Source organism: Rhamphochromis sp. 'chilingali' (assembly GCF_963969265.1).
Source record: "Rhamphochromis sp. 'chilingali' genome assembly, chromosome: 18".
NCBI classification, from domain to species: domain Eukaryota; kingdom Metazoa; phylum Chordata; class Actinopteri; order Cichliformes; family Cichlidae; genus Rhamphochromis; species Rhamphochromis sp. 'chilingali'.
The window spans coordinates 5,575,160-5,863,517 of record NC_137945.1 but is presented as its reverse complement, the minus strand read 5'-3'; the positions used below and the strand labels follow the sequence as shown (position 1 = coordinate 5,863,517).

At 40.9% G+C, this 288,358-nt stretch overlaps 8 protein-coding genes and 1 long non-coding RNA gene across 24 annotated transcripts in view; 3 read left to right on the top strand and 6 right to left on the bottom strand.

Moving 5' to 3' along the window:
• The window catches only part of LOC308385446 (uncharacterized protein), a 538,971-nt gene extending 525,184 nt beyond the window's left edge, over positions 1 to 13,787 (bottom strand). Inside the window, exon 1 of the mRNA XM_080864346.1 lies at positions 13,764 to 13,787. The gene's annotated coding sequence lies outside the window, so the exon portion shown is untranslated. The remainder of the gene's footprint in view (positions 1 to 13,763) is intronic.
• Positions 13,788 to 31,268: 17,481 nt separating this feature from the next.
• LOC308385452 (vasoactive intestinal polypeptide receptor 2-like) lies at positions 31,269 to 82,928 on the bottom strand. 2 transcript variants are annotated; one of them, XM_080864361.1, is made up of 14 exons: positions 82,477 to 82,928; positions 71,354 to 71,453; positions 68,687 to 68,794; positions 67,316 to 67,419; positions 45,847 to 45,944; positions 43,108 to 43,246; positions 41,842 to 41,992; positions 40,024 to 40,084; positions 39,722 to 39,791; positions 36,438 to 36,529; positions 35,864 to 36,002; positions 34,137 to 34,178; positions 33,949 to 34,039; positions 31,269 to 32,631 (listed from the first exon to the last, which is right to left on the bottom strand). In XM_080864361.1, the coding sequence occupies exons 1-14, from the start codon at positions 82,531 to 82,533 to the stop codon at positions 32,579 to 32,581; spliced, it is 1,305 nt and encodes a 434-aa protein (XP_080720487.1). In that variant the 5' UTR covers positions 82,534 to 82,928; the 3' UTR covers positions 31,269 to 32,578. The 2 variants fall into 2 exon arrangements, with proteins under 2 accessions (XP_080720487.1, XP_080720486.1); XM_080864360.1 differs by having other exon boundaries at positions 31,269 to 34,039.
• Positions 82,929 to 86,653: 3,725 nt separating this feature from the next.
• LOC308385443 (disco-interacting protein 2 homolog C-like) lies at positions 86,654 to 166,441 on the bottom strand. 3 transcript variants are annotated; one of them, XM_080864324.1, is made up of 38 exons: positions 165,949 to 166,441; positions 139,842 to 139,913; positions 139,112 to 139,216; positions 138,296 to 138,421; positions 135,135 to 135,404; positions 134,658 to 134,780; positions 133,595 to 133,741; positions 131,654 to 131,773; positions 129,733 to 129,930; positions 125,956 to 126,047; positions 124,072 to 124,182; positions 123,034 to 123,157; positions 121,575 to 121,684; positions 119,226 to 119,328; positions 119,053 to 119,117; positions 115,210 to 115,303; positions 114,953 to 115,072; positions 113,431 to 113,545; positions 112,838 to 112,977; positions 110,849 to 110,985; positions 110,560 to 110,768; positions 108,523 to 108,637; positions 108,068 to 108,269; positions 107,879 to 107,979; positions 105,714 to 105,794; positions 105,194 to 105,317; positions 104,977 to 105,098; positions 104,685 to 104,796; positions 103,119 to 103,228; positions 102,614 to 102,744; positions 100,632 to 100,800; positions 98,101 to 98,271; positions 96,826 to 96,887; positions 96,683 to 96,740; positions 92,451 to 92,525; positions 92,024 to 92,198; positions 91,818 to 91,941; positions 86,654 to 90,155 (listed from the first exon to the last, which is right to left on the bottom strand). In XM_080864324.1, exons 1-38 carry the CDS (start codon positions 166,025 to 166,027, stop codon positions 89,903 to 89,905), a joined length of 4,845 nt encoding a protein of 1,614 aa, XP_080720450.1. In that variant the 5' UTR covers positions 166,028 to 166,441; the 3' UTR covers positions 86,654 to 89,902. The 3 variants fall into 3 exon arrangements, with proteins under 3 accessions (XP_080720450.1, XP_080720449.1, XP_080720451.1); XM_080864323.1 differs by having other exon boundaries at positions 135,135 to 135,425; positions 165,949 to 166,438; XM_080864325.1 differs by lacking the exon at positions 139,842 to 139,913 and having other exon boundaries at positions 135,135 to 135,425; positions 165,949 to 166,438.
• A 1,244-nt stretch (positions 166,442 to 167,685) lies between these two features.
• Positions 167,686 to 178,526, bottom strand: LOC308386428 (la-related protein 4B-like). Of its 6 annotated transcripts, none has more exons than XM_080865943.1 (16): positions 178,336 to 178,526; positions 177,388 to 177,477; positions 174,668 to 174,805; positions 174,445 to 174,567; positions 173,373 to 173,421; positions 172,974 to 173,110; positions 172,583 to 172,686; positions 172,300 to 172,410; positions 171,816 to 172,085; positions 171,533 to 171,612; positions 171,256 to 171,456; positions 170,238 to 170,307; positions 170,071 to 170,166; positions 169,508 to 169,581; positions 169,228 to 169,297; positions 167,686 to 168,624 (listed from the first exon to the last, which is right to left on the bottom strand). In XM_080865943.1, exons 3-16 carry the CDS (start codon positions 174,762 to 174,764, stop codon positions 168,604 to 168,606), a joined length of 1,503 nt encoding a protein of 500 aa, XP_080722069.1. In that variant the 5' UTR covers positions 174,765 to 174,805; positions 177,388 to 177,477; positions 178,336 to 178,526; the 3' UTR covers positions 167,686 to 168,603. The 6 variants fall into 6 exon arrangements, with proteins under 6 accessions (XP_080722069.1, XP_080722070.1, XP_080722072.1 ...); XM_080865944.1 differs by having other exon boundaries at positions 177,395 to 177,477; XM_080865946.1 differs by lacking the exon at positions 172,300 to 172,410.
• Positions 178,527 to 180,355: 1,829 nt separating this feature from the next.
• Positions 180,356 to 208,458, bottom strand: LOC308385924 (gamma-aminobutyric acid receptor subunit rho-3-like). The gene is made up of 10 exons (XM_080865135.1): positions 207,950 to 208,458; positions 200,165 to 200,277; positions 188,394 to 188,461; positions 186,718 to 186,941; positions 185,037 to 185,119; positions 184,741 to 184,878; positions 184,197 to 184,349; positions 183,157 to 183,218; positions 182,375 to 182,506; positions 180,356 to 181,233 (listed from the first exon to the last, which is right to left on the bottom strand). Exons 1-10 carry the CDS (start codon positions 208,084 to 208,086, stop codon positions 180,931 to 180,933), a joined length of 1,413 nt encoding a protein of 470 aa, XP_080721261.1. The 5' UTR covers positions 208,087 to 208,458; the 3' UTR covers positions 180,356 to 180,930.
• Positions 208,459 to 232,026: 23,568 nt separating this feature from the next.
• On the bottom strand, positions 232,027 to 240,461 carry LOC308386072. 5 transcript variants are annotated; one of them, XR_013969711.1, is made up of 7 exons: positions 236,834 to 237,806; positions 236,691 to 236,743; positions 236,514 to 236,559; positions 236,369 to 236,437; positions 236,222 to 236,284; positions 234,903 to 234,982; positions 232,152 to 232,166 (listed from the first exon to the last, which is right to left on the bottom strand). It is a non-coding gene; the product is annotated as an uncharacterized lncRNA (long non-coding RNA). The 5 variants fall into 5 exon arrangements; XR_013969712.1 differs by lacking the exon at positions 234,903 to 234,982 and having other exon boundaries at positions 232,027 to 232,166; positions 236,834 to 237,773; XR_013969713.1 differs by lacking the exons at positions 232,152 to 232,166; positions 234,903 to 234,982 and adding an exon at positions 235,035 to 236,065 and having other exon boundaries at positions 236,834 to 237,768.
• A 17,956-nt stretch (positions 240,462 to 258,417) lies between these two features.
• Positions 258,418 to 271,299, top strand: LOC308385305 (NLR family CARD domain-containing protein 3-like). 3 transcript variants are annotated; one of them, XM_080864150.1, is made up of 12 exons: positions 258,977 to 259,198; positions 260,622 to 260,727; positions 261,162 to 261,260; positions 261,597 to 261,695; positions 262,222 to 262,300; positions 264,590 to 264,818; positions 264,948 to 266,748; positions 268,250 to 268,423; positions 269,381 to 269,554; positions 270,292 to 270,341; positions 270,452 to 270,842; positions 271,211 to 271,298. In XM_080864150.1, exons 1-12 carry the CDS (start codon positions 259,192 to 259,194, stop codon positions 271,212 to 271,214), a joined length of 3,213 nt encoding a protein of 1,070 aa, XP_080720276.1. In that variant the 5' UTR covers positions 258,977 to 259,191; the 3' UTR covers positions 271,215 to 271,298. The 3 variants fall into 3 exon arrangements, with proteins under 3 accessions (XP_080720275.1, XP_080720276.1, XP_080720274.1); XM_080864149.1 differs by having other exon boundaries at positions 258,418 to 258,986; positions 270,452 to 271,299; XM_080864148.1 differs by having other exon boundaries at positions 270,452 to 271,299.
• LOC308385306 (programmed cell death 1 ligand 1-like) lies at positions 271,282 to 277,551 on the top strand. Of its 2 annotated transcripts, XM_080864151.1 has the most exons (8): positions 271,282 to 271,300; positions 273,449 to 273,538; positions 274,737 to 275,045; positions 275,201 to 275,488; positions 275,689 to 275,777; positions 275,874 to 275,942; positions 276,475 to 276,581; positions 276,691 to 277,551. In XM_080864151.1, exons 2-8 carry the CDS (start codon positions 273,469 to 273,471, stop codon positions 276,749 to 276,751), a joined length of 993 nt encoding a protein of 330 aa, XP_080720277.1. In that variant the 5' UTR covers positions 271,282 to 271,300; positions 273,449 to 273,468; the 3' UTR covers positions 276,752 to 277,551. The 2 variants fall into 2 exon arrangements, with proteins under 2 accessions (XP_080720277.1, XP_080720278.1); XM_080864152.1 differs by lacking the exon at positions 271,282 to 271,300 and having other exon boundaries at positions 271,315 to 273,572.
• A 3,516-nt stretch (positions 277,552 to 281,067) lies between these two features.
• On the top strand, positions 281,068 to 288,142 carry LOC308385866 (V-set domain-containing T-cell activation inhibitor 1-like). Its single transcript, XM_080865063.1, has 6 exons — positions 281,068 to 281,474; positions 284,977 to 285,294; positions 285,814 to 286,092; positions 287,085 to 287,180; positions 287,494 to 287,528; positions 287,826 to 288,142. Exons 1-6 carry the CDS (start codon positions 281,408 to 281,410, stop codon positions 287,826 to 287,828), a joined length of 798 nt encoding a protein of 265 aa, XP_080721189.1. The 5' UTR covers positions 281,068 to 281,407; the 3' UTR covers positions 287,829 to 288,142.
• The last annotated feature ends 216 nt before the right edge of the window (positions 288,143 to 288,358 follow it).

Sequence of the window (288,358 nt, the reverse complement as noted above, 5' to 3'; positions counted from 1 at the left end):
ATGAAATAATTTGTTAGTTTGAAATGCTACAGGGAACTATGTACCTGCACATTAATGCTGTGGAAAGACTTCCTGTTCACATAGTCTCCTTCATTTACTGAAGGAGCAATGATTGGAATGTGAGTGCCATCTATACAGCCAATCACACCTGGGAACCGTGAAAATAAATGTAAAATTTAAGTAGTAGTTCAAGTATCACCACATCATGAATTAAGTTTTGTTCATCCTGATACTTGCAATTTTGTGGCATCCCTCTTTGATAAATCTTGTGGGTCTATGACCGGGGAACACCACAAACGAGTACAGGAGACGTTTCAGTGCAACTGTAACATTCCTGACTGCGCGACAGACGGTAGCCTTGGAAACGTGCTCAGCGTCACCAATATTATACAGAAAGCTCCCGTTTGCAAAAAACCGAAGTGCAATACAAATAATATGTAATGAACTGAGAGAATGTCCGCGATGTGTCACATGAGCAATATTAAGCCTGAGGATGTTATTCAAATAAATTATAGATTGTGCTGAAAAACGGTAACGTTCACACAGGAAATCATCAGGAAATGATAAAATGTCCAAACGCGCTCTAATCATTCTCTCCCGGCGGAGAGCTCTGCGGAGAATTTGGGCTTCAACATCTACTGGCTCTTCAAGGAAGGAGCACGCCATGTCTGACACTTCCTACAGTCAGGTTTCCGACAAAGAGGCGGAGAACGTCAGGGTTAGTTGAAGTAAACCTGCTAGGGGGCAGGTTAGCTTCACGGAGTGTGTCGTCATAGTAACTCGCTCAGAATTAATCTAAACTCGCTTTGTGAAACCGGAAACCCAGAGTTTTCGTTAACTCAGGGTATACTTACTCAGAGTTTGCACTAAACCGGCTTCCTGAAACAGGGCCCTGGTGTTGCTCGTCTTCCATCAAATACAATCACATAAAATATTATACAATAAAGTGGATTCAAGATATTCACATAATTTGGCTCTTACATCCACAGTGAGGTTTCACAATTAAAATATAAGCAATCAATAATAAAAATAATAATAATAATAACAATATCAATAACATTGAGGCACATTACACAAATTTCAAAAACAAATCATCTCTTACAATATTTACAACAACTAAAAGTTCTGTAAATCAGCTTTTAAATGTTCATTGAAGTTTTGAATAGTTGCTAATTCTCTAATTTTATAAGGTAATTTATTCCACCTGAAAGTTGCTCTAAATATAACAGTTTTACAAAAAGTTACTTTTAACTCGAGGATTTACTAAATTGCAGTTTGTTGAAAATCGTGTAATATCATTATGTATTTCATCTGGATACTGCAGCTGAGCAGAAATAAATGTGGTGTGTTTAACAGAATTGAGTTCTTTATAACTACAAGTAAGCCATAGAATATTTTAGCCTGTACAGGAAGCCAAGAAAGCTGATAATGCATTTTATCGATATTCGTATTAGAGATGGCACGATGCCACTTTTTAATGTCCAATACCGATTCCGATATGATATGGATATCTGCCAATACCGATATGAATCCGATATAGCGTTTTTTGTAATCAATAAAACTGTTTTTTAAATAAATATCTTGCTGCATTTTGTATAAGTTCATACTCAAGTTTTAAAAACAAGACACTAAAGCTATTCCGTTATACCAAATGAGCCCTTTCCTCTACTCCCTGTTCACCCACGACTGCAGACCTGCCGATGGTTCTAACAACATCATTAAGTTTGCGGATGACACCACGGTGATTGGCCTCATCAGTGACAACGATGAGGCCGCCTACAGGGAGGAGGTGGTTCGTCTGGCTGAGTGGTACGACACAAACAACCTGCTGCTTAACACCGAGAAGACCAAGGAGCTCATCGTGGACTACAGGAGCAATGCTGACCCACATCCACCCATCTACATTAAGGGGACGGCTGTGGAGCGTGTGAGCAGCTTCAAGTTTCTTGGAGTCCACATCTCCAAGGATCTCATCTGGACAACCTGAACTGCTCTGAACTGCTCCGCCTCGGACCGGAAGGCGTTGCAGAGTGTTGTGAAAACTGCGCAGCGCATCGCCCGAGCACCACTTCCTGCCATAAAGGACATTTATAGGAAGCGGTGTCTGAAAAGGGCTGGGAAAATCATCAAAGGCCCCAGTCACCCATCACGTGGATTCTTCACCCTCCTTCCCTCTGGGAGGCGCTACAGGAGCCTCCGGACTAAGACCACCAGGAACCGGAACAGCTTCTTCCCCACAGCTGTCAGACTCCTGAACTCTGCCTCCTGACATCTGACCCATGTTAAACTCATGGACTGAACATACACACACACACAACCACCTACACACACACACATACAATGGACAACTGTACCCTCAAACACACAATAATAACATGGACTGAACCACCACTCACAACCACTAGCACTTTATACAGCCTCTGTAGAAATTATCCACATATCTCAGTATCACTTATCTTAACTGCACCACTGCATAAATAATCATTCTGTAAAATACGATAATTTTTAATTCTACAACTGTTTATAACTTGCATATTTCTCATTTCTGTATAGTTTTTCATATTTATATCCTGTTCATAGCTTGTACTCACCACAGCCTATACATACTTATAGTCATAGCATATTCATAACATACTTCATACCGTGTACATTATAACATACCATAATAGACCAATTTCTGTAATATACTTACATATCTATATTATTGCTAATATATATTGTAATATATCTATATCATGGCTAAAGCACTTCTGGATGGAAGCAAACTGCATTTCGTTGCCCTGTACCTGTGACATGTGCAATGACAATATTCTATTCTATTCAAATATTTTATAATTCAGCAACACACATCAATCTAATAAACTTAAACCTGCACCATCCTTCCTATTCTGGTATTTTAAAGAGTACTTAGCAGAAATATTTAGCAACCTAACTAATAGAGTTGCCAACTCCCAGAAAAAAATCTCCCACAACCACCCCCGCCCTCCACCTCATGATGCTTAATTGATATAATCAACTTTAATTTAATGCACGTGTACATCAAATGCACAGAAATAATCAATTATGTTTCTATAATAATTAAATAGATTCACCATCTTTCTTCACCAGAATTGCAGACTGCACAGATGTTAACTTCCCAAAGGAAAAAGGACTATAGCTTACCAGGGTGTAAATTAGACTTAATAGTTACCATATACAGTAATGAATTTCTATACATTTAATCAGATGACCACTTTGGTTGTAAGATTCAGATAATTATTTATTAAAAGTTAGTCCTTTAAATGAAATAACAAGGAAAAGTATTTTTTGTGCCTCCCTTTAGTTGTTAATGCCATACCTGCCCCCTGGCAAAGCTTTGCTAGAGCCGCCCCTGCACAGTTACCAGCTGTCAGCTACTTAGAAAACATGAGAGAAGAAGAGGCAGCTGCAGCTTAAGGACACAGACTAACTCCAGAGTCTTTTTTCCCCCATTCTAGCTGAAGTACGGGACAAATCACTTCCTTTTCGCCTCAGTATGGAAGAGATTAAGATTAAAAATGCAGCGGTTTGGAAGCATGTAGTGAGGCTCCAAATGCTCCACCAGTTCCCTGACAGGTCTCGCAGACAACAGCCGCTCTATCGAGTGACACATACTTAAGCAAAGCTGGGTTACGCCAAGTAGGGCACTTTGTGAGGCGAGGATCGGTCCATTTTTAATTAGAATAGTATGAACATCTAATCTGGACGCCTTATTCTGGACTAACTGAAGTCTGTTAAGATCTGTCTTATTAGCTGCTGACAAATGATTGAACAATACTCCACATGAGACATTACTAGTGCATTAATGACATCTTTCAAAATTGAAGATTTGATACAGAAAGAGCATTTCATAGCCATAGCTATGCCTTGTCCCATTTTCTTAAAAACAGAGTCGATGTGCTGAGACCATGAAAGGTGGTGATTTATGGTAACACCGAGTTGCAGATCATTTGTGAAAACTAGAGATGTGAGGCAACTTTTCATCGAGCACAGAGCAGCTGGTGAAAATCAATAACATTTTAGTTTATCAATCAAAAGATCGAAAATTTATCGAAACCTGTTGGGTCTGAGTTTAGACCCAACAGGTTCAGTGAAGAAAAATGTCTGATTGTAACCTGAGGGTTTTTTTTACATTAAGAAAAAGGCACCAAACATCAAACCAATTTAAGCCTAAACAGTAACACATGAACGTAGAGCAGGGCGATATGACAAAAAATATAACAGTGCAAATGCAAATTCCTCGGAGCAAATGTCGGCCAATTTCCACTGGAAATGCCTTTTGGTTAAACTGTCAGCAAGGAATTTGCATTTGCACTGTTAAATTTTTATATAACTTCAATACACATAAAAAAAACAGCTGCTTGTTTAAGTGAAAATACATTGATGGGTTTTTTTTGCACTAATAAAGTTGTGGAGTTGTAAAGTATTTTGTCTTGCGTCAATTATATCGTCAGTTATATCATTATCGTAAATTTTCAAATGTATATCGTGATAAATATTTTTGGTCATATCGCCCTGCTCTGTCTGTCACCTTCTGTGTTGAGCTCATTGTTTTCTCTGTAGTGGCTGAGCTGAGTCCAAGTAGCTGAAAATGTTCCTCTGCTGCTCCGTCAGACTTTTCTCCTCCTGCTGATCAGCTGGGACACAAAGCAGATCTTTGTTAGGCTCCACACTGCACTGAAGAGTCAAAGTGTCTCATATGTTCACCTGACAAGTAAAAGAACACATTTTTGCTTCCCGAGGTGGGCAACTTATTGGAAACAAACACAAAAGGTTTGAGCACCGATACAAAATTTAGCAGTATATATATTTATTTATTAGGGGTGCAACAATACACAAAATTCACGGTTCGGTTCGGTTCGATACTTTGGTGTCACGGTTCGATATTTTTTCGATACAAAATAAAATGTTTATGCCTTTTTAATTTGTCATTTATTAAAATTATAAATATATATTTTAACTCAAAAGTACAGTTTTTAAGTTTAACCCTAACCCTTGTGCGTGTTTTTTATTTTGACAGCGAATGCGCACCTGCGGACCACTTATGTGCACCCCTGGTTATTTAGCTCGTCATATTGCAGCCACAGAAATTAAAAAAGCAGCAGGATATATGTAAAGTGCATAAAGTGCAGCTTTATGGTCCATGAAACCATAAAGCTGCACTTTCTTTTTGCCTTATAGTCTGATTTGTCATAACTTTTCCGTTTTGTGGTAAGCTTTTCTTTGGCTGTCACTTCTTCACCCTGACCTGTCTTGTTTGGCTCAGCGGAACTAAAATATATATCCTGCTGCTTTTACACACGCACTCACATAAGCTCAGCGATTCTCTGCGCGATCAACCTCTCACATGTTTAAGCTTGCTGCGGGAGATTTCACTTGTCATGTTTGCGTAGTAAGCTAACGATTGATAAGACTATGTCAGAGGAATTGGTGCACAAATTATCATCACTCACAGATCAGTGCTGTCGCTCTCTATACACAGTTCACGCGATTGCAAAGTGAAAGCAAAAAAACAAGCGCAAATTCAAACGCGACTTCAATATGTCACATATTGACAGTGGCTCACCGATGCCAATGACATAATTACCCAGCTACATTTCCGAAAGAATGCAAAAGCATTGACATATATTTTTCCTTCCTACAATAGCCGGACGGGCAGGGCAGAGAGAGATTTTGGTAGCCCGACTGGAAAAATCGCTAGCCCCAGGACGTCCGGCTAGCGATTTTGCGAGCCCTGTATCTGATTGAAGAATCACTCATCTTTGGAAAAGAGAGTTTATTACAGAGAAATGGCTCTTTCCAAAATAAAAGCTATACTATCCGCTTCTTCTGGGCTATATTCTCAGCAGCATATTAAACATATCAGGTCCCCATAAGGAGAATCCTGTGCTAACGGCTGTCTAAATGACTCGGGTAAAGTTAGTAGCATGCTTGCTTTTGTCTGCTTCCACTTGTCTTTGCACTAGGATGATGTCGGCGTAAATGTGCAGTCATATTCGTTGTGTTCCCACTAGTGCTTTCAGGTTAACCTCGTTAAAATGACCTTAACGCCACAACACGGCAAATCTCCGTTAACGAGCTACCGCCGATCGCCCCGTGCGTTGGGCTAGACGGCCAACACGTTAACGAGCTAACTGCGCTAACACACTAGCTCCCATCCATGTAATTGAGCATTGTGTTAGTGGTGGGAACAGTCATACGGTTATTGTTCATGTGTCCAACAGCAGAGGGGAAGAAACTGTTCTTATGGCGAGAGGTTCTGGTGCGAATGGACCGGAGCCTCCTGCCTGAGGGGAGCAGGTCAAACAGACTGTGTCCAGGGTGAGAAGGGTCAGCTGAGATCCGAGCTGCACGCCCCAGTGTCCTGGAGGTGTACAGGTCCTGCAGAGATGGGAGTCTGCAGCCAATCACCTTCTCAGCAGAGCGCACAACACGCTGCAGTCTCTGTTTGTCCCTGATAGTGGCTCCAGCGTACCACACGGTGATGGAGGAGGTGAGGATGGACTCGATGATTGCAGTGTAGAATTGCATCATCGTCCGTGTTGGCAGGTTGAATTTCTTCAGCTGCCTCAGGATCCTGGCGTAGGTTCCTGGGGAGTCCAGATGCTGCAGGATGAAGTGTAGGGCCATGTTGATGGCGTCATCTACAGACCTGTTGGCTCTGTATGCAAACTGCAGGGGGTCCAGGAGGGGGGCCGTGAGGGTCTTGAGATAGGAGAGAACCAGGCGCTCAAAAGACTTCATGACCACAGATGTCAGAGCCACGGGTCTGTAGTCATTTAGTCCAGTGATCCTAGGTTTCTTGGTGACAGGGATTATGGTAGAGGACTTGAAGCAGGCAGGCACATGACATGCCTGCAGTGAGGAGTTGAAAATGCCAGAAAACACTGGGGCCAGCTCGTTTGCACAGTGTCTGAGGGTGGCAGGAGACACACCGTCTGGGCCGGGAGCTTTCCGAGCATTCAGACTCTTAAACTGCTTCCTCACACCTTCTTCATGAATATGAAGAGTTGTGGTGGGAGGAGGTGGTGTGAAATCCTCTTTTGTGTGGGGTGAGGAGGGGGGTGTTGTAGGTGAAGTGTTTGAAGGTGGTGATGGCTCTGTGGAGGGGGTAGAGGTGGGGGAATGAGTGTCCAAAGTGTCTCTATTGTTGGGGCCGTTGGAGGTGTGAAGGCTGCCTGATGGCTCGTCAAAACGGCAGTAGAAGTTGTTAAGGGTGTTGGCTAAGAGCAAGTCATCAGTGGAGTGGGGGGTTTTAGGCTTGTAGTTGGTGATATTCCTAAAACCTTTCCACACAGAGGCCGAGTCATTCTCTGAGATCTGCTGCTGCATCTTCTCAGAGTGCTGATGTTTAGCAACGTCCACTTCTTTAGTGAACCTGTACTTGGCCTCTCTGTAGCAGTCCCTGTCTCCGCTTCTGAACGCCTTTCTCTTTTCCAGCCACAGCTTTTTGAGTTTAGGAGTAAACCAGGGTTTGTCATTGTTATAACTCACCCTGGTGTGTGATGGCACAATGCTGTCCTCACAGAAGTGGATATAGGAGGTGACAGTGTCCGTAAACTCGTCCAAGCTGTTAGAAGCAGCCTTCATTGTGTCCCAGTCTGTAGACTCCAAACACGTGCGAAGCTCCTCCACAGCCTCGTTGCTCCACAGTTTTTTGGTCCTCACGACAGGTTTGGAGAGCTTCAGCCTCTGTCTGTACGCGGGGATTAGGTGGATCATGACGTGGTCAGAAAGTCCGAGTGAAGCGCGGGGCACCGCACGATAGGCCCCGCTGATCGTGCTGTAACAGTGGTCTAATGTCCTCTCCTCTCTGGTCGGGCATTTAATATACTGCTTGTATTTGGGAAACTCATGGCTCAGATTGGCTTTGTTAAAGTCCCCAAGAGCAATGATGAGAGAGTCCGGGAATGTCCGCTCCATGTGCAGTATCTGCTCCGCGAGTGCGCACTGAGCTGCCTGCGCATCCGCGTCTGGCGGGATGTAAACAGCGGCCAGGATGAATGAAGCAAACTCCCGCGGAGAATAAAACGGTTTGCAGTGAATAAAAAGGTATTCCAGAGAGGAAGAGCAGTGCTGAGCAATCACTGTTACATCTGTGCACCAGCCACTATTAATGTAGAAGCAGACACCTCCACCTTTGGTCTTACCAGAGAGAGAGGCCTGCCGGTCCGCGCGCAGCAGATGAAAGCCCTCCAGCTTGAGCGCGCTGTCCGGGATGTCCTCAGAGAGCCACGACTCCGTAAAACATAAGACACAGGAGGAGGCAAAGTCTCTGTTCATGCTTCTCATCAGGGCCAGCTCGTCTATTTTATTCCTGAGTGAGCGTACATTGGAAAGGAAGATCCCAGCAAGAGCAGTTCGCAGTCCACGGCTCGCTTACCTCTCTTTCGGCGTCTCACTTTCCTGATCAGAGTCTGCAGTAAATCTGCCGCAGATGCGACAAATATTGGAAGTAAATCCACAGGTGTTGTAGTCCTGTAGTTAAGAAGCTCTTCTCTGGTGTAAGAATATCCAGAGGAGTGCCCAGACACAGAAGTTATGCACAAAAACAAAACAGAAGTAACGCACTGAAGCACCAGGGCATCCATACGCGGCGCCATCTTGGATCTTGAATCATATATATATATATATATATATATATATATATATATATATATATATATATATATATGTATGTCCCGGGGCTAGCGATTTTTCCAGTTGGGCTACCAAAATCTATCTCTGCCCTGCCCGTCGGCCTATCGTAGGAAGGAAAAATATATGTCAATGCTTTTGCATTCTTTTGGAAATGTAGCTGGGTAATTATGTCATTGGCATCGGTGAGCCACTGTCAATATGTGACATATTGAAATCGCGTTTGAATTTGCGCTTGTTTTTTGCTTTCACTTTGCAATCGCGCGAACTGTGTATAGAGAGCGACAGCACTGATTGGTGAGTGATGATAATTTGCGCACCAATTCCTCTGACATCGTCTTATTAATCGTTAGCTTACTATGCAAACATGACAAGTGAAATCTCCCGCAGCAAGCTTAAACATGTGAGAGGTTGATCGCGCAGAGAATCGCTGAGCTTATGTGAGTGTGTGTGTAAAAGCAGCAGGATTTATATTTTAGTTCTGCTGAACCAAATAAGACAGGTCAGGGTGAAGAAGTGACAGCCAAAGAAAAGCTTACCACAAAACGGAGAAGTTATGACAAATCAGACTATAAGGCAAAAAGAAAGTGCAGCTTTATGGTTTCATGGACAAAATAATTTCTGTGGCTGCAATATGACGAGCTAAATAACCGGGGCTGCACATAAGTGGTCCGCAGGTGCTGTCAAAATAAAAAACGCGCACAAGATAAGAAGTTGCAACGTGTGTTTGCGTACATAAGATTTTCAGGAGGAGGACAGACATATGTTTAGAACTCTTACAGATGTTGAAGAAGCTCCTTTAAGCAATTACTGTGATATTCCTCCAACTCTAGTAAAGTGGTCAGTGTAACCGTTCTCCCAGGCGGAATTATAAAGGGAAGTGTCCAGGCATCCATGAAAAAGAAGATTTACAATGTTGAGGTGAGCTAGGAGTAAGCTAGCTAGCCGACGATTAAACATGAGATATTCTGTATTCTGATGTATTTCATAAAGCACACACACGTACAGCAATGCTATAACAGTGGAGGTAAACAAAGATGGAAATCTACATAACATGGAGGTTTTGGAGAGTTAGTAATGTTAGCCTAGTACCAGTTATATTAGCCTAGTTAACCTAGTACCAGTACACAGAGCAGCGCTGCAAGTGTTTGTTAGAATGTTTAGGGTAAGCATTAACTTTCTTTCAATGTAGGTGCATGTTGAGGGTCAGTCAGTCAGGTTCAGCTCCTGTGAGTGCCCGATTGGCAATGATAAGTGCCATCATATGGCGGCATTGTTGATTTGGGTGAAGAAGAATGTTTCTTGCACTGACGTGGAATGTGTGTGGAAGAGGGTAAAATCATCCAAAGGAGAAGAAATTACTGCCAAGGGAGTGTCTGTGATGACACCATCAACAACACAAGGTCAGTTATTTATTTAAAATTTGCTCTTTGAATTAATTATAATTATAATAATTATTTTCTTAACTTTTTAAAAAGCATTGTGTTTTATATGCTAAAATTATTATTTATTTACCTGAATGCTCCCAGGTACTTTGATATTTACTTTAACATGTGGTATAAATTGTACATGTATGTAAAATCTTGTAAACTACATACATCAGACTGTTTGCCTCCACTGTCCCCACTTTATTATTTAAATGTATTTTATATACTCCGTACCTCACTTTGTCTATTCTGTGGTCAGAATTCCTTTATGACTAAGTTGTATTTTCATCCCCAAAGGCATGTAATTGGGGGATCCTTTGTGAGCCAAAGGCCAAGGAGCTGTACACTGACTGTACTGGTGCAGCTATCAAGGAGAGGGGACTGTTTTTATCTAACAGTAGCCTGCTTGGTGGTTCTCCTGATGGGACTGTCTCTAATGAGTGCATCATTGAGGTGAAATGCCCATGGTCAGCCAGAACCAAAACTGTATTGGAGGCTGCAGAAAGTAAGGACTTTTTCCTACAGCTGGATGAGGCAAGTGGTTCCCTGGTATTAAAAAAGAATCACAACTACTGGCATCAGATCCAGGGCAACTTCTATCTCACAGGGGCGAAAAGCTGTCACTTTATTGTTTGGACTCCATGTGACTTTTTCATCTTGCATGTGGATAGAGAACAAACTTGGGCTGTTAACACTGAATCTTTGGAAACGTTCTACCGGGAAGTTATTTTGCCCCATATTTTATCGCAGCTTTGAATTCATATCAGCATGAGTAATTTATCAGTCCAAATGTTTATAGTTAATTTTAAAACTATTTGTAAATATTTGTAAATTGTACATTTTTTGTCATTGTAACTTTGTAAATATATTCAGATAAATTTTTAAATTATATTAATTTTTGATTTGAAAAAATAATATGTTTTGGACAAACTGTTCCTGAAAATAAAGAGTAACACATGTATCTGGAATTCTTGATTTTAATTGAAAATGTTTAGCAAGAAAACTAGGCAGTAATCAGGAAGCTGGAATGGAATGAAAAATGTAACAAGCCATTGATAAAAACAGAGTAAAACATTTTACGAATCACAAATGAGACCATTCTCAATTTGAAACTATGCAACTAAGTTGTTTTTATGATGTAACATCCTAAGTATACACATAAAACAATCCAGAACACTTAGGAGTTATAAATAATAAAAGTAAACTTATTCAACAGTTGTATTTTCTGGTCCACAACTAGTTAGAAAATGACACAATGTACTTTTACCTCTGAACTCTCACAGGTATAATTTATTCAATTTCACGGAGAATAGGTGTTTGTAAATTTGTAAGACACACACATGCTTTCAAGATCTTATTAATATTTTTTTTTAACTGATGTGGGATGTGATGCAAAATTGAGAAAAGTTTCAGTCTTTGAATGGAACGCTCTACATGTATTCTTGCACAGGAAATCTTCCTGTTGTTGTTCACTTCCTCCTGTGTGAATTGTCCGTTGGTGAGGAAGGACGGAATGTTCAGTGAGACCCCTTCTGGTAGGATGTCCCGAATTGTGAAGCCCTTATCTGTAGATGTTGCAGTACTCCACAGTCAGCTGTTATGGCCTTATCTGAGGCACTTCCACCGTACAAGTTGCTTACAAAGGTTATTACACCATTAGGAGCCACACCAATTAGAGCCTTTAGTGTGGTCCGTCCTTTGTACTGGCTGTACAAATGACTTTGTGTGTCAAGTCTCTCTGTGTTACAAACAGAAACTTCCGTGCAGTCAAGCACAATCCTGCAGTTAGGAAATGGTTGGAAGCAATCTGGCAGCGATGTTTGATTCTTGGCTCTCGAGGTAATGTTGTTTTCCAGCATGCCAACATACAAAATGTCATACAGTGCACTAACAATTGTTGTAAAAATATTAGTTACTGTGGCTCTGCTGCAGTTAAACCTTGTTGAAAGGTCTGCATGACCAAAATTAAGTTTGAGCTTCATCAGGGTTAGAAATAACTGGTCAATTAGGGGCATCATTTGGACAATCAGAATGATATTTAAGATCAAATCTGGAAAGAAGCGCTTCTAAAAACAGGACAGAAGCAGCATCAGGCAATCCAGTATAGTACTGGACCCTTTCAGGATTGTCAGATATTTTACTGAATGAGAAAGTCTGCTTCTGCTTCTCTACTTGTTTTTTACGTTTTTCATTCTCTATTCTTAGTATGTCATTCTGAATCTCTAGCACCAGAAGACTTTTGGAAGAACTTGTGGAACTTGCAGTAGCTGTCTGTGTATCTGCATTGTTGGAATGATGTAGCTCATCTGATCTTTCACTCTGATTTTCACCAATAGCTGGGACCTGCTCTTTTTTCTTCTTTTTTCTAACAGGGTTGTGGTCATCTGGGAACTGAAAAGACTTCCTGTCGTTCCATGCAAATCTTGTTGGCCCCGCAGCTTTTCCTTGAGGGAAGCGCCAACTGCAGACTCTTGAGTTGCAGTTTGGGGTGAAGTTTTCACGTCTGTGGAAGTGTTTAAAAAGGCAGAGAGAAATTTCAGATCATACGGTAGCCCTCCATTAGTTATGATTAATAGAAAAAAATAGAGATAAATAATAGAGAGAAGCTTCTTTCATCCAGATGAGAGAAGCTTCAAGAAACTTAAAGAAGTCCAGATGCTTTTCTTTCCAAGCTCCTTGGACTACGATGACCTGGATGACTGGTCACAGACAGTGACCAGAATTATTCAAATCTTACACATCGTTGTACTAATTTGCTTTTAAGCTTACCAGAAAGATAAGTACTGGCAATCTTTGCTAGCTATTTGTTGGTTAGGTCTTTATTTTGGTAATTAACTGGCACATAGGCTGGGGATTGTAATGTATTTTCTTACATAGACATCACTTTTTGGACGTAACTTTTATTCCTCTGAGCGTCGAAAGCTAACTAAGGTTCATATATATAGCGAAGTGACCCTTAGCTCTCAATCTTTGCTTGGAGAAATAAAAAAGACTTCAAAAATGCAACAACGTCTTTGTAGTAAAAAAAAACACCATAAAAACCATTGTCTATATAAGTAAAATTACTCGTAAAAGCCAGTTTGTCTTTTAGTAGCGGGTTTTAATTGTTCATCACTAGCTATATTAGCTAACTAAAGTAAGAGCCCACTTGCTCTTATCTTACAAATTTATTCATTCACTTACGAGTGGTAACATACCTTATCAACTTCAGCCACTTCCTCTTCTCTCTCTTTTCACAAGGAAACCAGTAAAATGACAGATTAGACTGTTGTTTTGAGCCAGATTGGTTAAAACAACGAGGAACACAGCATTGTGGCATATTGAACACGGGAGCGTTTAGGCCCGGAAGTAGGATTCATCGCATCATCACTGAACGACCGGATACTGATGCTTGAGAGCGCGCGTGTGATGCAAGTATGTGTAGAGTGTTGAGCGCGTGATCAGTGGTGAGAAAAACAACTCACGAAACTTGACCTTTCTATACTCGTGGCTCACTTGCACTTCTAATCTATTCGTTTGCACACTTACACACACACAGCTGTGGTTTCCTGTTTTGCTACACTCTGGAGAGCCTCGCCTTTAACGGTCTTCTCTCACAGAGAGCAACAGAAAGCGTCATTCAGAAAACTTCGAAAAACTCAAGATTGACTGAACTCAGTTCAAAGTTACCTTGACACTTACCTTTAGATGTGAGAGGTAGTGATGGTCCGCTTGAAGCTGATGCTCCGGAGCGTGTGTCAAAAAGATCATCTGCTTCAGAAGCACCGTGTCGAGGCTTGATTCGTTTGGCCAGAGTCACGTGATCAGTGACGTCTGAAGTTTCATATAGAACGTACCTTTTTTTTTTTTTTTTAAGTTTGACGAGCATCTTGACTTTTGGTCTTTGGATATTAACAGTTCTGGGTATGTGACTCCTTGTTTAACAGAAATGTTACAGATAGCATTTGCAGTGCAGTCTTTAATTGCTAGAAATTCACATTTTTTAGATTTAGACATAAACCAGATGCCTCAGAGAAATCACTAATAACACTAAGGGCTAGATGGATTTGATTTGCATTCTTCAAGAAGAGTGGTGTCATCAGCTAGCTGGCTGATGATTAGTGATGTGCGGATCGATCCTGAAATATCGATTCCTCCGATACCAATCATTTATGTTCTAGAATCGATTCTCACATTAAAATATCGATATTTTAGTAATTTAGAGTAAATTTGTAGTTTATCATTAACAGGAACACAGTGGAAAGAAACTATAACATTCAGATTGTCTACATTCAAAGGAACTACTTCCTCTTCCGCCTTTCATAGTCATGTGCGAAATACGGCTGCATAAATGTCTCGCAGCCCCTTGTCGTGTGCATTCCCAACAATGGCTGAGCCTAATTGAAGTCATGTGCGGACGTATTTTACCTCCACAAACAGCTGAGACGTGGTTTGCGATACATGTGGCAAAAAAGTGCTCCAAGAGTGAGGTGCCTTGCCATATTGGTCCATTTGATTGACCTTTATTATAATTATGAATTTATTTTATTTTCAGTTGCTACAAACGGGACAGACATGACTGGGGGATAGGACTGGGGGGAAGAATGAAAGAAAGAGAGGGAGAGAAAGAAAACCAAAGGGGAGAAGAGACGGTGAGAAGGGGGGGAAGAGAGAAGAAAAACCAAACAAACAAAAAAACTAAACACCTGGGTCACCTGTATGGAGAAAAAAAAACAGAAGAGAAAGCAAGCTAGTTTATTGTGATGGTGCTTTTTTTCTCTCCTTTTTTTTCTTATTATGTTGCTCTTTGTTGTTTGCTTTCTATTTTATTTAAAACTTTTAACTAAAACGTGTGCAATCCAAGAAATCAGTACATTTCTTATTTTTATCCATTAATGTCCCTGTGTCGCCTGCAACTTTTAACCCTCTACTACATGACTTTTTAATTTGGGGAAAAAAGTATTTCTCCCTATTTTGGGGGTTGCTTTAGGGTCCCTAATAATATATCATTCATAAAATTGGACAGCAGAGACCTGTTTTCTGTAGGCCTGGGCCACATAAACCAAGCCACAATCAAGCCAGATATGGCATGCCATCACATGGACTGTGCCATCTATGCCAGGCCTGGCCTATATGTGGATGACATACGTCTTATCATGCCAGCACTGCCGACTTGATACCAGATCCTGGCCAGACCTGCTTGCTATGTGGGCACTAACACACACACAGACACAGTTACTTTACCAACTGACCCCTGAGCTCCTAACCGTCACTCCCTAAAAGCTCACTGTCCTCACTTTCTGAGGACAGAAAGTGCACATTCCCTTGGTTTCCTTCCATAAAAGGTATTTACATCCATGTCCTGTAATTATGAGCAGATTGTAAAGGAAAAACATTGACTATGATCATATAAATGCACACATCTCTACACACATATGCAAATGCATTGTATTGTACCGCCTACTGGTGTTGGCCAGAGGGGCCGATGGCGCGATATGGCAGCCTCGCTTCTGTCAGTCTGCCCCAGGGCAGCTGTGGCTACACCTGTAGCTGCCTCCACCAGTGTGTGAATGTGAGAGTGAATGAATAGTGGCATTGTAAAGCGCTTTGGGTGCCTTGAAAAGCGCTATATAAATCCAATCCATTATTATTATTATTATTATTGCCTGAAAAAAAAACTGGGTTTGAGACAACAAATGAAAATTAACAGTTTTACTGTATAAATAAATTTAAAAAAGTAGAACATACAATCAAATATGCTTCTTAACATATTCATGCACATACAAGTTTTTTTTAATATACATTTATTTCACTATAAACATGTAAAATAGTGATCCTTATCTTGCCTCCTAATGGAGATGTCTCTCATGTAGTGCAGCTTGCAGAATGCCCCCCCCCCCCCGCCCCAAATAAAAGTCACACCACCTTCAACTCATCATTTTATTGGAAGGAGATGTGCCTGGTAGCATTATTTGAAAGAAAAAAAAATGTGGTTTTTTTTGAAGGGCCAGTGTAAGGCATGAAAATGTGGTTTGTTGCCTCGGGGCAACGTTGTTTCATTTGTCTTTATTTCCTTCATCTGCTACACATTTTCTTAGTTCTGTAGTTACACCAAATATAACTTTGAAGTTTAACCAGCACTATGCAGTTATTTTATGCAAAGGAAAAGGAGCTTTAAAATTATCATCAGCAAATCCACAACAGAACGTGGTGCGATGGCCCAGTTAAAGTGTAAACCTCAACCTGATGGAAACGCTGTGGCCGGACCTAAAGACAGCTCTGCATAAGTGAACGACTCAAAACCTCAATCAGCTAAACTTTTCCTCCACCATGATGTGAGACTTTCTGTAAAAATTATGATTAAAAAATACCAGAACAAAGTCGTTTATAAAATGTCATGAATGTGTGGGACTGATAAACTTTCTATATATATCATCTGTAATGAGGAAGTGGTTTAGTGTGTGTGTGTGTGTGTGTGTGTGTGTGTGTGTGTGTGTGTGTGTGTGTACAGTACAATAAGATGCAAGTTCAGTTTGCTTTTCCACACTGTAGATTTGATTATTGTTTTTATTAGATTTTAATATTTGAGCAACACCTCAACAGAGCCACAGTCATCCTGGACTGTCCTGCAAGTTCTCCTGGAAACTGGAAACCAGTATTAGAGGTTTTTTCTGCCTCCATGTTGCTTTTTTCAGCCATGTGGATGAGGGGGCCGCATGTTTAGTTTGTAACTACAAGAGAAAAAGAGTCACTGTCAGACAGTCAAAATGGAAAAAAATAATAATAATCAGGAGGTTTAGGCTCATTACTCATGAAAATGCACAAAGTACTGGTATCAATCATCAGGCTCTTGACCATATTTGAGCATCTGTGAACTTTGTGTGAGGCTGTTTCTCAGAAAGCTCTCAGTGAGGTGTTGATAGGTTGAAATACTGAATTCTCAATGATAAGAGGCGGAGGTGTGATATGCCACAACCACGCACACACAAATGCAAAGACCTACAGAAATACGTCAGCAGTTCTGCCTGCAGATGTTCCTACACTTACCAATAAATAACCAAGCATTGGTCAGCGTATAGTTTCAACCTGATCAGTGAGCCAGACCGCCGGTGAAAATGACTGTGAAGATCCTCTCCATCACTCTCCTCCTGCTCTCGGTGTGTGTGTGCTGCCACTCCTCTGAAGGTAACTGTGCTCTTACTTTTATAAAGAAAAATGAGGAAAAAAGAGATCAAATAGATAAATTTATCACAGCAATGAATATTTCCAACAATGGCTGCTGCCTGTTTGTGAATAAGGTTCACTTGTGATATTTTGGTGGTTTATTGGGCAGGACCACTGTGTAAAGACCACAAACCTTTACATCAGTCATATTCTGGTATCTGCTCAGTCTATAAATGGGGCGATCGTGGCTCAAGAGTTGGGAGTTCGCCTTGTAATCGGAAGGTTGCCGGTTCGAGCCCTGGCTTGGACAGTCTTGGTCGTTGTGTCCTTGGGCAAGACACTTCACCCGTTGCCTACTGATGGTGGTCAGAGGGCCCGGTGGCGCCAGTGTCTGGCAGCCTCGCCTCTGTCAGTGCGCCCCAGGGTGGCTGTGGCTACAATGTAGCTTGCCATCACCAGTGTGTGAATGTGTGGATGACTGGATATGTAAAGCGCTTTGGGGTCCTTAGGGACTAGTAAAGCGCTATATAAATACAGGCCATTTATAATTGCACATGTGTTTTTCAGCATTTACACTCAACTTCTACCCACAAAGCTCCAGACACCCTGGAAGCTGTTTTCTGGGCTAAGTTTCATTAGTCAGTGATAGCATTTTAAAGGCGTCCTTTATGTCTACATTTAGAAGAAGTCTTGGAGATTTTTATTTTATAAGCACGACATTCACCTGATTTTTGTGTTCAATTGCTGGACTGATTGACAGCCACACCATATCCATTCATGCTATACTGCTTACCATTAACAATGTTTGTACTATTTATGTTTATCTACATGCAAACTTTTGTTTTCTGTCACTTATGGGGTTATGTCTCACGCTGCGTTGCATGCCAGGCATATGTTGTAAGACACTTAAACTATCATAACTGCCAACTGATTAGTGTAGCACAGTTGGTGCAGTGGTTTCCTTCAAACAAATTCACTCTGTAACTAAATCTCACTGCTTCATTTTAGTTTTTAGCAAAGTCATCATTTCAGTGACTCATTGAAAATGAGAAAATGAGAGAGACACAGAGAGAGTATAAGATAATATCTTGCAGCTACGAGAAAATATTTTTCACCTTTCACTTAATTAACATAATGCCAGAATTGCCCAAAAAGTAATCGAGGGCCTCGAAGTGTTGAGAACATTGATTTGTTAAACTTGTTGATTGATTTGCACAAAAAATGCCTGTGCACTGTAACATAATTTCAGGTCACATTTTGAAAGTCACCTTCTGTTTAGTGATGTAAGGAGCTTCATATTTTAAAACTAGATTTAACTTTTATTTTCCTTCTAATTAGACTTTTCTCAGGTAAGAAAATTCCATTTTTAACCTTTAATCTCTCAGGTACTCGTCGTCGTCATCCTGGAAGGATACCACCATGCTGCCCTGCAGTCACCAAAGGCAATAGGACTGCTGAGGTGGTGGGGGAAACATATCGTGAGCAGGCTGCAAGAGGACACTGTGTGAAGGCTATAATGTAAGTCAGCACTTGTTGTCCTACATACAAACATATACAATCTCTATAATTTTCTGTCTTTTACTTCCAGTTTTGACACAAAAAAGGGACAACTTTGTGCTGATCCAGATGCTCAGTGGGTCAAAGATCGTAAGTCGTGCTAAAAGAAACACACAGAAATAAATGCAAAGTATTTACAGAGAAAAACTGAAGCTGCTGCTTGTCTGTTTTTCCTCTCTAGTCACTGCCAAAATGAAGAAGGCATGAAGTCTGTCTGCTACATCAGTATTTCCAGTATTACCATCACCATTAAAGGCTTATTCAAACCAGAGCGCTTTCTCAGCCTGACTTAAATTTGTTTTATTCTTTTTTTTTTCTTTTTTTTTGCCATTTGTAGATTAATTTTTCCTGTAACCTGTGGAGCAAATGTGTATTTTATTCATGCTGTTGACTTCATTGTTTTGTAATTGATCATTGGAGGTCAGCTTTTATTTGTCTTTTACTTTTCTTTTTGTTTATTTGTGAATCTCTTTCTGTGCATTTTGTGTTTATGTGAAGAACAATGTGGCTGTGAAAAACAATATAAAAATAAACTTTTGTTTATTGAGCAAATATTTTCCTGCTGTTGTTTCTGTCGCCCACCAGACTCTCACAAAATGCTACACACATCACATAATGTATTCCACAAGTGTTTTAACTGACGATGGTTGCTGAGTATACTGTCCAGTTTTTTAAAAAACTTTATCTTTTACCCAAGTTTATGTAGCCCATGATGAACATAAGTGGGCCCGAGCAGTGAAACCCAGCAAAACACACACACACACACACACACACACACACACACACACACACACCCAAGTATACATATATATTAGGGGTGCAACGATACTCATATCGATATTGAACCGTTCGATACAGTGCTTTCGGTTCGGTACGCATATGTATCGAACAATACAAAATTTGTAATTTATTTCATCAACTTTCCTTCTGACGATGCTGTCTGTGTTGAGCGCTCAGTGGATCTGCGCTCGACAGTGCAGCCTAGGCGGAGTAGTCGAACGCAGATTCACTGAGCGCAGGGCAAGCTAGCGAGACAGAAGCTAAGCTCTCCTTGCAACATGGCAAATTGGACCTCCCCCACCCTCATTCAGATCTGGCGTTTGGAACTCTTTTGGTTTTCATGTGACGTATGACCCTGAAGGTAAGCGCATCATGGACAAAAGTAAAACAGTATGTTGGATGTGCCACGCAATGCTTAATTGGTGGGAACTACTGTGTTAGCGCAGTTAGCTCGTTAACGTGTTGGCCGTCTAGCCCAACGCACGGGGCGATCCGCGGTAGCTCGTTAACGGAGATTTGCCGTGTTGTGGCGTTAACGTCATTTCAACGAGATTAACGCTGACAGCACTAGTGGGAACACAACGAATATGACTGCACATTTACGCCGACATCATCCTAGTGCAAAGACAAGTGGAAGCAGACAACAAGCACGCATGCTACAAACTTCACCCGAGTCATTTAGACAGCCGTTAGCACAGGATTCTCCTTATGGGGACCTGATATGTTTAATATGCTGCTGAGAATATAGCCCAGAAGAAGCGGATAGTATAGCTTTTATTTTGGAAAGAGACATTTCTCTGTAATAAACTCTCTTTTCCAAAGATGAGTGATTTCTCCATCAGATAGATTTTTTTTTTTATTACTTTGTTGTTTCAGCAACATTAAATTTAAAAACTGTACTTTTGAGTTAAAATACATATTTATAATTTTAATAAATGACAAATTAAAAAGGCATGAACATTTTTTTTGTATCGAAAAAATATCGACCCGAACCGTGAATTTTGTGTATCGTTGCACCCCTAATATATATAATAAATAAAAACACATGTACGTACACTTTAGGGCTGCCACGATAAGTCGACTAGTCACGATTACGTCGACTATTAAATAAGTAGTAGGATTTAAGATTGTAATAATGGGCTGAAACAGAAGACGGCAGCACTGCATGTCCAGGGATGCCAGCCGCCGTTAAACCCCGAAAAAGAAGAACCAGTTTCCGGTTTCATAGCTGTGTCCAAATTTAGTGGCCGCATCCTTCGGAGGCCGCATTTGTAGCCCAATTATGTTACAGCGACATGGCGAAGCCTGTCCAAATTCGAAGACTCCCCCAAACGCGGTTGAAAAATGTGTTCTTCATTTCCCCAGATTTGAAGGGTGGGTCAGGCGTGTCCTTTGTGGCCCGACATATCTCAGAATTCATAGCACAGCTCAGCTAATTCCAGTTTTCAACAAACCACTTAGTTTTAAGATTACTCGTATTACTCTTTCTTGGTCACAAAATAAACTTTTAACATATTTTCAGGCGAGAATATAGCTGTGTAAACTTCAAATATCTGTTCGGTTTATCAAGACACCACATATTTGCTCTGACGTTTTCAGAGACGTCTGTTACCCACCAGCTCGATAGCTAGAGGGTTCAAACTCACTAGAGCCGGCGAGAACAGTGAACTCCCAGCACATCATATCCAAACCCACCACGGTTTTTCGCTACTCAGGTTAAACATGATATATAAGTCACCCAGATAGTTTGAAAATATTATTGCTTGGCTTTTTTCAGTGTTTTATTTGTTCCTCAGTAAATTGGTTTGGATGAGATTAAAGTTATAGTTTTTACATAGTTGAACAAATGTCAGACAGAGAACTGATTAAACATAAGTGTGAAATGGTAGAGAATTTACTCCAGGGTCCTGTTATATTTTACATAGAAAGAACAAACTGTCGAGTTTATTAAAACTCCACTGAGACAATCTACAAATTTTATTAAAAAATTAATAAACTATCATTTTGTCTTTATTTTTAGTTAGCACATACCTTAAACACTTCAAGCTGTAAGCTAATGATAGTTATATACAGTTGGATGCAAAAGTTTGGGGAACCTTGTTAATAGTCATCATTTTCCTGTATAAATCGTTGGTTGTTACAATAAAAAATGTCAGTTAAATATATCATATAGGAGACACACAGTGATATTTGAGGAGTGAAATGAAGTTTATTGGATTTACAGAAAGTGTGCAACAATTGTTTAAACAAAATCAGGCAGGTGCATAAATCTGGGCACTGTTGTCATTTTATTGATTCCAAAACCTTTAGAACTAATTATTAAATATAAATTTGCTTGGTAGGCTCAGTGACCCCCGACCTACATACACAGGTGAATTCAATAACGAGAAAGAGTATTTAAGAGGGTCAATTGTAAGTTTCCCTCGTCTTTTAATTTTCTCTGAAGAGTAGCAACATGGGAGTCTCAAAACAACTCTCAAATGACCTGGAGACACCATCATGGTTTAGGGGAAGGATACAGAAAGCTGTCTCAGAGATTTAAGCTGTCTGTTTCCACAGTTAGGAACATATTGAGAAAACCACAGGCTCAGTTCAAGTTAAGGCTCAAAGTGGCAGACCAAGAAAAATCTCGGACAGACAGAAGCGACGAATGGTGAGAACAGTCAGAGTCAACCCACAGACCAGCACCAAAAACCTACAACATCATCTTGCACCAGATGGAGTCGCTGTGCATCGTTCAACCATTCTGCTGTATGCGAGAGTGATGCAGAGGAAGCCTTTCCTCCTCCCACAGCACAAACAGAGCCGCTTCAGGTTTGCTAAAGCACATTTGGACAAGCCAGCTTCATTCTGGAATAAGGTGCTGTGGACTGATGAAACTAAAATTGAGTTATTTGGGCATAACAAGGGGCGTTATGCATGGCTGGGGCAGCGGCCATGTGATGTGTGTAAAAGAGAACTCAAATGCAGCACTTACTAAGGTGTGAGCGTGGTTTATTATTAAAACAGAACACAAAGTGGGGATGGAAAAACAGAACCTAGGAGAAACTAAACCATAGAACAGCAAACCTGAACACAAAGGGAGGACAGCCTACAGTGGCACTCTCAACATGCGAAGCTGAATACATTGGACTTGCAACCACTACTCAGGAAAGCATGTACTTTACCCAACTGTTAAACGACATGGACAGAAAAAGGTACACATGTACAGTGGGATGCAAAAGTTTGGGCAGCCTTGTCAAATTACTTTTTCATCTTGTTTAAGATGATTAAGACTATATTTTAATTTTCCACATTATCCTAGTCATATTTTGACTTCCATTATTCCCAACAGAATAAGGAACCTTTCTGAAGCCTTTCTTTAGTAAAACACTGAATGCTGATGTCAGCATTAACATCTGTGTGATGGGAATATGGCTGCAGCAAACTTCTTTACTTCCCTCTTCTTTCACTTTTTAAAAACACCAGATGCAGAAAGTTAAGAGAAAGTTAGTGATGGTGTTCTTGTAAGAAAAGTTTCTGTTCCTTAATCTTTACACTCTAACATGAGCACTTCTCAAAACTCAGAAGCCAAAAATGCTAATATTGTTATGTAGCAGACAAAATGCATATAACAGACTCGACTTAAAATGTAATGCCTTCAAGATTCTGAATGTGGTTTGGTTACATGTCTTCCTGCTATATTTGCATAAAGACAGAAACTAGCAGCATTGAGTAGCGATAGGCCAAAAGTTCAATTTAATGACATGATGACCACTCGTCAGTGAGAATGAGTATCATCAGAAGCCTGTCTGTGCTGCTCTGCACAGTCTTGGTAGTTTTGGCCATGTCTGGATCAGAAGGTAAGATGGAATTTCATATAAACACCATGTAAGGTTTTTCTGTCGGCTCTTCTCTGTTTAAAAATCTTTTTTTGGTTTTTGTTCCAGCAAAGAATGATTTTGTCACGTGCTGCACAACTGTCAGCAATAAGGAGATCACTGAACCAATTTTGGGATACTTGATCCAGAGAGCAAACCGACCCTGTGTCAACGCAGTCGTGTAATTTTTTTATGGCACATTAAAAGCATCAACTGTAGCCCAGGAATGATTTATTACAAACTGTTAATTACTGAAAAATATGATTTTTTTTTCACATTTAAAATTAATTGTTTAACTTCAACACAACTTATACTGGCTAAATAACTTTAGCCTAAAGATGTAGATGTGATGTTTTTGGTGCTCTTCAGTTAAAGTTCATTTACTCATTGTTAATATTATCTCAAATGAACTGATTAAAGTGTTGCTACCAAGTTCATCGTTCATTTCTCGTTCCTGCAGCTTTCAGACACAGTCCGGTGTTTTCTGCATCAATGGGAGAGCTCCCTGGGTTCGTGCCAAGATTGTTGCATTCGAGTGAGTTTTACATCACCTTCCACTGACTCACATGCTCAGTTCGACTTTTCAAATGTGATCAGTCCTCATATACTGTTATTTTTTGTTGATTTTCTCACAGGAAAGCAAAAGCTCAGCGTACGACTGCGTCTGAGGTCTCCTCATAGAAGATGACTGATGGTGAAACCTTTTCAGGAATGCAGGAAGAAGTAAATACACCAATACTCAAAACATGGTCGAAGGATGTTTCTGCCATGTCTTATTATTTTCAATAAATTATCAGCCTTTATAAATGAAGATACTGATATATCAGCAAAAGGTTAATATCAGCCAATAATACTGGCCTGCAGAGAAATCGCTTGTAATATATGAGATCTGTAGAACTGTAATAAGATTAACTCTTATGCCCTAATTGGGCATTATTGTACTTTTTTTCAACTTAAAAAAATAAAATTGGTGATCAATTTGGGCAATAAATTTTCTTTTAAGTAAGTTTTTGTCTTTTACTCTTACTTGTCATCCATACTCTCTCGATACTATATATTACATGGAAAATATCTGGGTTTTTGTGAGTTTTTAAAAACAAATAATTAATAATTCAACTGTTTAAAATCCTGAAAATAATTTAATGTTTGATCATTTTGAAAAGGGCTCGAGATGATTAAGTCATTTATGAAAAAAAGAAGCAAAAAACAATATTGTTGTAGGAGGAGGGCACAAGAGCTCAGCACGTGATACTGACTGGAAGCAACACAGCTGCTGTTGACAAAGCAGCAGAGTCAGATATGAATGTGTATTAAATTCATCGTGTAAATATACCAGATTTATCCACATACGCTAGTTTTCATCATATCTTCATGATCTCCAGTAATGTTACACCACAGTGCTTTCATTTGAACCCCAAGTGTCACCGTCTTTGAAAAATTACAGAGTATAATGCATCTATTTTGCAAAAATAAATAATTACACAAAGACTTTCAAACGGGTACCCTGTTTTTCCCTTCGTAACAACCGAACTATTGTACAAATAGAGATAATATAATTATCTGAGAAACAATTGTCAATAAGCAGAGAAGTTATTTAAATATTAATGCAAGACATGGAAGCAGGTGTTGTTGTTCCTAAATTAGGAACAATATTTTAAAATTACTTCACAATTCTTCTTGCACTTCATATTGTTACAAACTATCAGAATATAAAGAAAGTCAGAAAATGGACAACCTCAGCTTATAAAACTATTTTTTTTTAACCACAAACCACTGGATCAATTTCAAGGGTTTTGCACTTGATTTTTATTTTATCATAAAACACTGCAGAGATGCAAAGAAATAATCATTATAACAGTGTGCAACTGCTCCACGTTATACTGTGTGTCCAAGCTATAGACGTCTCTGAAGCGACACCCTGTCATCCATTCATCCAAGAGATGTAACCAAGCTAAAAGACACTGCCTCTATTAGTTAATTATTAGATAATCATTTTTGAAAAATAATCTTTAACATCAGATTAATTTCAGATTTTTAATGTCAGATTTTACACGGTCAGGTGTAGCAGAGTTTAACTCGGAAACTTAAACTTTAATTCAAAATTTCTTTTAAATAAATTTCAAATGATCATGATAAAGGGAATGTGTGCAGTTTTGGTGCTCGGTGCTGAACAGCGTGGCTGACTCTTTGTATCTGCTATTGCTTCACAGTCCGAGTCCAAACAGGTAATGAGCCATTGCAAGCTGACCAATTATGGAGTCCACCGCCAGCTCACGCTTTTTTGAGGTTATGTCAAAAGGTTTCTTGGAAATAAACACGGACTATTTGTTTAGGCAGTCTGTGTCAATGGGCTCAGTCAGTAGTCACGTTGTCTTATTACAATGAACACATGCAGTGTAGTTTATTTTGAGTTAATCCAGCCTTCTGCCTGCAAGAAATCTTTAGTGCAGTATGTAATCTGCTTCTGAAAATGGCTCCCAGCAAGAAGAATTTCTTCTTTCAGCTCTAATCCGTGAAAAAAAGACAAAAAAAACTTGGTTGGTCTGTTCATTGTCACCGCTCTGGTGTCAGGTGTACATGATTGGAGATTTGGGGTTGGGTTCTCTGCTCATTCATCATTGCAGATTTTAGTTAGATTTGTTTGTCCCTGGGAACTGTGGGAACCTTAAATTACATTTTGGATGTAAACAAAAAGAAGAGCGTGAAGGGGTGTGAAGAAAAACAGATTTTAAACTTTGTTTTTTTAACTGGACTCTGGTGCCATCCTGTGGCTGCTATGAAACAAAAGTGAAGTAATGAAAATAAAAAGTGTTCTCAGATTAAGTCTGTTCTCTGTGGCATGTTTTTTTTAATGGTTTCTACAGTGTGAGTTAATGAAAGGAGGATGTTGAAGCAGCTTTGCCTTTACATAAGCTGCTAATTGGAGCCAAACATTATCCCTGTGACAGTCCAGTTCTGTGGTGGTAAAAACTCTGAAAACTAAAGAATTTTTAAGGCAGTCCTTCTACATAATCCTATAACTCTGTGTGCTAATCCAGTCTTTCCCAAACTTAGGAATGTATTTAATCACAACTGAGTATGAATTCTGCTTGTGTGAAGTCTTCTGGTAGCTTGCTTGTCACTGAGGTGCTTTAATCTTGCCTTTTTATACCTCAGTCAGTCATAGATCAGGTACAGGGAGTGGACTGAAAATGAGTGAAAAAGCAGCCAGTGTCCATCTCCAGCTGGTGCAGAGAGCAACATATCACACGTATTCCTGCTGCCCTTCACTGTTTTCAGTGAAATTCAGAGGCCACTTTAAAATCCTGTTATTATCATCAAAGCTCTGCATCAGGGGTGGGCAACTCCAGGCCTCAAGGGCCGGTGTCCTGCAGGTTTTAGATGTGTCCTTGATCCAACACAGCTGATTAAATGACTTCATTAACCTGTCTTGAAGTTTTCCAAGACAGGTTAATGAAGCCTGGTAATGAACTGCTCATTTGATTCAGGTGTGTTGACCCAGGGTGAGATCTAAAACCTGCAGGACACTGGCCCTTAAGGCCTGGAGTTCCCCGGGGTGAGGATGTAAGCAGGGGCTGCTTACATGGACAGGACCCTGCTTATATCAGACCTTCTGAGCAGGCCTTTCTCATCCTCCCCATATGGAAAAGATATATATAAATCTTATAAAGTTTTTATCTGTCTTGTATGAAACTTGTATGAAAAGCATACAAGAGTGAAAACACATATAAGATCCCTTGAAAAATTATATTATGAAACTTGTATGTTTTGTATACTTACTAAAAAAATATATGAAAGTAATGAGAAAGTGTCCACTTTCATGAGTAAATCATATATGTTTTTACTATTTCTTTTCCATATGGGCTATGGTCTCCCAACTGTTCCTCACTCTGACTTTAAAACCAGAGACAATCCTATTTTTGAGGTTGCTGAGAAAAATCACTTGAACAACCTCTAAAACCTGTACAACCCATAAAAACAACCTATAAAAACTCAGCCAGGCTGATGTTTGACAGGTTAGCTTTCCCTTAATCTTCTCCCCTTTATTTTGAGCCATAGATTGCATCTATTTGCATGTATCGAAGTGTCTTTGTGAAAATGATTATGTGTCTATAACTTATCTTTAATGTGTGGCTTTTATTCAAATTTAGATGCACTTTGTAACTCTGCCTTTTAAAAGGCGCCGCAAAGACCTCGTGAAAACCTGGAAAAATGTTGCTCAAGACCACTTTAGCAAAATTACAAGAAAGTTTGACTTTTTAGGAGTAAAATATAAAGAAAAGGGGAGTGACTCACCGTCTTTGATCTAAATGTACAATATAAAACCCAGCAATTCATTTTTGACCCCAGTCAGGACATAAGTCTGAGACCTCTGCGTTAACCACCATTAATGCAATCTACATGACTCGTTCTGCACTGTCGAGGGGACATCCTGCCTTTTCTATTGATGACAGGTTTGTGGGGGCTGAGCTAATACAGCTAACATTGATTTAGTAGGATTTCAGAAATGCACAGTTACTTTTATTCCTTTGTAGTGGGCAGCAGGACACATTTTCAGATTTTGAGCCGTACTTCGGGAAGCAGGAGGCAGGATGAGGCAGAACCGTGGAAGGGGAGTCAGTCTTACTGCTGTCGTGGGATGAGGTGGAGGAAGGACAGACATCAGAGCAGGAAGCTGAAAGCTCAGTGTGGTTCCTCAGCTTTTGAGGAACCACACAAACACACACACACACACACACACACACACACACACACACACACACACACACACACACAAAGCTGCCAATGAAAGATGATTCCAGGCTGGTGTCCTGTATTGCGGTCAAAACCAAATCCCAGAGCTTCGGAGCCCGAGCTTACCAAGATGGACTTTGGGTATCGTCACTTTGCCCGTACTCAGGCTCTTCAAAGCCAGCATGTCCTCCACTGAACTTTCACCTTCTTGCTCTCATGTCTGGCCCCTCCTCCTCATCATCTCTCGACAGCTCGAGTTTTAACTTCACTTCCAAATTCTGCGTGAACTCCTTTCTGTCTCACTCAGCCATCTAATCATATTTATGACAGATGTGCCCACTTCATGGGACAGAAGATAATGAATAAATAACAAATTTGAAAAAGAAATGATCCAGCATGTTTCTTTGGGGGAAAAAATCTGAATGTAAAAACAATTTTTTTTCTGTGTCTCAGGACATAAAAGATCTGACCCTGACAAGGATCTTTTTCCTTTTTTGTGCTTTTTAACATTTAATAATGCAGTATTTTAATTCAATGTATTTTTCTTTTCTTTTCTTTAAATTTACAAATAACATCTTGCACCTGAAGTACCTTCAGTGACCACCAGGGGACGGCAGCTCACATAAACACGAGTTTAAACAATTGCTCAAATTATTCCTCAGCAACTATTCGGCTTGCAGATTTATTGTTTGCATAACTGTTTTCGGAAAGATTGTTTAGTATTAATTTTTAAATAATTTTTCTTCCCAAATTATCTTTAGATTCTTCTATCCCTTGTATATCTTTGGGTTTTATATTGTCAATTGAACTTCCAATAGTTACCAGCATCATTGTCTCTCTGTGCTCATGTTGGCAACTTGAGCTCCAAGGTGGATGCCTTTTGATTTAAACCCCTTAAACATTTCTTATTTCCTTTAAAATCTAATTAAAAAACATTTTAGAGCTGAGGAATTAGGAAATCCTAAGTTAAAGTTGAAGCTTAACTTTACTCATGTCCTAGTTTGTGTATGTGTCTGTATTTGTATCACCACATACCTGATTCGAGGTTCACGTCTTCAGCTTGACTGCAGGTAAGATGAGAGGAACAGTGACTGGAGGATGAAAAGAGGGCGGGTAGCACAGATGGAAAAGCAGATGGGAGTTTCTCAGTGGAACAAAAAGAAAAGATCATGTGAAGCGAAGGGGCTCCTTTCATCCTTGTATCTTAAATTAAGTTTTAGCCCAGTAGAGTGAGCACATTCCCCCTGTTTCACCCAGCAGTCCCCAAACAGCTGTTTAAAGGTTCAGGTTGAGACTTTGGTGAGGATAAAGTTAGGCAGGGCTGTGTAGTAACTGCAGAGCATATCAGTGAGGGTCCTCACATGTGAGGATGTGTGATATGTATCGGTACATGACACAGGTTCAAAGTTAGGCAGGGCTGAGCTGTTATAATTTTTCGTAATTAAGATTTATTTGATGACTTGGCACAAAATCAAGAATAAAAAAAAAGCATATTGTGCTTTTACACTATCTTCCATTCCTTCTGCACAAAGATGCAGAGACCAATGATGGTGCTGGACGATGCCCTTCAACAGCCATGCTAAAGCCCACATCCTGGTATGTCCTCCACACTCTTGAGACTGTGACATCCTGGACAAGCTGGACTGTCTGTGCAATGTCAATGAGCTGCAGCTAGCGTCTCCTGTTACTAATACTAACAACAGTAGCAAAAAAGGAAAACTAGAGACGTATCAGTCGGGAGGGATGAGGAGGGAGCAATAGTCTGTGGTCACTGCCTCCTAAATCATTTTCTTTTTGGGGGGTTTGGCTGTTGTCCTGTTGCATCTGTTGTTACTTTCACTTTCAGCAAAGCAGCTGAACTGGCTTTGCAGTGGTTTATGTTTCCTAAGTGAACAGACTGATCTCCCTGAGGTTTAACTGACTTTGGTTATGCCATAATAATTGAGTGTTCCTTTCTTTCTTTCTTTTTTTGGAGCTGTATTTTTTAAGGCTTTCATGAGACATCTGAACCTACCAGTCACATTTCCCAGTTATCAGTTTCGCTTTCTTTGACTCTGTCCGGCTCATAATTGTGTAACTCCATTCTGCTCAAATGCGTCACAATCTAAAGTAAACACAGGAAAAGTAAAGAGCGGCAACAATAACACAGGTTGGTTTTTTTCTGTTAAATAGTGAAGCAATATACCCTCACTGACCTCTGACCTTTGACCTCACAGGTCTGATGCGAACTGATGCCTTTAACTGTGCCCGCTGGAAACTGTGACAAAGAATTCATTTGCCATTTGCGTATATTGTTATTCTGTGTTCTGTTATCCTATAGTCTATCATAATGCTTTAATGTAAACACAGCACATGTAACCTTGGCTCTACATACTATCCCGGGTCTGTTTGTGGTAGCATTGGTTATATTTATGTCATCTGTGCAAATGTACTTAAAGCTAAATGTCACTTCATCATTAATTGATTTGAATCTTTCATTTGTTTATGTAGTTTGGTTATACTTACCATTGTGTGTTCCTTTGAGCAGGTCCTATGTGTAAAACAGGTATGTGGGAAGGGCCGCCCCAGTACTTCCTGATTTTATAGGATATGATGTCACTGATCATGTCAATTGGGTGTAACCAAATGAAGGGGTGTTTATTTTGTGTAAAATTGTTTATTTCATTTAAAATAACTCATGAGTCAGATTAGGTGAAGAGTGACTTTTCAAACTGTTTAGTTGGGTGAATGAGTTTGTTAAGTGGAAAAATGATTTTATTCCTGTTTCTTTGTCTAGACTGTGTTATTTAGTCTACCCTGTTTTCCCAATGGTAGAGGTTAATGAGATCCAGGTGTGCGTGGAATTTATATAAAGCAGGTGAGATTTTGACTCACAGCTTCTGACGTTTTTGTGAGATAATTGCTGAAAGGCGACGTCAGAAAATAAAGGACACTTAAAAGAAAGTTGAACTGTCTGCAGATGCTGTCTTACTATCACCTTTCATGCTGCTTATGTTATGCTACTTCACAGAAACATAAACATAAGATGAGAAAATATCTGCAAATGTGGAAGAAAAAACATTTAAAAGGATTCAGTTTGTGTGATTGAACAAACAGAGCTTCATTTCCATGATAAAAAAGTTTTTATGGATTAAACATATGGAATCACAGGTTTACAGTTGTGATCAAAAGCTTACAAATTTAACAACTATGTCTTTCTCTACATTTTACAATCAGCCAGCGATATACTCTCCACTGTATAAAAAAGAAAGAAAAATAATACAAAACAGTCTATGTACAAGGCAAGCATGGTTTTTGGCTTTAATTCAAATCAAATCCATTTTATTTGTATAGTGCCAAATCCAAACTGTCACCTCAAGGCGCTGATAAAACTCTGTTACAGTGAGTTCGTTTGGATGAGAACATTCTGTGTGTGGGAAACACTGATCACCCTTAAAGTGAAGTATCTGTATTCTAATTTTATCTCAAATTGAATGCTATCACGTTCATTCCCTGCTGACGTGATAAGGGAAAGTAAATGGAGTTACTGAAAAAACAATACATTTAACAGGTGTGGTAGGCCTTATTAAATTACATGTAAAACAGCAATGATCCATGATAGACTTTCAGGAAAAAACTGAACTTCAAGAGGATCATAGTGAAATTACTGACGATAACGTGCTGTTCAGACAGCCGTTTTTGTTGAGCCCTGAATTTGGTACCAACTTAAACACACATTGTTATCAAATGCATTCAAAACATGAAAAAATGAAGAGTGACAATAGCTACAGTTACCCAGGAAACACCAATGATATCTTGCCAGTCAAAACAGAGGGGTGTACTGCAAAGTGAAATTACAGTAATAGATCAGAAGGCTGCAGTATGTTGAGCTTAAAGTCTGGAGGTGAAGGTGGATCTCTGTTTACGTGGCTACATCACTGTGGTAACTTACCCTGCTCCTAACACTAATAATAACCCCTTCTTAGTACCTGATTGAACCTCCTGTGCTTTCTTTTAAGGTTTAGGATCATATTAACATGATAGCATCACATAGTCACTCCAGTTTTGTGGGCTTCACATCCACTACCAATTTCCTGTTCCACTACATCCCAAAGGTTCTCTACTGGATTGATATCTGGTGACTGTGGAGCCGATTTAAGTGCAGTGACCTCATTGTCATGTTCAAGAATCCAGGTTGAGATTATCCTGCTGGAAGCAGCGATCAGAAAATGGGTACACCGTGGTCACGAAGGGATGTGCTCACCAGCCTGAACCGATCTAAGAAAGGATGGATCCATCCTTTCATATTTATACCAAATTTTGTCCCTACCATCCAAACGTGGCAGCAGAAATCGAGATTCATCAGATCAGGCAACATTTTTCCAATCTTCTGTTGTCCACGTTTGGTGAACCCGTGTGAAATATAGCCTCAGTGTCCTGCTCTTAGCTGACAGGAGAGCCATCGGGTATGGTCTTCTTCTGCTGCAGTAGCCCATCTGCACCAAAAACAGACAGATGTTGACATTGTTTCCACATACAGTAGTGGTCTCTGCTTCCCATGTCAATAATCAGCTCAGTGTCTGAATCAGTTAGCTCAGTGGGGCTTCAAAGTGAGAGGTCGGGGATTTGAGCTGCCGTTATTTGGTTTTATTTTTTATTTTTTCAGCTTTGTTTTCGTTAAAAAAAAAAACATAAATAGATTTTTAAACAAAAACTTTCCCTTGCATATTTCCTGAATCTTTTCTTGGACAGTGAGTCTTAACTTACAATATTAATGAGCTGGACAGCCTGTGAGATGACCGAACTGAAAAGCAGGAATAAATATGCTTACCTATAAGCATATTTGCAACATAATTTGCAACATCTACTACGTCACAGTAGCAACCAACAGAGCTGAAAAACTGCACCAAAAACTGCAGTTCCTCTACTGGCCACGTGAGGCTGGCTCCACATCCCCATAGCCTGCCATGCTAAAATGCCCAACTTCACGGCACATATAAGCATGTTTACAGCCTGATATGAACAACACGTTTGGTCTCTATAATTAATTTCTTCCTTCATATCAACTGTACAACTGTAGATAACTCAGCCATATAAATATAGGTACGGCTTTTTTATTATGAGGTGGATTCTTTTTTTACTTAGCACTAATCAGCAGGTATGGATGAACCTTATTAACCAAACATACTCTGCATATCAGTTAAAAAAAGAAAAGCTTATATGAAAGGAAGAACTAGATCAGCCCTACAAAACTAAACATAAAATATGAATATTTCTGTATACATCTACCTTCAGGTATATAAACTGTATGGTTACTTTCTCCAATATGGATTTAGCATTTTTATGTAAGTCTTAATTTGTGCATTAACTATTTGAAAACTATTTTTTCAAGTCAGTTAGTCATTCTTTGGATGTGGAGAATAATTATAAAAATGAATTTGTTGTTCTGGAAACATTATAGGAGGCACTGTTTCATCCGTTATGTGTTTAAAAATGTTAAAGATCATTGTGAAATCTCACGCCGATGTGGAAAAAAAAAATATATATATCTCCGGAGGTTTGACGGTCCAAAACGAAGTCTTTCACCTCAAAAACGTTTGCAAGCCACAAGTTCAGTCCCTGCAGCATCAGGCAATATGTCTATAAAAGCGAGGTTAAGTATAATTCCTCCACACTGACCGAACATGAGCGCCCGTTCTCAAAGTCTTTAACAAAACAGGCTGTTTGTGTCGCAGATCACAGCCCGGTGATCTCAGTCTGCAGGATGGATTGGGCTCGGGAGTTTCTAGAACACTGGGTCGAGCTTTCTGTACCATTTTGGTTCACGCTGTGGAGCCTGAAGTCCTGTCCCACGCAGCGCTTTACAGAAAAACACTTCCATGTCCTCCTCAGCTCACTCTGAACCTTTATGTGCAAAAAAAAGAAGTAGAATTATATTAAATATATTATATATTAAAAAATCTTGTAAATTATGTCACGAAGAACACATGCATAGGCTCACCTCACTGTTGAGGAAACAGTAGAGAACCGCTACAATTAGACCCTAAAAGGAAACAAATACCACCATAACAGATCAGTGCCAACGTGTCAGAAACAAGGCTATATTAATACTAAAGGATGCTGCCTTTAAGGGTCATGTGGAGCAGGGAAATTATTTTACTGCTATTGTTAAATAATCATCATTATTACCATTGCATTAATAATATAATCTGGAGTTTATATTGCATTCAGGGGTTGAACAGTGTGTGTCTTTCAGAAAGGCTAAAAGTCACAGGCTGACAGGAAACAGGCTTGCAGAGAGTTTGCAGAAGCAGGAAGTTATTTTGAGCAGCAGGCTAAGACGAGGCTTTAACAATGTAACAGATAGCTTTAAGATGGCCTTAAGATGTTTATGATGATGTTAATTTTGTATTTCAGATGCAGTTATAACTATTGTGTACACAGTGCATATCTGTGCTTATTAAAGAGTTGGAGCTCGGTCAATTAATTGGGGGTTGGAAGCTTTGTTCGGCGCGATGTCCGGACAATCTATTGTGCAAGTGACTTGGAGCCATAGAAGGAATTGCAATACATGCTTACAAAACACTTATATATCAGGTCATTTTATATTAAGGTTTTAGTAGAGGTTCTTGGTTAAAACATTTATTTAGTAGAAGACATACACATAGTCTCAGTGAGCCTCTGTCCTGGTGAAAGGTCAGAAGTGCAACAGGTGAATTGAGAAAGAGCATGTGAGGTCAACACACACACACATGAGTTAGATTTATTTAGAGGAGAGATTAGTCGTGTCTCGGCAAGAAAGAGGAACAATTCACTTTAAGACAAGAACGGAAAGTACCAGCCATGAAAATAGAAGATGATCTTCTGGGTTAAAAGTCATTGTGGTGTTGATCTGATCTATGTATAAAATGTATCTGTGACGCATGAAGGGGCGTCAGTAAATCAAACCCTGATGCTATAAAATATCTGTTTATGCTTTGATTAAGTCGGAGATCACTTGCTGTCGGCGTACAGAGTATCTTCCCACACGTGTGTTCATTAAAATCATTGTTTGACCAAGACCTTCTGGACCAAGGGTGGTTTGTACTCTCCCTCCTCAATTTTGAACCTTAACAGTCACCACCTATCCCGAGCATCCTCATCTGTCACACCAACCCACTGCATGTCCTCATTCACTACACTCATCAATCTCCTGCATTGTCTTCCTCTTTTCTTTCTGCCTTTATTAGAGGCAGTGAGAGAGAAAGGAAGGCAGAAGTGTGGAGGCAACTTTAAATGACTGGTTTGTTGGGACAGCACAAGAAATGAGCACATCAGAGTGACAGCTCAGGCTGAGTCTTTGGGGACAAAGTTAGAGAGGCAAGGCTGAGGTGAGATGGTGGATATGTTGGACAGAAGCTGCCCGGCAGGAGGAAAAGAGGAAGACCGCAGAGAAGAGTCAAGGATGTGGGGAAAGAATGGAGACTGTGTGCAGACACAGAGCCAGACATTAAACTAGGACACAGTCAATGAGCTAAAAAAAGAACATGCAATGTTTATTTTTCTTACTACAGCTCCCAATCATACATGACTATCTTGTAAGGGTCAAAATTCTTGATGTGGTTCTCTCCTTTGCTGGGTCTTAACTTGATGACATTTTTATCTTCCACTGCAGTCATTTTCCTACCAGAGCAAAAAAGGCAAATCATTTTATTTAGGAATTTTATGTTTTTAAATGTCTTATAGTACCTGGAATGATCCGAGGCCGAGATCGAAGAAGATCTTCACTTGCTTCACGTTTTCATTTTCCGGTTCCATCAGGTAGAAAAACACCACGTAATACACCCCAAACAGAGGGATCAGCAGGAGTGTGGACTTAGCCAGGCGCCTGATAAACACACATAATACTCACTCAATGCACACAATACATTTAGACTAAAACTTATCTGCGAGACCATCAGTGGGAAATCTCTTTCTTTCACTTTTTCTCAACAGTGCAGAAAAATTGTTTATTCTGGATATTAAAAAGGAGAGTTACAATGAGGAAGGAATGGCTATTATTTGTTTGGTAAAGAAAGAATAATCAAAATCATTTGTTTCCAGATTGAGAAGCAGAAACAGGCAGGAAGATTGATTCTAAGATGTCCAAGTTTAAACACAGTTAGCTGATAATGTGATAATGGTTCCTGTCTAATGTGTCGAGGAGATTTGATATGACTGCTGCTTTCGTCACCACATTATCAGGAAGCCCTCTTAAATGCATATGAATCTAATCAGCGAGAGCTCGGAGGTAAAAATATGACTCCTCAGTTCCTTGACGTACTTGTATTGGCATTGATCGTTTCCGCCCACATCACAGCTGCGCAGTTTCTGCACCAGGATGCGGATGATGCTGATGAACAGGATGAAATTGATCTTGTAGAGAAACACGGCAGAAAGAAAGAGGAGTCATATTAGCGAAAAGTGTAGAAAGGTTAGAAACAAATTTCTATGAAATTTGTCTGTCCAGGAGCAAAGAGTCCAAAAACTGACTGTACAGTTGTGTTTCCGAACTCCATCCATCCATCTTCTCACATTTACCCAGGCTGTCTGGATAAGTTTGCCTAGGCAGAGAAACGCAGACCTTCCTCCACCCAGCTACCTCCTCCAGCTCATCTTGAGGAACACCAAAGCATTTCAAGGCCAACTGGGAGCCATAATCTCCCCTGCATGTCCTGGGTCTACTTCAGGGCCTCCTCACTCAGGTCATAATCTTAGATATCCCCACGCCACCTCCATTGAATGTGGAGGAGTAGCAGCTCTAATCTGTCCCTCTAAATAACTGAATTCCTCACCCTGTCACTTTAGGTCACCACAGCTGAAGGCAGGGATGTAGAACGACCAGTAAATTGACAGCTTCGCTTTTACGCTCAGCTCTCTCTTTACCACAACGGACCAGTATAGTGTTCACATCACATGGCCCGAGTCCATCTGTCAGTCTTCTGCTCCCCTCACAGAGCCAAGTGACGAGATACTCGTCCACTGTAAAGCTCAACAACCCTTCATACAGTCCACTCCACACTTGGTGGTTTTTTGCTGGGGACCTGAGTAAGTGAAATGTGATGTACTTGCATTTACAGAGTGCTTTACTAACCACTCAAAGCTCTTTAGAGTGCAAACTTTAAGGACTTTATGTATCTCACGTCCATGGCCATTTTAGCATCAGCACTTTAACCTTTGATGTCTTTGAACTACGAGAGGAAGCCCCAGCACCAAACACGGGCACAGGAAGAACATCTAAACACTACACACAAAGGCCTTAGCTGGGTTTCAATTCATTTTGAAGAGCAGTTCCCATATGTTGATAAAAATCAGCTGCCTTCTTCACTATGAGTGTAAGTGGAGGGGCTCACACCCACATACATGTGTTTATGTGACATATATGATGATGATACTTAAAAAATACTTTTTCAAGAATAAGAAACCAGCCAACCAGGTTACAAAAACTGAGAGGTGCCGAAATGAAAACAAGTGCAGCTAATAGCTGTGCTTAGCTGGATCATTAGCCACAGTGGGACCAAAGGCCAGCAAGGGAGGCGTGTTCAAATAATGCTGCATTATAAAAACTCTAACTTCGACCATATAACCAAATCTGAATCCTCAAACAAGCTTTTGACATGTTGCAAATATTTTTACAAAACATCACTCAGAGGTGTATTTTTTGTATATGCATTCCCCTAATTTTAAGTGTATTTTCTCTGGTTTTCTGTGTTAAGTGACTTCCATCACTCAGTCATACTGTTTGAACAAGCAGTTCACGAGAAAGCTACGCTCCAAAACCTGCCCAGTCATGTACCAACATACACAAGTACACATTCAGAGACCATGTCCTTACAGATGAATGCGTTTTCAGAACAATAACTTTACAACTGCTTGCATTTCATATATTTAGAAGACATCTATAAATCGTAGTTATAGCCAAATATAAATGGAAACTTGATGGCACAAAGCACATATTAGAGCACACATTATTGCAAAATGCTCAACAATCGAATCGTACAACGTCAGTTACATAGAGCTTCGCAAAAACAAGCAGTAAGCAGTTCGCTCACAACGGATCAAGCAGAGCTTCACTGTTGCAACAAGTAAAAATAGTAAAAATAGAAAAGTTCAGCATGACAGCTCTGATGGATTATCTGCTGGTTCGCATGTTTTGAAATCGACTGCTGACTGATTGAATTTTATCTAAAACTTATCTGTTTGCAGATGTTTTCTCAATGACTGAGCAGCCTTTTTTTATGAATGTCTGTATCAGAGGATATAATTGTGTCTGGGATTTCCAGTGTAAATAAAGAGATCCACCATCTGAGGCCAAGTCTCACAGAAAATCCAAAAATAGCGATAAAATATGTCACACTGTAATTTTTTAGTATGCTGCGTATGGAAATGAATGTTGCTGGAGTAACTTTGCAACTCTGAAACTAACGGATTTCAATGGGAAGGATGATTTATGCCTGCACTGCTTGTTTGTTTTAGATCACTCTGGCTGTGACACTTTTGACATAATCAGAATATTTTATCCCAATCTGTGATCTTTTGCTAAACCTCATCAACTAGTTTTGATCCTTAAACATTTCTCCTGGAAACCCAACAATAAACAGTATGTTAAAAAGAAACATTATCTGTGAGTACTTTAGCAAACTCTATTACCAAAATAAAAACTACAGTACAAAGTGCTCTGGTTCAGTCCAAGAGTTAAAGTATAACCATCTATGTGTGTTAAAGCTTCAAAATTAAAAGGACTCATTGTGCAGATTGACTCTGGTATGGTTTATAAAGATGTGAATGCTATAGTCATTCGTTATTTGTATATAACATCTTCCCTAGAAAAGTACTGAGTATTGCTGCTGACCAAAAACAGATCAGCAGCAATACTTTTGTAGTTTTTAAATGATGCTGAGTTTGTACCAAGTGAGTGAAGCTAACATTCTTGCCATCATTAGACCACCAGCAACAGCCTGAACCTTTGATAAAAAGCAGGATCCATGTTTTCATGTCATTAATGCCAAATCCTGCCATCTGAATGTTGCATGGCATGTTTCCATTTAGCATCAGTTGAACAGGAGCACTTAAACGATGTGTCCAGTAAGTGTGTGACTCTAAAAACCAATGTGTGGCTGTGCAGGCTCTGTAATAGTGCATCATTTTTAATATGGTGAATATTTATTTGTAAAATAAAAATAATGATCCAATGTTTTATATTTTAGTAGAAGAAAGCAAAATAAAATGAGAAAATGAAAACAAGGACAAAGCAGGTGAAAATGAAAATGGATTTCAGTTCAAATTGCAGATTAATGACTAAAAACAACAACAACAACAAAAAACAGACGAAACAGACTTGACCTATTAATTTAGACTGTGTTATACCCACTGGTGGGGCATAATGGGCTGTGTGTACAATCATCCTGACCACAGATCCACTCACTTTTACTCAGGTCAATTCTTTATACTGTTTATAACTAATAAGGATTGTGTCCAGGATGCTGAAAAAACATTTAAGAAGTGCTTTTTTAATTCATGAAAAAACTCTGTCTGATGTATGCAAGGTTATCCTGGGACAAAACTCACAATGATAGATGCCATGATGGGCCAGTTGATCACTCTGTTTGGTATGGGGGTGTTGTTCATCTCCCAACACCTGGAAGTGAGTAAATAAGTCAGTGAGATTTGTAATATTTCCTGACCTAGAGATGGTTAAATGAAATCAAAGATGCATTATTTTTGATATAAGCTTCAACCAATGCAACTGCATGCATGTGGTGGAAATTAAGGATAAGCATAATGTGCCGCCTGCAAGTTTGTAACGTTTGATTTTTGCACTGACCTTGACACAGTTTGTGAAAACAATGTTTAAACACTTGCAGACTCACCCCATGTCCTCCATGTATATCCTACAAATGATCCATGCCACGATGAACACAAGAGGGATTCCTGAGAACCAGAGAGTAGAGAGGAAGGTAGATATGGAGGAGAAGAGGATCTGTTTAGGTTCTCTATCTGGCAGGCACAGAACATCCTCGCAAAGTGCCACAAAGGAAATATGACGTCTACACACACACATTAAACATCTGGGGCTGAACGGTGATGCATTGGGGAGGAACTGTTGGTAAAGTGGAGATGGATAGTGGAAGGAAGGTGTCAGAAGGCAGCAGCTGAGACAGAATGGAAGAGAGCGAACGCAGAGGCCAGGAGAGTGTTTACTGCCCGGACTTTCCCTGAATACACCAGCTCACTTCAGCAGCGTGACGCACTGTCTGCTGGTTGTCTGAGTGCTGGCACTGTGTTTTGCAGAGGCTCACACTAAAGGGGTGCTACAACAGGGCTGTCTATGAAATTTCTAAATTTATCAATATAATTGATTTTTTTAAACTGCAGGGTTAATAGCACGCTAACTGCAACCAGGGAACATTGAATGAATTGTTATTTTCATAAACTTTTCTGGTCTTCCTGACCTCTCGCAGCCTCATTCGTACGGAGCTTAATTCTCTGCAGGGATTTTCTTAAGGGCTCGATCTGCTTTGCATCAACACCTCCTGTGATAAATTTAACCTAGCATGAATCCCAAAGAGCGCAGCGATGTATTGCTGACCTATATGTGCTGTGTGGGTAGTGGCAGACATTATGTAGCAGAGAAGTGTGTTTGCTCATTGTGAAGAGGTCATTTGTACATTGTTTAGCACTGACTTGCCAACAGCTAAGCTTGGGCAGGTCAGCTAGTCTCATTTTATGTGCACATAAAGGTTAAAAGGAACAATTAGCCCAGTTACTGTACATTAAGTAGATTGCTTAACAAAAGCCATCCGTGTCAAAAACATATTAAAGCATAAGGTTAATCTTCAACGGTTTCAGGGGTCAGTTTAGCACAGGATTAATTCAACCGAGTGGTAATGATGGAACAAATTTCACAACTCAATTCGTCTCTAGAGAGAGAGACTGCGCTTTGTTTGGAAATAGTTCAGATTTTGGCCAGCAGATGGTAAATGTGAAAAAAATGTTGGGACAAAATATTATGAGCAAGTCCAACCTCACCCTGACTGAAACACTACGGGAGGACGTTAAGAGAGCTGTGTATAAACAAATGCCTGCAAATCTCAATGAACCGAGGTAATATTTTAAAGAAGAGTGCCAGAATTTCTCCACAGCAATGTAAGAGACTGATAAAGCCATTCAAAAAGGTATTACTTCAAGCTATTGCTGATAAAGAAGGTTTTAAAAGTCACTAAATCATGGATGTAATTAGTTTTTCACTGGATTGCATAGTATGTGAAACTTTGTAAGAAAGAGAAAGTTCCAAGTAGCTCAGCTCCCTGATGGTTCGACCACTTTGTTAGCTGAGTGATGTTAATGGACTGTTTCTACTTCACTGCACTCATGTCAGATAACTCTAAACTTTCTCTGCGCAGAAACCAAACTAAGTCCACAATACAAGTGCTCTAAACTTTCACCAGGAGTCTGAGGTTTCCATTATTATTCGTTTTTTTTAATCATCTTTAGACTGTCTTACATTGTCTTTGGTTTCTATTCAGTTTTAATAAAGTGTTTTTAATGCATGATCGTCAGATGTTTCAGTGGGTTTTAAGACATTAACTTGGTGATAGGAACATTATCAGTGGTTACACATAAGACCAGGCCAATAAGACTGTAAAGACAACATAAAGTTACGGTGCTCTCATTGTGGTTCAACCTACCCCAGCCGATGAGCATGTAGATGGAGAGGCGGAAGGAGTAGGTGGGGAGGACGAGCAGCAGCGTGTGAAGGTAAAGACCTTCAACCAGCAGCCAGAAGAAGTTAGCTAAGATGAAGTACTGGAAGAAGATCAGGCTGGCCTTACAGCCCACCTACACACACGCACACACACACACACACACACACACACACACACACACACACACACACACACACACACACACACACACACACACACACACACACACACACACACACAGCAACATGCTTTGTTACATCCATTCTATAGTTTGCATAGTAACGTTCTGTATGTAATATTATAATTTGACCACAAAGAAATACATTTTCACAAAGAATTAGAAGAATCACCAACTTCATTGTGAACCTTGATGACTGGCATTAGGGTGACTGTTTTTACACTGTGAAAAGATTTCTCAAATGTTTTGTGTAAATGTGCAGTTGAGCCAGTGTATTAAAAAAATCTGCGCTTGTTTCCAATGAATTTACTAATTTACTTTTCTCAGAACTGAAAGACATTTGTTTTTAACCGCTCCATGAACGGTGATCCACATGGTAGAACATTCAAAGCTGGAGAACTATTGCTCAAGACCACTTTATAAATTACAAGTCTGGCTTTTTGGAAGAAGAAATGAGTGATGTCTTTTGCACAGGACTGTATATCCAACCCATGACTCCTGGATTAACGGTGCTAGAAATGCAAATTTGAAAACTCTCTTCAGCATGTGTGGACATGTTGGAAAAAATGCAGATATAGAGGTAAACTTTGCAAGCCACCCACAGTTTTCTAAACTAAAGCTGCTTCTTTATGTGAATGGTTTCCAATGCTTCACTCTGAGGTCATTTATAGCCATCTGCCTAAGGACCCTCAGTGCCGTGCAAAACATTTAGATAGATTAGATTCTTATCCATCACACACACACAAAAACAACATCAGGAAGGCGTCTAACTGGTTCCAAATTCATGCTTCTGCATGACAAAGAGTCCAAACATTTAGCCAGAGTCATAAAAAACCAAACATTCAGTTCAGCTACAAGAGTCCTGCAACAGATGGCCTCATAAAGTGCTCATCTCCAAGATGCTTGGAAGAGCCCAGAAAGTTTTTTAAAGGTGAACGTTGGTATCACCAATACAGACTCCTCCTGTTTCTACTTTAATTAAGGTTCATCTAAAGGTTTTTGTACATATAGTAAATGTGTTTAACGGTGAAGTAAAAAATGTGTGTGTGTTTTCATGCGTGAAAGGCTACCAGCGAGGGCTGTTGGCTGCAGTCTGTGGTTTCACCATACGAGAAGAGCAGGGTGTCTTTGACGAGCACTGCGACGGCGCGCAGGATGAACGACACGAACAAGTTCAGATGGATGTAGTTCCTCATGCAGTGGAGTCTCCTGTAAACACGCACACACACGCAAACATAGAGAAGTGTGTTTACAGAGTGTCTGGGTGTGAATTGACTGAAGGATGCGGTATCTAAACATGTTGATAGCGGCCGAGTGAGCAGCTGGAGTCCATCCAGACTGAGCTTCGCACATCTCTACAAACTGTTATCATGCTCCGTATGTTCGGAAGTGTTAAGAGTATATAAATAAAAATGTGTTATATAACCCGATTCTGAATACATCATTTGTTCAAATTATCTTGACTTTTCAGGATATTTGCACAACAAGACTGATAACTTTGCCTTCAGCGCTGGACCCTGCCTGACTTTACACCTCACGTTTTTTTCAGGATTTCCGCACTTTAGAAGAACAAAAATGATTCATTCAACATATGTGAGAAGACTGAAGAGGTCAGAGCCATGACCCCAAACTCTGATTGCAGTCTGCTGGTGTAGTAAATGTGAGTTTTCTAAAGAAACGTGCTCTCCAAACCCTGTATTTGTTTTCTTTAAAAAGATGACCTGAGGGGCTGCACGAGGGCCCAGCATGAGACTACGAATCGTGCAAAGTCACTCTGGCAGCGTCTAAGAATAGAAATCTGGAGCTATGATGTAAAACTGAAGACAAAATCATCTGTTTCTGATTTCTTCACATACCAACTTTCAGTGTTTCAGGGAATTTAAACTGAGATGTTAGATTAGTCATTATCATTAACTTTACAAACCTATTTCAAAATTACATAAGGGAAGTTTCATGGGTTTTTTTTACATTCGTCACCATATTTTTATGTTTAAAAAGAGAAAGACAGTTTCTGCAGACTTTTCAGGGTTATTGTATTAATAGAAAAAGTGTGAGGCACCTTTGTTTGTCCTTCATAAGAAGCCTCATTTACATATAAGAGATGTTTATTTTAGGTTGTTCCACCATCACCCCTGTGGATGTTTCCAGCAGTGTCCTTGTTAAGCTCAAAAGCATCGCCCTTGTCTTTGTTACTTTTACTTTGTCTTTTAGGTAAGTAAGAAAATTTGAATCCGTCCATGTGCACACAACATTATAAATCATGACATCCAAAGGCAACAATTTGTAGAAGTTTTAGCTTCTAGTTATAGTTAGTTATAGTTAAAGCTGGGTCGGGTGACCATGAATTATCTCTTAGTTATGCTGCCACAGGCTCAGGCAGCTGTGGGACTTTCCACGAAGCAGCGACAACTTCTCCTGTCTCCACTCTTCCACAGCATGTCCTTAGATGCCACCACTGCGTTTGTGTTCTCTGTCCTCTCTGTGCCTCTCCAACCGTTCGCTTGTTTCAGCAAGTCTGCCTAACACACGCTTTCTTCCTGAGGCGAAGAATAAAAGCCCCTCTAATGCACCCTTTGACCGCCAAGAGAAGCATCCAATACTATCAGTTGCTTCTTAGTTTTAGCTTTTTTTTCCTACTTCCATTTTGCTTCATTCAGCTTTAGTTGTGTTTTGTGTGCTTTTGCAGCATTTTTTAATTTGCTGGTGTCCATTTGACCTCTCAGGGCGACTTTACGAAGAGGTAAAAATACTATTGTGCAGGGTTACTGTGATGGAACATGTTATGCCCTGAGTAAATGCCTTGATGAAGTTAATGGCACCATCAGGACAAGCAAGGCAATCAATGCTTGTCCAGTGAAATCTAAAAATAGACATTGATTAAAATCAAATTGGACTAAAGTATCTTAAAGTAGGATTGATCTGCTTTAGTCTGCTTGACTGAGAGTCAAATTAATGGGTGTGTTTGTGTCCTGTCATCAGCGCCTGCAGCTGGGCAAACTGAGAGCACAGCTGCTTTTTCTGGTTGTTTGAACATGCATATTGGGGATTATGTCTCGTCTTTGATGGGTGATCAGGACACTAGACAAGTCGTCTGCGGCTCTGCTTTCAGTGTTCTAGGATCAGATAAGATCTGTACTTTAGATGGAAAAAGAACAAATATTAGCAAGTAATTATCAGAATAATCACGTGTAAAGTAAAAGAGTTGCAGTTTTTGTAGTTACAGGAGATGTTTTTTAACAGTAGCTTTTTAATAGCTGTTTTATTAAATATTTAATATTATTACATATTTATATGAGAACACTTAAACTGAGTTCATCTTAAACATCTGCAGCAGAAGCATTTTACTTTTGAATTTTGGACAATAATAAAGTTTTGTGTGTAATGAGGTGCTTTCATAGTTTTTATTTCTACTTTTACTGCATCAGACGAAACTCTACACAGCTCAATATTTGCACTTCCTGGTTGTCTGTGACTCCACAGCTTCCTTTATGCTTCTCTTTCCTCCACTTTCCCATTCATCAAACAAGTGGTGACAGCGCTGTGGTCTCTGAACATGTGCTTTTGTCCCTGTTATGGGGATTTTTTTTCTCTGACTATGTGGTCACTAATGTTCTGTCAGTGTTGTTTGTCTTTATAGTATACCGTTAGCTTCATAGCATAAGTGCCTAAGTCATTGACTTAGTCAAATGACTTAGGCAATTATGCTATGAAGCTAACGATACAGTGCCTTGAGATGACTTGTAATTCTGGTCACCATGAATTAAACTGAAACAGTGCTTCTGTGAGCTGTGGTCAGTGAGTGTTTTTACCTGAACAAACAGATGATGATGGTGCTGGTTAGCAGAGTGATGATTGACAGGCTGTGGCCCAGATTGGACAGAATCTGCACCGCCTTGTAGAAGACCAGCTGCAGACATACACAAAACAGAATTATTATTATTTTCCTGCTTATCGAATCATAAATAATGGAGCTGCTGTCACATCGATTGTGAAGCACAGCTGGGTCCCCATCCTGAGTGTAACAGTGGATCCTGTGAGCACCTCAAATGTTCATGTAGATTTTAACGACATTCTTTGCCTTAATGACTGCTGAGTAAAATTAATTAAAATAAATGTGTGTCCTATTCTTCTGCCATGAATCTATTGCTTTCTTTTCTAGGCACCTCTAAATTTAGAAGAAGTTGTACAAATATGCACCTTTTACTCCTTTGGTCCACATAAAGGTACGCATAGAGGTCCAGTACACGTATGTAGGCTGTAACTGCAGGGACAGATATTGACTTTTATTGTACTTGTGATTCTGATGTTTTGAGTTTTATAGTGAATAAGTAAAGAAGAACTCTCTAGTCCCCTGTAAAATCCCAAAATAGTTCGACCGAAAAAGGATAAACGGCCACTGAGGATTTCATAACTTGCACAAGGGTATTTCCTTTTATAAATACAGTCTGATCACAGAGGAGGAAAATCGTGGTGTGAGAAATAACTGTCCAGGAAATTTTTCCCACACCACGAAGCGGTGATGATACACTGATGAAACACGGAACTCATTCTGCCCACTGCTTCTTTGTCCAGAGTGGAGATGCTCTTTCACAATAAGGGGAGGGTCCAGATAAGAATGAGGATCTGTTCCTTCTCAAAACAGTTCAAACCTCTCCTCTGACTCTGGCCAACACACACCCGCAGAGCATTAATGCTGCTCGCAATGTGTGGGTTTGTCAGTGCCTGGCGTTCGTTGCTATCTCATCATGTATAAACAACATTCTCCACCTCTGACACACCATCTGGCAATTAACCAGATATACACATTGCACATCTACATCTAGCCTATATAAAATATACTCACTGACCTCTTTAGGTTAACATCGCTTCACAATGCTGAGGGTGGACACCCTTCTCCATCCATCCATTCATCCATCCATCCATCTTCTACCACTGACAGTAGAGAAACCCAGAACTCCCTCACTCAGGCATTCCCAAGTCAGCTGAGATATATTTATATATCCAGCAGCTCCTTTCTCTCTTCCTGGAAGTGGCACCCAGGACGCATCCAAATCAGATGCCTGGACTGCCTTACAATTGTACAATTTCTCTGAACCTGTGTAAATTCTAACCTCAGCTTCCCGTTCTTAGCTGAGAGGAGTGGTACCCGATGTGCTCCTCTGCTGCTGCTTCAAGGTTCAATCTGTTGGATTAATCTGTCTTCAGAGATGCTTTTCTGCATATCTTGACTGTAACTGTTGCCGTCCGATCAGCACAAAGAAGTCGGGCCTTTCTTCTCTGACCTCTGACATGAATGCATCATCTTTGCCCAGAAAACTTTCACTCACTGGATATTTTCTCCTTTATGAGAAAAAGGTCCACAGAGATGGTTGTGTGGGAAAATCCCATTAGATCAGCAGCTTCTGAAATAGACGACCAGCCCATCTGGCACCAACATCCATGTTACAGCCAAAGTCACTTAATTCACCTTCCTTCTCCATTGTCATGCTCGGTTTGAACTTCAGCAGGTTGTCTTGATCAGGTCTACAAGCCAGTCAGTTGTAGTTTTTACCTGATGCCATTAAACAACTCCATGTCCTGTTTTGGTGTGTTGGTGTGTTTATTGAAGTACTGTGACATACACTGGGTCTACAAACCCAGTATGTAGGTAAGACAAACATAAATCACTGACAAAACATGCTAGTTATGCAGGAAATGTGGCTAACAGCACCCGGAGGACGGGGTTTCAGGCAAAACAGAGAAAATGTCTCCTCTTTAAGGTCTAAAGTCCTCACATAGATGGATTTCCTGAAGTACGGGACGTAAGTGGAAGTTGTCATTTTGAAACATTTGTATTTTTCACGATTTCCATTTTTGGAGACTTTCATGTTCTCTCTGTTCTTCTTTTTAAATTTTTTTTTATCAATTTGTCTCTTTTATCTTTGGCAATCACTCACTCTTTCCATTTCCTCTTATTTCTTATCTTTCATTTTTCTTACATACTCGCTTGTTGTTTTTCACACAACATTCACCGCCTAATGATCTATCACGTCCTCCCCCCAAATTTTTTCAATCTGTAGTCCAGAGATTTTCCATCATTCTGATAAAGTTTGTTCACTAACTTATTTGGATCATCTTGATAATCGATGGTCATTCATATTTGAACTATTGTGATAATGTACTTCAGTCTAATGACTCCTAAAATAGAGCTTAAATGTCTTTGTAATGTTCAATATTTACATTTTAGTGAAACTGTTCTGCAGGCTTTGAGGTGACGCAGATAAAATATATGAACGCGTGAGACTTTTTCCATTGTGGCGTTTCTACTTTTAGAGTTTCGGTCCCTGTCTGTCCACTGTAAATATTCGCACACAGAGACAAATATCTGAGCATACACAGACGGTCGCAGCCTGGCATCGGTGTCTCATTCCTCAGCACGATTCTCAGGCCTTCTGGCTGGGAGCTGATGACCTGCTGGCTCTGGTCTGCTGCAGCCGCACTGCCTTCTATGTCCAAATGCATCGTCTCCATCCATAAACTCTGGCTCATTCACTCTCCATTTCTGCGTCCTGTCTGACACTGGAGGATTAAAACAATGCTGAACTTAAGGCTGGGTATCTTCATGGCCATGGTTACAGATTAAATCTACAGGACTTCTGCTCCTGTAGAGTTTTAATCTCCTAAGACCCCAACTCTTTCATGGCATGCATTTTTAATTTCTCTTTGATATTTGGGCAAATTGGGACCTGATGAATGTAAAAACAAAGAATTGCCACATTTGTTTTCCCTGATTTTTGTTTCTGACAAAAATGAGATGCACATATAAGGATATTCCTTTAAAATTCAATAGAACAGTGGCTGTATAATGTCCTTGTAAGTGGACATCAGGCCTTTGTAGAGCAAAATTTAGTATTTTGGTCTAGACAACCCAAAATGTGATGTCCACAAATGTGGACAACAGGTTCTAGGAAGTTAAATCAAAACTGCAGGACAGAGACCCCTGCCCTGTTCATTTTAGGCTAAAAATATTCCTGTTAAATCTCAGTTAGCTCAATTAGTTGTTTGCTTTTAAAAATAATTTCTAAATGATGTATTTAAATAAAAAAGCATTGATCAAAGACAAGGCTCTCAACTGCACTCACAAAACACTACCAAGTAATAAAGGTTTCATAAAGGTATGAAAACTATTTCAACAGCTAATGACATACAGCTTACTCACATCTTAAAATCAGGACTGAGTCTTTATGATGGACCTAAGTACAGTTATATCACCAGACAGTAATGAATTCTCAGTAAGCTGCATATGATACAAATCATAATTATGTTGCCATTCCCTCGTTTTTAATCTGGCAGATAAATAAAGTTGGAGAAGTTGTTCTGTGTGAATAATGTCTTTGGTCGCAAAGATGAGCGTTCTTCACTTTCATGACAGAAACAGGATGCATGCTCTTTGACAAAGTGAAACCATGATGCAGACTTTGAGCAGTGAAATGTTTCTCATCTCAAAGTCTGTTTTGAACCCTGGCAGCTTTGTGTTGATTGCTGAACATAACTCAATTTTAAGGCTTTTATTTTTTTACTATATTTGTGTTATTTTTCCATCTAATTGCTGCATTTTAAGAGGAAATCAGTGCACAGACTCCTCTGGTCAGAAGTTATTTTTTAATTCCAAAAAGAAAAATGCACGATGAGCTTATAAATTACACCTCGTTGCTCAGATTAAAACTCTGTTTCCACACATATTTGGCTTCTGATTTCTTACAGACAATAGTCTGGGTCATTTATTAGCTCCACCAGTGAGATGTTTCATATGTAAGATTCTCTCTTTGTCTGAGGCACAAAGCATTATGCAATATTTAAGGCACATAAATTACAAACAGAAGAAAAAGTCATAAAACAAATCTATATCACAGAACTGTTGTTTTTCTTCTTCCCCTGTCACTGGGCTCTCAGAGCCACCACATTAAATATGAAATGATATCACCGTGTTGGTGTTGTTCCAACAACATCATGAAAATGTCAGTGCTCCAAGGTCGTCCCTGCAACTGATCATTCATGTTGTTTTAACTCAAGAAGAAGGAATGGTCAAAGGAGAGGTTTCATTGTCTCCAATTCCTTCTATCGGAAAGCCACTGTGGTGCACAAGCTTTCTAAAGCCCGTTGGGAAAACCAGTTCAAGAAGTTTTGTTTCCCAAATCTAACCAAGCCTAAATCTAACTGCAACTGAAAACTGGAAACAACCAAGTCTGAAGGAAATAATTGATCCTTTTCTGTGATTGCACTCAAGACAAGAACCCTAATTTTCTAAAAAGAAATCATTAGCATGGATAAGTGAAACCAGTGTGGATGTGAGTTAAACTAACATTTTTTCCACACGCCTGAAGAGAGCGACTCCTCAGGTTAAGTTGTATAAAAGTCTGTGTGCCGTGGACTGCTGTCACACACAGGATTGTGGATTGCTTGGAGCCCAAATGCAGGATGCAGGAGACAGAAGTGAACATAGGCTCAACTGTTGATGGTGTTGAATCCAAAAGTCCAAAAAAAGAGATTGAAGGCAGGAGACTTTCAAGAAATACTAGAAACCACAGAACTAGGAAACACAAAGCTACTTTGAAACACATGAAGACAAAGATGAGACTGTTAGAAGGAACTGAATGGAAACACTGGTAATGTCACTAAATATAAACCTAAAGTCATCAGAAACTAAAGCTAAGAACTGAAGTCACAAATAACAAGGCTCATACACACAAGGTTAACAAATAGTATTATTAACAGAAAACTAAATACTGACTAAGCAATGTATACAGAAGCCAATGAAAACCCAGAAGAAGGATGGACTAATACAAACTTAAAACCGCGGGTTTAACGCTGAGACGTCCAGACAAGGATGAAGGCCGTCGTTTTGTCACCTGTATGCTATGAATGTCGCTGCAGTCGGTGTGAGCTCAGTGCCAGTGGTGTCGTCTGGCTTCAACAGAATGTTTTCCAGATGGAAAACCTTCATCTCTCCCACAGGACACGAAGAAAAGCTTTACTAAAAAGCAAAAAGCTACACCTGAAGCTCTGGACAGGATCACAATTAAGCCAACTGTCCATGTCTGTGTGTGAATGTGCGCTTGTGGTTTATCTCTGGAGGTTAAAGTGAGACAGAAAGATCTGGAACAGCGCCCAGATAACTTCAACATAACTATCAAGTTCAAATTCATTTTAGGTTTATTTATGTAGCACGAGGTGTCAACAACCATCAGCTCAAGGGACTATTGTATAGTAAATTAAAGACGGTACAATATTACAGAGTATCAGAACAGCCCTTAGTGACAGTAGTGAGGAAGAACACGCTTTCAACAGGAAGCAACATGGTGGCTCTTACTCATCAAATCAGAGACTAATGCCAAGATGGCGGCGCGCACGGGTGCAGCGGCTCTTAGCTCTCCAGTTTGGTGCTCATTTTTACTTTTAATGTGGATATTTTTGAATGTTTGCAACGCCGCCATCTCTTACAGTCGCCAGAACCTAATTGACCTAGGTTTTAAATATAGTTTGTCTGTTTCTGGCGACTATCAGCGAACACACAACATCCTGGTGGAGATAGCGAGACCGCCAGGGTCACCGTGGATGGTCTGCCCGCCCAGCAAGCGTAGAAGGCGACGGAGGGAAAGAAAGCAGAAGAGGGGATGCCGGTCGGGCTCAGACGCTAGGCTACGCAAACATCCACACCGGCCAGCACTTCCGAGCCTTTTCCTATCGAACGCCAGATCCATCACCCACAAACTTGACGAATTGGAGCTACAGATAGCCAACACAAGCTTTGCACGTAACTGCAGCATTATTCTTATTACGGAGACGTGGCTTCACCCGCTGATTCCCGACGCTGCAGTCGAGTTAGCAGGCCGCACGCTACACCGGCATGACAGAAACAGCAACTCAGGTAAAAGCAGAGGAGGGGGGCTATGTGTTTACGTGCATAACGAGTGGTGTTGTAACAGCAGGATCATTCACACACACTGTTCTCCTGATTTGGAGGTTCTGGCAGTCTCGTGCAGACCTTTTTACATCCCGAGGGAATTTACAGTAGTTATTGTGATAGCTGTTTATATACCGCCGGATGCTAACGTTAGCACGGCTCTCAGCCTCTTGCTCAACACCATTAACAAACAACAGCTTGCCCACCCCGATGGGGTTTTTATTGTCGCCGGCGACTTTAACAAAGCGTGCCTAAAGACTGTGCTTCCTAAATTTGTCCAGTTTGTGGACTTTGCTACGAGAGGAGAACACACTTTGGACCATGTCTATTCAAACATCAGGCATGCTTTCAGAGCGACACCCCTCCCCCACCTGGCTGGATCTGACCACCTCTGCATGTCCCTCACCCCCACCTACACCCCCCTGCTGAGAAAAACAAAGCCCCAGACAAAGACAATAAAAACCTGGCCTGAAGGAGCCCTTTCTCAACTGCAGGACTGCTTCTCAACAACTGTATGGGATTTATTCTCCAGCCACAACCTCCAGGAGTACACGGACACTGTACTCTCGTACATCAGGAACTGTGTTGACAATGTCACCGTCAACAAAAGGGTCAGGGTGTTTCCAAATCAAAAACCCTGGATGAATAGCGAAGTGCAATCCCTCCTAAAAAGCCGCAACACTGCCTTCAAGTCAGGGGACAGGGCTGCGTATAGGGCGGCCAGGGCAGACCTGAGTAGAGGCATCAGGAAAGCTAAGGCTGCCTATAGGAGGAGGATTGAAGATCACTTTGCTGACAACGACCCCAGAAAAATGTGGCAGGGGATCAATCACATTACCAACTACAGAAGCAATAACCAGGCAACATCTAGGACTGATGCCTCACTGGCTGAGGATCTAAACCGTTTCTTCGCCCGCTTTGAGACGACCAAGCCCTCAGCTGCCACACCACTTCCACCCGCCCCCAGCACTGGCACACTAACACTTAGGGAGCACCAAGTGAGGTGTGTTCTAAGGTCAGTGAATCCCAGGAAGGCGGCAGGTCCTGATGGAATACATGGAAAGGTTCTCAGAGCATGTGCTGACGAACTGACCGGAGTCTTCACTAAAATCTTCAACCTTTCCTTGTCATCAAACACCGTCCCGCCCTGCCTCAAAACCTCCACCATCATCCCCATCGCCAAGAAGACAGCTGTGGCCAGCCCAAATGACTACAGGCCTGTTGCACTTACGCCTGTAGTGATGAAGTGCTTTGAGAGACTGGTCTGTCAGCACATCAGGGCCAGTCTGCCTCCCACTCTGGACCCCCACCAATTTGCCTACAGGACAAATCGTTCCACCGAGGACGCTATCACCATAGCGCTCCACACTGCGCTGAGTCACCTGGAGCACCGAGGAAGCTATGTGAGAATGCTCTTTCTGGACTTCAGCTCAGCATTCAATCATATCATCCCGGAGATCCTGGTCCAGAAACTGTCTCACCTGGGACTCTCCACCCCCATCTGCCTCTGGATCAAGGACTTCCTGACAAATAGACCACAGTCTGTCAGACTCGGCCCCCACCGGTCCAGCACCATCACACTCAGCACCGGGTCTCCACAAGGATGTGTTTTGAGTCCCCTCCTGTTTACGCTCTACACATCCGACTGCTCCCCTACCCATCTCTCAAACACCATCATAAAGTTCGCGGATGACACCACAGTGGTTGGACTCATCTCAAGGGGGGATGAGTCGGACTACAGAGATGAGGTCAACAGACTGACTGAGTGGTGTTCAGTTAACAACCTCCAACTGAACACCACGAAAACTAAAGAACTTATCTTGGACTTCAGGAAGGGCAGAGCAGACCCGGCCCCACTTTACATTCACGGGAGCTGTGTGGAGAGGGTACACTCCATGAGGTTTCTGGGCGTGCAGATATCTGATGACCTCTCCTGGACTGCAAATACTACAGCAGTGGTTAAAAAGGCCCAGCAGCGTCTCCACTTTCTGAGAGTGCTCAGGAGGAACAACCTGGAGGAGAGGCTGCTGGTGACATTTTACAGAGCCACCATAGAGAGCATCCTAACATACGGCATAACAACATGGTATGCAGGGTGCTCAGCTGCAGACAGGAAAGTACTGCAGCCACTGTGACAAAGACAAATATTTATATACAGAGGGACAGGCCAACAGAAGAAATGAAGACAATCAGGACAATTAGGGGAGACAGGCAGGAAGCAAAACTAACATGCAAAACAAAAGAAAACACGTTTTCTGAGTCTTTGAAACAAGTCAGAGGGAGGCACGTGGAAATTGGGAAACATGGGAAGTGTGGAGGAAAATATGACTTAGAATAACAGACAAGGGTTAATCCACAACCTTCAACTTATTACTAGAAACTGAAATGTGAAAACAGCAAGAGACTTGATAAAATATCATAAGAATGATAAGTAATCAAAAAGAGGACATCCCAAAATGAATCAAAAACATAGAGCACTGGAATGGCCTCAAAACCAGCAAGAAAACACTTTAAAAACTCACATCCAGAAACGGTAAAGCAATTCAAACCTCGGGGTACAAAAGAGGGGTTGTGCCCTGAGACGAAATCGATATTAATCAAGCTTCAGTAAATAGCTACTTAAATCATCTATCTATCCATCGATGGATGGATGGATGGATGGATGGATGGATGGATGGATGGATGGATGGATGGATGGATGGATAGTCAGTCTTACTCTTAAACCAAAGCGATTAGTGCCTAAACCTGAACAACCAGCAGGTGAAAACAAATCTAAACTGTGACTTCATAGTCTTGTGATTTACAGTGGGGCAAAAAAGTATTTAGTCAGCCACCGATTGTGCAAATTCCCCCACTTAAAATGATGACAGAGGTCAGTAATTTGCACCAGAGGTACACTTCAACTGTGAGAGACAGAATGTGAAAAAAAAATCCATGAATTCACATGGTAGGATTTGTAAACAATTTATTCGTAAATTAGGGTGGAAAATAAGTATTTGGTCACCTCAAACAAGGAAAATCTCTGGCTCTCACAGACCTGTAACGTCTTCTGTAAGAGGCTTTTCTGTCCCCCACTCGTTACCTGTATGAATGGCACCTGTTTGAACTCATCATCTGTATAAAAGACACCTGTACACAGCCTCAAACAGTCAGACTCCAAACTCCGCCATGGCCAAGACCAAAGAGCTTTCGAAGGACACCAGGAAAAGTATTGTAGACCTGCACCAGACTGGGAAGAGTGAATCTACAATAGACAAGCAGCTTGGTGTGAAAAAATCAACTGTGGGAGTAATCATCAGAAAATGGAAGACATACAAGACCACTGATAATCTCCCTCGATCTGGGGCTCCACGCAAGATCTCATCCCGTGGGGTCAAAATGATCATGAAAACGGTGAGCAAAGATCCCAGAACCACACGGGGGGACCTGGTGAATGACCTGCAGAGAGCTGGGACCAAAGTAACAAAGGTCACCATCAGTAACACACTACAACGGCAGGGAATCAAATCCCGCAGTGCCAGACGTGTTCCGCTGCTGAAGCCAGTGCATGTCCAGGCCCGTCTGAAGTTTGCCAGAGAGCACATGGATGATACAGCAGAGGATTGGGAGAATGTCATGTGGTCAGATGAAACCAAAGTAGAACTTTTTGGTATAAACTCAACTCGTCGTGTTTGGAGGACGAAGAATACTGAGTTGCATCCCAAGAACACCATACCTACTGTGAAGCATGGGGGTGGAAACATCATGCTATGGGGCTGTTTTTCTGCCAAGGGGACAGGACGACTGATCCGTGTTAAGGACAGAATGAATGGGGCCATGTATCGTGAGATTTTGAGCCAAAACTTCCTTCCATCAGTGAGAACTTTGAAGATGAAACGAGGCTGGGTCTTCCAACATGACAATGATCCAAAACACACCGCCCGGGCAACAAAGGAGTGGCTCCGTAAGAAGCATTTGAAAGTCCTGGAGTGGCCTAGCCAGTCTCCAGACCTCAACCCCATAGAAAATCTGTGGCGGGAGTTGAAAGTCCGTGTTGCTCGGCGACAGCCCCAAAACATCACTGCTCTCGAGAAGATCTGCATGGAGGAATGGGCCAAAATACCAGCTACTGTGTGTGCAAACCTGGTAAAGACCTATAGTAAACGTTTGACCTCTGTTATTGCCAACAAAGGTTATTTTACAAAGTATTGAGTTGTATTTTTGTTATTGACCAAATACTTATTTTCCACCCTGATTTACGAATAAATTCTTTACAAATCCTACCATGTGGATTCATGGATTTTTTTTTCACATTCTGTCTCTCACAGTTGAAGTGTACCTCTGGTGCAAATTACTGACCTCTGTCATCATTTTAAGTGGGGGAACTTGCACAATCGGTGGCTGACTAAATACTTTTTTGCCCCACTGTACATCACCACACTTAAACTCTCTTTAAAACAAGTTTAAAACAAGTTGTATAAACATCGGTTATAGCTTCATAGCAGTCATCCAAACAATGTTTACAGCTGTACCAGATGTTTTCTGGTGGCCTGAGGAGCATTTCTGCTCTGTTGACCTTTGGGATTACTCAACAGCACGTGACAGAAAACTACACAACCCACAAGGACACCTCTTTTTTCTCTGCAAGGCAGAGGACGCAGTGTAATGTGCAATGATTTAAAGAGATAGAGCTCTTTCATGTTTTTCTATGACACTTGACATAAATGTATTTATTTCAAACTCTGTGATATCGTTGTATTTCTTTGTTTAAGAGTAAAATCTGAGGGACACAGGCCTGGACAGGTAGGGAAAAATATGTATTCTCTGACCAGTTGGTGAGTGGTTGGAGCTGGACAGGAGGGGCTTGTGGCAATGCGGGAACTGCACAAAAATCCACCTTATTGTTCTGGAAAGGCCGGAGTGCCATGTCTCCCATAAATTGCTGGATTGTCTGCAAACAATTGTTGCACTTTTTCTACTAGTGGTTGAAGTAATCACAAGGGGCTGCAACAGTTAGCAACTGCCAGCAACCTCCTGCAACTACTTGCCAAGTGGTTGTGGAATACACAATTTTCTCCTACAAGCAGGAGTCCTGGTTGCCAAAGGATCACCAACTGGTCTCTAGGCCTCAGGGACTGGGGCTTTGGTATTGATTGCACAGTGACTGACAGCAAACCTCAACAACCACTCACCACTGACTGGGGAATATGCATTTTTCCCTTGCAACTAGTGGTTTCCAGATGGTTGCTAATCAGTGTCCTGGCCTGTGTGACTGGGGCCTACGCTGTTTTGTTTGTGCCTGGCCTTGTACATTTGTATGTGCTTTGAATGGTGAGGTTTTGAGGGTAAATCCATGGCTATAGCACACTTTGGAAGCTTTATGTTTAGGTAACCTGATATGGAAGTGGCACAATTTTCATCCCAGTATGCAGTGAAGAGTCTTACTGTATACAGATAACAAAATTTTAATGTTAAGTCAATGTGGTTATGTATAGTGACTCTGGCTCCCTTAGATATCCATCCACCCATCCATCATAGGGACTTATCCCAGCTGTAATAGTGCAGTGGTAATGTATTTGTTAATAAATGACTAATGTCACTCTTGTTCTTGTCTTCTAAATTTCTATATGGACTGTGGCCACAATAGTCATAATAGGAAACTCTGATACAGCCTGGCTGTTGGTTTGGATTAACAGAACGGCCTGGGATGGAGCCACATTCCCATTTTGAATTATTGTTTCAGGCCATCCCTGTGTGCAATACACAGTATTTACTAGCTGTTTATAATAGAGTTATATAAATGTAACAGTATTTATGTTGTGTGTGATTCCACTTGTCACGATAAACACAATTTGTTATCCGTGTATGTGTGACACTGTATTGTCTCCCCATCTCCAGCTGCCTCCCTCTTCCCGCTCCTCCACAACCACCCACACATGCAGGGCCTTGGAGTGGGGGTATGTCACCAGGGTGCAGAGGAGGCTACCCCCCCCCCCCCCCCCCCCCTCCCTGTCCCCTTCTGGCTGCCTCTGCCTCAATTTTATCCCACAACTTAGACATTCACATTATTCACACTCTCATTACACATACATATAGGATCTTGGGGGTGGGCACAATCACGGAGTCCAAATCACCATCAGGGTGTATACCTCACCCCTGACGTCGTTGCCCACCTCTCAATTTTAAATACACTTAGTCATTGAGGGCTAGCAGGAGGGACTATGCGCTTACCTGCTGCTCTCTGGCAGGTAGCTCCATGCCCTCCTGGGTTTTAATTGCACCTTAGAACACATATGCATCAACACTACAATGAGCGGGTGGAGGGAGGTTTGGAGTCTTCTCCCACCCCCATTCTCTGCGGCCTGCTGGAGCGGGAGGGCTAGTAGGAGGAGTTGGCCGTCCGACTGCGGTCTGGGGTGTGGGGCCTCCCTGCTGCTGCGGAGTCGGGGTGGTCTGCCTCTCCCCACCGCAGGGAAAAGGGTAACACCACCTGGGTCTGGGTGCAATTCCCCCCTCCAGGGGCAAGGGTACCTAGACCCGGTTTGTAGAGTACGCTTGGGGAGTGTGATTGTGTGTACAGCGTCTCTTTATGTCTGTCTCCACGTTGGTTGAGTGTGGAGTGAGTGCATATGAGAGCATGAGGGTGGGAATGGATGGTTGTGTCTGTGTGTGCCTGTATGTCTGTGTCTATATGTCAGGTTGGGTATCAGACGCCACCTCTCTGGGGACACCTCAGGCTCTCCAAGGTTTGGAGGCCTATCTCCACCCACCACCACTTCCCCTGCCGGTGGTGGACTCCCTCAGGTGTCGGTGTGTTGGTGGTTCTTTGTGTCTGGGGGTGGGCGTCCGGGTACACACCGGCTCACTCCTTGGCGGCCGCTTGTCGGGGCCTGGGGCCTGGGGCTCGCTCGGGCCCCTTTGGAGGTGGGGTGCCCCCGGCCTCTCGGCCTGGGGCTCGGTCACTCAGGCACAGCTGGGGGCCGGCGGAGCTCACGGGCGCGTCACTGCAACTCCCCCTGACTTCTGCTCCGCGGCTGCTGGGCGAGCCCTCATCTGGGACTCTCCTCAGCTCTTACTGGAACAGTGGCGCGGCTGCCCCTCTGTTGGTCTTCCATGGTCTCTTGTGTTCTGGGGGCCTCTGGATGTCTGGAGTTTTGATCTCCTCCATACCTGCTTCACACCCTGGAGGACAGGGCTGTGGCCCCCCCACACTCCCTAGCAGATCATTACATGGAGAAACCTTTGGAATGCAAGCATGCTGATCCACACAGGTATGCACACATGGGTATTCACAGACGCGGACTAAAGCTTTCTTGGCTGCTGCCTCAAAGCACACTGTGCGCTGTCTATCTTGCGTGCTGCACAATATCGTTTATTATTTAGTAAATATTGATATCTATGACTAGCTAGTTTATTGTGATGGTGCTTTGTTTTCTCTATTATTATGTTGCTCTTTGTTGTTTGCTGTCTCCTCTGTTTGTTTTTTTTGTTTGTTTGTTTTTTTTCTCCATACAGGTGACCCAGGAGTTCTTTTTTTTTTTTTTCTCTCTCTCTTCCCCCCCCTTCTCACCGTCTCTTCTCCCCTTTGGTTTTCTTTCTTTCTCTCCCCCTCTTTCTCTCATTCATTCCCCCTGTCCTATTTATTAAAAAAAAAAAAAAAAAAAAATGACAAAGGATGAACTGAAGCTCTGCCATCACGTAATGTCGCATACTGCTGTTTCTGATGTCATTTAAGAAAAAAATAAAAATAAAAATAAAAAATCAGTGTCCTGGCCTGTGTGACTGGGGCCTACGCTGTTTTGTTTGTGCCTGGCCTTGTACATTTGTATGTGCTTTGAATGGTGAGGTTTTGAGGGTAAATCCATGGCTATAGCACACTTTGGAAGCTTTATGTTTAGGTAACCTGATATGGAAGTGGCACAATTTTCATCCCAGTATGCAGTGAAGAGTCTTACTGTATACAGATAACAAAATTTTAATGTTAAGTCAATGTGGTTATGTATAGTGACTCTGGCTCCCTTAGATATCCATCCACCCATCCATCATAGGGACTTATCCCAGCTGTAATAGTGCAGTGGTAATGTATTTGTTAATAAATGACTAATGTCACTCTTGTTCTTGTCTTCTAAATTTCTATATGGACTGTGGCCACAATAGTCATAATAGGAAACTCTGATACAGCCTGGCTGTTGGTTTGGATTAACAGAACGGCCTGGGATGGAGCCACATTCCCATTTTGAATTATTGTTTCAGGCCATCCCTGTGTGCAATACACAGTATTTACTAGCTGTTTATAATAGAGTTATATAAATGTAACAGTATTTATGTTGTGTGTGATTCCACTTGTCACGATAAACACAATTTGTTATCCGTGTATGTGTGACACTGTATTGTCTCAGTGGCGCCCTCTCTCAGAGATGGTGGACAAAAGTCAGTTCATGAGAGATGTGTGTTATGGGCACAACTAGTAATGCATGTGTCTGCTATATGACACTGTAAATGATTTAACTGTTAGTACGAAGAGTTTAAGTGGACAGCTGAGCTTTTAAAGTGCTAAAAAATCTATATAACAGAATAATAGACTCGCTAAGCTAAGTGCAAAGATTCTGAGCTTCTGTGACGTGCTGTTCTTAGAGCTGCCCATAATGAGCCAAATATCGGACCAGGACATATTCTGACTTTATCCAGGTACGCATTTACACATTATTTTATTTGTTATATTATTCCAGATGCACATCTTCACATTAATGTGTTTTATTATTGGGCATAATGATAATATTATATGTTATATTTTATAGCCAATGTCGAAACTTTGCCAGTTCATGAGATGTGCCTGAGGCAGCGCCAACCTGCCTGAACGAGATTCTGATCTTATCCAGGTACACGCTTTCATAGTTCTGTATTTGTTATATTACTTGCCACAACATTATTTGTTATAGTATTAGACAGTGTTGAAACGTTGGCAATTCAATAGAGACGTGCCTGAGAATGAAAGGTTTGCACGACCAGAACATATTCTGCTCTTATTTTAGATTTTCTATTCATTAGCAAAAGTTATTATGACATGTTGTTTTTTCAGATGACGTTGGACAACAGGACATCATCCCGTGGAGCTCTGCTTCAAAGCCTCCAGCTCAGCGTTTTTGTTGTCACCGTCTTGGTGTTTTCAGCTATGGCAGGCAGCTGCCAGACAGGACTGTGAAACCACACACAAGTCGGTCAACAGACATTAGCCAGACAGCATGTCTTCTTTTTGGATTTTTAAAATGTCAATAATTTACAAAACTCGCTTAATGTTTTATTCATTGTGATAATTATGTTGACCAGAAGTGGGCAATATTACCCAAGAGAACATGATATTACACGTTATGGCAATATCATAAAATAGTCAGTAGTACTGAGGCCCTGTGAGGGGCATTTGAGGGTCTTTCAAACTTTTATTTGGACACTGGCTGCTTTTTCACTCATTTTGAGTCCAGTCCTTGCACGTGACCATTTTCACAGGAATGTTTTGGGGGCTTTTTTGTTTTTTTGTCTGTTGGGCCACTTAATACTGACCTATGAATAACTGAAGCATAAAAGGGCACCTCACTTAGGAGATGAGCCACTGTTGTGTCTACGCATAACAACAACTCAGCACAGACCCAAACAGTTTCTTTACACTCTGTTTGCTTCATTTACAGCCTGTCACGAAAACATGTCATTTGTTCCATTTCTTTAGCTGAATCTATGAAAAATGTCAATAGCACAGTTTGACAGGCATAAAACAGATTTCTACACAAACAAAATGAGCTATTATTAGAAGACTTGGCATATCTCAACATGGTTTGCAGTGTGTCGGAAACCGGACAAGTGGAGGGCAAACAAAAGAAGTGGTACGCCTAAAAAAGCATCTACAGCAGATGAAGAGTATGTGAAAGTCAAGTCCTTAACAAATGGGAAAATATCCAGCAAAGACCTGACACAGGAACTGAGAGATGCATGCCTTCAGTTGATCCATTTACTGTTGGAGCTTCATCAGAAATGGAGCATCAGTGTCAGCAGATCTTATGGAGTGAGGAATCCAAATTGAACCCAATTAAAGTTTTGGAGGTCAAAGAGGTCAGGAGAAGTAAAACAAGGTCTGCAGACATCTGCAAAACACAGCAGAGGATCTGTCATGGTTTGTAACTACGTTCCATTCAGCGTGTTGGAGATCTTCTCAGAAATGATGCAATTTTGAACACAGAAAAGTACCATCAGATACTGATCTTAATTTTTCAGCACGACAAAGATCCCAAACATACTGTCAATGAAGCAAAAGCATAACTTTAAAAAAGAAAACCGCTCAGTGTGAACACTGTTAGTCATGCATTGTCCTCCCCAGAGTCTCTCAACATCATTAAAGCCGAGTGGGATCATTTTGACAGAACGGAGGAAAAGGCATCGATTGTCTCTAAAGAAGAGACTGGAGTATCTCTGGAGGCTATTCCAGAAAACGACTTAAAGAAATGACAAGAAAGCGGAGAAAGGTGACAGAGAGAGTTCAGGCTGTGATGAAGAATAAAGAGGGTTGTACCAAATGTTGACATTCATCTTAGAATTGTACAAACTCTGTTTTTGCACCTATATTCCATCTCCTTGCAAAATCGAAGGAGTGACCCAAAACTTTGGCGAGTAGAGCAGCTCATTGATTTTAGTATGGTCAGCATACATCTCTCAAAAAGGAGACATCCTCTTCAATTTGTTCCACATTTACTCTGCAATTCATCAAGATGCAATAAAATACTGCTCTTATCACATATTTTTACTTCATCCTAATTCATACAATAAATCTACTTGCTTTTAAAAGCAAGTAGTGAAAAAACAAGAGAAGTGTGTGGCATTATTTCAGGGACAGTGTGGACCCAATAATGGTTCCCGGATATTCTCTTAAACCTGGTTGTTACTCGCTTGTTTAAAGCTCATTATAAAAGAAAGGGTCCAGGAATGCAGCCGTGATTACAAGCAATAACTATGAGGTCAGAAAATAAGCTCCATGGCGTCACGCTGGACTCCTCTGAGCAACAAGAAAACACCCACGCATCCCCATACACACTCAAACGCCCATTAAAAAAACAGCAGAGCAGGCATACCGCTCTGAGAACAGGAAAAGCCTTTTTTTCTCGAGCACCTGCAGCATTCAGCTCAAATACTCACCTGTGTCACTCAGGTTCCTAATCCTCCTCTGAGTCAGCTGAAGGGGTGGGAGAATTTCGAGAAGCCTTACCTTCATCTTGTGATGAAGCAGATATGGGAACAGATGAGGCCGGATTAGAGAGCACAGTGTGCCAAGACCGGGAAGTGAACCCCGCAACTCTGTTGGAGGAGCTGGGAATTTAAGCCGGTGTCTAGCCACAACAGATACAGAACAGACCCATGCAGAAGACTGAATCCAGTGGATTTCTCATGTTCTCTGGTCACTTGCATTATTTCTCATATACCTATGAAAAGAGGAAAAAAGTCTTTTTTGATGTTAAAGAGGAGCTTAAGTGGAAATGATGAGGAAGTTTAAGACCTCAGGCAGAAGGCTTCATCCTGCATCTCTGTAACTTTTATAAAGGGCCAGCCAGCTTTGCATAGATCTCTGCATCAGCATGAAGTCATAGAGAGGGAGTATACTTTGTATGGTCATCTCAGGCACACAGCTCTGGCTGTGAACTCTGGTGCTCCACCTTCCTGTTGTACAAACCTTTTCTTTATTATCCCTCCACTCAAGTCAGATTGTGGTATGACAGCAAAAACAGACGCAGACAGGCGGCGGTTTCTATTGCTTCCACAGAGAGTGAAGGTCCAGACAGAGTTTCTCTTACCAAGTGGCAAACATGGAAGAGATGTGCAGATCAGTTTGTAACAAAGGAATTAAATGCATCTGACTTTTTGTTCAACTTTCTGCTTATTTGGTTGCAACGTAGTCCTCCACATACATAGACTAGCACAATGTAAGCAGCATGTTAAGTCATTTATGTGCATGTAAACTGCTTTGTTGCATGGTAAGCAAAGCATGTAAGACACGAGCATCAAAGCAGGAGGTTGAGAGTCTGAGTCACCCTTGATTTTTCTTTCTTCTTTGTTCTTTTTTGGTTCAACACAGAAACGTTTGCTGGTAATCGTCACGGTCTGCTGTTTTCTACATGCCTCAACATTTTATCCTAAAAGAATCTGATGGGAAGTATCTGTAGAAGATTTTGGGGAGTTAATCAAAATTAAAGATCACAGAGTGCCTTCAAAACATTTTTGATCTGCTTCACCACCAAAGGGGAAGATTAGAGGATTACTAAAGATACTGTGTAGGGAAATGAACATCTCAAACAAATTTCACAGCACTCAGTCCAACTGATGCTTCAGTCTGTAACAAAATTATGACCCAACATTTGAGCATTTTTGCAGTTATAGTAGAAAGAATGTAACACTCATTATATTACATATTGCAGAAGAAGAGCTACAGAATCAAGGCTTAAATCGAATCGAGGCTAACAACCCTCTCTGTGTTTGGATATGTTATTATTATGTAATTATGTTGACCTCCAAACATGATGCGTTTGTGGTGTTCATCATCAGCTGAAAGATTTATGGAGTCATCTGCAAAGCAGCCAAAAAAACTGTTACCTTTGTGACCTTTGCATCTTTTGTTTACATTTCTTAGCACCACAAATCAAATTCCTCTGAACCCCAGAGCACTGAACTGGACAACCATGAGATGCACAAATAAAGCTCAAAGTATCTGCATAGATAAGCGAGTACAGCTGTGTCATTTCTGTTTGTCAGTTGGATAAACTGAGCAAAACGCTGCAACAGATTCTCACTCATCTGCTCCGCCTAATCACAGAAAAGCACACCAGCACAGTCAGGCCGCGACTTCACGGTGGTCTGAGTTATCTGAGGGGAGACACGAAGAGCAGCAGAGACCAGTGATCAGATGTGTCACCCAGTGAACTTTCCATCCTCTCTGTGCGTTTATCTGTGGGCAGATAAACAAACACACATACAGAGATGCTGATATGAAATCAGCCCTTCTCTTCACCGCTGTGCTGGAGCATCTGAGAAAACTCTGAGCTGAGATCAGACCACAGAGTGGAGACGTTTGATCTGTTTTTTTTTTTTTATTTCAGTTCAAATTAAATAAAGCTGCTGATTCCTGCACAGCTTCTGTTTTGCTTAAATAAAGTCTGTTCTGATTCAATGATTTTCAGTGTCTCACTGGAAGCTCCAGAACCTCTTTTTGCACACATCTTTGCATGCAAGTCTGGCTACTTTTTGTTGTATTTCCTCTGAAACAGCCCACATAAAACCACAGATTTAATTATCCTCATACTGCAAAATATGCTGATTGTGTTGTGGTAATTTGTCTTATTTTCCACTGTTCTTGTTGACAACTGGTTACAGAGAAAGAGCTAGAGGCCAGTGTCAGGCAAGTGGAAGCTGGCTGCTTAGAATCAACAGTTAAACTGTGTTGTATAATACTAAAAAGAAATATGAATGATTAGTTTTGCAGACAAATAGCTTTGATTTGAGCTACAGAGGGTATGTAGGTCTTTACTTATTCATGCTACACACAAAACTCCGGCTGAAAGCCTGCAGCATCAGAAATGGTGTTACAACAACTTCTACTTAAGACGATGTCTCCCCAAACTCGTCCATAGTGCTGTCAGGCTACAAAATAGTGATTTATCATTCTGAAGGTGAGTTATAAATAATTTACGCTACACATTTTAGCTCACAGGGGGCTCCTTTATCATTGCTTTTTAGTCTATTCTTCATAATGTTGGAAATGGGGACATCATTTAGACGAAAAGTGATTTGTACGTGCTGATTTCTAACATAAACCATGGGTTAGTTACCATGGAGATTTACCCAGGTAACAGCTGCATCACCTTTGTGGGTGGCTCGCTAAACCTCAAAGCCTGCTTAGCAGCACAGGCCTCTGGACAAAGAGTTTCCCCGTCTCCAACAAACCAACTAACAGCACACTGAAACTAGAGTTCAGCTTTTTCCCAATCAAATCCGGTAAAAATGATTTATCTGCAACTGTTCTGTGGTTGGTTTGCTTCCTCTTGCAATGCAAGCATTTTAAAGTGGGTCAAATCAGCCCACGAACTCTCCCAACATCATCCACAGGCCGAGCATGTGCTGCGTGGGACGTGGCACATACATTTTTTGTGATCAGAACCCAAACGGAAAACGGTGCTAAAACCTGTACACAACAGTTTCACTTGCACTGTGAAAATTCACTTCAAAGGATTCCAACTAAACTTTAAACTCTTTTGATTAAAGCTACATTCAGCTGCTCCCTTATTTGAAAGAGGTCAGCCTGGCAGGGAGCTTTGCATGTTTGATTTGGCAGATTTTTACAGTGACCTTCCTGATGCAACCCCAGAAGCATTTGGGTCTCCTCCCAGAACCAAACCAAAGACCTTTTGCTTGTCAGATGAACACGTGAACTGCTACAGTAAAGAGCCAGAAGCTACATTTATTAGGAACAGGTAAACATTTTTTTTCTGTCAAAAGATGCTTCAACAACTGATTTTTATTTGTTTTTTATCCTTATGCTTCCTTTGTTTCCTAATTATGTCCTATAAAAACACTGATGAACACACACATTAACCTTTTTGGTTATAATTTGATATCATTTTGAGGGGAAAATTTAAAAAAGGATGAAAAAGAATAAAAAAATAGTTTTATTCCCTCAAATGATTAAGTGTATGCACGTGTAGTTGATACATAAAAGCTATACATGGAGGTAAATACATCGTAAATCAACAGCTGTGGTGTATCAATGATATTTGATCCATGAGTGATTTAATATTTTCATGTTTTCTTTATAGTTAGCATGTTTTTAACCATCCAAGCAGTTTCAAATTAACCACCTTGCAACCGCTCTGACTAATCTTCTACCTCATCTGAGAATCCAAGAACCCTGATAAACCAATACTGACAATGTTGCATTAACAGCGACGGGTCCAAGGCCTTCAGCTTCATTAGACAACAGACCTGAGAGTTTCAGCCGCTACAAAGTAGATATGAAAACCAAACACACAACTTTGATCAGGCTCCAAACACACACCAGTTTCTACACTGTAAAGACAAAAAATTCAGTCCTTCTTCGATATTATGTTATGTTATCATGTAAAGGCTCTAATTGCTAGACATTACCTGAGATTGGACTGAGAGAGGATGAGAAAACTGAATGAATTCGCCAGCTAAAAAGGTTCAGGCCGGAAAAGGATTAAAAGAGTTGTTCACAAGCAGCACAACTCCAATCACAGTGGTGCTTCATATAACTCATAACTGCGCTCACAGGCGCACAAACGTAAACACACCACAGACGTCAAACTTGCCCTTTTGGTTGTCTCTGGGGTCTCTAAGGTGCTCGTGCAGGTGATGATGTAGTCGGGATAGACGGTGGACCAGCCACTCTCTGTACAGTTCCTGCTGAGGTTGCCTGAAAGAAAACCGACTGGTTTTAGAGCCTTTTAGAACTGAACTAGTAGATTTCATGAAACCTAACATCAGTGCTGCATATAAAGATATATTGCCCTGATTTTTTTTTTAAAGCTTCAGTGATATTTGTCCACAGATTTTAGATTTGGATAACTGGAATAACAATTATATAACACCAGTGCAGTCAGATTCACAGCAGCAGTTGCCTGGACAGACAAACACAAAGTGGAGATGTTTGTTCCTAATCAGAGCGCCACATTTGGAGAAAACCAAACACAATTGTCAGCATGGTGGTGGAGGGCTCATGATTTGGGCTTGTTTTGAAGCCACAGGAACCTGGACACTCAAAGAATCAGCATAATGATGACACATGTCCATTTTTACCCTCTCAAACAGCTGTCATCAGAGGCAGGCACATGCGTAGGCCTCAGTGAGGACTTTTGATACTGAGCAGCTACTGTTCTCGTCTGTGGTGCTGATTGTGATGCTCATCTATTAATGCTGTGTGTTTCTGCAGAGGCAGCGAGAGGAGGATAAACCAGCCGCTCACTGATGCTACTGAAGGAAATCACAGAGGGTTGGACAGATGGCGTCAGCCGCTGTGCAAATGATCACAAATATTAACAGAAGCAGCTCAAGAAGCACTGGATGGAGACGATAAAAGAGCCACAAGTCAAAGTGAGAAATGGCAGAAAGTTAAAAAAGAAAGAGGTCAAAGAAGTTCTGTTATATTGAAAATAAGTATTAAAGAATTTCAGTGGTAGTAAAAGCAAACATCTTTTCACTTAAGCTTACTTAATCACTCCTTCTTATTAGTGTTGAGACTGGTGGCATTTGAGTGAATCCACTGGATACTTAAAAAGGATTATTTTTCTGTATCAGAGTTCAACAAGATGAAGATTTCAAAGTTTTCAAGCACACAAAAACTAAATTATAATAAATAATAAAATGTTGAGTATGCCACAGTCTTTAAACAGTCCATAAACTGCTGCACAGTGCTGAGTCCTCAGACTTTGTGTGGCGGGGTCATACTAAGTGTCAGCTGTCTTAAAATGTTTTACATGTCGGGGGAAGTTGAAGCTTCCTTTAACTGAAAGTCTGTATAATTTCCAGAACACACTTTTTGTTTTTTTTAGCAAGTCAAGTGTCTGTGTGCGTGTGCGTGTGCGTGTGTGTGTGTGTGTGTGTGTGTGTGTGTGTGTGTGTGTGTGTTAACAAAGATGATTGAAGGGCAGCAGGAGGAAGTGTGTCTCTGAGAAGAAGCTCACCGTTCTTGTGAAAAAGCAGCAGGAAGGGGGTGGGACAGTGTAAGGTCAGCACATCGCCGACCGCGGCACTCGGCCAACATGAAACGTTGTCCCACTCGCCGTGACATCCTGGACAGACATATACAGAGATACACACACACACACAGACATTAGAAGTGTGAACTTGCCTGCACAGAACTTCCTGTTTGGCTGAGCGACTTGTGCGGAGCTTCTGTGCGAGCTGCTGATTGAACGTGGACAATAAATCCAGCCCACATGAAAGCAGCCTGTGAGGTTTGGACATTTAGCTTTACTGCTCAGCCAGGAGGGACAAAGACATTCACGTAACACTCTGAAGGCCTCTTAATAGTTAAGTTAAAAATAAATGTAGCCTGATGAGGCCTGAGAGTAACTAATGCTGGTACTGTCCTTTTACATCAAACACACATGTGTATCTATAGAGCAGCGTGAGAAAAAGCTCACAGTCTGAAAGCTGAGACCACACAGATTAAACACATTTTATTATCTCTGTGCTCAAACATTCGCACACATGACCGTTCACAAACAGCCTCTGTATGTCTGTGCGTCAGTCTTTGGTTACTCGTGTTGTGGTTTCACACAGAAATCATCCTAATATACGTCGTGAACATCTGGAGACTCTACTGATGCCGACTGTGTGCAGCAGTCCTTCAAGCCTTTTGTTCTCTGAGCCTTTTATTCTTGCTGAAAAACAAGAGGTTAAAAATCAAAGCTGCTTCGTCAGTCAGCTCAAGCATCACACAGAGGTTTGTGTGAGCACAGCAGGCATATCCATGGTGTCACTTTGTACGTTACCATCACTTTATGAATTAATGCGTGTTTCCATCCGGGGTACTTCTCAAAAAAGTAATGCATTACCTTACTTTATTTCTATACTGTCAGACGTAAATTGTGACAGAAGGATAACAGGCCTCCAACTCGCACTGGAGCAGTTCACAGCCGAGCGTGAAGCAGCAGGAATGAAAATCAGCACCTCCAAAGAGTGGCTCATTCTGGGATGAGTTCCTGCCAAAGTGAAGGAGTTTAAGTATCTCAGGGTCTTATTCACGAGTGAGGGGAGAAGGGAGCGAGAGGTCGACAGACGGATTGCTGCTGCAGTGATGGAGATGCTGTACTGGTCCACTGTGGTGAACAGAGAGCTGAGTGAAAAGTGAAGCTCTCAGTTTACCTGTCAGTCTACGTCCCCACCTTCACCCATGGTCACGAGCTGTGGGTAGCGACCGAAAGAATGAGATTGCAGATACAAGCGGCGGAAATGAGTTTCCTCTGAAGGGTGGCTGGCCTCTCCCTTAGAGATAGGGTGAGGAGTTCAGCCATGCAGGAGGAGCTCTGGATGGGCCAGTTGAGGTGGTTCAGGCATCTGACTAGGATACCTCCCAAGCACCTGCTGGGTGAGGTGTTCCAGGCATGTCCCACCAGGAGGAGGCCCCGGGGCAGACCCAGGACACGCTGGAGAGATTATATCTCTCGGCTGGCCGGGGAACACCTTGGTGTTCCACCAGACAAGTTAGAGGGTGTGGCCAGGAAGAAGGAGGTCTGGGCTTCTCTGCTTAGGCTGCTGCCCCTGATAAGTGCAAGAAGATGGATGGATGGATGGATGGATGGATGGATGGATGGCAGGAAGAGTAGAAAGGGAAAGTTTACAAGATGGGGAAACCTGCTATGCTGTATCTTTTAGAGACTGTGGCACTGCTAAAATTCTCACTGGGAATGACCAATTGGACAAGATTGGAAATGAGTGCATCAACGGGATGGCTCAGGTGGAGCTGTTGGGAGACAAACATAGAGAGACAGGACTGAGATGGTTTGGGCATGTGCAGAGGGAACGTGGGTATATTGGACAAAGATGGCTGATTGTGAAGCTGCCAGGCAAGAGGAAAAGAGGAATACCTCAGAGGAGGTTCATGGATGTAGTGAAGGAGGACATGCAAAGGGTTGGTTTGACAGAGGAGGATGTTGCTGTGGTGACTTCCACTCTAATGAGGGCATATCAAAGATGTGGAAAAATGAAGTCTTCAAGTCTGACTGCTCAATGCTTTTGTTATTTGCAGCATGCAGGTCACACAGTTTTCACTTTGCCTTCACGTTTTTATCCTTTCTTGATCAAAATGAATCATTTTTAAATCATCTGATTGTAGCACAAGTGCAGAAAAGAGGTATGTTTGATTTCTCTTCGATCCACCCTCCAAGCAGGTAACTGAAGAAGCCTTTTTAACATTTATAGCTAGCATTTGTGTATGTGTACATGTGTACATTTGTGTGAGTGCGTGTATGTGTGAGTTTGTGCTTTTTGTGGAGTGTTTGATCTCACAAGGTAAACAGCTCAGTGTTGCAACACCGTCTGAAATAGCGTCCAGAGACACACACCACTTCACATCAACTGATTTCATTCAGTGCACTCACACACACACACACACACACACACACACACACACACACACACACACACACACACACACACACACACACACACACACACTTTTCCTTACTTGATATGGATCTGAATACTTTTCCGAGGCCTAATATTCAGTGATGCTCTTACAGCAGATTATTTTGCGTCTGCTCCTGCACACGCAGCAGACGTATCGTAAAATACTTTGGATGGGGATTTCCAAACACTTGCTCGTGTGTGTTTCAGTGCATGCGTACCTGCATGAGTGGAATTGTTCGGCTGCAGCTCTGTCTGACAGTCACTCTTTGCTTTCTGCATCTCCCAGTAGAACTGGCAGGGAGAAAACATTCCATTAACCTGTCGGGATGAAGGGAAATACATCTTGTGAATATTATCTCCAAAATGAACAAACCTCCTGCATCAGGCTCTTTGTCTCAGGTTGTGCTGTGCACGCTGGTGTTTGACATACGTGCTCCAGTTTTCTGGAGTAAAGTTCATGTTTCTGCGATCTGCTCTCCTTTCACTCCTATCTGCAGCTTTCAGGGGGAGGATTTAGGCAGTGGTGATGATTTGGGAAGACAAAAAAACACTTCTGCTAAAAGCAAAAACCAAAGCAGGTTAGGTTCCTCGTTAGAGATCAGCGTGTATGACACAATCAAATCTCCATAAAACAGTGTCACCACTCATGAAGGATCCCTCAGAGGCCTCTGCAGACAGCAGGAAGTTTCTATAATCTTTGTCTTTCCCTGAAGAGCATCGGTAATAAGTCCAGAGTCTCAGCGGCAAGTTTGGTCCTTTATTTTATTCTATGTTGGCTGCAAACAGTTTCACAACAGTTTTATTGTTTTAAAAGCATTAATATATATATATATATATATATATATATATATATATATATATATATATATATATATATATATATATATATATATATATATATTCTAATTTGTGCATCAAATCTGCAGATACTCCAAATCTTTATGTGAATTCTGTTTTTGTATTTAATTTTTACTCTCAGAGCGTTAAACCCCACCAAGGCTACAGCTGAAGGAATAACAACAACTATTTAATGAAGTACTTGAGTATAATCCATCAGATTATCCTGTCTTTTAATGACACAGTTGTGATACTGAAACATCTGTTAGCTTATTTTGCTAGCTTTCTTTCCTGACCTGACCAAACTTTATTAAATTTTGCACACAATCTCACACCACCCTGGTACTAAACTGCTTTACAGCACCTTTCCTCTCACACCCACTCACTCTGTTGATTGTCTGCAGCAGCTGTGTTACTTCCAGCCTGTATCGTGTGTGTGTGTGTGTGTGTGTGTGTGTGTGTGTGTGTGTGTGTGTGTGTGTGTGTGTGTGTGTGTGTGTGTGTGTGTGTGTGTGTGTGTGTGTGTGTAATCTTAGTACATTCTTCCATGTTTGTGATTGGTTAGATGCTGTCACCACAACCCTTTTCAAGTGAGCACACTTGTAGTTAAATTGGGAAATCCTTCGGTCAATTTAGGAAAGCTTTGTGTGACCACTTATCTTGATTGTCGGTGTTAGGATTAGTGTGAGTGAGTCCAGATGAAAGAAGGATACCCAGAGTTTGATGAACAGCCTGTTAAAAAACCAACGAGTTGCAAAGTGACCCAGAGACCTCAAGCTGATTGAAATGTTGTGGTGAGAGCTGTTCATGAACAAATGAACACAAACTTCAATTAAATGAAGTGACGCTGTGAAGAAGTATAGGCCCAAATTCTCCCACAACCATGTGAGAAACCGATAAAGTCCCACAGAAAGCAGTTAATTAAAGTTATTGCTCCTAAACGAGGTTCTATAACCGAGACACCTATTCAATCATGTGGTGTAATTAGCCTATCACAGGGCTGCACAGAGGCCTGTGAGAACTTTTTATTTTCCAACGATTGTAAGACTGACTCCTCGGGTTGGGGGCGTGTGGTGGTTGGATCGATACAGCACAGTATTGGGATATTTTGCATGATGATATTGTAATAAAAAAGGGACACCAAATATTGATACTTTATTACATAAAAATACTACAAACAATAGGCTCGTGTCATGCACCAAAATGAGATCATGTCCATCAAGCAAACTAATATTAAACGACCAAAAATCATCCAACAATTTACCCACTTAGCGTGACAAAGCTACCTCCTAATTCAGAGTAAACTAATGCAGTAAAAATAAAACAGCGACCTCCTTGCATCTACAGAAAACAAAACAAAAAAAGCAGGGGCTGCCTGGTGATTATATTGACTTTGTGATGACTAAATTGTTTCCCAGAGCTGCACAATTTTGATCGGAACGCAATTGCAGTCGTCTGATAGGAGGCAACCTTTCTGCAGACAGTCACAGTGTGACGTGGGCTGAGAGTAATGACTCTCGGAGTGATCGCTGGCAGAGGAAAGATTTATTTGAAGAGTTCCAGTCAGGTTTAAAAATTCATCACAGCACAGAAACGGCTTTAGTGAAGGTTACAAATGATCTGCTTATGGCCTCTGACAGTGGACTCATCTGTGTGCTTGTCCTGCTAGACCTCAGCACTGCATTTGACACTGTTATTTATAAAATTTTATCACAGCAATTAGGGCATGCCGTAGGTATTAAAGGTCCTGGTACATATCTATCAAATAGACTCCAATTTGTGCATGTAAATGGAGAGTCCTTTCCACACACTGAAGTTAATTATGGAGTCCACAGGGTTCCATGCTAGGACCAATTCTATATATATTATAGACCAGTGGTCTCCAACCTTTTTTGCACTTTTAAGGTGTCAAAGATAAATACAACTAAATAAAATGATACGACCAAGACAAAAACAGTGGTATTTTGTAAATATAATAATAAACGTGAATTCGCTGTGTAATTGTGTAACTTTATTAGCAGCATCCTCCTGAAATGCCCCAACAACATCGAGAGTAACATCCTCCTCTCTGCCCCTTAATGCTCTCTGGTCGTTATGGTAACGTGTAAACATTTCTTTCAAAATAAGACGCACAACTGCAACACGGGAAAAGACCCAGGGAAACCAAATTAACGCTAAAAACCCTGAAATCCATAAATTTCACACCCGGTACCAAACCTGTCCGTGGCCCGGGGGTTGGGGACCGCTGTTATAGACGTTTCCCTTCGGCAGTGTCATTAGAAGGCATAGGATACATTTTCATTGCTATGATACCCCGCTCAATCTATCCATGAAGCCAGATAACACACATCAGTTAGTTAAACTGCATAAACGTCTTGAAGACATAAAAACCTGAATGACCTCTAATTTTCTGCTTCTAAATTCAGATAAAAATGAGGTTATTGTGGTTTGGCCTAAAAATCCTCGAAATACAGATTCTAACCAGATTCTTACTCTGGGTGTCATTATGTGTTTGATCAGGATGTGTTAAACAAACATGTAGGACTGCTGCTCGCATTTGTGCAATGACATCCTGTCTCAAAGTGATGCTGAAAAACTAGTGCATGCATTTAGTACTTCTAGGCTAAACTATTGGAATTTATTATTATCAGGCTGTCTTATAAAGCCCTATATAACCATTAGTTGTTATTAATCTCTGGCTCTCTTCCACAGCATGTCTTTTTTCCTGTTTTCCCCCATCGACCCCAATCAGTAAATGCAGATAGCTGCCCATTCTGGAGCCCGGCTCTGTCGGAGGTATGTAGGGTCTTTACCTTGTAGTTTAAAGCAACATGAGGTGATGCTGAGTGAAGGTATTGCTACTGCAACTCAGTCATCCAGGTAAAACTAAAATCAAAAGACTCAATAAGGGTTTTTATAGTAAGGGGAAAGTTCAATTTTAGTTAAACCTTCGAGAAAAAAATAACAAATTTAAGCAGTTATGATATTAACTACAAATTAGAAATACATTTATATATTTGAAAAGTATTTGGTTGCAGTTTGGTTCAGTTGCACAGAAGCTGCCTTTGAAAACAGATTTCAATCTGAACCTCATTAATTAGCCTCACCTCGTTCGTACTGACTGTGCCGACTCGAGTGCTACTGAATGAGAACCATAACCCACATTTTCCTGCTGCCACCGTCAAACCCTCATATGTGTGAGTGTGTGTGCTGGTACAGCTGATGGTAGCCATGGACACACACTCAAACAGACTGTACACAAAGGGCAACATGAACAAAGAAAAACACTCAAACAGAACAAGTTCATGTGTCAACTTGATTCACTGATATACCGCGAATGTGCGTGTGTGTTGGGAGGTCTGTTTACACTTAGATTTATGGTCACTCTGCACAGTGTTTCAGATCTGTCAGTCTGTTTATACACACACACACACACACACACACACACACACACACACACACACACACACACACACACACACACACACACACACACACACACACACACACTAAAATGTCTTTAGCCAAAAACCTGACCATGATATCACCTATCATGCTCACCAATCAAACATCACTTTCCTTCTGTCTTTAAGTGACCCATCAAAGGAGAGACTCAGACTTCAAACAACACTTCCACACATGTAGGCACAGAGGCCTCAACAGCTGCATCAAATAAGATGAACGATCACTTGAGCCGATTCCAGTACGGAAAGGAAATCAGCTACAGAATGATTAGGTGCTAAACAAGGACGTGAGAGGAGCGGCGGTCCTTGTTAAGTGAAGTAAGGGGCTTCACCCTTACTGCACGCAACTTGTCTTCATTAAATGTGGATTGTGCTGAGTATCGTTGTGCAAAGAAATGCTGAACAGGTGAATTTTCAGAATAATGTGTCTGAAATTAAATTTAAATGCCTAAATTTAGCCTTTTTCCACCAAACTACGTAACCTAGCCTAACTTATATAGTAACCAGAAACTCCTTTTACCCCTACACCACACCTGTCCACGGCATTCAAGTCATTGTGATATTGACCCAACATGCAGTTACATTTCTCAGGTTACGCAGAAGGTTGGGACATCGGGTTAAAATGGGAGCCACTATAGTTCGTTGGGTTGAGTAGATGCCACAAGGCTAATGGAGAGGCCCATATTCAAGTCTACCTCAAGGCCTTTTACTGTACGTTTTGCCCCTGGGCATCTCCCAGTTTCCTGTCTTCTTTCCACCATCTAATCAAAATAAAAGCAAACAAGCTCAAAAACTGTGTTTACATAAAGCTGATGTAAAGTGCATTAAACCTACATTCTCCCTCATACCAGGAGTCAGACAGTAAATATCCGACTCCTAGAATGGCAAACCTCATCCAGGAAATGCTCATCATCAACTATCAATTACACGTCCATGAGTTGGAAACGCTCAGGTCCAAGTTTAATACTTTAGACTTAACTAACAAATGACATGATGGAGACTACGTCCCTCTTTTAAACTCTCTGTGGAAGTTACTGCCAGAGTCACATTAAACAACTGAGCAACAAAGCAAAAGAAAAAACAGCAGCCATTAGATCCTGTCTAAACTAAAGCTATTCTTAATATCGAGGTTCTCTAGAGCCAGGCTGTCAAACATAAGGCCCAGGATCCAGAATCAGCTCGGCAAAGACTATAAGTGTCATGGGGCGGCTGCGTGAAAGCGAGAGAGGACCCAAATGCACGGCTCGAGACACACAGGGATGAACTCAAAGGCAGGTCTTTATTAACAGGAAGATAAGAAGTCATACAAAACTACACTGGGAGCAACTAAAGCTGAGGCGCTGGGAAGACACGGGAAATGCACACAACCTAGAGGGACGACGCAACACGGAACAAAGGGATACTTTGACATAAATACACAGAAGGTAATGAGGGAAGTGGGAACACACGGGGAACGCAGCTGAGGACAATTACTCGTGACAGAGCGGGGAGGACACGAACCTGAAAATACTGACACCAAGATGTGGACCTTGAACACAACACAGTACACAAAGATGAGCACAGAGAGGCAGAGAACAAGGATGAATACACGAGGGGATGAGGAGAACACAGAACACAAAGGACGGGAACACGGTACCAGAACAAACACCACAATAACAGCATGGACACAGGGGGGATCCAAATACCAAACCAAACAATCCAATGAACATAAGGAACAAAATACAAAACCACAGGAAAACTAAGAACACTGGGTCAAAATGACCCAGGACCATGACAATAAGACTATAATCTGGGTGTAATCTGGCACTGACAAATGAGAAGGAGGGTTTTCCTACAGCTAGAAAACCTCTCCCATGGCTATTTATCATACACCAAAGTAACTGTGCAATAAATAAACAATAATATGACAAATAGAGCTTCCTGTTTTTACACTATCAAGTAAAGACATTTAGTTTTTTTACCGTGGGTCCAGAGAGCCAACAGATTTCAGTTACCACAGCAGCATTTCTCTGTCATGTAGAAAAACTGATACATACTGTGGAAAGTGGACTTTTCAAAGTAGCTGTGCATGCATGTGGCCCACGATTGAAATTGACTTTGACATCCTTGCGTTAGATGAAACAATCTGTTCTTAAATGGTATTTCTGACGGTGTCTGATGGTGCCTGGATCATCCTCAACCTGCTGTGGAAGCTGCAAATGTGTGCAGCAGCTCGGCTCGTCGCTATGTGGGAAAGCATTTGGGTTAATAAGGCTACGTGACTTCACAGGAACACATTAGAAGGCGTAAATAATTAATGAAGTTACCGCCTGCTTAAAATGTACACAGGCCCTTTCTTAATGTGGATCCTGCTGCTGTGACACTGCAGCTGTTCAGTAAAATCAAGCTAACAGGGCAAATCCACACAGAGCCTTAAAGAGAAGGAGGAGGTGGGCTCCGAGCAAATTCAAGCCCTGCTTATCTTATCGTTTGTCAGTGGATCTAAATCTTGTTGCCTCATAAAAACACTAAAAGACGAGTCTTTTCAGTACCTCAGTGGCTTCATGTACTATCTGAATGCATCTGCACAGTCATGGTGATCAAGCAGGTTAGGCCTGCAGGTGAAGTTTGCATGTAGGTAAGAAGTGAACCACCTTGATCACAATCAAAAAACAGCTTTAAACCTGAATTTATAACTTAGGCCCCCAAACGCTGCATCACAGTGCAGGCCTCCAGTTTCAGATTGACATCATTACTATTGTTTTAAAGTCCCGATGTTCCAGATGGAGGTGCTGCTTTCTTCAACTCGAAATTTGGCTACAGATTTGGATTATGCCCTTCCTGTTCTCACTTCCTGCTTTTCAAAACAAACAAACTATAAATAGACACAAGCAAAAGGAAAAGATAAACAATCTTATTTAATCCATTGCCATCTAAACAAACAGCATAATCTCTTTCATCTAATAAGCACTAATACACACAAATACACACAGAGACACACAGATCCATTACGAGGTAAGGGATAAAATGTTCTGGATTAAACTAAACAAAAGAACGCTTTTTTTTCTCCACCAGTCTGTAATCCCAAACCTCCTCCTCCTCCTCCTCTGACCTGACTCCACCACGTCAGACTCATTCAGCTCGCTGAGAACGGTAAAAGCAGCCGAGTCGGCTCTGAAACAGAAGCCTGAACTCAAGTGTCTGAACATTTAAACACATCAAGGTCAGGGGTATGTTTTAAAAAGGTCTGTCTATTTAGTCCACTGACTACGCAGCTCTGGACTCATTTGCAGTATTTTATATTTGAAGCTACAGCTTTATTCTTACCCTTTCAGGCACTTTCATGTGTTTACAGGGAGGAGTCTGAAAGTCCCTTATGGAACAAGACATGGACAAGGACCGGGGTAGGTTGCAAAGTGGCTTGCAGGGGAAGCAGTGAGGATAAGAAGGCTAAAGAAACTTGAATATGACATTTTATATTGATATATTTATGTCATTTACCAGTCTTTGCACTTCAGTGACTATATTTCCATGTGAATATGCTGTTGGAACAATAGAAACATAAGCATAAAGGAACTTTAGAGCCCTTAAGTACATATTTACATTGCATGAGCAAGAGCTGTGATTTCTCAAATGTTGTGCCATGGAATTTGTGACGGCCAAATATTATTACAATATAAAACTAGACAGAAAACTGCTGTACTTTTTCTAATGCTGCTTTAATCATCTGGTTTACCCATCATCAGTTAAACCAGCCAAAGGAAGCCAGTTTACGATGAAACAGCTCAGGCTTGCAGTAAGTGAAGTAGTGTTGAGCAGGGGTGAAACTAAACTGCTGATGATTTATAAAGTAAGACAAAAATTAGGACTTTAAAGCAAAACTGGATGGAAAAAAGCAACAACTTTATCCAAAATTATAATTATGATGAAATTCTGGTTAAAAACCTCTTAAACTTTACGCTGCAACAGTCCGTGTCTTACACAGTGAGCTGTGCAACACCATGTCAGCTGCTGGGCTATAAACTGCTTTAATAATGCAGGATGAACATGACCCTCATTGTGTAAGCCATAAAGTGCAACCACAAAGTGCACAAAGTGCAGATCTCACCACCAGATAAATGCTAAGAAACCAACTTCAAAGCTGGGACTGAGGGTCAGGTGGAAAAGCAGCATTTTTATTTTATTTTGTTTTATTTATTTATACACACACATTAACATTTCTGCATTTTAAAAAAATACATCTGATGCAGTTTTTGAAGAACTCACTGCTTCAGCTAATCAACTAACCCTGCTAACCTTGTCCGTAGTCTGCAAAGGTCAGAAGAAGCCACTGATCTTTTCACTCCTTCTGCAACAGTTTGAGCTGAGAGGGCCCCACCACACACACACACACACACACACACACACACACACACACACACACACACACACACACACACACACACACACACACACCTCTCTTTCTTCACAGAGAAGCGTGGTTCGTAAACACAAGTGCCATTTCCTTACGTCACTCTGCAGGATTTCAGTTCAACTGTCTCTGCAGAGTCGCCCGAGGCAGCGCTGACAGTTAAACGTACAAATACAGGAGGCGATTACAAGGGTTTATCACAGCTTAGCTTTATGCATCACAGTGAGAGATGCCATGTGATACATGTCTGATTTTGTGTTTGCAAATGCATGTTTTTAATTGCAGCTTTCACACGTTAGCAGCAAATTACGTTGTGTGCAGTAACTCCTGCATCCAAAGTCTTGTCTTTTTTTTTTTGCACACAGAGCAGCCAGACTGATCAATACAGGAAGCAGAAGTCATTCAACACACACAGCAGACCTGTGTCATCGTTGTTTCCGAAACTCCTTCCTCGTGTCTAACAGACAGAAACCACAACAGTTTAAAAGTTGAACTTTGAAGTTTGCTGCCTGTATTTACATTCAGTTATAAAGGAGTTGCAAGATGACACAGATGCTGACCAACATCAGCGTTACAAAACAATACTGTTACGGTCAGGTTTCTCTTTTGCCAAATGCTCTGAAACCACAATCTGTGAACCAGCTCATTCCCAAAAAGCAAAACGCACAACTTGAAGTTTTGGAAACGCTGAAGGAAACAGCGTTAGATAGAAGGGATGATGAAAACATCACTGCCTTTTCTCTTGGCTCTGACTGAAGAGACTGAGTCATGACTATGCATGACTCGTCCAAAGTCTGGGAATAAATGCAAGCAGAAAACAAAACTTAGACACACATTTGAAAGGTTGGAAATAAATGTTTGCATCAGTGAGCTTTGCCGAAACAGCTGCAATGCTGATCAGATAAAATGTCATTCATCTAGTTCTGGAGAAATACATATAAAATGAAAAGACTGTCTCTCTTCACTTGAGTATTTTTTTTACACAAAGTTTTTTTTCCCCTCACTTTAAAATAAAAATCATCCCGTTTCTCACTTGAGTGCATTTGGACCATTGATGTCACCTCAATGACGTACACTTTTAAGGACATCATCCACTTGAGGTGTCTGATGGTTTATCCAAACCCACAAAGACCCATTTTAATAAATGAGGCCTGGGCTTCAGTGTCTATATGTACAGGCCTGAGGGTGACTCAGGCATGAGTATGAAAAATTAACTCAGGAGAAGCAGCAGCAGCCATAAAGTGAATCTATAATTTATGTCAAACAAAATGCCAAATGAGAAACCTGCAAATGAAAACGTTACAATGCTGCTTTATCGTGTGATGTTTAATCAGCTGCAGTTAAAGCGCAATGAGTGCCAAATACATGACTGAGGATCAAGAAGTGAGAAGATTCTGTTCTTTTCCACGAGAGATGAAAATTATTTTTTACTGATTTCAAAAAAGTGAAAGTCATGGCTGCAAATATTGTATACTGTATTGTACGCCCAAGTTCAGATTTTCCTGCACCATGACAGGTTTTCACCCTCAGTTAAACATGTAAATCTCATTTTTAAGAGTGACCTGTTCAAATATCCAGATTGAGAGGTGACAGCGCTAACTTCTACACAAAAAAGAAAATTGTCAGAGTATTTTCTTAACTACTCAGCCCATGAGTGGCATAAACCCTGAACAGGTTTTGGAGATTCTAATATCCACACATAAAACATTTTAGAGTCACCAGTTAACCTACTGTAACAAGCATGTGTTTGGTCTGTGGGAGAGAATCAAAGCACCCAGAGGAAACCAAATCTGGCACAGAGAGATCGTGCCAAACGCTGACCCAGCAACCACTCGGATACAAAAATAATTAATCTATGAACTGCTTATTAACTCGAATAGTAAAACTTGTCTTGTTGTAGTTTGTTGAATACAAACAGTCACCTTAAAATCTAAAGAAAAAATATGTGCAAATCTGCACCTAATATTGCTCTGAAATATATATTTGCCCTTTATAGACATCAAAAAGGTCATTCATGGTCCCTGTAAGGACAGAAATGGACTTTAGTCTATATGCCAGTGTGCTGCAGCTCTGCGGGTGGTTTGTTAGAGTCAGTCTGCTGTACCCATTGATTCCCTGCTCTATTTAATCAATGCCAAACAAACTCCTGTTGCTTACCTTCCACTCGTTTCCTGCTCATGGCTTTGTGAAGTAAAATGAAAGTTAATTACGCACACTTTTACCCGAGGACTGAAAGCTGGTCTCACATGAGTTCAGTCTTAATACATTTAAATCACTGTTTGTCTGAGCGCTGAGGAAGCTTTTAATTACACATTACTGTGAAATTAATCAATAAACCAATGCCCAGACCTGGATCAATGCCCAGAGCTCGACTGGTATCTCCCAACGTGTCACAGCCTTGTTCCAAACAACAGTGAAGTCATTTTATTGTGGGTGATAAATACATTGTTAGACTTTATGAACTCACTGTGCGTCTAGTTAATGGATATTCCAACACAATGACGGGATAAAACACGTCAAACCGCCAACTGGGTAACTCGGTAATATTTTAAGACCATAAAATCAGTCATAAAAACATAAAAAGCATTTTGATTCAATTGATATTTGAAGAAAAATAAGCATTAATAATGATAATAGGCGAAGCACTGACCGTGAGGATGAAGGTGAAGATGAGAAGGCGCAGAGCGAGTCGGTGCGTAAAGGACATGGTGGCATCTCATCCAGCAGCGGAGGGTTAAACCCACCTGAACAGCAGCTCTGCGCTCATCTGACTGTCATCCTCTGCAGGAAGCACGTATGTTATGAGAAGTGACCAAACCTCAGTCTTTAGATCGAGAGCGAGGCGCTTTGCTGCACGCGCTTTTACGCACAGGTTCATTCAGCGCACACAAGCGGGGCTCACTTTGGTGCAGGAAACAATTACTTTTAAGTCTTCCAAAGAAGAGCAAGTTTGAGGTAAATGTTTATCCCGATGTGCAGAAAAATAAAGGCACTAAAGTCGCAGCTGGAAGGGTCCAAACTGGCAGGAATCCGCTGCAGGTTGGGACCGAAACCCGGTGTGTTTAGTCCTGTGATCCGAGTTCCAGTGAGGCGGTGGTCCGAGTTCACTCCCAGTTCATGTTCAAAGCAAAGCGCGTCCCCGTCACACGTCCCTCGCTTGTCTCTGAACCAACGCGAGCACAAGCAGCCACAATCTGAAGGCGCTTTCTAGTGAGTGTTGATATTGAAAGCGAACAGCGACCTCCTGTGGATGTGGAAACCACTGCCGACAGGTGTTGTGCCAAACTAGGTATCCCCAACAGAATTTGTTTCCCCTGCGTCGGGAGCACACGCTGGACTGTCCAAGTCACGGACAAACAGTATCCCACATTGTTGATTTTTAGTTTACAAACACTTCTTATAATGACTAACTACTCCTGACATTTTTGAGATGTTATCTCTTTATACAACGAAGTTATAGTGGGATACAAATAATACCAGGCTGATCCTGCCACAATTTGTTCCCCCTGTGTAAATCACGGACAAACAGTATCCCACATTGCTGATTTTTCGTTCACAAACACTTCTTATTATGACGCATTACTCCTGAAACTTTGAAGGATTTAGCTCTTTATATAGTAAAGTTACAGGAGAATAAAATAGTTATCAGCCAAAATGTTAATGGTTTGTTAAAATAATCCCATCTGATACCCCGTGAGCAATAAATATATAATTTTCTGTTGTAACCCTCAAACTGAATGGTAATGTAACATACTAATTTTACAGATGTCTAAAAAAAAGCAGCTCCTTTAAATGGATCCACTAAGGACAAAATTTCGTTTTCGTTTAATGACTCAATCGAGCAAAAATGAGTTTAAACGAATCTTCTCGCGAGGAAAGACGAGACTAAAGACAAAGGCTTTTAACAGAATTTTAAAATTGAAATCTGACGTCTTTGCATCATGATTTTCAGAATAAGTTTGAAACATTTTAAAGGCGCTAAAAACCGATCATCTTACACAATAATAGAATGTGATGCTAGTTTGCCAGCTGGATGCTCGTAGACCCGAGGGCTCCGTCAGTCGCTTCATTTACAAACTTTTGCAATGTCTAAAAGGAAAAAATACACACAGGCACTCTCTCTAAACGAGCAAAGACCACCGTTAACTTGTGCTCCATTGTGTCGCTCTGGAAAAAGTTTCTGAAGATCAGTTGCTCATAGGACAAATGCATGAGGCCTGTCGTCTTTCACATCAGGGATTACATGCTTTCAGTTTGCCTTTGAATTTTAGAAGATAAACATCTGTCTCACAACTGCTTTTACTTTTTTAATCCCATTAATCCTTCTTCATCCACACTGTCCCGTGAAAAGCATTCTTAATGCAGCGCAGCACTTTATAATAACAATTGATCTGATTAGGATGCTGACACCTCCCTTACATCCCATAAGAAGCAGAGCCTAAAGCAGACCAAGGACAAGCTGGAGAGATTATGTCTCTCAGGTGGGCTAATGGGTGTCCCATCAAGAGCTGGAGGAAGTGGCTGGAGAAAGTCTGAAACCTGTGTAAGCAGCAGAAAATGGGTGGATGGTCCAGGGGAAAAAAATATGTGAATCTGATTTTGGTGGTGAGCTGTCCCTTTGAATTCTCAGGCCTTTGGAGGTTAAACCTGCATCCACTAAATGTGTTTTCCTTTGGGAGTAATGAGCTTTTTCCCACTGACTGTTTGTGCAACTATTTACAGGGCAAAATAAACCAACTCAGCCTCGCATGGACTTTAATGTGCTGGAGGAACAGGGGAGGAAACCCCATCCATCAGCACCGTCGTCGACCCCACACATCATTTTGTCATTTCTGACTCTAAATCCTCAGAGAAGATTTCACTGATTACAATGTTGCATCAGATCGAGAGGACAGAAATTAGAAACAGGTTTATATTGAAGTTCTACTCTGTTTGTCCATAAGTTTTTCTTCTTTAAATACTGTTTACAGCTAAAAATCTGAGTGAGTAAGAGGAAGCTGGCGACTGAGCCAAGAAACCCAAATCTGCTAAACCTCTGGGAAAGATGGAGACGAGAGAAAGAAGGACAACATTTTTTTCCCTCAAGACAGTGAAGATCACAGGGTCTTCAAACAAACAAAACAGTTGCAGAATACATGGCTTGGTATCAAAAATGTTTATTTTTCAGTAGTTTTTTCTGCATTACTTTCATATTTCCTTCGGTCTCTTTTCTTGGATAAAACCTTTATTTTGATGCTCATACTTGTTTTAAAGAGAATAAGTACGCGCACACTGAAATCTGAGCCCTGTTCCAGAAACCAGGTGAGTTTCAGACGTAACTGCCCAAAGCTTCAGAGATTTGCAAGAAATAGCAGCTGGCAACAATAACACAAAGTCCTCAATCTGTCCACATCTACCCTGTTATGCCCGGCTCATTTCAGACATAACAGAGCATGTATAACCACACAGTGATAATTTTCACTAACTCAAAACTTCTTAATGGCATTCAAAGAAAAACTGAAGGAATGGTAACTAGGAGCTAACCTAAAAGCTTCTCGATAACTACAAAACAATCAAAGCAAAGCAAATGAAAACCAAGCTGGGTGGTTGAGAGGCACCAACCTTCCAGGAGGAGAGAGACAGAGCCAGGCTGGAAGAAAACCAGCGTAAACAAACTGCCAAGCAGGTGAAGTCATTTCCTTTAATAGATGGAAGCTTCTGATACTTATGACCTTAAAGAGGAGGAAGCAAAAATCAGCCCCACCAGCCAAACAAGGTTATTTCAGTTAACTAAAAACTAAAACTAGAAGTGAAAAAAAAAACATTTTAGTTAACTACAATAAAATTGAACAAAGAAATAAATAATTTTGTGAACTTCTTAAACTAGCTGAAATAAAATGTGGCTAGAGTTTAGGTTAAGTCTTTATGAGTTTGACCCCCATAACAGTAATCATAAAGACTAAAACTAACACTGACACTAAAGACTAAAGTGCAACAGACTCTGGAAACTAACTGAACTTGAAATTGATAGAAAACAAAAACTAAAAATGAAATAAAATTAAAATACGGAACTGTAACGACACAGATCACAACCCATCATCCATCCAAATAAGACGAACACACATTTCAGAAGCCGAGTTTAAGCTGAAAAGATTAGCAGGCAGCTGTGGTGGGGCAGATACCGGGCTGATGGCCTTCTACAGCCCGTCTGCTGCGGCCTCCTCCACGCGCTCGAGGCTGGAGGCCATCCCGGAGGAGCTGGATCATCTGAGCTACTTGAACAGGCTGCAGGTAGTGCCTCGTGTTACCAGCGGTAACAAAGACATTATGAAAAAGTCAAACCTGAAAAAAATCAGCTGGGAGGGATGAAGAGAGAAGTCTGCTCCCACCACCTGCTAATGGTTTATGTTTCCTGGAGAGGCTGAAGCTTAACTGACTTTTAGTTATAGTGTGATGATGTGAGGAAAGTAAGACATCTGGCTTTTTCTTTAACTAACGAGTGAAGAGTTTGTACAGACAAATAATAACAACCCGAGTCTGAGTTTTAGCCAATCAAAGCACTTTATTGCACTGTATAGTGTGACGGTGAGCCAGTAGCAGGCTCTTATAAAAGTGTCATTTAATCTTTTTATCATGTGTACAAAACAAGTCACACACACACTTGTACCGTACAAAATCAACACTATTTACATACAATATACACACACACACCTAACACGCACACACCCAGACACACACACACACACACACCATGCAGTCTCCCTCCCATCAATCCCCGAGATGAGTCCTCCGAGTTTCTGATGGGGTTTCCGTCTTGATCTACATTATCCACCTCACACACACACACACACACACACACACACACACACACACACACACACACACACACACACACACACACACACACACACACACCCAGGGACTGAAACATGACCGCTACGCTGCTACTAACAAACCCAAACTGCTAAGTTATCCAAACAAGCGCTAAGCAACTTCTGATATGCATAAAAATAAGTTTTCTGCTCATAAACACGTGGAGGAAAACTGATGAGAAAACTCAAAGTGAAACAAAGAAGAAGAGCGAAGAGATGATGTCACACGTGATTCAGCCACGGGGATGTAAACAAACGACGCTTCACTGTTTCCTCTAAACAACGGCAACGCTCTGAATAAAACCTTTTATACAACCTGCGGAGTGTCTCGCAGGTTTCAACGCTTCCATAGGTCACAGTTAGCCAAGAGTCTCGGCGTGAACTGATATAGATTATTTTAAAAGCTTTTCATAGAGTTATTAAACTATCTGTCTTTAAATCTTATATACCCTCAGTACATATGAGGAAGTGTCTAAGTCAGTGCACATCAGGTGGTAGCTGTTGTACCAAAGCTCCGAGGACGTTCTCTGCCAGGGATTCTTCACTCTGCTGTGGGACTCCTTACTTTCCTTTTTTGAGCTGTTAACTTGTGGAAATGTTTGTTGTCTGATATATTATTAATTCTGCACTTGCTGCCAAACACTGGTGGACGCTCATATTAAACATATATCGTCTGCATCACATTTACAGCAGGATCTACTGTGGTGCTGTACAGAGGCAGAGTTATTTTGTAATCGTACTTTGAGCGACGACTTTAACACAGACAACAACACAGTAACATTTCAGTTTGGCCATAAACACATTAGATCCATGTTTCCTCTCAGTTCATTCAGTTTACACTCAATAAAAAACACTAAAAGTCTGTTTAGACTTCGTTCTTGTTTTCTGTGATGTAGCCGGCCTGAAAAAGCTTTGGGAATTCCACGACATACAGAGGTTACACAGCTGTGTGTCTGATGTTTAAAGTTGGGAGATTATAATACTGGAACAATCATTAAACATAATTATCCCATATGTGTAGAGTGCACACAGGCAGCAGCTGAATCCCTGCGGTAAAGAACGTCCCTGGGGGATTATTGCTACAATAGGAGCTTTTCTATGTAAACTTTATCTGGAGTTCCCTTCGTCCCAACAGACTCCAGATGTTACTGCAGCTACATCCGCATTTACTTCCCCAGACAGCAAGCAGCTACTTGATTTATTACCCGCACTAATGATTGGGTGCACCCGTCTTTTTTGGCAATAAGACGGAGAAGTGTTTACTTTGTGATTGAGAGTGATTATTGTCTCCCAAGTTTGCACATTCGTTCATTAAAAAAAGGCCCGAGGACGTGTGTGGATTTCATTATAAATGTCAGGAGAAGGATATTTTATGCAGCATATTTTTTTTCAATCCATTTAACCGTTCATATGTATGGAGAGCCACAATTATTTTTTACAATTATCCATTTTCTTTACATGGAGGACCAAAGATACCTTCAAAAACAAACACCTGTCTCCATCCAAAGCTGCCAAAATCATATATATTTTGTTATGTTCATCCAATTTCTGTCATTAGCCATCGTGTGCCAGTTCATATGGGACATATGAAGGACAAAAGCTGCCAAAGTCAAAAATAAAACAGTATCTCAAAAATGAATTAATATGAGATTAAACCTAATAAAAAGGTTGAATTTTATCGTCTTTATTACATCGTCATAAACTTGTTTCTATGTTTATTCACCTGCATATTCAATTTCTGTTTGAATTCTTCAATTAATTTACGTTTCCGTTAGAATTTTCCACTTTATTTATCATTTCTATGCTTTGTCTTGCTTTTCTGCATATTACTAATTTATTTTTGAGTTTTTTGAAAATTAAAAATTTCATAAAATTTCTTTTCGCTGTATTAAATCTCACATTTTATTTATTCGTTTATTTGTTTTGGCATATTTTTTGTGTCCCATACAAATTTGGTCAGTTTGAAAATAATAATAATAATAATAATAATATTACAGATAATGAATGTTTCCTTTGAGTCTTGCTGGCAGAAGGTAGTAAATGTAAAATTGCTGCAGCAACACCTTGATGCTGTTGTCTTTGACATGATGCACAGTTTTCCCTTAAACTCCCTTTAAATAACGATAATAATAACAACATTTCTTTGATATTCACACAGTGCACTTTGCTTGACATGCTTTGGGTGCTATAGGGACTGCAAGTAATTCAGGAAGGTAACTGAAGGACTGGTTGACAGCTAAGATGATCATAGACGTTTAATGTGCATGTTACAAAATTTGCCGCACGTTTGCTTTAAATGAGACACTTTATAGAAAGCTGCTAAAATTGCATTTGTGGTATTTTCTTTTTAGCCAGAAAGGTCACAAGATAAAAAGACGCAAATCTTTCTTAACTAGATCCAAAAAAGATAAATCGGTGTATTTTTTTCTCAGACTTTGGACACCGAAACGCGCACAGCCACTGAATTTCTCTCCGTTTTTTGGATGTCTTCAGTGTGTTTCCAGTCTCCACATAAATGTCTCTTCTTTGATCGTCTCAGGATAAAAATCTGTTTAAAATCAGTGTTTGATTCACATTGAAACGACATAAAATGTCCCTGTTGCACACATGAACACAGAGACACACACACACACACAGTCTTCACACACACACGCGCAGAGGGTGTGGGCGGAGAGAGCTGCATAAAGGGGCTACTACACCTCATTGTGTTTTAAGTACCTCTCCATATAGATTATTATGTCTATGTACAATATTTATATTTTTACAATAATCTGGCTGCCCCTGCTCTAATTTGAAATAATACCACAAATCCAGGATTTTTTTAATTCAACCGGTAAAACATGATGACAGGTACAGGCTCTAGTACTTCTCTCGCTCTACGTTTACCTCCTAAAATGACACGCGGTGTGACGGTGGGAGCCGGCGCCCCCTACACAGTGTTCCCCTAAGGCTTTCTACAGTGACGAGCTCCTGGTAACGGTCACGAGGTCAAGCGGGGGTGTAAAAATGGTCGCAACACCACTGAGCAACCAACCGATCAATCAATCAACCAGCACAACACGACTAGAAAGAAAACAGACGACTTAAGACCACACCATATGCAGGTTCAAAAATACAGTACATCTTGATTCTGGGAAATAAATGAACAACAACGGCGAAATGCACAGCATACAAACGCATGCTCGCTCTCTCTTAAACACACACACACGCGCGCACACACTCAGGCTACATGTTGTAGGCCACGTAGATGGGGTCTAGCTGGTCTTGTAAGAAGCCGTCGCGGAGGTGCATGCGCTGTTTCTCGCCGCGGGAGTTGATGGGGATGACGCCGATGTCCGTCACCACGACCACGCCCACGATCAGGTAGTGCTCTTCCAGCACCGCCTTTGTCACCATGGGAACAAGGTCCAGGGCTTCCTGCTCAGAGCCCTCCAGCTCCACCACCACCACCAACAGGTTGGTCCAGGGGAAGACCGCACTGATGGAGACAGAGACGTGCAGGAAGTGTAACATCTGGAGTGGTTTCTCAATTCAAAGCTGCATTAAAGTAGAAATGCTGTGTGTAAATAAGGCCACGTGCCACGCCTCATTTTTCTGGAGCTCTACAGAGAATCACATGACTGAAAAACAAACAGGCTGAACGAAACAGAATTTTCCTTTCATTCCCTTTTCAGCCACTTGAGGGAAGAAAAACTCCACAACAACAAGCTGGTGGAGCTTCAGCAGCTAATAAGTATCAGCGTAAAGACAAAGAGAGCTTGGCCTGTGCTAATCAGCTAGCACAGTTTTCTCATGTTATCCTGTTGTGGTAAACCCGAGACTCAAACTCAGTTCCAATCCAGCCTCTAAACCCTCATCCTGTAACTTTCACTCCTTTTGCTTGCTCGCCTGGAACGCCCAAACCAAAAACTTTCAGTAGAAGTGAGCCACAAAGCCTGCACTGACTCTGCACCGATGCACAGCACTGTGTGTCCAACACACAACTACACATAACTACAGTAATAAACAAAATCCAGTGCCTTTCATGGCACATTAATGCTCATGTTTTCAAAAACAGATTCAGAACTGATTTTAGTTTCTATTTTGCTGCTTTAAATGTCAATAACAAAGGCCAAGAAGTAATAAAAGCAATAAGCCAAGAGCGAGGCGCAGGGCAACGACTAAAGCTCAAGCTTTAAAAAGTAAACCTGGAATAACTAGTAATCACTCATTCGTGATGTCTGGAGATGTTTGTGTCCACAACAGACTCTAATCCACGCCTTCATTAGGAAACCCTTCAGCAGCCGCAAGACTGAGGAGGAGGAGCCACTGGGTGGGAAGGGTGTAGGGACCAGACTGGAGTTAAACCTTTTTATCCTGAAGCTGGACTGACTCCAGCTCCTCCATCATGGACAGCAGCTGCTGACGACAGTCTCTGCTCTGCTCTGAAAGCCTGCTCTTAGGTCGCTCTAACCACGACCTGCAGCATGACTGGAAAACCGGTGTATGCGTCTCTACGACGAGCTCACTAAGGCTGCAGAGCAGAACGAGGAGCGCTGCCATCTATGGGACGAGGAGCTCAGTGGACGGACAGATAACATCTGATCTGTCATATATCTCTCAGCTCACATTTGGCGGCATTCGCGTGCCCGATTGTGTTGGTTCAGGAACAAAAAAAGATAAAAGTTTTGTTTGCAAATGAAAAATGAACATTTCATCAACAGCATGCATTTTAAATGACACTTAGTTCAGAGGCAGAACTGTCATGGTTTGACTCACCTTAAAGTTTACTGCAGGTCTCTTTTAGTTGTATCTAAACTGCAGGATATTGGATCTGATTAAAGTAGCTTGATTACTGCTAATGAGATTTTCCTCTTGCAGCTTCTTCTCTTACACACTGGTAGAAACACATCTCACAACCAAGCAGCTATTGTTCAGTGATGCTCTGGTGATTGTTGAGGACTAAACTCTTGAATATGGATTTGTTGATGATGGTTTCCCATCTTTACTCTACCTGTAACATTACAATGCGATCGACTGAGCACTGTGTGAATCATTGACATTATTCACTGCTTGTCTCAGTGAACTATCGTCCTCTGTTACATGCTATTTGTGGTCGTTTAATATCCTTCAAAGACTTTGCTGCTGTTGTTACACGTACCACTCCACGATGCTCTTGTGTGCGCGGATGACGGAGGTCTCGATGTCGATGGGGTGGTACCTCATCCCTCTCAGCTCCATGGCCTCCTCCAGAGCTCCCACCACGAACAGAGCATCGTGTCGCTCTGTTCAAGCAGACGCAAAGACACACAGTTAGTCACGGTGCGACGAGGGCGATGACACGTTGCACACAGCGAGACAAACAACCTCCGTTGGCGTCCGTGAGCTCGGTGCGGCGGAGGAAGCCCAGGTAGCCCGTCCTGGCCCAGACGGTCTGAGTGTCTCCGAAGCTGAGTCTGGAGTTGAAGTGGTCGGACTGAAGAACCTCCTCACCGTAACCGCTGTAGTAACCGCTGCCGTTATGAGCGCTGTGAACCCAGATCTGCATACCAGTAAAATTTACGATTAGCTGTGTTGAGTTTACTCTTTGGTCGGTAAAAATATATATTTTTAATAAACCAATCACACTTTGAACGCCTAGCGATGGAATAAATCACAGGACTCTTGCTCATAAATTCTTAGGTTGAGTTAGGAGCTCAACAATTTTGCCCCAAAAATGCCAAAAACAAAGAAAGAACAGGAAGAAGAAAAAGAAGACAATCAGAAAAGAAAGAAACGGGTCGTGTCTGTCGACCTCTCCGAGATGTGAGTCTCCAAGCGGTCCTTTGGTCTCCGGATTGGCGATGATGATACGAACTCCGGGCAGGATCTGAAAAATAAGATGTAAAAATAAAGAATCAAAACAATCTCCCTGCTTCCTGCTTCACTCTGACTCATGCAGGAATACAGCCCCACAAATAGAAGCAGCTGTTTATGTTAAAAACACTTTACATTTCACTGTCGGTTCACACCATCGCCTGTTAAAGCTGCTCGGACATAAAATACATAAAACAACCTTATAAACGGATGTGAATGCACTTCAAATAACAGCCATTTATTATGTTTACCGAGCACAAGTCCTCTGATGTTTTTGCACGTACACAACGAACATCGTGTCAGTGAAGCGATAAAAGAAGCGATGGACTGAGTGGAAAGCAATCATTAGTTTTCTCTCCTCCTCCCACATGCAGTGAGTCAAAAACAACAGCGTGCCGATCGATGACCAGCCCTGAATCATGACGTCCTCTCTTTGTGTGTCAACGTGGGGGAAGAAGACATGAACGACTCGGCGAGCTCCAAGAAAAGATCCATCAGTTTGCTTTCAGGACAGATCGGGACAGTGGAGAGTTTAGGAAACTTCATGTGCTAAAAGCACGAGCTTCAGCGAGCTTTAAAACATCAAACCAAGCACAGTTTGTTAAATCTAAGAGCTGAAAGGCATTTGAGGACTATGTTAGCTTCAAAGCGTTCTGTCAATGTCACATTGTGTCTTAAGTAAGTGGCCACAAAGCTGCTACTCTTCATTTGTAAAATTTTAGGTCTAGGAGGCATCCAAGGTTAGAAACTCATGAAAAATGTTCAAATTCACAACTTTTGATCAAAATGAAGACAGACTCAGAAACCCCTGTCTTGGTATTTAACCAAGAAAAGTCTTTCTCTGTGGACTGCTGGTTTCCGAGGTTCTGGTCTTGAGATATCCTGAATGAATAAAGAAACTAAAGGTTTTAACAGACTGATCATGGTGTTAGCTGATCTCAGTGGTAGCCCACAGCAGTTGTTTTGTCAGCTGACACTCTTCTTCCAATTGTAAAGTACAATTCTCGGTGCCTTTTTTAAACTGCTTCAGCCTACGAACAGTTTCTGTGCATCTGCGAGCTGCTGTGGAACCACCTCCATCCCACATCTCTCTCTGTTCTCCACTGAGCCCTCGCTGCAGCTCCCACAGGAGACAAACCACCAAATATAAATGAGCTGAAGATGGAAATAACAGAAATCTAGAATCTTCTGTCTCAACCGAAGACAGTTTTTTTTGGCAGCTTTAATTTAACATCAACATCTTAACACTGGACTCTGTATGCTTAGTCTTAGTTTCAGAGCTTCAACATGTCAATCAATCAAATCCCTCAGACATGCTGCCTCTTAATATTTAGACATTTTGCACTGCTGTCAGTCCTCCTGCTGGTCTCACTGCTCAGAGCTCAGTAATGAAACTGAAGTAAGTGCTGCTCAGCCATCAGTATCTCTGCAGATCCGAGTTGCTGTAGTACAGCTCTGTATTCAGGAACGTATCACTAGACCTTCAACGCCAACACCAGTTTTAAAAGCTTTTTAGGGAGGTTTGATGTCTTTATCAGGCTGACAGAGCTGAGTAAACACGCCAGAGAGTGAGAAGGGGGCGGCATGGACCAAAAACCCGTCCTTCGTGCCAGAGCGCCACTTTCATTTCATTCCTTTAAAAGCATCAAGCTCATTCCAATCACTTTAAAGCCACTTTCACACAGATGCTGCAGCCTTGAACTCTTCTAGAACATATTGAAAGGTTCTTTATCTAAAATCACAAATATCTGACATATTTGAAATGAAAGCTTTCATTTCAACAGTTTAAACGTTTGTGTTAAGTCTGACTGAGCCCATATGAGAAAAAACACAAATGATAGTCCTCTGAATTCACAGTGAGCAGGTGCCATGTGTCCTGCCCTCTGCAGGTTCATTCCAGGCATCTCTCTCTGCTAAACCAGAGTATTTCCAGTAGTCACGACACATCTGAGGCTGGAGATTTCCTGCTCTGTCCTACATATGAGAAAGGCTAACCTTTTTCCAGAGGTCATGGGCAACAACTTTGCTACCTTTTCCAATGGCCACCAGTGGCAACTCCTCTGATTTTAAAGAAATTCCAGTTTGGAGTCGTCTCTCTTCCACAACATGTGTTTTGCACAACGTGTCTTCCATCCCCAACCAGTCCCAGTTTCTTCCTGTTAAAAGAGAGTTCTTCCTTCCCACTGTTGCCAAAGTGTTTGCTCATCTGACTGTTGGGTTTTCTTGGTTTTCTGTGTATCGCTGTAGGTCAGGCATGTCACACCTGCTCTTAAAACACCAAGAAATCTGCGACATACATACGATCTATGTTACTGTCACCAATTTATGTTTTTCAGGGGCAGAAGCAGGAGTGAGTTATAGAGGAGCATGATGTTACAAGCTGTATGAAGTCTGGAGTCAGTAATCGATGTTACTCCCTTTGTGCCAAACCATAAACAGATGTAAAGAGAAATAATGCAGCACCGTAAAACACAAATAATAAGCAACAATGAATAAGTGAAAATGAGCACGGTTCCATAGGTTTCTGTTTAAAGTCAGGTGCCCTCTGCCTTCTTTATTAGAAATGTTATGGCACTGTCCCAAACACTCGACCCTCACCGACTCTGCAAAGCTCACGGTGATTTGAAACATGACGTGGCATGTTGAGCTTTTTTCACCACATAAACTGACTTAAACCAAACTAATTTTATTAGTCTGCTAAACATTTATACCACTGATGTTTCTTCTAATTACAGCATTAGAAATCACTGTTTAAACCTCACTAAATATCCTAGTGTGAGTTTCATATTTCTGCCGCAGCAAAAGCCAAAAAGGCTGCTCAGCAGCTGTCCTTTCACTGATACATGGAAAGACAAATGCAAAGAAATAAGCTTCAAATAACACGCTGTTCAGCATTTGCTGTTTTTAAATGTACTCTAAAAATAACCTGGTTTCACTGGTCTGCAGCTACTAAATGTGGGCGAGCCGTTTACCAAAGGTTATGATTTTTTCTTCCTTTGCCATCTGCCAGGTGCACATGAGTAGCTGCAATGTCTTTATTTTTTTGCATTTTGTCACAGTTATTTGTACATCAAGAAGTAAATAGTTTCCTATATAATAAATGGTATACATTGTCATGGTAACACATGTGAGAGTCAAAACTTTTTTATTTAAATAATATAGCCATCATTACAAGACACCCTTTTTATTTCCTGCTACACGTAAAAAGTGACTAAACAGCAGCTTTGCTGAGCTAAGTAAGAGACTGAAAAATGAACATGGAAGTTAAAAAAAATTACAGTTCCTCTAACGTTAGAGGACTGGCTCAAAAAGTTACTCAATCTCTAACCTCATGCGCACAGCCTGCTATAAAAAAAGGGGGTTTGGTCTCTGTGGCTACTTCAACTCTATGATGGGTGACACGTTTTTATAATTGTCTGTTTTAGACTTTGTTGGGGCTCAAAGTCACTCTGAAGGCTGTAGAAGTGGCAAAGTTCCAACTCTGAGCTCGAACCGCGCATGAACTGAGAGGCACTGAGCGTAAGCATCGCATCCTTTAGATTTTGGCATAAAATTCACCCAGAGGCCTCCACAAAGAAATCTTTCAATTGTCTTTTGAGGCAGAGATTTGGAAAAGGCTCAGACATCGCAAATAAAAATGGTCTGATACGTTACAGGGTTTTCTAGGGTACGTTTAAGGCTTCCTCCTCACATCCACATGAATCCTAATCTAAAACTTGTAAAACTTTTCGGGTCGGGCAGCTCTGCAGTTGCACTAATGGACAAGCACGCATGTTTGACAGCTATCTAATAGTCGTCTCTCTCCTCCCACATGCCCACCGACAGAAAGGGAGGATGAACATTTGAAGGCTCGTCATCGACTCAAACCTGCTGTCTGTTTTGACTCACTGAATGTGGGAGGACACGCAGTGAAAAGCAGAGAATAGTCCTGGAACGTGCTGCCATTAAAATTACATCTTCATCCCGGCGTGTCTTTGGTAATTTGCTGTCAGCTGCTCAGTGTCGGTTCATGTTTCACCTAAAATTTCATGAATCGCCTCTCATGTGGAACTTGAACTTCTGTGGGGTTTAATGAAACCTCTTGTACTTCTTAGCACTATGCTGATTGGATGCTTTGATTTGATTTGAAACTACATGCAAATTTTAATGTATAAATATTAATGCACTCACCTTGCCAGACTCCATCAAGGGGAGACTGTGAGGAGAACCTCTCTCCACTAATCGAACCCTGGAACAAATGTGTTATCGTCAAAACTTTTTGCAGTAAAGCGAGAGGAAGACGGCTGACGGGACTTACTGACAGGTTACCGTACCTGTCGTGACGCAGCGCTCTCATGTCTACGTACACAGTAGTGGGGTCCGGCCCTGAAGTGCCCTGCAGCCAATCACAGTGATCAGAAAGATTTAGTTTCCCAAACTCTCCGACAGCGTTTCACTGGAGCGATGAGCTGACTGTACAGTGGGTGAACAACTTAAACGGGAGAGAAGCAGCTAAAAAAATACTATTTTTGGTTTAAGAAGCTAAGAAGAAGTGAAGCTAAGTGGGATATTGCAGTGATATTTGCTCTCTACGTTTAACTGATCCTCATATGAGGATTATTAATAGTCGCAGGATTCAGGAAACCTGTTGAAGTCCAACAGAAGAGCCCAGCCCTGACCTGGGCTTAAAACCAGGAGCCTCCTGGGTCAGACAACAGCACTACACATGAGCCACTGTGGTGCCAAAACAAAGGGTTCGGTGCCGACACAAGAGGAGGGAGGGGGAGGCACAGGAAAGGAGGTACAAACAGATTCCTTTATGCGAATATACAGAGGAAGCAAATCCAGGACATTTCAAAAGGAAACTCTAAAGATGAGGAAGATTAGGTCACTAACTGGGTTAAATCTACTGATTTATTATTACAAGTTTTCAATTTAATTTTGCTTTCACATGCAAGGATATCATGAGGAAAGCTCCCAAACAATGACGATGGGAGCGCTAGTTTGGACGACTTCCTGGCGACTTTCACAAAGTAAGTTTGTCATGATTGGGCTTTTGTTTTATGATTTCTTACTATAAGGTAGTCTGTCTGAAGATCTCCTGATAAGCAATTACCAGTGCACGTAGGAGGAAGTCTTACAATTGATATCCATTAACCACTGTCTGTATAAACCTCGGCTCTACCTTAAGACAGACCGACTTTGGGGATAATAAATCTGCACGATTTCCATGCAAATCAGAAATACGGCCACTTGTGTGCATTGCTCATCCTCGGTGCATTTGGTAATCTAACCTGACACTGCGTATGTGCAATGTAACAGCTTTCAGTGGCTTAGAAAATATAATTTTTATTGTCAAACCATCTGATTAACAGTTTCAAGTATTTCTTTAGACAAAGTTTAACCTTGTCCAAGTTTTCCTACTTAGGGACTAGAAATCAGTGAGCAGGAACATCCCTAACCCACTGATAAAAATTCAAAGAATTTAAGCTGCAGAATACTTAGAAGGATAAAACCGTTGAGTGCAAAGCTCCATCTGAACTCTACCAAGTTTTTGTGATAACTGCACGTACAGAATAGTCTGCAGGAGCAGCTGGTTTGCTTTTTACCTGCAGGCAAATGGCCAGGTTGACTCTGCAGCCGAAGGCTGTGCTGACAGAGCGCGGGTGAAGGCCGAGGTCTTTGAAGAGCTTAGAGAAAGAGAGTGTGAGCGCCATCCTGGGCCTCTCCTCTGCCACCACTACACAGGCTCGAACCCGGGACAGATCCAGACCCCGAGCCTGTGAAAGAGATGAAAGGAAAATTATATCTAATCCCAGAGAGTCCAGCTGTGGACTGCTGGAATGAGAGAAAAACCCTTTCAAATATAAAGTTTTTCTTCTGACTTTCTGCCTCTTTAACCTACTTAGTTCACCAGAATAATACGACGCTCAAATCCCTTCTTGTGTAGGTGTTACATAAAAAAGAAAAACTGTGACTAAAAATAAAAAAGTACAAAAGTATAAAGTTTGCTTCATCTGTAGCTGTAAAGGAGACAAGAAAAAAGTGCTTTGTTTCTGCTTTTCTCTCAGCGTTTAACGCTCAGTCTCCATGGAAACTTAAAGACAGATAGTCACTAAAATTAACTCTGTGGCTTCTATCCGTGACCAATCAGAGGCGTCGGTGTCTGTAACTCCAGCTTTCAGATGTGTCCTCGGGCTGAGCAGATGGAGACAGAGTTTATTACCGCTGAGCAGAGGAGAGCGTGAGGGAAGTGAGCTAAGCAGTGTCAGACTTGGTGGAGCTGCTGTCTGCTCACTCACATGGAGGCTGTGGGTTTATCAGCTGTGTCACTTTACTGTTCCGTCGTCTTATTTTGAAGGTTTAGCCACTGTGACCACATTCAGACAACTCAAACATCTTTGAGAGCACAAGACAACAGCTCTGCTCTGGAGATTTGGTAAAACGTCAAGATCCACATTAACCAGTACTCGCAGCAGGTGGGGAGCTTGTTTACATGCTGACACAACAAACTCACAGAGGCTGATAAACAGAGCAACAACTAGAGGAACTTGGTTGGTGTGCCTTCTTTTGCAAGATAACATATTTGTACATGTTCTCACTGACTGAGTCTAACTTTGGGAAAAACACGGTCCTGACATCTGTATGGACCAAAGAAAAACATATATATCTATTAGAAGGCCATGTTTTACAGAGCAGGCTTTGAACTGTAGGGGATCGACCACTCAAAGCAATTTACACTCCAACCCACACTCACCTTTTCACACAGCACTTTATTATCTTCTCTAAGGTGCTTTAACTACTCTGCGTTCGCACCTCTGGCCAGTATGGACTCAACTAACCTAACATGTATGTCTTTGAACTGTGGGAGGAAGCCAGAGTAGCCAGAGGGAACCCACGCAGCACATTCAACTCCACACAGGCCAGCTTAGAGGTTTGAACCTGTCTTGCTATAAGCCACAAGTACTAAAAACACATACGATTTTTTAGGGAAGCTCAGTAAATACCGACGGTCATATTTCTATTTTCATGGTTCCTGTTAAAACCAAGCAAGCTGTGTTTTCTAAGTCTTCATTTTTTATTTTTGACTCCTCCAAGCAGATCCACCTGCAGGCTCGGAGTAGAGTTACTCTACTCAACAAGAACTTCACAGTGCCTGCAGCACTGTGGACGAGGCAGGCAAGCTGCATGAAACATTTACAGTGAGTCTGGCTTTTTCTTTCACTGTGTGATGTATACGAGTGCTGTCCATTGTTCTTATGTCAGGATGTGTGGATTGTAAGGGTGAGGATCCAAATACTGCTAACATCTCTTAACAGAGAATCCAAAACAATAGAGGTCAGAAAGTAAAGAAACAAATAAATAAATGTTTGGAGCATAGCAGATGCTGTTACAGAGACTACACTACAATGCACCACCTGCATGTGTCCAGCAGGTGAATATTAAAGAAGTACAACAGGAATGACTGCGCGACTGTCGTGTCTCCAGCTGTCTGTGTCTGCAGCAGAGTATAATCGAGGCTCAAGGGGAAGACAGGACTATTCATAGACAGGGAGGGCTGATTAGGGAAGGACCAACACGAGGGTAACAGGACAATCAGGACATTCAGAGGGAGACAGGAAGCAAAACTAACACAGGACGTGAAAGAAAACAAAAGTAAAAAGTAAAGGAAGTAACCAAAGGAAAGTGATACAGACATGAACACTCCCACCTATCACGAGTAGAGGAAACAATCCAAAGGAAAACACAGTAAACATGGAAACAAGAAGACACACAGCAGACATGGGGACAGAGGCATAAAGATGAGAGAGAGGGAAAAACAAGCAGGAACTTGAACTACCACAAGAACCAAAACACAGGCTGGAAACTGAAGCTCGTCACACAGAAATGAACTCTTCAAACACTTGAAGCCTGAACTCTAATCCAACAAAACAAAAACCAGGGCATGACAGAGCTTCTCTTTTGCACACAAAGTAATAAAAACATTGAAGATATCACATCTAGATGAAGAAAAACATTGCAGCCCGCTCTTCTGCATCTGCAGCCTTCTGCAAAACCTCCCATGTTTGAAAATGGACTTAAATATGTAAACAGACAGAACTTGAAACCGACACGTTGCTCGTCTCACTGTTGTGCTGACCTTGAGCGCCTCGGTCTGCAGGCCGAGTCCTTTGGTGCAGAGCTCCATGACGCTGTAGGAGCAGAAGGTGTCTCGCACCCTCAGCTGGCTGACGGCCAGCAGCCACAGCGCTGGGTTGGACTCCAGCTCCACCGGCGGGATCAGGATGGACTGGTGGCCAGAATACACGCTGCAGACAACACAAAGGCTTTTCAGTGTGTGTGTCGGGGATCTGCATGTGCCGACTCAGAACAATAACACAAATTTAAAAATGGATGACATGCTTACAAGCACTAACAACATCAGGAGACTGACAAGTGTTGATGATCTGGTTATGTACTGCACTGGTTTGGACAGTAAAACTAACATTCACTCACTCTATAACCAGTCACACTTGCTAAGACTATGATTTATTGTCCTGAGAAACCGGCCAACCAGCACCACAGGGTTGTGTAACAATCTGATGTAAATGTGAGCTACTGTCAGCGAGGACGACGTGAAATCCTCAAGCCGAGGATGATTTGTTTTATTCCGAAGACATTTAGCAGCAGATATCGGCTCCAGATGAGTTGAGTATTTATGAGAAGAAGATTTGAAAGTAAGCAGACCTGCAGGCTGGAGCCAAGATTTAACGATTTAAAGACTGTCGAGTTTCAGACGGAGACCTTTAAACATTAATATTACTTATTATTATTATCAATAAGTATAAATCACTGTTCTTGTATTTTAAGAGGGTGAGGTAGGGATGAGTATAACCAAACCTTCCATGTTAAAAAGCTAATTTTCCCCCCTTTTACTGAAAATACATCAATAAACACTTAAATTGTCTTACACTCAAAGAGTAAGACAATTTATTATTTACAACTCGACCCAACTCTTCCAGGACGTGGATTCAGGTTATCTGGGCAGGAAATGCTCAAATACTTTAGAATATTTTAAATGTTCAACATAAAAAAGTTATATTTATTTATGAATTTCTTAAATTGCCACTAAGTGTTGTCAGCAAACACAATGAGTCACTGCATCCACAGGTTCATGCAATATAATGCAAGAGTAAAAGAAAGGGGGGGGCTCCAATCTGTAGTTCCCAGCCTGTGTCATGTTACATCCATATAGTGAAGCAGTTTTTAAGCATTGTTCAACTTAAGGTTTTCCTTCCCCCCCATTTAACAGGAGGGTGTTCAAAATAACAACATGCAAGCTTGTTTTTAGCAGCGTGCTGCAGTACTCGTGGTGCATGCAGCTCAGGTTTGAAACCCACTGCACACATTATTAAATGAAAAAAACAAAGAAAGATGAAGTCATGAAACAGAAGTAAAGCATTTTAAAATGAACTTAAATACATAAATATATATTAACCCTCTCGAGGCAGGTGTTGCTGATTTGCAACAGTTAAAAACTAACAACCTGATTACCCCACGTACATATTTTATGAGTTGTTTTTACTCAGAAGTACCACTGCAGGACTCGGTTGTGCATTAGCAACAAAAACTCAATTTGAGCCTGAGAGGGTAAATAAGAGTATTAATCCTTAAAACAGATGTAGGGCTTTAATGATTCACAAAACATCTGCTTTTATTTACTTTTCTGGAAACCTGGGAGTTACTTTGGGAGTACAGTGGGTGTGCCTTTGATTTTGCACCTCGGACATAGTTTTGTTCCATCCTTCAAACCACGGCGGGAGTGTTTCAGAGTGCTTAGCTTGAATAGGGACTAAAAATTTTCTGTGCCATTCCTGCCAGTTCCTGTCCTCCTTATCTGCTCTGAGCTGCTTGATGAGCTATGTTGAATCTGATTGAATAATACACATTGTCTTAAGTGGGATACTAAGTTACTGCAGCTACATACAGTACAAGCTCATATCTGTGCTGCTTTGATTTGGACCATCCATTCTTTAACGTAAAGAAGTGCAAAATGAAATGACTGGAGGATCCTCAAAGAGTGTAAAATGCATATTTAATGGTTTGTAAGTGGGTGGAGATGCATTTAGGAGCTGCACCAACCTGCAGAGACACCAGAGGACGAAGCCGAGGCCGCAGTAGGGATCCAGACAGATGGCAACTTCTCTGGACGGGTACAGCTCACACTGCAGCTTCACTGACCGACAGAAGGCTGCAACTGCATTATGGGACATCTGGAGCAGAGAGGAGACGAGAGGGGAGGGAGAGAGACACACGAAACACACAAAAAGACAAACAAGGAGCAAGATAGGAAGGTTCACAATGAATTTAAATTTAAAGTAAAACATTTCACATTTTTCCCCCCGGTAAATGAATCTTTGAAAAGCGAGCGACATCTTAGTTGGAAGAAGCGGTTTGTGTGTTTGGACTAAGCCCTTCAACTGTGAGCCAAATGTGCTTTCATTCTGCTTTCTGTTTACTCATTTTGCTGCTGCTCTGATGGCTGAATTTCCCTCTGGAATAAGAAAAGTAATGACTGGAGGAGGAGGAAGAGGAGGGGAGTGGGACCAGGCGGCAGTGGTTTGGTGAGGATTAGGGCTGAGCTGACCTGAACTCCGGCCAGCATGCCGGTCGTCGACACGCTGAAGTCCAGATAGGCCAGGCCGTCTGGGTTGGTGGGCTTATAGAGAGCTGGAGGCTTCTTCTTTGGCAGGTCATCTGCAGCATGCACACACACACACACAAACACACACACATATATATTTATTTCATTGCACTCAAGAGCACAGTCTCATTTCAAACACTGACCTCCAGCTGAACCCAGAGAGAAAAGGGCCTCAAATACTCTGCTGCAGCAGAATCACAGCAACATGACTGATGTCTCACATATAAGAAGAGACCGCTTTAAAGCACAAGCATGGTGATACTCTGTGTTTCTCTCACTGTTAACAAATCCCAAGGGAAGACAGAACCAACAACGAACAGTGCTAACAAGCTCTGTGTGTGCAACTGCAGCCTGATAGATCCCTGTCCTACATCACTGAGTATCAGCGTTACGCTGGGTGAGATATTCCTTTATAATCAGTGGCACTCACCCACCGGGTGTATGTGTGTGAGAAGAGCATGTATCTGAATATTCATCTGAATATGTATCTCTGTTTTGCAGTCACAGGGAATATGTTGGTCCCTCTGATATTTTTCACAAACCTACAAACTTCATATTTAAATGATCATCCATGCACAGTTCACATGTTCTCATCTGACCAGTTTCTGACTAGCTGGAGATTTGTTGCTGGTAAGAAAATCTCTACAGCGTGCACTAAACTCAAGGCTCTCACATTTAATCTGGTCCGCACCTGTCTTGAAATTTTGACCTGCCTAGATGAAGCCTGTCCGGTCTGTGCACTCATTAATAGGCAGTTGCACCTCCAGACTGCAGGCTGTGAAAGGTTTGGTTCTCTGGGGTGAGTTTAAGCAGCCGGAGATTTGGATGGCAACCACAGGACGAAGGACAGGGAGCTGAAACAGGCGGCCAACTGTCACATGAAAGTGAACCCTAAGTGATCCCAAAACCACAGCAGGTGCAGATAACCAATTTCTTTAGTGGGTTCACTGAAGAAAACATTAAGTGTTCCAGTTGTTCTATTTAAAGGGTGATCTAGATCTTATTCTTTGCTTTTAGTCATCTTGGCTCAGCTGAACTCAGTAGAGCGATTTGGAGATTTTTCTTGAAGGGCAAAAACAAAGGGAAAGAGTGTCTGTGATTTATAACACGCACATAAAGAAACAGAATTATTTTTGTTTTAATAATAATTGGAAGCCAAAATTGTAATTCAGTTAATTCGATTCAGACCCGTGCTGACAGCAGACCAAACACTAGCGGCGATATGGACTGAGGGGTGTGGAAAAGACACTTCCACACGCATCAATTCAATAAACTGATAACAGACTTGCAGCTACAGTGAGTTTTTATTTTCTGATAAATCACAGAGTGATGGAGCTGTAAAGGCAGGTTTCATCACAGCAGAGGATTTCATTTAATGTGCATTCTTTAGGTTTATATCTGCAACCAGAACTACTCAGACTGCATTGTGAGGCGGCTGTGCACGACCTGCATTTATGTTAAATTAAAGTAGCGTGATTTCCCAGTGCGGATATGAATGAAACGCTGTACCGGTGTCCAGCACTGGGGGCCAGTTCCTGATGTCCACCGTGGCCATGGCCTCTTTGGAGCGCAGCAGCTTACAGATGACGGCGGTGGTCATCACACACGCCGAGTGACTCACCTGCACAATTAGAAAGAGAAAGACAGAAGAAGAAATTAAGCTCCCTTTTTTCCCCAGAGGAGATCAGAAGTCAGCCAGAGCCATACGAGTCTGGAATTAGCTGGGAGCGAGAGCTTGAACCTTGGAGGTCTGACTGAAAGAGAAACCGCATCGGTTTAACAGACAAATTAAGAGTCTGACCTCGACAATCATCTTAACAGTGGGCAGGGTGGTGGAGATGTTCTGAGGGTGAGGCGGTCGCACTGTGATGGGAACACAGCCGGCGTACAGGCAGCCGTAAAAGGCTGCGATCAGGTCTATACCTGCAGAAGAAGCAGACACACAGGTGTGAACGATGCTTGCAGTGTCCAGGTGCTGTCACCTGAAAAGTACATTGAACATCTGCATCGTCTCTCACCTGGCGGGTACACCAGAGCGACATGATCTCCTTCCTGCAGACCGCCTCTCTCCATCAGCAGAGCTGCCACTCGCTCCGCCCTCTTATGCAGCTGCAGACAGGTGAGAGAGCTGGACACTGCCCCCTGCGGGAGGTGAGAGGGGGGAACGGTGTGAGCCATCAAGAAGCAACCTGCCACACTCAAAGGACAAAAACTGCAGTTCATCTTGTTATTGTTCAGTTTTCTACTTGCTTGAATTAGCTCATAATCATCGTTAACCTGTTTTTATTTATTTACTTAAATTAACCATGATAATGAAGCCTGAAATTCCTGATTTTAAGCCACTGATTCCATGGATAAAGATCCGTTTTGGTATCGATTATAATCCACTTTTATTCTCCTTGTATTCAGCATCTTAACATCACAGAGACGTGATGACTGATCTACAGATCTTTCACCTACAGTTCACCAGCAGCAGGTTATACGGTTCAAAATGTACAATTTTTTACGGTGGTCAGTTGTGCGCGAGTGTGCTGGTACCCGAGAGCTGAGCAGGGTGTAGAGGATGTGGTCCGGTGTGGTCTGAGCTCGCCACTGCAAAACCTCGGACAGGAACAGAAACTGCAAAACAGAAATAAACACTTGTTTTACACACACTTTGACAGCTTAATCTGTGTGTGTGTGTGTGTGTGTGTGTGTGTGTGTGTGTGTGTGTGTGTGTGTGTGTGTGTGCGCGCGCGTGTGTGTGCGCGTGTGTGTGCGCGTGTGTGTGTGATCTGATTTCTGTAAATAGTTCAAGTTGCTGATGTAATTCAAAAAACAGCAGAGGTGCATCAAACACGTTTACAAGGAGAATAAAATGATACATTTCTCCCATCATTTCAATTATTGCAACATCAGCATTTTGAGATAAAACTGCAAAGCAGACAAGAGACATTGAAGTGAAACAGAGCTGATAGCACAGAGGGAGTGCAGCGCATGTACAAAAAGTTTTTAGCATCGAGGAACTCCATGTCAACGTGTGCTTACTCACCACTTACTGCTTTTTACTGCTGAGTCTCTGCCTTCTGTCCGGCACGTTAAAGCAGTTTAATCAATATCACAGGCGGTGAAATTTCAAAGCAGGTGAAAAAAACAAAAAACTGCCTCTAAAGATTATATTTACAGGCAGTTAAATGATGCAGACTGACTGACTTGAATGATGCTGAAAATCTGGCTCCATCAGGCAGTTGAAAAAGTAGGCGGCCTGTTCAGAAAGTTAATTGTCAGTTTATGTTCATAAATCAATTTGTCCTTTTCATAAAAACAGTTTTTTCTAGATGTGTTGTTTTCATAAAATGTCAAATTTGCAACTTCTCCCAGTTCTGTAGCTGCTCATTAACATTTCAGCAGATTTCCTAAAAACAAGACATCAAAATATTTCTATTAAAGTAAAGAGGAGCAACTTCTTGTTTCAGCAAGATTAAAACTTTAAGCAACATTTTAATTACCTAAAAGTACTGTATAATAGATTTTTTAAAATGTGTTTTTATCAGCTTCCAAAACCTCGTACCACCGTATTCACCCATGAGAGGGAGGATACAGAGTATAGAGGAGTCACAAAAACGACGACCTGCTGAAGTTCAAACTGAGCATCACGGAGGAAGAAAGGTTTTTAAGTGTCTTATCTGAGTATTTCAGAAGCAGCTGATCTGCTGGGATTTTTCCACATCCCTCTCTTGGGTTTAGAGAGAATGAGCCGAAAGAGAGAGAATATCCAGTGAGTGGCAGGTTTCTTTGTGAAAATGCCATGTTGCCTTGCAGCTGACAGGAAGGCAACACTAACTCAGATAACCCATCGTCACAGCCAATGTCTGCAGAAGAGCATCTCTGAAAATGAGCTGCAGCAACAAAGGACCACACTGGGTGCCCCTGCAGCTCATACTCAGTCACCAAAAGTGGCAACAGAAGACTGGACAAATGTTTCCGGTCTGAGTCTGATGAATCTGGTACAAAAACACAAAGGCATCCATCCTGGCTTGTTTGGTTTGGTGTAATGTTGTGGGGGATATTTTCTTTGCACACTTTGGGACTCTTAGTATCAACTGAGTATCAGTTAAACATCACAGCCTACCAGAGTATTGTTGCTGACCACGCTCATGCTATTATGACATGGGCAGTGTACCCATCTTCTGATCTTTGCTGATCCAGCAGGATTGCAGCACCTTGTTTAATGTAAGCATGAAGCATCTGTGAAGACAAAAGAGGCTCCAGCCCAGAAGCTGTGTGTACCTGACAAAGCGTGCACGAGTCCAAGTGTCTGTGTGTTTGTGGTTATTCGACTATGCAGACGATTAGTTTGGCAAATATTTATGGAGGACTGAACAACTTCCATCAGAGTTTACTGAGTCATAAGTGAAGGTGAAGTCTTGACACGACTTTTCATACAAAATATTCTGTTTGATGTCAAACATAGAAGAGATGAAAAATGTTCTAGACGATGGAGTCAAAGAGATTTGATGATTTTGCTTGACTGAATTATTAATAGTTTATCAGAAGTGTAGCAGATTACTCTTCCTGTCAGTCAACTTGTCGCTTACTCAATGATCTTCTGATCTCTCGGCTTTTCAACATAAAGTTACCTTTTTTTGGGCAGAGCTTGGTTTAAACGGAGTTGTGATGTTATTTCTTGAGCTGAGACTTTGTTACGCAGCTGTTTGCCTCACCTGGTCGTTATCATCAGTCTGTCCCAGGTCTCTGCCGCTGGCCTGAGCGATTCTCTTCCCTGACACCAGATTTCCCACCATCACAGAGGCGGGACCGATCTCTGCCACACACAGACACAATCAGCACATCAACAACTACAACTACCCACAAGGTTACCACCTAAAGACCCTGAGCAGACCCTCACCCACCTGGCTGTTTCTGCCGCGGTTTGGGCAGGTTGGTGACACAGGTGTGGGGGCACATCAGGACATTGCAGGGGTGAAGCCCCCCCTCCAGGTACAGCTGCTTGATCTCCGACAGGTGGATGCCGCCCAGAGGAGTCTTGGGAAGGGTGTTGGCCGGCACCAGAGCCAGACAGAAGACGCCCACCCCGTGGATGCTGTCTATGGCCTGAGAGTCATGAGGGAGTTTGGTCAGACTGCAGATGGGATTTAACGTCCCCATGGGGTAACTCGCTTTGCTGAGAGTAGTCTAACACAATACACACATATCTAAGTGGAGTAAGACACACCAAACACAGTACACGATCCAAGTGTCCTACACAGTGTCCAACATAACCGCAAGAAAACGACATTTCAAATAAGACTTGATCTAAATGCAATAAGGCTGCATTGCATCACATTTGAACGTGCAGGGAAAGCACCTGCAGTACGCGGCTCATCCACTGGAAGCTGTCCTCCTCCGTGGAGTCCGGTCTCTGCTCGGCCACCACCACGATCCTCTCATCTCTCAGCACCGTCACAGAGAACACAGCTATCCTGCACAGACAGCAACACCAACCTGTTTGTTTTCTATTACATGAATAATGTTTTATTCCACTGTGTTAATTCTATTCAGCTTGATTTACCCATCAAGCTGCTTTCTTTGTCTTTTATTTTGTTCTATTTATTGAGCTCTTTCTAGTAGAGCAGTTTTATTTTATTAAGCTATTCTGACGAGTTTTATCATCTATTTTTTCCATTCTGTTATTTATTGGCTGACTGGTCGGTTCCTGTTGTTTGTGACACAGTTATTTCACGAAGGATAAATAAAGTACAGCTTATGATGGATTATCTAGATTGATGTCCAGACGTGAAAAATGTGTTTCCTTTACTTTTTTCACACTGCGAGTGTGTGATGTCACACTGCGAGGAGCGCAGCAGTGGTCACTGAGAAACTCTGAGAGGTCGCTGCAGATGGACAGTTTGATGAAGGTGGGTTCCCAAGTCTTCGTTCTTTCCTTATCGCCTTTGTTTGTCAATTTCATTTTTTTCCATGGATCCTTCTTCATTTGCTTTCCTTGTTTCATAACCTCTTCCTCCTCGTCGCTCTTCTTTATTTCCCTTCCTTCCTTCGTCTGTTTCATTTCTCCTTGGCTTTTCATGTGTCCTTCTTTCTGCCCTTATAACTAGCTTCCTTATCACCCTTATTTGCTCATTCTGTTCCTTGTGCTTGTTTCCATTCCCTTGGTTTGTTTTTTCATTTCATCCCTTTGCTTTTTCCTTATTTTTCCTTTTCCTCATTTCCTTCATTTCATCCTTATTTATATACTTTTAAACATCTTTGTTTCCTTATTTCCTTTATTTCTAAATGTCTAAATATTGTTTCCATGACTCCTTCTTACTTCCCTGTTTCACTACATGTCCTTTTCTTGATTTCCTCCTTCTTTTTTGCATATCACCTTTTCTACCCTTGTCACCTTATTTCCTGCATCCTTATTCAATCCTTTGCTTCCTTTCCTTGTTTCACTGCATATTTCCTCTCTTTACATATTTTCTTCTTCTCTGTCGTCTTCGTTTTTCCTGTAATGAAGCCCAAAAGCAGAAACTAAAGGCAAACATGGATGCTGGTATAATGAAACCTGATGGACTTTCAGCCTTTCTTCTTCATGTTTCCTGAGACTGTTTCTGCAGCTGCTTCCTCCCTGAGTAGAAACTTTAAATAGCTCCGGGAAGCGTCATCAGAGGCTGTCAGGTAAAAGATGAATTTCCTGCTCGGTGGCCGTGGACACAATTAAACTTCACTCTATTACTGTTTCTGGATTCATCCACTATTGCTCTACTTTATTAGATTTATTATGAGCGATGGCATTGCTCATTTATCAGCGTATCAGCATTTATCAGCCAACGTACCGATGTCGGACATCTCGCTGGTTTTCAGCTTCTGTCGATAGGAACGATGATAAAAAAGATAATAAAATAAAAACCGATTCGCTGGCGGTCGAGTCATGTGACATTTGAGAAATGTGTGACTGCAATATTACATTTTCAAGTCCAGCAAACTTTAGTCTTTGTGTTTTAACATTTTAAAACCTGGAGCTAAATTGAGCTAAACTGTTTTCAGGTTTGTTTCTTTTCCAAAACCAAATTTGCTGTTATTAATCAGAACTGTCTGTCATTAACATTTTATATACACATAAAACATCTTTTGGTGGCAGAACTGAAAGGTCACAAACTGCTGGAAACCTCTGATCTCTGTCAGGAGCCGTTCCAGTTAATGGAGAGTTATGATGACTCATGGCGACGACCACAGACTGGAGGTAAAAGATGGCCACTAAGACACCTTCTGTTTGAATTGTGAAGCTGAGCGTGTGCACTGTGGCCATCTTGTTGTTTTGAAACAACAAGCGAGGGATGGACCTACGTTCATCTTTTATATACAGTCTATTGTGACCCTCAAACCCCACCCACTTCACACTCACCTGCCCCTGTAGACGAATTTCATTGGCTCCACTGCGAGTGCAGTGGCAACGATGTCATCGGCATTGTGCCTCCGCCCGCTCACCATGATGAGCCCGTCCATCTTGCCTGTGATGAAGACGAGGCCGCCGGGGCCAATGAAGCCCAGCAGGCCAGTACGCACGAAGGCGTACTCACTGATCAACCCCCCGCTGGAGCTCACCGGGTAAACCTGCAGAGGACATTACAGCATTACAGTGTTTTTTTATTTTGGCTTTTAGTGTTTGGGTTCATGTCTTCACTTCGCCTCACCTCAAAGGTGTTCTTGGTCATGCCCGTAAGGCCGTAGTACGATGTCCCGGTGGCGATGGAGCAAACGCAGAGCTCGCCGATCTCATCGGTCTGACAAAGCTGGGGCACGCCTTCCGGCTTTACTACACACACCAGGCCTGGGAGGACGAGACACACACACGGTTAACACTCCTGAAATGTCTCTGCTTGTTTTAAAAAGAAGTTATTTATGGCATGAGGAGGAACATTATTCACTCCAAACGCACCTGTTTATGAGACTCTCATTTCTCAAAGCTAAACTCTGAGCTTAAAGTAGGTTGTTCCAACCCGAGATGACGTCCCCTCCCGTCTGTGTCACAGCAAAACCAGGTTACCCGTGTAAAACTGAACTGGTGACAATGTAGTCCCTTTTTAAAGAAATATTTTGGGCTTCTTAGATTTAATTGTAATATGTTAGTGGAGAGAGAGCAGGAAAGCTGGAGAAACACCAGCAGCAATGCACAGAGTAAATGGCCTTGGGCTGGGTTCAAAGCCAAGCCTCTACATTAGCCCTACAGCAGACTGGTCGCCTGCTCAGTCCAGGGAGCTACAGCAGTACCTGTGACACACTCTCATGAGCTTTCTGATTCTAGGATTGGCTGTGCGGACAGCGATAAGTATCACGTTACACAGCACAACTATAAAATGCTGCATCTAGATCAGTTTGAAGTGACTCAGCAAACACTTTTTACCCCGTGCTTCAGCATCTTCTTATTTCAGTCATTACAAAGAGAAATGCATGCAAGATTCCACAGAAGCTGAAGGAAACAGATTTTGCTCCTTAGTTTAGTTTCCTTTGTGGTGCTGCACGTATAATCTCTGTGGTGAACGCTGGGCAGAGCGACTTCACAGAGGCTGTTGCTGCCTGTGTGCTCACTCAGACCGACTGGAAAGGACCAACTTTTATTTTGGAGCATCAGTTTTATCTTGGGAAGGTTCCTAACTGAGTGAAGCAGCACAGTAAGAGGTGATCAAATTCCCATAATACTAAAGAAAAGCTCCAAAATGACGACTCATTTACTTTTAACCCATGAGATGAAACAGTTTTATTATTGAGTGCAACTGCTTATTATCAACATTAAAATCTTTTAGTTTGCAGCTCAATGAGCACATTTAACTATGGATTGCATTTTTATTCACGACTCTAATTGCAGACTAATCTGCACTAAAACTAATCAGTGAGAAGATTTTTACTCTAATCCATCTGCTGTAAAACGGGACAAACAAATAATGCCACTGGTGTCTGTGGATTCTTCATTAAGACCTGAACGGATGATGTTTGGCCCTAAATGCTTTTCAATGTTCTGTGTTACCTTGTTAAACTATGTGTGGGCTTCACCCTGGAGGGGAAAACTCGGCTCATTAGAACAGATTACAGGCTCTGCAGCCGTACTGAAAACTCTCCTGAGTTTCCATAATGTACAGCAGAACAACGCTTAACTCGCTCGTTCATGAGCAGGGAGAGAGAAAGGGGTTAAAGACCGGACACTGATGAAAAAGAGAAGCTGGGTCTTAAACTAATTTTACGATTTAATGAACTTCAATTACAATAGATGGAAAACTAGAAAGGAGAAAAAAGTTTGAAAAGTTTGCTGGCTCCTTACGTCAACATTCAGTCACATTTTTGCTTGAATTGCACATTTCGATTACAATCCCCGCTTTTATTTTGTAGAAACACAAATTCCCTAAACCCAAGTCAGGCATATGTGAAGCTCGCAATCATTTTAGGAAACTGTTTAAAACCCTTGTCTTCTCCAAGATACATTATACTGCTGTTTAAACGTATCCCACCTCCGACTTCTTGCTTCCACGATTAAAATTCAACATTTGTGACACTAAAGGTCTGTATTTGTAATTTTCCTGATATAAATCTCAGTTACACCAGCTCAACCACACTTCCTCTTACAACACACACACACACACACACACACACACACACACACACACACACACACACACACAACGATGTACCTCCGGGTGTGACGGTCCCCACATCCTGAACAGTGAGCACCGACAGCCGCTCCTCCGTGTCGACCCTGACGACGCCGTAACTCAGGCCCTGCATGGACAGGACGCCCCGACCTGGAGGCTGGCTGCTGTCCTCCACCGGCCTGAACACACAACCCGACACACACACACAGGTGATCCTCTGACACAGCTCGCATCTGTCCAAACTGACAGACCGCCACACTGCAGTACAGCACACTACTGTGCAAACCGCTCGTGTATTTCAATTTAGCTTCCACGTGTTTCTTTAGACAGCAGCTGCTGTTTCACTCATTCTCGTCGCAGTCCTCCTGCCCCATCATTCTCTTTCCACTAAACACCGACCTTTGGATTGTTCTAGCATAAAACAGACGCCTCAAATGATGAACCAGTGTTGTATCTACACATCAAAGACAAATAGCAATTTTAAATTGAATCTTTAGGCACTTTGCTACTAGCTGCCTAAACACATCATTTATTCCCATTTCTTCAGGTGAATCTATGAAACTTGGCTGCATGCATGTGAGACTGCTGCACATCTCTGCATAATCTGTGACGTGGAGGTTGTGTTTACGTACCTCCTGATGGCCACCGTCAGGGCCTCGGGGGAGCTGGCGCAGGGACAGATGACTTCAGTTCTCAGCCCTTTGGTCTGAAAGACGTTGAGGAAGGCGTCGCAGGACGAGATGGACCCTGACAGACAGAAACAATAACTGAGTCAGGACAGCTTCAGTTCAGGTGTCGAGCCACTTTTCCCACAAACTCCTGACACGTGCAGAATTGAAAGAGCTGTCATGTGAAAGGCTTTTAATCACATGTACCAGATCCCTGAATGTGATTAAAAAACACTCAAAAGACCTTTTGTACTGAAGTTTTAAAATGTTCCAGGCCAGTCACCTTTTTATGACCACGTCTCTGGGCAGGTGCTGGACATTTCTTTCTATTTTATTAGCACAGGTAACAGCGCACGGCTGGTTTCATATTTTGTTTTTGGGTTTCTTATTTTCTCATTGGAGGGCAGCTGTATGCAGGGATCAGCTGAAATAATTATTTAGGGCAGGAATATGAGTTCATCCCAGCGCACTCAGGCTAACATGTGTCACCATGTCAGCATTTAAAAGTCAGTAATGTTGCCAGAAAGCTGTGTGTTTTGCATCTATTTGGTAAATGAATGGTAAAAATGAAGTGTGTATTCATAACTGTGAAGAGAGATAAACTGAAAAAACAAATCAACACCTTTTTGTGTCGTTAACATAACATTTCCCTTCAACTATCACTACTGCTTTCAACAGTCCACAGTGGTTATCGTGCATCCATCTGTGTGCTTGACTACAAATGAAAATGTTTGTCACTGACAGACAAACCTGTGTGATTTCTGAGTGTTTATGATATGCTAAGATTAAAGGTGTACCGACACACTTGTGTCTCTCGCTGCTTCACCTCTCCTTTGATTTGTTTTGTCTCCAAATTTCTACATTATTTGTGGGGAATTTCAGGAAGGTTTCATCAGAGATAGAAAAGTTTGAATTTCATGTCTCATAAATGCTTATCACACTGAAATGAGAAACTTTGGGAGAAACTCTTTTGATTTTTTCAAATAAATATCACCAACCAGATCCAGATATCCTGGGGCTGATCCTCTAATGTCAGAGCACACCTGAAGGCACCATGAAACAGCACCTGCTCAGAATAAATGTTATGACCTGAAAATCCTGCCTCGTGCCAAACATGATGCAACATGATGCAAGTTTCAAGTCACTGCAGCTTAATGCAGAAAAACCAGTTTTCTGTGGTCACTGCTAAACCAGTTAAACAGTTACTGAACTTAAAGATACAAACCATCAGTCTGGATGGTGAAAACATCACTTCCTGGTTCCAAGCTGTTGTATTTTTGTCTCATGTTAGGCTGAAAACTTTTTCATGTACCAAGTTTGCGCAGTCGGACACATCCTGCTCTATTCCTGTAAAGTGACCCAGTTTCCTGAAATCCCGAGAGTTTTCTTTTTTCTCATTTCCCTGACATTCTCTATCTGGAATACACCTCGCTAAACTCCCCCGTTAGTGAAAGAGCTCGGCTGTGAAGGCTGAGCGCGACCTTACAGGGGTTTGATCCGTCGGCCACCAGCAGCATGCGCAGCGAGCTCAGGTTGATGTCCTTCTGGTCTTTGTGGGCCACCAGAGCCCAGTGCATGTCTCTGGACTTCACACAGGCCACCTTGGCTGCAGGAGGAGATGCGCGTACAGAGAAAAAGAGTGAAATTAGCATTTAATCTATTTGACAGGCAGGTGAATGGAGGGACTTGACTAAGATGAGTGACAGGTGTGTGTGTGTGTGTGTGTCAGTATGTGTGCCTGACCTTTGTACTGGCAGACTTTCTGGATCCACGACAGAGGGTTGACCTTCATCAGCGAGTAGGGCACGCTGATCACGTGCATCATGTTCATCACACTCTGCACACACACACAGAAAAAGACATTGAGGTGAGGCTTCATGTTAATATCTTTGGAATAAAACTCTTCTGGTTTTTTATGTATTATTTGATCATAAATGATAAATGGGCAGGAGGCTGGGGAGCGTGGGCTGAAAGCCTGAGGTAAAGTCAACCAGGTAAGCTACGAAGATATCTGTGCATTAGGTAAGACAGGTATAATCCCTTATGAGACGCTTCAGTGTTTCCCACACAAAGACCTCACTCGGGCAGCTCGCCAGCTACATCAGTCCCAGCCGAGTGATTCATTTTAGTATTTTTACATTTTTCAAATCTGTCTGCAAGAAAAACCCTCTGCACCCAATTTAGGCTGGTTCTCTTGCTCTTATTTTGAAAGTCCATTCACTGCTAATCATCTTGCTCTGGCCCCTTCACTCTTTGGTTTTCTTTACTAACCAGCTCACTGGCCAGGTTGTTAATGTGCAGGTCATTAATATAATCCAGGCGCTTCCCCGCAGATAAAGGATCCTGTCCCACTGTTGGACTAAACCCAAGTCCACCTGCTTGGACGGAAACACTAGTTTGGACTTTAGCAGAACAGAACAAGGACAGTGGAGTTCATCGGCAGCTGGAGGAGATCCTTTTGCTTTTGGGAAGCAACTGGGAACAGAAGAGGCAGAGTGTGAGAGACGGGTGACTGCCAGAGTAAAGCTTGAGGCAGAATTGAGCCCAAGCTGCTGCAGGAAACACTTACAGCACTCAGATGCTACACAGAGCTCAGCAGACCAGCCTCTACACGTTTAACCTGCGTACTGACACCAGGGGGCGGTGTCGTAAAACCAAGTGTTAAAAGTCGTCTTTGATGATCTTTTGCACAAATGCAGAGGGTCACTGATGTCCGGCTACACGTCATTGGCCTTTTTCTTCCATAACCCGTCGTTCAGCACAGCTAAAGAGCTCCGCAAGTTCAATACATCAATGTAATGGACTTGTCTTTCTGTGAATCCTATTACTTACTTTTAATTTTCCATCCTTCTTTGTTCCCAGTTTATTCTTCTGAATTGTTTTTACGTGGATCATAATTTTGCTTTTATTTATCTTGTAATTATTTATTTTATTGATTGTTTTTCTTGTTTTCTGTGTAGCACTTTTATTAATTGTGAGTTTTAAAAATACTGACTTGACTTAATAAAGTGTAAAAATTAAAATTAAAAACACAATTATCATTTATGTATTTAATCAACCCTGAAATATAGTTCTTCTTCCAGATGTCAGAGCAATGAAAACGCTTGTTATTTTCATACTGAGAGATTTATTCATCTTGCAAAGGCACTGTTTTTGCTTTGGACAGGGTGGATGCCAAAGCGCTGATCAATGCTTCATCAAATATGTGTTTATTCTACACAAGAAGGAAAGGACGTTTAATGATGCTATAAGCTGGTTAACTTATACTTAAAGGCTCGTTAATATACTTAAAATGGTAAATGGTCTGTATTTATATAGCGCTTTACTAGTCCCAAAGGACCCCAAAGCGCTTTACGCACTCAGTCATCCACCCATTCACACAAATATCTCATAATAACAACCATGTTTATAATCATGTTAAATATGGTAATGGTAAATGACCTGTATTTGTAAAGTGCTTTACTGAGTCCCTATGGACCCCAAAGCGCTTTACACTACATTCAGTCATTCACACACTGGTGATGGCAGCTACATTGTAGCCACAGCCACCCTAGGCGCACTGACAGAGGCGAGGATGCCGAACACTGGCGCCCCCGAGCCCTCTGACCACCACCAGTAGGCAACGGGTGGAGCGTCTTGCCCAAGGACACAACTTTACTCAAAAAGGTGTCTTAGCTAATTATAGGCCAATCTCCAACCTTCCTTTCATATCAAAAATCCTTGAAAGAGTAGTTGTCAAACAGCTAACAGATCATCTGCAGAGGAATGGTTTATTTGAAGAGTTTCAGTCAGGTTTCAGAGCTCATCACAGCACAGAAACAGCTTTAGTGAAGGTTACAAATGATCTTCTTATGGCCTCTGACAGTGGACTCATCTCTGTGCTTGTCCTGCTAGACCTCAGTGCAGCATTCGATACTGTCGACCATAATATCCTATTAGAGCGATTAGAACATGCTGTAGGTATTACAGGTACTGCACTGCAGTGGATTGTATCATATCTATCTAATAGACTCCAATTTGTGCATGTAAATGGAGAGTCCTCTTCACACACTGAGGTTAATTATGGAGTTCCACAGGGTTCAGTGCTAGGACCAATTCTGTTTACATTATACATGCTTCCCTTAGGCAGCATCATTAGAAGACATAGCATACATTTTCACTGCTATGCAGATGACACCCAGCTCTATCTGTCCATGAAGCCAGATAACACACACCAATTAGTTAAACTGCAGGAATGTCTTAAAGACATAAAGACCTGGATGGCCGCTAACTTTCTGCTTCTTAATTCAGATCAAACTGAGGTTATTGTACTCGGCCCTGAAAAGCTTAGAAATATGTTATCTAACCAGATTCTTACTCTGGATGGCATTACCTTGGCCTCCAAATTAGAAATATCCTGTCTCAGAGAGACGCTGAAAAACTAGTTCATGCATTTATTACTTCCAGGCTGGACGACTGTAATTCATTATTATCAGGATGTCCAAAAAACTCACTGAAAAGCCTTCAGCTAATCCAAAATGCTGCAGCAAGAGTACTGACAGGGACTAGAAAGAGAGAGCATATTTCTCCTGTTTTGGCTTCCCTTCATTGGCTTCCTGTTAAATCCAGAATTGAATTCAAAATCCTGCTCCTCACATACAAGGTCTTAAATAATCAGGCCCCATCTTATCTTAATGACCTTGTAGTACCATATCACCCTATTAGAGCACTTCGCTCTCGCTCTGCAGGCCTACTTGTTGTTCCTAGAGTATTTAAAAGTAGAATGGGAGGCAGAGCCTTCAGTTTTCAGGCCCCTCTTCTGTGGAACCAGCTTCCAGTTTGGATTCGGGAGACAGACACTATCTCTACTTTCAAGATTAGGCTTCAAACTTTCCTTTTTGCTAAAGCATATAGTTAGGGCTGGATCAGGTGACCCTGAATCCTCCCTTAGTTATGCTGCAATAGGTGTAGAGTGCTGGGGGATTCCCATGATGCATTGAGTTTTTCCTTTCCAGTCACCTTTCTCACTCACTATGTATTAACAGACCTCTCTGCATTGAATCATATCTGTTATTAACCTCTGTCTCTCTTCCACAGCATGTCTTTTATCCTGTCTTCCTTCTCTCACCCCAACCGGTCGCAGCAGATGGCCGCCCCTCCCTGAGCCTGGTTCTGCCGGAGGTTTCTTCCTGTTAAAAGGGAGTTTTTCCTTCCCACTGTCGCCAAAGTGCTTGCTCATAGGGGGTCATATGATTGTTGGGTTTTTCTCTGTACCTATGAAGCGCCTTGAGGCGACTTTTGTTGTGATTTGGCGCTATATAAATAAAATTGAATTGAATTGAACAACCGAGACTGTTGGGCTCGAACCGGCAACCTTCTGATTACAAGACGAACTGCCAGCTCTTGATATAAAGTCTTACTGATCATTTTTCAGATTTTTTCAGACTCCATTAGGACGCCCATTGTGAAAAATATTTGCTTGACAATTACAAATAGTGGAAATTAAAGAGGAATAGTCTGAAGACTAAAGGTCAAAGTGACGGACCTTCTCCCAGCTAAAACCAACATTAGTGTCATGACCTATGACCTCTTACAGGCAGATCTTACCGTCAGGATGCCGTGCCACAGACCCACGTCTTTTTTAAAGTCCAGCACGTTCACTATGGTTTCAGCTGCAGGCAGAGATGGGACAGAAGAGGGTTAAATTACTTATAGATAACCCTGAGACTGCACAGTGTGTCTGCATGTGTGTGTGTGTGTGTGTGTGTGTGTGTCCTTACCCTCAGTGTAGCTGCAGGACTGAGTGAGAGCCTGGCAGTGTGTGAGCAGAGCGATCCTCGTCACAGTGACTCCCAGCACACTGCCGTCCTTACAGGTTTTATACTGGGAGGAAAACAACAGATGGATCATTGAAAGCAAAGCAGAGGGAAGCTGTAAGTGACAGACTCAACCCTGCTGTACCTGTCGTTCAGTACAAAAACTCATTTCAACTTTGAAGAAATCACATTCGTGGGTCTCTGCAAATAGATTATTACTAAAGATAAATGTTGCTGATTATTTATTCCTTTGTTTATAGTTCGTAAAAATCCAGATAATTGCAAAAACATTCATTTTAAAAACAATATAAAATACCACATGCTGATATTTGGAAGTGTGCTTTATCGCTTTCTGGCCTACATACGCAGACTGACGCCACTTTTATGTCTGCAGCTACATGCAGCAACTGGAGTAGGTCACATTAATGTTTCATATATAACCTGTTTTCTCACATTTGTTATTTATTTAATGTAAAACATGTTGAGAAAAACACTATAGAAATAGCACACCCATTTCAATCCAAGCCTAGAAATCAGATTCTTTCTAAAAGAAGTCTTGAGAGAAAGGTGGGCATTTAAAATATGAAACCTGGCTTCCTTCCTGTGACCAGCAGGAGGCGAGCCTTTGACTCATGGTCACATGTAAACAGATGATAAAGCAGAGTATGCTTTGAAAAAAGAAAATTCGTAGATGACTTGCCCCCCCCCCCCAATTAGCATAGCTACTCCCACCTATACACTAAACTGACTGTTCACTCAGTACACCTGTTCAGCTGCTTGTTAACATTAATATGTAACCAGTTCAAGCTGAGCTGACTCTGAAGCTGGCAGGCTTGTTGGTGTCAGGCTGGTGTATTTCAGAAACTGCTGATCACAGAAACATCTCTGAGATTCACAGAGAATAGTGAGAAAAAGAGAAAACATCCAGTGAGCAGGTCTCTGGGAGGCAATGTCTTGTTGATGCCTGAGGTCAGAAGAGTGCGGCCAGACTGCTTCGAGCATCTCTGAATGAACAACACATTGAACCTCGAAGCAGATGGACGACAGCAGCGGCAGAAGGCCACACTGTGGCCATGCCTGTCAGCTAAGAGCAGGAAACTCAGGTTACAATTTGCACACGCTCACAAAAATTTGGCCACAAAAATGCAGCTGGTAGTGTAATGGTGTGGGGGACATGGTCTTTGGCCCTCAGTACCAGCTAAGCATCATTTAACCACCACAGCCTACCTCAGCATCATTGCTCATCTTGTCTATTGTTTTACCAGCTGACAAATCTGTAGCAAATGTGTGACACTGTCATGTCAATGTGGACTAAAAGCTGTGAGGAATGTTTGTAGAACTTTGTTGAATCTATGGAAGAATTAAGGTCGTGTGGAAAAAGTCTCAGCTGAGTGTATGTCCAGTCTGGCTTTGACCAAAGGTGAGAGAAAATCCAAACTTGGCTACCAGCTCCTTTCAAGCTCACACAAGTTTGATTTCCTTACTGAGTACAAAACCTGACATGAGATTGTCAGCAGGAAGCAGATGCTTCTCGACAGAAATAGTCTGGCACAGGTTGCCGATGTAAACACATACCTTTACACCTACAGATTTTATTCTCTCCACCAGAGAAAGGAAACAAACATGTTTACCACAAATATTTGTCAATGCAGACATATGCAGTAAGCCTGTAACACTAATCCTATCAGCACAAAGTGCAAACAAACAGCACAAGCAGCAACCCAGCGGTTGGTGAGATGGACCACAGGCAACAGTTTCATTGTGCCTTTGTGTTTGCATGTGTGTGTGTGTGTGTGTGTGTGTGTGTGTGTGTGTGTGTGTGTGTGTGTGTGTGTGTGTGTGTGTGTGTGTGTTGTAAGAGGAAGTGTGGTTGAGCTGGTGTAACTGAGATTTATATCAGGAAAATTACAAATACAGACCTTTAGTGTCACAAATGTTGAATTTAGGCTCTAACGTGTAAAACAAACCCAACAACTTTTAAATATTACCAAAGATATGTCAGCAGGACTTTGCATATACACAGATATAACAAAATTTATCTTTAGGAAAGAACAGCTTATGTCTACTAAGATTTACAACTTTTAAAAGAATTTTTAATGAAATTTCAAGTCCAACTTTACAGTCACATCATACCAAAGCAAAGAGGAGTTTCACAACTGCGGTTTTTTGGGGGGTCAAAATTTAAATACTTATCTGACGCAAATGTGGACTCACCAGTATAGATGAAATTTGCTTTGTCATTACTTAGAGCTCAAGACACCAGTGGATGTGTGTGTGTGTGTGTGTGTGTGTGTGTGTGTGTATTAGCCTCACCTCTATGTAAGCAGTGTCATTATTTGCATCTTTGATGTGGGGGAACCAGTCTCTGGGCGGTTTGGACAGGTGCTTCGACTCTGTTACAAACCACAGCAGTTTCGGCCAACCTGCAGGGGCGAGAGAGAAGCAAAAGGTACGATAAGTAATGAAGAGAGACAGAGGAGTTCTGATATGACTGTCACGATGCTGATATTTGCTGTTTTATTTTGAAAGTCATCTTGGTTTCTTTGGTGGTTTTGAGTCCTCCCCACAGCTGAAAGCCACACTGGGAGCATTTAGCCTGCACAGGATCTTGTATTTGGAGAAGATTGGGTGCTGTGTGGCACTCCTGTGTCTGACCTGCTGCCCTCCTCACCTGCTCCATGGAGCTTAATGTAACTTCCACAGAAAACAACAAGGATGCCCGGGGTTCAAGGCTTCACTTCAGCTGCTACACCCTTGTCTTTATACTGGTGTGGGCGGTGGTAGCATTACTGGACTGGGTAATTGTATGATTGACCCTGATTGTGTTTATCGGTTCTCTGTGAATATTTATACTCAGGTCCAAATGCTTTCTGTGAGTCTTTGTCAAATTATGTTTTATCCAAGTTCCTTTTATCACCTCCTCCGTCTGCACTGGCTGGTCCATTGTTTAGTTTTACCTTTCATGTATGCCGGGCAATTCAATTGGCCAGCTGCTCTGACAGTGACAGCGCTTCCACCAATCACAGAAGCAAAACAGCTTAACAGAGTCCTCACTAACGAGCATTTTTTTCCCTCCCAGTTAGTATTTTCACACCCATGGAAGCGTTTAATGCCGCTGAAAGAAAGAGAAGATTCTTACTGGCACTAACACAGTGTAGGAAGGCGATGATAGTAGTGCAGGGAGTTTCACTCACATTTGTGACTGAAAATAGATGCATGCAGATTGTAAAATGTGGTTTGGAGCATAAAAATATGATGAGATTCAGCACGAAGGAGTTTTCATTTCTTTCAACAAAAACTGCAGTTAAGATGGTCGAGCTGCAGTGAAGAGATGGTTATAGCTACAGCTGCAGAACTCAGCATTTTGTTATTGTAATTACCACAAAAACTTGCGACGGTAGAATCGAACCACCTGTGCAGAAAAGTTCAAAATAAAGAAAACAATCTTTTCAGCTGCTTTCATATACGCTCGCTTTGTTTTACACAGTGACAGCCTAACACAAGCTTACTAATTACTCTGTAAATCTAGATTATTAATAAAAATCTACTGATGAACTATTAGTCAAAGCCACTCAGCAGTCTGATTCAAATGAACTTTTTTTTTCCAAGCCAGTAAAACTCTGGAGAGTGACAAGATGTTTCTGTGACAGTGTGCTCACTTTGAATGAACACCCTTTCTCTTCTCTCGTTGTGCACATTTAGCAAAGCCACCCATCCCCCCACCCCGCATCACGCCTTTACAACTCAGCTATGATTGATGACTTTCCCTCACCTTTGAACTGTGGGATCTCTCCTGTTGCGCTCTTGGGAAGACCCTTATGGCAGGCATCACTGGTCAGCGCCACAGTAACGCCACAGCTGCCCAACAGGAATCCAATCTGTTGGCTGCCGGCATCCTATTGGATGATACAGAACACGATGAAAAAAATAAAGCTGATGCTTTTGCTGTTCAGATATCTCATAACTACAGTAAATGCAGAGCTATATGTTTGTAAAAGACTTCTACTGAAGCACAGAATAGAACAGAACAGCCCTTTAATGTTATTGCACGTATACAGTGAACTTGCAGTTACACTTGTGAACATGCAGCGCTGGTTTAGAAGTGACTCTTGCTGCACTGCTGCTGCAGCCCAAACGTAAATTTTATGGAAAATCCTGCAGCACAAATGCAGGAGGGGGAAGGGGTTCAAGAGAGGCTACCGACATGCAGCAAAAGGCATTTCTGCTAAGCAAGTCATCACTGTGTAACCATGCCAACCCCTATGCTGGCCACTGCGCTGCAAAGACAAGCAGCTTTGTCTCAGAGTGAGACTAAAGCAGAAACAACTACGATACAGGATGGCATCCAAAAAAGAAGCTGCTGAAATCTGAGGTCACTGAAGGTGAGAGATCAGCAGTTGTAGCTGAGCTGATGTGTTTCCTGTGTGACGGTGGCGCAGCAGGAGGGCCTGTTTCTTGTGTGTCAACTGTATTTTTTTGCTTTCTGCTTAGACGTGATTATTTCCTCAGAAATACTTGTTGCTGGTAAAAGGCTGCAGCTGAAGATCCAAAACATTTTATCAACTGTCTGAGGTATGGATAAGGCCTCTGTGCAAACACGACTGAAATGAAACGCAGCGGGAGTCTGGAGCTCTGGGGGGGCGAGGTGAAATACAGATGTGGCCACAGCAGGTTTATGAAAAATCTAATTACCTAACCTCCAGTAGAGACTAATCCTGCACAAAACAGCTTCAGCAACAGATTTAAAGGAAAGGAACCAGAGAGCTGCAGCCACGGCTAAAGACAGCTGATTTGCAGTGCTCTGAAGTACCTTGCGACTTAGGGGCACCTCTATGGGAACAGGGACCACCTCTGCCAGCAGACAGCCGTAAAAGGCCACCATGAAGGCCACTGGGTCGTTGTTCGGAAACACCAACGCCACCTAGAAGGGAAGGACAGAAGACAGCACTGGGGTTCAGAGAACTGAAATCATTTTCTAAGGCTCAGAAAGCAACACAAGGAGTGAAAATTGCAGTCAGTTTCTAAGCAACACGCAAGTTCATGTAAAGTCACCAGCACATTTATCTGTATGCTCAGCACAAGTTAATTCGCTAGAATGACTAATATACAGCTCTCAGTGTTTATTTGCTTTTCACTGAGAGCTGAGTGAGGAGACTGATAACAGTCTTGTGTTTGTGCACTCAACATGAATCCAGAGCAGATCATTATGTCCACCACTGAAACGTGACGGTGAGGATAACATCACCAACACTGGGCATGTGCGTGAGTTTAATAATCATTACAAGAAAAAGTGATCGTGGCTACATCTGGCAAAAACACTGTGTGCAGCTCTTTTTGAATGAACAGAGATGAGGCCCAGTATAAACTGTGACGGGCAGGCAGAGCTGGCATCAAGTGTGCTCAACTATCTGAGAGCAGTTAAGGGCGGAGGGTGATCCAAGACCGCAGCACAGAGCAGTCGGCCATCAGTGAGAGTAGTTATGACACTGATTAAGTCAGAAACTGTGCGAACAGGAGGAGCTTTCAAATGCACAGCAGCTGTAGGAGGTCTACAGCTGCTTGAAAAAACCACGAACAATATGAGATGTAGAAGAATTTCAGCTGACGTGGCCTGGCACTGAAATCAGTTGATCTTCCCGCACTGTGGAAGGCTGAACTGAGGCTATGATAGACTTTAGTGCTGGGGATCAATACTCCTTTTATTTAAGAACACTTTAAGAAATCATCCCTTCTGTTCTCTATCAAACGTAACAACAGCCCTTCTTTTTGCCACAGCTGAACAGCACACACACTTCTGTATTATGCATCCTGCTGCTGTTTCTCACATTTATGCTGCACATATTTTTTTTATCACTGTTCGATATATCAAAATTCTTTGCACCACTACCCTCTCAGACCCATTATGCTTTTCCTAATAAAAATCTCCCCAGGAATGACTCAATGAAAGAAGAGCAGCGAGCTAGCCACACAGTGACATGTGCTCCATTAACCCCGACACCAGCCTCACATCTCCCGACTTTTTCTAGAGGATTTTCTGTTCCACTCCACAGAGAGCTGTTGGTACTGCTTTTTTTAATGAAAAGTTGATAACAGCCTCACGTTGCTTTGGTGTGTGAGCACCTCCCATTTATTGAAACTGGCACTGGTGGTCTGTCCGCTTTGCATATGCATCAGCTGCATATGCAAAGCGGACAAACTGGAATTGTAAGCATGTGATGATGTACTTCTTGCAATCTTTTACTGCTATTCCAGCAAATGTATTTTTCTGAACAGAACAGAAACCTACAGGAGGTCAAAAGCACCTTAAGTGCAGGTTTAAAAGCTTTTTCTTTGTGCTGAACAGAGTCAGGTTAGATTTGCTTCTGCTCGCTGTGCTAAGCTGCAGACTGCAGCTCAATATTCTGCTTACAGACATTACAGTGGTATCAGTATCTCAGTGAAGTATCCCCTTCATTCTCAAGGGAATACAACAGGAGCTTTATTATAGAGACATTGTTTGGTCAAATAAATAATAAAAACTGCATATCATCATAAATATACCAGCAAATATATAATTATCTGTTTTAATAGATTTAAAAAAAAAAAAAAAGCTAACTTGGCTGAACAAAGTATCAAAGGGTTGGAGTGAAGTGAGCACAAACAAAAAGAAAAAAGTGAAAAGTGAGAGCTGCAGTGGTGGGCGAGTGTGACTCACCCGATCGCCCGGTCGCACCATGGGCTCCTGCTTGCTGCCCAGTTTGTGGAGGATGTTGTAGGCAAGCTTGATGCTGCGAGACCACAGCTTCCCTGCAGGGAGTGGGACACAGGATATGAGGGTGCGATTGAGGGAGGGGGAGGGAGAGAGACTGAGATTGTGTTTGTGTGTTCTTGCACTTCTATTTTGAGGCAATTCAGTCGATAAGAGAGGAAAAAAACTGTCTGAAGTGATGACATTTAAGAGCTTTCAGCAGTCAGGAGAGGTCACTACTGACGTCTGGAGAATGGATGGATTATACTTAAAAGCAAGTGTCTAACGCACAGTTGGTGGACAGGTGCACAGGAAAGAGGAAATCATGTAAAAATGGTGGGGGGAGGGTACATTCCTGCACACTTTCAGCTCTGAGTTTATTAAAGATAGAATATTCAAAAAATGCCGCTACTTCTTTTGCATAATTTGATTTCCCTGTGCAGCCTTGTCATATACTGTTACAGAAGCTGCAAACACAATGAAAAATTGGTCGGGACCGACTTGAGAAACAGCAAAAAAAAGCTTTAAGTTGTCGAGATCCCGGGTCCTAAGAAAATCCCCAGATCCCAATCCGATCAAGCATCGAGGAGAAGCCCAGTTCACAGCAGGACCCACAGGATCATTAGGCTGCTGGTTTTAATGGCCCGGTCTGGTCATTATGTGTGTTAGTCTCAGGGAGTGTCTCATTATAGTCTACATCAGAGGTTCTCAATGTTGTGATGACCGAGTGTCAATTAGGAAAAAAGGACTCATGATGTTGTTTAATTAATACAAAAAATGAATGAAAAAATGAAAAGAAAGGTCAGGCAATAAAAGAGCTTTATAACAGAGTCATGGACATAACTATTCATGTGTAATTAGTACTTAAGATGTGTCTGTTCTGATGGATTTTCATTTATATATATATATACAGTGGGGCAAAAAAGTATTTAGTCAGCCACCGATTGTGCAAGTTCCCCCACTTAAAATGATGACAGAGGTCAGTAATTTGCACCAGAGGTACACTTCAACTGTGAGAGACAGAATGTGAAAAAAAAAAAACATGAATCCACATGGTAGGATTTGTAAAGAATTTATTCGTAAATCAGGGTGGAAAATAAGTATTTGGTCACCTCAAACAAGGAAAATCTCTGGCTCTCACAGACCTGTAACGTCTTCTGTAAGAAGCTTTTCTGTCCCCCACTCGTTACCTGTATGAATGGCACCTGTTTGAACTCATCATCTGTATAAAAGACACCTGTCCACAGCCTCAAACAGTCAGACTCCAAACTCCGCCATGGCCAAGACCAAAGAGCTTTCGAAGGACACCAGGAAAAGTATTGTAGACCTGCACCAGACTGGGAAGAGTGAATCTACAATAGGCAAGCAGCTTGGTGTGAAAAAATCAACTGTGGGAGCAATCATCAGAAAATGGAAGACATACAAGACCACTGATAATCTCCCTCGATCTGGGGCTCCACGCAAGATCTCATCCCGTGGGGTCAAAATGATCATGAGAACGGTGAGCAAAGATCCCAGAACCACACGGGGGGACCTGGTGAATGACCTGCAGAGAGCTGGGACCAAAGTAACAAAGGTCACCATCAGTAACACACTACAACGGCAGGGAATCAAATCCCGCAGTGCCAGACGTGTTCCGCTGCTGAAGCCAGTGCATGTCCAGGCCCGTCTGAAGTTTGCCAGAGAGCACATGGATGATAGAGCAGAGGATTGGGAGAATGTCATGTGGTCAGATGAAACCAAAGTAGAACTTTTTGGTATAAACTCAACTCGTCGTGTTTGGAGGACGAAGAATACTGAGTTGCATCCCAAGAACACCATACCTACTGTGAAGCATGGGGGTGGAAACATCATGCTATGGGGCTGTTTTTCTGCCAAGGGGACAGGACGACTGATCCGTGTTAAGGACAGAATGAATGGGGCCGTGTATCGTGAGATTTTGAGCCAAAACCTCCTTCCATCAGTGAGAACTTTGAAGATGAAACGAGGCTGGGTCTTCCAACATGACAATGATCCAAAACACACCGCCCGGGCAACAAAGGAGTGGCTCCGTAAGAAGCATTTGAAAGTCCTGGAGTGGCCTAGCCAGTCTCCAGACCTCAACCCCATAGAAAATCTGTGGCGGGAGTTGAAAGTCCGTGTTGCTCGGCGACAGCCCCAAAACATCACTGCTCTCGAGAAGATCTGCATGGAGGAATGGGCCAAAATACCAGCTACTGTGTGTGCAAACCTGGTAAAGACCTATAGTAAACGTTTGACCTCTGTTATTGCCAACAAAGGTTATGTTACAAAGTATTGAGTTGTATTTTTGTTATTGACCAAATACTTATTTTCCACCCTGATTTACGAATAAATTCTTTACAAATCCTACCATGTGGATTCATGGATTTTTTTTTCACATTCTGTCTCTCACAGTTGAAGTGTACCTCTGGTGCAAATTACTGACCTCTGTCATCATTTTAAGTGGGGGAACTTGCACAATCGGTGGCTGACTAAATACTTTTTTGCCCCACTGTATATATATATATATTTTAGGGGGATTTATTTTGCTATGAGAGCTGTAACAGAAGAGTTCAAACTTTTTTGTCCCCTTTTTTGCTAAAACCAAAAGAAATCAAACGAAATCAAATCAAAAACCCAACATGACTCTTAAAAGAGGAATCATGAAGAGGCAGACCAACAGAGGGCAAACAAATGATCTCATAAAGAAAAGAGGAAAGAGGGGACTGCATATGCACACAACAGGCGGTGATTGAAAAGGAGACCAGGTGAAACTAATGAGGGTGGGCGGGATACTGAGCAGGAAGTGAAGAAACCTTCAAAGTAACCAAAAAGATAAATAACCATCACAGACACCAGAGACAGGGGGACACAGAGGGGCCAACAAAACCACCAGATGCTTCTGTGGATGGTTTATCTTGTGTTGTTCCACCACTTTCCTGCATGACACACTCCTCTTCTCTTTAGTAAAAAAGTGAAGCAGTGGTTTAATAACAACTTCACTTTCATGCAGTTTGTTTCAGAGATTAAAATAATAAAATTAAAATATTATATTAAGTTTATTTAGGCACATTTAGGTCCCTTTTCACCGATTTCTGGTTGCACTAGCTTCTCTCTGTCAGCAGACTTCAGTCTATCACCCTCTGTATGTGCGAATGGGGTTAAGGTGTCACCGGAGTTGTTGACAAGTTGACAAATGGCAAATTAACCGTAACCAAACAAGAACAGATGCCAAATAGCCCCAAATGTATTTACTGGTCTGACAGCAGGGCCACTCCAGACAGCGTCAGAGCCGGGGTGTCAAATTCATTTTACATTGCGGGCCACATACAGCCCACTTTGATCTTAAGCAGGCCAGGACCAGTTAAACTCCCCTTTCAGTCATTGTGAAGAAGTCACATATTTAACTGTGACAAAGCTGCTGTGACAAAGAAAGATGAATAGCCATGAGAGAGGTTTTTATCAGCAGGAAGAGCTGGAAAAGTTATGAAAATACAGTTAAGAGTCCAAATGTAATGCTTGTTCTTGTTTGTAGTGAGCAGCAGATGAAACAAGTTAAGAATTATAAATATAAAGATCAGGAGTGTGCAACATACGGCCGGCCGTACATCACCCCTGGTGTGAATCATATTCAGCCTAACCAGCATGCATGTCTGTGCATTTTTAAATTCTTGAACTAGCAAAACATTTATCCAACTGTAGCTCTGGTGGACATGAATGAGTGAGCACTAAGTGTGTGGTTACCATATGTGAGCACATAGAGGGGCTTCCCTGCTGTGTCCAGGCTGGTGAGGCAGGGGGCTTTCGGGGAGATGGTTCCCCAGCGTTGGAGAGCCGCCTCCAGAGAAGGAGGCCAGTTAGTGACCACCCCCAGCGGCTCTCCTCGCACTGGCATCATCTCCGCCCCCTCCGGCCGAGGCTGGTTAGGGTCGGGTTGCTGGACTGTAACAGGATGAGGCCGAGAGTTTCATGAGTGCACAGCTCACAAACTTTTACTGTTTATTTGATTTCAAGTGTGGCCGTGAAAAAAAAACACATAAACAACTTTTATGAACACAGATGTACTGAGGGGGACGTGAACAATCTTTTATCTCTTTTAATATTGAGTTCAGACTGCAGAGAGGCTGAGAGCGAGGCAGCAGTGGGGAGGGATTTGACTGGATTCAATCTTCAGCCAGTGCCATAAAAAATAGAATTAGAGTCAATTGGAAGTTTTAACCGCTACATCAATCCCAAGCTCAAAATTTTGTTGTATGATTATAACACACATGTTTACAACACACTGTCAAATGACTCCAGGATATGATTTAAAAGACCACAAAACTGGACAAAAGTATGAGTTTCCCAGAGAGTCGAAGAAACAGAGAGAAAACACTCCCAGATGGAGAGAGGCGAGCAAAGAGCAGGAAATATTTCAGTACGTTTACAATTTTAACTCTTTAACAACACATCTGTGCTCTATATGAACCTTTCCCATGACTTGGAGTGTCCACATGAAGACAGTTCTTTACATGGACGTGAGTGTTGTTCTCAGCATTAATGAAGATTTTGGTCACATTGGTTACCACTGCCCAGCATCTTCCTGTATTATTTTATTCATTATTATTAACTAAAACTAAAAATCTGACTGCATTTCCCATTTTTTTTAAATTCTGAAAGTTCTTTAACTGTCATGAACTAATTCAAAGAAAGAGCTTTTTAAAGGGTAGCAGATGATTATTGATCTGCACAAAGTTTATGGTCCACTCTGTTTGGAAGCGTCAAAATTCAGTCTAATGTCTGTTCACAGCTTGATGTTTCTGGAGTCAGAGTGGACCATAAAAGGCTGGAGTGCTAAGGCTAGCACACTTGTTTACCTAGGGTCTTTATATTGTAGAGGTAAGGTAGAGACCCTAAAATAATAGAGAGAAGAGCACATCCCTGTTTGAGCATGCGCTTGGCGACACTGGGAAGGATAAACTCCCGTTTAACAGGAAGAAACCTCTGGCAGAACCAGGCTCAGGGACGGGACGCCATTTGCCGCCAACAGTTGGGGTTGATGGAATAAGATACTAAGAGAAGAACTTTGCTTACCACGTGTTATGAATTTGAGACATATTACATGTTATGTTAGTGCTATGAACCACACAGGACCAGCACAAACCTGCCTGAGGGCGCACTGTTCTGCAAAAATCAGTGTGGCCTATAATACTGCATAACTTTTAAGTGCTAATAAAATTTAAAATGGTTTGTTTAAAAACATTTTCAGCCCCATGCAATTTTTATGAAGGAGAAAATTAGCTACACTGACTAATGTTGTTTCTTATTGTCAGCTGCCAACAGGTTTATTTCTGCTGTAATGTTTTTAACATGGGAGTCTATGGGAATTTACTCCCACATGGATCCTGCCTTGAGTGGTCATTGAAGGAACTGCAATTTCTGGGACTTAACCAGCTTACACGACGTTCAGCTTTTTCCAAAATTTCTTGAGACCTGCAAAATTAATATTCACAGTTCATTTATTTGCATGCATGAATGCCACCTCAGCACTGAGCTGTGTTTCTTTGAAAAAGCTGATTTTGCACACTGACCTGTAGCAAAGCTCATTATGTGTTTATTAAAGTGATTTATTAAATGAATCACTTGGGGATAGTTTTTTTAAAATGAACAGAAAGACTGTTTTTACCTTCTAAAAGCTCATCAAAGTCATCAACAAAGAACTCTCGGAGTGGAGGTCTGCGAGGCTGCTTCAGCGTGTTCACCAGCTGCTGGATCTTAGCCGACACGCGACTGCTGACCGGAACACCTGCAAAAAGGAAAGTGGTGATGTGAACAGCTTACAAGACGATCATGAAAACTAAAATAAACCTCCAGTGTTACATGATGTGTTGCAAAGACTGAGACTAAAATGCTGCCTGTGATGTAAACCCTGGACAAATACTGAATGAACGATCCTGCTTTTCTTCTGACGTTCTTTTATATATGAGAGAGAAATAAAGAATTTGTCAGTCCTGTAAGCAAACAGTTCAAGCTTCAGAATGTTTTAAACCACAGACTGTATATAAATGATGTAAAGTAAAGTAAGTAAAGTAAAATTTTATTTATATAGCACCTTTCAAGATAAAATCACAAAGTGCTTTACAGAGGCAGAAAACAGACATTAAAATCTCAAACAAAACAAAATCAACCAAAAGCGAGTTTAAACAGATGCGTTTTTAACTGCTTTTTAAAAGACATGACTGAGTCCACAGATCTCCAACTCAAAGGGAGCGAGCTCCAGAGTCTGAGAGCACTGATACAAACGCTCTGTCACCTTTTGTTTTTAACCCTGTATGCTGGACAACCAGCAACCCCTGGTCACAAGACCTCAGGGACCTGCTGGGGTGATAAGGAAGAAGAAGATCACTTATGTAAGTTGGAGCTACACCGTGCAGGGCCCTATAAGTCATGATTATGATCTTAAATTGGACCCTGAACTTGACAGGGAGCCAATGCAGTTGAATCAGCAGGGGAGTATTTGTGATGCTTTATCAGAAGCCTAGCAGCAGCATTTTGAACACCCTGCATTCATTCAAGGGAGGCATTACTTAAACCTTAAACAAGGAATTACAATAGTCTAAGCGAGATGAAACAAAAACATGAATAATCATTTCCAATTCAGAACGTGACACAATGGGACTCAGCAATTTCTTAAATGGTAAAAACAAGAGCGAACCAAAGATTTAACGTGTGTGTCCAGCGTCAGAGCTGGATCAACTGTAACACCAAGGTTCCTAATGGAGGATTTAATATAAGAAGCAAGAGGGCCTCGATTTTTAACCACGAGGGGAACACATTTCTAGCCAACGTAAACCATTAACCATTCAAGGTTAGTGAAATATGGTACTTTTGGACCTGGAGGCGTCCCCCCTCTGGGTCTATTAAACAGAATGCAGGCTTGAAGCACTGCAACATTTGTACAATCTACAGTCTAAACATTGCATTTCAACAGTTTTTTAGACTCCTGGCTCTGTATGATGTCATGTGAGAATATCCCTTATAAGGTCATCTCGAGCACATGGGTCTGAGGAAAGCTGGCTTAAAGAGGGAGGAGCTAAAGCAGGTTGTTTCTGACAGAAGATGAACTTGGGTGCTGCACCAAGAGCCTGGTACATGATAAATATGGATTAATTTGGACTGTAAATAATAAAATACTAATCAAGTACAAGCCAATAATAAATGTATGAAGATGGAAATTTGCAGATTGGCTTCCCTTTAAGGCACTGAATTAGAAACTCTGTATTTTTGGCACAAGGCTCTGCTAAGTGGACCACAGCCTGTGATTATTCTGAGGAGCTCTCAGCTCTCTAACTGACTGTGTGATTGTGAAACATGCTGAAGAAAGAACAACAAAGGTGCTCTGTCAGCTCTGCTTAGAAAAATAAATGGTAAAAAAGTCCAATCTGTCTTCCAGGGGACTGACATCAACACAAACCGTGTAATTGGCCAGTTCTCTGAGGCACTGGTCCAATTTGAGCTCACTTCCTGATTAAAGAGTTGCTATTTTTATCAGACGGTCTCCAGTATTTTTATTCAGAGGCTCCAGCTGGGAGCTGGCTAAAGGTGTGACGTTGGCGGTGACTCCTACCATCGCCTGTCTCCATGCGCTCCGCGTTGCCGTATTTCTGCGTGTTCCTGGCAATGGTTCCCATATTGGCCATGTGGTGACGCTCAGTGTGGGAGTGGGACGAGTCCGACGAGTATCCCGTCACGTCCGGCGGGGCCGAGTGGTTCTCTGTGAGGCAGATGGAGAGAGAGCTGAAACAGACAGCGGTGACTCACTGTTCACCTTTATCACTGCTCTGTTTGTCAAGTGCCGTGTGTTATAGAGTCCACGGGCAATTAGACACGTTCTGATGGTCATCTTGTTTCACTGCTGATTTGGGTCACAGCCCTGACAAACACAGGAGTCAGCAGGGTCTGGAATAGCTGCGCTTCAAAACATCACAAGTGTAAAGCTTTCAACGGAAAACTTCTTCTCCAAACATCAATAACAACAGACATTTTTGGTCATATTAAAGGTGCACTTTGTAGCTATCCTGTACAGAATTAAACTAAACCTTTTACCACCAGGGGGCAGCATTTTACCAGCACATGTGTGCAGTCTTTTTCAAGATATGCAGCTGTTTAGCTTTATATATTTCTTTTCAGCCAAACCTATTTTCTAAAGAGAAGTTGCATTGACTCACTGGTATTACACAAAATTGCAGCTAAGCATCAAGTCGACTTGAGTCAATACCTCACAGTCTTCTTCCACATTTTATGGAGTGATTTAGTGCATTTTCAAAGGTTTTAAAAACGGAAATTGATAAGAAAACGATTTAATGTCCACATACTGTTTTGGGAATAGCTGACATTTCTTCTCTTAACCTGCTGAGGTCTATTCGGCCATCCGTGGTGACTCCAACTCTAAATGTAACCCTAACCTTTACTTAAACAGTTCCCCCGAGTCATTCTGTGTAATTTTAAACTGTTCACATCACACATTCACACACATTCTGCCTTTCTCCAAACTCAAGGTTGGGGTTACCACCTATCATGTCTTATCATGAATGGTGATTAAAGGCTGCATTATTTTGATTGTTTATACTCACTAAGGCATTCTGCAGGCATTCTGCATCTTCAGAGACTCTGAAAAAGGTGAAACCTACCCTCTGACTCCAGCGGCGGAGGCCACAGCATGTCGGAGCCAAACTCACAGGACCGTCGCAGAGAGCCGCCGTTCTCCGCTATACTAAGCGCTCCCTTCCTCTTCAGAGACAGGTGGCCGATACCTGAAGGAGCAATAAACAGCTGTATCACAGTCAAATACTGTGTATTACTGCAAAGACTCTTGGGCTGCACTCCTATTGGGCCATAACGGTACTGCAAGACCCACGAAATTCTAGTCCTCCTTGTTACAACCTCAGTTGTGTCAGAAAATGAAAACTGACTTCTTTGATCTCTTTTACCTTGTTTTCACTCTTTGTAGACCAAATGCTTTATCAGTAATAATCATTGGGTTAAACTATAATAAAAATTATATGAATTTCCTCATTTTAGGAATCACCTTTATTAAAAGACACAGGTGAAAATTCAAAATGCTGGAGCTGTATTAGGAAAAATGCACGAGAGGACTGAAGTCTTACCGTGGTGCGACTGTGACAGGTGGCTCTGCTGGTGGTGCGACTGGCCCAGGTGCGCCAGGTGCGCGTGCGCCAGGTGCGAGATGTGCATGTGCGCCAGCGAGTCGGCTAGCCGTCCGGCATTACCGCTGCCTCCGCTCTGCGTGGACGAGGACGAGGAGGAGGTGGAGCCTAGGTGGGCGGGGCCTAGTTGGGAAGGGCGGCTCATCCAGTGCTCCATGCCCGACATGTCGTCACCTGGCCCCGCCTCCTCCTCTGAGCCCGACGAGGAGTCTGAGCACAGGGGGGACAGACCTAGTGAGGGTCAGTAGCCGCCATTATATGTTAATAACAGAACTTTCACAGCATAAAACTAACAATAATAAATAAGCAGGAACTGAAATGAGTGCTAACACAATTTAAGACCTTTAAACAATATTAGTAAACAATTCAGCAGTTTGGGAGACTAGCTTCTTCCAACTAAATTAAATGATAAACACTGCTATGACGCCAGAGCCATTTGTTTGCTAGGTTAGCTCGGCATCCAATTTAGCTCAAGAGAAAAGTTTGTGTTAATGTCCCAGCTCTAATCCTTTTTGGTTCTTTGTTTTTCTAGAGAAATAATCAGATAAAACATCTTATTTAGTGAATTAGAGGCTCACTTTCTTATTGTTACGCTAAGCTAACCGTGCCCTAACTAAGTGCTTGAATGAGAATGGTATTAAAATTCTTCTTAGCAAGAAACTGGTTAAGTCATTTGTTTATGGGATTTGAAATAGCTCTGACCAAAGTGGACAGGTTGTGTTGCATCAAGTTTGTGCTGCTAAATGTAAAGAAATAACGCGATAAAGTTGTTTTTGCTCAATGTGTTTTATGCAAGGTTGAAATTGCTAACTTTTTAGTTTTGCATGTCTGTTTGTGGTTTTTCTTGATATTACGTTCTTCATGACACTAGCTGATGACACTACGAGATGTGTGAGTTACGGAGAAGTTAGCAGGGCTTCAGAACGAAGAGGGGGAAATACAAACTGTAGGTTCCAGCGATAATCATGGAGAATGTATTTGGACAACGATGAGCTCAGAGCTAATCGAGACCCAGAGGGAACACAGTGAGCGCGGGATGTTAACCTAAGTACAGCAATTGCACTGTTTTTGTTATTCGAAGTGATGTAATCGTGGACGTTTTCCTGTGAAGTCGTGTTTTTCTGGCCTGATTATTGAACTGCAGCTGTGGAATGTGTCTATATTACTCGCCAAGGGAATTGTTTTTTCATCATTCAGTTTGAATTCAGCTAACACAGAGATAATCCACATAACTGTGCTTGTGAAGAAAGACTATGGTTAATAAATGGATACCCCAAACCACCTCATACAACATTTACTGAACCAGTAGGCACTTTGTCTTCTTCCTGTATTTATATTTAGGTCTTGATACAATGAGCCCTGCACTTTTTTCCATTTCACAAAGCTCCTTTTTGGGTCACATTAAGGTCATTTTGAGCTGGGTTGTTTTTCATGCTTTGGCTGTTTTTACATAGTAATTTTCCGACTTTTTGGATAAATAGAATATATCTATACATATCTATTTATGCAAAAGAAAAACTAGAAGCATACAAATCTCTTGATGCATATTATTTTTCACCTAACCCGTGTGGCTGCACATGCGCCTGAAAATCGTGTTTTACACCAATTTTCTACGCTGGATTTATTTCTGATCAAACATTCTGATTTCCTGTGGGCTTGCTCGCCTCCCTTGTTTGAGGTCCCACTCCTGTGCCACCCCACATCCCTTCATTTATACCCAGCGTGGCATTTAATCCATGACTACTGATCCACATCTGAGCCTGGTAATAAGAAACAGATCTGAATTGAGTGTTTTTAAGACAATTGTCTCCAGTCAGTATTACAATGGTTCAGAAAAAGCCTGGAGACCATGATTAATTCTGTTCACCACTGAAGTTTGATGAGCTTTGGGCGAAAATGTCAATAATTAGTCAGCTAAGGTAGTAACAACCACGAGAACCAATTTAGGTAAAACTGGCTTTGGGCTGCACTTTAGGAAAAAGGCTGAATTTACTTCTTTAAACGAGTTCATTGTGTGAACACGGAGGAGCAGTAAACATAACATGGGGATTCAGTTTCCGCTCTGACTTTCCTATAACAGGAAGCAAGTAAGTGTCCCGTGTCGACCACTGAGGCTCATGAGTAAGACGAGCCTTTGGGGTGATGTCGGGATCGCTTAAGAATTTTCTCAAAGGTTAAAAAGCAAATTGGCAGTGAACAAAGTTATTACATTTTCTCCATTAAAATCCAATCAGCAGCAAAATTATACCGTCAACTCCAATTATGTTCAATCTAATGAGCTCATATTTGAGGTAAAGGTCAGCTCCGACTTTCCCCCTTCGTCCATGTTTTTTGCAGTTGCAAATACGCAGAATAGTCAGCTACTAATCGGTGTTTTTCCTTTTTCTGATGGCAGATCGCATTTACAGTAGCTGACTGCGTGCAACGTTACATCTGTCTGTGGTTTGTTTTCACTGTAAAACCATCAGCGCCTCAGGAAATGTGCATGTTTGCAGTTTTTTGGAGAGATGAGTGTGTTTCTGTCAGAATGGAAAACGTCTGAGAAAGCAGAGACACGGCATTACAACATAATCCCGTCTGGGCTCGGGCCTGCCTCTCCGGGGTCAAATTTTCGGCTTAGTGCAACCCATTTCAGCGGAGATAACCACAGCATGTGTGTGTATGAGTGTGTGTATGAGTGTGTGCACCTTCTGGGTACTTTAAACTAAACACTATTTTAAAGACATGAAAAAACAATCCAACGCTTAGCTGCTTCTAATCTCCTGCTCAAAAGTGCACATCAGAAGATCACATGACCTGTTAAACTGAACCACTGAGCTATTCTTAGTTCAATATTGTTAAGTCGTGTAACTTTACGCAGCCACTTTCACACATTCTGTTTATAAGTTAAATTACTGAGCTCCCTTATTATATTTTACTTTGGGGTTTTTTCTCGTTTGTCATATTTTATCTCTACTTTATTGACGTATTTTGTTATAGCTTGCAGTTTTAATGTTTTAATCCACCGTCACAAGTATATGTTGTCTCATTTTTTCACATCTCAATCAGAAAAATACATGGAGGACAAATACAGGTGTGTGTCTCAGTCTGTGTGTCGTCACCTGGAGGCGTGTATGCATCCATGGAGGTCTGCACCACCAGCGAGCGTCTCTTGGAGGGCATGGGCACCGCCACCTTCCTCTCAACGTGTCGCGCCAACACAGCCTGCACCGCCTCAGTGTGGACGTCTGAGTGAGAGAGAGAGAGACAGGTAAACAGTCTCATTCATGCAAAGGAGGAGGGAGAAAGTTATCCTAAAAAATGAAAGTGGAAAAAGTGCACCGTCCCCTCCATCTATGTCTTTTCCAACAAACAAACCCGCTGAAGTCTCATCCATTTTGATTACACTGCAAGTCCCTGTAATGTATTAACTGAAAATTACAGTTTACACATGAATAAAGCCAGACTGTAATCATCCTTCAATTCACAGTAAAGAGCAACAAGTTCATTTTAACTACCACAGTGCCAGCAGCGCGATCTGATATACTTCTGTTTTTCTAATCATAAGTACTGAATGCCAAGTGTGTGCAGTAACATGGTTACACTGCTTTATGAATTCATTTTTTCTTAATGCATTTAAAGTGGAATGTATTCTGTTCATTACCAGCTCTGTATTTTTATTCTTGGCCTCTGCTATAGTAGCTTTGCATACTACACAATCCTTCTTCATCTTATACTAAGAATACTGAACTAGGCTCACAGGGATTACTTGTACATACGCTGATTTCATTATATCTGAAGCTTTCACCTTGTTTAATACGAGTATCCACTGCTGGAAGAGGAAATATGAGAGAAAATGAAGAGGAGGTGAATATGGACACTATATAAGAAGCCTCAGTGATCCGATGGTGGTGTTTATGCAGCTGTAGTTTCCGTACCTGATCTGTAGCGCTCGTCTCTGGTGCCGGAGGTTCTCCGTCGGTGGAAACGGGCCGCAGAGGGAGGGCCGAGGGGGGCCCGGTGAGACATTGGCCCCTCCATACCTACAGAGGCAAGCAGACAAGCAGCGACAGATGCATACATATATAGAGAGACACAGACATACACACACGTGCACAAATACGTTTGACAAAAGCAAAAGATAGGAGGGCCAACAAAGAAAAATAAACATGGAGATGATCTGACTCAGCAGAAAAATTAGATTTTTCTGGCATCTTAAAATGAAAGAATTGATAAAGAAAAAGAAGGTAAAAAAAATAATAATTCGAAAAATGTGGCAGTTGCTTCTCTGCTCTCTGATAGAACATCCCTCAGTATCCAGTGAGCCGTTATTGCTAAATCATCCGATATACGATAAGGATAAACCAGATTGGGTGACACATATGTGTGTGTGTGTTTTAGCTGCAGGAGAGCCTGTAGGGCGTGTGTGTGTGTTTGAAGACAGCGACTGCAGCACGTTCAGATAAAGAGGAGCAGGCCCAAGCTGAGCTCTAGGGAGTCCTAACCTACATTCACTAATGGCGGCGGCTGAAGACTGAATCGATAGAGTCGAGTACAGTATCATTGCCACTGTATTTGTCATGATACCAGATCGATTCTCTACTAGCGGTATGGGAATATTTTCGCGGCGTGGGGAGTGTGTGGGGGAGTCAGAGGTTGCTAAATTACCTCCAGCATGTGGAACATATGCCCTGACCAGCTTGGACCTCTTCTTCTCATAACCCTTCTGAGTGATGTCCCCTGCGAACAGATAGAGATAGATAAAGAATGAGAGAGCCAGCGGAGGGTGCGTGGGTGTTTCCCTTCATCTTTTTTTCCCCCAGAAATTGTGTCCATCAAACACGTTTTGGTTGCTTATACGGTTTTTGTTTTCCTTTAAAGAGGACCTATTATGCTGATTTCCCACTCTTTGTTTTAAACCCTGATTCACAGTACTGGGCCTTATTGCAGCCGTCAGTGTATGAAATAAGCTGTTCCCCTCCTGTTGATACAGTTTTCTTCTCATTGGCTGCCCCTCGTAAAGAGACATTTTCAAAAGCAGGTGGGTGGGGCTTCTGTACTCGAGCTGTGTGCCTAACATGACCATATAAGGAAATCTGCTTTTGCTGACATCATAATGGTGGTAACACTTTATTGTAACAGTTGTGAATAACTAGAAATTTGATAGTTTATTAATCCTCACATGGACTTTCCATTATTGTAAAGTTGTATCTGATATTTTCACTGCTTTATATTGATGTATGCTAGCTGTCAGGCTGTTAGACAACACTGTGGATTGGATGTTATGACAGTAAAGAGCAATATGTGTGTCGTTACACATGCGTTGCAGTGTGTCTGCTTTGATCTGAGCTGTTCATGTTGGGCTTGGAGCGTATAAATAAACATTGGCATTGTGGCCATGCTGGATACAATTACAAGCTATTACAGTCAGAGAACACACTGGGCGTGGCTGCATGAGAGTTGATCACATCCTCTCAAGGAGAGGATCCCAGAAATGGCTCTCTGTTCAAATGGCATCAGATCTGTTTTTCACAGGAGTGGGCAGGAAGTCGGACACAGGTGGAATCTGAAGCTGTGAGAGGGATGATCTGTCTCACTGTTGTGGCCACATGAGCAAAGGGGCCAACATTTACACAAGCCTTGTCCTTGTGTCTGAGGTGCCAGCAACTTTTTATGACACAATAATAACACCGGTTATTATAAAATAATAGGAGTTACAGGATAATCTAATTGTTTGTTAACACCCCAATAGCTATATACTAAATTTCACATAGCTATTTAACAATTTACTGTTTATTAATGATCATTATGATAAAGTGTTACCAAAACTCCTGAGATGGTGCTTTATTGGGATTACCTGTGCATGCACTGACCTCAGTATTTAGCAGGCAGTAGTATTTCAGCCATGTTAAAAACATACCTACAGCACAGAGAGTAAGGAAAAGCATAACAGGTCCACTTTATATAAGCTGGTGCAGCCTCATTGGTCTCATGTCACCCAGCCTCCTCTGTCTCTCACAGCCTTTTAATGCTTCTGTCCGACTGTTAATTAAGAACATAAACATAAATAAAACAACATGAAATGAATAATGAATAATGGAGATGATGAATATGAGAACGGGAATAATGTTATGCACTGCACAGACTCTGCAGTTCAACAGTCAAATGCTACATGATGTTTTTTCCCCAATGCATACAGAAGCTTTCAAGGTCGTATGATAATCTGATCATCATTATAATGTTATTCTTTGTTTTGTTCTGCAGCACACCAAGGTCTTGTTCGCTTTCTGGCATCAGAACATCAATGCTTGACATTCATGTCGGGTTTAAGCACCACAGCAGGAGGAGCCTCTGTCTTGGGTGTCACGTTTATATTTCTGGAGATAAAGGGTCCCAAATGAAAACCTGAAAGACCAGAAACAAAGCTGGAGAGACCCGTGATGGATGACTGGGGAAGGAAATTTCATCTTGGCTTTTGGACTCCTGTCCAGCAGGGAACACGAGTAAATACACTTAGTGCTATCATTTGTACACTACATGTCCAAAACATCACCCAAGGCCATAGAAAGCAACTAGAAGAAGCTGCTCATTGAATCACATCTGATTCAGGAAGCACCTCACCCAGCAGTCTTTGTATATACTGTGACCGTCAACAGGCAGGGTTTGATCTTTTCCTTTCTGCACTCCCACCATGGGAGTCATCTGAGGTATTAGTAATTCAGTTCGAATAAAAGTAGCTTTTTCTTTATAAAAGACTCAGAAATAGTAGAAAATTCATTGATTTCTGTCAAAAATTTGACTGTACACAGATCAGTCACGCGTACATGAATAGCTGACCACCGAGGAAAAACATATAGTATAGCTGTAGGTAACATATCTCTTCATATAAACTACATGACAAGTGAAATGACACCATCAGTACTCCTGTTATGTGACTACATGATGATTTTAAGACCGAGTATGAGTATTAGTGTGGATTAGTGACAGCAGCAGAGACTAATGGACGGACAGGCAGAGGTCAGCGTGGAGAGGCAGCGATGCAGAAATTCATTACAGTCCCTAAGGGAGGTCGTGGCTGCCTAGGCGACCCCCCACCCCCAGCAAAACCAACACGGCCGCTGATCAATCACAGCACCCCACGGTCCTCGCTGCAGGGATAATATGTGCTAATACTTCCTTGTTTGTCCCAATTAAATGCTGTTAAACTGGCTCACACCAGTTCGCTAATTATTGATTGTTGTTTGATTGCCACGGAGACGGGAGACAAATCAAATCCAAAGACAAAAGGACGCCGGGAGGCTACAATATCAGTCGCTCTGAGACAAGTGAAAGTATTACACCGCAGCAGATGCCTTTAAAGTCATCAAATGTCATGAAAAACATCAAAATCAACCAATGATGCAGCTTTTCTGTCTCTATATAAAAGATTTTTATACAACATTCAGCTTATTTTTTGTTTAGTTTCATTTTTTAAGCATCAATTCTGCTCATCTCCATCTCCCCTCTCTATGACATCAAGAGAGCCAAGAGAATAAAAAAATGAGTGACTGAGAATAGAAAAGAGACGAACTCAGCTAAGAGTAAAGTTAAATCAAATATTTAAAAGATTGGCAAATAATGATTACTTTAATAAGTTTATTTTGCTATCAAGTTCACATCAAACATACTTGTCTTTGGAGCCATGGCTCTTAGCTTTTCCTAGAAGTTCAAACTCACTTAAACTTCCGTTTAGCTCAAGAGACGATGACTAAGCGAGAGCCTAAATTCAACATTTCAACCACTTTTTAGTCCACGGGCAACTCTTAGTCCAATCTGATCAGCAGCGGGCCGGCGCAGGAAAATCAATCAAAAATTCCTTTCTTAAAGTTTATAGAAGTAAAAGCTATTTGTGAAAACATTCCAACAATGTGTCTCATGTTGTTCCACTTTCTATCAAACGACTGTCGTTACCAAGTTGTAACTCAAAAACGTCCTTTTTGGCTCTTTATCTTAAACGTCTTGATTTCTTCTTAGTAGAAATATAGAGAAGTAGCATTAATAGTAGTAAAGTGTCATCCTTCTCTGAAATGTTCACACTTTGCAAGCAGTCCAGTGGCTCTACTCTCAGACTTCCCTCAGTGGAAGCAGCACAGCAGGAAGTCCAAACTGGGAATGAAAATATCCAAATGAAAAAGACTCCAGAGCTTGAAGTGCATGAAGAACAAACAGAACCAGAGCAAGCACAAAACACCAGTCAGCATGGACAAAAGGGGACACAAAGACAAAAACATTGAAACAAGAAGACTTCATAATAACATGAAGGGATCAAGCAGACGCACCACCAGAGAGAGAGGACAGAGGGAGGAACCCAAAGGAAAATACTGAGGCAAATAAAAGCACCCTGACAAATACAAAACTACCGAAACCCAGTAAACACAGCAACACCAGAAGAATAAAGCCATTAATAAAAGGATCAGAAATACAATAATACAATAACATTTATAGATCAAACACACCAAGACATCCATAAAACATCCCGGCTTTGTTTTTTAAGCAAAGCTTTCATAAACATTTCGAGGGCAGAGTGCATGTGGAGCACCAGGAAATCGTAGACCTGCCAGGAGAGAAGACGCTCGGCTCTTTCAGAAATCTTGCTTCACTAGTTTTATCTGCAGTCTTCTGCTTTATTTCAAGCTGCTGTTTCTGTAAAAAGTGAATTTATCACACCTGAGTGGAGAGTGCTACTCAATTTACCAAAAGATGAGCTCAGCTGTTTGCACACAGATTTTTTTTTTCCAGTGCGTGACTTCAGGGCACAGATGTGATTGTGCGTCTATGAATACAAACAACTTATGGCTACAAACAAACAGTGGAAGTGTAGTGAATCCAGTTTCCATAAAAATCACTTCCTAGAGAGAGAACCTTATTATGATGTAAACAATATATTTCCAAGAAAGTCTCTGAAGGACCACAAATCAGGTCCAGTGAGCTCACGCTGGCTGCTAATCCATTCCCAACAGCTTTATCCATTTCTTACAAAACAACCCTGCAAACATCATGACAGCAGCCAAGATGGTTTTAAGGCAGGCTGCCAAACGGGACGCTGTTTCCATGTCCAGTGTTGGTGCAGTCAGACCCTCTCATACAAGCCAGGAAATATTGTTAACTGCTAGGGCTGTGCGATATGACCAAAATCTCATATCCCGATATAAGACATCTATCGTCCGATAACGATATAAATCCCAAAAATGTAACATTTTCTGTAAATTCTGTGAATCTCGGGCAGCTCGTCTTGCGTGAAGTGTTTCCAGCTGCGCGTCATGTAGCTGGAGTCGAGTGTTTTAACCGATGCATGAAACGATACATTTTTAGACATAAGTTGTAACGGCCGCCGTTTTCTTTGTGAGTATTTATTACATGGCGTGCTGCGGGGAAAAGCCTGTTCTAACGTTTGAGTCTAAGGTTTATTTTTTAGCACCTGGCGGCTCTTTTTTACTTCTCATCCGTAAATAATCTGCTCTTTCACATGATTCAGTTTATTTTGAAAAGTCTCAACAGGATCTTGAGCTTTATTGTGAAAGGTTTATGTGGAACATAAACGATGCTGTTACCGTCGTTGTTGCTAACCACAACGCATAAAAACAGGCGCTTGTCCGTCCGTAGTGTGGTTATATTAAATATAAGAGAAAGAGAGAACTTTAAGAAATTAGTATAGCCACTACAGTGACCATCAAAACCATGAAAAAATATTGCCGTAAACAGTTTATTTTGCGACACCACGAAACAAACGATAGAGTAAAATGAAACAATAGACATTTTTATATCGTCATCCGAATATATCGTTATATCGAACAGCCCTATTAACTGCAGTGATTTGTGTGAGTGTAAGTAAGTGGCTCTCGATGGTCAAAATTCTCCCCTATAAAGGGTCAGTGATATATTTCCATCGTATGGACTTCATCAGGATGTTCAGAGTGACCGTGAAAATATACCGGATCTCCAACACATGTATTTTTCTATCATCCTGTAGCTTCAAATCGCACCAGGAGATTTTCAGAAACAGAGCATTTAGTCTACAAAAGGCTTTACGGTCCTATTTTTAATGGAAATAAATTATACAGACTGCAGTAACATACAGATAATCCAAGATGTTTCTAGCCTGCAAGACCTGCTGCTGGTGCTAGCTCTGCTAACACTAGCTATACTCTTCGCTGTAAGGCCTCAGAAACATGGCTCTAGAGACAATCCCCTGGTAACATATACTTACTATAAAAAAAGCTTTACTCTCCAAATGGTTGCCAGAGGTTGCAGGCTGTTGCTAGGTGAATTTGGTCACAGAGGGTGCTACACCTTTGAAGACAAGTCTATGTCTTCCACTCAAACTATGGGTGACTGCAGCAACGTGTTTGCAAACAAAACAACTGGAAGGAGTTTTTCTCTCGAGTACCATATGCCTTTTTGTGACCAAAAAGCTGTAACCACTACCAACTACTGACCAACCAGATGGAGAATAAAGCTTTTTTGTCAAGCAACTGTACATATCCAATTGCATGTTATATTTCAGTAACACTTAAATAGGACTTTATTATAAATTAATTAGGGGTGCAACGATACACAAAATTCATGGTTCGGGTCGATATTTTTTCGATACAAAAAAAATGTTCATGCCTTTTTAATTTGTCATTTATTAAAATTATAAATATATATTTTAACTCAAAAGTACAGTTTTTAAATTTAATGTTGCTGAAACAACAAAGTAATAAAAAAAAATCTATCTGATGGAGAAATCACTCATCTTTGGAAAAGAGAGTTTATTACAGAGAAATGTCTCTTTCCAAAATAAAAGCTATACTATCCGCTTCTTCTGGGCTATATTCTCAGCAGCATATTAAACATATCAGGTCCCCATAAGGAGAATCCTGTGCTAACGGCTGTCTAAATGACTCGGGTGAAGTTTGTAGCATGCGTGCTTGTTGTTTTTGTCTGCTTCCACTTGTCTTTGCACTAGGATGATGTCGGCGTAAATGTGCAGTCATATTCGTTGTGTTCCCACTAGTGCTGTCAGCGTTAATCTGAAATGACGTCACTTGCCCCTCCCTTCCTTCCCTCCCCATCTCCAGCTGCCTCCCTCTTCCCGCTCCACCACAACCACCCACACATGCAGGACCTTGGAGTAGGGGTATGTCACCAGGGTGCAGAGGAGGCTCCCCCCCCTCTGTCCCCTTCTGGCTGCCTCTGCCTCAATTTTATCCCACAACTTAGACATTCACATTACTCACACTCTCATTACACATACATATAGGATCTTGGGGGTGGGCACGATACACGGAATCCAAAGTACCATCAGGGTGTACACCCCACCCCTGGCGTCGTTGCCCACCTCTCAATTTTAAATACACGTAGACATTGAGGGCTAGCAGGAGGGACCATGCGCTCCTGGGTTTTAAATGCACCTTAGAACACAAATGCATCAACACTACAATGAGCGGGTGGAGGGAGGTTTGGAGTCTTCTCTCACCCCCATTCTCTGCGACCTGCTGGAGCGGGGGGCTAGGACTAGGAGGAGGAGTTGGCCGTCCGACTGCGGTCTGGAGTGTGGGGCCTTCCTGCTGCTGCAGAGTCGGGGCGGTCTGCCTCCCCCCACCGCAGGGAAAAGGGTAACACCACCTGGGTCTGGGTGCAGTTCCCCCCTCCAGGGGCAAGGGTACCTAGACCCGGTTTGTAGAGTACGCTTGGGGAGTGTGATCGTGTGTACAGCGTCTCTTTATGTCTGTCTCCACGTTGGTTGAGTGTGGAGTGAGTGCATATGAGAGCATGAGGGGGGGAATGGATGTTTGTGTCTGTGTGTGCCTGTATGTCTGTGTCTATATGTCAGGTTGGGTGTCAGGCGCCACCTCTCTGGGGACATCTCAGGCCCTCCAAGGTTTGGAGGCCTATCTCCCCCTACCACCACTTCCCCTGCCAGTGGCGGACCCCCTCAGACATCGGTGTGTTGGTGGTTCTTTGTGTCTGGGGATGGGCGTCCAGGTACACACCGGCTCACTCCTTGGTGGCCGCTTATCGGGGCCTGGAGCCTGGGGCTCGCTCGGGCCACTTTGGAGGTGGGGTGCCCCCGGCCTCTCGGCCTGGGGCTCGGTCACTCAGGCGCGGCTGGCTGCCGGCGGAGCTCACGGGCGCGTCACTGCAACTCCCCCTGGCTTCTGCTCCGCGGCTGCTGAGTGAGCCCTCATCTGGGACTCTCCTCAGCTCTTTCTGGGACAGTGGCGCGGCTGCCCCTCTGTGGGTCTTCCTTGGTCTCTTGTGTTCTGGGGGCCTCTGGATGTCTGGAGTTTTGATCTCCTCCATACCTGCTTCATGCCCTGGAGGACGGGGCTGTGGCCCCCCCACACCCTCTAGCAGATTATTACAAGAAGGAACCTTTTAAAAAACAAAAAACAAGCGCGTCCATGCTCACAGGTGTACACACGGGTGATCACACCCACAAACTACACCCTTTTTGGCTCCTACCTCAAAGCACACTGTGTTCTGTTGATCTTATGTGCTGCACAATGATGTTTAACATTTGGTATTTGCTGTCATATTCCCATATATCATTGTGATGTTGTTTGTTCTGTTGCTCTTGTTCTCTTCTGCTTGTTTTCTTTTTTCTTTCTCAGCAGGTGACCCAGGTGATTGATATATGCATTTTTTTCTTCTCTGCCCGTTCTGTTGGTTTTTGTTTTTTGCCCTTCTCCCCTGTCCCTCTTCTCAGCTGTTTCTCTTTCTTTCTCCCCTTCTTTCCCCCAGTCAAGTCTGTCCCGTATTCAGCAAGTGAAAATAAAAGAAACAATAAAAGGTGAATCAAATGGACCATTAAGGCAAGGCTGGGATGGTCAATTTGGTAAAGTAAATCCGTTGGGCATCTTTCTCTGCCTTTAGACAACAATTCTGATGGCAAAAGAGCCAAACGGGACAGGCAAAAAAAAAAAAAAAAAAATCTGAAATGACGTTAACGCCACAACACGGCAAATCTCCGTTAACGAGCTACCGCGGATCGCCCCGTGCGTGGGGCTGGACGGCCAACACGTTAACGAGCTAACTGCGCTAACACACTAGTTCCCACCCATGTAATTGAGCATTGCGTGGCACATCCGACATACTGTTTTACTTTAGTCCATGACGCGCTTACCTTCAGGGTCATACGTCACATGAAAACCAAAATAGTTCCAAACACCACATCTGAATGAGGGTGGGGGAGGTTCAATTTGCCATGTTGCAAGGAGAGCTTAGCTTCTGTCTCGCTAGCTTGCCCTGCGCTCAGTGAATCTGCGTTTGACTACTCCGCCTAGGCTGCACTGTCGAGCGCAGATCCACTGAGCGCTCAACACAGACAGCATCGTCAGAAGGAAAGTTGATAAAATAAATTAAAAATTTTGTATTGTTCGATACATATGCGTACCGAACCGAAAGCACTGTATCGAACGGTTCAACATCGATACGAGTATCGTTGCACCCCTAAAATTAAAGTGACTAACAGTTTCATATAGCTCTTAAATACACACACAACATTTGTATGGTCAGTGTTTAACTGCATTAATTCTATTCAATATTTTTAAGATTATTTCTAACTTGTAGAGTATTCAACTAGTCTCATTTTTTCAGTCGTTTAAACAAAACAGTAAATTAGTTGACAAGGGGACCTCTAACGCAAATATGGTCAAATCTGGCTCTAAGAATCAAACGAGACAACCCGGCTGATAACGTTGAGGCTTTGAAAACCCAATGAGTTGTCTATTCTGCGTTTTATACTGTCCATGGATGCTTCCAAAATGAGCTGCATCACATTTAGCTTGAACGACAATGAGCTAGGGTTATTACAGCTATGCAGTGAATCGAAACAGAATAAAAACTGGACACTGGAAGCTACTGGGACCCATAAAACTGACTGAAATGATACTGTGCAGATGATTACATCCTTCCATACCATGGCAATCACCTTCATCTAGGAAATATCTGAAGGCTCTCTTTCCATTAGCTTGGCTTGAATTTGGGCTTTTATGAGAAGTGCAAAAATCAAAAGTGGGAAAAGCCATAAATGAAATTCTTCTTCACTCGTCCTCTGTCACACCGACCCTCTGCATATCCTCCTGCACTACATCCATGAACCTGCACATGTCCATGCTCATCCAGCCTCTATAACTTCGTCTCCAAACCGCTAAACCTGCACTGTTCCTTCTCATTTCTAACCCTGTCCATTCTGCTCACTCCCAGCGAAAATCTCAGCATCGCCAACTCTGTCACCTCCAGCTCAGCCTCCTGTCTTTTTATTGGCACTCACCTGTTCTAATGGCATTACTTCATAGCAGGTCTCTACCATTTTGCAAACCTTCCCTTTTACTCTTGTTGAATCAAATCACCACTGGCGCTCATCCCCACCCTGCCTACACTCTTTTCTTCACCTCTCCTGTGCACTGCAAGAAATCATAATTAAAATTAAACCCAATTAACTCTCTAATAAACACACAAACTAATTTTAAAAAAATCATGAAAAAAACAGAACTATTGTAGAGCTGTGGCACTGTGAGGTGGGCGTGTTTGACATATGTGGCTGGAAAACATATAGATAGATAGATAGATAGATAGATAGATAGGTGTGTGTGTGTGTGTGTGTGTGTGTGTGTGTGTGTGTGTGTGTGTGTGTGTGTGTGTGTGTGTGTGTGTGTGTGTGTGTGTGTGTTACATCTGACTGAGGTGTTTTCTCTGTTTATTCCTGGTTTCTTCTCTCTCTAATTCACACACACGAGCGGTCCATAGGGAGACGCCATCTTCCACTTGCAGCGCAGCAGAGCAGGGAGGGAGTTGCCTAGCAACGGTTCTCCTGGAGAAGGCCTGAAACGGCCATCTTGGATTTGGAGCATCAGATGTGAGAAGTGGGCTAATGATACCTGCCAGGGGGAGTGCATATGTTCGAGTCTGTGAGGTGTGTGTTTGTGCGAGGTGTGTGTGTGTGAGTCGCAGCAGCCTGTATTGGCAGCCTAATTACTTTCCTTCGTCTCGCCGCTCCCTCTCTTCCCCGCTCCTCGACGCTCACCTGTTTTAATGGCACACAGCTGAGAGAGGATCGATAGCGGCTGACTGCAAATTGGAGTTTTTACGCCAACGCGCAGTTGAAAGGTTTGGCAAAAAAAAAAAACAGTGCCAGAGAGCAAGTGAGAGAGAACCATGAAAACTTATTTTACCAAATTCACCATAAACCTGTGATGTAGTCTGCAGAGAACACATTCCAGATTTCTGGATGTTTTACCACCAACTTTTTCTGCAACAATATAATCATGTCAGTCACAAAAAACAAAAAAAGTCTCAACAGTCTCAATTAATCACTTGATTTAATAAAACCATAAAACGAGTAGTAGTTACAATTTCCTAAAGAATATCTTGTGTGCTTGTGTTGCTTGTTTGGCTCGATCAGTGCTGCAAAACCAAGAATTATCTTTTGTTTTTTTAATCACAGCAGAAAACCAGACGTTTACAGTCCAAAATCCAAAATTACTCATCATAGGAGTAAATAAAACCCTAAAATACACATCTAATGCTAGCATGAGGACCCCTACCAGACGCAGGGGCTGGTCAGGATTCAAACCCCGATCTATCGTTCCAAACATGGAAGTGTTGCTACTACACTAACCAGCTACACGACTCACACCCCCCAAACGATCTCCAAGCTACCGAGTAAATCCTGGGCGTGGTCAGAGAAAGAAAGGAAGTTGGAGAAGCAGAGGTAAGCAATATCGCCCTAAAGTGGTCCTAGTGGATCACATGGACGAAGCAACACTAACCGGTATAGAAATGAGCAAACAAACACGTGTGTCTGCTACGCACTAACACCACCCACACAGCACATAAGCTACATCGGTAATGCCTTGTGGCGCTGTGCTGGATGGAGCGTGATTTACTGACTACGCTCCTCTGTCATGCCAATGTCACAGCAATGGCGGTGAGGGTGCTGTCAGGGCTAGCACTGATTAGCAGACCATGCACCCAATCAGTGCAGTTTTCTTAATGTTACCTGATAACGTATCATTCAATAAAGTCAATAAAGCTGATTCTGATCATTCTTTGGTCTAAATCTGGTCAAATAAACCAAAACCAAAAAACAGTGATGGCCAAAAAGCTAACACTGAGTTCAACACTACGCATAAGCAGTAAAAAAGAACGGATGTGGCGACCTAGATGTCACCTGTTAGATAGGTAACATCATGAAAGCCTCGAGCCAAATTTTTTTGTCATCCCAATTTCGGTGTTGAATACTTGTGATTGTGAATTATTAGCCAATGAGGCTATCCTGGATAAGCCTCCTTTCTTACACTTGAAAAACCACATTTTACAAGACGAACTTAATATTTTCTTCAGTATGACCAGAAATGAGTGACTCAGGTGGTTCCTTTTAGGTCATTCAGCTCGATGATCTGCACCTTTAACAATATATCAGGAACTATGAGCTGATGGAAAAGGGGTGCCTGGATGGGAAATCATAATTACATCTCTTAAATTAAGAAAAAATCTTAAAAAATAATTAAGAGGATGTAGAACCTTTTCTCCTGTCAACTGGCTGCAGCAAAATCTAGATGCACAGCATCACTGTTGGCTCTGCATTACACACAACCGTTCTATTGGCTGGACTCTGCTCTGCCGTCCTTTTCCTTAACATCCAGCTTTCACTTGATCTCTCTCTTTCTTATCACATAATCATAAATAGCCAGTCCACCCACAAAGCCACCATGGTAACCAAATCTACCTCCAGCAGGCACACTCAAACACACACACACACACACACACACACACACACACACACACACACACACACACACACACACACGCACACACATAAAGGAGGACTAAAGCATGCGTCATGCTTTGGGGACCTTGGGCTGTCACACTCACATGCAGGGACCCGTGTGGATGGCGGGGCGTCCTCTGGCTTTACAACTTGTGTGTCCACAGCAAAGCCAGGGACAACACGGGTACACACAGAAACACACACATTTATACAGTATATGTCTAAATATACACACAGTTGTAGCAGCAGCCAAGCGTCACGTCCACAATGGCAGAAAAGCAGAAAACCAGGGCGCCCTGTCGGAGCAGTGGGTTAAGATGCCACCAGTGGACATACAGTATCATGTCCGAGGGGAAACAGTGATACGCGTCCATCACAGTTTCCCACAGTCCAAAGAAACTCAGCTCGGGATATGAAACACAGACAAAGGCTACAAATGGTTACAAAGAGGAGGCAGAGAACTACACATATATATCATAATTGCAGATACATTTTCTGATAAAAGGCTAATCTATTATCAGAGGAGATGCATCTATTATTAATGCATTACTTCTATTAAGAGATGCATTTACTTGTCACTCCCTAATTTCTGTCAGTAACATATCTGAGGGGTAATGAGCTCGCAGCCTCATCAGCCAGACGGTATTCTGCTGCTGCAATAAGTCACTTACTTCAAACCAGAGTCGTCTGACTGAATTTTGCAGGACTGATCGTTCGCTCGCTCAAACACGGTTTATGAAACAGTCACTCATGTATTGATTTGCACTTCCTGGACATGAATTTTCCAACCTTATTTTTGTGCCTGAGCTCAGATCTGTCTGGTCTCATTTGTACTTATTTGTGTCCATGTAGAAGAAATGAATATTTTCCTTTTGTGTATGACTCCACTTGTGCCTATTTTATTTTTAAAAAGATGTCGATTTAAAGCACATCACAAATGATTGATTTAATGTAATTTGTTTTCATATTGTACTTATGTAACACAATGACAAGGAAAATTGACTTGTAATTACATTTTTGAGTGCCTGGTTTTATTGATCCATTGATCCATATCCAAATAATATTTATTTCTGGGAATAAATGATATTAAAAAATTAAAAAGAACAAGAAAATCGGTCTGCAATTTCACAATCAGTGTATCTACAGTCTGGATAATAAACCGTTTGATGGCATTACTGTGCTCTGCAAACTTTTCATTATACTTGGCACCTTGTAAACAAGCAGTCACACTGAAAAAAACTCTACAAGCTCGTCTTTGCTTCAAGTGGCTTAATCGAGTAAATGTTCGGTCTCCTCACTCAATAAATGACACTAACTGTTCAAAATTAGACTCAATTTGCAGTTCAACACTGAATCCATTCAGCGTTTGAGCTGTAGTGACACCTCTCTCTCTATTTCTGCTGCTCCTCACTCTGACCTAATTAAAAGGTTAAACTGTCAAATTAAGGCAGAAACAGACACGCAAAGCAACGTTTTTCCTGCCTATGAAGGGACCTCTGGGGTGAGACAACATTTAACGGGATCAGTCCATGTAAAAGCCGATGAGTCTTGGAGGAACCAAAATATGCAATATGCCCGAGGAGTTAATAAATCTGTTTGAGAAAAATAAAAACCTCTTTGGGTAAAATACACAAAAAAAAATCATCTATGTAGGACAAAAATCCTGCAGAGAAAAATTCTGGATTCTCACACTGACATCATCAGTGCATGTAATTGTTCCTATAGCTCAACAGTTCTGCTCAGTTATTGGTCACAAATGTCTAACCAATGCTTGTTTCCACTTTTCAAGAACTGGGATTTGACTGGTTTTAGTGATTAGTATCATTATTGTATAATAAACAAGCAATGTGAAGACGTCACTGTGGTTTGCGTAAATAATGATAAGCATCCTTCTCCGTATTTACCATTTTAAACTCGATTAGGGTAGCTTTGCATGACTCACAATTTGAAATAATCCTTATGCATGTTATACTGGGCCTTGGTGCCTTGCAAAGACTATGGGTATGAACAACAGCTGAGTGGGGCTTCTGTGCCTGAGATTAGGGCTGGGCGATATATCGAGTTTTTTAAAAATATCGATATATTTTTATACGAGATATAAGATGTGTAACGTGTGCGTGTTAGTCCCCATAGGGAAATAGTTCCTCTGCATTTAACCCATTCACCCAGTGAAGCAGTGGGCAGCCGCCAGTGCAGCGCCCGGGGAGCAGTGTGTAGGGACGGTACCTTGCTCAGGGGTACCTCAGGGTAGCCGTTCAGTGGAGTCGAACCCCCGACCTTCCGATCACAGGGCCACAGGGCCACCACTCTACCTACTGAGCTATCCCTGCCCTGTGACAACATCCTTTATATGGATATAGTCTATGTTACGTTATAATTATACTTGTGGAGCCACAAGTTTGCCTCTCTTTGTCCACTTTTGTCTCTACGCAACGTTACTCGACCTCGCCTCTCCTTCACTGAACACAACTCCCCCTCCTCCCCCATCGCTTCACCTGCAGGCAGCGACAAGATGGACACGGCAAATCTCCGTTAACGAGTTACTGCGCATCACCCCGTGCGTGGGGCTGGACGGCGTCAACGTGTTAACGAGCTAACCGCGCTAACGTCATGCAGCCTAAAATCCTTTCATTCTCTCAAAAATCGACAGCGTGCCTTATGTATGAATTCTGGTTGTGCTTGATGACCGCGAACCGATTTTATGTGGAACACGGCGCTCAGCAATCTGTCAAAAAATGTTTTAGTACGACTTTGGTCAGGTACGAAGCTGCACCGCTTGATGGATTGTCGGAGCATTACGGCTACCGAGGAGCCTCGCGGAGTGATACGTACTGTGCTTCAACGTAATATTACCCTATTGTGTGTGTATAAGGACCATACATGGCACCTGTTAAGAGACATGGTTACGAAGCGGATTTCTATGGGCTCAAAATGTGGTCATAAATATTTTGTACTTGTAAATCAGGATTTGTATGTGTAAAAAGAATTTGTGCGTGCGTAAAAAAGATTTGTATGCGTAAAAAAGATTTGTGTGTGTGTAAAAAAGATTTGTGTGTATGTAAAAAAGATTTGTGTGTGGACTTAGCCAAAAAAAACCCTGCAAGTTTTCTTCCTTTAAGCTGATTGGTCAATGTCATGTCAATCACAAATGTAACAATCCAATCAGAGAACAGATGGGTTTGGCTGTCGAGGGGCGCTTTTTTTGAACTGCAGGTCTTTGAAGGGAATAAATGCCCTTTTACATGCCAACCCAGCGTTTTCCTTCATCACCACGAAGGAAAACAGTCTGTGGTTGTCCGAGTTTGGTGATTTTTATGTCACAGGTCTACGTGTTTAATACAGGGACTTCCACAGCCTTTTCAACAGCGCTGCGGACGCAGGGGGGGGGGGGCAGTGTTTTGGAAATGTGAGTCTTCATTACAAAGCTTTCTTCGTTATGAATTAGCATACATGTTTTTATTGAACATTTGAAGAACTAGCAAGAAAACCCCAGAAACTCTTGTGGGGGACAAAAAGTCAGAGATAGAAACAACAAGGAGCAGGTGCATCTAGTACAGGTAGAGCTGCTGCAAAAACCCACAGAGCCCAGCAGCCAGCAACAAATTCTGGATCCTTTGCTTTTAGTTAGCAGTTAGCATTAGCAGCACATCCTGCATCCGATGTGAAAGGACTTTTATGCTGCGCACTGTGATTCACAGCAATGGTCCCGGGTCAGCCCTGACTTTGTGTTAAACTAATCCTAAAGTAATAATGGTATTTCTAACCACTGACATACCACAACTTTATCCTTTCAACAGCTGCTGGAAGTAAGGGGACCTAACTGCTATCGGATATTTATATAGAGATTACCCTTCAAGGACCTGCAGTTCAAAAAAGTGCCCCTCCGACAGCCAAACCCATGTGTTCTCTGATTGAATTGTTTAATTTGTGATTGACATGACATTGACCAATCAGCTTAAAGGAAGAAAAATAGGGTCAAAATTCGTACTTGTAACTTGGAGGGTTTTATTGGCTAAGTCCACACACAAATCTTTTTTATGCACACACAATTTTTTTTTACACATACAAATCTTTTTTACGCACGCACAAATCTTTTTTACACATACAAATCCTGATTTACAAGTACAAAATATTTATGACCACATTTTGAGCCCATAGATTTCAAACTCCAGGCTGTCAGTCACGCAGTAGAGGTTGGGAACAGAGCAGCTGTGAAATCTGTCTATGTTATTAAGCTCAGTGTCTTTTAGTTTACATTTTGCCTGCACAATTGTGAGCTCTTTGTTATGCACAAAAACAACATAGTTTTCTTTTATTTATGGAGCATGATTATTTAATAAATGCTCATAATTTATTTTTGAGTAGTTTTTTTCATGTACATCTATGCCGTATGTTAATTAAAGTGCCTGTGTGACATCTGGGACACAGCTTTGACTAAGAACTCTCTTTTTGTTCTTACTTTATGGCTTTAAAAAAATATCGAGATATGAATTTTGGGTCATATCGCCCAGCCCTACCTGAGATGACCGTTTTAGAGACATCCTCCCACTAAGACACAGGTGTCAAACTCCAGGCCTCAAAGGCCGGTGTCCTGCAGGTTTTAGATGTGTCCTTGAACCATCACAGCTGATTTAAATTACTTCCTCAACATGTCTTGAAGTTCTCCAGAGGCCTGATAATGAACTAATCATTTGATTCAAGTGTGTTGACCCAGGGTGAGATCTAAAACCTGCAGGACACCGGCCCTCAAGGCCTGGAGTTCTCCACACCTGCTTCAAGACATCATACAAATAACTGTATATATGAAATAAAAGAAATAATACTTTTTAATATACTGATTGAAGAGGGCTGGAAATGATTAGACAAATTAAACTCTGATTAACTAATTATTTACCTTTTTATTCAAACCTCCTAAATGTAAGAGCTTGCAGCTTCTGTGGGCATAAATGCCAAATCATGATCTTTGCACAGCAAGTTTTTAATACAACTCAATAAAACCTTGTGTTTCTAGTTTTTTCAAAGTTGGGGATAATAGTGGAATATCACTCAGTGCATTCACACACAGTAGTTTGTCCAGTAGACAGTGCAGGGAAGGCTGAACTCACAATCAGTGATACCATGACACCATTATTCACATTTAAAATCCAGTACTGGGTCTGGATGTAATTTTAAAGTATTAAAATCCAGCCATGGACTTCACAGTCTTCACTATGCACTCACTCTCCAGACTAAATAAAAAAACTCTTGGGCAAATTAAGTGATACTAAAAGTAGTACCACTGAGAATTAGTTGAGTCCAGCAGCTTAAAGTCATGCCAAGTTGGGAGTTTAGATGAGTGATTTAGGCGATGATGTAACTTTCTTCTTAACACAAACAAAACAGACAAGCAGCAATGAAACTCAGCATGAATTACTTGGTAACTTAAGTACAAAACTGTCCTAAAAGAAAGCTATACTATACAATAGCTTTTGCTGCTGACACGTTTCAGTCAGTGCTGGATGACAGAACAAGTCCGGAGAACAATAGCCACGTGGTTTCCGGTTAAAAATGGGAAGCAGACCAGTGACAGCTCGATGAGTGGTGCGTTGGAGTGTTATCAGAATAGAGGGGCTGTCAGTCATTTGTCATGCAGCGTGTTTGAAATGACGTCTGTCTCCATCACATGCCCGCTGAGTCTCACAGCAAGCAAAACTAGACTGTGGGCCTCAGTTCTGTGGGCGTGTTGCGCAATTTGACTGCTCAATGAAGACGACTCAGATCAGAAGCGTTCAGATTGACTGAAAATCAATGTCAGGATTGTGCTGATGATCAGACATCAGGACTCCTTAAACAACACTGTGAAACCATCACGTAGTCACAACACATTAAAGCTGCTTGCTGCTAATTTGTTTTGACGTCTAGAGTAAAGGTGAGGTACAGGATTCACATGGACGTGATTCAAGCTTAATTCCCATTTCACTTTGAATAGGCTGATAGAGTAGATGGTATAAAATGGAGAAAGTCCAATTGCAAAGCGTCAAGTTGAAGCTTAATTTAAATGTCTGTGCTGAAGCTACGTAAAGCCTGTGAAGTAGTCTATGCAAGTGGCCAGCGCTCCTGTGCAATTTAATTACCAAAACTGTAGTCGGCAATAGTTTATATTTAGTTTATCTCCTTGACTTGATTTATTCTCTTTCCAGTCGATTTGAAAAATGATGCCAGAAACAGAAAATGCCTTGGAGAAAAAGACGGTATTGAACAGGCCAATCACAGCCAGTAACGTTTGGGGATGTGCACATCAAGTCATGACAGTTACAGCGTACGTAAGAACTTTTGCCATCTCCATCAGACTGTGAAACTGCATGCTTATTGGTCAAGAATCTGTGATTGTCAAGTTAACCAATGGGTATACCCACAATCATCCTCCTTTCTGAATCAAAGGAGGATGATAGTGGAGGATAATTCTCATATGAAGAGATCAGGGAAGTGTTATTGACTGTCACAGAGAAAGTTTTCCCAGAGACGACTGCATTCTGAAAATATCCTGAGAGAGCAGGTCGTTGCTTGTGCGGCTAAAAATGAAGGATAAGTTAATTAGCCTCCTGTATATGAACAATATCAGTAACAAGTACCTAACTTGCCTGAAACTATGTGCCAATCAAACCTTTGTCACCCTGCCTTGTGAGTAGGGATGGGTATCGTTCAGGTTTTATCCGATACCGGTGCCAAACCGGTACTTTTGAAACGGTGCCTGTGCTTAAACGGTGCTCGAACCGGTGCTTAAAGAATGGAGAACACAAACTTTGTCCAAAAACTTCTATCATAACAGTTTTGTATAACATGTTGCCTTTACTTAGACCAGACAAAGATAAAGGACTGTAGCATGCCTCATGTTCTCCTCCACCTATAAGATCCCCAATAATCAATACGCACAGTGAAGTCAGACTGTTGTAGGGCAGAGAGGGTCAGATAGCCAATTAGAGAAGAGATCAATCAGAAACAATTTGAAAAGCTAGAAATCATCAAGCAAAGCTTCGAGACAAACGTCAACCCAGCTGAGGCGGGTTTCATGCTGTCATACATGAGACTTATAATAATCCCGTCCATGTCAGAGAGTCAAGCTGCCCTTTTCTACCAGGCTTCATACTACATCAGATGATATCAAGATGTTTTACCCTGCAGACTGCAGTCACAAGAAGACTGTCATTTTCACCTGCCCTTATTTATATCTGGCTGCAACAAGGCAGCAACTACAAGACTCATCATTACAGAACTGAGCAATGACACAGCTAGAAAGGAGGGCCTGGGGCGGGGGTGGGTTGCAAAGCAGCTTATAGTGGCAGAGGCAAATATAGGGTGGCTGAAACACCACTAATAAGAGATTTACCAACTGGATGTGTAGAAGGGTAAAACCTGAACTGCAACTCAACTTGAATACATTAAATGCCTGAAGACATTTTCTCATCATTTACTATTTAGGCTCTAACGTGTAAAACAAACCCAACAACTTTTAAATATTACCAAAGATATGTCAGCAGGACTTTGCATATACACAGATATAACAAAATTTATCTTTAGGAAAGAACAGCTTATGTCTACTAAGATTTACAACTTTTAAAAGAATTTTTAATGAAATTTCAAGTCCAACTTTACAGTCACATCATACCAAAGCAAAGAGGAGTTTCACAACTGCGGTTTTTTGGGGGGTCAAAATTTAAATACTTATCTGACGCAAATGTGGACTCACCAGTATAGATGAAATTTGCTTTGTCATTACTTAGAGCTCAAGACACCAGTGGGGGTGTGTGTGTGTGTGTGTGTGTGTGTGTGTGTGTGTGTGTGTGTGTGTGTGTGTGTGTGTGTGTGTGGTTTAATTATTAAAACAAATGAATCTTGTTCAGCATCTGCAACAAGCTGATATATAATTACAGGTTATGAATACAGATTAATACTTCTGCATTTTCTGAGCTTAGGAGCACAACAAGCCCATTTTCACTAAATTCACACATCTCCATGTCAGTGCACTTTTCACTATCGAGCAGTGCATCTGCTTTGAGCATTCTGGCAACAAAACTCTGCCAGGTTCTGCCACCCTAATTTACATGAAATATAATAATAATACAAGAGGATTTTATTAAACGATCAAGAAAAAAAACTAGACTTTAATAATTATTTGGAGATATCCAATTGTAAATGTCAGAAAAAGATGAATAGGATGTAGTGAAATGAGCCTAGTGTAAATAACTTACACAAATAACAGCAGAGCAGTTTTCCCTTATGAATTGCAATAATACCAAAAACCAGTACATTTATATTCTTAAAGGGATTTTTGTCAAAGTTAGCAAAGCAACATTTAAGTCAAGTGTGTTGCTTTTAAACAATAAAGAATCATTTCCAATCGTGTCCTCACAGTGAGGAATACAGATCAGTAATTTATCACTGCTGCTGGATCCATAATCAGGATTGGCAGATATCCAAGTTGGACTTGTGCTCCTCTAACTGTGACACCCAAAGCAACCTACTACACATGTTTCTTGGGCTTTTTTGAACAACATTACTTCTGGCCTCAAAAGCTACATAATCTAGTGCTTTGAAATTTCAAACAACAACTATATGCTGAGTGACATGTTGGTGTGGTCACTGGCACTGTTGCTTCACAGCAAGAGTGTCTCAGGTTCAAACCCACCAGCTGGCTGGGGCCTTCCTGTGTGGAGCTTGCATCTTGTCCCTGTTCCTGCGTGGGTTCTCTCTGGCTTCCTCCCACAATCCAAACACATACACTACCTATACACTAGGTTAGCTGTTGATTTTAAATTGTATGTAGGTGCGAATGTGGTTGTCTGTCTATATATGTCAGTTCTGTGACAGACCCTGGACTCTGGATGGAACTATAAACACCTAAATCTATGGAGTACAATAAGAAGAACTTTGCATCCCATCCTGATTGGAAACTCTCCTCCACAGCAGTGCTTCATTCATCAAGCCTGATCAACTTAATCACACATAATAGTGTAAATACTCATTAATTATTCATCAACATCCCTGGGAAAGAGGCCGCGTGAGGCACTGCAGATACAAAAAAACAACAAGGCTACACTGACCTGAAATGTACGGCTTCAGGCCACAGATGCACGCTGTTGTTGTTGTTGTTGTGTTCATGCACACACAGAATCTAGGCCTGCATTGTTAATGAGAAAAAAAACTGCAATATGGCATTTTACAAAACCCCCAAATCTGCAAGAATTTAGAAGTGAAACGCAACAATCACCCTCACCAGCTCCTGATAAATATTCAATACAAAAAAGAAAAGAAAAAAATGAACAAAAGCTTTGATACCATGTGAAATATTTAGCAAGAGGAAGAAAATGTGCTGCTGCTGGGTTCACACCTGAGCAGCTCTCTGGTGATTAAACATGAACGAGTGTGTGGACATCCCCTCATTTTGTTTCTCCAGATCAAAGCGTTTTACTTTTAACACCTGAGACTGGACCCACAGCTCACAGCGTGATCTCAAGACGTCCTTAAACACACCAGAAACATTCACAGCTTCATTCTACAGCACTTTAACAGTTAGTTCAGGGACTGCAGGAGAGCTGGACTTTGAGAGCTCTGCGGTTAACGCGGCCGTCCTTTGACGCTCCTATCATCCACCGACAGCTCGCTGCATCCCATCTGCAAGTCACTCTGCATAAGAGCGAACGCTAAACGCTTGAGAATGGCTCCTTAATGCCTAGAGGTCACAGCAATACAGCAGAGATGATGCGATTTAGGCGACAGTAAGTGAGGGAGTGAGGGAGAGGCTTATCTACCAGAGCTCAACTGATTGCTGCGTTTATCTAATAAACAGGTGGAGCGCCGCACCGTCTCCTCAAAGACTGAAGTTTCATCCTGCAGCTATACTCACTAAATGCAGCAGGAAATTGTAGCCTGACTTTCATTGCTGCACAATAACTGTAAAGGCACGGCGTCCTCAAACACCTTTATTAGGAGGCAGAATACCTGCTTTACCTCTCTGCCACAAATCAGACAAATATCATCTGCGGCATGTTTTAGCTTCTTAAAGGAGAACAATTCTGCTCATTTCCAGCATCACATTTTATTCTTAGAGTAGTTTGCGTTATTCACAAGTCTAAATAATCCTTAAGTATCTTATACCAGGCTGTGACGCAGCCCCTCAGCTCATCCACTGTCCTCCTCTCAAAGCAACTTTCACCTGATTGGCTGCCAAGTGTAAATGGAGGCTGGGTGGCACTTATGTGCCTGAGATGACCATTCTAGGTACAACGCACTCTATGACATCATACAGAGCCAAGACAAATTTTTTTTAAAAAACTCAGTACTTACCTAAGAAACTAAGAATAGACTAGTAATGCTCTTTAGTGTCCCTCGTTGGGGTAATTCAATATGAAGCATAATAGGACCCCTTTAAGTTTTTTATGTAGTGACTGTACAAGAGATGAAATGGAGTTCTTTAAATCAGCCTTTCAAACATCAGTTAACAACAACTGAGGCTGGCGATCAATAAAGGCGATCGATACTTTCAGGGGTTTTTTTTGCAAACTAATTAATCCCTTATTCACAAACAACACATAATCCACTCATCTATTTTTCTGAACCTCCTTATCTGAGTCACAGGTGCGCCAGTCAAAACATACGTGTTTAGACCTCCCTCTCCGCACTCACTCCTCCACTTGATGGACCGTTTTTGTTCGCTATGTTGATTGATCTTTGTGCGCAAACAGTGACGCTGCCACAGCTCTGAAACATACTAGTGCTGAAGGCGCGAACGCTCCCTGCAGCATTCTCCTGAAACACAGGAGTCGCCCCTCATATAAAACCTCCACATCTCGTATGTGGGGGAGAAGTCAGAACCGGAAGCAAAGAAAGTTTCATCTTTTCAAACTGTAGCAACAACGCGAGGATACAAAAACTGCTGAAACAACACCGAAGAGTAGCTTGTGCCAGCGGATGTGATGTCACTTTCCGTGGATTAGTTATGTGCATTAATAGATCCTGAAGAAGCAATTAATCCCCAAAACGGTGCGGGCATCCACCCTTCTCTGGCTGGAGAACTGTGGCCTCAGATTTGGAGGTGCTAATTCTCATCCACACCACTTCACACACAGATGCCACCTAGCAGGACTACATCATCCCCAAATTCACTTGGTACATGCGACACTATTATCTGTTTCCGGGCCCAAATGCTCGATCAGTTCCCAAAAGCAAACAGTCACTGGCTCACCACCCAGAGGTAAAACAATCCAAATTCCTTTTACTCAAATGGAAAACAGCCCGGCTGCTTCACAAGGTTCAAACAATCAAAAACGTACAGCACCGCTGTAGGTAAAAGGTCGTAAACAGACACGAAAATCTACACACTGAGGATGTCTGGAGGATTAGTGAAGCACATGTAACAATGTGCGACTTGGTGAGTAGCTACAGAACTATGATTAGGATAATAAAAACACATTAGCCCGGGAAACTGTAGGACGAGGGTTTAACTGCACTCAGTAAAAGTTCACCTTGATGGTCCCTGAGACAAAATCAGCAAACTTCAAATAAGCCAAACTTTTTAATCTGCTGCTGTGTGGTCTGAGGTACTCACTATGACAAAGTCTTGGCCCTAAATTTAATGTCCACACCCGACACCAGTGGCCTTCAAAAGGCGTTTCATCCAAAGAGTGGGACTGTAGTATTAACCAGCTGGCTAACAACTTGTTTCAATCACTTCCTGTTTGAGAACATTCATTTCAGAACTCCAAGGTTACTGCCACGTTCCAGTTACTTTGGATGTCGGATTTAGTGATTTCCAGTAGGAAAGTCGGAAAAGCGTAGAAGACCAGGGCTTGTTTCACTTCTTAGCAAAGCAGAGCAACTCACGTACCACAAACAAAACAACATAATGCTTGTTGTTTGTTGTAGGCAGGCTATTATTTTAGACATAAGGTTTCAAGTTTCTCTACTTGGACTTTATCTGGACTGTTTCTTACTTTGAAACTAATTGGTTAGTGTGTTGCTTTTCTCACCCGTGCAGTTTATTAATGGGCCGTGGTTACGCTGACAGCTTAACGCTCCACCCTAGCTTCCAAATGTGGACATTTTTGGATCTAAAAAAACAACAAGGTAGTAATCAAGGCCTTCCAAAACCAGTGGGTGACGTCGCTGTGGCTATGTCCATTTTTTACACTTTTTATGCAAGTAACAAGAACACAAAGCATTGTTTCCTATTAGCTGATGTTAACAAATTGGAGTTTTTAAAATCTCTTTGAAGAGACGCCATCCATCTGAGCGGCCTCATTTGCTGCTCGCCGCGCTCCTGTTTTGTAATGACCACAGGAACACGATCCCTTAATGATCCAACGCACACACACACATATATACACACACTGTTCTCACCCCGTGTTTGGATCAGTACACGTGACAGGCCCACACTGACATGTCCGTCGCACAATCAGGAGGCCTGTCATCCTTCAACCTGCTGTGATCCACCACTAACTCCACCAATCCCTCCATCACACACACACACACACACACACACACCTGAATGTTTTCAGGCTGGCTGACGTTGGGCGTGACGTTTCCTCGTCGTCCTGCCGTTTCCATCATTAATAACATCTGCCAGCAGCAGGTTCTGCTCTGATAAACACTCTCGGCTGGATTAGGAGCTCCAGTCGGCCTGCAGCTGCCACACTTTCACCTCAGCATGTGTGTGTGTGCGTGCATGTGTGTCACTGCAGAGAGAAAATAAAGCCTTTTATGAATGATGAGGCTGATCAGAAAGAAACGGGACAGTCTGATGCATCGAGGTTTGACTGCTTTCAGGGGATTTCAAAGGCACGCGCCGATGTTTTTAGATTAAAGCCGCAGATTCTTGCTTGTCTGGACTAATTACTCGGCACTCGCCCCACAATTTACACTCAGTCTTCATCATCCTCGGAGAACACGTGAAAGCATTTTCAAACACATATACACCACAATCTCCATCACCTTCAACACATCAGATTTTGGCAGCATAACACACACGCACACCTGCACACAAGCAGTAAATTGTTGGCAAAAAAGGGTGGCTCACATCCAGCATGTATTCAGGATCTCTCCCTGTGCAATGTAGACCCTCTCAGGCCTGTATAAATAAAATATGCCCTCCACATTATATAAGGCAGAGATGCTCACTGGCACTGGGATAACAACTGGGTGGGATGTTGTGATTGGGATTCAGTGGCCCATACAGAGGAGAGTGTGCATGTGTGTGTGTGTGTGTGTGTGTGTGTGTGTGTGTGTGTGTGTGTGTGTGTGTGTGTGTGTGTGTGTGTGAAAAGAAGATGGTGGTGGTGGGAAGAATATTCCTCCTCATCCTCAGGCCCAAAAAAACAGAGAGAGCGAGGCAGGGATGCAAGCAGGAGTCTGCGATCACGGGCATCAAAAGCCAAGCTGCCCCCCTCTGTGCTGCGCTGTCACGCAGCGTTGCATCGCAATGCTATTATTAAACACACACACACACACACGTACACACACACACACACACACACACACACACATACACAGGTAGGCTCGGCTGACTGTGTCAACATCTCAAGGTCAAACAATGGCTCGATTTTCGGACCCAAAACGGGCGAACAGGCCGTGTCGGGTGTGTGTGTATGTGTGTGTGTGTTTCCTCCGCAGCTGAGACAAAGAGCAGCGGGAGAATCCCGCAGCCTGCTCCCGCTCAGCCCTCATCCTCCCCCGGCCACACAGAGCTGCTCAGGCCGGTCCCCTGACTGACAAACATCTGGATGGGAGGAGCGGGAGGGGACGAGGAGGAGGTGGAGGACGGGGCCGCAGGAATGAACGGTTAGATTCCGTTAGTAGGTACGGGCTCCCGGTGTGGATGGTGATGGTGATGAGATAACGTGATAACGAGAGAAAAGAGGAAGAGGAGGAGGAAGAGAAGTAGGAGGGGGAGGAGAGGGGAGGCTTTTCTCCCTCGCACCCCTCGTGTTTTTTTGATCCATTTCTTACCCTCTGACAGCTCCAGCTCCAGCTCCGCCAGCCGAGCTCGGATCTCCAGCGGTATCGGCGACGCCTCGCGGTCCGCCATTCGGCTCGTACCGTATTAAGCACGTCCCCGGTTCGACTGTTACCTCCGCTGCCGCCGCTGCTGTATCTCCTCCTGCCTCCTCCTCCTTCTCCTCCGCTCGGAAAAGGAGAGCTTCTCCTGGCGGCCCCTCCTCGGCGGAGGCGCGTGAAGACTGCGAGAACAAAGAGGATAAATGTGGCTCTTGGTTTAACGGGGGCCCGCCATGACGCCCGCTCCTTGAATCGGTAAAGACCCCGGTTTCGGTCGGCTCTCTATGCTGTCGTTGCGGCGGTTGTGGCGGTGATGATGATGATGATGATGATGAGGCTCGCGCAGCCCCGGTCTCAGAGCAGTTTGCAGCTTCTTGCCGCTGGTGTCACGTGACTCTACGGAGGAAGGAGGGAAAAGGGAGGGAACTCCGCTCATCACCGGCAGGGGGCGCATCAACCAACCACACCTACAACGCCCAAATGAACCTGTATGGGAGCCCAAAAGTGGCACAATAAATACATAAATAAATAAACTCCTGGTTTAATTACACATAAATAAAAATTGTATGATTATTTAATCTATTACTATTTATAAGTTCAAATGTTTTTTTTCTTTCACATTAGGAACATTAGGTAATTATTTCACTTGTATTCATTTTGAACCCTTTAAAATAAAAACTGCAATTTTTTTATTTGTAGATTTCTTGCAAAAAAACATAACATTCAAGCGTAACCTATATTTTCTTTCATTTAAATGGTTTAAAATTAGGATACACAAAAAAGCACTCAAGAAAAGTTTACTCTACCACCTAGAAATACTTTGTGCCTGTTCTGCTTGTCTTTTGCGATGCAAATTTTGTTTACCTTAATATTATGAAAGTTGTTTGGTTCCTAGAAACAATTCAAAGACCCCAACAACACTCAAAGTTTTGAGGGAAAAAATTGTAGAGCTGAAACTCTACAATAAAACATTTGTGGCATATCAAGTTTCAGTGCCAACTTTATTTTTATTACTCACTTTTTAAATTAATGAATTTAAAATTATTAGAAACTACATCGTAGATTTCTAAAACAGTTTTCTGTTGGGAAACAAAAGTTGAATAACTTTGAATAACTAAGAAAGCGCTGCCTAATCAAACTGCATAGCTTACATTCTAAAAGTGCAGATTTATTAGTCATGTTTGTTAAGTTTTAAGTCAAACCGCTGTCTGCATTTTGGGTAGTGATTTTTTTTCCAGTTTAGCACAGCTTTTCTTCTCCTTCTCTCATTAGCCATTACTTTTAATGTGGCTGTTCTATATTCCATGTTTGTGTGTGAAAACTGAGCCTCAGCAGAATAATATCATTAATATTAAAGGTCAAGCGCCCTTCAATTAAGCACAGTATGATTGAATGAGCATAATGTGCCTGTGACACATAACTGAGCATCAATTTGTCTGCAGAATGCTGTGTGTTTCATTAGTATTCTTCATCTCATTCATTAGGCCTATAGCCTTCTGAGAATCAAATCATCCTCATTGTAAACAAGTGGTGGTGCCAGATAATGGAGTAATGAGTGTTGTGATGTTACTCTTCTGCCATCTGCTGGTCCAAAGAAGGAACTAACGTAAAGGGTGCCGACTATATTTAAATGTTAATCATGGAGAGGGTGATCGGATAGAGCAGAATAAATACATACACAAACTTAACTTCAAAGGCACTTCTTTAATAGTTGATCAATGTGTACAGTCTGTACAAAATAACTTTCCACAACCGTGCCCACTCTGTCTCCATGACATCTGTTTAACATTTAAAACTTTATATTTCAAAGAAAAGAAAAATGGCTTCATTACAATCAAATTCAAGTTCTCACATACAGTTCAAGTGCTGAAACAATGTTGTTTCTAGACACACAGTAAGTACCCACCCAGCCAAAAGGGAAGAAATGCACTCCTGTTTAAAATAAATAAAACTTTTCTGAAGTAAGGGAAACATGCTTTTGATCAATTTAATCCCAGAACTAGAAAGATCAAATCAGATCCCATTAAACACACTGGCCCTTGCAGCTCTCTGGTATCTAAAAATGGAAATAATACAGCTGATCAGCAATGATATTAATGGAAAAGGCTTCATGTGTGTCCACAGCAGTCATAGATAACACAGATGTATGGGTGGAGAAATAAAACAACAGCACTAAAATAAGTTCACAATCATGGCGGAACGTCCTGTACAACTAAGAAAACATGTAACACACACAAACAGGATGAAAATAATTGGCGATGCATCAGGAAAGCAAGAAGAAATCAACAAAATGGAAGCTCACTCTCAACAAACAGACCTAAACTACAAAGCAAGAAATAAAACAGAAATGAAAGTAGCAGATCAAACTTTACAGATCTTCCCGTCTAAAAAACTGAAAAGTTGGTTTTGCCAAACAGTCGGAGCCCTCTGCCCACGCCAAACATCCAGACCTGGATTAAGGCGATTTAAAGGTTAAATGTGTTACTCAGTGTAGTATATATAATCTCATTTCATCAGCGTTTCCACTGTGCTGGCTCTGGTGCATCACCCCAGTTCTGTGAAGGCAGGACCCGACTTACTGCATAAGCCTCTCTTGCAGACCTCAGCTTAGGTCAGTTTCCTGGACTCCTGGCCAAACAGAGTAAAGATGGGGTCAAACTCACTATTACACCTTTACAACATGTGTTTGAGTCATTTTTGTAACTGTGAGACACTTGCTGCTGCCTATCTTGGGCAGGTCTCCCTTGAAAAAGACGTTTTTAATCTCAATGGGATCTTCCTAGTTAAGTAAAGGTTAAATTAAAAAAATAAAATGAAATATGACTCTAACACTCTGCACCTGTGCTACTTTTGATTTTTTTTTAACTTCCTTTACAAAAGTTCATTTGTTGTATTTTTATCTTTTGTTGCTATCAACCCCTTTTTTGTGATTTATAGCTTTTAACGTACAGTTTAGAATTACCAAACACCAGCTATCAAAAAAAATAAAAATTGGCTTCCTGTTTCCTTCCAAGTGTTTGGTAGGTGAACCTAACAGATGTGGGTGCAGAACAGCATTTAAAGCAGACATGCTGGAATGATGCAGAAGCAAGTCTGCGCCAATTCCTTCATTCTTTAATTGAAATAAAAAGATTCCAATACTGTAGTATAGATAAAAGTTATGTAGTGAAATAGTAATTCAGTTAAGAAAATGAATTTTAACACCACAAAGACGTTGAAAAGCAGTCTCACAGTTACTGGTTCCTGTGTGTGCTGAACTGGTTTCTCTTCAGTGGTCATCTCTGAGGCTTCATTCGCAGCCCTGCAAACACAAACACAACTATCTCAGCACAGACGGCTGGAAAACCGCTGCTTCTCTACTTTTCAGATATCTCATGAGCCAAAGTGAAATAACTGTAGAAGCCTGAGCCATAGACTGTTAATCATATCAACTGTAACAGTGAGCGGTATAGACACCTTACATGTGAAAACAGAACACAGAGCGTGCAGCTGCTGTGTCAGAGATACTCACTGCTCTGAGACCAGCTGAGGCTGCTGTGAAGGCGCTGCCTCTGAGGCGCAGGAGCTGCTGCTTTGTAATTCACTCTGTGAAAAAAAGAAAAACAAAACACTGTTTATTCATCACTTCATGTTCATTCATGTGCTTTAAGTACATAATGTGACAATCGAGATAATCTGCTTCATTCTTATAAAGAATGAATGCACTGACCGACACAACATGAACGAGCCTGATAGACCACAGAAGACGACTAAAGCGATCCATGGTTGAGACAAACAACAACATCTAAACATCAAGAACATCTTTGAGGAGGCAGGTGTGTAACTGTCAAACTACAGCCAAGGTGCAAACCAAAGGCTACATTAAAGAACAAGAAGGTCAGATTACACGTTAACAGACAACATCACAGTTACAGACACTGTGTCTTTGTCCACATATGGTCAGTATGGCTGGAGTTTGACAGTGAACAGAGCCTCAGTTGCTCTGACGGCCATGAGCCCAGGTGAGCAGTGTGTGTGTGCAATACAGAGGGACCTGGTTGCCTTGGTGTTACTGTTAGCTGGAGGAAGACTTGCCATGGTAGAGGCTGGAGGAGGAAGAAGAGGGAAGTTCAACATTGTGAGCTCAAAATGGGGAGACGGCTGACGAGGAGGGGACTGACTCTGTGAATTCTACACAAACAGAAATGGTCAGTACGCTTTCTGAACAAAGTGCACATACACAACGCTCAGTGGTGACTTACCTGACTGCTTCGAGTGGGTCGCTCCCAGGACCTTGCGGTCGCTCTCCTCCTCTGGTTGAAGTTTCCTCTCCTTCAGGGAAACACAGAGCTCTGACGAACATCTGTTTTATAACTTTATTAAAGAACAAGCGTCCTACAAGTGTAAAAAATGTGACAGACAGGGGTCTGCCTATAGTCTGAGAACCTGATGATGACGACGTTTAAATAGAGTCTTTTTAGCCTACTGTGGCTGTAACTCGTCTTTGCTGCTCTATTTTTTTATTGCTTACAGTTTGTTATCTTTGAAGCTACTGTTGTCAAACCTCCACCCTTCCAGGTCAGGTTCATGCCATACGCATAATTCTTGGCTTAATCTGGATTTTAATTCCCCTGAACATGTCTGATACAGGCAGTCAGTGAGTTACTGTTTTGAAAAGAGGAGACGATAACACACTTGCTGAATGTGTGCGCGATTGTGTCTGCTCAAAACGAGCTGATTATGGCAGAGACGTTATAAAAGAGACAGGGCACTCAAAGAGAGAACTTCTTAGGTTTCTCTTGTGTTTTCTGAGCCCTTCAAAGTACATTTTCCAAAGGTTAAGACCTGGTTTATTAATATCATACAGAGAATACACATCTATTTGTTTGCTGTTTTTTCTATCTGTTAAACACAACTTTTCGTGTACAGTGTCTCGACCCTATTGTGAAAAGAAAGTAAGGACATTAGGGGGAGTAAAGTGGAGCATGACTGAGTTTATTTTTAGCTGCGGGGTTCCATGATAACAGTGCCAAAACTGTCCGATGAGTTACCGCTCCATCTGACTTCATATTAGTGTGAAATGAACCAGAAGGAAGAGGTTACCATTTTAACCCCGTCTCTGAACTCAATGAACAGTAAGAGTATAAAGAAAACATGCCCTTATGTCATATCCTATCTTCACTACATGAACTATACTAATGAACTGGGCATAGCAGGACTTGAGAATAATAGAGAATAAAAAAAAAGAGAGATCTGAAACCTGGACTGATCTTTTGTTACCTTCCCTGCTCAGTGGGAGACGTGACCTGCTTGTTGGGCTCCTTTCCTCCGCCTCTACTCTGAAGGCGCACCTTTCCGCGTGACCGTCCTTGACCGGGCCATGTGGGAGAAGAGAAACGATCAGATGGCTGCTCAGATGAGTGCGAGGAGGCAGGCTGCTGGGACTGCCAACGGTCACAGTTTGACCATCTCGAGCCTCTCCTGAAGAAACAAACAATAGTCTTCACACTGATGATATCATAAAGTGTCATGACATAAGAGGATAAAAAGGAGCTACCTGTGGCTGTGTGGGTGGTACGGTTTGAAAGCAGAAGCTGCTGTGGAGTCATCCACGAAGTGGTTCATCAGTAGAGGAGGCTAATGATGAAAACAACAACCGCTTAATCAGAGGAGGAGCCAGAGAGCTCCTCACACACATTAAACAACACGTTAACACTAACGACATCCACAAATCACAGGAAATGAACAAAAACAAAAATGCTAATCTGTTTAACACTGATAATAAAATTAAGTGTCATAAATACATTTTCCAGGCACAAATTCATCTTTAACAAACTCACTTCGGCCCAGTATTGGTATCCAGATGCAGCAGCCCACACCTCACCGAGGACTTCGTTTAGCTGTTGTGTGGACACGTGGGTCTGGCAGGACTGCTGGTAGGTGGTAGCGGGGGAGTAGAAGCCATAATAGCTGTTGCACTGGTCCGGCTGGGGGTGTCGGAAGCTTTGAGTGGGAGCCAAAGCAATGGCTGCTGTTGTTTCGGCCTTTATCCTCACCATGATGGGTTTTCCCTTAAACACTCGAACCTGTTCTCTGAGGTACTTGTAGGTCTGAAAACATGGACTCCGATTATTTCAGTTATTGTATTATCAGATCTCCTAACAAAGAAGGCTAACAGGAGCACTTTTTAACAGGACTGCTCTCAGGTAGTCATATTTGTAGATATTGACTGTATAACAAACCTAAATGGCATTAGCCAAAAAAAATGTGCCCAAAAAAAAGCAGCAGCTAATTTACTTCTCTCCTCGACCGGCCCTTTTCTACCTGTTCTGCATCGGCTTCTGATTTGAAGGTGATGAACCAGTTATCGTTGCTCACAAACTCACAGGTCTTGAACTTAGGCAGGTTCTCCCCTTCAAAGAGAGCTTCCACCTCCTGCACAGCAACAGCAATATCAAAAACGCTGCCAACATACACAATTTACCTTTAAAACTCCTTTAAATAACAACACACGTCTCTATCCCCGCACGTGCAGGTACATGTAAGAACAACACCTGAACTAAAACTGAGGATTTTGGTTGCGTTGGGGTATTTTGTGCAGTCTCACCGCTTGAGGTGTGGTGTTAGGAATCTCCCTCAGGATTAAAACGCACCGGCTAGGTCTGGGCCGGACTTTCTGTCCGCACGGGGAAAACTGGACCAGCGGCATGGCTGTGGGAGAACAGCAGCAGAGTGTGTTTCAGGACAACAATAAACCACGTTCATCACTCTCATCTCTACACTAGAACAGTTCCTTCTAATGTGCATCGTCAGAATACCCGATTTAGTTTTTGAACGCAAAAACAAAAAAACGTTCCTCTTCACTAATCCCTATCACGATCCCGTGGTTTTGTAGCAAAGGAAATAAAGTCTGATCCATGTACATTAAATATTATAACTCAAAACTGACACAAACTGTTACTCTGCCTCCACCTATACCCACAGAAACAAACACTGACATCTGAGAATATCGGAGATGAGGTCCAGGTCTGTGGTGAGATTCCTGATCTGGTCGAGGCAGGCCAGAGCAGAGATGGAAACATACTGGTTGCTGTCCATCTGAGTCTTGAGAAACAGGTCATTGCTGAGGTGCTCTCTGAGGAGGGACGGAAGAACTGCTGAGAACACTGATACATGCTGGCGATGGAGGGGTTACCAAAGATCACAGTGCATATATTGTCAGATTAAAGAAATTTAAATGTCCCACTCGGGTATTTAGGTTTACATATAAGTGCACTTATAAACGGGTCAAACTAAACTACAACCACAGCAAAAATACTCAACCATATGTCTTTTAGTTTGTACCAACTACAAGTAGTGGATCTGTAAAATAGGGGGTATGTGTGCAAAGCTAATACCTGTTCAGGTAGGACTCCAAAACGGTCCTCAGCTCTTGTCTGATCTCATCTGAAATCACAGAAGTCATTGGTCCCATTTGTCACTTTGAATTTGAGAGATTTTGTTAAGATGAATTTCAGTGTTTCCCACAGACTTCGATTCGACTGACTGAACTGATGCTGGTAAAAGCAACAGGCAGCAGGAATTGTTTGGTTCAGTTCTTTAACCTTTAAATAGGTCACTGTATATTTAATGCTGTTTATTCTTAACTTTTAACCCCTCAGTTAGATCACCCTTGATCTGTGTGCCTGTGTGTCGCAAAAGGACGCTTTTTAAAGGAACAATGCTTTTAGATGATTAACTCCTGTTTTTGTATTTAAATGTACATACTGTGTGACAACTAAACTCCTATTCCAGTGAGTCTCTCATGCTGTGACTGTGCCTCCATTAGCTCAGCATAGCAGCACACGATCTAGTTCTCCACCTGCAGGTGGTGATAATCTCAAGAGCAGAACGAGGACTACTGTTTCCAGTTGTTGGGGGTCTGCCTGACCAGAGGAGATCCCCTCTGGAGGAGTAGCTAAATGATTCCACCACAACAGTAACACGCCATTCGCTTATCCTTTTCAGGGTCGCAGGGGCGCTGGAGCCTATCCCAGCTGTCATAGGGCGAGAGGCGGGGTACACCCTGGACAGGTCACCAGTCTGTCGCAGGGCTAACACAGAGACAAGCTGCATGTCTTTGGACTGTGGGAGGAAGCCAGAGTACCCAGAGGGAACCCACGCAAACACGGGAAGAACATGCAAACTCCACACAGAAAGACCTGATGGGGGAATTGAACTCAGGACCTTCTTGATGTGCGGCAACAGTGCTAACCACCGTGCCACAGCAACACGCCCAATGAGCCAATTGGTCAGGAAATTGAGAAATTTCAAAATAAAGGGAGCTTTGAATCAAATTGTCTCTTTTTAAACACATTTTGCCTCAACGTAGCTCGCAGCCCAAGTAAAGCCAACGTGTGTGTGAGAAATACCGGATTTTAAAAACACAGCTGGATGGACTTCAAAGAGAAACTTAATTCAGCTTTGTACCTGTCACAGGTGGGTCACAGGACTCTCCGTTAAATATGTGAGTGTCGGCTCTCAGTGTCTGATATTCCAGTGCGTTAGGATCACCCAGGACCATGTTCTCCTGCTGAAACACTGGTATATATCCTTAAAAAGAACACAAATAACCAAATAATAAATAGTAACCCAACAATATCCAGCAGCCAATAAAATGCTTGTGTATGGAAAACAAGCAGATCTAGCCTACCTTCCTGAAGGGTCAGATTGTCATGGACCAGCCATGGCAGCTGAACCTGCTGGTAGGCGGAGTCAGGGTAGCTCAGGTAAAAATTGTTGTGGTCCATATTTCAGGATTATTGTTGAGGCCTGGAGTGGTGGCAGGTTGCTATAATAAAAATGCATAAATGTGCACCATATTTATGAGCCTATTAAAACCTACAAATACAACACCTTTGTTATTTGAACCACAGAGAAGATGGCAGAGAATAATTGTTGTGTTGGTTCAGAGGTGTAACAAAGATCAACAAAATCCATGAAGCCAAAAAGAAATGTAGCTCAAATGTTAACCTTGTATCCACTTAGTAGAAACTCAAATGTTTCTACTAATTGTGATCCTGTGATATCAAAGCATTAACAGAAGTTTATGTACCTCACCGTTCAGTCAGACTGTGCTTATGCATCAAGGACACTTGTATGAACAGTAACATGTTATGTAACTTTTTAATGCACAATGGCTGCTTCCAGTTGTAGGTAGCTCAATTTTTGCCTGTATCTGAATGAAACCACGACACATGAACCAAATCCTGTTCTTACAGGCTTTTTCTTCAAACATTTAGCATGTGAATGTTATCGCTCAGCCCAGTCAGTCGGCATACTGAGTGAACACGTACAGACTGAATGCAATCTGTGTGCCAGTCCCACATGCAGGTCCCCTGAGGCATCACTGTGCTGTAGGGATAAGCTCCCAGCAGAGCCATAGAGGATTGGAGCTCTGAGACAGATTCTGGGATTTGCTGTGTCGATACACTTCCTGCTCTCACCCTGCCCAGGCTCGGCCTCAGACGCCCTCTGAGCTCAGCCTTCCAGTTCACCTCCAGACCCAGTTCGATCCAGGAGTGGGGGCAGAGAAGACAGATGAAGGAGTCTGCATCGTCTCCCAGCAGTTTAGAGACCATCACTTATACCTCTTTCCTTCTCTACCTCCTCAGGAGCAGCAGCAGGTTCATGACCGAGGAAGTGGATCTCGTAAGATGAAGTTGAAGCATAAACATCGATCTGATTGGGGTCTAAGGTAGCCAAGGTGTAGTCCTCTTTGCTGCTGTGTGTGGTTGTCCACAGCCAACTGAAACCACTGATCTCAGGATGACTTAATAATGAAAACCTTTAAAAATGGGTGAGTCTGTCTTCTTCTTCTACTGTAATTATTTCTAATAGTGTAGAGAAAAAATAATCTACGCGCCCTGAAAATGAAATCTCAGTGGTTCTGAGTTTTCTTCATTTTTCTTCGTCCTCTTTCCCCCATAGTGTGCGTTGTCCTGCCTCCCTATGCTCCCCCTTTTTTCCCCTTCCCCACAACCTCCACTTTGTCATGGGAGACCACTGCCACTCCCCGAGTTCTTCCTTCCCGCCAAAGTGAAAAGTGATCGCTCATAAGTGGGTTGCTTAATTGGGTATAAAGATAAAGACCCAAATGAATATTGTTGTTGCACCTCAGGGCGACTGCTCAGCTGGTGCTGTATAAATACACCTGAACTGATGAGGGTCATTACATCTCAAATCATCACATTTTCACAACCTTTTCTGCTCAGCCACCTCTGATGTCCCTGAAAAGTTTATGGTTTAAAACCTGGTCATGTATAAAATGATTGCTGTGAAATTTTGGCTTCATATATCAAATAATTTTCTAGAGATTTTAAGGCAAATTCGACTTATTTTTCCTCCACACGCTAAATTCTGAGGCAATTTTTGAACTTTTAAATTAAAAAAAGACTGAAATTTCCAGACATTTCTTTTGTAAATAGAAATAAATCAGGATCTGCAATTTGGGGAAGATACATAAACAATCACTAGTTAAAACATTGACATAATTAAAACCGTCCTGTCCCATGTAAACCCCATCTTTGAGCTCATGCTAACAAAAACAGAGCAAAATACCACTTAGACACAACATGCATATCACAACATCTCTGCTTACACGGTGTCAAATGAAGAAGGCAATACAAAGTAGATCATATCCCCAGATCTGGATAGATACACAAAAACACGTATCTATACGTGTTTTTGTGCACGGTGCCTCATCATTCCACCAACATCCCCACACATATTTAATACTCACTGCCTCAATAAAAGAAAAATCCCAAAACTCATAAAAGGTCCAGGAAAAAGGGCTCTGGCTGAATTAAAACGTGTTTTTAGCACTTTCGAAAAACACGTTAATAAAAAGCAGCACTTTGAACATGAACCTTAGCGATAAACCTTGATCTAAAAAATAACTCAAAGTCTCTGAGTTGGGCGTGTTGATGTTACGTCTCTGCGCTCCGGCCTCAAATCAGCCTCGATGGGCGGAGTGAAACTGACCACACCGGCCTTTAAAGACACACACCTCTGCAGGGATCAGAGCCTCATCCGTTTAACACGAACCGTGGACGTTAAGAACTGTTAACGTCCGTGAAGCGAACTTTAACGTTTACGGTGCTAACGGCCAATATGACATAAATTAAATGTGTTTTTAATACTCTCATCAAATGTTTATGCATTTGTGAAATGTAGCCACTCTTAAATATCCATCTGAATATAAATATATAACATATAATAATGCAGATTCATAATACTATGTAGTCATATTTCGATATAAAAACGATGAAATATACATTTAACCTCGTTAATGTCACACTGCTGGAGCTTAGCGTGTACACAAATAAGCTCACCGTCTCTGAGGTGTTTTCATCGTGTGAGACAGAAACTCACCCGTTACCTCTGCTCTGCTCCCGGTGGAGTTTCTTCCGCAGGTTTAAGTTATTTTGCTCCGTGAACTTCGCGGCTGCCATGGAAACCGTGCTTACAAAATGAAAAAAAAAAACTTTTATTCCCTCCAATAAACTCACTTTAACTCCTGTATAAAAAATAAATGTTTGTAATACTCTCACCAAAAGTTTATGCAATTGTGAAAAGTAACCACTGTTAAATATCCGTCTGAATATGAATATATAAATTATGATAATGCCTATTCATAATAGTATGTTGTCATATTTCGATATTGTAAAAAAATGATAAAATATATATTTAAACTATTGAGAAAAACTAAATAAATGAAAAAATGGAAAAAAAGTTTTAAAAAAAATTGCAAAGCAAAGCTAAGTTGATATTTAGAGATATTATCTTAATAAAATTTGGGTTAGGCCAGTGGTTCCCCAACTTTTTTTGCTGGGCCCCCTTTGTTTTACAAGAAAAATGTCCCCCCCCCGCACGCACGCACGCACACACACGTCCTCCAACCACACACACCCATATTTTGCTCCATTGCGGTTTATTTCACACCTCAAACATTTAGTAAACAATTAAGCAAATACAAGTAATCTGCAATAAATTACAGGCAGTAAGAAAATAATCTACTAACTCTTTTACGCTACGTCTGCACCTACACGGGTATTTCTGAAAACGCAGCTGTTTCGTCCACACGTAAACGGCGTTTTGAAACACCGAAATGTCTGGCAGGATCAGCCTGATATTATATGTATCCCGCTGTAACTTTACTGTATAAAGAGCTACCATCTCCAAAATGTCAGGAGTAGTTAGTCATTACAACAAGTGTTTGTGAACTAAAAATCAAGAATGTGGGATCCTGTTTGTCCGTGATTTGAAGAGCCCAGCGCTGCTCCTGATGCAGGGAAAACCAATTCTGCAGGGGAGACCTACCTCAGCACTTGTGCGGGTGAAGCCAAAGGGAAGATTTGCTTCACCATATTTTCTAGTCTTTGTCTTAGAATGAAGTTGGTTTGGAAACATATTCAGCGATGCTTCGTCTCCTGCTTTGCGTTTGTGTGGGCGCCCCGTGCTACCAGTGTCCAAGCGTTGGTTTCCCTTTTCACACTGCGCCCCCCCTGCCATGGCTCTGCGCCCCCCTCCCCTCCCCCAGGGGGCGACCCCCACCCACTCCCCTCCCCTCCCCTAGGGGGCGGGCCCCACACTTTGGGAAGGTCTGGGTTAGGCTATCATTTCACGTTTTAGTTGGTTCTGATAAGGGCGAGGATAGGGGGAAATGTAAACTAACAAATACACAAACAAAAAACCCTTTAAAAAACGTTTCTATTGTGTAATTTAAATGTAAATTTGCCTTTTATATTTAACCTTAAAAGTCAAAAATAGCTTTTCATTTTTAATCCTCTTTATTTTTCGATTTTATCTCTGCATCAGTGTTCCTATAATGCAGGGGTGTCAAACTCCAGGCCTCGAGGGCCGGTGTCCTGCAGGTTTTAGATCTAACCCTGGGTCAACACACCTGAATCAAATGATCAGTTCATTACCAGGCTTCTGGAGAACTTCAAGACATGTTGAAGAGGTAATTTAGTCATTTAAATCAGCTGTGTTGGATCAAGGACACATCTAAAACCTGCAGGACATCGGCCCTCGAGGCCTGGAGTTCGACACCTGTGCTATAATATATGCTGTTTCTTTTTTAAAATCTCTTTTATTTGTTTATTTTTATTTTGTTTTGATCTTATATACACAAACCTGTAATTTTTACAGAGCAGTTGGCTGTCAGCTCCCAAGTAAGGCTCTTAATGCCAACCTCAACAAGCAAACTGTCAGAAAATCAAAACAATTCAGACAAAGAAAAAAAAGGAGATAATCACATATGTTATGGTGTTGAACATGAGGTCAGACACGGTGCTGGAAGAGGGCGGTCATGATTTGTAGAACCATGGAGGACAGGCATCTAAGACCATAAACCGTCAGATAGTAAACTTGTTGTCAATAATAAGGTCAAATATCTCAGACATGACTGAGTTTCTGTCATTTTTTACATTTATTTACTACAGGTTAAGCCTAAAGACTCGTTCTGACATATTTCTTTTATTTACTAGCAGCATCTCTTTATCATGTAGAAAAACAGTTTTTTGTCATGTTACGACAGCAAGGACACGATTTTTAAAACATATTCTTACTGTAAAATTAACAGTTTTGTATGGTTCATTATTTTATAGAAGTAAATGGATTATTTAGAAAATATTGATGTAAATTAAACATTTTCTTTGTTTTTCTATTTACACTTTTTTGATGTCAAGATTTTACACAATTTTACTGTTAATTTCACAAACGTTTTGTACAATGCATATGTTATGGTGTGGAACACGAGGTCAGATCACGCCAAAGTAGAGTTTGAGGGGTTAGGTGGGCTGTAGACATTTTTCAGATTTCAAAATGGGCTGCCAGTTTATGGATGCCCCAGATTAATATAGCTATAGAGTATAATATATCAACAGATGCCTTTCCATTATCATCAGCTTGGAATCTCCACTATGCATATACTGGCTTGTGGCCTTGTGTAAATTGGATGTGGAGGATGGAGCGGCGAGGCAGGAGGACAAGAGGAAGACTGCAGAGAAGAGTCATGTATGTGGTGAAGGACATGGTTGGTGCAACAGTGGAGGATGATATGAGACAGATGACTTGCTGAGGTGGCCCTTAAGGAAGAAGACGTACTGCACGCTCAAACACTAAAACTCAAAATTTTAGTATAGGTCATGTATTTTTTTTCCAGGTACCAAGTTTTTGCAGAACCCGTAAATCGATCTTTTGACAACTTTACATAAAACTTCTGTTTTATTGTTTAGGACAAGTTAACAAAATACAACTTTTAACCCTTTACACTATACTGCTTGTTTTACCCAACCACCACCTGTTGTACCTAACAATATTTTCTTGTTAATGCAAATATGTAATAAGCCATATTTTTTTCTCAAATAAAAATGAATCCAGCTAAATATTTCTGCCCGTACACTCCAACACTGCAAACAAGAGAGAAATTAATCAAGAAACACATCAAATTACACTTACAGTGTTTGCTTTGCTCCAATCACAGTTTTCAAACATGTGCAGATGTTCTGATATTTTAAGAAGCACGCAGTCACGCTGTTTATGTCTAATTTAATATCTTGTAGCTAAAGAAATCGATAAAGATATCATATATCAATAGCAGATATTGATATGACCTTTACGATGACGCACAAAAAAGAAAAGACACATGTACAAATCGTCCAAACAGAAAAAGTCTGACTCTCAGGATTTGAAGCCCTTCTGATGAGATAAATGCACAATTACAGAGTTCGTACTCAGGCTGAGGGTCCTCGAGGGTTTGTATCTCAGCTCTTCAGCAAAGAACATCAGCTGGATGTAGCTGAGGCCCCTCTAACCGAGCGCCATTCCAGTGAAGTCTCTTTGGACCTCTGTCGAGATGAGGAATCTCCTCTGCAGCACTCAGACTCAATTTGTAGAGTATTTGGTGCTGGATCAGGAGTACATGCTCCAGTAGATGGTGTTGAAGAGCAGGTAGGACAGAGGGAAGGCCAGTCTAGAGTACGAGTCGATCATGTAGCTGTTGTTGACCAGCAGGTCCACGTTTTCACGTACAGACCGCTGACGGCGAAGCCGAGTCCCCTCCGTGGGGCGCATGTCTGAGCTTTGGGTTGGCGATGTCGGAGGGTCAGAGGTCAAGGTGGGTGCCAGACGGGGGAATGTAGTCAGCTCAATATCGTTGTCGTGGAAACACCCGTCAAAGGCCATTGCTTGACTGGCGTTGAAGGTGGATGGGATCTTTAAAGGCAAAGAGAGGAAACGAGCAGGTGGAGATTTCACCGACAGAGACCCGGCACTCAAAAATCTTGAATTACAATCCGAGGATTAATCTTTAAAAGCAAAGAGGTAATATATAAATAAAAGGGGGACATCTCTTAAAAATTCCATTTTGTGGCAAAGACAAACGTTTTAATCATTTCTTTAAATCAGATTTGAGTGGTGATCAAACATGTGCAGTTTTAATGCATCAGTGGACACTTAGTTTGTTTCAGATTTACACAGAAATCCAAATTCCAACATGAATTGATTATGTCGGATACTTACTAAAAAAAGGTAATAACACCACAAAGCAGTTTAAAACGTGTGGATGTTTTGAAATGACAGGAAATGTTCACCTGACTGCAGTTTCTTTTTAACTACTTTTGACATTTTAAAGATATTTTTACAAAACGTAATGCTTGCTTTTGCCACAAGGTGTCAGTGTTTCACCAGGACGATTCTTTTTCTCTTGAGTCCTTCAACAGTCCAAAACCTCCTGAAGAAAGTAACGGCTGGAGATTTTCATATTTTAAAAGCTAGGTTGAATTTTTGATATTTATGATTAAAACAACTCAAATAATAAAGTAGTGATTTCAGCTGTTTAAAAATATGCTCCACCTTAAACTCTGCTCCACATTCTGAAGTACTTTGTTAATGCTTTGAGAGGCCACTTTGCTTGAAACCTATTGACTCAATGACTGACTTTTCACACACATGAAAGGGAAGGTTGCAGCCAATGGTTACTTCCAATTAAAAGGGAGTTTTTCCCTTCCCACTGTTGCTAAACTGCTTGCCCAAAGAGGGTCTTATGATTGCTGGGTCTTTCTCTATGTATCATTGTAGGGTCTACCTTACAATATAAAGCATCTTGAGGCAACTGTTGTGATTTGGCGCTGTATGAATAAAATTGAATTGAATCGATACTCTGGCTCCAAAAAGGCTCTCACGCTTTGCACGAAAATTTCAAAGTTTGAGTAAATCTTAGTAAAGATCCAAGAGGCAGCTGGAGGGTTCTGTGCAGCACATGTAATGGCCCTGATTGGCCACTAGAGTGAGACATTAAGCAAAATGTTGCCTCGCTCTTTGCACAGTAATAATCCCCCTTCCCCCCTGTGCTGACCTTCCCCCTCTTCATCTTCCTCATCTCCTCCAGAGTGGTGCAGTAGTTCACAGCTGCATATTCAATCACAGACAGGAAGACAAACAGGAAGCTGGTCCACAGGTAGATGTCCACCGCTTTCACGTACGACACCTGGAAAGCATCGCACGTTTTCACATATACAGGGCCACATTTAATATGGTTCACCCCTTTGTCATTTATCTATTTATATTTTAACCTTATTTTTTTCCTTTGTTGCCATTTTTAAAATGGGGTTTCAACAGACTTTATAAAAAAGCCTAAAAACAAAAACAAAGCAATGTACAGTCAATGGTATATCCTCCTACTTTAGTTACAAAATAGAAAAAAGTGACAAAATTGCCATCCCAGCTCCTCATTTTGCATAATTCTAGTTTTATCAATATTAAAGATAAGCTGCAAAATGTATATATTGTAAATTAATTCATAACACATTTTTGTTGGTTTTATCACATATTTAGGAAATGGCATTATGGCAAATAGCAAACGGCATTGTGTTTATACAAATTATGAAACTTTCAGTTCCCAAATATGATCCTGATCTTTGCACTTTTCCTCCACGATTAAGTTTGTTCAGTTTAAGTCAAAGAAGGATCTTTTGGGCTATTTCGCTTCACATAAGGTAAATAAAAATACTGCAAATGCAAAACATTTAAAAGAAATTTGACATTGGCATTGATATGCTGTTAAATTCCTTTCTGATCATCTGTTTTGGTCACCCAGAGCCAACATAGGCCTGCTGAACTCTCACAAACAGCTGTTACCTGAGGCATCGAGGCGGACACTCCTGTGATGATGGTGGACATGGTGAGCACTGTGGTTATACCTGCAGGGGACGAGAAAACACAGACAGACTTCACATATGACATTCAAATTCTTTCAAATAACGTGTGATGTTTGGTGAAGACTGGCTGTTCTTGTTTTGTTTTTGGACATGAGTGTAGACACCAAGAAGCCAAAAACTGCAGTTCTTTAAATTTGCATTGAGGCTGGCTTCAAAATGAATCCTCCTCCACAGACTGCCACGTTAAAGCCTTTAGATACACGTGATTACAGCAACTCTTCAGAGGGTGACATTTCTTTGGAACCCATCCATTTACTGTTATAACTTTGATGAGCAGGTGTGCTGACACACAGAGGTGTAAGGTGGTAACCGTCTGCTGAGCCTTGGCTCCACCAGCTGGAGTCATTGAAGTGAACCTGTGGACTGTGATTGTGTTCGTCATGTTGCTGTGAAGTACAGAGCATCCATGATGTTTGTTCTTCAGTCTGAGGATGTGAAATCCTAGTTTTTAATTGGTCTGTTAGCTCAAATTAACAGGTATCTCACTCACACAGTTTATAGATGGAGCTTGCTAGCATCAACTTAGCACTCCACCTGTTAATATTGCAACTTTGACTCAGAACAAACTAAATACACTTGCTTCAACTTGACCCGGTTTTTTTGTCTTCTGTGGTTTATATAACTCTGTATAAGATGTGATGAAAAATACAAATAAATATCAAAAATATCCATCAACTGTGTCAAATTGATATTGATGCAGTAGGTTTTAGATTCATATAAATGTTATCCTGGCAGTATCATTTGTCTTGCAGTGTAGGATAAAATAGATCAATGATGGTGTAAAATAAAATGTTAGAGCATCACTGAAGTCATTAGGCTTCACCCCAATAAAGGAACAGAACGAAACAGCACTATTTACAGGTTTAATGTGCCTCTTTAAATGTGGTTAAAGAGCCAGGAGAGAGCAGAAAGACTGGGATTTGAGGTGGTTGTACTTAGGATTTGCTTAATGAATGATACCCAGAGACACTCTTGCAGGAACAGCCCGTCTATCGATCCAGAAGGAGACCCAGGAGAGGACGACCATCAGCATGGTGGGGAAGTACGTCTGCAGCATGAAGAAGAAGATGTGCCTCCGCAGGATGAAGGTTATGAAGAGACGGTTGTACCAGCCTGACAAAGAGAGACAGAAAAACTTCAGTCTTTTCAGCAAACTGTGACACTTGATGATAAGGTTGGAGTTCCTGTTCATCCCAAAGTCTCTAAAAGCACTCTAATCTAAAAGAATATATCTACAAGTAAAGAGACAGACGTGTCCATATGTTTGTGACTACTGAATATGATCTGCTCCCACTTCCATTATTTTATGACACAATCTTACTGATGACCTACTAATTGTATTCAGCTGTGTTGCAGTAGGGACACATGGAAAAGTTTCAGGACACTGGTCTCTGAGGACTGGAGTTTGAGACCCTGCTTTAGAGCATAATGATCTGACTTGTGTTTTGTCTCTAAACGTGAGTACCCGCAGATGCTACAGGTACACAACCTGTGCTATACACACCGGTGCTGCTGTAGAAAGCCAGGCCACTGGAGGCTTGGAAATGCTCAATGAAGAACTGTGACAATACGATCTCATCTGTCCTCAGAGAGTCGTTGCCATTCTTCCAGTAAAGCATCAGGTCATTCTCGTTATACGCGTCTACAGTGAGAAACAATTAGAAACAAAGGGAGATGGAAAACAGAAGAAAGACAAGAACTGAGGTCAGCTGACATTATCCACCTTTCATTTATGTGTTACTTTATGATTAAAGAATGTGAAGTTTTTATTATTGTGTGTATATACTGAATGCGTCTTACAGCTCTCCAACTCCAGCGAGCAGTTCTGTGTGTCCAAAGGGAAGCTGCTGAAGTCCATCGAGCAGAGAGCCGTCACAGTGACCCTGAAACACCCACACACACAGATATAAAACAGCTTCCCCTGCAGCTGTCCTTGACTGTTCGTTCTTACAGTTTACTCCCTAGAAACTCAAGCAAACCAAAGTAGAGTCAGAAAAGTGAAAATAGGGCAGGGAAACAAAGATTAAAGCAGGAATCTAGAAGCTTTTTTTTCCTAGCTGCAACAATTTCTGTTTTGTCAGTTTGTCACATCTGATACACACTCACCAGATAGTTCAGATAGTTACACTTTGCTTAATACCAGACCTCCTTTTTTCAGAAAATAATGTAATTCGTGGCAGAAATTTGTTCCTCAGAGATTTTGGTCCAATTGTGTGAAGCTATTGACACGGTAGCTTCCCGCCGTTCCTGCAAATTAGCTGGCTGCAGATCCGTGATCAGATCTCCTGCTCTAACACATCCCATGCATAGAGATGTGGTCATTGTGGAGATGGAATGATCTGTACATTTATGCCGTTTTCGAATGTTGCATCAGAAATTGAGACTTCTCAGACCAGCCATATTTTTCCTATTGTCTGTGAATTGTAGCCTGAGTTTCCCGTTGGGCAGAGCTGAGCAGAGTGGCAGCTGATCGGGTTCTCTTCTCTCTTCTGCTGTAGCCCCTCTGCTTCAAGCATGTGTTGTCTTCTGCAGACAATCACCTTCACATTCATGTCACATTTAAAGCCACTTAAATACCGTTCTTCCTCATTTTGATGCTCAGTTTGAACTTCAGCAGGTTGCCATGTCACTGTTACTGTCACGTCATTGGCTGATCAGATGTCTAGGTCAATGAGCAGTAGAACAGGTGCACCTAATGAAATTCCTGGTCATCTTATAAACCATCAGTGAGGCTTCTGAATAGTTTAAGGGACGCTTGGTTCATAAGGGATGCTACAGACATGCACAGTGTAAGATGGGATGCTTTACTGTCATGGTCCTGCGACCATGACTCAGTGACTTTATGTTTATGTTCTTTATTGTTATTACTTTCATTATTATTCTTGGGCTGTTTTGGGATGGTTTGTGTTTGGGATTTTAGACACTGGGTTCTGGGTTTGTGCTCCCTCTGTTGGTCCCTGGTGTTAGTGTTCCCCTGTCTCGTCAGGTTAATCAGGTCCAGCTGTTTCCCCCACCTGTGTGTGATTTCCCAGTGTCTCTTTGTGTACTTATAGTGTGTGATTTCCTCTGCTCCTCGTCGCGTCGTCTGTGTTCATACCCGGTGAATCCCCTGCGTGCTCTCCCTGCTGTTCTCCCTTCATGTTCAGGTTTGCCACTCCCTTTGTGTAGTTTCTCCCAGTTTAGTTCGTCCTTAGTTCTGTTTTGCCATCTCCACTTTATGTTCAGTATTGTCAATAAATCACCTTCACATCTGAGTAAGTGCTGCATCTGAGTCCTCCTTTCCACTCTTCACACGGCCGCTGCCCCGGACCGTGACATTTACTTACTTATTTTATTATATGAAAAAAACCCTAATAAATCAATGTTTTCCTGACACCACATATATTTAAAAGTAAACATTGGCTGCACTAAGCTTCAGAGGATTTCATCGTCTTCTCTGCAGCTTAACACTTTTGCATCCACCTGAACACCTGCCCTCTACCTGACGCTGTAGAGGATTTTTCCATCAGGGTAAACCCGCAGCATGATGTTCTCCATGGTGGTGTCGTGGATGAAGGAACGTTTGGAGTGGACGAAGAAGACGTCGGGAACCCAGATCTTCTTCACCAGCCGGGAGTCAAAAGTCCTGCTCTGGTTGTTTCTAGACGGGAACGCCAGCCTCTCGTCCTTCCAGTAGTGACGCAGGTACAGAGTCATGGTGAAGTCCTACAGACGGCAGACACACACCAGAGAAACATATACTTCTTATGTTTCTTTAATTTTTATTCATGTTTTTCAAGCAAGTTTGAATTCATGGGAGATCTGGGGGCTCAGAAAATGTGGTTCCAGGCAGAGCCTGAACCTGGTGTCAACACTTCCATTGTTTTAGATCAGGCTGTCATTGCAGCACCGTCCTGTTCTCATTCATCTCTCTTGGCTGGAAGAACTTTTAAGTTAGACATGGCGCTGACTTCAAAGCTGGCCACTTGAGGGATCAAGAGCCAGAGAGTCAACTGACAAACAGTGACGTCAGTAAAACTATAAAGTCATAAAACTATAAAGTCATAAAACTACAGTTTAAGGAATCTCTTTAGTTCAGTTTGTCTACATGATTTTATTTTTACTGAAAGGTTATGAAAGAAGGGAAAAATATGACAGCTTTTGGTGTAATTTGTCTTAGGAACATTGTTTTTGGCTCATCAGAATGACTTATATGATCTTATTTAGCTGTGGTCTGGCAGCGCTTTTAATACCAAACTCTAAAACGCAATAAATTCTTAATGATTTGCAGCACAATGCACAAAGAGGTTGACACACTGGTTAGATCTATGTGATTAATTTGGCAGATATATATATATATATATATATATATATATATATATATATATATATATATATATATATATATATATATATATATATATATATATATATTTTTATCCTGGATGGCCCTCCTGATGCAACCCCAGAGGGATCCTGGGAGGAGAGACAAAAGCAGGAAGTGTTTGCCTGTTTAGTAAATGTGTAAATTATTGAGCCACTGTTGGCAGCATAAAGCCTGTTGATCTAAAATACAGTGAAAAGTTCATAATTTAAGCCCTCTTTGTGTGCAGAGCAGTCCAGCAGGTCTGACTGGATTCTTTTTAGGCCATATCTGGGCCACAGGCTCCATTCAGCATTTGACACAAATGGTTTGAGGCCTTTTTAAGAACAGCGCCAGCTGTTTGGCCCTGATTCTGCAAACCTCTGTTAAACACCCCAATAGTTTATTTAATCTACTAATCTGTTTATTTATTTTACAGTGTAAAAACTATTGTATTAAGACATTTAACCAACATTTTCAGGAATATATTTAGGCAGCCTCTTTTATGATTATTTACTTGTGACCTTCCTTCATTCCTGTTAGTCACACTCCCTTTCTGATTACTGGTCCAATTAGTATCTCCTGTGTTCAGTTATCCTCTCACTTCCCAGGCTTCCTTTTTTCTCTATTGGATTTATTTGCCACTTTCCTAAATCAGGTTATCTAGCTGTTTTTATTCGCCTTCCTTCAAAACCCTACCTTTCATGTATGGATCTTGCTATTTCTTGTCTTTCCTATTTTTGATTTTTGGACTTTTATTGTGACATCTTGCATTTGGGTCCTTTCCTCTGTGACATGCCATTAAAAATCCTCACCATGTTGACCTCTGAGATGCTGTCGATGCTCTCCACCTGCACATCAATGCCTACGGGGATGGGCGCACCTAAAGCAAAGGCATGGAAAGTATTTCATTTTAATGCCATTAACTCATAAATTATTTATCAGTGCTAGTAAAGAAACTCAGTCAGAACTGTGCAGCTCAACCTCTGCACATATTTTATGGGTGTCACAATTCTGTGTGTGAGTGGGGTGTGTGAATGGTGTAAACCGTAAAAAGTTATAAACTTAGACTCGACACATGGGTCATATTTCATGGGTTTCGCAAGTGGGTGTGACAGAATGAATCTAAAGCACCACCCATTTAATTTAAGGTTTTCTGGAGCCTATCCCAGCTGTCACTGGATAAGACACACCCTGGACCCTCATCATCGTCTACTCCAGGGTTAACAACCATCAACAGCCAAACATGTCAGTGAAGGTTCTCAGTCATCCAGTTTTGTTGTAGTCTAAGGAGCTTGGAAAGAAAAGCATCTGGACTTCTTTAATTTTCTTAAAGATGTTTCACCTCTCATCTGAGAAGCTTCTGAGAAGGACACTCCCAAAGGGCTTAAAATCTGGGACTCTCCACCATTTGCTCTTAGAACTGAAGAAGCTTCTCGGATGAGAGGTGAAGAGTCTTCAAGAAAATTAGAGAAGTCCAGACGCTTTCCTTTCCAAGCTACTTACACCATCAACAGTCAAGTTACAACCAGCCTGTTGGCTGCAACAAAGAAGGGAGTCACAAAACCAACATTTAACTAGCCTCGCAAAACACTGGCACTTCCTGCAGTCTCCTGCATCAAAACACAAACACGCACGCACGCACGCGCGCGCGCACACACACACACACACACACACACACACACACACACACACACACACACACACACACACACACACAAAAGGCCTCGGGCTGTAACAGAATTTAGGATCCACATCTAAGAGGCATGTCTTTGATCCGTGTGAGGAAGCAAAGGAAGAACATGCAAACTCCCCACAGAAAGGCTGTGAAAGTCCTGGGTTTGAATCAACACCCAGGACAGTTTTGCTGTTTTCAGGCACAAACCCACAAACCCAGGACACAAACTCCACCCACAGATTTAATCAGATGAATATGAGCTGTGGTTTTGTTGAAGCATGTTCTTGCCAGCAAGTTGTATTTCTATCATTTGACAAATCATCTCATAACTCAAAGGTAGATTGTCAAGTTTAGGACAGACTGAACATTTTTGATAGAAACCTCAGATTGGAGACATCTAGGTGCCACAGTTGTATCACCACTGGGAGGCAAAAGAAAAACAACATTTGGCAATAAACACAATTATTTATTGTGCGTTCCATCAATGACACATGATTAGTGGTTCCTGAATGCCAGATAATGCGCACAGGAATTGATAAGGAACTAGTTTGTGCTGCTGTCAGTCAGAATCCAGGGTGTAAAACATCCACACGAATGCAGGAAATGCCTCGACTGCAACACACCCATGTTTGCATGCACCAAGGTGCAAGGGCCCTTTAATCGCTGCTTGCAGCTTTAATTGACATTATCAAATTGCAATAAAGACAAATGTAATATAACTGTCAACAAAAAATTCTAAGCAATAAAGTTGGACGAATCCATGCAGTTATTGCAGGGCTGGACCATACTGTTATACGACAGCAACAGACGATCCTGGAATCTCGGATCTAATTTGTCAACTGAAATTTTTTTTAAGTTTCTCACTTAGTGAAACACATAATACACACAGTGGAGTGCAAACAGAAACACAGCTCATAGAAATCCACATGCCTTCACAGTTAAAGGAAAAAAAGCATAGAAAACTATCCTGTGATAACAATAAAAATACTATTTTTAATGTGGGCTCAGTACTGGTATGTTTAAGGCAGAGGCTTTTTTAACAGCACCGGAAGCCTGCCTGAAAAGATATTAGTGTCTGTTTGATGTCCTACAGTGAGATGGGATAGAATAAAAACCGATAATAATTTAACAGCATATCAGGATCAGTCACTTCTCGTTTATTGCTTTAATCCAATCACCCGTCCTGACCTGGAAACCTCATTTTGTGTTGTGACATCCTTTGTCTTTGGCACCAACTCACCTGTGCAGCCATTGACATCTGTCTTCATCTCTCCCGCCCCACCCCATCTTCCTCATCAGCAGATTGTTTAACGGCTCCTAAAAAGGCTGAACGCACATAAACAAGCAGAACACACATAGCTGGAGGGCTCTGCGACCTACCAATGATCATAAAAAGCAGCACTTAAATTATGGTTACTCGCTCACTGTTTGCTCCACAAAGCAATCATGACAAAGTTTAGGAAAGAAGTTTGTCCATCCCATAACAGTGCCTAGTGGCCGTGCTCTCCTTTGGAATTCTATACTGTTAATTTTAGGATATATCCACAGCTGCGACCTGCAGACAAAACAGCTCATTCCTGCGCCGACCACAAGCAACAACAATGATTTCACTGCCGTTCTGCTGGAGAAAAATGTTTCCATTCATTTGGAGGTAATGTTAAAAGGTTAACAACGAGGAGAATGCACAGAAGGAAAACCAGCTCCGACCACTCTTTCAGCCTGTTAGCGTGTGTTGCCATTCTTAGATGTCTTTATTTAATCCGGGCCAATTTAGATTAAATGGGAATGTCTTAGGACATCTAGGTTACGGTATAGAAAACAGCTGTTTTCAAGCAAAACTGCTCAAAATATGTGAACTTTCCATTTCTGCTGTTGCACTGTGACTGGAGTGGGTGGAATGTTAGTGTGGGTAGTGTTTTCTTGACATGAATAAGGCTCCATAATTCATGATTTAAAAGCTTCAGTATGAGTCAAGCTACATATACAGTAGTAGAGTTTTAAATGAAGAAGACTATCATCCACTTTATTGTTTTCAAAGTCCTGCCATACTTACATTCGTATAACTATAGGCTGGAAGCAGAGAGTGGTTAAAAAGGTGGTCTTAAAAATTCCCATCATATTGCAGTTTTGCCTGACATGTTTTCATAGCAATGAAACATATTTAATAGCAGCAAACTTATAACTGCATTGGCTACCTGTGAATCCTCATGTTCACATATCAAGTCAATGAGCATATCCTGGGCAATCTTTCTTTCTGACACTTAGAATACAGTTAATGAACTTCAGTGTTTTATTCAGTTTGACCGGAAATGAATGACGGGGTATTGAGGGGTGTTTATCGAGGTTGGGGCCATTTTCACACAGATATGTGAGATCAGAAGTCTTCAGGTTTTGCTCCCTAGTTGCCAAAAAACCAAAAACAAATGCAGTGTTACAATAATGATGTCACTATTCAGACCTTGAAACTAAGGCCATATTTTTTGGAGATAATCTATCTGAATTTCAGGAGTGAGACCACACCTCCATACAAATGCAATCCAGCTCTCTGTCTGTCTATGACCCCCCCAATGACATTTAAATTAGTTGTGATGGATCAAGGACACCTCTAAAACCTGCAGGACACCGGCCCTCGAGGCCTGGGTTTGGACACCACTGACTCAAAGGATACTGTGCTGGTGACAAGCCTTGTACCCTAAAACACAGTAAGTTACTTTCTCTGAGTGCAGACTGACAGACCTTGCAGAACAGTTATTGTAATGACCACAAAAAATATAAAAATACAAAAGGTCCAGTTCAAATATTTGCTTTTGATGCTTTTTTTGTTACTGCGAATCAGGCAGAATCTGTGTCACTGCTTCCAAAAATTCCTATTTGAACCAAGAATTTTGAAACTAAAACTGCACCAGGTATCTGTGAGAAACAGCTGTTCCATCCTCCCACATGTTTCTCTAGGGCGAGCCACCTTTAAACTGCCAGAGCTCTCTCCTCTACTCCAGCTTTTATACTGAGGGCTGAAGGATCGCTGAGTGCAGCCAGCTGTGCACCACCTTCATAGGAGAATGAGGTCTGAGTCATTCGTTTTTTAAAACTTTACACAACACCATGTTCTTTTTGGACAGTAACCCAGGCTATGTTTTTCCTTTGAGATGGGAAATTTGCTAAATTGAAGCTAACTTTGTAAACCAACGGATAACATCACAGTGGGAGACATGAGTCATCAGTGTTCAGGAAGAGTTCGTCCGGCGATGCTCTTTCGTTGCATTAATCCAGTTTAGATGCAAAATAAACTGCCTTGCTGGAAATCTTTGAAAAGTTGAGTATGCACAAACACAGACACACAAACTCTCTCTTGCACAGTCCCACACACACACTGTGACTGTGTGACTTAATAAAACCAGTGGAGACCAAAAATTTAATGTAGCCCCGACAACGACTGCTGTCAGGAAGAAAAACCTGCAACAGAAGGTCACTCGCTCTCCCTCTCCTGGCTCTTTACTGCTTTCCTTTTCCCACATCACACCCAGTCCGAGTACATATGAGGCAGACGTGCAAAGCGAGGCCACAGCTGATTCTCCACTTTTGTGCTATGCAAAGGAGCTTCAACCCTAATTTATAACCTAAACCCTGTCTTATTGTTTGATATCAGCTCTGAAGAACTATTGTAACGATACTGTATAAAAAAATAAAATAAAAATCTGAACAACATTTTTCTTTAAATAAAGCAACAAATGACACAACAAATGACAGCTAATATATTTGAATATTAGCTATCAGCTAATACCAGCACAAGCTATCGCTACAGTTTTTTGTTAAACACCGTGTTAAAGAGCTTGGACTCTTGGAATTGCACCTGTATTGTCCTCATCTGATCATTTGTAATTAAAAACATGGTTATGGTTCACCGTGACGTAGAACAGACTCACACCTTTGAACAATTTCCTCAATGCTGTTTGAGAGGAAATGTATCCTCTAAACCTCTGAGTGCCAGAATGTTAAAACTGCACACCAAGGTCAAGTTCGGGCTTATTTGAGCTGCCGACAAACATTTTAATGCGATCATTAAGCAGTAAAGTCCAACCCTTGATGCGAAAGGTACTTGACTATGTTGTATGCTGAGCACATTAGGCTTTTTCAGCTGGGTAAAGTATGTATATTTGGATAGGTTCTGGTCAGCTGTGTGCAAATAGGCTTGACTGTTTGTTTTGACTGCTGTCCCTTAATGAGACTTTGTTGCTGCAAGACTGCCATACTGCTCATTTGTTCACCTGTTTGTGACATGAGTCTAAACTGCAGCTTTTAGCACTTTGGCACTGACCTTTCTGGAAGCTGCTGCTGGTCATTACCTTGTGATTGCATGTAAATGATCAGCTAAGGTTGCCAAGCTTGGTTAGCAATACACGTTTACAGACTGTGTGAGTTCAGACACAAATATCTGCTAATTAGTGCTAACCATGATACTGACTTCTTGAACTGTATCAAACAAGATGCATACATGCTGGAGATTCTTCCTGGACCACCAGTTATGCTGCAGACCTGAAACCAGCCGGCCAACCGTCTGAAACCTTCAGACGCTGCAAAGTGTCAGAAAAATTACGTAAACCAAAGGGCATAACTCTATACGGGTGAAGACCTGAAAAGGTGATGAATTAAAAAATCCACATGCAGTTTTGGTGAGTGGCACTCACCACCACGCTTTCAGGAGATCAGATCTGCTCACATTTTAATAATGGATTGGATTTATATAGCGCTTTTCAAGGCACCCAAAGCACTTTACAATGCCACTATTCATTCACACTGGTGGAGGCAAGCTACGGTTGTAGCTACAGCTGCCCTGGGGCAGACTGACAGAAGCGAGGCTGCCATATCGCGCCATCGGCCCCTCTGGCCAACACCAGTAGGCGGTAGGGTAAAGTGTCTTGCCCAAGGACACAACGACCAGGACAGAGAGCCCGGGGATCGAACCGGCGACCTTCCAGTTACAGATACGCTTCCCAACCCCCTGAGCCACGGGGTGACCATGGCTCAGGGGTGACCGTGCAGCCAGCTGTGGCTATGGCCAGCTGTGGCTGTGCACAGTTTTTGCTCAGTCTTACCTTCCAGGTACAAATAACCACACAACAAGCTGTTTCACTTATCTGATATATTCTAAAATGTTCCAAAAGGCATCAACTTCAAGAAGTCAGTGACTTATTTAGCAGAAGATAGTTTTAGCATGCGGCTAGCAGTACAGACACCTGTATCATCACCAGTACAGGTGTAATGGAGGGAATTACACTTTTGTTTTAGTAAACAAGATAACATACACGAAGGAGGATGTAAAGTTTACCGTGTTTAAGATCTGTTTTGTGTTCAGATTTGGTTTCAACAAATAGTACCAGTAAATGTTTTAGGCGAGATGGCTGAAAATGAAAGGCTGCTGATTGGGATTGAACTGTTTTTCAGCCTCAGGCGGTTTTCTGCCTGTCACGGCCAGCGGGACAAGCCGTGTGATGATGGGATGTGCAGAACCTAAGACAACCTATACTGGGCAAGCTACCAAAACATAGACCTGATACCTTTACACAGAGACGCAGGGAAAAATGGGAAGACAACACAGGATGCGAGGAAATGACGCAGGGAACTAACACAGACGAACCAGCGACGAGCACAAGATGACACACAGTATAAATACACAGGCAGACACAAGAGGGAACGAGGAACAGGCGGCAACGCAGCTGATTAGGGAAGACGAGACAAGGAAGCAAACAGAATACACTCACATGAGACACGGGCCTTCACAATAAAACAGGAAATGCACAGAGACATGGTACAGACACTAAACAGAGGGAACACAGAACCAAACTCAAAGAACTAAAAAGTCTAAACCACAGTACACAACAGGAGCAAACTAGAACACAAGATTATAATAATAAAAAACACAAAGCACTGGATCAAAAGACCCAGGACCATGACCCTGCCACTTCCTCGTTGGCTTCATGCAGGACGCTTGTTGTCACAAAGCCTCTCTGACCTGCACAACATATTTTTTGTTTCTTTTTCTTATCAGCTCATGTGATTAGCTCTGCTACAAGGAAAGAGGGAGAAAACATCTTCTTAAGTCCCTGTTGAGCCTGGTTTAGCAACACTGAGACTGTGATGCTATCAGTGCTTTGGTGGTTTTAGGTGATATCAGCCGGAACAATCAGCAAACGTCTCTTGTGAGCTCTTCTGCTTCTTTACCTCGCCTTTAAAACCAGAATATTTCCACATGCGACCTTTAATGGCAGCAAACTTCCACCTCACTTCTGCTCTCTCCTTTCATTGTCCTGCTGGCCGCTAAATCTCACTCTGGACTTTTATTCGAGTAGTGTTATGATTTTCTCGGTTAGTGATTTGCTCCAGATTTAGCTTAACATGAAACCTTGCCTGGTGCAGCTTTAACGGCCAGCTTTTTGCCCCATAATGTTTGTGTGTTCAGCGTTTCAGAACGAGTCGCCCTAATCCCCAAACACAACGCTGCAGATGGATCAATCCATGCAGTCATAAGCGGCATAATGCAGTTTTAAGGTGGCAGGATGTTTCTCTGGAGCCTCATCGCCGCATGTGTGTTCTCATTTGACTTTCCATCGGCGCCAATCATACGAGGGGGAAGGTGAGAGGTGGACAGGGATTAAGAGGTGAATCTCTAGGCAGCTTTCAGACAACATGAGCGTCAGACTACAGAATCCATACTGCCGAAGCCTAACCATGTGTAATGCTGCATCTTTGTCTGAAACACTTTAAGACATTTGCAGAATTTACAGCAAAAGGCTTTGAAAACAGGTTTTCTGTCTCTATGCACATTCTCGGTGTATGTGCCCTAAATCACAGCTGACCTTTAGGGAAACCTCGCTGTACAGTTAGGGTGCATTTTCCCTCTGAATTCCTAGTCTCCGCTCAAATATGCTGTCAGGTGATGGCCACAATTCGACTTTTTGTTGTTGTTGTGCAAATACCGAGATAATCAGAGCTTTGTAAGGAGGATTAAGGATAGATATTCTCCTGAGGCAGAAGCAAAAGAGGCAGCAGAAAATGTGAAACAGTAGCCTAAGAGTTAAAGGTTTCATTACATTTACAGCAGAAAAATAAAGCCGGTCTGAATAATTTATCAGATTCTGGTTTGCGACAGAGGCAGACTTGAATTAAATTTAAATGAAAACTAAAGAAAATATGAACTATAAACTTACAAAAGTCCTGCTGTGGTCCTGTACAGTGTGACCATATATGTTTTTGAGATTACTGATTACTGTATTAATGAACAACAGCACAACAAAACAATGTGGCTGTGATATAAGGACATTTAATATGACTATCCTGCTGTATCCCATTTCAGCTCATATCATCATTAAGTATTGGAGTCTAAGGAGCTTGGAAAGAGTGAACTGAAGAAGCTGAACTGAAGAAGCTTCTCGGATGAGAGGTGAAACATCTTCAAGCAACTTAAAGAAATGCAGACGTTTTTCTTTCCAAGCTCCTTAGACTACGATGACCTGGATGACTGAGAACCTTCACAGACATTAAGTATTGGAACATTTACTTCCACGCTGTAGAAGAACAAAACAAGTAGAAAACCATTTAAATGAGCTTTCATAATCTATCATTTCAGCAGCAGCCACACTTTGTTTCAGAAGTCATCAAATATTTTGGATACACCTGCAATCAAAACCTTTTCTTTTGTTTTATGCTCTGAGGTGTGGTTATGATGGCAGCAATGAATCTGCCAATAAAATGTCAGGTTTGTACCTGACACTGCAGCCAAGTGAGCGCACAGAGCGGGAAGATACAGCCAAAGTATAGCACCACTTGACTGGATACCAGCATAATCCAAGCCCTCATAGTAAATCGCAAGCATCTGGCAACATGACGTGTCATTTGGAACACATGTGTGAAGCTTATGGGGACAAGTTTAAGTTTATAGACATCCTTTAAAGGTTGACCTTGATTTAGAAACAGTAAAAGTTCTAAACATGAGAAAGAGGTATCGAGAAATGCCATAAGGAGTATTTCTGGAGTTTGGTCTGCCCTTCAAGGACTCTGAGGAGGGGATGGTTTTGGCTCTTCAGCTTCTCAAGACACACACACACACACACACACACACACACACACACACACACACACACACACACACACACACACACACACACACACACACACACAGAGAAGCTATAGGCTTATCTGAGGGAGAAAAATGCTGATATTTCCCTCTGTATAAAATTATAGTCCGTGGAAATGCCGCAGGGCCATGGGGCAGACAGTGGTGCGTTTGATGTTCCCACCCTGAATGGCAGGCAGGACCACAAAGACGCCGGCAGACCAGGCATATAGAGGAACATACAAAAGCAGCAAGCAGGCTGTGTGTCTGTGAAGGTGTGTCCTAGAAACACGGTTCATTTTGTAGATTCATGGTTACATTTACTTTTTGTTGTTTTAAAAGTCCTGAATTGAGAAAATAACTTCACAAAAACTGTGATTATCTAGGAAATAAACCCACAGGAAATATTCAAAGTAAAAGCTTCAGAGTGAAGATGAGTAAAGTTTAGAGCAAGAATAAAAAGAACAAAATGATCAGTGGAAGAATTAAAGGAAGAGACTGTCACCAGCAGAAAAATGCCTGCATTGTCCTTAAAACGTCAAAAAGACCTGTGTTTAGATTTTCACTCTGCGCAGCCTTTTGTGGTCGTGCAAATAATGACGTTAAAAACCTCTAACAAACCTTTCAGGATCGGGTGGAGACCGCAGTTTGAACCTTGGCTTCAAACAGCTGTCAACAGCGGCTTCTTTTAATTCTGCCTTTAGTCTGAAGACAAGTTCAGACAACGACTGGCACGGTGTGAAAGCCAGCGCTAATAAATCAACTAAAGCTTTTGTTCCACACAGAGAGTTTATCTAAATGATGAGAAATCACCATCCTGACAAAACACATGCAAACATCTGCCATCCATAGCAGAGGGCTTTGTCTGATCTTAGTATTTATGTGTTAAACATGTCAACCAGCCAGAAGTCAAGTCATGGAAAAACGCATTTCCCACTGCTGATGACAAAAGATAGAAAAGTCATCACTGACACTATGATGCTCGAGACTTTTTTAAGAAAATACTTTTTCTTGTCTAAAAATAAAATGTTTCCACGTTGGATGTGTTACATCAGAAGGCGGCAGTAACGATATTATTGTTGATTTTATTTTCGTGGCCTCAAAGATGATTTTTTTGTTCATATACACAAAATTAATACTGTCCTCTTTTCTTCTTCTTTTGGCTGCTCATGTAGGGGTCGCTACAGGGCCCCGTGTCTCGATCTCACCCTGTCGCCGGCATCTTCCTCTGCCACAGCAGTCCTCTGCATGTCCTCCCTCACTGCATCCATGAACCTTCTCTGTGTCAGTAAACCCACTGTCTTTCCCCAGTTGTTGTTAAACAAGGCCTTGATCAATCCAATATGGAAATCTCATTCTTGATGATCAGCATATTCAGTTTCACAAAGATGTTCCAGCAAAATCGCTTCCTGATGCGTTTCTGCCTCCACATTAATCTTGCTCACGACCAGCTCTAAGCTCACATGCTTGGCTTCATCATCAACGGAGTTTGTTTATATGGTTTGGATTAAATCAAACCAGTGGAAACTGTCCTTGCTGTATATTGCAAGGATACAGTGCAGACACGGCTCATTAATGCTGAGTAACTAACTAATAAAATCCAAATCTGAGGCACAGACATCCTGGAGGGTCTCTATTAGTAAAATAACCTTATAACAAACTATAATATTAAAAAAAAGACTAAAAAGAGCAGAAAGGGAAATTATTACATAAAATTTATTCAAAGCCCAATCCACACTTTAAACCTAAATGTAATTTAAGCACACGAGTCATTAAAATACTCACCTGCTGCACAAATGCCACAAAGGGAGAAGCTGTCACCAAAGATCAAAACCTTTCTTGTAGCAGGCTGTAAACATGTTTATTTCTCCTCTAATGTTGGACATTTTAATATGGGAGTCGATGGGCACTGACTCGCTTTTGGCAGCAGCCTTAAGTGGACATTCAAGGAAGTGCAGTTTTTTAAGTGTCTATTTCTTGTTTTTTAAAAGATGATGACGAAATAAAAAAGTGCACCTTCAGTAGATTCTCTCAAATCTAAATCTGACAAAATCCTAAAAAGTCAACAATGAAAATCACAGAACTCGAGCTGAACACCAAATCTGGTTTTGCATAATAACCATCAGTACATTGATCCCTTAATGCAAACACACAGAGGCACTAATATACATACAATACAGATCACACGGAGCGTTCCAAGTTCATACATTAATATTTGAATCCATATCATGGAATCACATGAACCATCTGTGTGGATAAATGCATTGTCGTGTGTTTGATAGCGATGATTTTCTTTGCAGACGTCACTTTGTTGCCCACCCCTCCATCTGCTCCAGACCTGGAATATAATCCAGATTAATGCATTCGAACCCCCGCGACTCACACATCTACACACACTCATTATGTTCTGGAAACACACACAGACACATGCACAGTTGCATCTGAGAGAGCACATTGAGTCCTACTGTATTTCCAAAGCTCTCACACACACAGACACACACGGATGCTGGTGTTGCTGCACGATGGTGATATCTGGGTCAGTGCTGGGGTAATATTTTGTTTTTATCACATCCGTTGTTTGTGTGACCCAATGGCCATCATCACATCAAACCACAGCGAGCGAGGAGTGATTTTTCTCTGTTAGGCGATGTGTGAGGGAACGGATTAAATCATCAGGGATCAGAGATGAAATGAGGAGTGCCTTTGTCTCTTTGGCTATGTGTGTGTGTGTGTGTGTGTGTGTGTGTGTGTGTGTGTGTGTGTGTGTGTGTGTGTGTGTGTGTGTGTGTGCGCCTGACCTCCGAAGCCTGGTCTCATGGCGAAGTCGTGCTCTTCAATCCTCAGCAGTTGTTCACTTTTTATTAGTAAAGTTTTGGTGCTGTCCTGCCTCTTCAGCTTGTAGTCAATACGTCTGCAGAGAGAACACACACAGAGACGTAAACACACACACACATAGACACACATCATGTTGAGTGATTAGTTATGTCCTTGAATTAATTGCACATTTTGATTAGAAAAAAAAATGCAATTTGTAGTTTTCTTCCTACTCTTTGTTCTTCCCATCATGCAGTTCTCTCTAGCCCTGCTAAAACCAAAACCTTAATCAAAGGTTTTGGTTTTAGCCAAAGGCATGTCCGGGCTTCATGAAAAAATAACACACGTGCACACACACACACATGTTCGCAAATATTCCCCATCTAACTAAAACACAAAGCATTTTATTATGTTCCAAAACAACCTCGATGCTACTGCAGGCCTGATAAACACAGCTGCTGAGAGTCAACAGTCAAACACAGATAATGAGCATTTTCAGCTGCATGGACCATTAGAGGTGGCTTCTTGGCCTTCACGGAGAAGTCAGGACTAATCCTCCATACAATTATAACACACATTATAATATAAAAGGCTTAAAATGTTTACAGTACATGGCAAAAACAACAGGGCTCAGTTTAGTATCCAAAGTGAGGTTTATCATTTCAATTTTGTTTTTAATGTTCTAAAGTCTTTTTATTATTAGTTTCAGTATTATTTGAATTCATTTGTTATTATTATAATATTAGAATCAGATTCAGAAAGATTTTATTTATCCCCAAGGGGCAATTAACATAAAACAGAGCAGCATAACGTTGACGATAAGGACAATAAGAACAGGCAATGAGAGTGAGATAATAAATACACAGAATATACAGTTTTAAAATTAAAGTGACTGAAAGGTGAATAAAGTGTCGGTAGTATAAAAAGAGTGTAGAGTAGTTTAGAATTTAAACTACAACATATATAATACTAAACTACATATATCATAATATGAATAGCATTATGGTAAAAAAAATCTAATAACACATAAAATAATATATAAAAATTGAAAACACTCACAGTTTGTTTTGTCTGGACACACCTTAGGCTACTTTCGAATCACCATTTAAGCCCTCAAGCATGGATCCGGACTGTGATAATCAAATTAAAATTTACAATAAAAACCTATTGTTTATCATGCTAAGACAGCAAGGACAAACAAAACTTCTACAGCTGCTACATCAACACTAATACTCATATAATTGAGCCCGGTCCAGTAAGCGATCGTTACTTCCACCTGCAGAAATGTGTATTTATCAGTGTGGTTCAGTTGTTCGAGGACAGCAGGATGAGGGGAGACCAGAGCAGAACAGCTGTGACACCGGAACTGTTTCAACCAAGCTGTACACAGTTTCATTTCTACTGTAAGAACGGACCTTTTATTTACATGGCTGCCTGAGGGGATTGACTCACTTTGAGGAACTGACTCTCAGGCTGCTGCTTGGTCTTTGTCAAAGTTTTATATTAAATCTCATGCGATGCAACAAAGAGGATGTTGGGAAAATTCAATCTACAGTGTTAAATGGATACATTTTGTATGTGTGCTCTGTGTGTGCTTTCCTACCCTTTCATCTCCCCCAGACGTGGATTAGTTCAGAGCAGCTGGGTTGCAAAGTGGTTTGCAGATTGAAAGACACGGGGCAGATACGGGCAGGCTTAAGCAGCTTAAACAACACAATCTACGTGAGAATTTGATGCATAGCCTTGCATAGCTTTGAGATCAGAGTGACATTGGCCTGGACTGCAGGTGGGTTTGACTTTGTGGCCTGCCTGAACTAATGCTCAATTTGGTAAGGCTTAATAACCCCAGGCACAGAGCACAGAGGCACATGTGACACCATGCAATACTGCAACGCAATGGAAAATTTCTACAAAAGAGAAACAAGATGACGTCATTTGAACACACAAACTAATCAAACGAACGAAAAAAGAAACAACCACAATGCTAAACAAATCAGCTAAACCAGACCACAACATAGGAACCCACAAACAACCCAAAGGACCACAGAGAGACACACAAGACAAAGGACACGAATCTACCACAAGGAGAAAATAATGTTTACATGTAAGCATACAAACAATCCAAAACAGATGTGCTTAAAAGAGACACGCAAAGTACCACACAATTAGATAAACGCCTTCAAATATTTACGAAACAAACAAACAAACAAAACATAAGCACACGCGTAGAAAGCTTATGAAGCCTAAAGTCTAAATCTAATCAAACTGTAGATAATATATAATAAGATTTTCTTGTTTTATGCAACTTATGACCTTCATCATGAGGTTGTTGTGAGGCTTTGTTGATATCAGGGGACTTCCAAAGCTTCTGGATTTATCGTGTGGATTTTGGATGGAGGGGACTCTGATGCTGAGACAGATGCTGTCTGTGATATGTGGCTGAAATGTTTACAGAGCTTTTAACCAGATTTTTGAGAAAGCAGTGAACAATGAGTCTTCACACACAACCTTGTAGGAACTCTGCAAGGTTCTTATGTAGCAGCTTGTCAATGGTGTCGAGTGTTTTTGGTTGAAACTGTCTGCAAATGACAAAGAACAAAGTCATAGTGCAGGCGATAGTGTTATGCAGGACCCACATTCAAACAGGGAGCCCCAGAGAGACAACATTTAGGATGCATAAAGTGTAATTATAGCTCAAGCATAACTGACTTTCAGTTGTAATACATGCAGAATTGCATGCGTGTGTGTGTGGACGTGGTAATCACATGCACAGATGTGCGGTGCAAAGGTGAACATGCAGCGGTAAAAGCGATGGAAGCTGTCTGAGATCTTCTCCGCTCGTGGATGAAAAGCCTCTTTAAAAATCACACACCTCGACACACATCAAGGAGAACACACATGGACACGCAGACACACAAACACACATTCATTCCTCTGTTATTGTGAGGTTAAAAAAAAATAATTTCAGCCAAATCCTATTTCTATAATCCTTTAAATTAACCTTGACTAACACTCCAAAATCCAGCCAGAACAAACCTAATGTAGCGCTAATCTCAAGCCTGAAGCTAATTTAATCAACTAACAATCAACACTGGATGTTTTTAAAAAAATTGTTGCTCAAATGAAATAAAGAGTTCTCGTTTTAGACATAAAACTCTAAAGTCCTGACATCTTAGAGGCTGGAGGAGGAAATGCATTCAGATACTGAAAATTCTGACTCACACAAATTTTTCTCCCCTAAAAGTTCCTTTTGTTTTTTTGTAAAACTACACAATTCAGTATTCGTTAATGGCCTTTGAAAGTACAGGTCTTGTGCTCAAATCACTTAATTTTTTTTTTTTTTTTTGAAATTTGGTTGGATAAAACCTCCATTGTGAAGTTGCCACAGTGGGTGTCCCTGTGGTTTAGCAGGCGGAGCAGGTTAGAGGATTTTAGCAGGACTGTGATTTGATTCCTCCCTCTCCTGGTTCGCATGTCCTTGGGGATGATACTAAATCCAAAGGTCACCGATATGTGTGACTGAAAAAGTGACAAAAGCAGTCCATTTTACTTTTGTGATTAAAAAAAATGAACTATTTGCTGATATTTTGTTTTTAAAAACCAACATTCACAGTCTGATTCAGCTGATTTGGAGCATTATCCCCTCGACAGGTCACAGCGCAACCACAGAAAGACATTCATCTTCTTTGTTCTTTTACCGCTCTCTTTGACAGATGGTATCTCACCCTACCAGTATCAGCTCCCTCCTCTGCACATGTCGCAACCATGTCAGCCTCACTTCTCTAACTTTGTCTCCAAACCTGAGCTCAGCCTCTGATCTGCTTCTGGAGAAAAACTCTACCTTAATCAGCTAAAGTTGAAAATGCTGGTACAAACGCATTCATGAGTATTAATAATGAGCATGAATGAAAGTGATAAATAATAATTTCCTTTTTAATAATTGAAAAAAAAAAACCTTCTCGTTATGCTTACGCCTTAATAAAAATAACCTTTCCAGTACAGGGATTGTACTTTTCATAGATGCACACAGTGGTTTTACTACATTTAGTTAAATATATACAGTTACAGTTGTGCCTGTTCTTATCATACAAGGAGGTTAGCATATTGATAAATGATGCATAAGAGCGCAAAGCCTGAGGCCCTCACCCATTTAGACACACCCAAAACACCTCAGCTAGGAGGCTTCCAGGAGGCATCTTAATCAGATGTGGAGCCACCTCAGCTGAAGCCTTTCCAGTTTAAAGAAGCTCGGTGGATTGGGCAGCAGTTGAAGGCGGGGGCTTTAGTGGTGCAATTCCTAGCTACTTAAACTGGCTTTAGGGACACTGTATGTAATCTTAAAAATGCACCAACTGTGTTTCAGTTTTTTCAGGAGCTTTCAACAACACACAATGCTCCTACTTGTCTTAAAGTCTTTCTTCTTCTGCTCCTTTTAGACGTCGCCACAGCGGCGTCTCATCTCCTCCTTCACTACAACCTTAAATCTTCTCTCTGGTCTTCTTCTTCCTAGCTGAACTATTTTGAACATTTCCAGTATATCCATCCTTCTGCACATCTAAACCTATCTCAGTCTTGCTGTTATGCTCAAAAGAATATTGTTGAGACTAACACCAGAGTTTGTAGAAAAATGTGTTTTATTTTATAAGTTTTTAATAAATAAAGTATTTAATAACCTCAGCTCAAAATGACAGCCCAGAGATCATGAAGGCATTGCTCAAACTCAGGCATGCTGTTTTCCACACCTTGTCAGGTTTAAGTGTCGCCAGTTAAGGCAACACCTAGACTCTTGGAATGCTGCTGGGGTTTGCAGAGGGCTGTAACACTCAACCTGAGCCATCCCTTTGATTTACTCCTCTTAATTTTGTCCCTTCTGGTCACTCCCAGTGAAAGCTTAACACCCCTGGGTCGTCCCCTGTAACTCATACAAAGCTGTTCAAGTTGAGTCCAAGAATGAAATATTTTGCCTGAAATGAGCAAAATAGTTTAAGCAAAAGCTGTGAGCTACTGCTGGAAACATTTGGTCCTCACAAAGATAGATGAACACACAAAAGCACAGGTCAGTGCGACAGATGAGGGCAGGCTGCCTGCTGTCAGCAGCAGGATTCACCCACAACTGCCGCTGTAATACTCCACTGAACACACACACACACACACACACACACACACACACACACACACACACACACACACACACACACACACACACACACACACACACACAACTAATCAAATCTAATTTAGGGATTTTATCTTCTCCGTTTAAAGGAAACGCTGTTGGAAACTGGCTTATTTGCTGCATTACTGGAAAGTGTTCAATGCAGTTCTGTGCTACATTTACAAACCTTCATTTACGCCTTCTTTACATTTATTGTAATATATATTCAACACATATGTACGTAAAAGAAAATTTTTAGTGTGACCTCAAACATCAATCACAGGCCGATTTAGTTTTATCGCAGTAATTTCAGCTCTGCTGTGTACTCACTCGGCTGTTTTTGCACTTTAATTTCACAGAGATTACCTGCTGCACAAACAGTGAGGGCTGCGTTATGGTATTATATACATGGATCAAGGTCATATTGTTATCTCACTGTTGCAACACATACATCAGCTCTCAGGTGGTGTAAACGACAAAGGGTCAAACTCAGTCACTGCTTTATTGCATGACTCTTTTTATTGCATTTGCATTTATTTGCTTTATGTGTTTATTTTAAGGGTGTTAAATGGAATAAATGCAGAGTCATTAATATTATTATAACTGTCTGTGCTTGGACATGCTTTGGAAACATTTTTATGCACAAATTGTACTTCAGATCGCAAACTACTGTACATATTGAGTAGATATTTATATTGAATTTGGCTGAGATAAAGAAATCAGAGTGTTAAATGTATGTTAGGTTAGACAGAGTGAAGTCCATTCAGGCAGTTTACATATTTGGTTCTCCTACAGGAATCTGAAGAAGCTTATTAAACAGCGTGAGCTGCTCAGAACAGAAGCTGCATTCACTGATTCTGGAAAACTGGCTGCTACTGGTTTTTTTCCATTCAAAACCTGTTTGAGATGCAAGCTTTCAAAATCTGCAATATGCTAAACCTGCAGTGGTCACTCCTCCGTGGGCTGGTGCTCCTGCAGACAGCAGACTAAGCAAAAAGAGCAGCTTTTCCACTTAACTGTGAAGTGCTGCAGACTTACTTTTTAACTAAAAATAATCCTGCCACGCTGTGAAGGGCAGGGAACCTTGGCGTTACTTTTACACATTATTATTTATTTTAAGCAAATGAAAGGAAATCTACAGAAGTGAAATTTCCTTTGCAGCCGACTCTGTGGTTTTTCTGTAAAACTGGGATGTGAGAGTCAGCAGCCCATATGGGAACCTCTTTGTGACGTGTGCTTCAGAAGTGAATCACAGCTTCCTGACAACCACAGACTTTCCTGTAAGTCTCTGTTCTCCCTAAACTGATGCTGCAGAAACTTCAGCTTCCTGCTCCTCAGTCAGCTCTAGTAACTTTAAATAATTGTGTTGCTGTAACAGTGAAAAGAATTCATAAAGCATCAATAGATCACTCAGCAATGTCAGTGGGGGAGAGTCTATTTACTTAAAAGCTTCACAGCCTAAATGTAAAGTCTCTGAGGTTTAATCTGCATTTTAAACTCATACAAAGCCACATAAGCTACTTTCAGCTGCTCCCTCATCACAAAAGGCCACCGCAGCAGGCAGTAATATAATAGTTCTGTTCACGCAGACTAAAAGTAATTCATTTTTAGATGTTTATGGTTAGTGTTGTCTCTTAGGAAGACGGCTCCTTGTTCAAATCTGAAAGCCTGCTGAAGCCTTTCTGTGAGGAGGTTGCATGTTCTCCCACAGTGCAGAGATATGCATGCAGTTCTATCATTGACCATAGGGTTGAATGTTTGCCAATCACTGTGTGTTGCCCATGTGACTGACTGGCAATCATCCTGCCTCTCATATTTCATAAGTGATTAATAAAAAGGATCTTAAACCATAAAGCTGGATCTTTATGGTTTAAGTCCAGCAGCAACTGGTTTCCTTTAGGTACCAATAAAACCGTATGGCAGCTCTCCTCAGTCTGACCTTTTCTACCCTGTGCAGGGCCCATATCACATTTTAGCTGTTAGTTCTGCTGTGTATACAACACAACAATAGAAACAGAAACCTCTTCAGCCAGCCAGTTTACATCACCACAGTTTCTGTGATCTGTGATGTTAAAAAAGGCAAAATTTTCAGGCTCAAAAATACAAATTGGAGACATTCACAAAAAAAGAAAAAGCATCTGCACTGATTGGTTGGGCTTATGGTCATGTGGCTTCAGGCCCTCCCTCCATCACTGAGAAAACAGATAGCATCAAATCTTGAACTTAAACTGAACGGCTACGTTTAACGGGCTGTGTTTAGGAGTTTAACCCCTCTATGCACCCTGGAACTAGTGGAAGCTGTGAGAGACACTTTTTACTATTTTATTTGCCTCTTTATTTGTTCTACTGTTCTAGTTTTTCTTCATAATCAGAAGAAACATCTCATGGATTACTTTGCAACACGAATCAAGTAGACAAAGACATTTTTAAGCATAAATAGATCTGAAGCATTGAATTGAACACCAACAGCAGGACGGCACATTCAACACATCTACATTAAAGTCCCAAAAAGCAAAATAAGACACAAACAATAAGTCAGCTCTCATCTCATCTGCACTACTGGCTCAAACTGCCTCAGTAGGAACACACAGATCTAACAGCGAGTCTGTCTCACCCTCCAAACTTGAACTTGCTGTTCTCCCCGAGGAAGACATCCTTGTGTTTCCTGCGGCTTGAACTGCGGCCACCAGTCACCATGGCAACAAAGCTGACTGCTGCCAGAGCCAGGTAGGTGAGTACGTCCACCTTCATTCTTCACAGGTTTCCCTGCCAAAGCAGACACAGCTCTAACATCCCGACCATCTCTCCTCCAGTCCTGCTGACTAACGCTGGTCAAACATCCCACAGCAGCTGGACGTTTCCTCAACCAGAGACCTCCAGGACGTCAGTGAGATTTCCAACCAGGACAAAAACATGAGGAAGTTCCTGAAGTATTCATGTGTCTCTGCAGCGTAGATCTCTGCAGCTCCCAAGTTTCCAGCTGAACATCCCAGCTCGATGATCTCCAGGAATCTTCTGCCTTCCCTCCAAATCATCTACTGCTCTCCTCTCTCTCACTTTCACTCCCTCTCCCTCTCTCTCTCCCCCAGTCTGTTTGTTTCTGCAGTTTTGTGGATCTCTCTATCCCTGATTAAAATCGATATGAATCTATTCCTCGCGGCGATAGAGGAATGACACTAATTCCACCCTAATCCTCTTATCTACAGCCACAGCAATCTTTCACTAACCTACAAACAGCCACACACATGCATACACGCACACTCATCAGTAATCAGGATTTTCTCAGTGGGACAATGACAAAAGAAGCACGAGGTTAGCGCACACCTCCACTTTGTATAGGTGGAGTATTTGTGAGGGAAAATGAAGCACAGGTTTGAAAGCGGCACAAACAACAATAGCTCATCAAGCTCAGCCGCGGTTTAATCTGAGCTAGAGTGGAGGGAAATGTGTCTAATCCCGCTTTACCTACCGTCTTCCTCAGCTTACACCTCTGGAAGACATAATCCTGAACACACAAACGGTGCAGCAACACAGAAATGCACACAAACTGCATTTTTCAATGACGTGTTTTGGGTAATTTAAGCAACTTTTGGGAATTTCCTGCTTTGCATGGGAGTTGTCAAAGTTCAGTGATCTCAACATGACACATATCCTCTTACAGTTTCAGCAGGTCTGAAATACTCAAAAAGTGTGAACTCTAATATCACTAATAATAATGTTAATGTTCACTGCCACAGCAACATGTTTTTAAAGCAGGAAGAGCACAAAATTAATGCTTCACTTCTCACAACATTTGTTCTCCTTTGATTTAATTAGACCGATTATTTTTAATTAACTCGAGCCATTTTGAGGAACTAAACTGTTTCAGTATCAGGCTGTAACCTTCTGTACTACAAAGTGAGATAAATGGGTTAGAGTAAAATTAGAGTTTCTGTCTCATGAAGGCTGCTCTATTTACCTGCCTGGCTAAATCACCATGGTTACACATCCTGGACACATAACCTGGCCAGAGCAGCAGAGTTTTAAAAATGAGCTCAAATCTCAGTGTTTTCACAGATTATTTTATTCACAGTATGTTTTAAGTATGAGGCAATATGTTTTATATGTACAAGTTAAGCGGTCCAAACTGTGCATGGCAAGAAAACCTGATCACTGAATAAAATAATTTCACTTTGATCTACAGTCAAACAAAGTGAGGCTATGGGATGGTAACATTTAATATTTAAATGTATCCATGTAACAAACCGACAGCAGACCCAGGTGCACGTTCATGTTTTGCAGCATCTCTTTATTAATGGTTTGTTGTTCACACACTGTTAGCTGCAGCTCTCTCTCTCTGCCAGCTACACTCACTGAGAAAAACCTCCCTACTGCAGGACCCAGTACCATGTTTAAGTCGGCGAGTATGACTGTGGATGCCGTGCAGGTGCATCCACCTTCCCTGCACGGCACCACAAGCCACACCCCGCTACAATCCAATTTAAAGTTTCAAAGCTTTGAGTGTCTAAATCTACATAATCTCTTGTCTTATTTGCAACATGGTTTCATTTAACAGTTACATATTTATTGTTATCATTATTTATAGTTTTTCTTTTTCTTTTTAAATCTTTTTATTTGCACCATTTTAAACTTTATATAGACTTCAAGTTAGGGGCGTGGCCACTTGTTTGACAATTATCATGTCACAGGCAGCTCTAGCCGGCAATTGTATTCTAGCATTTGTCCCTAAACTGTGTTTGTGTTGTTAGTGCTTTATGGTGCCTCCAAAAAATCTGTGCTCCAGTGTTTGGTGAATGAAATTGTTGTATGTTAACAATCTATTACTGTGTGTTGCACCTGTACAGTGTATGGGTGCTAACCATGCTTGCACCACTATCTTGACCAAATTTGATCATTTCTGGTTCCAAAAAACCCAACCCATTGTGGTGGTGCCCAAAATACTAAAACCAGTGTGTGTGATGTCAGAGTGTCTGTGTTCGTTTTTACATACTGTGCATGTGTGCGGCCGCTCCCTCATTCTCCGAGGCATTACCACTGCAGATGGATCCACATGTTTCATTTCATACAGATTCCTCCCCTGAGGATGGGTTTTGTGTCTCCACATTGTGTCTCCACGTCTCCACACATGGAAAATGTGTTAAAACTACATCATGGAGCTACGATCTATAATTAATGCTTGTGATAAAGGATAACAGATATTATTAAATATGTTCAAGAAAGACTGGAGGACAAGGAGTAAGAATGAAGATCAACTAACAGGGTTTTGTGTTTATTGGTTAATTTATATTCTTAGATTATTGTCATTCATGGTTTTCTGCTTTGTTTATTTTTAGTTTCCAGGATTTCGGTTTCTGTTACTTTGCCTTCCCTGTGTTCCTTGTCTAGTCATCTTTGTCTCCATGTCTCCCCAGTCAGTCGTGTCTCCATGTCTCAGTGTCTGGTCTGTTTTCCTCTGACGGTCCCATGTCATATGTCAGCGTATCTAGTTTCGCTTCTCCTTGTTTCTTTATGTGTAATTAGTCCCAGCTGTGTTTTCCTCCTGTTTCCCATTCCCTCATTACTTCCTTCCACATTTCTAGTTTCCCAGTGTTTTGTTTCTAGTTGTCATGCTCAGGGTTTTAGTTTGTTTTTTTATGAGTTTTGGTTTATGGAAGATTTCCTCAGCAATAAAGCTGCTGCCTTAAGTTCACCTTTTTGTTTCCTCGTCTTTTTCTTGTCGCCCATCTAATATATGATTGGTTCCCTGAAAAAAGGCAAAAGTAGAACTTGAAAGTGGAAACACAATCAGGAAGAAACTGAGACTTGGGAACAGCTTTGGATTCCTTGTCTTAATAAAGGACTTGTGGACAGGTGGAGGAGCTGAGGGACAAACCGCTGGCACTGTAATTACACTCTGATCTACCAGCTGAGCCGCAAATGCCTGAAAAGATTCAGTCAGCCATAGCTAATGAGTTCCTGATAGAGGCGCATGAGAAAATTCCATAATGTCAAGGATGTCATTCATGTGGCACTTTTCCCACCCTGAGTTATCTCTGCTATGACAGTGAAAACAGGAAACACCCAGCCAACGGTGTTGTTGCACTGATGCATGGTAATGGAGTAAATACCTGCATGGGGGCGTTACCTGGAGTGGGGAGATATGCTGCAAAGGACTTTGGAGTCATTACTTGTTTTATTTATACAATAACCATTATCTCATGATCATGTAGTACTGTCCTCTTCCAAGAACCACACGAGTCTATTAATCATTCCCCCCCTCCAACATTTAAAGCTGGTTGTTCTTAAGTGACTATTAATAGAATAATGAGCAATTTCAATGTTTACAACATTTTTAGTCTTAAAATTATGCTTCTAACATCAATATCAGAAAGCTAATTGGAATAACGTACCACTGAATGAACAGCATACGATAAAACATAAAGATGGTGCTGAATTTGAAGAAGGGCCCACTTTGAGACTCTCTGTGGATTTCCAGACACATTTAATTGCATTAACTAACAACAAACATGAGTGTAAGGACAGCTCCGCCTTCTTTTGCAGAATCTGATCTGAATCCTTTTTTAATCTAATCCATCACATTAAATCACATTCATCAACATTTCCATGCACACTCTGCATGTTTTAATGACATCCAATACTCACAATAAGATAAGATAAGATAAGATAAGACTTTATTGATCCCACAACAGGGAAATTTTTGCGTCACCTCAGCTCAGGTACAGATATCAGAAGGAAATACAAAAATACAAATAAGTACAATCAATGAAAAAAAGTAAGATAATACACTATATACAATGGTAGCATACACAGTATGTGATTATGGATATAGTTGGAAATATGGAAGACATAAACTATATAGCTTGATATAGCTATTGTACCACTACTATTCCTATTTATAGACATGTACACACACACATGTACACACTAAATATACATATGTATACATATACAGACATGGATGATCTGATATCCTCGTGTTGGTGTTGTTCCCAGATCATCATACTAAATGTTGTTCCAGGATCAACATTGCAAGTGACCAATCACATTGTTGTGACGTTATTCTTTTGCACGCCAAGCCATTCGTGCATTTATGAAATTCCAATGTTGCAAGGACAATATCAATTCTGCTTACTGTTTATTAAAGGGTTACGGTTAGGGTCAGGGTCCGTTGATCGGCAGACAGAGGCGGTTTCTCGCAGCTTTAGTACAGTTTTTTTTTTTCACGCCGGTTTTTCCCGAAGTTGCAAAAGTATGACGTCACAACATTCTGATTGGTCACTTGCAATGTTGATCCTGGAACAACATTTAGTATGATGATCTGGGAACAACACCAACACGAGGATATCAGATCAACCGGATTATGCTATAGGGTAATTGCTGCCTGACTGCACTTGTTCAGATATTTCGTCTGTGTAACTGTCCACAATGCAGATTAAGGTTTCTATTCGTAAATAGCACAAGAGATAAAGGAAAAGAACTTTATCACCACTTATTACCACTTACCTGCCTTTATCCCATGAAACAGGAGCCCTACTCTACTGCAGAGGAGCTCGCTGTGCCGGTGTCCAGTTTCCAGGTGTGACTGTGAGTAAGTGTGTTTCTGGAAAAAGACAAGAGCACAAGTGTATCTGCAAACAATATGACTTAAAAGTACATTTAAAAGGGATTTCTTTCCACCTACATTTTTTAGCACTATGCTTCAAAATAATCTCTGTTTATCTTCTACTGGGCCTTGCTGAACCCTGTCAGTTTGACACATCTCCCTTAAAGCCAGCCTTGTTCTGATTGGCTGCCTCTCACAAACAGAACGTCATACAACATCATAAAGAGTCAAGAGTATAAAAGAAGTGTCTGAAATCCAGGTCTGAGTGAAGCCCCTCAGTTTGTCCTGTGTCAGAAACAAGCTGCTTACCTCACGTCTTTTTAAGTCCATCCTCGTCCTCTGATTGGCCGTGGCTTACAAACAGCTTGCTTCTCTCCATCTCATCTAAACAGAACAGAAAGTGTGTGTGTGTGTGTGTGTGTGTGTGTGTGCCTGCCTGAAGTGGCCATATTAGGAAAATGGAGCATTTACAGCAGCCCTAACACTCATACTTTGGATCACAGGGATCGCCTGTTCATACGCTGAGATCATTATATGACTCTTTCATTTAACAAGAGCAATAAATGTAAATCCTGTGTCGCCCCGATGCTCTGTTTCGAGACTGGAGCGCAGAATTAGAAGCAAACATTCAGGGGCTGCACTGTAGCTTCTCTGTGTGTGTGTTTGCCTCAGCAGGTGTCAAACGGTTGGACGTTTTGGCATACATCACATAGCACATGGTACAGCACACCCACTAAAACAGCTCTGGACTTTGAAAACAAACCCCTCTGACATTTTGTGCCAGCAGAAGCAGAGAAATTGCTGCGAGGGTCTTGTGTGCCTGTGTGTGTGAGCCTGTGTGCATGTGTGATGTGTGTGTTTGTGTGTGTTTGCCAAATTACAACCAAACTCCACCCATTCAGAGGGTGTGTGTCTGACGGTGCTGTGTGAAGGGTGAAAAGTGTGCCTCCGTGTGTGAGTGTGTCTGTGTACAGCCTATTCTCTAGATAACCTGTTGAGCCAGTCAAGCTAACGCTCAGTCTCTGGAGGCTCAGATCAGCTCGGTTCTTGCTTTGCCCTCTATCTCTTCCTCTTTCTGCTGGATTTCATCTGAACTGGAGCTGAGTCACTGTAAGTCACCGGGGTTGGTGTTTCCCTGCTTTCCCACTGATTCATCACCACTTCTCTGACAGGCTTCACCTCTTTACAAAGTTGACTTTTTGGACTAATGCTAAAATAAGGTTTACTGTTTACTGAAATTCCTGTAAGTACTTGTTGCTTTATTTTTCTATAATTTATTGCACATATATAGACACTAGAACCACATCTGCCAAGTTTTTTTCACACATTAAGGACTGTGTGACAACTCTGAAGCCTAAGAGAAGCTAAACTCTGGAGCTTTCTGTGTCTGTGTGGGGAAAAAAACGATTTATGTAATTTAAGAGCAGCTTTGAAACAAGACTATAATAATATGTCCATTATCTTCATTCATAAAACTAATCAGCCAGCGCAAACTTACACCATAGCATCTTAGATGTGAGATAAGATATGAGACACTTTGTAGCTGGGTAATGATGACAGGTGAACTATTGTTAAATTGGTATTTGTCTATTCTGTGCACACTTAATTTGAAATGATGCACTTTTGTCTATGTCCATGTTTTCTGTGTTTATATTGGTAAAAGGTTAAAAACATTTATTTTAGATGGTACTTCACGTCTTGATTGATTTAGTTCGTCGGTTTGTTTGTATGATTACTAAAAACAGTTGTGGCCAGATTTCCACACAAATGCCGACCAAATGTCTCAGCTCTGCTCAGCTTGTGAAACCATTTGCAGTTTTCTTTACCATTAAAAGATAAGGAAAAATTGAACTTAGCTTCTTATGTCAAATAAATATCAAATACATATCAAACTGCAAAAAGAAAAACTGGGAGAGATGGCCTGTTGATCTAAAGAAGCAAGCCTGGATCCAGATGCCTCGCTGGATACATGTGCTCACAATGTGCATGGCGTCGTTTTGGAGGGAGTTGCAATCTGCACTCTTTGATGAGCTCCAACTGTTTAGAAATTAACTCTCTCATTACTGAGCCACTTCACTGCTTCTGCAGTGACTCTGTGTCTACAAATGCAAGGAATCACCTCATCTGGTTCACAGTGAAGTAAATGGGTAGTGGGTTTTATGGTAGGTTATGGACTCCTCTCTTTATTTGTCTGGTAGGCTTCTTTTTTGTAATATGAGAATGCCCAAACAAAACAAATTTAGAGTTCAAAGAGTAATAGAAACCACACTGGCACTGGTACAAACCTGCCAATGCCCCATTAGATCCCCACCAAAACACAACTGGTTATTGCTTTGCCCATCTTACTCGTCTAAACCAGCTTTCACAAGGCTGAGTTTAACTTAAGGTATAGTCACAGCCCGTTTAGTTTAAAGGGAGATTATTAATGTGGAAAAAGCTCTGAACTTTTTTGAAACAGCACATTTCACTGCTTGTTTATGTCCCATTTCTTGTAGATGAGCTACTGTGTGGAATTAATTTGTGAAGAAATGTGCTGAATAAATAAATTGTCCTTATCTTTTCTTATGAAAACATCAAACCTGATGAATTTCTTCCCTAAAAACATGTTCTGTCACGTTTTCCACTCTGTATCTTTTTGTTTCCATGTTATCATGAATGCTTCTCTAATTATGCCTTTTCTCCTGCTTTTCCCCAGTATTTGTGTTACACCAAACCACCCAGAGAGATTCAAGGAAAAAACTGCTGAAAGGAAAAAAAGAAGAGTGGCAAAATTTGGCTGGAATCACTCAGTGGAAGGATTTTGGACTGAAGGCCTGAATACTTTTCTCTGTGCCATCACACTGTATGTGTGTGTGTCTGCTTGCGTTTTAAATGCGCATTGCTGAAAGGAAATCATGTCAGCGATATACACCTGGGCTTGTTTCCTCCTCTGGATCAGCTTCACCACACAGGACAAAACCCCAGGTAAGACACAAACGCCTCTTTGTCTGTTTCATTTAATCTGATCCACTCACACGGATTAAAGGACTGAAGGGTTTCTTTGCAGCACCTGATACACAGATCCAGTTTGTTAAGAAGAAACAGAATGAATGAATGAATGAATGAATGCATCTTAAAACTGCATGTTGCAAAATTTTTCTTCTTGGAAAAGGAAACTCTTGGATTAGTCAGGCAGCAGATTCAAGTTTTTTCCTCTCAGTTAAATTGTGACATCAGAGAACGGAAAAAATCCGGCCACAGCAAGTGAAAGAGCAGCTGAACCTACAGGGGAAACAGTTTGAACAGCTCACAGCAACGTTGCTAACTTCTGAGATCACTTTTGATCTGTGACTTCGCTGCTGACATCTGCAAGGTTTTAATCTGGTCTGAAGAAACTAACTTGGAAAGGAAACAGAAAATGACGCAGCTGAGATTTTAACAGCTAGCTGCGTTTCTAAGAGAAGTATTTTCTCTTCCCCAAACTGAACTTTACAAAAAGGTCAAGTTGATTTGTCTTCCTCTTTGGAGGAAGGCAGGAAGTCTAACTGACAGTGAGCAAAATTTGGTTTGTTAGCTGGCTGGTATCAGTGGTCTGCTGGGATTGGCTGTTACTAGCTGAAGGACCTCGTAAACATCGTCCGAGCTGTCTATATCAAAGTGCTGAGGATGTGGATGCTTTTCCCGTGATTTAAAAATATTGTGTATTGCCTCAGAGCTCAAAGTGCGATGGCCATGAAACTGGTTCTCATATAGAGCTTTTCTATTCTGTTTTTACACCCAGCTGAAAATCAGACTATCTGATCAGAAATTAATTGTAGAAAGTTGATGGAGAAAACATTGAGTCGACAGCCCTCCTGTGACTTCATACAGGGGACATAAGAGGAAGGTTCCACTATGTAAGGCTTCACAAATTTGAATAACTGCTTTGAAAAGTGCTTAAAGTAATATTTGCAGTCCTTATCTTTTTAAGCATCCAAAAGAAAAAAAAAACTTCTGCAGAATCATATCACCACAAACATTTCAGAGGGAGAGGTTGGGACCTGTGGCACACCCCTCACCAAACGTCACAACTTTGTCTGTACTTGTAGTTTACTTGACTTATACGTTTCATTGATCTGACAGTTTTAGTTTCTAGTTTTCAGTTCTGGATTGTGTAATTCCACGTGGAAACGTGGAACAGGCAGTTTCCTGCCTCCCTCGCTGAACTGCCACGCTGACTGGGTAAGCAGGCAGCGAGGCTTTAGAGAGCCACATGTAACTGAAGCCAAAAGCTATTGGCCTTAACTGAGATATGATGATTTGTTATTTAAAAGAAAAATACAGACAACACATTAGATGAGCTCTTCTATCTAAAAACTAAGAATATGAATAGTGTGAAATGGACTTTTAAGGCTTGACTCATCAGATTTTAGAAGCAAGTTCAAGGTGGAGGGGAAGTCGGGCTAACTGTACTGCTAATATTTGTAATCCCATTTAATGTTTTAATCTGCTCACCTATCAGTTAACGTGCGTAATTATATTAGGCTGAGTGTTTATTTCATTCAGTAAATGCATGTATGAAGTCCATTTTCACCCTTTGAAGATAACATAGAGAGAACATATTTGCTTCACTGCAAACATTTCAGCAAGGGCACAAAATGTCATTTCACTGTGTGACAGGAGCCGGCTTTGATATCACTGAGCATTCATGCAGGTCAGCTGCCTGCTACATTGCACAGGTGCGAGTCAGCAGTCTGAATCAGTACGCTGCTGCTGCTCCCGAAGTGGAAATTTACAAGAAAAGGAAGAAGGAGCCAAAAGAGCGGCAGCATGAGCCAGCAGATTCCATCATAATACTGCCCGAGGTGGAGAGGGTGATGAAAGAAACACTCAAGTGATAAAGCAACGATTAATCCCTCCAGTTATTTGAATGTTGCAGTGGCAGTAACTGTCGCACAATTTTGCAAACACACGGATTTGAATTTGAGAAAAATCCCCCAAATAAACAAACAATCTCCTGGCACAGTCCAGTGATCTGATTCCAGGTTTGGCTCAGACCTGTCCCAACAGTCGCCCTGACTGAACCTGGAGGGTAAAAGCCATCTCTGAGCAGGATAATTAGGCAATCTGTACTACGCTTGAGCACCCACCCTCTTTCAACTTCCCCAACTTTAATCCTGTCATCCACGTGGGATTTTTTTACAAAGTGTGTACTGAATCCTACTGATGCAGTTCTTCCAGACAAGTTTTCCAATGAAGTTTTTAGTTGCACTCCACAGACTGCATATAAAAGATGGACAGAGGCATCCATTGGTTTGTGGTCTACACATTTGAAATAGTGCAATCTGCAGATTTAGACCACAGAGCTGAGTGAAAGGGTGTTGGCTAATGGTAGCAAACTTGTTTAGCGAGCTGCTAACTATACAGGTCCAGCTCACTGACTCCAGAAAGTTGAAACGAAGCCTAGCAGGCAGTCAAAGTGGCCACACCCCTTACCTTAAGTCTTATTAAAATTCATACAAATGAGCTGTGTTAGCATTGATCCCCCAGACAACAAAATAAATAAAAAGTTGACTAAAATACCAATTTGAATTCAGAGACTATTGTTTATACTGGACAGTTTCTGTCAAAATGAAATGCACATGTACATGTGGACACAGCCTCAGTTTTCCTCTAACTATTTGAAACACTTTTACTGGCAAGATCAAGTTGTTAGCATGTTACACCCCGGCCTAGGCACCGGGGTGCAACGTAGAAAAACAGAAATAAGGAAAATAAAACCACGAAGGCTCTCCACCAAAATCCCAAAACGAAAATATCCCATAACGAAAGCATTGACAAACCCATTCACAACTATTTACAACAAACTATTTATTTACAACATGGGTGGGGGGGGAGATCGCGACCATGACATACAGAAACACAGGGCTTAAATACATAGAAGGAGCAATCAGGGAATGGACCACAGGAGGGAAACACAGCTGGGGCAAATTAGACCTGACGAGACAAGGAAAAGTAAACTGAACACACTAAGATAACACAGACTTTCAAAGTAAAACAGGAAATACATGACAGTCACGCAAAAAACAAAACACTGACAACACCGAAACGTAACATTTCCCCCCACCCAAAAATCAAACATGTAACCCCAAGTGAAAAGTTTGATCCAGACAGACGAAGCCGATGAAGGCTGGAGCGGTCCCTCGGACCCTCCAGCAGAGACGGACGGCTGAAGCGAAGGCAGACGAAGCTGATGAAGGCTGGAGCGGTCCCTCGGACCCTCCAGCGAAGGCGGATGAAGGCCGGAGCGGTCCCTCGGACCCTCCAGCGACGACAAAGGCTGGGGCGGTCCCACGGACCCCCCAGCAAAGGCAATCCCGGACGAGCCCCCATATGTTACACCCCGGCCTAGGCAACCGGGGTGCAACGTAGAAAAACAGAAATAAGGAAAATAAAACCACGAAGGCTCTCCACCAAAATCCCAAAACGAAAATATCCCATAACGAAAGCATTGACAAACCCATTCACAACTATTTACAACAAACTATTTATTTACAACACGGGTGGGGGGGGGGGGTGGGGGGGGGGGGGGGGGGGGGATCGCGACCATGACATACTGAAACACAAGGCTTAAATACATAGAAGGAGCAATCAGGGAATGGACCACAGGAGGGAAACACAGCTGGGGCAAATTAGACCTGACGAGAAAAGTAAAAGTAAACTGAACACACTAAGATAACACAGACTTTCAAAGTAAAACAGGAAATACATGACAGTCACGTAAAAAACAAAACACTGACAACACCGAAATGTAACAAGCATTTATAGTAAGGTGTTTCTTTTCTATATTTGTGTTTCCTTGTGTTTATAGATACTCATTCTTGGAAGACCTTTAGTGTGTTTTTTGGACATTGATATTTTTGTGAATTATTCACCTTAATGGCTTTGCATGACCACAGTCTCTTTAAAAGATATGGTTTTAAGAGGTTTAGGATCTGATCTCTCTGCCTGTGGCGTGCCGCAGTACTTCCTTGTTTGGTACACCTAGTTTTCAAACCCTTGTTTTCTCTATCTGGACATGAATGCAGATGTGGAGCAGTGGTATGATCGTCATATCTCACCCAAGTAAACAAGCAGCAATCATGCTTTGAGCATACTCTTGGGTACTCTTGGGTATTTTAAATTCAGGGAATTTAAAATAGAAAGTAGCTCGTCCACAGAAGGACTGGTAGCTCCCCTTACGATAAGGGTTCAGATCGCGCGAACAGGTGTGAAATGTGTGTGTTTAGTTAGTTTGTTTGTTTGCTTGTTTTAATCAATTTTAAATCATGCTTTTTATTTGTTTTTGTTTCTAATGTCTCTGTAAAGCACTTTGAATCACCTTGTTGTTGAATTGTGCTATACAAATAAATTTGCCTTGCCTTGCCTTACAGCAATGGAGTACGAAAAAATGAAAGTAGACTGGAGGTGCTTTTCTCAGAAATTAGGAAGGTGGAGTTCTGATCAAAGCTTTACAAACAGTTGGTGTTTCCAGAGGAGGAAATAAATTCAGAGGTTGTTATGTTTGTACAATAGGCGCAAGTAGTTGGCATTTGTCATATGTCAGTAATACAACTGTAGAAGTCCTCATTCCTGCAGACTTAAGGGAGAGTTGATGGGAATCTGTGGATACACTCATTTGCTTTTCTTTTTTTGTGTAATAAAAGCAAAGATATCTTTATAAATTGTAATTGTCAGATAAGGCCCACAACATAGTTCAAACACAGATAAAATGTTATCTCATTCTTTTCTCCCTTGAAAGGTCTGACGTGTAAGGAAATACAATTGTATTTAAAGAACCTCTTAATCTTAAACAAAGGAGCTTGCAAAGAAAAGCGTCTGGACTTCTTTAAGTTACTTGAAGACGTTTCACCTCTCATCCAAGAAGCTTCTTCAGTTCTAAGGTCAAATGGTGGAGAGTCCCAGATATAAACCTAGTGCGAGTTTCCCCCCACAGAGGGACAAAAGGACCCCCTGATGATCCTCTAATCACCTGAGCCAAGGTGTGAAACTGGGTGTGGGTCCCAATCAGCCAGGGTTTCGGGTGAGCGCATTGTAAAACCTGGCCCCACCTCTTATCATGTGATTTCCTGAGGTCAGATGGCCCAGGATGTGAGTGGGCGTTAAGGTGTCTGGGGAGGGAACTCAAAACTGGATTATAGATGGCAGACAGCTGGTGTTGGTTTCTTTGCAAGCTCCTTTGACTACGATGACCTGGATGACTGAGAACCTTCACAGACAACCTCTTAATCTTCTTACAGAGACTGTGATACAGTATCTCAGGAAAAAATCACGGCCTTATTTAGGAGGGTTAAGTTAATCCTATAATGCCCTTAGTGTCATATTTGATACCTGAGTTTCTGAGACCTCGATCCATGTTTGCCATAATTTCAAAATGTTATGGACAAAACTTTCTTTTTGTCTAAAATTAACATTGTTGTTATCAAAAAGTTGCAAAAAACGCCCAGTGTAAGAAATGTGATACAACAATATATAATAAATCTATAAGAAACAAAACGTGATATAGCAACAAAATATTTGGTGGATTTTGTTATAAGGGTTAATAAACATCTCAGTTCAAAAAAAAAATCAGAATTTTCTGGGTATTTTTCAATAGTTTGGGTCTTTGAGGGTTAAGAAAGGCTGCGGGTCCTGATGCCATTTGTGGGCACACTCTGAACTCTGCTGATCATCTTAGTTTTTCAGTGGTATCTTGATAGTGGACAATTCCCCACAATCTGGAAGACATCCACTAACATACCTACTCCGAAAACAAAACAACTCAAATAAAGGCTGATCTCAGACCAGACCAGTTCATTGCAATTTGTTTATCAGCCAAGTACAAGTACAACCTCTTTATATTAAACAGAGTCTATGAGCAGCTCAGAAAACACAGTCCTGACTCAGGACTTCTGTTTGTTGATTTCTCTTCTGCTTTCAGTAGGATTCAGCCTCATCATCTGATGGAGAGCATTCCCTTTTAAACTTTCAGATCAGCACCTGATGCTGATTTTAAACTTTCTCACTGCAACAGCCCAACAGGTCCCAGCAAATGTCCAGTAGGATTGCGTCAAGCTCCAGTTTGCCTCACAGCTATGTTCTGTCACGCCTTCTACTTATTATGCACACCAACAGCTGACGTCTTACGGGAAAAGTTTCCTGATGACGCTGTCCTTCTGTCCTCTCGCATTTGCTTCAAGGTTCTGGTCCTGTTTTACCTGAATTTGTGAAGCGGTGCAATGACAGCTATGTGAACTTAAATCTGAAGGAAATGATTATTGACTTCTGACTCTGTAACATTGAGTATAACGCTGATGCAGTTCATGACATGGACGCCCAGATAGCACAGTCTTATAAATATCTCAGGCTCAGTCTTTGACCATCAACTAAAGTTCGATGTGAACACAAAGTCCATCGTGAAACAGGGTCAACAGAGAACATATTTGTAAAGGAGGCTGGACTCTGTTAATGTTATAAGAACATTTTATGTAACTTCTATTGTTCATTAATTAAAAGGCTGTAAGAATTTTCTTTTATCTGCTGTTTCAGTGTTTTTATTTTTTAAGGACAGAAACCCCCTCTGCAGCATTATTAATACCTCCTCCAAAATCACATCGTCAGGCAACATGTTTTGTCATCTGAGTTCAGGAAGTTGCTCTCAGGTTGCTGTTACCTTTGTTTGTTCTACATTCCAGTGCAGAACAAACAGATACTTAAAATCCTCCATTCTCTCAGCTGTTAGCTCACTTAACGCTGACAGGATACATTTAGATCAATCTTTCTGTGGATGTTTAATTTTATGGTTTACTCTTTCTTTTAATGTATTTATTTATTGGTTTATTTATTGACCTTATAGTTGTTTGTCTTGACATGGAACAGTGTTTGTGATTGGTGGTTGTGTGAGAGTAGGTCATGTGGGTAAGCTGCAAACAAATTGCCCTTATTTGGGCATTAATAAAGTTTATCTGAATCTGAGATAAACACCGCCCACTGTTATTTCCCAGCAGGCTAATGACAAATAAAATGGCAGATATTAGCTGATAACAATGTTTACATGATAATACTCTGTGGAAAAAAAGGATTCATAAATATCACTGCATCAGTGGTAACTAAAAGTTATGCTCTTTTCAAATAGTCTTCTGATGGTGATGAAATCCTCAGTGGTTTCTCTGTGAATAAACGCAGCATGTTTGAGCAGTATTAAATACAAATGCATTAATCCGCTGTAGAAAACAGTCTGGGACAAATGCACTAAATCCTCCAGTTTCTGGACATATAATTAAAAACAGCAGCCTTTGGTCTGTTTTAGGAGATCACTGAGCAGGTTTTTAAAACTTAAGTGTATTGCAACTGTACGTGTCCAATAAAGGAAGTCCAAACGAGAACAGACAACAAGCTCGTTTTCTCGAGCTTTTTGTGGAGTTCACTGATGACCCTGTGAATCCACTCAGTGCCAGTTGAGCTGTTTGTTCTTCCAATCACAGCTCAGCAGTCATAAAGAATGACCAAACCCGAGACATTTAAGTTGTGACGAGTTACTAGCACTGGCTGCACTAACATTGTTCTTATTTTTTTTTTTGCCTGTCCCATTTGGTTCTTTAGCCATCAGAATTGTTGTCTGAAGACCAACAAGGATACCCAATGGATTCATTTTGCCAAATGGATCATCGTGGCATTGCCGTATTGGTCCATTTGATCGACCTTTGTTTTTATTATTTATTTTATTTTATTTTCAGATGTTACAGACGGGACAGACATGAGTGAGGGATAGGAAAGGGAGAAAGAAAGAGGAAGGAAAAGAAAAACAGAAGGGGAGAGGGACAGTGAGAAAGGGGGGGAGGAAAAAAAATCTCCTGGATCACCTGTTGAGAGAAGAAGAATAGAAAACAAGCAAAAAAACCCCCAAAGCAACATACTAAACATAACACCATCGCATTAATCTAGCTAAGTGTAAACAGCAGTAAATACTAAATATTCAATGTTGTTGTGCAGCACGCAGGACAGACAGCGCACAATGTGCTTTGAAGTAGCAGCCAAGAAAGGTGTAATTTAAGTCTACGAGCAGTGAACACTCGTGTGTACACCTGTGTGGATCAGCGCGCTTGTATTCAAATGGTTTCCACATGTAATGGTCTGCAAGAGGATGTAGAGAGCCATAGCCCATTGTTCTTATTATTAATGCTGTTTGTGTATCAAAAAAAAAAATCTTATCTCAGGAATGTCTTCAAACTTCCTGACTGTATATGACAGGAGGGCATGTAGGAACAAGAAACAGGCTATTTTTTAAAACTTGTATTTCTCACGAATGCAGTTTGATTTCCTGTTTGAGTCACCTCATGTGGTAAACATTACTGCAGTCTATTCATTGCTGTCCAGAGGAATAACCCACCTGCCTGCACTGGCTTCATGCCATTAGAGTGAAAATGAAGACATTCCTGTTACTCCCACTTTGTGTTTTGAACAAGAGTAAAAATGAGATTTAGGTTTCATTTGAGATCATGTAAACAGTTCAAAGATTGGTGTTAAGATCGTGTCTCACTGGTGAACAGCAGCTTTCTTGCTCTGCTGCTGTCACGAATATTTGATAATAAAATGTTTCTTATCCGGTGATGATCCAGTAGTGCTCGATGCTCCTCTTTGGTGTTTTATTTCCAAAGCTTGGCTGTTTTTCTCTCTCACTGACTACTTTGTTTAAACATGCACATCAACACCTGTGTACAATGGTATCAGAGGCAAATTCATCATCACACAATGAGTGTACACTTTTCACATTTTGGGGTTAAACATAAACTGCAGGGCATTAATGCAAAACAGAGTAAACTCTCAATGTGCCAGACACTGACAACGAGATGAGCGAGTGAATAAAAGATGATGGAACTCATCCAGAGTGTGTTTTTGTGAGTGTGCCTATTGTTCAGGGTGGGCCATTTATATGGATACACCGTAATAAAATGGGAATGATTGGTGATATTTAAGTCCTGTTTGTGGCACATTAGTATATGTGAGGGGGCAAACTCCTCAAGATGGGTGGTGACCATGGTGGCCATTTAGAAGTCGGCCATCTTGGATACAACTTTTGTTTTTTCAATAGGAAGAGGGTCATGTGACACATCAAGCTTATTGGTAATGTCACAAGAAAAACAATGGTGTGCTTGGTTTCAACGTAACTTTATTCGTTCATGAGTTATTTACAAGTTTCTGACCACTTATAAAATGTGTTCAATGTGCTGCCCATTGTGTTGGATTGTCAATGCAACCCTCTTCTCCCACTCTTCACACACTGATAACAACACCGCAGAAGAAATGCCAGCACAGGCATCCAGTATCCGTAGTTTCAGGTGCTGCATATCTCGTCTCTTCACACCATAGACAATTGCCTTCAGATTACCCCAAAGATAAAAGTCTAAGGGGGTCAGATCGGGAGACCTTGGGGGTCATTCAACTGGCCCGCGACGACCAATCCACTTTCCAGGAAACTGTTCATCTAGGAATGCTCGGACCTGGCACCCATAATGTGGTGGTGCACCATCTTGCTGGAAAAACTCAGGAAACGTGCCAGCTTCAGTGCATAAAGAGGGAAACACATCATCATGTAGCAATTTCAAATATCCAGTGGCCTTGAGGTTTCCGTTGATGAAGAATAGACCCACTATCATTGTACCCCATATACCACACCAAACCATCACTTTTGTTGTTCCAACAGTCTTGGAGGGATCCATCCAATGTGGGTTAGTGTCAGACCAATAGCGGTGGTTTTGTTTGTTAACTTCACCATTCACATAAAAGTTTGCCTCATCACTGAACAAAATCTTCTGCGTGAACTGAGGGTCCTGTTCCAGTTTTTGTTTTGCCCATTCTGCAAATTCTGTGCGCCGATCTGGGTCATCCTCGTTGAGATGCTGCAGTAGCTGGAGTTTGTAAGGGTGCCATTTGTGAGTAGCTAATATCCGCCAAAGGGATGTTCGACTAATGCCACTCTCCAGTGACATGCGGCGAGTGCTACGCTGTGGGCTCTTGCTGAATGAAGCTGGGACAGCCACTGATGTTTCTTCATTAGTGACAGTTTTCTTGCGTCCACATTTTGGAAAATCTGACACTGAACCAGCTTCATGAAACTTAGCAAGCAGTTTGCTGACTGTAGCATGGGAGATGGGTGGTCTCGTAGGGTGTCTTGCATTGAAATCTGCTGCAATGACCCGGTTACTGCGTTCACCAGATATCAACACAATTTTGATCCGCTCCTCACGTGTTAACCTCTTCGACATGTCAATGGTTGTGAACAAAGAGAAACTTGTAAATAACTCATGAACGAATAAAGTTACGTTGAAACCAAGCACACCATTGTTTTTCTTGTGACATTACCAATAAGTTTGATGTGTCACATGGCCCTCTTCCTATTGAAAAAACAAAAGTTGTATCCAAGATGGCCGACTTCTAAATGTCCACCATGGTCATCACCCATCTTGAGGAGTTTGCCCCCTCACATATACTAATGTTCCACAAACAGGACTTTAATATCACCAACCATTCCCATTTTATTACGGTGTATCCATATAAATGGCCCACCCTGTAGTTTGGCTTGTTTGATCAGGTGAGGATACAGAGAGCCAGGCTGTCGTTTACCTTGAATCTGAACCAACTAAACATCAACAGAATGATACCGATATCTGTTAAGCTGCACCTTATTCTTGGAACTTGTGAACTAGTGCAGAGCTGCGAGTGTAACCCAGTTTTATTTTTGTATCAGTATCACTATTTTAAAAAGATACGAGAATATGATCACTTAGTGTGTATTTGTGTGTCACTGCGTAGAAAACAAGTAGGATTACATTGCAAATTTCTTGCAAACTGCTTACCCAAATGCCCTGAACTCAACAGTTATTCAACCGTAACGTTTAACCGTCACAATTAAGCACCACTCCCTGAAACCTGAAGTACTTCTAGTCTAAGTTGAGAAGCCTAAAGCAGGCCTTTGGAGGGGTGTGAAATAATAAAGATAAAGATGAATATCAAGAATAAAATAAAAGATGAACATAAAGATAAGGACTCCTTTATTGTTGTTGCACTTGGGCATTGTTCAGTGAAAGTGGAGCAAAACTTACGTTTCAGCAGAACATGCAATCATATACATGCTTGCACTAATCACTCATTCCCCAGAATAAAATAGCAAATATAAAATTAAGAATACACTTATAATACAGTTCTGTTAAAAAGGATATTGCAGCAGCCATGCAGTGGGAATAATATTGACTATTGTACCATGTTTTGCTAGTGTTTAACTAGTTAAGCATCCACGCCCCCAGAACAGGGGGCAAAAGGGAGGCGATCGCGTCTAATCGGTTATAACACGGGGTCAAAAATATAAGTCCCAACATGTGTAGTAGCCACAGAAACCTCTGAATCTCTGTTAAAATCTCACATAAACCATTTCTACACCCACCAAACAAAACAAAGACACCAAAAAGACACCAAAGAACAGTTACATGATTTCCTGGAGTTAAATATGAACCAAAGCACATTTTCAAAGGTGTTATTTGCCATAAAATATTTTTAAGGGAATCAGGCAAGGGAAATAAAAAATCTAGTTTTTCTGTGTTTGAGTCACAGTGACTTTGACATAATAACATTGGCAGTACTATTTACACCTCTGATGAAAGCTCACAAGTGTTAGCTTTATTTTGGTACCGAGACTGTTTACACAGAGTTTGTAATTGCAGAGAAATACTCCTTTTATTTTGGGCATTTTATTTTTGAGGGGGAAGCTCAGAAAACCCCTGGAGCCTAGCAGGTTAAATAATGATGGTCAACCAGAGGAGTACGGTCTATGAACCTTTTATATATAAATATATATATACTTTAAAAAAAAATATATATATATATGTATACTTTTATATATAAATTTTCTTTATATTTTGTCTGAACAGGAACTAAAAAAAAACCGAGTGGGATATTCTGTCTGAAAACAGATTTGATTTGACATGGTTGTTGTTGTTTTGGCAACACCTGCGTCATACTTGAAGAAATAATGTGTCATGTCCTGAGCAGCTTAATAATGAAAGGACAGCCACATCATTAGTATTACAGATTTCTTCCATATGTTTCTCTTCAGAGGTCTTTAAGGACCAAGAGTTGGTTGGTTTAGATCCAGAAATGAAAAAGTGCTGAACTTAATGCAAGATTTCCAGCCTGTTTCGTGTAAAATAACACATTTTTCTCACGGCTACTAGCACAGTTCTTTTGTGCTAGTAGCCTTGTGCTATTCTTTTGTGCTTATTTATTTTTATGTCATGGCTTTATTGAGGCAGGTGTGTCTCCCAACTTGTCCTTTCTTTAAGAAAGAAGATTACTATAGTGACAGTTTATGTTTTTCTCAAGGCCCAACCAAGTTGGTTCTTATGCCTAAACCTAAACAGCAATTGAAAACTAAATTAAAAGTGAGTGAAGATTAAACCCTGGGATAAAAGAGACACCGAGCGCAAAATACACCCACACCTCACTCTCCTTGCAAACGTACAACTTATGTCACCACCAATTATCAATGGGGAGCAGCTGAAAGAAGAACTCTTGGTGGTCAATATTGTATAAAAGCACAGATGCCAAAAGAAAGTGTTTCTGTAGTGCAATCAGACAAAACAGAGTTATGTGACACCGCAGGATGAGAACATACTGAAATATTCCATGTTTCTGGGGTTGTTGTAATCTGCTGAGCGCATGTTGAGTTTTTGTGTGAAGGGGTGAACATGTTGTCTTGATAAGTCATTAAAGACTGTAGTAATGCTGTCTGAAGGTGGTCTGTAGTGTACATTGTTATATAGCATGTAAGTTCAGGCCGTGTTCCATAAGCAGGACCCAGCTTTAGCTATTCAGTTCCATAAACTAAGATAGACAAGGAAAAATTCAAGCTGTATCTCAACTTGAGTTACTTCAGTTGCAGAGGATTCCTAGTCTGGTGACATATAATTAACATGTTGACTCATTCCCAAACATTTCAATGAAAATCACCATGTTCTCATCTTCACTCTTCTTCTCCAGATGTGAATGTGATGTGCGTTTTTTCGGAGGATTGTCTGCTCCCCTGCAGCTTCCAGCCCGGCAGCAACGAGACCATTGAATGGTTCAGGCAAGACGTGGTGGTCTACAAGTATTTCAATCATCAGGAGTATTTCAATCATGATCATCTCAGCGGACGGGCCCACATTTTTCAACCTCTGCTGTCTCGCGGCAATGCCACCCTGATGCTCAGGCGCAGCGTTCTCAAGGACAGGGGCATGTACAGGTGTCACGTAAACAGCTCAGCGGGTGAACACAACGCAAAAGTCATCTTGAAGATAGAAGGTGAGTTTCGATTCGATGTCACAACTAGATATTTAATGATTCCAGATGCAGCCTTGTGCAAAAGAATCACTGCTTATGTTTTTCGAGTTTGCTTTAAAGCAGTGAGACTTTTAGTGGTCTTGAGCAATAGTTCCCCAGGCTGCACATCAGCTGCTTTGTCATTTGTTTTCAGTACGTTGTACCTGACTGTTTTCGGAGCAATGTTTTGGTTTTTCTTTCTGTTTTAAAGCAGTTTGACAGGAATGAAAGCACCTTGAGGCAACTGTTGTTATGATTTGTTTGTTTAAGGAGCCTGGAGAACTATCCCTGAAGACTACTTAAAGAAATTATAAGAAACCTTGCCCAAGACAGTTCCGGTGGTGTTTGCTAATACCAAATATTGACTTTCAGACTTCTAAGAATTGTAAAATAAATGTTTTTATTATAGACTGTCTTTCAAAGTCAAGGTCAAAGTCAGCTTTATTGTTAAAAACCATTTGTACAGATCATAAACAGGAATTTGAAATTACTGTGCTCTCACAGCTCTCAGTGCTACACTTTCCATTTATCTTTGCAGCTATTACAATGAATCAATGCATTAATAATGCTAATAAAATAACAAGCAAAATAACCACAGATTCAGCAGGTCCATGTCATAGAACATATTACTCAAATTCTTCAACAGCTTCACTGAAATATCACATGAATTTTAATATTCTGCTTCTCACTTTCAAGTCTGTCCACAATCCCACACCTCCCTACCTCTCTGTTCTTCAGCACAGTGCTTCCTGAACTCTGAGCTCTTTTATCTCATTATGACATCTGCTCATCTGAGCCACCCCACATTCGCAACCTATCACATTCTCCCTACATTTAAAACCAGTCTTTTTAAGTTTGCCTATTCTCTTTTATTATATTTTATCATGGACTGATATTCTCCCTGTGTTTGTGTATTGTGGTCACAAAGGTGCAACGTTGGCTATATAGGAATGATATCAGCTAAAGCAGTTTCTTAGGGAGTATTTACCATGTTGTGTTTTTATGTCCTCCCGTGTGTGTGTGTGTGTGTGTGTAGCCCCAATCCGAGGCCTGTTCCTGGAGCAGTCTAGGATGAGTGGCTATGAGGAGATGAAGTGCACCGTTAACAATGTCTTCCCAGCTCCTCGAGTAACCTGGGAGACTGAACCCCCAACATTTGAATCCCTCAGACCAGTCACGCGCATAATACCTAACAAGATGGGTCTGTACAGTGTGGACAGCCGTCTCAAGAAGCTGAAAGGACTGCCGGACATCATCTACATTTGCAAAGTCACCAGACTCTACAGTGGACAGACCTGGACTGCTTCGATAAGACAGCGAGGTGATTCATTCTTCATAGTTGTAAGAGTTGAATGATGCCACCGTGTGTTAAAATATATTCCACTACTCCACCTCTCTGTCATGATGGGTGCAGTTTCCATTGTGGACGGAGGAAAACATGCCGCAGTCAGACCTTTCACTTATTTCTTCAGTTCATGTAATTTTGTTTTGTGTTTTGTTGATTTAAGTTAAAAAATTCCAGATTTCCTACGGTGATTTATGACATGCACTCAGGCTTTTTGAAGACTTTGCATGGGGAGTGTTATGACAGCATCTAGTGGAAGGATTTCATATTGCACTCGGTTGCTAAACTGTAAACCTGCAGACTTTACGAGAGGGACAATTTGATAAAGCTGAAATCATTTTATAGAGGAACATATTTTCTTTCTTTCAACATTTCCATTTATGATAGTAATAGACTCATTAGAAGCAAAAATTGTAGGGTGTATGCTCAGGACAAATCACCAAATATGTTTAAAGGTCCAAACAACAAATTGAATTCTTTGGATTAAAACATTTCACACAATACCAACTTGTAGTCCATTGCCCACTGACAACTGCATAATAGAAGTAAAACATCTTCATTCATAAAACATTAAAACATTAAATACACAATAAAATACAGTACAAATACATAAATGGCAAGAAAAACCAACAGACTTCATTCCATTAGGTCTGCAAGGTGATTCAGCCTTCTACTACACCAGTCAGTCTGTAGAAATTGCACAAGGACTTTACTCCTTGCCAATGCACACCTCATCTACTTGAAATATTTACAAATACATGTTAACCTTCGAGCTACATAAAAGCACATTTTATAATATTTTACCTAAAAGGATTGTCCAAAAGTTCAAAAGTGGCCCTCTTCCAAGGCCTCACTGAGAACAACAAAAGAACTGTAGTCTTTGACCCCTTCACTTAATATATACTACATACTGGGCCTACCCACCTGCTTCAAACCTTCTGTTTTTAAGTGGCAGCCAATCATAAAAAGGCTGGGTTAAAGGGGAGGAGCTAAAACAACATGGATGAACTGAGGGGTTTACACCAAGACTCAGTATGAGATATTTTTTTTTAAACAAAGGAGAACATTTTAAAGTAGAATTACGTACCCCAGTACTCCAATAGACTCCAACAGAGTAAAAAAGTGTACAAAGCAACAGCAAAATACTTTATTTTTTTTAGATGCAACGTGTACCTTATTTTGGCAGTAATCCTATTTGTGTCTCTCCTGTAGAAATAAGAGAATCTCCAGGGACAGACCTGACAGTTCCCTGCGCCGTCCCCAGTTACATGAACAAACCCTCCCTCAAGTGGACTTTCTCTAATGGCGAGGACCTTTCAACCATCTTAACCTATGACAGCCGGTCAGAAAACATCATCTCCTCACCGCCCTGGAAGAGCCACGCGGAGCTGGACCCCTTCAAGGTCTCATTTGGAGATAGCTCAATAAGACTGATGGACCCCAAGGAGTCGGAGCACACGGGCAGATACACGTGTGTGTTATCCATGCCGTACGGCACGCACACTGAACGTAGTGACATCATCATCGGCAGTCCTGTTGGTAAGGTTACAGACACAGGAAATGATTTCAAAAATGATTTCAACAATCTAACATCAATCAAACAATCAACAATCTAACATCCAGCACTGGGATATGTCGAAGGTTAAGCAATGTGCTTTTTAAATTAATAATAATTTTTAATTGTCTTTTATAAATGATCTTATCTGTGCATCCACACGCTACATTATTTGGCTTTAAAAACAGATAAATGTAATATGTAATGTTGTTTTCTTTCTCTAAAAACAGCTGATTACTGTATTTTTAAAAAGAAGCCCCATTATGACCATTTCCAGCTCCATAGTTTAAAATCTTAGACTCTACTACAGAGGCTTTGCTGATTTTATGATTTTAAGGCCCTCTGTTCAAATTAAGTCAAGCGACAAGCCTTTAACGCGTCCCCTTTCAGACCAATTTACTTTTGATTGGCTGCCCCTCACAAAAAATGAATATTATAACAGGTGGGCGGGGTTTTCTGTGATCACAGCCAGAGCTGTGTGACTGAGACAACCACATGAGCAGCAACCAGTAGTGTAGGTTACAGAGCCACAACTGCCTGCATTAAGAGCAAACTTCAGCCTGAGCTTTTGATTCACAGAGATGACTTGAACATATTCTCACCTCATTATTTTAAACCCTTGGCCGTGTTTAATTAGGTAAAAAACAAACTGAGTATAACAAATACCCCTTAAGGCTGAGTGTTTTGTATAATGATCTGTATTGTTGAAATTAACCTGTTTCTGTTACTTTTTTATTTTTGTTGCATTGTGCAGATAAGAACACTACAAAAGGCAGTCCATCATATTTGTGGATTCTGGGCCTGGTGGTTGGACTACTGCTTTTGTCTCTGGGAGGGATTCTGGTCTACCGGAAGCTAAAAGGTAAAGATGGACTCCAGTTGAAAGAAAAGCTGTGAAACAACAACTTTACTGCACTCAGAACTTGAAACATTTTAGCGCTAACTGATTCTCATACTGATGTTTTAAGTGGAAGTTAGTTTGAAGAAATGGTGGCCTTTACATAAGACTTAAAAGAAACACAAATAAATATACATAAATAGATTAAAACAAGCTGGACTGTTTTTTTAACCTCCAATTAAAATGAATCTCTGAGTTTTTATTGCAAATATTTAACTTTTTAATCTTAAAGAATTCAAGTTTGTCTCAGAAATTTACCGCGTCAGCTAATCAAACCACAACACACTTATTATATTGACCAATTTAAGACATCTGGGTAAGAAATCTGGGCCCAGCCGTTGGAGCCAAATGAGTTTTTGCTTTTTTGGAGTAAAAGGGTTGGTTAACATGCACACACTGTATCGGTGCACAGTTGTGGGGCATAGGTGTGTGTTAGATGATAAATGTGGTTGTACTCACCTGATGTTGAGTAGGGCGAGCATGAGGGAAAACTTTCCGCTGACCGCAGCTTGACCGCATTTTGACTGCAACTTGATGTATAGTTTAAAGCACTAATCAATATCATACTCAGATGTTGTAGTTTGTTATTGTAATTGGTGCAATTTTTTGTGCGTTGCACGTCATCTGTATCCTCGTGTTTAGTTGGAGGAGCTGCAACAGCCAATTTCTATTTGGGTAACTGTCAATTTTGCTTTTAGGAAAGCTCCTAACCGAGTGGATTATCTAAATTACAGCAATAATAGGAGATAGTTGAATCATTTAAATACAAAGAAAAGTGAGGTTCATTGAACTGTTGCTTAATTCTTTGTGACGTAGAGTTAGCAAAGTGCTGGAGGTCATTATTGCCATGATAGCTTTGGACAGTGGCAGCAGGTTTGTCAGCTGCGAGCTCTTTCATGGTGTTAATGCCAAATCCTGACCCTCCCATCTAAATGTTGCAGCTTAAATGGAGACTCCTCAAACCGGGCAATGTTTTTCCTTTGTTCTGTCATTCAGTGTTGGAGATCCTGTGTGAACAGATGCTCTTCTGCATAGCTTGGTTGTAATGAGTGCTTATTTGCTCTGACCTCTGGCATCAGCAAAGCATTTTCACTAGAGAAATGTGCCTCACTGGATATTTTCTCTTGATGGAGCTGGATGTGTAGATCAAATGTTTCTGAAATATTCAGACCAACCCATCTGTCACCAAAAACTGGGTCACGTTCAAAGTCACTTAAATCACTTTCTTTTCTCATTTTGATGCTCAGCTGGAAGGGGCAGCTGTTCAGGTGTAACTAAAAACTGACCAGTGAGTGGATTTTCAGCCTTTGGAATTAGCAGCAACTATTACGTATTTATGTCTACTGCAGTAGTAAAATGAAATTTGAATATTTTATTCCATCTTTTGAACTTTTTGAATTCACCACTGCAGATATCTGGTGTCATTTTAAGTAGTTTTGTGTGAGTGCTTTGTGTTCTTTGTGCATCACAGTTCTTTTAACCCAGTTCTTTTGTTTGTTTCTCTGTTTTAACACTAGTTCAGATCTTTTCTTGATCTTCATTGTGGTCAAGCTTAAGTAAAGCAGGCAAAGAGAAAGGAAGTGCTGTTTTGGAATATTTGACTATTACCTGTCTGTGACAAGGTCAGAAGCAGACATTGTCAGTAGTAATATACCTATAGCTTTTTTGCCCCCTCAAGAATCTAAATATTTGTGTCACAATGATTTCTATAAAAGCATTGTGACACAAATATTTAGATTCTTGATTCACAATGTGTCTGAACTCAAAATCTTTAGAGTTTCATATTTATAAAGTATCGCAAAGAATACATTTATACCATTGTATGAGCTACACTTCTTGTAAAAAATAAACTGATTGGAAATGCGTTTGAGAAAAGCTCCTGCTGTGACCTTCCTTCTGTGAGGGCACACACACACACACACACAGAGAGAGAGGGGGGGGGGGGGGGATCATTAATAAAGGATTGGAGTCGGTTTTGGATTTTCACTTGTTGTTGGCTTTAATATGAACAGTCACATAAAATTCATTCCAATTTTTAGCCTTCGCTTCAATTAAGATGTTTCTTTAAATCTACAACAGCTTTCCTTTCAAAGAGTTTACTGACATAGTAAAGAAGTAGCTAGGGAACTTAGTAAGTATGAGCAACATTAGCTTAGGGACAGTTTCCACAATAAAGAGGATTTCATCATCTGCAGTTCGTCAAAAAGTGCCATATTGAAAAACAATTCAGCAGACCCTCAGAGTGCGGATACAAACTACTGAACAATGGGTCCGACTGCTGCAGCACCTGTTTGTGAATGGTTAACACTTAAGGAATTTCCATTGTTTGAGGGGCTGTGTGGTGATGCAGCAGCATCTACAGTAGCAGCATCTACAGTAGCAGCAGCAGCATCTACAGTAGCAGCAGCAGCATCTACAGTAGCAGCAGCAGCAACAGATGCAGTAGCGTCAGCACCACCCCGATAAGCATGTGTGCTAGGTGCACACACCCTTTCAGGCGTGACAGAAGCCCCAGTAATAAGACAATCGACGGTAGCTTGAGTAACAACAACTACAGGCAAATCTGGATGTGTTTCGGTTGGTTGATCAACAGCATCATCAGCAACGGGTTCAGAATGAGTTGGACAAGCGCGCTCATTAGACACAGCACTGCGTGCTGCAGCGAGACTGCTAAGTGTTGCATGCAAAACTTGATAGTTGCTTACTAATTGTGCAACCGCCTGGTTAAAAGCGTCAAAGTCAAACCATTTAGCTCGAGTGGAGGTACCATCATTGTGTTTGAATAATTTACGGGGTGGATCCATGGTGTGGATTTTAAAAGTCACCTATTTAGAACGGTGGTATTTATGAGATGTAATAAACCCGAGGTATTGTTTATTGTCTGCTGGATACTAGTTAGATCCCCTGCTATTTCTTGCAAGTTCCCCGGTGTTGCTTCTTGATGTTGGTTGACTTTAGCTGCTATTTCTTGCTTGATCCCTGTGGATATATATATATATATATATATATATATATATATATATATATATATATATATATATATATATATATATATATATACGTATGTATAGATGGTGTATCATTTCAAAAACAGGATGTGTTTGGCTCTTTTGATTTATTTATGCCTATACTCACACTTTGTTCTGCGTTATTCCGGATGGCCCCGATTCTTGACACGCTGTGTACTCTGTCTCAGGCCTGGCGTATTAGAACATTTGTAAATATTTAAAACCTTTTTTTTCCTTTAAATTGAGCGTCATGTATAGAGACTTGTATACATACCTAGCGTATGGCTTGGTCTTATTGCACCGGCTTCTGTAGGTTTTTCTGGACAACTTATTGAACCTGTGACTGGGGGATAAGCCCAGTTAATACAAGGTTTAAACAAACACGCATATATTTAAAACATGTGTAACACTGTATTTACCTTGTGTTTTTTAGAGGTGTAGTTTGCCCAATATAGCTTTGTGATCCTGTAGAAAGAAAGAGAAATATACATTTTAAATGTTACTATGTGAGAAGCAGGTAATATTGCTTCTAAAACAATGAGACTGTTTTGTGTGAGCTGATGACTGTTTTTAAAAAAAGAAGAAGAAACACAAACCTTGTGTAAGTGTAAGTATGGTGTCCCGTTGTGCCGATCTCCTAAAAATCAGGCTTTTGTTTAGAAAAAGAAAACAGTTTGAATATTTTATGATATACTGGGGTATACATTTAAGAATCCATTAATAGTCTTGTTTTACTTACCATATATGTTGTCCATGTTAAAAAGAACGCTGTTAGGTTTGCTGATGAACGAAGTGTTATGCTCTCAAGGGTCAATGTGAAGTAGTGAGGAAAAATACAGGGTGTCTGCTTAGGGTGTTTTATATGGGTGGGGCTAGTTTCAGTTGACCTCTGAGATGTAGAGATAAAAGAGTAGGCTGTAAAGAAGAAAGGTGGAAAGCCTTTGGAGACTCTGTTGGACATGGTTTCAGTTGACCTCTGAGATGGTAAGATAATGGAGCTACAGTTGGGATGTGTGCTGGGATGCTCTTGATAAAGGGAGCCTCTTTTATTGTTTTATGACTTGTTTTGCTGACTGTTGGGGACCTAACTGTAATCAGAATCAGAATACTTTATTGATCCCTGGGGGAAATTATTTTTTGTTACAGTGCTCCATTATAAACCAACATAAACCAACATTAAATTAAATCATCTATGTCTAAATAACAGCGCTCACTGACTGATGGGGGTCTAACTACAACCCCCTCTGTCCAACTGTTACAGAGTGTGGCTAGGTGTGAATATGCGCTTTTAGAAGTATCACAGTTTATTTCTAAAAGAATACATGTTGTTTGTGGTATTCTGTTTAAAAACTATTAGCCTCTGTGTCTTTTCGGAGCGCTAAAGAAAAAAGTAGTTAAATCATCCATGTGTAATCAACAAGTCTTACTGTTGCAGGGTGTTTGTGACTAGTAGATAATTAGAGGTTTAGTTGCATTAAAGGCACGTTGGGGGTTGATACAGCGCTAGTGTGGCTAGGTGTGAATATGTGTTTTTTAGAAGTATCACAGTTTATTTCTAAAGGGATACATGTTGTTTGTGGTGCTCTGTTTGAGAACTATTTGCTCCTAAATAGCACTAAAGAAAAAGCAAAATGCTCCTAACTAGTTAAAATACCCTAAACTAGTTAAATGGGCTGTTGGGGGGTGGGGGGCAAAAAAGCCATAGGTGTATTGTCCTTGTGTACAGAAATGTTGTAAGCCGAAGCCATTGCTGATTTATTTATTCAGTGTTGCTGATATTCTCTCTTCTGTCTGCAGGAAGAAACACCGAGGCCAGCAAAGATCCAGAAGAGGCCACTGAGCTGCGTTCAGCCAAAGGTTGGTACAAAGGTGACTTTTGTTGCCTAAACAAATGTCAGAACAGAACTGGAGTGTGTTTTTTCTTCTTCTTTTTTTAAAGGCCAAATTTGATCTATCCTCATGTCTAGAAAAAACAGGCTCTTCTATCTTAAACTAACAGCCTTATAAATATGCAGTATCTTGATAATTAGAGATGAACTTATTTGGGTAAACTGCTGTAGCCAGGTACACTGATTCAATTGTAGACCAAGTATCCATCCTCTTACCCTTCTCCTGTGTTTCTCCTGTTTCAGATGGAGACACAAAGTGAGAATCAGCGCTCCGGAGTGCCACAAAACAGCCCTGAGACCAGACTTTGACGAAATACTAACACAAGCAGCACTCACACTGTTACACACTGAAGAGGAACTAGGAGTTTCTTAGAGAGATTCACTTTATTTTTCTATTTTCTAAGACTACTGGATACTTTTGTTTGGCAAGTCTGTGTGCTTGCATGAACGGATACTTTCTTCTTCAGAAGCCAAAGTTGCATCCAGACAGCGAGGAACTCGATGTGTTCTTACAGAAATGTTTTTTTGTGGAGATGCCTAAAAATGTCTTCTTCTCAACTAAAAAATTCACAGAAAACTCTCTGAGTGATCGAGATGCCCACTTTCGCCTTAAAAACAGGCTCTGAACTATATTGAAGATCACGATCCTTCACCAAATGAGGCCCTGCTCTGGAGGATACTCAGGAATTATTGTTAATTATTATTTAACAACAGAAACAAACCAAGTGCCTGCTGTGTATAGCTTTGAGACCTGGTGTCATCTCACACACCAGTTATCTGGATGGTGTTTGCACATATATAGCTCCACATGCTTTAGCAGTGTAGTAATAGCAGCTAGCAAGTCAAAGCTATTTTTAAACTGACTGTCAGTAGTCCGTTCAAAATAGCTCCTGAACGTTCTGGCCACTTTCTGCTGGTATAAAAGTTTATTATGGAGAAAAAAAGATTAACGAGACATTTGTACCATTGTGTGATTTTTAGTGGAAGATTTTACACCCCAGCAGAGGTGAAAAGAAACATGTCCCACACTATCCTGCTGTCTTAACATCACTGAACTTTAAAGGACTCTTTACAAGATGAGTTATAAAAATGAATGTAAACATAATTCAATGATGTGACTGAAACGACACGCTCGTGTTTTAACGTGGAGAGATTAATGTTAATCTGTCTGTGATCGTCAGAGTCATGTTTCATGAATTATACTAGACCTCTTTCTAAATGTGTCATAATAAATTAATGTATTAAAAAAAGACTAATTACTGAACTCATTAAGTCTGCTATTGTTTTACTTTAGGTTGGAGGAGGAAAAATGTCAAGGAAAGCACTTTCCTGTTGAGGTTCTCCCTCCACTTTGAGTTTGAAGTTTTGTTTAATAGAGTGTGTTTATTATGGGCTCATTTAAATAAGATAATGCAGTGTATTCTTTAGGGTAAGTCTATCTTGTGCATTTAATGTATGACTGTGTAGTGTCCCTCCTCACTTTATGGCATCTTGCTCCAATAAGCCAAGCTGGAGTTCAGGCTTTAAAACAACACTTTACAAACTGACATCAACAACAACATGTATCCCTTTAGAAATAAACTGTGATACTTCTAAAAGTACATATTCACACTAGCGCTGTATCAACCCCAATGTGGCTTTAATGCAACTAGTCTTATAATTATCTACTAGTCTGCAACAGTTAGACTCGATGATTACACATAGATGATTTAACTACTTTAGGGGCATTTCACTTTTCTAAAAGTTTCACAGGCCAATAGTTTTAAATAGAGCACCGCAAACAACATGTATCCCTTTAGAAATAAACTGCGATACTTCTAAAAAACACATATTCACACCTAGTCACACTCTGTAACAGTTAGACAGAGGGGGTGCAGTTAGGCTCCCAACAGTCTGTAAAAAGGTATGAAGCAACAAAAGAGGCTCCCTTATCAAGAGCATCCCAGCCCAAAGGTGTTTCTTCACAAACAGTTAATTCCCACACTCTGTAACAGTTAGACAGAGGGGGTTGCAGTTAGGCTCCCAACAGTCTGCAAAAGAAGTCATGAAGCAACAAAAGAGGCTCCCTTTCAAGAGTATCCCAGCACCCATCCCAACTGTAGTTCCATACATTCCACATTTTTTAATTACAAACAAACAAACAGTTAATTCCATTAGACTGACATCTTATCTGCATAAAGTTTGATGATTTTGACATGAGGATGTTTTCACAGTTACAGTCATATTATTTGGAAAGTTGCTTTCAATATTTTACATCTCGTTACATACGAGGGAAATAATTATCTGATCCCCTGCTGAATTTGTCAGTTTGCTCACAAGTACATGAACAGTGTCTCGTTTTTATAATAGCTTCATTTAATAAAAATAGAATTAATATAAACCAAATGAAGAGAAACACATTATATAAATTAAATTGCATATCGTTAAATAAGTATTTGACCCCACAAGCAAAACATGACTTACTATTTTAGAGAAACCCCCGTTGGCAAGCACAGCAGTAAGTCACTTCTTGAAGGTTTGCACAAATGTTAGGATGAATTTTATCTCACTCATCTTTCCAGAAACTCTGTAAATCCTTTAGTTTTCATGGCTTGGCAACTCAAAGCTTAAGTTTCATTACGATTTCTCCTTCAAGCAGGACAAGCTGCTGCCAAATTTTTGATTTTGGTTCCATCTGACCTCAGGACCTTCTCCCGAATCTTCTATGAATCATTTAGATATTGAATGGTAAACTTGAGCAGAGGAAATATTTCAGTCCAGTATGTGTTAAGGTCTTTTTGGATTTCTGAGCATTGACAAGCTCCTTCATTGTAGGGCTGATCCACCACCTTTATCATGATTGTCCTCAGCCCATGAGGCAAACTCTCGCATGGAGCTGGGGAGACTGATGAAGATTTCATATTTCTTCCCTTTTTGAATAATCGCATCAACAGTTGTGACGTTGTCGACAAGCGACTTGCTGACAGTCTTGGATCCCATTCCAGCCTCATGAAGGTTTGGAATCAGATACAAGATTTCAGTGTTGTGAAATAATTTCGAAATTGTCACTAACGATCTTTTGCAAGTTTTTTAATAAGCGTGTGCTTAAATATGTCACTTTACAAGAATTTGATATATATTTAAATAATTTTTTTCAATTATTTGGAGTACCGTCGGGAAACTCCCAGCATTTTGTTCAATTTGGACAATGTTTTTGTTTTTGTGGTACAAACTGAGACATCTGAATTAACACTGGTTTTATTTTAACTGGTTGATTTTCCTAACACAGTAAAAATCATGTTTGAACTCCCTTTCTCTTCACTGTCTAAATATGTATAAATTATGTGTGTGTTTATATGTTATGGTGAAAAGAAATAAATTTTTATCGGGTATGATTTGAACTGTGAGGATTCAGATCTGAAAACACTTCAAACAAAGACACATTAAATGACTTTGAAAAGAAAAGAAAATCATCAAAAGGACTTAAATCTTGCTATGTCAATCCCCGGACCTTGAAGAAAGTACACAGGTAAGGTTAAGGTCATGACCTTAACCTTACCTGTGTACTGTGTTATGTAAAAATTCATTTTTACAGCAAGGATTTTATTGGAGTAAATGTTTAACCTACTTTGGGGAGAAAAAGGAGGAAAGCCCCAAAAATGAAAAGGAAGCTCACCTCTTCTGCTTTGTGCTGGATACAGTAAATAATATTTTTGCAACAGGAAAATAATCATTATTAATGCTGCTTATTTCAAACAGTAACAGACCATGTCGGCAAAAAGTCCCACAGGACAACAAACAGAGGAGTTCACTAGAATCTATATGAGCCTGAGTGAAGCTGTGTGTGTGTGTGTGTGTGTGTGTGTGTGTGTGTGTGTGTGTGTGTGTGTGTGTGTGTGTGTGTGTCAGTTTGCATTGTCTGCATTGTAGGACAGATTTCCCACCTTGTGTCCCCCACACACCTGCCATTAATCACACATTGGGTGTTGATGACATGTTGACACAGTTCATGGTACCTGGCTCTTGACCTTGTTGCATTTACTTGTGTGCAAAAGTGATTGTTTCCTGCCTGTCTTTCTGACCAGCTTTGCTCAGATTTCCCAACACGGAGTGCTGACTCTTGTGTAGAATCGGGAGTGGATTGGATTCTTGTGATGGACCGAGTTGAAAAACAGGAGGAGCCCAGGAATTATTAGAAAAATATAGTTTCCATTTATTTAACCCCCAAAAATTATATTTACAAGACTAATAAATGTTGAGCTCATAAAAGAGGTCAAAGAAACAAAACTGAACTCAGGCAAAGACTGCAACCTTAACAAACCAAATGACTGCCCAAACATACATAATTGACCTAAACATGAAATGACATACAAGGGTATATATAATGGCTGATCAGACCATTGTGACACATGAGGGGTAACAAACAAAACACAATCATAAATCACAAACGATGCAGTACAATCTAGTTTGTTAATAAACTAAACACTAAAGAAGAAAATCAAAAACCCCATTAAACCCTAAACTCAACTATTTAATTAAATACAAATACTTTGTTTTTAAAGTAAAGAAAACACACATTCCCCCCTTCAGCAGGAAGTGGTGGTGTGGTCCAATTATCTTCCTTTGTATTTAATGGTTTCAAACCCTGGCTACCATCTTTTGTCCGGCAACTCCCAGGGATGATAGCAGGTAAGAAATAAAAAGACAAAGGTTAGTCAGAAAGCAAAGAAATGAAGTAGTATGAATACATAAGTAAACTAAATGTGCGCGCTTACAAATAGAACAAATGTATCCAAACCAATCAATGAAGTTATTGGCAACTAAAATGTATTACTATGTTCAAATGAAGAATGAAAATACAAAAGTTACCGACTTTAGAGTGTGGGCATGGGTTTGGCCATCACAATTCTGTTTGCATAATAAAACAATTGCATAGCAATATAACCTGAAAGTCTGGAAAATAAAATGCTTTTAAGAGATTACTTTGGAAGAGTATCTCCTTATCCATCAATTTTCAGTTGTTTGTTCTTTTTACTGTTTCGAGGCTGATTTCTGTTTCACTTCTAATTGCAGGCAGTTTGCCTTTACAAAAAGAAAGCAAAAAAACTACATCATTACAAGCAGAGACTGTGACAGGCTATCATTACCATGTTGATTTGAAACCAGGTGTTATGGGTAGGCTGAAGCTCATTGATAATGCAATGAACCTACACTCTCTCCTGCTAATGAAGTGTTAGTCACCAGCTGGCAAGAAGATCTCTGGATCAGTTTACCCTGCCCTACATGGCTCCTGTTGGTCCACCACCCAGAGCAGGGTTCACTATCTTGTGTACTGACTGGAGCCCCTGACAGTTTGGTGCCCAGCTTGCAAAACAGGCTTATGGTAAACTGAGTGCCACTTCTGTGGTGGGGAAGGAACCTGAACTGGTATGCAAGGTTGAGCGATACTAATCAGATCATTAGATTAGGTCTTGGCTCAACACACATTGGACTGGAAGGGAACAGAGTCCAGCTCCAGGAGAGAGGCACCTGATACTGGGGCTAAAAACAACCAGGTCATTGATCAGTTTTATCAACAATTGCCTGTGCCTGTATGGTCTGAGCATGTGAGTAAAGAGAGAGGCTGAACTTTAAATCGACCACCAACTGGTAGTTAGCTGGATCGGGTGTCACAGGAAGACGCTGAACGGGCCTGGTGTGCCATATTTCATAGTGAGGATGCATGCATGGAGCTGTGGATGTCATGGTGGTATTCCCAGAACCAGATGATATACACAGGTTAAGGAAGCTCAATAGGGCTCCACCAACTCCACCAGCAGGCCAAGTGGAGTTGAGGATGAATTGCTACCACAAGTGGAGGAGTTTAAATATCTCAAGGTATTGTTCCCAAGTGGTAGGAGAGTAGAGTGCAGACAGATTGGTACTGCATCAGATTACCAGCAACATGGACAATGTGCTGATCTGTTATGGAGAACAGAGCTGAGCACAGAACTGAAGCTGTTGAATTGCCAGTCAAACTACATAAGTTACATTATCCTACAGTCTTAAGATCTGGTATCTCAAAAGACTGAGATAATATATATATTAGCAATGAAATGAGCATCTTCCAAAGGTGGCTCCCTTAGAGATAAGGTGAGGAGATTAGTGATTAAGGAGGGAAATGCAGTAGAGTTGCTACTCCTTCAGCGAGACTCAGTCGAGGTGATTCAGGGATCTATAGAATGCCTCCTGGACACCTCTTGGCTGATGTGCTTCCCACATGTTCTGATGGGAGGAGCCAGACTGAAGACACACTGAAAGGATTATCTCTCTCTGTCAGCTTGATTAGAATTGATGTCTCCCTAAATGAGCCAGAAGAGAAGACATCCTGGACTACTCTGCTCCCCATACCAGACCTGGACAAGGAAAAGAAATTCAAATACCATCAAACCACAATAAATATATAGATCGAGTCAAGTCTATTGCTGTACTAAGTGGTTTTGAGTTATGGCTGTTTTCTTTCCACAAGGTTCACTCACAATGCAGGACGTCAAAAAAAAAAAAAGACAGACAACTTCAGCTTCTGAAGTCATTGCTGATTTATTTATTGTTTCAGACACACACCTCTCTCTCCCTCTCTCTCTTATGCAGTACGAAACAGTTCCTGAGCTGCATGCAGTCAAAGAAAATCTCATATATACTTACAAAACCAGACACTAGGTGGAGCCAGAGAATAGCTTCAAACACTAAGCTCTTTATTGTTGCCCAAAAACTGCATAACTGGTTACAACTCAAAAGTGACAGTGAAATGTTATTTATACTAACAGGGAGTGTGATATATTTCAAACAACTGCAATATTAGGCAACGTTGAATAATCAACCACCAAACAAGGTTACAGCAAGTTCAACAGCAGTATAATCTAATTGTCACATCACACATTGTTGTTTAATTGGCATTTTCAGTTTTAAGTCTTAAGAAATCCAATAGCTGCTTGAAATGGCCTAATTACTTACAGATTTAAACACTGCCCACCTTCTCATCCAGTTCTCCTTATGAAAGAAAATATGCCTATTTAGGTAACTCATGTGTGACCAAGTGAACCAATTAAATTGCAGACCAAGCTGCCTACTCTATAATATCCAATCCTCTTACCCAGAATGCATTTCTCTTGTTCCACATGGAGCTGCAGGTGACAGTAACCTGAATGAGAACAGCCGTCTGACTGGCAGCACCAACGGACAATCAGACCCTCAGACCAGCTACAAGCTAACCGGAGACCAGTCACTAATGAAATACTAACACAACAAACACACACACTGCTACACACTGAAGAGAACCTCTAAGAAAGAGTGGATAATAGTGGCAGTACAGCAGTCTGCATGCATCATCTCTCATAAACAGATATGTTGTAGCATCTTCCTGGGGAGCTGGTACATTTAGATCTCGCAGTTATATCTGCAGTTACTCAAAGTGTTCTTACAGAAACATTTGTTTGTAAAGATGCCCAAAAATGCCTTCTTCTCAATCCTAGAAACAAATAAACAAACAAAATCCACAGTAAATTATTTTTTAAGGAATTCAGAAACCTATTTTTTCTCTAGAAAAAGTCAGGTTCTGAAATATATTGAAACATCTGTGCGATTATTATATTATCTTATGCCACATTATACCTCTAATGAAAGATTGTGAAATCTTTATGTAGTTTTAGTTTGCATTATTCTCCTGACTTAGAAGAAGATGATAACTATTACATTTATTTGTATTGCATTATACTGCTGATTCATAAGAAATACTGTTCTCAGAGAATCATGGCCTTGTTTGTCTGATTAGGAAGGAACAGAACATACTGCACAGGAAGCCAAGGTCATAACTTAGGCTCACTGAGATAGAAAGAATCTGGATGTTTAGGTTTTGTGACTGTGGAAGGGGGGCTAAAGCTATAAGAATGTGAGAAACGGTCAGACACTTCGAGATTTGGCGGACACCCTCCTGTCCACATCTCCCATCCAGATGGTTAATGCTCAAAAGTGTTTCATGGAATAATGAGAATTGTATGGAATAAAGGGATTGATGATTGAGCATTTATACACAGAGTGTTGTTCTTCCTTCAGCCCAAAGATCAAAGAATTGGAAGATTTTAACACATCTTAGTCCTGTACCCAAATGAGGCCTAGCCCTGGGGGACAGTCAGGAATTATTGAGTCAAAGTTTGCAGGGCTGAACACTCCTCACAAAAACAAACTGACTGCTGTATACACCTCTTAAGCCTGGTCTCATCTTACGCATGTATTAATAGTAGCTTGCGACCTAGCCACGTTCCCCCTGGTAGACAACCTATCAGCAAGTAAAAAATAGCTCCTGGCCTGTCTCTTCACAGCTCTGGACACTTTCTCCTGGATATAAAAGTTAATGAGAAAGAAAATTAATTAAAGAGATACTGTATTAACTATTATGTTTTGTAGTAGTAGTGTATACTCTAACAGATGGAAGAAATGTAACTGGGGCAATAGAGCAACTACGTTAAAACATGTTCCTTCATTCTCACAAGAGCTCTGTCAACTGAAATCAAACTAAGCAGTTTCATCTCAACTTAAGCCTGAAACAGTCCAACAAATTACTTAACCTTCATAATCAAGCCAACTAAAAATTAACTGAATTTGCAAATGCTGAAGTGACCAGGCCATTATTCTCAGACCAAGCCAGTGGTGAATACAGGGCTGGACCTAGGATTTTAAATGAGATTTTACATATAGCCCCCCCCCCCAAAAAAACATCCAGCACAAACATTAAATCACTCACACTTCTCATAAATAAATGAAGATGAACACATGTAGAAGCCTGTGGTGCCTCAGTAAAGTTCGTTTGAGGAGGGAGTACATGAGTCTGAAATTTCAGACGATGTTTCCTCAGCAGTCGTCATGCCAGCTAAAGTAGAAAAAGTACTGTACCAGTACTTTAGTACGGTACAGTCAAAGATCACTCCTAAATTTCTTGCAAATGATTTTTTAAAATAGTTTTCTAAGGGACCAAGGTCATAATGGTCACAAGGACCAAAGACAGTGACCTCAGTTTTCTGTTCATTTAAATTGAGAAAGTTTAAAGCCATCCATGTCTTAACATCTTTTAAAACCAGACTGTACAACTTTTGACCCAAAAAAAAAGCAATTTCGAGATTGGTCTGTAATTTGATAAAACTGTTGAGACCATAGTCTGCTTTTTAAGAATAGGTTTCACCACAGTATGTTTGGAGTCAGATGGAGCGGACCCAGACTGAAGACTGGGTCTGCTCCATCTCTGAGCTTTATTGAGGAGAATGGAAAAAAACTACAGAATGTTTCTCCACTAAATTACGATCTTATTAAGAGTTACCAGCACAATAAAACAGGGAATGCTTTCTGAATTGGCTTCCTTGTCAGTGCCAGACTAATGTATGAGTGTGTAATGGCCCTTGCCAGTTGTGACATCTCATGTTAAATATGTCACAAACACTCATCTACCTTTCTGTATAAAGTTGAACTTTTAAAAGGGTAAGAGTATCACAGATAGTGACACAATAGCAAAGAGTTAACCTTTGATACTTTGCTGCCAGAGATTTTAGGGATTTTATCATGAATGTTCAGTCTGAGTCAGAGATATCAGGAAGGACACGCCTGGTATTTCATTCTGTCTGTGGTTCCTTAAAGCTGCAGTGCTTTAATCAATCATTACACATTTATCAGATATACCAGTGGCAGACCTAACAAATTTTACATGGGAGCAAAGGAGGGCCAGAGGCGTAGGTGTGCTGTCTGTACTGCAAATCCTTTCACCTTCACAACACTCTTCACTTATTATTCCTTCAAGATATCCCCTACTCCATTTCTCTTCCTATCACCACCATGGTAGACCTACTTGAATCTGCTGCCAATGCTCCTGGTCATGCTTCCTTCTACCTGGTCACCCTCCCACAAAATAAATATCTTCCTTCTTTCCATCATGTCAGTATAATATGAGCCCCTGTTATTATTTTATTTTATTTTTATTTATTTTATTTTTTATGCAAGTGTTCACCTTTGGAACTAAGACATTCAAAAGGTTGTTGTTCCTCCTCTTCTGTGGAACCAGCTTGGATTGGGGAGACAGACTCTATCTCACTTTTAAGATTAGGCTTAAAACCTTTGCTAAAGCATATAGTTAGGGCTGGATCAGGTGACCCTGAATCCTCCCTTAGTTATGCTACAATAGGTGCAGGCTGCCGGGGATTCCAATGATGCATTGATTATTTCTTCTTTAGTCACCTTTCTTACTCACTATGTGTCAATACACCTCTCTGCACTGAATCATACTTGTTAGTAACCTCTGTCTCTCTTCCACAGCATGTCTTTTATCCTGTCTTCCTCCCCCAGTCCAACCAGTCGCAGCAGATGGCCCCGCCCCTCCCTGAGCCTGGTTCTGCCTGCAGTTTCTTCCTGTTAAAAGGGAGTTTTTCCTTCCCACTGTCGCCAAAGTGCTTGCCCATAGGGGGTCATATGATTGTTGGGTTTTTCTCTGTATCCATTTTTGTACGATCTACTGTACCTCACCCTATCATCTGGCAACGCTCAGTTTCCTCAGGTGAAAATCATGTTTCTCAGCCCAAACTTGTTTCTCAAGTTTGGGCTGGAAAATTGTTTTTTTTCTCAAGTCCATTCTCTTTTCTGGCATGCAGCTGAAAGGCATATTGTCTCTTTTTCACTTGAACTGAACCCTAGACCAGTGAATGTTTTACAACAAAGCTTTGTAACTTTTAATCCTTTAGCCTATATTATGCAACTTGACCTTTATACTCCCGTACAACGTAATACATCCCCACAAACACTCACATCAGAGCTGAGATCCTAAACCTCTAAAACCCTTTCTGAACCTCTAATAATTTCTAATAATATCAGAACTTATCTGAGATCATAGAGGATAACAAATCCACGATGTATTTGTGAGAGGACCAAAATACAGAGGATGAAAAAAAATCCCTCAAATTACAAATTAATTGAAAAAATTGCAAGTTCAGATTCACAATTGTGTTTATAACCAGGTTTTTCAACAAACTGGTATATTTTATCTGAATGTCAGGAGTTAGACCGCACTCGAAGCACAGCCGATCTAGTCATATGCCTATAAATACTTGCACCTGTTCTTGTTTCCATGCTTCGCCATCTTTGCCCTTTTTCAGACAGCAGCTTTTAGGTTTACAGCACGACAAGAATTGAATATTGTGAACTTTGGTCACTGAAGTTTCACTGATAAGATGAAGTCTTGCCTCATAGTACTGCACTGCCTCTAAATAGCCCAGCCTCTAAAGTGAGTATCACATGACAGCTGTTTTTCTTTCAGTTGTTTTTCAGGCTGAAGAGGTGAACAGAACCTTAAGATAATGATTGTGGTCAAGTTTCGAGTGGTTGTGGTGGTCTTTTTTCTAAGCTTCTTCTGGACTTTTGCCAATTGTGGTAAGTGACACTATATTTATGCTTTGTCTGACCTTGTTCTGCTCGAAACACCGATGACCACTAACCTCAATAACATGTACTGTCTGTTATGTACCAAAGCTTTCAGTTATTAGTGTAATGCCTCATCAAAGTGGATGTGACCTCATATATATATATATGTGTGTGTGTGTGTGTGTGTGTGTGTGTGTGTGTGTGTGTGTGTGTGTGTGTGTGTAAATGTGGTTCTGTGTTAATGATTAAAGGAAATCAAGTAAAATGATATTCACTTTGAGATCAGAGAAATAAATTCCACTGACACTGTGAGATAAGATAACTTGACACAAAAATAATACTTTCCACAGTAAACTGGGTCAGGTATCCTTTAATACGTAACAACTAGTTTGCTTGGAAAATAATGTTTAGTAACAATTTTTAAAAAATCCAAAACGGTGATAGTTAACCATTAGTTAAATTTCTCTCAGTGAACTTTGGTCAAGTTCAATCAAACACAGTGTTTATTGAGCAGTTAGAAAACTTTAAATTATTATTTTGTAAGGTTTAAAAACAGTTTCATATAAACGACTTGGTTTTTCGTTTTGTATGTAGTCATCTCCTCCGAATGTAACCAAACCTGCAAGGAGACATTCTCAACATTTTCTTAACATTGTTTAATGCTTTCAGTTTCCCAAACTATATATACACACAAACAATCACACACACACACACACACGCACACACACACACACACACACACACACACACACACACACACACACACACACACACACACACACACACACATATATATATGGCATATTAATTAATGTTCAGATGTGGTTTGTGATCAAAAACACTGTCAGTTGTCAGTGAGATTAGAAAAGTACTGTTTACATGTGAACCACCCAATGACCGTAATGAACGTAAGCTCTTTGTCATTCTTTAGATGAACATTTCAAAATCCCTGCCTGAATCTCTGCCATTTACTAAGATGGCTGCTAGCTGGTGTGACTTGCTTGGACAGTTTAAAACTTATTATCTAAAAACCGGTGGCTTATACTTTTTATGACTAATCATAACCAAGCAGTGAGTTGAAAAGGAAAAGCATGGCGTCAAAATGTAATAGATGGTCTGAAATGAAAGTTGAACTCTAGCCTCCAGATTGATCTCGTAAAGCATATCACACACACAAAGAGGTTTGCACCACATTTCTTTTTTCTCAGTGTTTCATACTAATATTGACCACTCACTGAGTAACTTGGTTGACACAGAACACATGATTGTGACCCGTTTTGAAGTTAGATAAATTTATAATTTATCATAACATTTATTTATCTATGTATTCCTAAAAAGGTACCCTTTCATTTCCAGGCTCATACATAGGTCAAAGCATCTATTTAATTTTAGCAATTAAAAAAAAACATCCCTTAGTGTCCTTATAATGATCTATGCCAGAGCACTAGAGTGGAGTCTGTTACTCAAACCTCAGATTCAGGATGCTTCACGATATTGAAGGGTGCACAGAGTTTGCCCAACCATTCTAAATGTGGTTTGTAGATGTGGTGAAGGCATTTGACCATTGGATCCAGGGTTTTGAGTTGGGGATGTTTGGCATTTTTCTAATTATGTGTGTTCGATGATCTTTGTATTTTGGTTCTGTATTGTTCTTCAGCCTCTGGTTACAGTGTTATGTTTACATTCCTGGTGCTTATTATGATATTGTTTTCTGTGCCTTGTGTGTCCTGCTTGCTTTAGGTGTGGTAAGCTTCTTTTGTAATCATGCTTCGTCCAGTCTGTGTCAAGCTTGTCTCTCTTAGTCATGGTTTCAGTGTTAGTTATTTCCTGATTTATTTTGGTGATTTCTTGTCCCTCTCTTTATCTGCAGTTGATTGCAGTTGTTCGTACATAAACTACTTATTCCCTCACTGTCCTCTGCCCATATGTTGTCTCAGTCTCCGTCTGTTCTTTGTCGTGTTATTCCACATGGCTGTGTCTTTCCATGTGTGTTTTCTAAGTAGACCTGAAGTTTCAGATTATTTGATCCAGACCTGCTTTGACTTGTACTTTGTTTAACCCTGGAGAACCCATGGGGTCAGAGCCGACCCCATTGGTTTTCTAGGGAAACCATGGGGTCAAATTTGACCCCATGGGTTCTCCAGGGTTAAGTTCAGCAACAAAGTTCCTTTAAGTTTACCCCTCAGCCTTGATAGAAATGGTTTTGTCTGAGACATTGAGCAATGGCCTTCAGCTTGTATTTGGGCAGCTCACAGCTGAGTGAAAAGTAGCTGGCATGAGAATCAGCAACTCTGAGGAAATGGCTCTCAGCTGAGTGCTCAGTCTGGATCAGTAAAGGCTCGGTGCACAAAGGGAAAGAGATTAAATATCTTGAGTTTAAATGAGTGGGACGACTGAAATGGGATATTTAAAACCTGGTGTGATGTCTGTAGTGATGCAGATAACATATCGATCTTTTGTGGTAAAGAGAAAGCTTGTTGGTTGGTTTTACTAAATACTCCACAAAAATTCTAGACATTTTATACACCCCACAAACAGTTAAATATGTCACAAGAGGCCTAAACAATAAAAAATCACTCACTGCTTTTGCTTAAATGAGGCCTTATTGATTTCTCTGAACCTGATGTTTTACAGATGCAGTTGTCTCCTGTGATTTGAAGGAAAACTGCATCTTACCATGTCAGTTTCCGCCTGGTCCTGAAGAGGTCATCCACTGGATGACAGAAAACATTGCTGTCCACTCGTTTTACTACAACAAAGATCAACTTGGAAGCCAGAACCAGCGCTTCAAAGGCAGGACGTCAATCTTTAAGGACCAGATCTCCAGTGGAAATGCCTCACTACTGCTGAAAAATGTGAATTCTCAGGATGGGGGCAGATACAAGTGCTACACCAGCACCACCAGAGGAAACCAAGAGTTGTTCATCCAGCTGACTGTGGACGGTATGAAAAACACACAGAAACTAAAGGAAATAAAGCTAACATGACTATACTACAAATAATCATGTTGGTATTTAGAGAAATTAAAGAACTTATTAAGTCAGCAATGATTTATTTTTGCAGTTATTACACAAACCAGACTTAATTCAAACTTTTAGTCCTGTCTTAAATGAGAGAAAAGAAGGATAGTGTGAGCCGGAATATGCAGGATAACAATCAACTGTCATGAAGCTTTTTTATATGTCTGTTGTCATACTGTAATTTAAATATTTGACCCAAATATCTGCTGGCTACATGAAAAATCCCCCAAAATGTTCATGGCTGGTTGTTTTGTTAGGTAGACATTTTAGGTATTTCACAGAAGCCACACGGCTAACGCCACCTGCTCCTCAAACTGGAAGTGCTTCATTCTTCACATGCTTTTAAACTGCTTTCCCGTCCAAGCTGTTAATCTTTTACTAGAAAAGAAAATCTGTGAACCTCAGCAAACGTGATTTTTACATAAATTAATAGACCTAAAAAAAACACAAAACAAAAACTGCAGCTAACTTGAAAAATACTTTCAGGGCATGTTGCTTGTTTTCTTTACTGGATTTAGTTTTTGGAATATTGTGTTGCTCTGTCTGCTAGTGGACAGAAACATTTAGCTGATAAGATTACATTTCCAGACCATAGTTGATACAGCATTCTTACACTGCTGCAAATATAGATACAGACACCTCAGACAGTTTTAGTGTATGAGAAACTGAAGCAAAAGACACAGCAAAGGGACACCTGCAAATATCTGAGATCTTAAGTTTTAGCCCACTCTCATGTTATAATCATGTTTGCTCCCCATCTTCAACGTTGGCTAAAACAAAACCGAACAAAGAGAAAAACATGTTGCATTTCTACTTAAATGAACAAACAAAGGCTGAGCCGAAGCTGTCAGTTTAAAGAGACAGAGACACCTATCTGCCCTTTTTTAATTACTTTATAGTATGGAAACTATAATCATGCCTAAACAAAAGTCATAAAAACAATCTTGTCATTTACCTGTAAGACCGAAAGGCTAAAGTGCAAATACTTGAACACCACACCTTGTTTGAGATTTAAATGTACAGTGTGTATCTAATAAAGATCCAGTTATTTGATTCTTGGACTGTACTAGTGTCCTTCACATGATTTTAAATAACCCATACTTATTCATGCTGGGCTTTGTTGTAGTCCCTCAGTTTACCCACCTGTAAGCATTTGGCTTACAGGGAATACCTGTCCATGTACCAGCCCAATTTAACTGTAACTTTGGCCAACTTAAATATTCACCAATGTGACAGTGTAATAGATCCACTTTGAACTCAGTTGCTCAACAGAGTTTGTCCTCATGCTCGTTGTATTCACTGAGGTTCTCTTTTTTTAAATATTATTATTTTTTTTTACACTTTGCTGTTGTTAGATAGTGACAGTGAGGATGAGGATGGACAGGAAAGCAGGAAGAGAGAAGGGAAAACATGCAGCAAACGGCCACAGGTCGGCCCAACCCGGGCCACTGCTCTCTGGCCGTACAGCATGTGGTCACCTGCAAACCCACTGAGCTAAAACTTTTCTCTGTTTTTTTTTTCAGTTCCAGTCCAAAATGTTTACATTGAGCAGTCAGGAGAAAGCATCATCTGCAGGTCAGAGGGGATCTCCCCTGAACCTACGCTCACCTGGTCTACAGATCCTTCTTCCTTCATTGAGTCAAAACCCCGTGTCCAGCAGAACGGACAACTTTACAGCATCAGTAGTTCTCTGACACGCTCAGAAATTGATGCTGGTTTAAATTATATCTGCACTGTCAGCACAAGAAAAAGCAGAAGAACAGCAACTTTATTTAAACTGAGTGAGTATCTGAGGAAGAGTCGCAGTAACTATACAAACTTGTTTGTGTATTTGTCTTATTTTTTGGACTCATTTATTAGAATCACAGTTAATGACCAGATATTTTTAGAAACTGGAATCAATTTTTTTTTATGTCACATGTACTTTTCTTTGATATCATTTCAGCTAATGTCACTGGTTCTGAGTCTGAAACAACAATCCAGTGCTCTGACTCAAAAAGTCCTGTAACTCGTTTCATCTGGAGATTCGACCACAGTCAGATCATCGTGACTGAGAGTGAAGCTGGAGGATCTTACACAGCTTCAGAGGAGTGGAGGCCGTATGTGAAGAGTGTTTCAGAGACAGGAAGCCTCACACTACAGAACCTATCTACAGATAAGAAAGGAATATACACGTGTGAACTCATTAATGTTGATGAGACACTAATAAAAAATACTTTTCTTCAGATTACAGAAGGTATGATCAAGTCAGGGAATAAGGAAAGCTTCTTTGAGTAGAAACTGTTTCATGTTTGTGTATGGTCTGAAAATGTTTTACGTTTTTTCCCCCTATTTTCTTTATTGATTTTGAAATATCACTTGTTGCTTGTTGTTTCACTACTATTGCTACAACTCCATTTATTATTATTATGATTTCTGTGTTCTTCAACTAGTGTAACAAGCAAAGGATGCTTATAGTGTTTGTATTGGGGTAAATTCATGTGGCTTGATTTTTTTTTTCTATCTACATCATGGAGACCCTGAAGAAAAAGTTAGTGAGTTATCAATATAAACACTGAACCAATTACACTGACATTAACTTAAAAATGTAAGTAGTTTTTTTGGTAAAACAAAAGTTCCTTCTTAGTTTAACACTGAGTGGTTGCTTTTGTTAGACTGATTAAGTACATTTTAAAAATTATTCCCTGCAGACATTGTAAAATGAGGCCTAATTATAGATTAAAACAAATACAAGGCTGAAAAGTCATCACAACTCATGAAAAGGATAAAAGTAAAACATTTAATGTAAGCAGAGACATAAATCTGACCTTGTTTTTGAAAGCTGCATCAACTGCAAAATTTTCTTTTTCAGAGAAATCACGTAGTAATGCCATGATCATAGGCGTGGTGTTGGTTGGAGTAGTTGCAGTCATTGCTGCCATAGTGCTGCTGCTTGTCTGCAAAAACAAAACAGGTAAAACACTGTTCTGGCTCCTGCTTCTAATTTATGGTTTATACTTTATTTATTGATTTATTGACAATAATGTCTTTTACACTTTTGCTTACAGCCAAGAAAAACAATACATGTATTTGATATATGGATGTAAATTAAGATTTTAAAAATTAGATGAAGTTCAGTCTTTATATGAGACATAATCTGACTGGAGTCTGATTAATGTTGTACATATTACAGAGACATAATGTTGCAGTGATAGCTCCTCTTTGTGGAGCTACAGCTATGAGTATGAAAAAACTACTACAGTAGTCATCTTGTTTGGTTTCCAGATATAGAAGTTCAGTGAACAGATAAATAATGAAACCAAATGTATGATAGAAAAAAAACCCTCAGGGAGAAATACTTTATATTATATATTTAAAATGAATAATGACAAGTTGATCAGTCAGTTTCATAGTCACTTCCATTCTTTGCTTGTTAGGTTTGGATTCAAAACACTAAGACTGCAACAGCTTGATGTCATGGAAGCATCCATGTTTCAGACATACAGTCTGTGGTGAAAAGTAAACAGCATGATAAATGAAAAACAAACAAAACAACAACAGCTGTCACATGATTGAATAAAACATACAACCAAATGCAAATCCTTTTAGATCTGCATTCTTCTCTTCTTACAAATATGCCTGAAAGAGAACAAGACAGATGTTTATGTTAAGGTGAAATGTTTTTTTTAATATTATTTTATTAGTTTTGACTGTAAAAGTAAAGCTTTTCTCATTTTCTCTTCCTTCTTTTGCTGCAAGTTTAAAATTACTACTTAAACAATGAATTACAAGCACAAGTACTGTTTAAATGTAAATATTATGTATTAAGTTAATTTTTTTTGTTTTTACTTTTTAATAATATTAGAGAGAATTATTCATTACATTTTGCAAAAAATCTGACTTTAAATATTATTAATTATTAAAATATTTTACCCTTGGTGTTTTAATTGTTTCTATAAGTGCATTTAAGGTTTTATTCATAAAGTGTTTAAAGGTACTCAGAGAGGGTAACCAAGACAAATTTTTGTCAATCTTTTGCAAAAACACTGGATTACTGGATTCTGAGAGCTCATTCTGATCCAAATATTAAAATTGGGGTGAATTAACATATCTCATCCGGAGATTCAACTAAAGCCAGATGATTATGACACAGAGCTAAGGGAGCTTACTCAGCTTCAGATGAATGGGGTCAATGTGTGAAGGATGTTCCAGAGTCCGAGAGCTTCATACTGTAGAGCTTATCTTCAGATCAGTAAGAAATATTTGCGGACTCACAAATGCTGACAAGACATTTAAAACAAACACCTTTCTTGAAGTTATGGACGGTAGTATTAAATCATTTTTTAAAAAACAACATGGATGTTCCACTATACATTTAAGGGCAAAAAAATGTTCCACAAAAATTTTTATCAGTCAACTGTTGTGAAAATCTGAAATAAATTGAGGTGAACACAGCCGGTTTGTCTTTGGGTTTTGCAAAGAAGTCAAACAACAGTAGAGACAGTATGGCAACAGCCTGCATGTTTTTGAACAAAGAATAATTGCAGCATGGATTCATTAGCAATCATTCAGGATATTTCAGCATTTAATGCTTGTGCAGCTCTGGGATAAAAGCAGCTTTTCAGACTGTTTGTCCTTGTTTTAATTGATCTACACAAACTGCTTTATCCATTATGGTATTATGTGTACATAATAGGTGAATTATGTTTAATTTGCTTCTTTAGTCTTCTTAATAATTCAAGTATGTAGGGTATATGCCTCAGGCAAGAGTAAGGAAACTTAATATAAGTATTAATGCCTTTACACACTGGACAAGTAATATTTCTGTAAATATTTTGTGTATATAATATTCTTCAGTCTCACCTATTCTTAATGTGGCTATTCACAATGACTCCGTAATTTCACAGGACATATTTGTGACATTTGTTTTTTGAACAAAGCTTGATTTTTCCTGATATATAAACAGAACACAAAAATAAGACAGATCTGAATAAATGAAATATTCTTATTAAATACTTTATTCATTATATAGTTAAATGTGCGCCGAACAAAATCACACAAAAATTATCAATGGAAATCAAATGTAGCTACCCATGGAGGTCTGGATCCAACTTTGATGTAATGTCCTTCAAACAAGTCAAAATGAGGTGCAGTAGTGTGGTGGCCTCCATGTGCCTGTATGACCTCCCCACAATGCCTGGGCATGCTCCTGATGAGGTGGCAGATGGTCTCCTGTGGGATCTCGTCCCATACCTGGACTAAAGCATCCATCAACTCCTGGACAGTCTGTTGTGCAATGTGGCGTTGGTGGATGGAGCAAGACATGATGTCCCAGATATGCTCAATTAGGTTCAGGGAACGGGCGGGCCAGTCCACAGCATGAATGCAATCATCTCGCAGGAACTGCTGACACACAGCAGCCACATGAGGCCTAGCATTGTCTTACATTAGGAGGAAGCCAAGGCCAACCACACCAGCATATGGCCTCACAAGGAGTCTGAGGATCTCATCTTGGTACCTAATGGCAGTCAGGCTACCTCTGGCATTTCTTTGGGAGGGCTGTGCCCCCCCCCCCCTTTGCACAAAGGTGGAACAGGAGTCTTTTGCATAAGCAGATTATTTTAGTCTTTTGCATAAACGGATTCGACCACTCAGATAACTGCATTGGCAACAAGTGTGCTCAAAAACTTGCACCGGTGATATAAATAAATATTAAAAAAAAAAAAAAAAAGTAAAATTATATATATAAAAAACCTCAGACACAGCTATATTAGGGTGACCCACCGTCCCCTTTTCCCGGACAGGTTCATTGTTCACGTTCCGTCCGGGGCGTCTGGAGGGTTTTCGAGATGGATAAAAATGTCGGTGTTTTCATATATTCCGATAGAGGACCCATGTGTGTGAAGTCATCCCCGAACCGCTGCTTTGTGAGTGCTTGTTCTGCGCTCACAAACGGGACAGACAGCGCGCAGCAACGCGCCCAATCATGTTTAAAAGATCCCAACGGCCAAGTGCATCTTTTCAGACGAACTGCAAAAAAAAAATTTCCTTCGTAAAGACCGAGTAATGGTAATTTTTCTTATGCAGATGAAGCATTATTTCATATATAGTCAACCCTAAGCTATATGCCGATCCAGTTAAATCAACTTCCTGAAATGCTTTTCTCTGTCTCTTTAGATGTGGTCCCAACTCTGTCTCCTCACAAGAGACTCACCAGCGGATTAAAATCCCCAAATGGACATTTCTGTTACACGCTCCTGATGTTCGCACACAGACGTGCGACAGATACCGGAAAAGGTGACGCTATTTTCTGGAGGATCAGTAGGTGGTGATTTCATACCTGATGATCTCTAACCTGGGTCTTAACCTGCTTCGGAGCCGGTTAGCGTCACATCATGTGCAATAACGTAGCTACTGTTTCCCAAAATTTAGAAACAAATCCGATCAGTTTAAAGATTTAAACAAAGTCATTAAAGTCACCTGTTTCAGGTGGAGTCAAGCCTCCTCTCAGGAAGCAGCTCACCTGTGCGTCAGTGTTTAGTTTCCGGTATGGAGCGGAGATTCTTTCTCTTATGCAGTGTTTGAAGAATCTGTGAGTTTGCTTTGATTCTTTCTCTAACAGTTCGTCTTGCTTTCTGGCTGTGATTTTTGCGCAAGATGCGGTCATCTTATCCGTCTCGTACCTCAGGACAAACGCTGGATCGCCGTGTTTGAACAGAAATCCACACAGTTGAAATCAAACATGATAAGCAGCTAATGTGTGGTGGACGTCTTCGGAAAAAAAACTATGAGTTTTTATGTCTTGTAAGAGCAGAGTGCCGCTTTTTCCTGTCACTTCTTTGAAAATAAAACTACATTAAAGCTTGATTTTAGCAGCAGCTTTCCACTCTGCTAAAACATGCGAAAATAAGTATTGACTGTAGAGCTGCAGCCATCACATGATTAACTGACAGTAAAGGAATCCTGACCATTCAGATCGTTGTTAATCATTTGTGTTTTGAAGCAAAATCTGCTGGGAGGGCTTGATGCATATCTTTGTTGTTCATGATACTAAACTAAATATTTTTAGACTAGTGATGCGGCACTCACCAGCTTTTGACATTTTATGAAACAACAACAAATCTAAAAGATAATTGGCTGGTGAACGGTGAATGTAATGTTTAGTTGCAGCTCTTGATGGCTGTCCACATTAATCCTGGAATTTACAGAGATAGATTGCTATTAGATGGAAAATGCTTCTTATTAACAGCAAATCAGTGTGTGCACAATTTTCTGAAAAGTAACCAGGATTAATTATTGTGTAGCTTTAACACTGCTGGCACTCTGAATAATGGATCAGCTGAAAAGATGTTTCACTGACTGAATATCAGTGGATTGAAGCTTCCATTCAGAGTGAACCAGGTGTGTCGGGGAGTCATCCTGTGTGCGACAAGATGACTCCCCGTCCAGCACCAGTGTTGGAGTCCTTACTGAAAACAAGTAATGTATTACACATTACTCGTTACTTTTCTAAAAAAGTCATGCCGTGCATTGCTTAAATACTTGCTGGAGAATGTAATTAGAAAGTAGGTCATTACACTCCTCATTACATTACATTCCTTTCTTGTTATTCCAGAAAATAACCTGAAACACACTGTCTAAAAATGACCAGGCTACAGTCTCCCACACTAACACAAACAATGAGGAAACACTTGCAATCTTTTTTTAGTGTTTACCTGCAGTGTGAACAGAAAGTGAAAAATGCAAAGAAAAGTTAAAAAACAGCTAAAGAGACTTAAGTGGGATCACCAGAGTGATTAAGCTGTTCAGCCTAAACAGGTAGAAACAGTTCAGGGTCTGGTTGCAGAGCTGTAGTCAGCATTCAGTCAGTACTATCATCACTATGTGTTTTTGGGTAGCAGTGTGTTTGCATGTTGTCTGCATAATTTCATCATAATGTGGTTGTTTCTGTTCTGGACGCTGTTTGCATTCAACCATCGTGCTCATGTCCTTTTGGGAAATAAAAAAAAATGTCATAAACTCACTCCTGAAAAGTTGCTGCAGCAAGAGTGTTTTTATTTTACTTTCTGTCTCACCTGATTGATAAATCATCAAACATTTGTAATGTAAGTGACCGCATAATTGTAATGTGATTACAGTAGTGTGTTACTTTGTAATGTTCAGTACACGTAATGGAAAGAAGAATTTCAGTTGGTGTTCATGTGAATAATTTGTTTTTCCTCTGCAGATGTGGAATTCCACAGCATGGATGAGCGTGAGGACAGAGAGGAGGGAGTCCCTCCCTCTAAAAGCACTCTGTGTGAGGAACATGAGATCCAGCCCAAAGCTCAGAGGTGAGATGACATCTGTAAATATCGCAGCTGAGCACTCACATCACTGCACCATCATTATTTATAGAAAAACTAAATGTTGACCTGGACCTAAAGTTAAAGAACGAGCTGAGCAGAAAATTATTTAATATTTCAAAGACATTCATGTAACACAGAGTAAGTCATTCTCAGGATTCAATCAGAGTTAGAAAATACTTCATAAGATAAATTGTTTGAGTTTTTTAAGATTTTGCTTGTTTGTTTGATTATTTAACAATAGCAGTAAAATAATTTCCCTGCTCCACATTAGCCATTTCTATTATAACGTGGTCTACAAATGTAATTTCATATTGTTACTCATCATTCATTCTCACTCATTATTCAAACATGTATAATCATATTTTTTCTTTTAGCATTTTCTGTCCAACATGATTTTACTGAATATTTTTTTCTTTCAGTTCCCATCAGCGAGCTGAACCCAGCTGTGTGTCCTTAAGAAGCAGCCATTCAAAGCAGTATGATATTACATTTAAAGAAGAAGCTTCTGCTGCGGAGAGGTAAACTGTATCCAAATGTTCTAACCAAATCTGTTTTTCTAAATAAATTTAAGAAATGTTTCATGTCATGGTAGCTCAGTTAAGTTCATTGGACATTCATCTGACACATAGTAAGTAGTTCTCACTATTTAATTAGGTTTAAATAATATTTCAAAATGTTTTAATTGTTTAAGATTGAGATATTTTTTTAAATATTTAATTCTATTGTAAACTGGTCTACATTTCTAATTGAATATTTTCTTTTATTCTCTTTATTTACATGAGCATATATTCACATTTTTTTCTTTTAGCATTTTCTGTGTGAGAGGATTTTAACAAATATTATTTTTCTTTCAGCTACCATCAGAGGCCTGACCCCAGCTCTGTGTCATTACAGAGCAGCCATTCAAAGCAATATGATATTACATTTAAAGAAGAAGCTTCTGTTGTGGAGAGGTAATCTGCATCTAAATCTCTAACTGATTCTGTTATTTCTGAATAACTTCTCCAAATGTTTCCCGTCAGACCGGCTCTTGTCACACATGTTTCTGTGTTCATATGTGATTTTGTGTGTGCTGGAGTTTTTCCACAAACACAACAGTCTTAATGAGAGCCTTTCTTGTCTATAATCAGCCTAACTGACTGTTTCCCTTTCTCTCATGAGCTTCCTCTTAGCCACCCCATCTCATAGCATCACTGTGGTTGTTGGCAGAGTTCTGAGATTAATAAACATTGTAATGGTCCATGCACCCCCAACACACATCAACTGTCAGGATCCTTGAAAGATAGCACCTTAATAATTATACAGCAAGTACTGTGAGGGCATTTATTGTTTTCACTGTCTGTGTCAGATAACACAGGGCACCTTCAGAGCTCCAGACATTAGCAGGAAGGCATTGTTTTGTTAGTTTGGGTGTTTTTTGGTATAACGTGGAGGACCAGTTTTGTGTGATTATACTTTTGCTTCATGATTCCTCCACAGAGTGGATCAGGAGACCTCAGAGGTTCCCAGTGGTCGGTCTGAGCAGCAGCATCAAACACACCTGGACTCCATATTTGTGGTTTGTACATGCACAACAGCTACTTTTACATTTATTCTCTTCTTAGTTATTTCGAAGTTGAGTGTGTGGGTTGTAATTCAGGAGGTAAAGCTGGTTCTCCTTCAAACAGAACGCTTGTGTCAAATTTCAGCCTGCTCTAATCTGCATGCTGTACATGGTACATATGACAAACACTAGTTTCTTCTAGCATTGGAGGTGAGCTAAGGTGAAATGGAAGCACAATTAAGCACAGTTTAATACTAAACTTATTTTTACAGAAGAATATAAAACTTTGTGGTTTAGCCTTACTAATTTTATTTCTACAGATACATGTTTTTCTTCAGCTGCTGGTTAGTGTCTAGTAAACTATTTGGGTAGATAGATAATTGGAAACCATTTTGTTAAAAAACGTGTCTGGTCACGAGAGATGACAATGATCCTGTTTTGTACTGTGCAGCTCTCATATAGAACCAGATGTGGTAAAAGTACAGATATTCTGTACTTAAGTAGAATTACAGATACCTGGGTATCTGAACTACTCCAGTAGAAGTACTGAAGAAACTTCATTACTTAAGTAAAAGTGATCAAGTACAGGCTCCGCAATATACTCAAAGTAAGAAAGTAGCAAGTATCTCCTTGAAGGACATTTCTACTAACCATTTGTGTACAAAGCTAATTGAACCTCATACATTAGTACATGAGAATACAAATATTATTCAAATCATAATTTTAATTCTAATAAATATACTCAAGTTTATTCTGTTATTTAGGTCACATGCAGTGAAAGAGAATTTAAAAACGAAGAACTGGTTTTTTTGTTGCCTGGACTTTGCCTGCACCTGAAGAGGAAAATGAGTACAGTCAGGGGTTAAAGTTGGAGCTGGCATGTGAAGGGACCACAGTTTGTGGTGTAGTGGCTCAGTGTGGGGAAAAGAATCACAGCTCACAAAAAGTTGTATTGTCAGATCCAGTAGATTTTTGCACAGGCTGTGTTCAGCTGATTTAATCTGAATTGTTGAATTCAACAAACTGGCAGCAGTTTAATCAGCTATTTGAATGAATCTATCATTATCTTAAATGCATGTTAGTCTACTGCGCTTGATGTAACCCAACACTGACCGGCCGCTGTGCAAAAATAAAAATAAAATGAATTTGCAATAAATTTGCAGAAAGCTAACCTCTTTACAAACTACCAGTGCTTTCTTGTAACATTTGAATAACACAAAATAAGTATAGCTTAATTTGTTTTGCAGGATGATTGACAATATGAAAATACATTTTTTATCAAAACACATCATGTACAGATCCAATATGTGGTTAAAAATGACAACTGTGTCACTGAGCAGGCCTTACCTTTAAATCTAACTTCTCTTCCTCCTGTTCTGCCTTTCCTTCATCTTATCTCATGCTCTTTTCTCTCCCTGTGAAAAACAGCAGCTGGACCTTTAGCTTGCAACACACTGTGAGATAAACTGCACACAAACAGTTTGAGTTTGCTGACGTTTGTGGAGCTGATAGAAATGTCAAATATTAAATTACCTGACAGTTAAAAAATGTGTACTTCCTTTATGCTCGCTCCTCTTCTGTAGAACTAACTAAATGTTTAAGTACCATGACCACAGTTTATGGACACGTGCACCATTCCAGCCCACTTAAACCCCTTAGTATAAATGCTATCGATGAACCAAAAGTAACAAGTCTGTTTTGAAAATGTAAGGGGTAGTACAAATATTTGTGTTAATTTGTAGGGAGTAAAAGAAAAAGTTGTCAGAAAAATAAATACTAAGGATACCTGACACATTTACTTAAGTACAAAGTATTTCTACTTTGTTACTGTACCTTATTATCCCAAAAGTGCACTTTAGAGTTTCTGAAAGTAAAATAGAAGAGAAAGCATTCAGCTGTCAGGGCTCCCTCGTGTGGAAACAGCTCTCAGTTTGTGTTCGGGAGACAGATGGCTACTCTAGTTTTAAGATTAGCCTTAAAACTTTGCTGTTTGATGAAGCTTATAGTGAGGACTGAATGAGGTGATCATTAACCATCACTTAGTTATGCTGCTGAAGGCTTAGGCTCTTGGAGGACTTCCCATGATGCACTGATTACGTCTTCAATCCCCTCTTTTGCTGCTTAAGCATTTATAAATCATCACTGCATTTTGTCTTTTCTCTTTTGTAGTTTGCATTTTGTTCTCTTTATTGTTCCTGGGTCTTTGTACTTTTCATTTCTTTTTTTTCTTTTTTATTTCCCTATGTGTTGCAACTGCTTGTGTTTATGGGGTGACCAGGTAATTTTTAAAGTATTCTGTTGCAGCTGCTGGAGGACAGCATTGTCACGTTTGTGAAGAATGAACTGAAGAAGATCCAGAAGGTTCTGACTCCAGATTACCCAGAATTCTTAGAGAGTCAGAGGGAGGATGAGGAGATGTTAGAGAGTGAGGATGAAGAGCAGAGGAGGAGCAGCCGAGAAGCATTGGTTAAGATCACACTGCTCTTTCTTAGGAGAATGAAGCAGGAGGAGCTCGCTGACCATCTGCAGAGCAGTAAGAGGATGCGTCTAAAGATTCATGCTGTTTGATAAATGGGACATTTATTAATGGACCAATATATACTCACAACATATGAACTTGACAAGTCCTTGACTTATATTTTTTGTCTGTTTGTTCCTTCAGAAACATCTTTTAGGAACTTCCAATCGAGTCAAACTGAGCTTAAATCAAAACTGAAGAAGAAGTTCCAGTGTGTGTTTGAGGGGATCGCTAAAGCAGGAAACCCAACCCTGCTGAATCAGATCTACACAGAGCTCTACATCACAGAGGGAGGGACCACAGAGGTCAATGATGAACACGAGGTTAGACAGATTGAAACAGTATCCAAAAAATCAGATAGTTCAGAAACAACAATCAGACAAGAAGACATCTTTAAAGGTTCACCTGAGAGACATGAACCAATCAGAACAGTGCTGACAAAGGGAGTGGCTGGGATTGGGAAAACAGTCTTAACACAGAAGTTCACGCTGGACTGGGCTGAAGACAAAACCAACCAGGACATCCAGTTCATGTTTCCATTCACTTTCAGAGAGCTGAATGTGCTGAAAGAGAAAAAGTTCAGCTTGATGGAACTTGTTCATCACTTCTTTCCTGAAACCAAAGGATCAGGAATCTGCAGCTTCGAAGACTTCCGGGTTGTGTTCATCTTTGATGGTCTGGATGAGTGTAGACTTCCTCTGGACTTCCAAACCATTGAGACGCTGACTGATGTAACAGAGTCCACCTCAATGGATGTGCTTCTGACCAACCTCATCAGACGGAATCTATTTCCCTCTGCTCGCCTATGGGTAACCACACGCCCTGCAGCAGCCAGTCAGATCCCTCCTCAATATGTTGACATGGTGACAGAGGTTAGAGGGTTCACTGACCCTCAGAAAGAGGAGTACTTCAGGAAGAGATTCAGAGATAAGAAGCAGGCCTCTAGAATCATCTCCCACATCAAGAGAACACGAAGCATCCACATCATGTGCCACATCCCAGTCTTCTGCTGGATCACTGCTACAGTTCTGGAGGATGTGCTGAAAACAAGAGAGGGAGGACAGCTGCCTAAGACCCTGACCGAGATGTACATCCACTTCCTGGTGGTTCAGGCCAAAGTAAAGAAGGTCAAGTATGATGGAGGAGCTGAAACAGATCCACACTGGAGTCCAGAGAGCAGGAAGATGACTGAGTCTCTGGGAAAATTGGCTTTTGAACAGCTGCAGAAAGGAAACCTGATCTTCTATGAATCAGACCTGACGGAGAGTGGCATCGATATCAGAGCAGCATCAGTGTGTTCGGGAGTGTTCACACAGATTTTTAAAGAGGAGAGAGGACTGTACCAGGACAAGGTTTTCTGCTTCATCCATTTGAGCATCCAGGAATTTCTGGCTGCTCTTCATGTCCACCTGACTTTGATCAACTCTGGTATTAATCTTCTGGAAGAGAAAGAGATGACATCCCAGAACTCTGAAACAAGAGATCCTACACCCTTCTACCAGAATGCTGTGAACAAAGCTTTAGAGAGTACAAATGGACACCTGGACTTGTTTCTCCGCTTCATCCTGGGACTATCACTACAAACCAATCAGAGTCTCCTACAAGGCCTGCTTACAGAGACAGGAAGTAGCTCACAGACCAATCAGGAAACAGTCAAGTACATCAAGGAGAATATTAATGAGAATCTGTCTGCAGAGAAAAGCATCAATCTGTTCCACTGTCTGAATGAACTGAATGATCGTTCTCTAGTGGATGAGATCCAACAATCCCTGAGTTCAGGAAGGCTGTCTACAGAGAAACTGTCTCCTGCTCAGTGGTCAGCTCTGGTCTTCATCTTACTGTCATCAGAGGAAGATCTAGATGTGTTTGACCTGAAGAAATACTCTGCTTCAGAGGAGGCTCTGCTGAGGCTGCTGCCAGTGATCAAAGCCTCCAACAAAGCTCTGTAAGCAAACGCGTTCTCATCCTTTTGTTTTGAAAATATTGATTCTACTTTTCAAAAAAGCAGGCATGCAAAATTCAAGAAACCTAAATAGTGTAATGGCTGCTGGCAATTTACACTGCTCACATAGGCGTAACTTTTAAATTAAATGGTCATATGCACTCACAATCAATTGTAGGATATTTTTAATGTTTCATAACAACAGAAAGTATTAGCATTTCTGGAAAATATCATTATAGATAAATTACCCTCAGTTTGAGCCTGTTGTTAAGAAATTTCAGGTTCACTTTTCGTGGAGCAGTGTTATATCTTTCTGGCCTGACTCTATGTGCTGGGTGACTGAGAACCTAGATAGACAACAACAACAACATAGGTCTGATATCTCAGCCCCCTAGAATCAGGTTGTTCACTCATGATTTTGTTTCTAAGTCAGGAGTTTTGTTTTTCAATTCTAATCCTTATAATTCAGTCAGCAGACTGTAACTATATCTTCTTTTGATGGTACTGAACATAGCTCAGTCTCAGTGTAACTAACCTTCATCGTAATCCCTTATCTTATTGTTTAAATCTCTATTATGTCTGCTATGATACCATCTAGTTAGGAGGAAAAATTTGGACTGCACAGCTTTTTACAGAGACACTTTTTTGTATAGACAGTCCAGTCTTTAGACTGGAGTCCAGACACTCCAGTCTAAAGGTATGTTTTCAGAACAACTAAAGTACAAGGCAGAGGAGGTGGGGCTCCCAAACATTAAGTGCTGCCCTTTCTGTTTCCTGAAATAGACCAATCAAAAGAGAACTATGCTTTTAGGAAGAGTAGTTTTAAAAGAGAAAGGTCTAACCTGCTTGTTTTAGAAAGGATTAACTAAAAGTCTGCATTAAGGATTGCTATGTGGTTAAACAAGGAGCTGTACATAGAAACAAAAATCACAGTTTAAAATCAGGAAAATGACCAGCAGTGGTGTATGCTTGTACCAGTGAAGTGGGTACTGAACTATATCTGCCAGCTTTGTATAAGTATTGTAGAGGCTAAGCCTATGCTTGAAGCCACTGAGATGTTCGTTGGCGGGGGTGACGCGGTGTCACTGTTATGCATTCATTTATTAAACTTGATGCAGTTCAATAATTCCAGCCTTACTCATCTTGTCCTTTAGATTCTTTATTTTCACAATTTAACATAGCAGTGCAGCAGTCACAAACTGTTCATGTAAAAGTGTTTCTCACACACAACAGTTAAATATGTGTGTCTACCTTAAATACTTTCACATAAACATACAGAAAAACTCTAAAGGTGACCTCTAGCGACATACATAAGGTATCAACCCAAAAATGGCTCCTACAAGTATTTTGACTTACTAAGAAAATGTGAAAGTGTTCTGTTTTTGGTCTAAACTTAAATTAGGTTTTTACTTATTCACAAGTTGTGACTTTATCAAGGAAATATTTGCTTTTCTCGCTGAGTGTTAAAATAAAAGTTTTACATATTTTATTTTATTTTTTACAGACTGAGTGGCTGTAACCTCTCAGAGAGAAGCTGTGAAGCTCTGACTTCAGTTCTCCGCTGTCGGTCCTGTAGTCTGACAGAGCTGGACCTGAGTAATAATGACCTGCAGGATTTTGGAGTGAAACTTCTCTCTGCTGGACTGGAGAGTTCGCATTGTACACTGGAAACTTTGAGGTCAGGAATCCGACTTTTTCTCTGATCTTTTAAAAGCGTAATTATATTATTGCATAGACAGTTCAATTTTAAAGCGAAATTTATATTTATTAAAAATGAATGTACAACAGAGCTTTTAATGTAGTTGTAATTAAACCATTACTTAAAAGGCCTTTACATGATCCAGCTTATAAGCTAATTGTAGGATAATTTCTAATCTTCCTTTCATTAAAATCATCTGAGGAGTTCTTGTAGGTCAGTTTTAGGCTTTAGAGTTCATTATAACACAGAAAGAGCACTGTTGAAGGTTAATATTGATCTTCTTATGGCCTTTGACAGTTGACTCATCTCTGTGCTTGTCCTCCTAGACCTCAGTGCTGCATTTTATATAGTGCATTATACTACAGAGGCTAGAAGACAATGTTTTTATTAAAGGAAATTGGCTACAATGATTTGAATGCTGTTTATCTGATGGATTTCAATTTGTTCATGGAAAAGTGTTTCTCACACACAAAGGTTAATCTTCAACTTCTACAGGGCTCAAATATATTTTTATGTTATATAAAGTTCACTGTAATAATTCAGAATAATTATTGTGGATTTTTTTTATAATTAAACAACAACAACAAACAATACTGATCAATATCATTAAATTTAGAAACATACTCTTTCCAGAGTCAGTCTAACGTACAAAGGCCTGAACGTTCAGGCACCATCATATCTCAATGACACTTATGGCATCATATTTTACCAACAGTCTTTTGCTCTCCCTGTAGTTCTTGGATCAAAATAGTTCCTAGAGTTTCTGAACATAGATGTGCGTCATTACACAATTTAAGACAACTGGTGTTATCTGTCTAAATTATCACATATAAATAAAGCTAAACTGAAGTGAATGAGTAGATGGCTGTGTATCACAAAAAGAAAAAAGCTTCAGTGAAGTGTTCACAGATGGATTGTTGTTTTTTGTGTCTTCAGTCTGTCAGGCTGTCTGATCACAGAGCAAGGATGTATTTCTCTGGCTTCAGCTCTGAGCGCCAACCCCTCCCATCTGAAAGAGCTGGATCTGAGCTATAATGATCCAGGAGACTCAGGAATGAAGCTGTTGTTAAGTGGACTGAAGGATCCATGTTGGAAACTAGACACTTTAAGGTATGAGGAGAATGTTTAACAGTGGAGGAAACATTTTCTGTGTCCTCGCTTTGTTTCTGTTTGTTTCATAAAGATATGACCTGAGCAATCACAAATGCAGGGACATTTTTTTCTTTGCTCACAACAGAAACGTTAGTCGAGTTTACCAGTAATGACGTATTTATGCTGAAGGCTGTAAATCAGCATTCGATGCCTGTGATCTTTGGGCCCTCAGGCATGAAAATGATTGCATGATCTCAGGAACATGCTGACATTGTCTCTGAGGCAAAACTAATTTTAAACGGACTGATATTATATGGCCTAAGGCCTGCAAAAAAATCAGTAAATACCAATAAAAGGTCACAGAGTGATTAATGTTCTCTGTAATTTTAAAGCAAACAAGAAGAGGACAGAATAAAAACTGATAACTGAGTGCAGTATCTGCAATGAACATATGAGTATGCTAGTAAAGGACATATATGGGTTATTCAGTGCTGACTTAAGCAGCACCTCAATAAAAGTAATGAATCAGGGTAGCAAAAGGATCTTGATGATATTCTCTTCACTTATTATCATACTATCAATACAGTGCTCAGCAAAATTGTTGAACCAAGGTTTGACGTTATGGATTTACTGCTATGAAAAATAATCCAACAACTGCCTCAAAGAACTGAAAATCCATTAAAGTGTCTTTGTGAAAAAGTTGGACTGTGCGTGCATGCTGAAAGACGGCGGTCTGACCCCTCTCCTCCTCTCAGGGTGGAGCCGGCTGGAGTCCGATGGTTGAGACCAGACGGTCTGAGGAAGTGTAAGTTTTTAACATTCATAAAAACAAAGCGGCACAGAAACTGTTGCATCACTCAGTCACATCTTTGATGTCATCAAAACGACAACATTGTTGTTTGTTGTCTCCACCAGATTCCTGTCAACTCACAATCGACACAAACACAATAAATAAATACCTCAAACTGTCCGACAACAACAGGAAGGTGACACAGGTGAAGGAGGTTCAGTCATATCCTGATCATCCAGACAGATTTGATTACTGGTATCAGCTGCTGTGTACAGATGGTCTGACTGGTCGCTGTTACTGGGAGGTTGAGTGGACTGGAGGGATCGATATATCAGTGAGTTACAGAGGAATTGAAAGGAAAGGCGACAGTAAAGACTGCGTGTTTGGAAGGAACGATCAGTCCTGGAGACTGGAATGCTACAGCGATGGTCGCCCTCGTTCTGTGTGGCACAATAACGGAAGCATGTCTTCCTCCTACTCCTCCTCCACGTCTTCTGCCTCTAACAGAGTAGCCGTGTACGTGGACTGTCCTGCTGGCATTCTGTCCTTCTACAGAGTCTCCTCTGACACTCTGATTCACCTCCACACCTTTAACACCACATTCACTGAACCTATTTATCCTGGATTTGGTTTCAATCCTAATGCATCAGTGTCTCTGTGTCCTGTTTAGTATGAAGAAGCTCCTCCTGTTAGAGAAACACAACTGTTTTCTGTCTCTTTCACTCAGAAACGTGTTCTCAGATTCATCGACTGTTCTAAATAATTTATTTTAAACGTCTTCCTCTAAACGAAGACGCTTTGTTGTTTTCTGTCATTTTATAGTGAAAAGCTTCAGTAAATATCAGTATGTTGTGTTTTCATGATTTAGTTTTTGTCATCTGTAGATAAGAGAAAATGTGATACTGGAGAGGAACCACTGAGCTGCAGGGATTTGTTTACAACTGTCCAGTGACCACAAGTGAGCCTGTAGTCAGGTTTGGCCTCATTTCATCCATATTTACTGACTGTTAAAATAATGAAATAACAACAAGATTACAACTTGTCTGTGGTTACATTTGAGGAATTAAATTATATAATTATATAAGCTACATTAAAGTAGCTGTCTAGATTGCACAGTCTTTAATTTAATTATTTAGTTTTTGTTTTGTTTTATTTAGTAGTACAAATTTTACAAAAAAAATAATACAATTACGGGGGGGAATTTGGGGAGTTATGAAGTCTGAAAAAAGAAATTATTTTTAAAAAGTAAAAAAGAAAAAAGAAAAACATTAGTAGATTTAACTTGATCCTTTTTTAACACTGGTGCAGCAGCAGCATAATGACTGAGATCAAATGCATTTTTCTGACTTTTCTGTTGAGTCTTGTATTATGAACAAACAGTGCTCATGAAAAAATAGTATGAAGAAGATAGATTTAGAGATGTGTGTAATTTATTTTGTCATGAACTGTTTGGTCTGTCAGTATCACTGGAAAAAACTGCAGAGACTTACTTCACCTCAGTAATTTAATTCACTGAAATTAACTGAATCTGCAGCATCATCTCACTGTTTAAAAATTATCATGTGACCGAGTCTTACTTACAGAAAAAAGTAGTCAGCACAACAAAAACAAGAGATGTAGATTATTTGTAATGTGTATTAAATAAAATAAAGTGTTTGTCACAGTTAAGTTTAACTAAAGCAGCAGACATTTTAAATTTTCTTTTTTTCACGTTTTAAAACAAAAATCCGACTCCCATATAGCCGGGCTCCCCAACCTGCAGGGTTGATGGCAGATGATAGAACTACTCACTGTCCTTCTGCCTTCACATCAGTGAATTTTAAAGGTTCTTCTGCGAGGACCTGCAAAACTCTTTGATGGAGTTTGATCCTGAGCAGCTAAACTTTAAACTGTCTTTTAATAGATGTTGTATATTTTTAGTGACATCTTCTGGTTGAAAGTTTGCTACAACACCCAGCAGTTTAGCTCACATACAAACCTCAAGCACTCTTAAACTTGAGTAATAAAATGAAAGAATAAATATATGAATTTTGTATTTTAGCAATAAGTAAATGTTATTTTTTTGCACACTCAGTCACCTAAATCACCTCTTTCCTCCCAATTCTGATTCTCAGTTTGAACTTTAGCAGGTTGTGATGGCCATGTCTATGTGCCTAAATGCATTGATTTGCTGCCATATGATTGGCTGATAAGATATTTGCATTCATGAGCAGTTGAATAGGTGTACTTAACAGAGTGGCTGGTGATTGAATATTATACGTGATTTTGGTGTGCAGTTGTGAATCGATTTACTAAAAAACTACAAAAAGCATGACATGATTCTCTTGCACTGTTGCTCATGCTGGTTTATGAAAATGATATTTATTGATTAACATAATGTGATCTGCACTTGTGATTTGAATGCACTGAAAAGGTTTACCTACAAAGTAACCTATGCTGGATCAGTAATCACAGGCACTCGGGAGTCCTACCTTTTTTTTTGTATAAATGAAATCAATGTTTTTAGTGTTTAGCGTGTGCGCATGTGTGAGGGGAGGACAGTTGCAATTGAATCCTGGATTGTGAGAGCAGCTAAAATAAAGAAAGACGCAGTAAAAGGTTTGGTAGCATTTCAGAGAATGACTCTTCCTGTGAAAAGTTGATGATTGACAAGTCATTCTTTTCTTCTTACCACACCTAGCTATTTCAAACACTTCCCTGAGTCATAGTTTGAAGACACTTGACAGCGTCACAAGCAAACAAACAAGCTCGATGAGTTTTGTTATGAGCCAGTAACATGTTGGTTCTTTTTTCAAACACTGATGAAGTAACAGGGAGGCAACTAGAACTGAACGAGCTAATGACTGGGATCAAGTCCATCGTGTTTTTGACCATCCTGAACTGTCGGTGGATAAAAGGAGTTGAGTGAGGTGTTATCTTATGCGTACATATGCATAATACCTTATTCTAACCATTATAACTAACCATTATCATGGTAGTTATTATGAATGGATCTAAACATACCAGGAAACAATATGGCAGGCTAAAGAGAAACAGTTCATTCTGTGGGCGTGGAGGCAGAAATCTAGAACGCCAAAACTACATGTTCTAAGAGAGACTTCTTTTTTTCTTCTGTTATGAAGTTTGATTCAGCAGCAGGAATATGGAACTGAGCAGGATAATCGGGATCAAGTGTGTTGTTCTGGCTTTTCTGTGGACTCTTACAAATGGAGGTGAGTGAGGCTGCCATGACTGTCATTAACACAGGTTTGTTTCGGGTCATGGTGGTTTTTATTCAAAGAAAAAATGAACATGCCAGAAAATTAGACAAGGATTTTGAATTACAATAAGAAATGTATTAATATTTTGTTTGTACTCCTCAGAAAGTTTACATAGATGGTTGTCTGAAGGAGGTTTTTTTTACTTTGATGTTGCTTGACTAGTATTTTGTCTAGAAATCCAGTCTTCTGTTATGTTCCGTTATATAAACTTTAATGGCAGAAATTTCAGAGATATTTGTGCCCAAAGACTTTTTTTTTCTCACATTTGTGTTATTTTGTATGTGCATCATTCATTAAGAGATGCCAGTGAGACTATTCTATGATGCATAGTTCAGATATGTGACACTGACAAAAGACAGAAGACCAAGCTGGAGCTGGAACAGTTGAAGATTTTTGTTGGCAGTGACCCGGATGGACAAGAAAAGAAAAGGGTACATCAGACGCTTAGGTTGACACAACGTTAGAGACTCAAGTCTGAGATGGTTTGGACACATGTAGAGGAGGGATAGTGGGTATATTGGACAAGCGATGTTGAATATCGAGCTGCCAGGCAGGAAGAAAAGAGGATGAACATAGAGAAGGTTCACAGATGTAGAGAGAGAACATTCAAAGGAAGATGTGGAGGATATGGTGAGACAGAAGCAAAGAGAGCAGCTGAAAGAATCATTATCTATTCATCAAATTTGGAAAATCCTTGCGATTGATCTCTTGTGCATCATTTTTGACGTGTAACTAAATTTTAAACACTTAAGATAACGTTTTTTTGAATAGTGATTTGCTACAAAGTCCGAGTTCCTATTCACCTACTGTGTTAGTGTAAACTTTAAAAATGGTATCACATGAGAAATGTAGTTTTTGAATTTGACCTTTGTGCCGGCGTGCATTCCAGCTGTCACATACTTTTGTTTTCTGTGTGAGAAAATGTGGAGTATGTAATGTTGCTACCAGAGTGACACATCTTTCAGCTATATCAGACTCAAACAGCATTGTGTTTATATTCAAGCAACCAGCTTGGTTTTGTATTTTCATAGTGTTTAATGCAGACACCAGGTTTTACTGGTGGAAAAACTAACTATTTTTAATTTAATTGTTGGATTTCAGAGAAATGTCCTCTAAGTTGAACTGTGTTGGGTGTCTCTTTGTGTTGCAGATACTGAGGTGTCCTGTGTTTTCCAGGAAAGTTGCATCTTACCCTGCAGTTTCCTGGGTAGCACTGATGCAGTTATTAGCTGGAGTCTGCTAAAGGCAAGACATGTTTCCATCCTCTCCTACAACTCCAAACAAGACCAGCTTACACAACAGGATGAGCATTTTAGAGGCCGGGCATCATTATTCAAAGACCAGATATCCAACGGAAACGCCTCACTCCAGCTGACATCAGTGGAGTTTCAAGATGAAGGCAGATACAAATGTGCAACAGGGGGAAACAATGATTCATTTATCAGCCTAAAAGTGGACGGTACGAGAAACATACAGAAAACACAAGACACTTTTTTTTTACTATATATTTGCATGAAGATATGTAGCAATCTTTGTCTTATAAACAAAAAAACATTTCAAGACAAAATAATTTTTTTAGAGTGAATAATTCATAAAGTATATTTTTTATGACAGCTCCAGTCCGTGAGGTCAACATTGAGAAGGCAGAAAACAGGATCACCTGCAGCTCTGAGGGGATCTACCCCGAACCTGTGCTCACCTGGTCCACCAGCCGTCAAACCGTCTTCAGGAGCACAACCATAGTCCAGCAGAGTGGACCGAACGGAGAACTTTATAACATTAAGAGTTCTGTCATATTCCCTGACACCAAACATGACTTCACTGATATGACCTACAGCTGCACTGTCAGCACTCGCAGCAACAACAAAACAGCCATTTTGTCAAACCGCAACCTGAAAGAAGGTAAGTGTGTTTTAAGATTTGTGGTCAGTCAGTCAGACTTTTACCAACCAAATAAAAAAAATGTTCTGCAAAAATCTTCAGAATTTTTTATTAACAAAATACATATAATAGTTATTTATAGTTATTTATATTGATTATTAAATAAGTAAAATCAACACTTTTCATTTGTGTATGTGTGTGTTTGTGTGTGTTTGCTACAGGCATCGCTAAAGCCATGGTGGCAGGCGTCATCATGATTGCGGTAATCTTAGGCCTGATACCAATATGCTGCAATAAATTTAACAGTAAGGTAAAGACAAACAAACAGATATCAGGAAGGGTATCTACTTCTGAAATTTGGGGATCTGTTGTGTTGATGTGTTGAATTAATAATGCAACATTTTAGATGCACCAGAGCTGCTCAGTGCCAATGAGTGTGCTGCCTACAGTGGAAACAGGATCAATGGAGTTACAGGTACAGACAGGCACAGATGTTGCAATGAGCCCCCTTAATCTGACCAAACTTTACTTAGAACGTCCAAAATTTAATTCAAGCCATTTTAATTCTTTAAATTAAATAAATAAATAAATAAATAATAATAATAAAAATAAAAAACCCTTTCGTTTCTTTTGCTTTTTTTTTTTTTTTACCTTTTCAACTATGTTTCTGTAATGTTTGAAGTGTATATGGTAATCTAAATTCTAAACCATATTCTGTTTTAAAAAAAAAATAGTCCAACGTTGATCTTTTTTTCTTATAAAAATGAAACAAAATCCTAAAATAATGTATTTCTATGCTTTAACCCAACATGTGCAAGTTCAAAGGCAAAAGAGTAACAACACAGTGGAAGTATTTTAAAATGTTTAAAGTCATATGAAAAGGAAAACGTGCAACCCTTTAAAAATGATATTAAACTTATACAAAACCCTTTTTAGTACATGATTTAATAGCTGTACTACTTGCTATAGAACTAATATAAACTATTGGATGACAAACTCTTCTTCAGTCCCATCAGGCTCAGCAGGTTCCTGATGCTGCAGAAATATCAAGTCAACTCGATTTGGTCCTGACAGAAAAAACTTCAGAGGAAGTGAAAACACTGATCGCTCCTGGGTAAATCTCTCTCTCGCCCGCTCTTTTTAATCCAGCGTATCTTTGGTTTGCTTTTTTGTTTATTCTTAATGTATTTCAGGACAGAATTCTTTATAATTTCATTTTGCAGTCACGACCATGAGGGAGATGATTTATTACCAAAGACAGCGGCAGAACCCACAGAAATGTGAATCCTGTAGAAACACGGCCTCAGACAACGTGACCTCTCCATTTATTAAATGATTTTTAAATGTATCTGTTAAATGTACCTGAGTCAGTATCATTAAATGATGCTGATACACTCTGATGTCTTTTCTGTTCTCCATCAGTGACACTAATGCTCAATTTGCACATGTTGGTGAAGTTCGTTGATATTTTGAGGTTGAGATTACAGCGTATGGTTCCTCCTCTACCTCATCTACTCGATAAAATGATACAAAATAATTAAGCAGAAAGAAAATGTCACTCATTATATTTCATGACACATAAATTATGTGGCACGGTGGTTAGCACTGTTGCCGCACAGCAAGAAGGTCCTGAGTTCAATTCCACCATCAGGCCGAGGTCGTGTGGAGTTTGCATGTTCTCCCCGTGTTTGCGTGGGTTCCCTCCGGGTACTCCGGCTTCCTCCCACCGTCCAAAGACATGCAGCTTGTGGGGATAGGTTAATTGAATAATCCAAATTACCACTAGGAGTGAATGTGCGAGTGAATGGTTGTCTGTCCCTGTGTGTTAGCCCTGCGACAGACTGGCGACCTGTCCAGGGTGTACCCCGCCTCTCGCCCTCTGACAGCTGGGATAGGCTCCGGCAATCCTGAAAAGGATAAGTGGAAGCGAATGGATGGATGGATAAATTAAAATGTTTACTTGTATAGTAGTTTTAGTTGGGTTTTTTTTGTTTTATTAAAAAACACAGTTTTGAAATCTGGAGGTTGTAAGCAGCACGTCTTCAGTGTTTTGTAAAAACATTCACAAATATTAAAATGTTTAAGACCTGACTATGATTTACTGTTTTATTATTTGTTGAAAACTTACTTGCTTTTCTTACTGCTAATGTTTTTAGGGACTGTCACATGGTGTTTGTTGTTAATGCACCTTTTGGAGATCTACACCTTCATATAGTGACTTTATAAATTTTAATGTTTGCATTTAGAAGCATTAGTGCCATTTGGTTGTTCGTACTCTTACTGAGCTCATACGAGACTACAGCACTTGCAGTAAATGCAGTCATCAATACTGAGTTTATTGTAATGCCCACCCTGCTTACAGACTGGTGAAGGCTCTCATGCTCACAGTGACACCTACACATAACCTGATGTTAAATAGCAAATTTGGTTGTATTTAGCAAAACAAAAAAGTAAAATAAGTTTGACTTTACTAAACATATTTTTTAGTCTTAAGTACAAATTTCCTTTCTTAAAAAGTTTTCTTATAACAAAAAATACAGTCTTGTCGAAACTTCATCTGATTCTGCATTTGGAACATTTTTTAAGTCAAGTGTAAATATGATTTTGTTTTGGAGGCTATGAAATGATCGAAGTTCAATTTAACTAAAAAATTTGAGATATAAGAATGTGCTTGCCTGTCAAACTTCAACAAACAACCATTATTCCCATAATGTGCAGGTATTGACCTAAATGACAGAAGAAAGAAGAAGTCCAATGAACAAAAAGTAAACCTTTATTGAAGCTAAAAAAAGTCCAAAATAGCAAAAAACCAGCAAAAACAAACAAAACCAAAAATGATATCCACAAAAACACTGAAGGGAGATAAATTGGGAGATTTGGATGGTGGAGACACGGTGGAGTCACCACCGGCTGTGAGAAGAGCTGACATTAACATAAATACCAACTAACGGAGAACTGACACAAATAATTCACAAATAAGCTGAAAGCATGCACTGAATTCAAAACCCAAACCAATGTCATCAACCTAACCCATAATAAGATTTATTACTTACTCATTTAAATATTAAATTACAACAGCTGTAATCATTGACAACATAACGGGTATAATAATTTACTATCTAAGCCATTTAAACAGGCAGAGCAGGAAGTCCACTGGGGAGGATAAAACCACCTCTTATCAACATTACAACATGCGCAGTAATCGATGCTGCAATCCTAAAGAGGCAAAGTTTGAGATTTCCTCATAGCAGCTTGCGAAGAGCTGCAACAAGTTGTGATTCTTTTTCTATGAAGCAAGAGAGCAAGAGAGGACCTGCTCTGCACTCTTAAACTTTAAGAAGCACTGGAGCTTCCCATTCACCTGTTGCGTTCATGCACTGATGCTTCACAGTGCTTCATTTGCTCTAAGGTGCCATCAAGTGGACAATAAATGTAAAACAGGCAGAGTGATTACAATGACACCATGGCTTTGGTGTGAATGTATGACTTAATGATTTTTGTGAACTTCTAAATAATTCTGACCTTTTAAATATGGTGTGTGTGTGTTTATGCTACAATAGCAGGATCAAAAGAGAAGATTAGGAAAAAAGGATGCAATGAGTTTGTGTTACTGGGTTTGTAACTGTGCTTATGTTACTTATAAAAAGTGACTTTTAATTCATTAAAAAAGCTTTTCTTTTTCAGATGATTTCACCTGCTTTAGAAAACACTGGAGTGCAGAGATTTGTCTCAGGGAGCATGACTGGACTTGTTTTGGTTTCACCTCTTATCCAAGAGGCTTCTTCAGTTCAGGAAGTTAAGTTATCCAGCAAGTTTTTTACAAGTTCGCACATGTCTCTCTCTCTGACACACACAACAGCAAAAGTTTGCTTACCTTGTCCTGTTTTTTTTGTTTGTTTGTTTGTTTGTTTGTTTGTTTTGAGTGCTGTTTGTTGTTAGAGTGTGTTTAGTTACAGATGCAGCAGTTTGACGCTCTTCTTCTCTCATTCACCAACCTATCCCTCACCACAGCACCCGGCATAATAACCACTCTGATCTTAGTTTGAATAATAAAAGGAATAAAAATGTAAAAAGACAAACAGGAGGAGCCCACAGAGAGTCTACAGTGCTGCTTGGTCCTCGTCTGCAGGACTGTGGTGTCCAACCAACAGCACAGTTTGCTACCTAACATAAACAGGCTGTAAGTGACTAAATGCAATAACATAATTAGAATGTGTCCATTTCTTTTTGAAGCACAGACTGAGAAGCTTCTAATATGCGCAGTTGTGACGATGAGGAGGAGGAAGCAGCACTGTTTCGTACAACAACAGCACATTTAGAAGTGAGCATCTCCTCATCAGCTGCTGCTTTACCAGAGTTAATGAAGACTGTGTTTTTAAAGCAGGGATCGAGCAGCGCTGCCAGTGATATGATGCTCATTTATTGTAAAATGTACAGCTTCTCCTTTAACCTCAGACTCTCTGGAGTATGGACAGTGGCCATTTCCTTCCTCCTCTGGTGCATGGTGCAGCTATGATAAAGGGGAATGACTTTTGGTGGCTCAACTGTGGCCTCATTAAATGAGGACAGCACTTTTAGACTTTCTAAAATATTTTTTTACTGTTCAGATGAGATGTTCTTATGGGACAACATCAGTGTGCTCCTGCAGGTTCCCTGGGATCATAAACATGTTGGAGCATATGGTATGTGCTGTTCAAATATGTGTATCCATCTCTTTAATCATCCTTAAGCCGGCTGACCTGTTCGCTCCAACACATGTGTCAGCGTCTCCTATAAAATCAGTGAACAAAAAGTGATTTATTCAAGTGTCACTGCAGCAGCAACTTAAACAAAATGGCATCAGTTAGAATATTGCAATGACAAAAAAGCATATAATCCTTGCAGTGGTGTTGATAGAGGTTCACATATTTGCTGTTAAACTAACTACAGATGTCTTTGACACAGTGGCTGTGGGTTTGAATCATTATAGCTTATCTGTCCTTCACTACAGCTTTCAAAGCCTAAAGGAAATAATTTGCCAGTCTTGGAATGGCAAATATGAAGAAATGAGGTAAAATGCTCACATGCACACCTGTCCTGTGGGAGAACATCAGTAGTGCTCAGAGCTTTAACAAGCTTTCTTTTTTTTCTTTCAATAACCAAGGCCTCATCCACTGCATTATTCTCCACTGATGACTACAAAACAAACAAACAAATACACAAATAATTCCATATCAGTTACAAATTTCACAATTAAAATATAAATTAATGTTGTTTAATACAAACATACCACACAATGTTACCTGAGCTGGTCTGGTTTTCATGGAGGGCTCTGTAATGTCAGATCAGGTGTTACTGTTGAGCTAAAACAACACTTCACCTTTAAATATACCGGAAATTAGAAGAAAGAAACTAGAACAAGGGATAAATGTCTTGTTACGTTTTTTTTATATTAATTATATAAATACTATTAATACTCATTTATAACTATGTGCATATTTTATTAGGTGACATCAGCTGAAAATGTTTCCATACGGGTGAAATTTCACTCCGGATTACTGCAATCATTTCCTGAATCAGTCACGTGGTAGTGCGGCTTGTGAGGCTTCGAGCGTCATATACAAAGTACAACCCTCAATAAAAACGAAAGTAATTTCTGCGCAGTACTCGACAGAGAGGGACTCGTCTCTAAATGTTTTTCTTATTGTTTGTAACTCGGAAACTCGGTTTGTCGCTGATCAGCAGATGCCTCTTCTGCACGTTAGTGCAGGTGAAGTTACAAACTGTTAATATTAATTATTGTAAGGCGTGTCTCCGTGCTGACCTTGAACATTCAGGCGAAGTTTGATTAGCGTTTTCCTCATTCTCAGTGCGTTAATATGAACTACCTGACAGACAGGCTGGGTGAGTTTGAGATCCTTCAACATTAATGCGTCTGCAAACGGATAAAACAACAGGATCATGGCTGGGATCAAGTGCGCAGTGTTTCTGGTGCTCCTGACATTTACGTGGACTTTAACCAGAGGAGGTGAGTTAGCCATTTACTACACACACTAGCTTACTCCAGTGTAAACAGAAGTTACCTGGTTTTAATCTGAAAAAACTACTCGAGAAAACAAATACCAGGAAGTGCAACGAGAGAAACTCCAAAAAAAGCTGAATGTGTGAGGAGAGGCAGAAGTGTCATAACCAGAAACCAACAAATGTCTCCAAGACAGAACTTAGAAATAGAAAATGAACCTTTATTTGTGCTGAGGCAGCAGAACTGAGAACACAGCCCGAGAATAATATAATAGAAACAAACATGAAATAAGACTAAGTCTCGGCAATCTAAATGACAAGAATAGGAACAAACTAAGCAGAAAATATAATTGCCAACACAATAGCCAATGATAAACTCAAAACGTTGGGTCACAGAGCAGGATCATGACAAATAATGTTTGTGATTTATTTTCCTGAAAACTTTATTATTAAATATTATCACTCTCAGTGAAATGGGAATGTGGTTTAAACAATCAGTTTGTATCTACATCTAAAACCTGCTGGTGACAGGAAAATGGAGAATATACGGTAGATCAGGGCTGGCTGTCACACTTCAGAATCAGAGAAACTTTATGAATCCCAGAGGGAAAATCAGTTGTCATAGCAGCAAATATACAATAAACAACAAACACTCATAGAGTAATGATAAATAAATATAAAGATAAATGGATGAATATAGGTATAAATATACATACAGTATATATTAATATAAAAGGACAAGTATGTGTGTCGTGGTGTCCAAAAGTGACAGGGTGCATTGAGGTGGGATTATTCTGGTCCACATGTGTGGATCTGACCCACATGAATGATTTAAAGAGTTTGATGGCAGCAGAAAGGAACGACCTCCTGCAACGTTCCCTCAGACAGCGAGGAACCTGTTGCTGAAACTGTTCTTCAGATTACCCAGTGTGTTATGGAGGGGGTGCGAGTCATTGTCCGTGATTGCCAGCATTCTGTCACCGATCACCTCCTCCATGGTGGCCAGCTTTATGCCAAGAAGAAACTCAACCTTCCTGATGAGTTTGTTCAGTCTGTTTGCATCCTTTGCTTTGATGCCTGCACCTCAGCACGCTACAGCACAGAAGAGAGTGCTCACAACAACAGACTAATCAAACATATAGAGCAGCCTGCTGCATACATTGAAGAATCTGAGCCTTTGTAGTGGTCAGAGGGCCCGGTGGCGCCAGTGTCCGGCAGCCTCACCTCTGTCAGTGCGCCCCAGGGTGGCTGTGGCCATCACCAGTGTGTGAATGGGTGGATAACTGGATGTGTAAAGCGCTTTGGGGTCCTGAGGGACTAGAAAAAGCACTATACAAACACAGACCATTTACCATAGTAGAAAGCAAAGCCGGCTCAGTCCCTTTTTGTAGGCAGCGTCCGTGTTGGCAGATCGCTCCAGCTTGTGATCCAGTTGAACTCCCAGATGCTTACAGGATGTGACTATTTCAACATTAGTCCCACCAATGCAGACAGGGAAGGGTCAGGATCTGTTTCTGCCAAAGTCCACCACCAGCTCCTTTGTTTTGGTCACATTCATCTTCAGGTGGTTCACGTCACACCACCTCACGAAGTGACCAATCAGTCCTCTGTACTCCTCTTCCCTTCCCAGCTCCACACTTCCAATAATGGCCATGTCATCTGAGAATTTCTGGAGGTGACAAGTTTATGTGATGTACTTGAAGTCGAATGTATAGATGGTAAAGAGGAAAGGGGACAGAATAGTTCCCTGGGGTGCTGCTATGTTCCTGTTCAGACTCTCTGACACACAACTCTGCAGCCTCACAAACTGTGGTCTGCCTATCAGGTAGTTGCTGATCCAGTGGAGCCTCCATCTGCATAGCCTCCAACTTCTCTCTCAGCTGGATTGTGTTAAAGGCGCTAGAGAAGTCGAAAAACATTATCCGAACCGTGGTGTTGGGTCTGTCGAGGGAGGAATACGCTCTCTTACAGAAACATCTTTTAATAACAGTTCCTTTAATTAGATCGAAGTTCAGAGTTCTGGCTCGAAATGAGCGTCCTTTACATTTTTGCTGTTATTGTTACAAAAAGAAATTCAATTAGTTATCGATGGGCTTTTCAGTAGAAAATGGAGATTAAAAAAGTTTTTTGTTTTTTTTTCAAATAGAGACATCAGTAAGTTTAGAAATGAACACGTTCTCATACTCCTTATATTTAAACAATGAATTTGAACCAGTAGTAATGATTGTGAATTATTCCCTATGGGAACTGAAATGACAGAATTTATGGTGCTCGATCTTTGGGATCCACATTTTAAGGTTGCTGGTCTTGATCCCTGTGCCTCACTCAGACCCACATGAGTCAGTCATGACAGATGTTTTCCTCTGGAGTCACAGGGACACAATCTTTCTAAGATCAGTTTTGGACAACACAACAAAGCAATGTTTCCATGTGTCGGCTCAACATGAAACCTTCTGCCAACAAGGAAACAAACAAAAACATCCCTGCCTTTACATGCCTCACTCTAAAAACATTATCACACGTCTCATATTTTTAATAAATCAGGTCAAAGGTCACTTGGTAAAATAACTAAAATGGTTATACAGAGAAACCAAACTACATACACATTTAAAATGATGCGCTGACTTTGGCATCACTGCTGTAAATTAAATCTGTTCTTAAGAACTCTAAAAGATTGTTGGAGAACCTGTTTAACTGAAACCAAGTTACTGTTTTTCTGGAGTCAGCTGGAAAGAGCAGAGACATTAGCCTGTGGCACAGGGAAAGTCTTCAGTCTGCAGTTTACAATTCTTGCTTTGTAATTTACTGTATTTTCATGTTTAAATTTATTGGGCTCCTGATGATTTTTAGTTTTAGATACTTTTCTGTTTTCAGCTTCTGTCTTGATTTTTATTTGTCTCTGGTGTTGCTCTCAGTTTTGTCTGAAGTCCTTCTAATGTCCGTCTGAGTTTTCCTTGAATGTTGTCTCATTCATCCATCCGAGCCTCCTTTAAGTATTTTCTTTGCCTATTTCCTGTTTTACTTTGATAGTTGTCTTTTGCTTCTTGCTTTGGTTCGTCCATGATCGTCTTCACCTGTGATGCACATTCACTGCACATTTCTCTTTGACTCCATCTTTGTATCTTTGTCCCTCCCACTAAATCTGAGCTAATGGGAAAAAAAGACACAAGCTGGGAGGAGAAAGGATTGGAATGGCTTGTATAATTCAGAAATTATCAAATGAGGAATTGAAACCAGTCGACGTGGCATAGTAAGATTGTTTTCAGGGTCAGTAGTAGTCTGTACTACGGCTGTAGTCCTGTCAGCTCAGAGACATTTGGTGGTGGAGGAAGGGTTATATTATTTCTGGGGGACTACTAGGTTTGACATTTAATTCTATACATGCATTTGCTTATCCCACTCTCAATAAAACATTACTTATCAGCACCAATTTTCACTCTAAAGCATCTAAAAATGTTTTGAGCTGCAGATCTTACTTTATGATCATGTGTCTCTTGCTGTTGTTGCAGATACCGACGTGTCCTGCATTTTCATGGAGACCTGCATGCTGCCATGCAGCTCTGAGGGAGGCACTGCAGTCATCATCCACTGGTTCCAGCAATCAGCAGGAAACCGTTTTGTTCATTCATTCTATGAAGGCAAAGACCAGCTTGGACTGCAGAACCAGCGCTTCAGAGGCAGGACGTCACTGTTCAGCGACCAGATCTCCTCAGGAAACGCCTCACTCCTGCTGACAAAGGTGGAGGTTCAGGATGAAGGGAGATACAAGTGCTACACCAGCACTGAAAATGGAATCAAAGAATCATTTATCAATTTTAAAATGGATGGTACGTGACACACAATGCATTCATTTTAAAGAAATGTATGTTTTTAATCTTTATCATTTTCTCCAAGTGTATGTATAAATGTTTCTACTTATATTCAGATATTTTTTGCAGAAATAGCTCTAGTTAAAATATAAATAAAAAACAATATCATGTACCATGCATGTATGTATTGACTGTGAATAAAGTTTAAGGTCATGGCGTTAGATCTAGTATATATCTGCAAGTAAAAGACCTGCAAAGAAAATGCAGCTACTGATGCAGTCCAGAAAATGTATGAGAATAAAGAAAAGCACTACAATTAGTCTTTTGATGAAACACTTGATTTAATGGCAAAGATGTCCTGCTCATAAAAAGTTCAGTTAAAATACATCATTCGGTGTAGAAAAATCGAGCACTGGTAACACTTGACTATATTTCTCCTTTTCAGCTTTTTCACCGTACTTGCTTTATAAATGCTAAAAAAAGAACCCATAAAGATATGTGAACATAAACTCTGTCTTTCTTTTCTTTTTTCTGCAGCTCCAGTCCATGAAGTCGACATTCAGCGGGAAGGAAACACACTCACCTGTTGTTCAGAGGGGATCTACCCTGAACCTAAGCTCACCTGGTCCACCAGTCCTCCCTCCAATGTGAACAGCAAGTGCAACACCAGGATGCAGGAGACTGAGCAACACCTCTACAACATCAGTAGCTCTGTGACACCTTCAGACAGTGAAACTGATCTGACCTTCAGCTGCACCATCAGCACTCGCCGTAGCAAGAGGAGTGTAACTTGGCCCTCCACCTCATCTAAACAAAGTAAGCAGTGAAGACAATAATGTTGTAATATGATGTACTGTATGTTAAATTCACCTTAATCCTAAAATGACATCAGATAATGTTTTGTCATACAAGAAGGAAATCCACACAGAGTGTTGAAATCAATTTTAACTCTGCAAACCATGATTCACAAAATAGATGAATAATAAATTCACATTGTTTGTAATTGGAATTAAAAAAATGAGAAATTAATTAATTGTATAGTTTTGGCTACATCTTGATTTTTTTTGTGTAATTTATTCAGTTTTATCAGGAAAAAAAATCTCTCTGAACTCTCGAAAACTCATAAAATCTCATCTGTCAAATATGATGTATGAGTGTGATACATGATATGATCGGTGTTACATATGGGCTCAAATTGTGCTCATAAATATTTTGAACTTGTAAATCAAATGTGTACTGAGTCCTGATGAGAATTTGTGTGTGTTTGTAAAACACAAGTTACAGTTTTTTACAGTTTTACACGTAGTTTTTTGCTTTGTATCTGTAACCAGACCTCAACAAAAAAACAATTTGTAACTTGTGTAATTATTTTTACAAACACAAATTCTCATCTATAGATGCACAGACATAAAATTGTCAGATATTTTGGTTTACAAGGTTACAAAACTCACAACTACAAAGTACAAAATATTTATGAGCACAATTTATGTTACAGGGTCAATTTTCTTTAACATACATGTGCAATGCAGCCTTCTCACATACAGTTTAGACCTTAATCGGTTAATGATGAAGTTTAGTGTTATTTACACGTTTTTATCAAGTTTTATGCAGTTAAACACAAACTCTGATTTCATTATATTCTAATAATATCATTCTAATTAAACCACATTCTGATGATAAAGCAAAAATAATAATAATAATAATAATAATAATAATAATATAGAGGGACTGGGTGCTTATCCCATTCAGAGCCATGATGAGGTTTGAGCCAAAAGACATTTTCAGTGATTCTGTTTCTTCTGTTTCAGGTAATTCAGGAGCTACTGTAGCAGGGGTGATTGCAGCCATCGTGATTACAGGAGTAGTAGCAGCAGTAGGCTTCATGCTTTATAAACGCAGAAAAGGTAAATGACTTTCTCCCTTCCCTACAACTACACATGTTTCTCTACAACTACACATGTTTCTTTTCCAAATATTTATTTATAAGTGACTTATGTATGTATGTATGTATATATATGTATATATTGTACTATTCTTAGTTAGCATATTGTCTGTCTTGTCTTAATGTTGGTTTAAAATGGAGCACTGTAACAAAAAATAATTTCCCCCAGGGATCAATAAAGTATTCTGATTCTGATTCTGATTCCCTTCACTTTGCAGTTCATTTTGTTCATGTTATTTATACTGATTATGTTTTGTTTTTTGTTTTTTCTAAAGTCGATTCCTCAGAGCAACACCAACAAAACACATACGTGAGTAAATCTTGTTTGAACTACACTAAATAAAAAATGACTTGTTTGAAAACAGTGTTATGGTCATGGAGATAAAACCAGATGTCTATAATGAATGAAATTAAACTGCTGTCTAGTCAAAATGATTTAGTATTGAGTCAGACTGAAGCAACAACATCCATGACATGAAAACAGAAAATCAGACGAAGCAAATTCAGATTGATGTGGTGATTTTTTTTTTTGGACTGTATATGTTTTTTTTTTATCATTCATAATGATGACATGTTTCCAAATGGTCTCTTTTCATCTTTTTAACAGTAACACTGAACTTAAGGTGGAGCTGAATAGAAGCTCTGCCACGAAACATCTGGCAGACCCCAGCAGCTCTGCTTCAGCCCTGCACTGAACCCTCCTGAGTGTTGGATCTCTGCTCAGTAAAGCAAAAACTTTCATAAGTGAAAAACCTGCTGAAAACGACATTCAAATGAGTTACTTAGTTACTCATACGTGCACTGAGGAGCAAGGACACTTTTTTTTTTTTAATTCTGTTTTCATCTATGCTGATTCTTGGTCATAACCTAAATATTTTGATATGCCTCCTTCTGGACCTTTGATTTTTGGTTGTGCAACACAAAGAATAAGAGATGAGTCTCAGTCACAGAGGCAGCTTTGATTTGTTTGTCAAAAACTGCTGATAAACTTGAGTTTAGCTACTAGCTGAGCTGGTAGCTTTTCAAAATGTGTTCTTCTACTGTGGAACGAAAAAATAATATTAAGCACTGAAGACAGTTTTAGATGATGTGAGAGATACTTTTTTTTCTTGTTATTTGTGTTTACATATGATTGATTTG

Excerpts from the sequence above, each read along its gene's own strand:
- LOC308385443 (XM_080864323.1), bottom strand. The coding sequence starts at position 166,027 with ATGGCGGACCGCGAGGCGTCGCCGATACCGCTGGAGATCCGAGCTCGG. Across the intron at positions 112,978-113,430 it reads CTGACGGTGGCCATCAGGAG|GCCGGTGGAGGACAGCAGCC; the intron begins GTACGTAAACAC and ends TTGTGTGTTCAG. Across the intron at positions 98,272-100,631 it reads TGCAGACCGAGGCGCTCAAG|GCTCGGGGTCTGGATCTGTC; the intron begins GTCAGCACAACA and ends TCTCTTTCACAG.
- LOC308385306 (XM_080864151.1), top strand. The coding sequence starts at position 273,469 with ATGGAACTGAGCAGGATAATCGGGATCAAGTGTGTTGTTCTGGCTTTT. Across the intron at positions 275,943-276,474 it reads CAGGATCAATGGAGTTACAG|TCCCATCAGGCTCAGCAGGT; the intron begins GTACAGACAGGC and ends ACTCTTCTTCAG. Across the intron at positions 276,582-276,690 it reads AAAACACTGATCGCTCCTGG|TCACGACCATGAGGGAGATG; the intron begins GTAAATCTCTCT and ends TTCATTTTGCAG.
- LOC308386428 (XM_080865943.1), bottom strand. The coding sequence starts at position 174,764 with ATGGACCACAACAATTTTTACCTGAGCTACCCTGACTCCGCCTACCAG. Across the intron at positions 171,613-171,815 it reads GATACCAATACTGGGCCGAA|CCTCCTCTACTGATGAACCA; the intron begins GTGAGTTTGTTA and ends TTTCATCATTAG. Across the intron at positions 170,167-170,237 it reads GACCCACTCGAAGCAGTCAG|AATTCACAGAGTCAGTCCCC; the intron begins GTAAGTCACCAC and ends CTGTTTGTGTAG.
- LOC308385305 (XM_080864148.1), top strand. Across the intron at positions 261,696-262,221 it reads GAAGCTTCTGTTGTGGAGAG|AGTGGATCAGGAGACCTCAG; the intron begins GTAATCTGCATC and ends ATTCCTCCACAG. Across the intron at positions 269,555-270,291 it reads TGGAAACTAGACACTTTAAG|GGTGGAGCCGGCTGGAGTCC; the intron begins GTATGAGGAGAA and ends TCCTCCTCTCAG.
- LOC308385924 (XM_080865135.1), bottom strand. The coding sequence starts at position 208,086 with ATGAAGGTGGACGTACTCACCTACCTGGCTCTGGCAGCAGTCAGCTTT. Across the intron at positions 185,120-186,717 it reads AAAATCCTCTACAGCGTCAG|GGTCACTGTGACGGCTCTCT; the intron begins GTAGAGGGCAGG and ends TGGGTGTTTCAG. Across the intron at positions 183,219-184,196 it reads TCCTGCAAGAGTGTCTCTGG|GTATAACCACAGTGCTCACC; the intron begins GTATCATTCATT and ends CGTCCCCTGCAG.
- LOC308385866 (XM_080865063.1), top strand. The coding sequence starts at position 281,408 with ATGGCTGGGATCAAGTGCGCAGTGTTTCTGGTGCTCCTGACATTTACG. Across the intron at positions 285,295-285,813 it reads TATCAATTTTAAAATGGATG|CTCCAGTCCATGAAGTCGAC; the intron begins GTACGTGACACA and ends TTTTTTCTGCAG. Across the intron at positions 287,181-287,493 it reads GCTTTATAAACGCAGAAAAG|TCGATTCCTCAGAGCAACAC; the intron begins GTAAATGACTTT and ends TTTTTTCTAAAG.
- LOC308385452 (XM_080864360.1), bottom strand. The coding sequence starts at position 82,533 with ATGTCCTTTACGCACCGACTCGCTCTGCGCCTTCTCATCTTCACCTTC. Across the intron at positions 39,792-40,023 it reads ATATACATGGAGGACATGGG|GTGTTGGGAGATGAACAACA; the intron begins GTGAGTCTGCAA and ends ACTCACTTCCAG. Across the intron at positions 34,179-35,863 it reads TCGGCCTCGGATCATTCCAG|GGTCTAATTGTAGCGGTTCT; the intron begins GTACTATAAGAC and ends GTTTCCTTTTAG.